The following is a 233,141-nucleotide window of genomic DNA, read 5'->3' on the forward strand; positions in this document are numbered from 1 at the left end:
AATAAGAAGATAAGCAGTGCTTCAAGTTGAATTAAAGGACATTTTAGGTAGATAAATATCCAAAATTACTTACTGAATTGATAATATAAGTTTTTAACAACAAATATACGAAATTAACAAGTTAATGAGACAAAAACATACATGTACAAAATATGGCAGTTTTTGATTTCTTTACAATACACTTTACTAAACGAGTATGGCGTTTCAATACTTAGATTCAGTTTGTAACTTTAATAACAGCTGATTAATGATTTACCGCTTCAGTCGTTAAGTATTCCAGCATCACAATCAAACAGGGTTGTTTTGTTTGTTGTTGTTTTTTTTGTGGGGGGATTATGTACAAAATCATTGAATTTGATTCAATTATTATTACACTTTATTTCCCATTTTCATAGATTTTAACATAATAGAAGAAAAAACATATATATATAAATGTACAATCACAATCATTACAACTTATACAATAATTCAACATAGCAAATATAGGTCATGGTGTAAACATAGGTTAAGCACATAAATTTATATGCATCATAATATAATTTATACATATTTACATTTAATTGTAACAAAAGATGCTGTGATATATATATATATATAATATATATATATATATATATATATATATATATATATATATATATATATATATATATATATATATATATATATATATTTATATATATAATTTATTGTCTAGAATTCCATTTAAAATTAACGAAACGAAAACAAAAACACTAAAAAATGGATTAACATCTAGGTACGCTTATTGTTTGATATGACACAATTTGTGAAATATATTTCAGTTAGTTTCTCTGACAGTAAACTTGTTGCCTACAACAAGTTTTATATAAGCAAACGACTGGAATAAAAAGGATTGGTACTCGTTTGGGTTTATTGCACATGTGTTTAAAAGAAGAGATCCCATCATAGCGTCAAGTTTTAAAGGATTTGAAAGATTATGTATGTCTTGCATAATATTGATATTTACAATGGAATTGAGTTGATCAAAAAAGTGTGATCTTTCATTGTTGTTAGATGGACATTCTTAACATATATGCGTCAATATATCACTTGTTTGAACGTTACATTTTAAACACATCTGGATTTTTAAGTATGATACACTTGCCCATAATTTTGCAATGTACATACACAAAGTCAACTCCTGAGCATTACGTGGCATTTCGTAAATTATAGCAGGTTTAAGGTCCAGATGTAATCTTCTGAAACGAATAAAGTCTTCATCTTCAAAGATATTTTTTCTCCATTCAAAAACTGTAAACGATTTAACAGCTTTTTTAACAATTATTTTCCACATCCATTTAGAAGCAAAACGACCACTTTTGGCATAGTTGTATAGGTAATCTGTTAAATTATATTTTCTTAGAATTCTAAATATATCTGGTATGAATCCTTTCTGAATAGTGAAATTTACATTTATAAACAGCTGTAATCTAAGATCGAAAATTTGTCTTGCCAGTAGATATGTTGGTGTTGTGCATAGTTTTTCGAGAAAAAGTAATTTTCTTTTGTCAATATTTGACTCCATTGATGACCAACCAAGCATACTTAGTGCGATGTCCGTTTTTGTTCTTTGACTGAAATTTTGTATACGTTTGGCGCAGAATCTAACAAACTTTTCTACGATATTTGAATCATTCAATGTCATGCTATTCCATAGTTCACAGCCGTAAAGAGTCGTAGGGAAAACTATTTTTTCAGTCATATTTGCTAGAATCATTGGATTTATTTCAGAGTCTTCATTTCTTAAGTCCAATATTGAAAATAAGGAACCTCGGCCTTTTGAGCACCTAGTTTCGATTGAATTAGTACATTTTAGTGATGGTACAACATCAATACCGACGTGGCGAGCACTATATACACGTTGTAGATTCGTTGATGCTATCCGAATCATCGGTGGTTTATGTGGGTTTCTTTTAAAGCTGCATATCAAAAATTTGCTTTTTTCTCGATTAAAAAGGAACCTCCATTTACATGAGTATGAATATGCAATATTAAGAGATGACTGTAGAGAATTTGCATCCGGGCAAATAAGAGTAATATCGTCTGCCATTGTAGGCGCGGAGCAGTTTAATTTTCCCACAAAACAACCTATTTTATTGTTTTCTAGTTCATTCAGAAGATCATTAATGTAGATTAAGTAGTAAAAACTTGACAACACTCCTCCCTGTCTTGTTCCTTGGTGCAATAAAAACGCATCTGTGACAGTTCCATTCACATATATCATACTCGTCATTCCGCTGTAGCATTTCATTATTATTCGTAGAGTTTTTGATGGTATGCCGATTTGTTTGAGTTTGTAAAATAGTCCATTGTGCCAGACTGTGTCAAAGGCTGACGAAGTGTCTAAAAGACCAACATATGGTTCTGAACCATTTTCGCAATAGTATGACATGATTCAAGAAATTAAAAAGATTAGGATTATATATTTGCAAATACCAACGATAAAGATTTAAATAAAACAGCCTTGTTAAAAGCACGTTATGTCTCTTTCTATTTTAATTCTAAAAAAAAAAAAAATTAAAAACTATTTAAAGTTGCACTGAACGTGCAGTAATGTGTTATGATGGTAGAAAAATGTAAACAATGTAGTATTTTGACTTCCATATAAAATGATAATGCAATATGATTATACCCTTTGCAAAAGTTGAAATTTTGAGAAATAAAATTGATAGAATTTCTGAGGCATAATGGGCCTTTAAAATGTCATAAGATGATTAAAAAAGGGAAACATAATTGTGTATTGCAAAAAATAATTCATTGACATAAAAATTGGATGCTACTTTCAAAATAAAGTTAACGCTATTGAAATGTATTATTTTTTTCAGTTCTAAATGCCTGTCATAAGCCTTTCACTACTTTCTTTAGCTTCTTTTATTTTCGTCCTGTCTTTCAGGTTTCCAACATTATTTTGCTATTTTGGCATTTACTACTTGAAAATTATTAAATTCTCTTTAATTTTCTCCTCATGTGTTTGTTTTCTCGAACATATATTTAAAATCGTTTTTTTTCTTTTATTTTCAAAGATTTTTAATAATTTATTTTTCTAACAAAATTGTTCCACTTCGGTGAAATACACTCTTTTAAACGACATTGTTACACTTTTTCAATGTAAATTGTGTGCTGTTATGGGTCAACTTTTGAAGTCTCCCTCACGAGAGGTAAGGCTGAGTAAACAAAACGAATATCACTTTGCACATTGTGAGTTACTTACCGTAAGTCTACTCCAGCGTTACTTGAGGTGATCTTTCGTGAGTTTGAGTCGAGCTTGAGATTAAGTATCCTTTCTGAATACGGGTCATAGTCATGTTTGTTGATTTAACATTGATGTACGGATGATCTGAAGGCCGAGTTTCTCATCACGGGGGTGGAACCCCATATGAATCTCAAAAATGAGCATCGGTAAAAATGATATGTGAATTTCCGCTGCACCAGATGTGAAGCATAACATCAGATGTGACTGGAATAATAGGCCGATCGCAGGGTAAGTTTTCATCTTTTCAAACATTTATATAAAATTCAATCCTTTTTTTAAGAAAATCGAAATGTGATTCTACCCTCCTGACTCTCCTCTATATTACCCCTTGTTGTTTTGAATTTCTATGCAGTCTTCATCGAGATATTCTTTCCGTCGTGGGTTCTGGTGTGTCCAAAACATGCAATATGAATGAAGAAAATGTCACTAAACGGACTCAAAAAACATAGATTTTACGAAATCTCACTACAGGTCGATGCTAAACATTCAAACAAATCCTGTTTTATATATTTATTGAGATTTGGCTACATACAAGGGAATCGCTGCTCAAAATTGCATTTGAGCTCCAGATGTGCTGAAGAGATTCATATGTGCATAGCATGAAAAATTTGCAACAATCTAGAATTAATTCTATTGTGTATCATTCTGTAATAAATACTATTATCCGAAATAGACACATTTTCACGAGACGAGCTTGAATAACATAGTATCCATATAGAAAGAGATATAAGACATTCTGCATACGAAAGGTTTTTAAAATACGTAGATATGGTGGGAAGGCCTTTTTTGACTTATTGACGTTGTGTGTACTGCAATCTTTCCCTTTTTATGTCACCATGCATTAACTAAATTAATTAATTAATTAATTATTCACTCAATTGCACTGTCTGCTTAATAGGAGAGTAATGTGAAGCGTGTTTGAATTTGTTATGATGCTGTAAGAAAGTTAGTGATAAACTTTTAAAAAAAGATCAAAGAAGATTTGCATATTTATTTTCCACATTAAGAAACGTCCCTGCAGTATATTTACATGGTTCACTTCATGCCCACAGTCGCAATTATGGGTCAATGCCTATCTGAATTTTATGCCTGCTCTGTAATTCTTTGAAGTTTTAAAGAAACTTTAACATATCTTAACCGTATTGAGCGGACATGCGTAGCTCATAATGCACATAGATTGTTTCCTGAAAATGTTCATGTACGCAAAAAGATCACTAAACTTATTCTCCGCTTTATAACTGTTATTTCAGTGGGAACTGTAAATTATAAAAAACTTTCGTAATTCGTTTCTTTTGTTATTTTTCAGGAAAATGGGTCGTTTTCTAGGCACAAAAAAGAAAGGTTTAAAACTTTCAAGAATAAAACGTCACGTGTATCGTGAAAAGAGGAAGTCATCAGCGCTTACATATCCTTTTTTCGCCTTTTAAATTGTCCTCATGTGTCAAAAGATTCCGCGTATCGCAGACTCCAAAGTCCAAGAATTCACCAGTAAGCGCACGTATTACTTTTTCCAATTCAAAGAAAAAACGCTTAATATTCAATTCACAACTATTAAGTCCCATGAAATGTTCTCCACAGAAAGGATTTGCAAAGAAAAATAAAGTCAGTTGCAATGAACAGATAGACATTATGGATGACATGGGTTACATAAAAAGTAACCGAGGTTTCGGGTGGGAAATTTAATTTATGGAGAGAAGCCAATCATAAATTGAAATTTTATGTTTATTAAAATTCTCATTTCTGTTTATCATGCGATAAAACAGTTATAGTATATCGAACTCGATCATTATGTAGAAATATCATGACCTGGGGCGGCATCTCGGGTTTTCCTTACAGACAATGTTCTCGGCCCATATCCTGTAAAGAAAAACCTTCGATGTCGCATCAGGCCATGATATTTACACATAACAGTCTGTCGCTATAACTATAACTTGTGGAAAATTAAAGTTATAGATATCTTTATGAATGTAAACATTATTAAAGAAACATATTATATGACACGATAGGTACTCATAAGAGTACTATCCGCTCTGCGTCACCATTTTCATGTACTCGAGCCTTTTAGTATTTCTAATGTTAGTATAATCTAGTAAGCTCTGTCACTGTGGTAATCAAACACACTAATGTTACAATTAAACTTTCAGCCATAGATGCAAAACCTATATTGTTTCTATACATTGGCTATTCAATGATTATATGGAACAGGTCCGTAGTTTTGTAGATGGTTTTCTACATCACTTATGAATCTCTTCAGCACATCTGGAGCTCAAATGCAATTTTGAGCAGCGATTCCCTTGTATGAAGCCAAATCTCAATAAATATTTAAACCAGGATTTGTTTGAATGTTTAGCATCGACCTGTAGTGAGATTTCGTAAAATCTATGTTTTTTGAGTCCGTTTAGTGACATTTTCTTCATTCATATTGCATGTTTTAGACACACCAGAACCCACGACGGAAAGAATATCTCGATGAAGACTGCATAGAAATTCAAAACAACAAGGGGTAATATAGAGGAGAGTCAGGAGGGTAGAATCACATTTCGATTTTCTTAAAAAAGGATTGAATTTTATATAAATGTTTGAAAAGATGAAAACTTACCCTGCGATCGGCCTATTTTTCCAGTCACATCTGGTGTTATGCTTCACATCTGGTGCAGCGGAAATTCACATATCATTTTTACCGATGCTCATTTTTGAGATTCATATGGGGTTCCACCCCCGTGCTCATGCAAACAGAAATTGTACTTCCGAATTCGCCACAATGAGGTTGCACATTTGTATGTTCATTAAACTCAATTGGTTGTCTGGACACCAAAATAAGATCTGGAGTCGATATCAAACCCAATTTCTGAATGAAATGTAGCTATTTCTATTTTTATGAAATTTATTAAATGTAACTTTAATATAAGCATGTCTATTTGTGATTTAATTTTAGCAAAAATCTTCTCACAAGTATTATAATTGTGTAATACGCACAGTAGTGTGGCTAAAAGTAGCGCTTTGTTTACGTGGATTAAATTATCGGCCGTTACTTATGGTAGAAATTGATTATCGATCGTCGACTGCCTAAGTCGTCCCTATCCTAGAGTCAACATCTTTACTTTATTTTTCAGAAAGTCTAAATAACAAATGTTCATTTAGGCGACCACAATAATCCGAAGCTTTAAGGAAATAGCCGAGCAATTTTATTGTTCATCCGCATAACAAAATTATTTGAATATGTTAGCGGTAATTTGCGGAAATGTGTAATGGATACAGTTTGCTAGGATAAACAACAAATTGTCCGAGGCGAAGCCGAGGATAAATTGTTGTTTGTCCTAGCGGACTGTCTTCTTTACGTCTGTAAGAAGACACTTTCGAAGAAAATACGAGTAACTGTATCCGACTTTGTAAAGAACAGATAAATAAATAAACGCATTTACATGTAATTATAAATAAATGTAACTGAAATTAAATGTATGTTCACGTTGAAAATATAAAACTATAGAAAATATTTGCATAGCCTTAAACAGCTTAGGGCAGTGAAAGGTGTAGCATGGAATTTTCATGCACTTATTTCAATCGGACATAATTCACATTTATTCATGATAAACAATGTTAAAAATGACTGCCTTCATCAGAGAGATCATTGATGTCATTCAACAATGAAACCGTCTCTAAACATGTTTTGCGTCAATAATAAATGGATAAATGGATAACGTTTTGGACCCAAAATTTGGTAAGTTTTCTTATTTGTAAACAAGCTTAGCTTAACACAATGTTCAGATGGATATGGCCGATGATTGTTTTGTGAGTTGGGATGGGACCGTAAATGTCATGTTAATGTTGTTGTTTTTTTATAATGTCAGACGATATACAAAAAATGATAGAGTTTTAGCATCATCCAACGAACTTTTGTAAGTTTCGTCAATGCTAAAATCAACAGTAATTTTGTTTCTGGAAATGGCCATCCAAATGATTTCATTCATTGCTACAACTTTCAGTCAGTTTCTATGGTGTCCTGTTTGAGGCAGTATAATATCCCTGTTACGATTATAAATCTCTTGTTTTCGCTCGACTATTCGAAAAGTAGAAGAGCTATTGTAAATATGAATTTTGACAGAACTATGACCTTTTGAACTTAAAAAAATATACATTATTCAGGCTCTTGTTTTACTATCAAGCACTGAGAACAGTCGAGCGCACTTGCTCATGTTAATAGATAAGTAGCGAGATATAACATTCTCTTTCGAAGAACTTTCACTATAGACACTGGCACTGTAAAAAGGTCAACGTTCAAGCAAAAACATGCGAAAATTAAGGTTAATCAGGATTTTACATTTTGATTCGCACGAGGATTAAAGTATGAGAAAGTATAAGCATGAGACAAATTCAACGTTGAATGGCGCGAAAAGTTTCTTGTGAGAATGTTAAATCTTGCCATTTTATCTATAAAAGTACAGAAAGGCGGGGCAAGACTATAGGAAAGAAATATAACATACCAAGAAGAGTCCTTTAACTGGCCCAAGCAGGACACCATACATTTTAACTGTATTAAACCCACTAGGAAAGTAACGGTTATTTAAAAGGAGAGTCCTTTAACTGGCTCAAGCAGGACACCATACATTTTAACTGTATATAACCCACTAGGAAAGTAACGGTTATTTAAAAGTGTCTTCTTACAGACGTGAGAAGACACTTTTTGAATAGCTCTGCTGGGGGTATAGTTGTATAATAAAGAATTACACAATATTAGAAAATCTCCGACCAATCGGGAACTTTTTTTTTCTTCCCGTGAGAATGTTTGAAAATTAATGCGCCTGTCTTTTGACAATCTTTACGCAGTGATCACCCCTTAATTTTCGGCGTTAGTGTACTTATAAAAGGTAAGTAACCGCTTCGAAGAGTTCGTGACGGACTACATGTGTACTTGCGGATTTTGCAAATAAGCATATCAGGGTCTAAAATTTCGCTACCATTATTTGTTTGGTCTGACGACCCAAACAAATAAAAACTTACCAAGCGTACAATTGTTCTACCCTCAATTTACAGCAGGATAAACATTTTTTTTCAACATCTAGTTTCATATTTATGTACGAAATTTTATCTTTTGATGACATTTATTTTAAAAACTCCCTAACTACAATGCTTTGGATAGTAGCTTTAATGAGGAATTTATATTGTGTTAGATTATTAAATTAATCTTGGGTCATTGTTGCATATTGAACATATAATTCTGTCTGCATATACAGTATAACAGGTTTGACATTTAACTGTATTAAATAAAGACAGCATATGGACATTTTGATATTTCATTTTCACGAAGACTTGGTATAGACGTTTATAGTAACTTCTCGTGTATTTTTTTTCTTCCGAAGGTGTCGTGTAAATAAACTATAATGATAGAGCTTAGCAAGATAAGATTTTATCACTTGTGTTTTATAGTATTATAGGTATAATGAAGTGTGTTAAAAGTGTAAAATAATAAGTGGAAAATGCTGACGTACAAATAAATGATGTATATAGGATATTGAATAAGGCAAAAGTCAATACTGAATTTATTGGACGAGTTGAATGAAATTATATTATGCGAGCCTCTGGCCAGCATTGTTACATAAAACGAGTTTTCCAATGATTTATCGCAAATGTCGTTGCGATGACATAATTTATTTTTGACAACCATTTTTGCAATAAGAACGAGTTTTGCAATAAATTATTTCTATACCAGATTTGATGTAAAGATTATACTCTTAACATTCTAATGTTCGTCTTTTTTATATAAGGATTGACATGCAGTGAGTTTCTTTATTAAATTTGTTTATCACATAAACCGTGGCACAGGAGTGAAATAAAGCCATTTAATAATCAAAGGGCTGCAAGCTCTGTGGTATTGTCTGATCTTTGAATCTAAATCGTACTGTATATCTGTCTGTATTTTCCTGTATAAGTTTATGTTTATGTACTATAATTCATCTTGCAGGGCACCGTGAGGTATCGACTGCGTTTACTATAACAGTTTGAGAAACATATATACGGAATTTTGCATGACTAGAGTTGCATCAAAAATCATTTATGTTCATTTTTTATGACAGCCACTCTTTATCCTTGCATATCGTGGCTACTTCCTTAAAAAAAGACACTTACAAAAATATTTAAAAAAAAATAGATGCCTCGACAGGGATTTGAACCCAAGACCTCTCATTCCCTAAACGAGCGTGTTACCCCTGCACCACGGGATACGAAGAAAGCCTGAATAAAATCAAATAATTATAAATTTAGAATTTCCATTAAGGGTTTGTAAATGAGGTATTTGTAAATAATTTAGCGAAAATCTTTTAGCCAAAACAGTCAGACCACTATACAATCAACATAATGAGCCCCCAGCAGTGCTTTCAGCGCTTTGATTATTAAATGGCTTTATTACACTCCTGCGCCGCAGTTTATGTGATAAATAGAGGATATTGAATGAGTGTAGTTTAATACCAAATTTATTGAACGAGTTGAATAAAATCATATTATGCGAGCCTCTGGCGAGCATAATATTGTTTTATTCAACGAGTTCAATAAATTTAGTATTAAATCTACACGAATATAATATTCTATTTATCACATATATAAAATAAGAATAGTGAACTGTTAAAATGAGTAATTTTTCAATGACGCGCACATAGCGTAACGCTAACACTAACGCGCTTTAACGCTATGTTTCTATGTAACGCAAATGACGTCACGTCAAAGTGTTATTACACTAGTGTAATATCGTTTTTATTAAATGGCTTTATTACACTCCCTCGCCGCGGTTTATGTTATAAAAGAACGATATTACACTAGTGTAATAACACTTTGACGTGACGTCATTTGCGTTATATATTAACATAGCGGTAATTGCGCTAATGTTAGCGTTACACTATAGGCGCGTCATTGCAAAAATACTCTTTCTAACAGTTTACCATTCTTATTTTATATATGTGATAAATAGAATATCATATTCGTGTAGATTCAATACTAAATGTATTTAACTTCTTGTATAAAACAATATTATGCTCGCCAGAGGCTCGCATAATATGACTTTAATCAACTCGTTCAATGAATTTAGTATTAAACTTAAATTCATTGAATATCCTCTTTTTGTGTCGCCTCTACGGAGTAGTGGCGACATATAGGGATCACTTCTCCGTCATCTGTCCATCTGTCCGTCTGTCTGTCCGTCTGTCTGTCACAAAACTTGTCCGGACTACTCCTCATAAACTACTGGTGCAATTTCATCCAAACTTTACAGAATTGATCAGTACCAAGTCTAGTTGTGCATACTGTCAGCATTTTTCGGTTCAATGATTTTTGGCAGAGTTATGGCCCTTTAATAATTTTTAATTTTAAAGTTTGTCCGGACTACTTCTCTTATACCACTAAAGCAATTTCAATGAAACTTTACAGGATTGATCTGTAGCTCAAGTCCTTGCGCATATTGCAAGGGTTTTTCGGTTGAATGATTTTTGGCCGATTTATGGCCCTTTGATAAAAAGGTGTTTTTTTCTGTGTGTTGCCAGATACACAAAAGCTTGTCCGGACTACTCCTCATAAACTACTGGTGCAATTTCATCTAAACTTTACAGGAATGACCAGTACCAAGTCTAGTTGTGCATATTATCAGCATTTTCCGGTTCAATGATTTTTGTCAGAGTTATGGCCCTTTAATAATTTTTATTTTTAAAGTTTATCCGGACTACTTCTCTTATACCACTAAAGCAATTTCAATGAAACTTTACAGGATTGATCTGTAGCTCAAGTCCTTGCGCATTTTGCACGGGTTTTCCGGTTGAATGATTTTTGGCCGAGTTATGGCCCTTTGATAAAAAGGTGTTTTTTCTGTGTGTTGCCAGATAAGCAAAAGCTCGTCCGGACTAACCCTCATAAACTACTGGTGCAATTTTATCCAAACTTTAAAGGAATGATCAGTACCAAGTCTAGTTGTGCACTGTCCGTCTGTCTGTCCGTCTGTCACAAACTTTGTCCCAACATGAAATTGGCCATCATGAGGCGACACATGTGATTACTGATCGCTCTTGTTATTAATTTGTTTAGCACATACCCGTGCCGATTTTGCGACTCCGTTAAAACGGTATTGCACAGCCGTGCATATTATATTGACGTGACGTCATTTGCGCTATACAAACATAGTGTAATGACGCGCTAAATGTTACCGTTACACTATAGGCGCCTCATTAAAAAATGATTCTTTTGCACTTGAAACACTCTTTCTTTTGGGTAAGTGATAAAAAGAATATTATATTCTTGTAATTCCGATACAGAATTTATTGGACTCGTTGAATAAAATAATATTATGCTCGCCAGAGGCTCGCATAATATACCAGTATCAATTCGTTCAATAAATTCAGTATTGAATTTACACTCATTCAATATCCTCTATATATATGATAAACTGTTTAAATCATAATCTTGGGGTCAAATTTTTCCCCGCCCCAGGGAATCATGCCTTTTTCTTATAAAGTAAATTCTTTAAAAGTATTTTACTTAAAAACTTGCAAGGGCTAGATCTAAGAAATTTAGATTGAAACAATGCCTTGTAGACTACTACACTCAATGTTAAAATTATAGTCCTTGTGTCAAAATTGGCCCCACCCCGAGCGTCTTCCTTTTACGAATTCTATTATATTTTCTATATTATGTTTTATTTTATATTCTATATTAATCTTAGACGATCACCAGAATCATTTTTATCTCGACTATACGAAGTATATGGAGAGCTGTCCTACTCGCCCCGGCGTCGGCGTCGGCGTCCGCGTCCAGATTTTAGATTAAAGTTTTGGTGCAGTAAAATATTTTTCACTATAACGTTGTCATTTCTTAAGGTATCAACTTCAAACTTCAAATATATGTTCCTTATCATCAACCACATCATATGTGACAAGGTTCATAACTCTAGCACCAATATTTTCAGATTTATCTCCCCTTGAACTTAGAATTTTCCTTAAAAAATTCTATTTTTTACTGTTACTTCTTTATTTCTTAAGGGATCAACCTCATACTTCAAATATATGTACCTTATCATCATCCCCATCTTATGTGACAAGGTTCATAACTCTAGCACCAATATTTTCAGAGTTATCTCCCCTTGAACTTAGAATTTTCCTCAAAAAGTACTATTTCTTACTGTTTCTTCTTTATTTCTTAAGGGATTAACCTCATACTTCAAATATATTTACGTTATCATCATCCCCATCTTATGTGACAAGGTTCATAACTCTAGCACCAATATTTTCAGATTTATCTCCCTTTGAACTTAGAATTGTCCATAAAAATATTTTTTTTACTGTTACTTATTTATTTCTAAAGGGATCAACTTCATACTTCAAATATATTTACGTTATCATCATCCACATCTTATGTGACAAGGTTCATAACTCTAGCACCAATATTGCAAGAATGATCTCCCCATAAACTTAGATTTTTTTACTAGAAAAATGTTATTTTTTATTATAACTTTTTTATTTTTTAAGGTATCTACCTCAAACTTCAAATACTTATTCCTTATCATCAATTATATTTTATGTGACAATGTTCATAACTCTTGAAGCAATATTTACACATTTATCTCTCTTTGAACTTAGGATTTTCTTTAAGAATTATAATAACTTTTTTACTTTTTAAGGTATCTACTTCAAACTTCAAATATATATTTCTTATCATTACACAAATATTGTTTGACAAGGTCTATTTCTAGAATTATTCCCCTTGATCTTGGAATTTATGTTAACAAATATTATTTTTTTTACTATAACTTAATATATAATTATACATAATTGTTTTTCCTTTCATAGTTTTGTCCTCCTTACTGCGTCCAGTATTTTATTAGTCGAGCTTCGCTGTCTCCTGTGACAGCTCTTGTATAATTTATAGCGTGCGTATCAATAATTATTTTTCAAATTTAATTGTCCTACAATTTCTGTCACGAATTATGTTACAATAAAATTACAAACAAGATGTCCAATTTTTGTACGTTCATCGGCAAACTTTGCATCCATCAGACCGCTATGATGTCAACTTGTATATGTGTATCTATCAGACTATTTTGCTTCTAGTAAAGCAATATAATCATGGCAATGTTTTTATCATAACTACTTAATAAATTGTTTTGAAGGACAATCTGAGTGTTAAGTTTTCTCAAATGAAAGTACATACATCGATAACATCTATTGTACGAAATGTATAGAAAAATAGGTCTAGACTTTCTTTTATATTACTATTAAGCCCACACAACGTTAAACTAGATGAGTATTAATATGTTTGTCATGATAGTAGATTTTGTGCATTCATTTATACTTATTGACATTTGATGTTATATTTGTGTGCAGAACTGATATTGCTTATTAAATATTAATATCTGAATGATTTCCTAGGCTTGTTATCAAATCAACACAAATGTCAAAGTTTGGCTTATTGAATTAGCTAAATTAAACTATTTCTACTACTAGAAGGTTAAGTTTTACATTAGTGATACAGTCATTAAGTCCCAATTATAATGTTAGAAGTTCTCGAAACAGCATTGTGTCCCAGTTATAATGTAATTAGTTCTCTATACGGCATTATGTCCGAGTTATAATGTTATTGGTGTTCTATACGACACGATGCCCCAGTTAAAATGCTTTAAGCTCTTTTTACGGCACTATGTCCAAATTATCATGTAATTAGCTCTCTTTACGGCACTATGTCCCAGTTATAATGTTAATAGTTCTCTACATGACACTATGTCCCAGTTTTAATGTTATTAGTTCTCTAATCGACTCTATGTCCCAGTTATAATGTTATTAGTTCTTTATACGGCTCTATGTCCCAGTTATAATGTTATTAGTTCTGCATACGGCTCTATGTCCAAGTTATAGTGTTATTAGTTCTGTATGTGGCACTATGTCCCAGTCATAATGTTATTAGTTCTGTTTACGGCTCTATGTCCCAGTTATAATGATATTAGGTCTGCATAAGGCACCATGTCTCAGTTATAATGTTATTAGTTCTGTATGTATGGCTCTTTGTCCCAGTTATAATGTTATTAGTTCTTTATACGGCACTATGTCCCAGTTATAATTGTATTAGTTCTGCATACGACACTATGTCCAAGTTATAATGTTATTAGTTCCGCATACGGCTCTATGTCCATGTTATAATGTTATTAGTTCTGTATGCGGCACTATGTCCCTGTTTTAATGTTATTAGTTCTGTATACGGCTCTATGTCCCAGTTATAATGTTATTAGTTCTGAATACGGCTCTCTATGTCCCATTAATAATGTTATTAGTTCCGCATACGGCTCTATGTCCAAGTTATAATGTTATTTATTCTGCATACGGCACTATGTCTAAGTTATAATGTTATTAGTTCTGTATACGGCTCTTTGTCCCAGTTATAATGTTATTAGTTCTGCATACAGCATTATGTCCTAGTTATAATTTTATTAGTTCTGCATACGGCACTATGTCCCATTTATAATGTTATTAGTTCTGCATAAGGCACTATGTTCCAGTTATAATGTTATTAGTTCTGCATACGACACTATGTCCCAGTTATAATGTTAAAGATCTTATTAATGCAGATGGAATGTTCAAGCTTTCTTACATGGTGATGTGATTTGGAAGCGTATATAAAACAGCGTATATAAACACATGTTTATGATATAATTACATGTAATACTCGTACGATAACGGTGAAAAATGAAAATTCTGTTTTGAAGCAAACACTTAGAAATCGCTTCTCTGAAAAAGCGATCGATTCTACTTGTGAAAATTGGAGACTTAGAAGATCAACAAATGACAGAAATTCATCATCTTCAAAACAATCAGACGATGTTTATCATGCAGAACGTCGTCAACAACAACAACAACAACAACAACAACAAACAACAACAACAACAACAACAACCGAGGCTACAACAACAACCTCACATGAGGGCATTCTACGCTAAGATAGCTACTGACACAAACAAGCAACACCAGTCAAAGGAAAACAATACCGAAGATAGAAATACGACTCGAACTGACTCAGATATAACTTCGCTTTTCGCATCACTTTCTGCAAAGAAATCAGAGAACAACAAAAGCTCAACAAACCGAAACGATACATCGATGTCATTGGTTAACGAAACACGACAACAAACTGCCAATAACTCTGGTCGTTTAATACTAGTAATGGTTTCAAAACGACAAAGCAATGATTATTTTTCACCGCCAAATTATACTGCGTGTGACAAGTGTTATGCGCTAAATTATAGGTTCTACTAAATGTGGATTGAATCACAACACAATGTTCCGTTTTATATTTTAATGTTTCTTTCTTAGTGGAATACCACAGATAATATATAACATATACACAGGTTATCCTGATGTTAACAAATTAATATTAAAAACAGTAACAATTATTTCTAGTGGAAAGCCACAATACAATGTTATCACCTGGAAATCCAAAATCTAACTGACCCTAAATTTTCTACATGTATCTTTACAGTAATTCTAAAATTGATTTCGTTTTAACTGACCAATAGAATGTTTAACATTTTTGTGTCTTAAATAACAAAATGACCAATCAGGTTTCAATACAAATAATGTAACATAGCAACACAGAATTTATAACAACAATCATCACCTGGATATTTTATCAGTCATAAGGTTTAACAACATGATAAGTACAGACAGCTTAATTGACCTTATCACCTATATATTATAAAACTTTTAGCACAGTTGATTGGACAAAGAGAAAAGCCGCATTTTAATCTTCCAGTTACATAATTTTAAATTTGACATCTGTTATTGAAACATATACAATTTGTAACTTAACATATTTGAAATTCACAAATTTTGTTTTAAAAATATGACCTTGTAGAAAATGATTATATATACAAATATTTGTGTTTAAAAGAAAATCATCATGCATATTTATTCTTTTTTTTTTTTTTTAAATGAATTTTATCATTTTTCGGCTGCACAACACTTCTCCCTCCTTTAAGACTATTTCACTCCTGTGAAATGAAGCATAAATACTATTTAACAAAAATAAATATCATTAAATCAGAATACTGTTTACATAAGATATTCAGTTACAGAAATATATACTTGAATATAAAGCACCGATTTTGCTGAAAAGCGTAAGTACCATTCACTAGTAATAAATATCCTAATCACTGTCTTATTGTAAACAACACAGTCTTAATGACGTCTATTTCTGTTATATTGTCCCCTCTGTCCTTGTTGTCGTCCATGATGATATTGACCTCTCCATTCATGTGGGAAACCGGTCTCGCATGTACTTGAAAGATCTTGATTTCTGTTTCCTCTTTTTCGACAAAGATATTTAGTTTTGTCTTTCAAATGAGCAATCTCGTCTCTTAAGTTGTGGTTTGCATTTTTAAGGTCATCTATTTGGTCGTTTTTCCTTGATTCTATCATTTCTATTTCATAAGCTTTCTGGTTGTGTTTCAGTCTCAGCTGTTCGTAATCGTCATTAAGTTTCTTAAATTCTAATATAAGTTTGTCCATTATCTCTAGTTTTGAAGAGTCAGTCCTAATTGTTTCCTTTAGCGAGTTGTTTTTTTGTAAAAATGTTTCTTTAAGTTGACTTATTTCTAATTTCTTTTGGGAAACCTCATCCTGTAGTTTTTCATTAAAATCCTTAAGTCTTTGATTTTTAAAAACAAGGGCCATATTTTGTGCTTTTAAACCGGTAATAGTTTTAGTCTTTGAATCAGTCAAAGATTTCAACTTCTGAAATTCTGCTGTTGAAACATTACTTATGGAGTTGTTTGTTTGGTTCTTCTTAAAGTAGGCATCATCTTCATTGTAAAATGGTAATGTATTTTCGGCTGTCTTGCGTCTTATAAAAGTTGTCATACGTTGTTGATCGCGTTGTTTTGATTGGTTTGACTTTTCACTAACTGCTGGACGTAGACAAACTCGTGCAAAATGTCCAATTATTTTACATTTGTTGCATCTTGCCATTTTTGCACAACACTTCTCCTGTCTGTTATTATGATAAAGTCCACATTGTCCACATGATTTTTCACTTCTAAATGGTATTCCATATGTGAAAGCCATTGTCGATTTCTTGGGGAATTTAAATTCGTAGACCCGCTTGCTAAATTGAGAGGTTGGGAAATACCCGGATTTCCGCCACGTGTTATGCGCTAAATTATAGGTTCTACTAAATGTGGATTGAATCACAACACAATGTTCCGTTTTATATTTTAATGTTTCTTTCTTAGTGGAATACCACAGATAATATATAACATATACACAGGTTATCCTGATGTTAACAAATTAATATTAAAAACAGTAACAATTATTTCTAGTAGAAAGCCACAATACAATGTTATCACTTGGAAATCCAAAATCTAACTGACCCTAAATTTTCTACATGTATCTTTACAGTAATTCTAAAATTGATTTCGTTTTAACTGACCAATAGAATGTTTAACATTTTTGTGTCTTAAATAACAAAATGACCAATCAGGTTTCAATACAAATAATGTAACATAGCAACACAGAATTTATAACAACAATCATCACCTGGATATTTTATCAGTCATAAGGTTTAACAACATGATAAGTACAGACAGCTTAATTGACCTTATCACCTATATATTATAAAACTTTTAGCACAGTTGATTGGACAAAGAGAAAAGCCGCATTTTAATCTTCCAGTTACATAATTTTAAATTTGACATCTGTTATTGAAACATATACAATTTGTAACTTAACATATTTGAAATTTCACAAATTTTGTTTTAAAAATATGACCTTTTAGAAAATGATTATATATACAAATATTTGTGTTTAAAAGAAAATCATCATGCATATTTATTCTTTTTTTTTTTTTTTAAATGAATTTTATCATTTTTCGGCTGCACAACACAAGACACAAACTCAAACTAAACGCGCAGCACAAACACAGATTAACCATGCAACATGAACCTATATTCGAAAGTGTCCCACTCAAGGCGGCACCGCGTAGAACTATGTCGGTGGTAAAATAGCTACATCATTTTTCGAACAAGGAAAGGATAATTAATAATCTCAAAAGTAAAAAGTGTTACACTCCAGCCGCTGTAAAGCTTTATTAAATAACAAAACGCGGATCGCTTGCGGCTAACTTACAATCTACAATCTGATTGCCGTGTTGATTGAACATAGAGAGAACTTCTGGTCGCGTAATGTTTAATTGCCGTCGCTGGTACTCCGGAAAGCAAAATGGGAGTCCAAAATTTTGATTTTTATTACCAATAGGTTTCAGCCAAATTTTTGTACACCACGGACGTCAAAGTTGAACCATCAAAGGCCCGTTTTTGTACAGACTTTCGTTGCCGTATCCCTTGTTAACTAATTACGGGCTAAGTTCACAATGATTTAAATGGTCGAAGACAATCTTAGTTTTAGCTATTGTATCTCTCAATTTCGTGTAATGCATTCTATTTCAGTATTTTGATATTTCAAAGTTAATTTAAAGTTCTTTAAACAATGAGAGTGAGCTTTCATTATACACATCTTGTCTCCAGTTACTGATATAAAAAGTCTGTAAGTCTTGTTCTAAATATTGGTGTATAATAACAGATAAAATTCTTTAAGATCTATTTTATATATCGTATAACCTTTGCCATTTTTTTTAAAGATATAGTTTATTCAAAGGCTTTTTTCTTTAAAGCATATAAGATATATAAGGGGTGTCAGTATACTCTTCCGTACTAAAGAAAGAATGCAATCGTTAGCGACTGAACTGTATAATATTCTCTGAATGCGAGTGTTTTAAATGTTTATCATACTATATAGTGGTCACACTTCAATATTTATAACTGGTCTGCATTCAAAACATTAACTCAGCTTAATGTTGATGATGTTTAGATTCAGTACATTAAATGTCTCCTGAAACAGACAACAAGAATATATATTGTTAAGTACCTTTTAATATTGAAACATGTTTAAGTGTTTAGCAAACACAATATCAGGATAATGCTTTATAAATGGATGAAACATGATGATTTGTTAATGTTATCATGTAATGATATCTCACACAGATTAAACATTAATGACATATATTTATCAAGTCAGTCGTGAAATATTTATTTTCATTACCACACGACATGTTTTTATAGAAAAAAAAAACTTGAATATCCTCTATTTAATTTATAAATTGCTTATTATAGGATTCTAAAGTTACGTCCTTATTTTTAATTGTACATATAGGTAAGGTTGGTATATCATAGCAGTATTAAACTAAACAAATTAACTACCAATTCTTCGTCTTCAATTGAGGCGAAATTATATACTGCTTGATATTCAGTGTCTGTTTAACAAGTCTATACTCTCGAGTGTTTTTAAATTATACATGTATACTATGATTCACTTTACTATACACGTATAATATCATTCACTTTAACTATACACGTATGATATCACTCACATTTACTATAACACGTATAATATCATTCACTTTACTATCACGTATAATATCATTCACTTTATATACACGTATAAAATAAATCACTTTTGTATTTCACCGTTTTAAATCATTAAATTTAATGAAAAACTTTTTATTCCTTTTATCTTAAAAATACGCGTATATATCAATTTACTTTAAAATACCCCGTATGAAAATCATTTACCCTTAAAAAACAGTATGAATCAAATTTAACCTTTAAATTTTATACACGTATAAAATCATTACTTTTTCTATACAAATTAAAATATTTATTTACTTGGCTATACACGAAAGATATCAAAATTTAACTTTCATACAAAAATTATAACATATCATTCATTCCATATACACGTTGACATCATTTAGTTTAATATACACGTATAATATCATTCACTTTAATATACACGTCTGCTATCATTCACTTTAATATACACGTATGATGTTATTCATTTTAATATACGCGTATGATATCATTTACTTTAATATACACGTATTATTATCATTTAACTTTAATATACACGTATGGAATAATCATTAACCTTAATATTACACGTATAATATCATTCACTTTACTAATATATGTATAATATCATTCAACTTTACTATACACGTATGAACATCAAATTTAGTTTTAATATACACGTATAATATCATTCACTTTATATAACGTATGATATCATTCACTTTGATATACACGTATGATATCATTTCAGTTAAATTAGAGTCTATTACTTCTAATCCAGTTACCTCTCTGGCGTGGGTTCCGATCCCCGGGAATGCTTTTGTAGTTTAAGTACGCGGAGGAAGGTAGTTCTAGTACTTGGGTATAACTCTCCAGGAAACGATGTTTAGGGGAAACTTACCCGCCTATATGACTGAAAATACTGTTGGAAAAAGGCGGTAAAAATGAAACAAACAAACGAAAAAACAGTTTAAATGTACCAACGTAATGATATCCATTCACTTTAATATAACACGGTATAAAATGATTCACTTTATCTTACATGCATACTATGATTCACTTTACTTTACTTGTATAATATGATACACTTTACTTTACATGTATAATAATTATGATTCACTTTATTATCTAAATAAACACTTACGCTATCTCGCTTCAGCGATGGACATTTTAGTTCTTTACTATTTCTAGCTTTAATTTTCGTAGTATCATTAGGTTGTTATTAGTTTTTTATGTCGTATTCTATTACATTATGCATTGTTAATTAACTGAAACGAGAATCGCATTTTACGATTCATGGTTGTCAAGGTTACATAACAACAACTATGTGATATTGTCTATGTCAGTAGCCGTTCTTGGAGCCAAAATACTCAAAACATTTAAAATGTGATCGATTGATCATTTATAAATCCATTACATGTACATTTCCTTTTACTTTTAAACGTTGGAATGATGGACGTGGGGTGGGGCACAGTGTTTGTGGCATATGCAAGTCAAAATTCAGTTGTAAGAATTGGATTTAAATCTTGTTATCTAAAAAAAAAACCCTTAAAATCTTGCCTTCTTTTAAAGAATATGTAATAAAAAAATAATATAAGCTTAAATATGGATAAATCATAATAAACAGCGGTTTGTAGTTTGTCGTCTTGTGGTTATTTGGCTATAAAAAGGTAAAGGTAATATATATTGACACCACTACTGAAAGGACCAGCCATTTCTGACTTATACCTTTTGCTTGCATATCATGTACCTCCCAAGTCTTACCACTATGCCAGGCGCCAGGCGAATAGAAATCGGTAACCATTCATTTTAAATATCTACCTCGCGGCTCACGAAACGGCCATTCCGGAATGAGTCCCACGAGAAACATTCATCCTTCAATTAACGCTCCCCGTGGGGCTCGAACGTTCGACCTCCCGATCCGAAGGCGGACGCCTTAACCGCTAGGCCAACGGTACCGGTTGGTAAGGTTATATAAAGACAAACAGTAAATTGAAAATTACACAACATAATTTATTTAAACTAAGCACGAAATTTAAATAATTTATGTATGACTTATTTATTTCATGCTTTCCAGTGTTTTATTGTAATATATCAGATGATTATATTCTGATAAACCACTAGTGAAATTTATAAAATATAATTTTCACTGTAGCCGGACTATATCTGAATGCGGATGAACAGATAATCATAACTAGATGGAATAACAGGCAGAAATAAATGCCGTCATACGTAAATTTTGCTTCTTTAGGAAAAGAAAGTCCATGTCATCATACATCATGTTAGAAATTTAACAAAATTAGAGAAATTTAACGGAACTAGATTTCAAAACTGATGATGTGACGTCATGATATTATGACGTCACAAAGGAGATGCGAGACGTTACGCGGCAAAATCAGTAAAAAAATAGCTTAAAATCACTTAAAAAAGCATAAAATAAAAAAGAAAATTTATTTGTTTTACATATAAGATTGAAATATATTTCATTCGTGAACACCAGCTATTATATTTTCACTCGTGGCTACGCCACTCGTGAAAATATTGCATCTGGTGTTCACTCAGTGAAATTATATTTCAATCTTACATGCAAAACAAGCAAATATCCTCTATGTCTCCCTAAAATTATCAATTAGGTACTGTATATTAATCGTGTAAAAAGATGATGACGACAATAAATACCTTTTACAACCACTGTCATTATCACAATCAACATAGAGGTCAATGAAGTTATTTAATCACCATATGGATGCACAATACACTTGAAGCCAAGCGAAAAGTCGAGAATTAACAATTTTTAATACCTATGGTACTACATATAGTAGCAAAATTTAGGGTATATTAGGGCAATTATGGCAAAATCTAGGTCATTATGCAATTTTGGCCGCCTTTCTACTCTGCATTATTTTTCCATAATGAGGAGTGAATGAGCGCACGTGCAGAATGACGCAATCACCTCTCAGTGACTTTCAAGATGGCTTCTGACGTTGAATGAACTGTAGTCACTTGCACACATTTTTTAAAAAAAAGTTTACATGTCATAATTAATCACAATCAGCAAAGCTTAACATTGAAGATTTATGAACTCAAGACAATATATGACCCTCAGAAATTCCAAAAAATGATTTCATATTGACGGTAGGAAAAGGTCGGGTCGTTTTGCATTTAGACCAAGACATCTGTCTCGGAAACCGTTCTTGAAGGCACAAAACTTCGTAAAAACTGGCACTAGATCTAAATGTAATTCTAAACAAAAACAAAAGATCTAAAAAAATGATATATATATATAAATATATATATACTAAATATATGTACAGTGTATATATCATTTTTTTTAGATTTTGTGGGAGATGAAGATAATTGAATTAAAAGCATATACCAAAATATTAAAACATGTTTAAAATGAAAAATACTGCAGTTTACATGGTTTTGAGAGGTAGGAGGGTTGTAGAGTGGGTGAGACGGGGGGGGGGGGGGGGGGTTTGCCGGGTGTAGTGACCAATCAACGAGCCGAACACCTATGGTTTTAACTTTTAACTTGTTAATTCTCGACTTATCGTTTGGCGGGGTCGCGGGGCGAAAACACGAATGAACCAAACCTAGTATTATAGTACTACAGTCTACTACCCTTTAAACTAGTCGACCACTATAATGCTATAAGCCCATCAGTTCGATATTTTTTATATTTGAAGTTTTAATTATTAAACATTAAGGAATGAAGTTATTAATTCTCAATAACGTTTCACTTAATTAAATATAAAAAAAAAGATGTATACAAATGTTTTCGTTTTGTTGGGAACACCATAATTCATCTCTGTACATTGTATATGAAAAAATAATTGTATTGAGCATTGGCCATAGAAAATATGAATGTGGAACAATTGGTTTTAACTTCAAATTCTGCTAATTTTATATTTCAAATGCTTGTTGTACAACAAATATTTGAAAATACGAAACAACTCCATGCGTACGTAACAAATTGCCATCAGTAGTTTTGTTTACTGACAAATAATTCAAGATTGCAAATAAAATTGATATTTTATGGAAAACTCGCGACATATTACACATTGCAACCATTCATGATTGTAACAGTCTGTGTTCTAGAAATTACGAATGAGTGAAGCTCGAGATTCATTAGCATTAGTTTATTTCCTTTTTTTTCTTTGTAATAGGCTTTATAAACTAATTTTCTCTGAAGTGCATGACATCTATAAAAAAGAATGAAATATTGCGTGAAATTACAACTCAAGAGGATTACTAACGAAATGTTTTTAATTAGAAGTGCGAATGTGAAAGCTTGTAATGCAGTATAAAATGTGAAATATGTCAATATTCTGAATTGTAAGTTAAAATATTTATAGTGAGTGTTAACTTCATATAAAGCATTTTACTTGTAGTTAAAAATCAAACAAAGTTGATATTTTGTTTAATATTCTGACCAAAGAAAGGTATCAAATTTCAAATATTGACGACTGGATTTTAATTAAATCATGTTACGAAGCAATGGCCAATACGGAGTTCATATTTGCTGTTGGAGAGATTTCAAACTTAAAATTAAAAACAAGGCAGGCGCTGAATAAAGGTAAAATCTTCTTTATTGTTAATTAGCACTGATGTACATTTGTATTACCATTTTGTCACACCGATATGCATGATTAAATTATGATAAAGGTTCTGTGTTTTAACTCTTATAGTCTTGGAAGAGAGAAATAATCGATACACCATATATTTTCTTTTCTCTTATATTTAAATCCCCTTTTCTAAACAGGTACTCTTATCTACTCAAACACATGTAAAATTGTAGAAGTCGTACGACTTATACTTGTATGTATCTAAAACACTTTGTACGCCAAAATTAACGTAAATTTTCATCATATACGTATTCTCTCATATTGCGTAAGCACATTTGATATTGTTCTTACTGTATGCATTGTGGCTAAGTGAAGTTATTATTCAGCAAAAAGAAAAGTATTTTGGAAATACAACGGGATAATAAAAATTTGTCTCAATATTCAACAATTTTCTACTTTCTGTCCGGGTTCTATATACAACAAAAATTATATTGCATCTTTATTGCCTTTTCGAAAAAAAATAAAAAAATAAATGGGAATATGGAAATGAGCTCCGTCCGTCTGTCCGTCCGTCCGTCACTCTTTCTTGTCCGGTCCATAACTAAGCCATTTATCAGAGGAATTTTAAAAAGCAGATGTTTGTTCCAATAAGACGATGTGTCATTCACAACACCCAGGCCTCTAGTTCATAGACCAAGTTCACACTTGGTGGATAAAGGTCAACACTGTCTGTTGGAGGGTATATGTTGTGTCCGGTCCATAACTTCCTCATCCATCATACTTGGCTCAAATATTAACAATAATAAGACGATATGTCTTGCGCAACACTGATACTAAAAAATAAAATTCTTTCATAAAACGAAGCCTGTTGATATAGGATTTGTTTTCAAACTGGCCTTAAGAAAGAGAGAAATTAAAGGTAATCTATCTGAAAAGGTATCTTGTGCAGTGAAAACTTGTATTCGTATCTGATTGTTTGGTGCCGTTGAAATTAATGCACAATTTGCAGAAAAGTAGTCCATAGTGGTGCCCTACAGAAGCCATAATCACAACAAAATTACATGAAGAATTGCAGATAAGGTTTTATTGAGTCTGTACATTAGGGATAATGAAAAAGTGCAACATCCCTTACACCCCTATCTTCGGTGAGGTACTCAATTTCAACAGATCAATGAGGGATTATTAGTGTTAAAAGCCATGATTATTGATTGTATTTTAAGACCTGTTGAAATTCAAGCAGTTTCATAAATATCACAGCGGCGTATAATATAATGATTGACACTGATTATCATATTGTATAAACATCAGCCCGTCAGATTATGTCAACTTCTCCACTTATTACAGTTACACTTAGTGCTGGGAGCCTATGCCTCCGGTAGGGCAATGCGGTACCGGTAGATACTGATTCGATTATATCTTCTGATATGTCAATGATTAATATCATACTATTCTTTTCAAGTTCCTTATATAAAGTTTCCATTTTTTTCTGTTAATTAAAGACATCTTGATGACAATCTTTATCTTGATGAAAATAATCCAATGGTAAATGTATAAAACATATCCTGTATATTATGCCCTTGTTGCCAAATATTATTAAGAGGATATTTTTTCGTTTGAGTGAAATATGGAATATATTTTTTTACGAAAAATAATAAAATTCCATATATTTTCAGAAGCCGAAACCATCGAATAAAAGCAATAAAAGTTGTTTACAAACCCTCGATAGATTTTAATTGAATGCAATAACATTTTGATTATTCATCAGTGAGATTCAACTTAGAGATGAGTCAACATATTTCAATAAAATCAAACTTTAGAAAAATGTATTTAAGATATTAGGAAAAGTAAAAGTTTCAAGATTCAAGTAATATTTTATGTATAATGTGCGATAAATGACTGATTTTTCAATATTTATTACTATATTTTACTGCGTTACTAACGCAGTAAAGGCAACTTATGCATTTTTTGACACCTTTTTGGCAATTTACGTGTTTTGTAAGTGCCATTGATAATGTGTAAATTGCTTCCTTTTGGTTACTTCACAATATTACACATTCAAATACATTTTTAAAATGTTCATGACAATTAGCATGAATCTGGAGGCGTTGCTGCTTTAATCATTAACAGCATGTTTGTCTGTTGCTAACAAAGATTAAAACGTCTGGTCGAAGCAAAATAAATTGGATAACAAGAAAAATTGAAATGATTGATATACTTAAAAAAATTCAAGACAATATGTGCCGAGAATATGTTCATTTGAATATTGGTACGAATTGCATCATGTTCGAATGATTTTGAGGACGAACTGTTCTGCAGTGATCTCACTTTACTGGCCGTAGCGTAACCGGTGCGCAGAGTGTGGCGTACTTTCTTAACGGTTGAGGGCGAACCGCCTCTCTTAGTGGGCGTGGTTTAGCCTTGTAACTTGTAATTTAATGTTAGCCTTGAAAATAGAAATAATATTTCCTTTCTTGCCTAACACTTTATTGTATGTGGTCAACACATAAAGTCAACAAAAAACTTGATTTACTCTACAAAACCGTTCTTGTCAAAATATTTTGACGCGCTCAGTTAGATTCTGCTGGGTCAGAATGTAGGAGATACTCAGTATTGCCCATTAGAAAAATGTCATAACAACTTGACTCGTAGTAGAATATACAATAAGTTAGACTACATGCGCTACTTAATAAGTAGCACAGGAGTTATTTCATTCTATTTCTTAAATGAATTTATTGTAGCATGTGCAGATTTAGCTTTGATCAAGTATTGCATTGAAAATCCAGGGTCATTCGTAATACGGAGAAATTAGAAGTCTTTATAATTATGATTTGTAAGAAAAAAATCAATATTTCGTTGCTCGTAAAATCAAGGTTTATATAATGATTTTAGTTTCATACAATAAATGGCACTACGAAAGCCTAATAGTGTCAAATAAAATAAACAAATAAAAATGCAAAGGCGTTATAACGCAAATAAAGGCGTTATTACGCGAATCAAAAGGCGTAATTACGCAAATCAAAAGGCGTAATAACGCGATAAAAGGCGTAGTAACGCGTATAAAGGCGTAGTAACGCGAACCAAAAGGCGTAATAATGCAAATCAAAAGGCGTAGTAACGCGAATAAAGGCGTAGTAAAGCGAAACAAAAGGCGTAATAACGCAAATCAAAAGACGTAGTAACGCGAATAAAGGCGTAGTAACGCGAACCAAAAGGCGTAATAACGCAAATTAAAACGCATTATAATGCCAATTTTATACCATAATTATACTTATCAAATGGCCTGGTAACGTGAGAAAGGAAGACCAATATTGATCTGAATTTATTGCTCAAGATATAAACTCGTATAGAATAATATAATATACATTTACAATAACTACCATTCCATTTGCGCAGTAATATTGCAAACCATTTGTAATAAACTAATGAAGACTCTTTGATATTTGTCAATATAAGGTGACTTGGAGACTTAAAGGTCCATTGGGTTATATGTCAATACAGTTACTTTGAATTCACATCATTGATTTTACACATGCCACTATAGTAAATGAATTTCTTTTTTTTTTCTTATATCTTATCTTGTTTTATATATGCGTCATATGTTCAATTATCTACGGATATGACCAGTATAATTACTTAATAACCTGTAGTATCTTTTAATTATGTGAATTCCGTTCCTAATTACGCTATAGGTAATTGGCTATAGGTAACAAGATTTGGAAAAACGTAAGGTATACGTAAGTCACATTTGGGTGAAAGTATCTCTAATTATTGATAGGTATGCTAAGAGGGGTAAAAGTGTTTCTGTTAAGTTACAATTATAGGAGACATTGTCTTCTTTGTCTTTATCGAAAAGTATCTATAGTTGGGTGATAGTAACCTCTAATCTCACGAAAGCATTTCCTCATAAATTTTTTTAAAAAAATCAGACAGTGGCCTTAGGACGTATCCGTACAGAACTGAAAATAAAACGTACATCTTGTTCAATTCATTTAAATCAACATTGTTCTTCCTATCTTAAATCACAAGGCCACGGTTTGGAATTTATATGGTATTAATTTAGCGTTATAACGCCTTTCGTTTTGCGTTATTATGCCTTTTGGTTCGCGTTATTACGCCTTTATGTTCGCGTTATAACGCCTTTATTCGAGTTAAAACGCCTTTTGATTCGCATTATTACGCCTTTTGTTTCGCGTTATAACGCGAATTAAAAAGCGTTATTACGCGAATTAAAAGGCGTAATTACGCGAAAACAGGCATTATAACGCGAATCAAAAGGCGTAGTAACGCCTTTATTCGCGTTATAACGCGAAACAAAAGGCGTAATAACGCGAATAAAGGCGTTATAAAGCGAATCAAAAGGCGTTATAACGCCTTTATTCGCGTTAAAACGCGAATCCAAAGGCGTAATTACGCGAATCAAAAGGCGTACAAACGCGAATAAAGGCATTATAACGCGAATCAAAAGGCGTAATAACGCGAATAAAGGCGTTATAACGCGAATCAAAAGACGTAATTACGCAAATCAAAAGGCGTTCTAACGCGAATAAAGGCGTTATAACGCGAATTAAAAGGCGTAATAACGCAAATCAAAAGGCGTAATAACGCGAATAAAAGCGTTATAACGCGAATCAAAAGGCGTTATAACGCCTTTATTTGCGTTATAACGCGAATCCAAAGGCGTAATTACGCGAATCAAAAGGCGTGCTGACGCGAATAAAGGCGTTATAACGCGAATCAAAAGGCGTAATAACGTGAATAAAGGCGTTATAACGCGAATCAAAAGGCGTAATAACGCGAACCAAAATGCGTAATAACGCAAAACAAAAGGTATTATAACGCTAATTTAATACCATATAAATTCCAAACAGTGGCCTAGCAATGTAAGATAGGAATAACAATGTTGTATCTAAATAAATCGATCAAGACGTACGTTGTATTTTCAATTCTATACGGATACGTCCTAAGGCCACAGTCTGATTTTTTAAATATTTTATTAGGAAATGCTTTTGTCAGATTAGAGGTTAACTATCATCCAGCTATAGACACTTTTCTACATAGACAAAGAAGGCAGTGTCTCCTATAATTGTGACTTAACTGAAACACTATCCCCCATTTAAGCATACCTATCAATAATCACCCTAATGTGACTAACTTATACCTAACGTTTTCCCAAATCTTGTTACCTATAGCGTATCACCTATAACTTAATTAGGAATGGTTTTCACATAATTAGAAAATACTAGAGGTTATAAGGTAATCAAACAGGATATATCCGATAATTGAACATATGACGCACATATAAGATAAGATAAGATAAGGTAATCAAACAGGATATATCCGATAATTGAACATATGACGCACATATAAGATAAGATAAGATATAAGATAACATAAGAAAAGAAATTCATTTACTATAGTGGCATGTGTAAAATCAATATTGTGATACATGTGAATTCAGAGTAACTGTATTTACGTCCAGTCCAATGAACCTACAAGGCACCAAGTCACCTTATATTGGCAAATATTAAAGAGTCTTCATTAGTTTATAATAAATAGTTTGCATTATTACTGCGCAAATGGAATGATAGTTATTGTAAATGTATATTATATTATTCTATACGAGTTTATATCTTGAGCCATAAATTCAGATCAATTTAAGTTTTCCTATCTCACGTTACCAGGCCATTTGATTAGTATAAATATTGTATTAAATTCGCATTAAAATGCGTTTTAATTTGCGTTATTACGCCTTTTGGTTCGCGTTAATACGCCTTTATTCGCGTTACTACGCCTTTGGATTTGCGTTATTACGCCTTTTGTTTCGCGTTATAACGCAAATAAAGGCGTTATACGCCTTTTAATTCGCGTTATAACGCCTTTATTCGCGTTATTACTCCTTTTGATTCGCGTTATTATGCCTTTTGATTCGCGTTATTACGCCATTTGATTCGCGTTATAACGCCTTTATTCGCATTACTTCGCCTTTCTTGCGTTGCTACGCCTTTTTTTCGCGTTATTACGCCTTTTGATTCGCGTTATTTCGCCTTTTGATTCGCGTAATAACGCCTTTGCATTTTTATTTTTTATTTCACTTGACACTATTAGGCTTTCGTATGGCACTTTATACACTTTGTGTATAAACTTCTTATAACCATTTTATAGGTAATTATATGCGCAGTTATCCGCAGGTAAACAACTAGATCAAATTGTGGCTTGACAGTGCTCGGTACTTATATAAGTTTATAATAAACAATCCATGATTAAATCTAATGGGAAAAGATGTTGAAATAGATAATTAATAACAAAGTTTCTGTTATTTTAAGCTATGAAATGAAACCATTTATCTATTTCAATAAAGTGGCAGACAATTTTGGGACAGCTTGGATAAAACTTAAAAAAAATTTTTGTAAAGAATGATTTAAAAAAGCAATAGTTCCCCAAAAAAAAAAACCCAAACCAATGCTGGAAACTGTCCCTGGAAAATGTGCTCAAAATTTTAGAAACAAAAATTTCCATTTTGCCCCAAATTGGGTTAAAATAAAACCGGGAGGGATAACAGAAAATTGGTTTTAAATAATTTTTTTGGGCCCAAACTTATCACTAAAAAAATGCATTCCCAAAATAGAAAAAACTTTATCTTGAAAACACCATCTTAGATCAACTAAGAATAGGTAGAATTTACAACAAGATAGAGATAACTTAAACAAAAGAATTGACTGTTTTTTTTTAAAAATAATTACTTACGAAAAGCTTAAATGTGAATCTCTTAAAGTAAAAAAGCAGATGATATTTTAAACAAGATAAATTTTTGTTGAGTCATTTATAAATGAAAAAGTGATGGAAATTTGGGATGGGGGTTTTAAAAATTATAGATAAGAAGAAATAGTACATAAATCGCCCGATTCAAATCAACATCTCTCTTTATTAAATATGAACAAATAAAGCGGAGGTTAAGTGAATAGTTGTACATGCATATGAAGTAATGACTTCCTTTGATAGATGGATAGTTTTTACTTGAAAACGAGAAAACTGTATTCCCCCCAAAAAAGGGTTGATCAACAAATGGGAAGCGCGCCAATAAACCTTTTTTAAACATTTTTTAAGCTGACGATTTTGATTTTTTTTTCTCAAATAACCCTTTATTTCGAGTGGCACTGATTTTTTAAAGTACTTTTCTCACATAAGCCACAAAAAATTTAGCTTTTGAAAAACTCAAATTTTTAAGAATTTTCCCCCCCGGTGAGGGGATTATCAGAAAATCCTATCCAAATCCCCAAGGTTAAAAAAAATAAGTATCAGGAGAATTCAGTCCTTTGTTAACCCTTTGTCGGTAAAAGTTTTATAATAATAAAATAAGTGTGATATAGATGATTATGATGAAAGATGAAGATGATGAATGGGTGATAAAAAAAAGATAAATAAACACTTTTTTTGAAAAAAGATTTAAAAATTTTTTAGGGGATTGTTTGAGTTCAAAGCATAGGCATATAATTTACGAATGATTAATTACAAAGCTTGGAAAAATAAACCCTGCATTATTAAAACTTAAATGCGAAAAAAAGGTATCCCAGGTTTTCCCTTATAACAAAAATAAAAAAAACCGGAAGTACGCCAAATTTACATCGAAGATCGAAAAAAGTTTATAGCGAAATTTGGCTCGAATTCCCCCAAAGAAATTCGGGCCTTTGAAATTTTTTGAATTTGACTTTGGGGTTAAATTGTCATAATTTGGGAAGTTTTGGGTTTGGCCCGATTCCCTAATTTAACAAAAAAATCCTTTGACAAAATTTGATTTAATATTTCCAAAAAACAGTAGACTTGACCTTTTTTTGAAAAATTGGCTGTCAAGGGTCAAAATTTTTGAAAAAATTTTTTTAAAAGCCTTTTCTTTTTTTTTTTTATTTTAAAAAAATTAAACCCAAATTTTAATTTTTATTGGACGAATGAAAAAGAAATTACAAAAAACCCTCCCTGTTGAAAATTTTACAAATTGACACTGGACTTTTTTTGACCCTTTCCGCAAAGGGTTTAAATGATTGAATTTGCTTTAATTGCTGTAACTTTGTAATCATGCAGATAATAGACAGGACTGATTTTGAGAATTTTGCCCTCTATAAGATGCTAGAGGCATAAAAATTGTTTCTAAAGGTAATGGTCCACTAAATCACTGGGTATATTTATATAATTCAGACACCGCTTTTCTTGCAGTTATCCTTACTCCCAACATTACTAAATGGTCAGAGGCTGAGTCACTCTTAAACTACTCTTCCCCCACCATTACTCACTGGGACATAGCCTTTCCTATAGCTACCATAACCACCACTATCACTAAACCTAAGTCCCCAAGACACTCAGAATCAACGGCAACATTATTTAATCTGAGAGCGAGCTTCCCAAAGAGTTATCCGAAGACTGTCATGACCGTATGCTTGCTTATCAGTTCTTACTACCACTTCTCCACCACTAGTCTCTAACCGCCATACATTTTTAGCTCACCAGAGCCGAAGGCTCAGGGTGAGCTATATGTATCAAAGGGGGATACTCCGGCGTCCGTCGTCATGCGTCAACAATCGTCTTCTTCTCTGAAACTGCTGGGCAGATTTACCTAAAATTTGGTCTGTAGCATCCTTGTGACAGTCACACTTAAGTTTGCTCATGTCATTTCAATTGGCCCCTTTTAGGGGTCAACAGAGCTAAAAATAGAAAAACCTTTAAACATCTTCTACTACAGAACTTATTGATGGATGATCACCAAACTTTGTCTGTAGCATTCTTGGGTAGTCTTTTATCAAGTTTGCTCATATTAATTTGATTGGTCCCTTTTAGGGGTCTCTATGGCTTAAAATAGAAAATCCTTTAGACATCTTCTTCTACAGTACTAATAGATGGATGATTACCAAGCTTTGTCTGTAGCATTCTTGGGTAGTCTTTTATCAAGTTTGCTCATATTAATTTGATTGGCCCCTTTTAGGGGCCGCTTTAGCTAAAAATAGAAATACCTTTAAACGTCTGTTTCTATAGAACTAATTGATGGATGATCACCAAACTTTGTCTGTAGCATTCTTGGGTAGTCTTTTATCAAGTTTGCTCATATTAATTTGATTGGCCCCTTTTAGGGGCCGCTATAGCTAAAAATAGAAATACCTTTAAACGTCTGTTTCTATAGAACTAATTAATGGATAATCACCAAACTTTGTCTGTAGCATTCTTTGGTAGTCTTTTATCAAGTTTGTTCATATTAATTTGATTGGTCCCTTTTAGGGGCCTCCAAAGCTAAAAATAGAAAAACCTTTGAACATCATTTCCTACTGAAATCACCAAACTTTTTCTGTAGCATTCTTAGGTAGTCTTTTATCAAGTTTGCTCATATTTATTTGATTAGCCCCTTTAAGGGGCAGCTAAAGTTAAAAATAGAAATACCTTTTAACGCCTTCTTCTTCAGAAGTAATGGATAGATGATCACCAAAATTTGTCTGTAGCATTCTTAGGTAGTCTTTTATCAAGTTTGTTCATATTAATTTGATTGGCCCCTTTAAGGGGCCGCTAAAGCTAAATATAGAAAAACCTTTGAACATCATCTCCTACTGAAATATTTGATGGATGATCACCAAACTTTGTCTGTAGCATTCTTAGGTAGTCTTTTATCAAGTTTGCTCATATTAATTTGATTGGCCCTGTTTAAGCTATTAAAGCTTTAATTCCCCAGGTCATGGCATTTCTTCAAATTATAGTTTAAAGATATTCTATGCTCAAATTTAATATTAGAAAATATTGACAATGGATACACAGTCTTTTTATAATTATATATATGTGTTTTGACTTCACACAAAGTAGATATGTTATGTTTTGAACTCTTCACACTATAGGTCACAGTGTAAATATAATGATTATAAGTGTCATTAAAAAATCTTTTCTTTTTTTTTTATAGAAAAGACCAACTTTACTTGGCCTATAATAGGATATGCAGCTTCCCATACATAGTTTATTTATTCTTTTATCCAAATTAGACATTTTCAGTAAGAATTTCATAAATTTCAATAAATTTCTATGATATAGGATATCTTTTCATAATAAAAGGGAAACAACTCATGTTGGAATGTGTACATATATGTTATTCAATTTTTCCAAAAGAGGTTCAATGGCTTGGAGAAAGTCTTAATGTCATGACCTGTTTATGATGTGTAAATATCTTTCAGCACTAGAAATCGGACATCCTATTGCATCATTGTAAGGTCACTTGTAGGTCATTAACCAGGAAAAGTAGGCCTAAAGAAACATTAAATTTGTTTCTCCTGAAAGATGAATTTGTATGCTCAATTTTGTTATTGAATTTTGTTAAAAATTGTATTTTTTTCATTTTTTTTTGGTTGAATTGGATTTAAACTTGGAAAAAGCACATTTCAACAAATTTTGGGACAGACTGTTGAACCTGAGTTTCATGTGCATAATTGAATTTTGGTATCAGTGGAACTGTTTTTGATATTTTTGAAACCATTGCACATACTTTCTTGTTTTTGATGTACAGAGACTTGAAATTTGGAATGATGTACAGAGACTTGAAATTTGGACCAGGAATGTAATTTCTGATGCGAAATGAATTAAGATGATATGAACTGACTACTTTTGATATTATTATTTGATATTGTTTGACCTAGTTTGTCGTTTTTTGATGTACCTGCTGGAAATTTGGACAAGGGGTTTAATTTCTGATCCTGAATTGAATTTTGATATGAACTGGCCTACTTATGATATATTTGATATCGCTTTACCTACTTTTTTGTCTTTTATGTACAGACTTGAAATTTGGACCAGGGGTGTAATTTGATAATTTTGATACCAGCTGACCTACTTTAGGTATTATTGTCACCATTTGACCTACATACTTTCTTGTATTTTGACATTCAGATTTTAAATTTGGACCAGGTTTGTAAATTCTGATGCCGAAATGAATTTTGATATCAACTGACCTACTTTTGATATTTTTGATATAATTTGACCTTCATTCTTGTGTTTTTTGACATACAGACTTGAAATTTGGACTAGGTGTGTAATTTCTGATGCTGAATTGAATTTTGATATGGCCTACTTTTCATATTTCTTACACTGTTTGACCGATTGTCTTTTTTTGAGGTACAGTTATGTCACCATACAGAATGTGTTAAAAATTTGTTGTCCCAAATTGTAAACTTCAAACATCTACACCTTACATGTTTTGCATGTGAGTGACATTTTGTGTTTTCATTCAAAAAAGTTATAAAAAAATGTCCAGTCAAAATTAATCCTGCATTTATTCTACATAGTCTCATAGGAACACACTTGCAACATACATATTTTTAACAAAGCCTTTCCAAAATATTAGGGCAAATATTTCAATTTATATTGTGAATAATAAAATGATGGGTTTGATGAGTGATCTAGGGCCATCTAAGAGGCCCTATTTTTTATTATGAAAAAAAAGAAGCTAAAACAATAAGTGTTGTGAAAGTATATTACTAGAGGGGCAAGTTAAAGTTGAGCTAAACTTGCCGAAAGAGCTGGACTTGCCTTTTGAAAAATAATTTCCAACACTGTAAAGCCGTTGTTTCTGGTGAGCGACTCAGCGGCCCTCTTGTTTGGATTTACCGCCCCCCCCCACCCTCCAAAAATAAAATATGGACAATTAGTCCTACTAGTATTTAAGGACCGATGAGTTAGTGTTGGAATCACTAATGTTAATTTTAAGACACCCGTAAAAGTTCGTTTGTCCTAATAGACTTGTTTTAAGACAAACCACGCTAATAAATGCTAACAACTTCCTCAGCTCAAGCATATAACCTGTTTGACAAAAATTTTAAATATTCACCAGGTTCTCAATTGAGTTTCAGCTGATTCTTGTGGGATTTGAAAATGAAAGCGTTACAGTTGCATTTGCAATTGAATATTCAAAGCTCAAATTACCGATAGCCTTGACCAACCTAGGTTCAAAGTCAAATGAGATCGTGGCATGATACACTCATAGCCTTATTGTTTTGCAGTGGAATCCATAAAAACCCTAAAATAAAAAAAAAATGTCTCTTAAGGAATCTCCAACCCAGTCAACCCTAATTTTCTTACCTTACCTAGATGTTTTGTTATTGTTGTTGTTCTTGGGTGACGACATATACAAACAACAAGATTGTTTTTCTCTGAACAACGCGTGCCATAAGCCATTAAAAATACATAATTTAATGCCACATGAAAACAAATTGAAAAACAAAAAACCTCAAAAAGGAACCCTTACTGTGCACGCCATCCGCCATGTTTTTGTCGGGTTAGCTTTATATAGAATTAAACTACTTTCTTCATATACGAACCCCCGGGCCAGTGTGTAGGCTTCTACAAGGTAAACAATATATGGAATATTTCTCTTAAAGAGAAGAAACATCAGCTATTTTGTTCAGGAATGAGTTTTTTTGCACGATTGAATGGCGAGTTCTAGCGTTTTTGGAAATGCTAATAATTTAATTTATTTCAATCTGCCCTTTAATCGTTTTTATTTTTAAGACCGACTTAGCCTTTGTCACATTCTTGACCAGTAAACAAAAATCAGAAAACAACATATTGAAAGACTAAACGACTTATTCAAGCCAATGTTTCAGACTGTGCCAAATACTGGCATGTGTACATACATGTATAACGAATGGGCATGTGATGTGAAATATACATATGAAACCATATTGAGAGCTTTATTGCATAACACAGTCAAGTTCTTTCAAAGCTCCAGTATCAAATTCTTAAATATGATATTAGTTTAATAACGAAATGCAGTTTTACCTTACATAATAATAATAATCATGCTTTGCGAAATAAAATATATATGGCCTTTATGACCTTGTTATTTGGTGATTTTTACGTAATCTTATATATTACTAGAATTTTGTTATTAATTAACTTAACAATTGTATAAACTAAGAGAATATTGAATAATCATTTGATTTTGATAAGAATAATTAATTGCATCATATTGTATCATAGTCTTAATGACATATTATAGTATTTTTAAGCGGCCATTTTGAATTGACCTTTTGAAGGTCAAGGTCAATTTTATTTTCTTGGTATCTACCCTCATCGTCTTCAGCCTACCCGTCTTAGGTTAAAACACTCAAGATATTACTTGTATTATAAAATGCCTCTAGCATTCATATTTCTTAAAATCAGTCCTGTCTATAACAGATTTAATTCATACTTGAACATTTTTTACTGAGCCGACATGGGCTATAAATCGCGAACGATTTGATAATTTTGGACTCATAAATAATTTCGATTGGAACATCACGAAATAAAACTGGCTATTGAGAAATGATACAATTTGTTATTGTTACATATTTGGACATGTTAGAAATAACATACTGTTGTTTCCGCTTGAATCATTGTATTAATTATTTACACATTACAAGAACATTGATGTTTAAGTTACGACATATTTCTGTGATCATGTCCCCGTCTAAATGGAAATAGTTTCAAATGATATTATGGCTATACAATATAAAATGTATTTACTTGCTTAAAGGATATCAAATTGTTATCTATTTTGATATTACTAAACAAAGTCGATTATATAGGCACTATTTACAAAAGCTAAATGAAATTTAATATTCTGAAATTCAGTAACAGATGTTTAAGCATATAAAATAATGTATAGAACTGTTGAATCATTAAGCAGGCATACACCTTGTGCGGATTTGTTAAATGACTTTCCTCATAACAAAGTAACTGATTATTTTACGTATGACGGTTTAGGTAAATAAAGTATTTACTGAAAACGAGGGATTTGTGCTGCTAAATTGGTTGATTTATTTTAAATTTACGCAAAATTTGTCAAATTTTGAAATACATTTTCTCATTCATTTTATATTGAGGAAATATGTCCTTGATTAGTTGTGTAAGAACCTCTGGCATACTTAAATGCTAGAAATTCGGACACTTATTTAAAATCTGGTAACATTATTATATAAACAATGTCAGTACAAGGTGGTGAAACGCTGTTTTCTATAGTGGAAATATCAAGTCTGAAAAAACGGAATAAAAAACAGACTCGTGCACTATCTAAGCATCATGTACATTCCAACTCTGACGACATTAATTGTACGTATTAATATTTACATGATAATTTCTACTATAGAATATATTAACTTCAGAAAGACAAAATTTTCTTTTAACAAGTTTCATTTATAAGAGGTTATATTATGATATAACTATTATTCAAAACAATCTTTTTCAGAAAATAATCAGAAATGGTAAATTTGTTTTACCTCTTTTGCTCAGTGGAATGATTTTTAACCTTCCATTTAAATTAATTTTTATCCCCGAACTTTAATAGCCTTATGTTTGAATACGATATTTTGTATTTATTTAATTAAGGTTAATATAAATGTACAAGTTTATCTTAATTAATTAAAATTCTAATTAACACTATATTTAGTTTTAAGTAATGAATCAATTGTAGCATTTCTTGATTTCTTTGAAGCTTTACAATTACAATTATGTGTTCGGGATAGATGTGATAATCATTTTTGATCTGTATTCATAAGAAATGGAATTATGAGTTACAAAACATTCAGCTGGATAAGAATGAGACTTAAGTTGCCCTTAAGGTATTTACACAACTTCGAATTAGATGTCAAAACAGAAAAAAAATCAAAAGACAAATATATACATTACGTATAATTCAGAATACAACTTGTTTTCAAATCGCCAACTGGGTCGTAAATGATCATATTGATCCTAATAAAAGAAACAGAAAATAGGTCGAAACTGTTTGCTCTTATGTAAGTTCGCCACAGACATTGTCCAACATTGATACTGCGTCAATGTAAGTAAGTAAGTAAGTAAGTAAGTAAGTAAATATTTTATTATAGTGACATGTGTATGACAGTTTACAAATAACGAAATTAAATAATTTAACATAACACCCGGCCCAATGGACCAATAAGTCACCTGAAACATATATACATTATAAATAGTTCACATGAAATTATTATACTGTACACATCATCAATATTACAGGATAAATATTTCAACGATTGAACAAGGATTTCTTTCTTTTAAGATAAGCATTAACAAGGTATTTAGCTACTTTTCGTGGAAAACTTACAACAAGATATTTCATTTTTATATCATCGTTCATGTTCATAAAATCTTCATTCATAAATTGTTCACTAACAATGTCTACTCTGATGTTGTTGTAAAAGTGACATTGGACTAAAAATTGTTTTTCATCTTCTATTTTATTATCTGGACAAAACAAACAAATTCTCTGCTCTGGTGTTTCACTGATATAACGTTCAGTTTCAATCCTTAACGGTAGAATGCCACACCTAAACTGAGATAACATTGATCTTTCATTTTTATTCAAATTTAACTGTACACATATTTTTCTGTTATAAAATTGTCCTTAAGGGTAACATAGGTTCGTAATTTCGGTACTTTTTGTATGTCAGTTTTCCAAATATCCGTATAATATTGAGTTATCCTGGTCTTAACGTAATCTAAGCTTATTTATGTAAATGATTTATAAAAATCATCCAAGTTAATGGGTTATAGGGTGTTATCTTCTTTCAGTAACGTTCATGCACCAGTGCAGGTTAATTGGTTGCATTGTTTCACCTTGTATTCAGTAGTGTTGATGCACCAGTGCAGGTTAATTGGTTGTATTGTTTCACCTTGTATTCATTAGTGTTCATGCACCAGTGCAGGTTAATTGGTTGCATTGTTTCACCTTGTATTCAGTAGTGTTGATGCACCAGTGCAGGTTGTATTCATTAGTGTTCATGCACCGGTGCAGGTTAATCGGTTGTTTTGTTTCACCTTAATGTATGCAGTAGTGTTCATGCACCAGTGCAAGTTAATTGGTTGTATGGTTTCACCTTGTATTCATTAGTGTTTATGCACCAGTGCAGGTTAATTGGTTGTATTGTTTCACCTTGTATGCAGTAGTGTTCAGGCACCAGTGCATGTTAGTTGGTTGTATGGTTTCACCTTGTAATCATAAGTGTTTATGCACCAGTGCAGGTTAATTTGTTGTATTGTTTCACCTTGTATGCAGTAGTGTTCATACACCAGTGCAAGTTAATGGGTTGTATTGCTTCACCTTGTATTCAGTAGTGTTTATGCACTAGTGCAGGTTAATGGGTTGTATTGTTTCACCTTGTATTCAGTAGTGTCCATGCAACAGTGCAGGTTAATTGGTAGTATTGTTTACTTTGTATAAAATAGCGTTCATGCACCTGTGCAAGTTAATAGATTGCATTGTTTCAGCTTGTATAAATAGCGTACAGTAATGTTCTTGCGCCAGTGCAGGTTTATGAGTTGTATTGTTTCACCTTGTATTCAGTAGTGTCCATGCAACAGTGCAGGTTAATTGGTAGTATTGTTCACTTTGTATAAAATAGCGTTCATGCACCTGTGCAAGTTAATAGATTGCATTGTTTCAGCTTGTATAAATAGCGTACAGTAATGTTCTTGCGCCAGTGCAGGTTTATGAGTTGTATTGTTTCACCTTGTATTCAGTAGTGTTCATGCACCAGTGCAAGTTAATTGGTTGTATTGTTTCACCTTGTAATCAGTAGTGTTCATGCACCAGTACAGGTTAATTGGCTGTATTGTTTAACCTTGTAATCAGTAGTGTTCATGCACCAGTGCAGGTTAATTGGTTGTATTGTTTCACCTTGTATTCAGTAGTGTTCATGCACCAGTGCAAGTTAATAGATAACACTGTTCAGCTTTTTAAAAATAGCGTTCATGCATCATAAGTTTTTGAAGGGGTTAAGGTCTAGTACCTGAAGTAAAAATTCTTAATACCACGCATGCATGCTTTGCCTACAACTGTGTCACCGTCTAGGTCATGTGACACAGTGTATCATCATTGCTTTTGACACATGTAAGCAAGTTAATGTTTTTAAACAATGGTCTATGGTCAATGGTAATTTGATAATCTACATGGGAATTAGTGTTATCGATTGGATTGACAATAATAGGGATTATGTTATTTCGTAAGATCATTTCTTTGACTTAGGCAATAAGATACACGATGATGATTGCGGTATATATTTCTCAATTAATTTACTAGGGTATACGGTCTAGTGGATGATAAAATGAACGCAATCTTTTTCTCGAAAAAATCTCTTCAAAAAGCTGTCGCTACCATTAATTGCAGAAATATTTTATTTATTTATTTATTTCTATCATTAAAATTAAGATTTGATTTAAAAATTTGGTTGTGTTTAAAATCTCTTTTATGTCTGGGTATTGACAGGCCTTAGTTCTAATGTTCCGTAAGATAAAGGGTATTTTTTCTGTTGTCTTTGTATTCAACAAAAATATAAAATATTTTATAAAAAGAGTCTACGACCTCATACCGCCTACTTAGTATTCGTCCCTATTACAGTTGGACGCAACGATTTCCTCATTTGATTGCATCTGACGGACCAAGTAGAAGACTCTTTGATTGATAGTTCTTTTAACCATTTTGCTTTTCGGGTTATTGTAGGTGATTTTCTTATCACTCCATAGAGTACTTTGGTTATGGTCATTGGACTGAATTTTTATCCGTGATCTGTGATTACTGTCAAGGTCACTGTTGCTAAAAAAAGAATTCACTTTTTCGCTCGATAACTTGAGTTTACTTAGGCCTATTGACACCAAATTTGGTATATGGATAGGTCATATCAAGACGCAACTTGATATTGCTACCCATGTGTCTTTTTAAAAAGAGAAATCAGTTTTCACTAAAATCTTGAGTTTGCTTTGACCTATTGACATCAAACTTGCTGTGTGAGTAGCTTAATTGTTAAGAAGCAGCTTTGGATGCTACTTAGATATCCGAGAGCAAGTTCAAAGTCACTCTCTTGCAATAGAATTTTCAGCTTGTACTCAATAACTTCAGTACACTTTGACCTATTGATACTTAACTTGGCATGTGTGTAGCTTACATGAAAATACGATCTGACATTGTTTCTCAGATATCTGGTATGTTTTAATTTTGAACTATTGAAAACAACTTCCTGTGTTGGTACAAATAACAGCATCATTTTTACGTCCCTGCCATACTTCATTCCTTATTCCTGTAACATCAATACTTTGGTTTTCGTCGCATTGCGGCGCTTCTTTAATTTAAATTAACATGATCATTTCGGTATTTTAGTTATTTGTTCTTACATAACCAAGACAATTTTTAGAATTTCCTTTGCAAGTGATTCATTTAAATTACCCTGTCGCTTCAAATTGGAGCATAGTGTGGCTAAGAGTGATGTTTGGTACGCCTAAAACCGGTTAAAACTCCTCAGTAGTGATTTCGCTACTGACCAATCCAAGGAGGTACCCGTCTGCGTTCCTTATGTCTTGTGTATTGTAACATGTTGTGTTATGGTGATACGTTTTATGGTGTCCTGTCTTGTTACTTGTCATCACCGGTAAGTATTTTCTTTTCAACGACTCCCGCTTACACCCCAACGCTTTTATACCAACACGCCTTGTTTGTTGTGGATTTTTTTTTCGCCCGTCTAAAACACGGGTCGTATTATAGTTTTGCCACTGACAGGCGGACGGACAGGTGGACTTGTCCAATTTTGTCCGGAGCATATCTCTAAAACGCATTTAGGAATTTTAAAGTTTTAAAGCAACTTCATAGAAATGTTCACCACTATGAGAAGCTGTGGCGCGAATGAACCAGGTCTCTAGGTCAAAGGTCAAGGTCACACTTAATGATCATTGAAAAACGCTTGTTCTGACCAAAACTTATACATGCATAGAGGGAGTTCGATATAACTTGGCATAAATGTTTACCATTCTAAAGCAGAGTGTCGCTTGGAAAATTTAGGTCCCTTCGGCAAAGGTTAAGGTCACACAGGTAATTTAGATTAATATAGGGAAGGTCAATGTCACTAAATATGATAAAATGTAGAGTTTTTGTCCTAAAATTATGGTCGGATTCTAATGAAACTTCATAAAAATGTTCAGCGCTATGAAAAGCAGTGTCACGTGCATGAACCAGGTCACTAGGTCAAAGGTCAAGGTCACACTTAGAGGTCATTGAAAAATGCTTGTTCGGAGCAATACTTCATAAGGGGATTTTAATGTAACTTGGCACAAATGTTTCACCATTGTGAGGCTAAGTATTGCACACATAATCCAGGTCGTTACTACAAAAGTCAAGGTTACATAGAGAGGTCACAGTTAAGGTGTACGGGGACCATTTATTGATTGATTGTAACACAAATGATAACTTTCATGACTACAAGTGTGAGACATGCACTTTGGGTTAATATTGGCAAGCTCAAGGTCACTATATTACTAGGTTGCAGACAAGCTGGCAGACAAACGATGTGGCTTGACAATATTTTTATCAAGAATATATACAATGAAACAAATAGGCAGAAAATATATCTGAAACATCATTTCGCTTGTTTGTCTGACTTTTACGTAGATTTTCACACATTTTAGTTCTATATTGGCGGTCGATCTACCTAACCGGCTTTTCTTGATAACTAAACCGTAAATACCGATTCAAACATTTAGTAACTTATATAAAACAATCGTGAATTGATTATTAATGCCATCGACCCCTCCATAACAAAGGAGCATTATACGGACGAAAATAATGCGATTTCAGTTTCATATATACTTAAGGACAATGAAAACGCACGTCCGCACTATATGCATTTTATTACATGAAAACAAAACACTAACGACTCAATTAGATATAATATCATTACTTTAATACAAAACACACATTTAACAACTGAAAATAATTAGAAATGTTTGAAATCAAATGTACACCATTAAATCGAAGAACCTAAGGTGAAAATCCCAAAATCACACTTTTTCATCACAGTAATGCAAACTTAACAAAGGCAAAAACCAAAATGAAAATCCAAAACAAAGTCACTCATTAATGTCTATTCGTAATGTCACCGTCGGGATCTTTGGAAACGACAATGTCCTCCATCAGCGTCTCTTGCAGATGTACATCGTCGCCTCATAGATCTTCGGTGCGGATAGTCACCTGTGGAATCTGACGCCATTCGGTCTGTAGTGTAGTACAAAAACGCTGGTGAAGCCGATAAATTGTAGACCGATGGATATGGAACGCCGTGACTGTCTTATGTAATCAATGTTTTTTTTATCTTGTGAAACGATGATATTATTTTGTCGTTTGAGCATGTTAACATGTGCAATTTACATCATGTCTTGTCAAAGGAACATGCTAACATGTACAAACAGCATGTTAGCTTGTCAAATTATTATGATGACATGTGCAGACAACATGCTAACTTGTCAAAGTATCGTGATGACTTGTGCAAATGACATGGTAACTTGTCAAAGTATAATGATGACTTGTGCAAATGACATGGTAACTTGTCAAAATGTAATGATGACTTGTGCAAACGACATGTTAACTTGTCGAATTATTGTGATGACATGTGCAAACAGCATGTTAACTTGTCAAAGTGTCATGATGACTTGTGCAAACGCCATGTTAACTTGTCAAAGTATAATGATGACTTGTGCAAACGACATGTTAACTTGTCGAATTATCGTGATGACATGTGCAAACAGCATGTTAACTTGTCAAAGTATCATGATGACTTGTGAAAACAGCATGTTAACATGTCAAATAACCATGATGACTTGTGAAGACAACATGTGAACTTGTCAAAGAATCGTGATGACTTGTGCAAATGACATGTTATCTTGTATCATGCTGACATGTCAAAACGTACTGTTAACTTGTCAAAGTATTATGATAACTTGTGCAAATGCCATGCTAACATGTCAAAATTCCATGATGACATGTGTAAACAGCATGTTAACTTGTCGAATTATCGTTATGACATGTGCATACAGCAAGTTAACTTGTCCAAGTATCATGATGACTTGTGCAAACTACATGTTAACTTGTCCAAGTATAATGATGACTTGCGCAAATGCCATGCTAACTTGTCAAAATTTCATGATGACATGTGCAAACAGTATGTTAACTTGTCAAATCATCGTGATAACATGTGCAAACAACATGCTAACTTGTCCAAGTATCATGGTGACTTGTGAAAGCGATATGTTAACTTGTCAAAATTTCATGATGACATGTGCAAACAGCATGTTAACTTGTCCAAGTATCGTGATGACTTGTGCAAATGCTATGTTAACTTGTCAAAATATCATGATGACTTGTGCAAACGACATGTTAACTTGTCAAATTATCATGATGACTTGTGCAGACAACATGTTAATTTGTCAAAAAATCGTGATGACTTGTGCAAAACACATGTTAACTTGTCAAGGTATTATGAGCATGTCATCACGATAATTCGACAAGTTAACATGCTGCTTGCACATGTCATCATGAAATTTTGACAAGTTAACATGTCGTTTTCACAAGTCATCATGATACTTTGACAAGTTAACATGTTGTCTGCACATGTCATAATGATTATTCGACAAGTTAACATGCTGTTTGAACAAGTCAGCATTGTCTTTAGACAAGATATGATGTAATTTGCACATGTTAATATGCTTAAATGACAAAATAATATCATCATTTCACAAGATAGCAAAAACATTGATAGCATAAGACAGTCACGGCGTTCCATAGTTGGACATCAAAACGGTTGGCGCTTTGTTTGACTGAATCTGTCCTAAATCTACCCAGCGGTAATGGTTTCTTTGTAGAACAATTGCATACAATTTGCTAGCAAGTCTTCAGTAGTGTTTGAAAAATATCACCTTTTATAGATATTAAATTTCCATGTGAGCTTTTACGATTTCTAAAACTGACCATTAGCATAGTTTAATATTCATTTTCATAAAGATTTTAATTGCTCATTTGTGTCTAACATTTCTAGAAAGGTGTGTAAAACAAGTAAATAATTAAAAATAAATAATTTCATTTCAAAAAGTAACCATGAATTGGTTCAATCTGTTTTTCTGTTGTGATCTTATCACAATTAGCCAAAAGTGTTACTTTTGATTTTCCGGGTACTGTTTTTATTTTGCAATAACTTCATTAAAATGCAATCATTTTTCATAACTTTGGTATCTAAATGACCGGAATGCATTCGGTTTTATGAAACTGTGAAAAAATATTTAAAAGAAATATATTTTCCTTGTTTAAATGCAATTATCCCGACCGTGCGTTTTCACTGTCCTTGAGTATAAAACATAAATTAATTTATTGTAATGTTAAGAAAGCTCTTCAAGTATAATTAGAAACGTGTGCAAAATAACGTGCATAACAAAAAATATCATCGAGCAGAAAAACAGAGCGCGGCTGGATGTATCAGGTATAAGGAGGAATCTGTGATAAACTAAACAAACAAAGTTTGGCAACCAAAATCCGCATTATTCAGTATCTTATGATAGGTATTCCAAAACTTGTATTATTTTGAATGGCTTGTTATATTTGATGGAACAATTATGATACGTATATGTTTAGTAAGTGGGTAATGTAATTCTCCATGGATTTATGCTGTACCAGAGCTATAATTTTATAGTTATTAACATGCAATTAACATTAATTTCAGACAATTTGTCTGATGTTAAGTTTGGAAAGTTTGATATGCAGAGCTTGAAAGGATATTGGTATAAATGGTTGATATTTGTTTCTCTTTGTGAAATGGTACTCAGTTGATAACGAAAAGTATAAGAAGAAAGAAGTTTGTTTATAACAATGTCGATATCTATCAGTGATACGAGTTGTGACACCGTATTTTCTATAGGGGAAATATCCAGACTTAAAGTGAGGACTAAAAAATTTAAGCATAGACCATATATAGCCCAGGAATGCTGTGACACTGAGATCGTATATTGTACGTACTTATTTTTATATATCATTCTGAACTTTAGTCTTAGCTTTTTTTTTTAAAGCAAAATGCATGTTGTCATTTCTTTGATGTTTTGCACTTGTATGAATATAGTTGTTGCTGCATTAATCATTCCTGTTAGTTAACGTTTACATTTTTTTTGAGGTTAAAGAGTTTAAACATATTCTTTCTTTTTCAAGTCAAATGTGCTTATCATACTAATGTTTCGTTTTCTATTTTCATCATGCTTTTGTTTAAACAAACATCCGTGTTCCTAACAAGAAGCATGTGGCCTACCCGTTACAAGCACCGCATGCTTCTCAACTTCGATTCTCGACCCTCAATACTCTTCTTCAGTCGAACACAGCGGCACGAATCAGGACGAGGCTGCCACTTCTCATCTCTACTTTCTTATTACGATAATACAACTTAAAATACAAGACAAAAAGATACGTTACATAATTTAAATGTAAAAAATTGCTTATTAGCAATGAATTTCATTTTTTTGGGATAAAATTGACGGATAACAATACAAAAGAAGAATAACGGGATAAAACTTTTCAATATTAGGACCAAGCCGAATTTTTGCATCAATTATTTAACGCGCATCTTGTATTTCTTATTTCTAAATTTCAGTCTACGAGAACATAAAATGGAGAATTATTGAGTTTTGAATTTTGATCCTGATCTTGATTTTGATCCTGATCTTGATTCTGAACCTGATTTTGATCCTGATCTTGATGCAGATCCTGATTTTGATCCTGAGCTTGATGCAGATCCTGATTTTGATCCTGATCTTGATGCAGATCCTGATTTTGATCCTGATCTTGATGTAGATCCTGATTTTGATCCTGATCTTGATGCAGATCCTGATTTTGATCCTGATCTTGATGCAGATCCTGATTTTGATCCTGATCCATTAATTTTAGTGAACACAGAGGAGAGATACACAATTTTACTTACGTCATTAATTCGGAAAAAGTTTTCAGAACCCAGTTTTTACAAGTTTTTATATATATCAAATATGAAAAAGTCTGTTTCTACAAATGAGACAAGAATCGCACATATCATCACATATCATGTTATCTTATAAACTTTCTGTCTATCTGATCATAATAATTTATATATACAAGTTATACGATGAACTTAGACATAGATATTTATTATCAAAATATTTGCAAAGGCCAAATATGTACGAATTTATAGACTTGATCAGATTATAATAAGAATGCTTGGAACTTTCATACACACTGAAAAACGTAAACGAAATATTAATACTGGTACTGTTTTAATACAGTATATGTGTTTGACAAATCATTTATATAGATTTGAGTAAATCATGGAATTGTTTAATTTTAAAGTATGGCATTCATGGATTGGCATGTTGATCGTGTTGTCACGACTGGCTGTCCTTTATATATGATATTCGTTGTATTAAATGGTTAGCGGTGTCTAAATAAGCACAATAGCTTAAGTCCACGAGCATAGAATTAGCACAATAGTCTAATCACACATAGAATTAGCACATTGGTCATTTATCTTCATATCATGATACCAGTCAGCCACCTTTACGTTTTGTTTCGTTGAAAGATTGACTTTAAAAAATGAAATGAGGTAACCTGAAATTTAGTTCGAAGTATTCATATGTCACAATTGGTAAAGGTGAATAAGATTGAAAAAACCTTCTCCAAAGTAAATTATGTTTGCAAGATATATTGTTATAATGGAATTATTGTAAAATGTATAAACCGTCATAAAGTTGTGTATATGTATACCTCATTGGCTTTTAAGCCTAATGGTTCTGAATGACATAAACTTTGAAACATGTACGCAAAGTAAATAGTAAGTGATGATGTATTTGTTCTGTTTACTTATATCGAGTTCAGTTTTGTACTTCAAATAAAATCAGAACAATAATTTTAAATAGTATCCTTGTAAATACCGCTCAATAATAACTGTAATTATTTTGTGTGTTAAATACTGCGGATAATAACTTGTTGCAGTGCCGCAGATATTAGACAAATTAATAATTCACGAGCTTCGTTACAATACAATACAGATGAAATTAATGTATAAGCTTTCTTGTGTGTACATTTATACAGCTCTAGCAATGGCTTAACGTACTGCCGTATTTTATACTCAAAGCACTATATGAACGACTCTCACATTTTTAGCTCACCTGAGCATATGCTCAGGGTGAGCTATAAGGATCACTCTTCGTCCGTCGTACGTCGCCCGTCGTACGTCGTCCGTTCACACTTTTAAAACGACATCTCCTCTGAAACCATAAGGCAGATCATAATGAAACTTCACAGGGATGATCCTTGTGTGAAGCCTTAACAAAGTTGTTCGAAGAATTCCATTCCATGCAGAACTCTGGTTGCCATGGCAACCAAAAGAAAAAACTTTAAATATCTTCTTCTAAAAAACCCAAAAAGCTAGAGCTTAGATATTTGGCATGAAACATCTTCTAGTGAGTGTCTACCAAGTTTGTTGAAATAAAAGCCCTGGGGTCAAAATTGGCCCCGCCCCAGGGGGTCATTGATTTTCCCTATATGCATATAGTAAAAACTTAAAAAAAATCTTCTTTTAAAGAATCCAAAGAGCTAGAGCTAAGATATTTAGCATGAAACATCTTCTAATGGGTGTCTACCAAGTTTGTTCAAATAAAAGCCCTGGGGTCAAAATTGGCCCCGCCCCAGGGGGTCATTGATTTTCCCTATATGCATATAGTAAAAACTTAAAAAATTTTCTTTTAAAGAATGCAAAGAGCTAGAGCTAAGATATTTAGCATGAAACATCTTCTAGTGAGTGTCTACAAAGTTTGTTCAAATAAAAGCCCTGGGGTCAAAATTGGCCCCGCCCCGGGGGTCATTCATTTTCCTTTTATGTTTATAACAAAAACTTTAAAGATCTTTTTTGAAAAAAACAAACCAAATAGCTAGAGTTTAGATACTAAGCATGTAACAGCTTCTAGTGAGTGTCTTCCAAGTTTGTTCAAATAAAAGCCCTGGGGTCAAAATTGGCCCCGCCCCAAGGGTCATTCATTTTCCTTATATGTGTATGACAAAAACTTACAAAATCTTCTTTGAAAAAACTCAAATAGCTAGAGTTTAGATATTAAGCACGAAGCATCTTCTAGTGAGTGTCTACAAAGTTTGTTCAAATAAAAGCCCTGGGGTCAAAATTGGCCCCGTCCAAGGGGACATTGATTTTCCTTATATGTGTATAGCAAAAACTTAAAAATCTTCTTTGAAAAAACCTGAATAGCTAGAGTTCAGATATTAAGCATGAAACATTGTCTGGTAAGTGTCTACAAAGATTGTTCAAATTAAAGCCCTGGGGTCAAAACTAGCCCTGCCCCAGGTGTGTCATTGTTTTTAACTATATGTGTAAAGAAAAAAACTTGAAAAAATCTTCTTTTAAAAAACCCAACTAGCTAGACCTTAGATGTTTAGCATGAAACATCTTCTAATGGGTGTCAACCAAGTTTGTTCAAATAAAAGCCCTGGGGTTTAAACTGGCTCCGCTCCGGGGGCCTATATACAGGTGAGCGACTTTAGGGCCATCATGGCCCTCTTGTTCTTTAGTCTTTTGGCAATATACAACGTTCATATATTGTAAATTGTGTATCGTCATATAATATTTTTAAAGTTTCAAAAAATTGGAACAGCTTCAAATTTAGTAAGTCAGCTGAAAAAAGATGCAACGTTATTCTAGTAGATGAAAGAATTAAAGACATTTGAAGCGTTTGTTTGCGACCTATCAATTGAAATTATAAACGCTGGTTAATACATGTTAGAAGATATTCATTTTAAGAAAGCGATAAATGACCGCATTCATCCTTTTATAAGAATAACAAAATCAAGACAAAAACTTACAAATGTAAGTATAAACTAACCAATTCCAGCAAAACATAATGTTTTAATTTTATAGAAATACTAAATATTTCATAATAAATTTGTATATATACTATTATATATATATTCGTTATATTTGTTTCAAACGCGAACACATTGCTGGTTAATTCCTTAATCTATAGACATCATAGTATAACATGGTCACAATGACAGGTTCGGCATTCGGCAATAATCGGAATTCTTTAAAAGACTTCACCGGGCATATTTTCTCCTTCGAGTGAAAACTCAAATAGCGTTATAAAATTAATAATTTTTCAAAAATCGCAATCCTTCAGTACTCAAGCATTTTAAGTGTATTTGGTTTATTTACCATCGCCACTGGAATAAACCACATGACCTTTTTTTTAAATTTGACATGACAAAAATGCATATCATAATTATCATACTAGTTCTTTTTGTTATAGTTTTAAATACTTTTTGTATATTTGATTCACTTATAATAATAAAAAGCAGACTTTGCTCATTTTGAGAACCAAGAAAATACATTTAGTATTCTAATCTGTAGCAAGCCTACCAAAGTTCATGATGAACAATGTTTTTCGTTTGCCCATTCATTTATGATATACAATTCTGGTAAAATTTGATTAACCATTGAAAAGAAGATATCTGGTCATCAGATGTCTACTTGTTCATCGTCACTTGCTGCATTTCTTGCTTGGCCACAACTTAGTAACTCATACGCACAACATAGTATCTCTTGCGCATCACTTTGATATCTCGTGCGCACGACTTAGTAACTCGTGGCCATAACATATTATATCGTGTGCACGAGAAAGATAAAAATACATACATGTCACCTCTGTACCACCATACATAAATCATTTAGTTGACATCAATCATTGAGAGTATTTTTGTGTTTTTTTTTCCGATATTGTCATGCGTTTACGGGACGTCAACGTTATTGGTAGCTTTATTATTTGGGACAAAATTTATAACTCAATAATGAGAATTTAAAAGCAATATTTAATAATTTTTGGGAGGAAAAATGGTTATATCTAAAAAACTTGACCATAAAGTGGAAGAAATTAAAAACCTGTAAAGCTTAAGCTGAAAGCTCGTTTCCGGAACTCCTTTAGATTTATTAAAATTAGACGCGTAAATCATTTCAGAAAAGGTCCTTTATATTATTTAACTTATTTAAGAATGGCCAATGAGATTCCCAGATTTCAGTTTCTGATTTAAATGTTACCAATTTAATAGTTACACGTCTTAAGTATTACATAAAATATCAGTTTTTATTTTCAGGAAAGTTTTAACTAAACCCCAACTATAAATCAATGTTTTTGAACGATCCAAACGAGTTGCTGTAATGAGACGCGTTATCACTGTAATTAGGTAGTTGCATGCTGTTTTTATATCCAGGGTAATTAACAACCATTTATCACGAGGTGAATTTATACATCATTTCAGTGAAGGGCGAAAAAAGCGCCAGGTTTATTATCCATATTTTTTTCAGAATTTTATACTCAGTTTTTGTGCGATTAATTTATCTTAATTCCATAATGAACATGATACGTGTTGTCTATAAGAAAGATTAAATAGTTTGTTTCTTTTAGCATGGAAAAGTTCACGTTAGAATGCATTACATGAACATACACTTTTTATGGAATATAATTTATAATTTTATGGAATCAACAACAACATCAAGAACAAAAATGATAAAAAATAAAACAATGATAACAGTAAAAACCACGTAAATAGATATTTCAACTTTGTGAGGAAAACGTATTTAACAAGATGTAGCTGTACTATCGGATAAAATTAATAATATCGATGGAGAATATTTTAATCTAAAGTGTAAAAATTAAGTTACAAGCTTTAAGTGTCACCAGCAATAGCATCTGAATTAAAAAAAACACAACAATCTATCTGGTTTTAAAGTTCTGATGATTTGATATGATTGTGGGTCAGTGATAAAATGATACACAGGTGATTATATAAGTTTATCGTCGTATCATCAATCAATTATGTACACGAACTATTGCTGCTTTCAATGGAATAATATTAATAATTGAAAAATTGAATACTTTTGCTGATTCATTACGATTGAATCTTGGTATTTCAATTTCCCTGATAAATCAATGTAGAGGATAATTCAATGTAAATGGATGATAAGATTGTATGTTTAGATAATATGTCTACATCAAGCTGTGAACCTGTGTTTTCTATTGGCGAAATTTCGAGACTTAAAGTGCGGACAAAACGATTCAATCAAAAGCTATTTGTTGACAAAGAAAGCTACAACGGTCGTATTCAAGATCGTAAGTAAAACATTTTTCATATATAGCAGTACTTGGATGATTTTCTTCGTTATATTGAGGTATATCACGTTAAAATAATTTAAAATGAAATTTGCGCTCCAGATCATCTGAAAATAAGAAATAGCAGACTTGTGACAATTACAAATATTATTGCGTTTCACATTTGAATTTCTTAAGCATCGCTATCCATTGTATATATTTAAAAACTTTATGGAGAAGAAAAATCCCAGCTGTCAGACTCATAACAATGTTCAATATGTTTCGTAAAATATGTCAGTGTATACATTTGTTTACCGGGCTGGTTTACTCTTGTAATATATGTTATAATATAAACATATATTTATAGGTGGTTAATTGTGCCTTATAGTTGTATAAACTATTTGTACAATCTGTTACACTGGCAGGATCAAATGGTACAGACATATATAGGGCCGGGGGCATATTGAGTTTGTAAATAATAGTTTAATGTATTTACAATGGTTATCATGAAAACTGCCGTGTCTGTGATTATTAAGGGGCGTTACAATGCATTTTTGTTTGATCCTTATGATAAGGTTTATTCACATGTGGAAGGAAATGAAAAGTCATATATTATTGAAATCACCCATTCTTTGTGTGATAATAGATATTCGTTAAGATATGTTTGTAAAATGTATTAGTCAATATATGTTTTACATGGGAATGGTTTACGATCGACTTGTGTAACTGAAACTTGTATATTCAAAAACCATTCGCCTTTATACGTGTTATGCATTGATTTATTTGTTTGTCTGGAGTATTTTTAGCCCATTAGCACATGAGCATTTTGTGAAAAATCACAAATCCCCGACAATATGCGCCAGGGCACTTGATGACAAAGGTTCTGTGAAAGTTTGGTCAAAATCTGTTGAGAAATGTAGGAGGAGTTGCGCACAGAAGAAATTTCATTGATTAGCCTCCCTTGCAAGTTTAAATATAAAACTATAGAAATTTTTCAAACTTAGCACACATGTTCACCGGACCATAATCTTTGCAACGGCATGCTCAGTCTCAAATTTCTTGTTACCATGGCAACGAGGTGGCATCTCAAAATTGCAAAAAATCATTTTTTTGCGTTGATTTTTTTCATCAAGAGCTGCAACTTCACAATGATTTTAGATAGAGTCAAAGGCATCGTTCACACATTATCGTATGATTGGCCGAAGGTCGTTTTTTGATTCTAACAAGTCCTTAATTTTCTTTTGCGATTAGGGGTGCTTATTTTGTATTCATGAAGTATTCGTAAACTTAGGGTACATACGTTTGTGTGTGTGTGTGTGAGAGGGAGAGAAGGAGTGATAGAGTGTCATGTTAAATGCATATAACGATTTCATAAGAAACAGGTAAACTTGTTGGACTATGTAGCTAATTATTATCTCATCTCCATTTATTTGTCACAATAAGGTACATCATCACTAATTACTGTATGGTTTATAGTCTGTTAATCATTGCTGCTACAAGTGGGCAGATAAAATCATGCAAAAGTGTTTATTATCATCTCTCTTTTTTCTTAAAGATAAAAATTAGAAGTCTGTTATAGTGTTGTCTTGTCTTTAATCGGGTATTTCTTGTAGTTTGTTACTGTCATCTTGTCGTTTATCGGGTATTTCTAGTAGTTTGTTATTGTTTCTTGTCGTTTAACGGGCATTTCTAGAAGTTTGTTAGTGTTATCTTGTCGTTTATCAGGTATTTCTAGTAGTTTGTTAGTGTTATTTTGTCGTTTAACGAGTATTTCTAGTAATTTGTTAGTGTACGTTATCTTGTCGTTTATCGGGTATTTCTAATATTGTTAGTGTTATCTTGTCGTTTATCTGGTATATCTGGTAGTTTGTTAGTGTTATCTTGACATTTATTGGGTATTTAAAGTAGTTTGTTATTGTTATCGTGTCGTTTATCGGGTATTTTTAAAGGAAAGTGTTATTATAGGAGATTATTGATATATTTCTTGTATGTGACTCTCATAGATTTACTAAAACGGATCGCGCAAGGTCTCTATATCCAAAACCAAGGTCACACAATAGAGGACAAAGTCAGATTAAGTTAGAACATATGTCATATGTTTATGGATCATACTGTGATTTATTGAAAAATCACATTAGTTTACCATCATGTGACTGGGCATCAAATGAATAAATTTGCATGTTCATTGTCACGAGAGATCGTGAAATGTCCAGATTTAGTGCGGACCTTCTACATGCATGGAGGTTTAATATTACGAAAGACAAACGTTCATTATAATGAAAAGTAGCATCGTTAATAAACTGTTTTAGAGTCAAAGGTCAATGCTACAGTGGTCAGAGAGAAATGTTTGTCCGAGACCTAGTGACTTTTTTCATGCACGAAATTCTGTATAATTGCAAATATTTCAGACATGGCCTATTTGAACAAAGGTACAGTTTTCATAGCAATCATTTCCTTTTCTTGTATTTAATATTAATATTTTGATTCAATTAAATGGACTTTTTTAGTATGCAACACTAGGAATAGTGAATCTTTCTTCCCAACTTACACTAGTTTTTTTTTATCCATTAAGTAAACGGTTTTGTCACCTGCGTAGTAGCCTTATTCTGTAACAAACTTGTAATTGGGGGAAGTATTTAACATACCCGATAATAAGTGTTGATAATAACACAATAAATCATGTAATTAAGGCCATAATTACTTCCCTATACATTGTACACGATTTATTCTAAAAAATATTTCTTTCCAAGTTTTTCACACAGTATTGTGGTAAATCAAATGTTTGTGTGTGTATGATTTATGTAAATATAAAAACAACTTTTTACAAGATTGTTTTTTATTTTAGCATGTAAAGTTATAATTAAGTACAACTGTTATAAACGATAAGTACAGTACATGTTTCAATTTTGCTAACCAAAGTTATATTAGATTAGATTTTAACCCTTGAGTAGGGATTTTTCACAATTTGGCGTTGTCCATATAGCTGACAGGTAAACTGGCAAAACAATTTTGCCCATTTAAAATTGACTCTGGTATTTCAGGTTAATGTGTTAGAAATTACTTCAAACATTTTCTAAAACAAAAATCAACAATTTGTTTAACTTTCACAGGTAACACTATTTTATACTTGCATATATCTAATGCCTGTAGAACAGGTTTAATTCCATGGCCGGGAAATCCGAATTATAAATAAGGCGAAACATATATGATGGTTATCAGATCTATATGAAGAAATAAGTAGATGTGAACTTTACTTAGTCTAGTAATTTGTGATCATCTTCGAACTAGCAGGCCTAATCAAAAGTAAAAGCACGTTCCGCTTCGCTGCACAAAATGGCCACAGAGCTAAAAATAGAAAAATCTTGTCCGGCCTTCACAGGTCAAACAACTGATGGGATTTCAATGAAACTTTACAGGAGTGATCAGTACCATCCCTACTTGTGGACATCACGGGAACGTTCCGCTTTGCTGCATAAAATGGCCGCTAGAGCTAATCAAAGTGCTGCAGCAATGAATGCGACGGACATACAACCGGAGAGACATTAAGGCTTTTTTTAGAAAAAAAAATCGAAAAACAAAATATATAACAGAGAAAATTTGTTCCATACAAGTTCGAGATTTGTAGAGCAATATATTTTGTGTCCCAAACTGATATAATTCAGATTTTTTACTTTCAAGCACTTAAATACAGAATGAAATTTATGCCTAAAAACTCTGGTCAAACTTGTAAATCAGTGTCCTTATCGATTTATTCCAAGAAATGATATGTAAATAGAAAAAAAATACTGTCAACGAAATATTTCTAAAATAAAACCATGCAAATATACTTCAAGCATAATACATTATACATTTTAGAATGCTATTTAGAATTGCTTCGTGTTATATCATAGTGGACATATAGACAATAAAATATAAGTCATTTGTATTTTTATTTCTCTTGGATATGTCTCATTAAAAAAAAATTTTTGGTTAAAATCATCAGCAATTAATAGTGTATTTTTTAGATTTTTTTTTATTTACAAGGTAAAGATGTAGAGGCCAGAACACATCGTTTTTATTTTAATTTAAATGTCACTTAAGCACTACAGTGTTTAGTTGTCCTTTTCAATTTCACACTAAATTCCATTTTCAACTTGTTTGCTTCTTACAATCGTATAGAATTTCTAAAAGTATTGCATGTAATCCGTTGGTTTATTACATGTATAATGTGTACTCCATAATCGCCTGTCCAAAAATCAGCACAAGTGAAGCAGAATCTATTTTTAGAATAGCGAAGGTTAACATATCGTGACCTAGAAAAATATGTAAACAAACCGCAAGAATCGGAAGTAGAACTGATATTATAACTTCCTTACCATGAAAGACTACATGGTGGTAAAGTGTTGAAAAACTCTCTTCTTACATGCATTTTCAAAAATAGATATTTAAACTAACCATTGTACTGTATCTATTAAACCCGCGGTATGAGTCACGAAAATAGTTCTCCTTTTATTAATGCGCGAGTTATCCTAGATTTACGAAAAACTTTTGATTTGTTAATAATAATGTTTTGTATAATGTAGAAATATTTATTTTCTACTAATAATGTCTTGACACTCAGAGCTTACACCTTTATTGTAGTATAATTTGCTGTCCTACTTTTTCGACAGCGGTAAATCGTTTCGGCAGTAATTTGCATATTGCGCAATAATACTACGGGACTACAACGTTTTTATCAATAATATACGTTCATATTTTAACTTGGATAACTTAATTTGAAATTGAAAAGGCTAATTATGGAAGACTTTAAGATATCCCGAGAAAGTATGGGAGTTTTGAAGGATCAAATTCATGTACTATTTCTTGGGCTGTTAATCGGTTTAGGACACTTTGCGCGATTGTAGCCGACGAAATCCCATGTGTAGATGACTTAGCTCTGAACGCGCCTGAGGGCGCGTCCGTCGCAAAAATAGGAAAAAATCTTGCCCGGCCTTCACAGGTCAAACTACTGATGGGATTGCAACCAAACTTTACAGTGATCAGTACCATCCCTAGTTGTACACATCACCGGTATATTCCGCTTTGCTGCACAAAATGGCCACCAGAGCCAAAATAGAAAAAATATTGTCCGGCCTTCACAGGTCAAACAACTGGTGGGATTTTAACCAAACTTTACAGGAATGATCAGTACCATCCCTAGTTGTGCAGAATACTGCATGCTGGCACGTTCCGCTTTGCTGCACAAAATGGCCGTCAGAGTTATAAATAGAAAACCTTGTCCGGCTTTCACAGGTTAGTGGCCTCCGTAGCCGAGTGGTTAAGGTCGCTGACTTGAGATCACAGGTCCCTCACCGCTGTAGGTTCGATCCTCACTCGGGTTGACATCTTTCATGTGAGGGAGCCATCCAGCTGGCTTACGGAAGGTCGGTAGTTCTACCCAGGTGCCCGCTCGTGCCTGAAATAATGCCCGGAGGGGCACCTGGGGTCTTCCTCCACCAATAAAGCTGGAAAAAAATCGACGAAAAAATCTCGGCGGGACGCTCTAGGATGGCCCGACTTGAGTGAACGGTCGCCCATATGGGCTTTTTGGCGGCGACCTTAAATAAACGCATTAAAAAAAAGAAAAAAAAACCTTTCACAGGTCAAGCTACTGGTGGGATTTCAATGAAACTTCAATGAGTGTCCATACATAGTTTTGGGAGACATATGTTTTTGTGACAAAAACCCTTCTAGTTTAAATTAGATAAGTCATTTTGTAAGCAATTGAATAAGCTTGAAATGTTACCAATGAACTTTCGATGAAAAAAACAATATTAAAAGTTATCAAAACTGTATACACAGTTTGTATGAATATATCATTGATGTTCTTGCCTTGTAACATCTGCAGGGCCATTATCTATCACAACACATGTTTGAATTGTGATAAACAGTCTCGTATAAATTACTTTGTTACAGTTATATCGCAATTTTATCTAACTATTTCTGCGTGCCTTTGTCCATGTAATCAAAGATTAATGCACAGGTACGTGCATCAAATATTACAAAAAAAAAAGAAAAGATTTTGAATATAATAAAAACTTTTTTATCTGTTTAAAATCATTCGGTTGCGAAGCATCCGAGTCTTTAAGGATTTAGAAATAGACGCATGATTTAGTCGACAGTAAAAACAAAAGTACATAAAAACATTTACATTCGTCAGCTTTGCACTTCAGGACCAATTAAAAAAATTTGCTTTGTTGCAAATCATGTTTATTTACATTTTTCTCAAATGGAAAGACAATGATTTATTATCCCTGTATACAAATAATGGAATGTGCAACTGTCTGAACTTCAGCGAGATTTAATTGTTTGTATAATGACGGTTGTGTTTTTGAGCAGTCTTTAAAACCATAGAAAAACAATGATTACACATTTATTTGTGATTGTACAATTAATATTTTGGAATTAAAGCTACATTAAATAAATTTCATAAAAATAGAAATAGCGACATTTCATTAATAAATTGGGTTTCATATCGACTCCAGATCGTATTATGGTGTCAAGACAACCAGAATGAGTTTTATAAGCATACATATCTGCGACCTCATTGTGGCGGAATCGGAAGTACAATTTCTGTTTGCATAAGAAACTCCGCCTTCGGGTTATCCGTACATCAATATCAAATTAACCAACATGGCGATAAGTAGCAGTCCTAATATAACGGTATATTTCCGCATTGTAACGGATGTTTTCATACACATTTAATATTTTTATGAGATGATTACTATTTCCTGCCAAGTGCACCGTGAAGCTAAAACGGTAAAAGTGTGTTTGCACATGAAAATCTCATATTTGCTGTGTTCTGTATAGCAACTATAACACTGTGACGTTGCACATACACGAACTTAATATAGTCTTCATTTGCATGTTAAAATTCGTATACGAACTTTAATGTTACCGTGGGGATTTCCATTTATAATCCTAATTTATGAACAATGTTTCATGAGATTTTCAACAATACTGTTAAAAAGGTTAATGAAACTGTATAATGCTTGATTTTTAGGCCGACTGCAAAATATTTTTTATATATTTATTTAATGTAGCTTTAACCCTTTACCTCATATATACGCGATGAGCATGTCGTTACAAAGGCAATGGTCCAGTCCACATTTGTGCCAAGTTTGATTAGTATTGAAGCATTTTTCATAGTTTCATAGCAGTTTGAACTTGTAAGAGGAGGCATTTCAGTGAAAATGGCCATTTTTCACAATATGCTCATGGGGGGAAAGGGTTAAATGATGGAATATAGTGTTTTTTTTTATATGTTACTTATGGGAAATAAACGGAAAAGCAGACAAAGAAGTGATAAAAGTTGTGATCAAGATAATGGAAATAAACTATTTAAGCCAAGAGGCCCGTCAGAGGAATCAGATTCATTAGAAGTAAATGACATTTTAAACGAAACCAAAGTGTATTATATGGAAAAGGTGATCAATCTGACATAGATTTGTTTTTTTTATAAATCCGGTAACGAAGATAATAACGATATGTCTGAGAAAAGAGAGACGCGACTTACGCCTACATATTGGCTTATTTAGAAAAGCTCACTGGAGTCTGTAACTGTACTTAAAAAGACAGTAGAGGGATTGGAGAAGAAAGTTGATAGGTTTAATCTGGAGTTGAAGAAAAAATGGATAGCGATGGAGGACATAAATAAATCATTAGATATTAGAGTTACGGGTGTAGAAGAGAAGATTGAATGTGTTGACTTTAATGTAGCGGAGCTTTCAAGTAAAGTTATTCAGTATGAAAAAGAGAGGGATTCTTTGAAAGATGATGTCGTTTACCTCACTCAACAATTTATGAGGAATAATCTCTTTTTTACAAATGTTGATGTAGTATCACAGGAAGATTCCAAGAAAACTGAAGCTTTATTGAGAATTCATCTTGGGAACCAACTTAAAATTGCCAGTGCAGTGATATTGTGTTGAGGTTCGAACGTGTGCATAGGATTGGGGAGAGAAGACGTGATCATCCGAGGAACATTGTTGCAAAGTTTGTATTATTTAAAAGACAAAGAATTTGTACGTAAACAATAAAAACAGTTGGAGGGAAGTAAATTTCGTATGTTTGAACAATTTCCGAAAGAAGTAATAGAAAAACGCCGACAACTTGTTCCAAAATTGAAGGCTCACCGACAAAAAAGGGTTTCAGCCTGGATAGCATATGACACTCTTTACGTGAACGGGAAGCCAGTAAGAGGATAGGATCACACAGTCCAGCAAACACAAGACGTAATACTGACGTCAGATTTAAGTCAGGTTCTGACGTCGGATGACGGTCGGAAAAACTGTTGGATTTGAAAGTTTTTTTGACGTAATAATCTGACGTCAGGTAGACGTCAGAATCTAACTATCATTTAACCTTTTTCTGACCAAAATCTGACCATTATCTAACCATTTTCCGACCTCACTCTGACCATTTTCCGACCTCAATCTGACCATTTTCCGACCTAAATCTAACCAGTTTCTAACCATTTTCCGACCTCAATCTGACCATTTTCCGACCTAAATATTAACCCTTTTCTGCCCTAAATCTGATCATTTTCTGACCTTCATCTTATCATTCCCCTAATCCTTTTTGTTTCACCACGTCATAAATATTTTCTGGCTAATCCTGATTTGATCTAATTTAATGTAACTCATTCTATTAAGTAACTTTCCCTCAAATGAAATGTATAACAGAAAACTAAAAGCAAAAATATGTTTCATGCTTTTTTAATTTAAGATAAAAGTTGCAATTTTAAGCTGATACATACAATTTTAATAAATTCTGCAACGTTAAATAATTTTCAACAAATTAAACAAAATAAAACATTACAAAACAAAAAGTATTATAAAAACAATGACATAAATGAAACTAAGAAAACATGTACAAATATTAAAGAACAAAACAATGTATGCACATTTCTATCAAAGTTTGCCTTATCAAATAAAACAATGAAAATATTATAATTTTAAGAAAAGTTAAAAGATTCTGATAATAATGTTTCAAGCAATTTATGACAGATTTTCAGTACTTTAACTATATTTCTACAGCATTTCTAAAACATTTAGTGCCATTTTGCATATTTTGACCTCCTTTGATAAGTGTCAGTAATGTATAAATTGCTCCCTTTTAGTTACTTCACAAAGTTATACTTTTAGATATCCATGAGAATTAGCACGAATTTTGAGGTGTGATGCTTTAAGATATGACCTTCTTTCAGCACCCCTCGTCTGTCCGGAGGATATGAAGCGTTTGTAGCGCCCAATAGCGTGTATGACATCATTTTCACTGAAAAAAAAGAGAAATTTGTGAAACATGTAAAAATAACAAGCAAAAATGTTTTCATGGTTATCTTAACTTAATGAACAATTTTGCCAACTTTTTATAAGAGAGCTTTAACAAAAAATAAAAGTAAACATAAATACTGAATTAACATTTAAACACCGCTTTTAAACTCCAGTTTAGTATAGATTAAAGTATGTAATAGAATTTACAAAAATCTTACTTTCATATGTTTCTTTTTACATATCCACGTGTTTCCGTCCCTCCGACCTTTGAGAGCATGTCCAACACTTTAACTACCTGAAAAGAAAATTATATTCTAACTTATGTATATATTCTACGTTTGAAATAGAACAGTTACGCAAGTCTTAAATATTTCATAGTTTTAAATTAAAGATTTAATGCCGAAATGTCTGGAACCAAAACGTCTTGCGTTATTTGGGACCGGAACGTTTTGGGTTATTTGGGACCGAAACGTCTTGGTCCGAAATGCTCGAAATCGTACAAATTCATTCTCGATTCTCAGATTTTAACTCGGACAAAAACATCACAGTTTAAGAAAAATATGAAAACTAAGCATTCTCTTTGGTAGTACTGAAAGGCATATTATAAACTCTTCACAAGCAGAGTTAAAACATGTCAATTTTAAAAAGATTTATTATTAGACATTATCGCGAATTTGTGTGACATTTTACTTTAGCTGTTCAAATAATGATAATTAAATTTAAGAGCGCTTGCAATCATGTAATTATTTATCAAATACAAAGTAGAAATAAATCTAAATAAATTGAACTGACCTTTTTGTTCAAGAAAATCTATAATATTCACTTATCAATGCATCCCGATTCCTGACCGACAGCCAAAACGAAACGCCTACGAATTTGAATTTCCATCCACGTGACTTTAGATTCGAATTAAAGGTTAATTATGTTTTCTTTCCCTTTTCTGTCACTATGATTAAATGTTAAAGCACTATTAAAAACTCGTAATTTTGATACATATAATGTACCACAAATGATAATATTACAACGTTAAATGATTGGAACTTGTAAACAGATCTGTGGCTATAAATAGATTTCATAACAATAACACATGTAACTTGCGTATATACAGCGCCACCTATATGTTTTATTAGGTTGCAGCGCCGCGATCTTGGTCTGAATTTATATAAGAACACTTCATTTTTAATCCAAATAACATTTGAAAAAAAGTTTAAATGATTACAACAGCGAATAAGGATTATGTTTTGTTATTTTTTTTTGTCTACCGTCAGGACACCGACAATAACCTGACGTTAGTACGACGTCAAAAAGAAACGTCTATTAGACATCGGTATTTTAACGTCAGATTTACGTCGTATTTTGGTCGCCGACGTCGTGACCAAAATCTAACATTAATCCGACGTTATTTTAACGTCATGTGTTTGCTGGGCTAGCTAGAGTATGGACTTAAAATTCTGTCATGGAATGTTAATGGCCTAACAAGGGACAAAATAGACTGTTTTAACTTTTTTGAATATTCTTTCAAATAATGATATCATATATGTTTTTATATGAATCATGGACATGTTCTTCTAGCAATGTTCTTTTTATTGGTTACACTTCTCATAATTTTTATAGAAAATTTTAGGCACCGTAGTGGAAAACGTAACAGTGGTGCTATTGTTTTATACTATAGAACTTGTTGAAATTGTACAAAATCATTTTGATACTATTATCTAGTTAAAGCTAGATCATATTTTTTCCACATTAAAAATGATATATATTTGCGGTGTGAAGATTCGTCTGCATATGATATTTTATATTTTAATACAGATTTATTTGAACTTTTAGAAATGATATTTCCGTTTTCAGTCAGGAGGGTACGGTTAGTGTTGTGGGCGATTATAATAGCAGAGTTGGAAATAAGCATGATTACAATACACACGATTGTTTAAATTCATATACAGACTATTCTGACTATATTCCTGATGAACACATTTTACGGGCCTCTGTAGAACAGTCAAGGTATTACACTCCTTGATTTATGCAAATCTTCATGTGAAGGCATTGTTTACGGTAGAATTGGTGATACATGTAAAGAGGCGCATCGGTCATTGATTATTTATTGACCAGTGAGCGTAACTTTTCATCCATACAAAATTTTACAATTCAATTCTATTGCGTTCTTTGCGCTTCCACTGCGCTTTTGCGGCGCTCACACGGCGGCGCTCTCGTGGTGCTCACACTGCGCTGAACTCGTCATAAACTCCGTAAAAGCGCACGGAGTATAAGCGCGGTAGAGACGCCGTATAATCTCCGTACAAGCGCCGTGGATAACCACGACATTTCAAATCTATTTTGTGCTTTGCGCTTCCACTGCGCTTTTGCAGCACTCACACGGCGGCGCGCACGGAGTATAAGCGCGGTAGAAAAGCCGCATAATCTCCGTACAAGCGCCGTAGATAACCACCGCGATCCTACTAAGTTGCTAAGGCGTCCTTACTGCGATGTATCTCCTCTCTTATCAGAACGCCGAGTGACGGCGTTTGTTTTGAACATGCTCAAAATGCGCGCCGTCGGTCGGCGTTCTATGCTATGCCACTACAATGCTATGGTGATGCTGCGGCGATGTTTGCGATATAATTTTTACTGCACCCACCTCGGCGTTCTTTGGACACTGCGAGAACGCTGCCCTAGTGTGAGAGGCAATTCTTTCAGTTATGAACCTTGTATTTTAGAATTGTGAAGGGGATATTTATAAGGCCCATGATATAACATGTCAAAAAGTCCTGATGCTTCTCAAATTGGCAGGTCATTATCGCTATAACTACATGTATGTCGTTTCATAATGCGGTTATATAAATCAATTTTGTATAATTACAAATCATTTGCATTTCGTATATTAGAAACATCAGGGAAGTTTAATAAATCAGCCATGGAATCAATCTTTTGATGACCAGCAGGGGAAATTACGGCCGCAAAAATCATTAGTTTATGAATGTAAACACAGGTGCAAATACAATGACACCTTTACAAAACGGCCCTATGTAGAGGAATTATCTCTTAACGACATTGTCAATTCTTTTCAAAGAAAGAATTAACAATAATAGAATTATTGTTATTATTGAATTTTCCTATGCTCACTATAACGTGTTTGTCACTTACCGAGCGTACCGCTTCGAAGAAGATTAATGTCAGTTGAGATACACGGCATGTGATCGTTCAGGGCAGATTATCCGTTCTCGAACTGATTTGGATTTAAAGCATAGGATTGATTCCAGATAAAATGGATCATGAGCTTGACAGCTATATAAGGGAATGTTAAAATTGAAGTCATTTTGTATTCGAATATTCTACTTGCACGGAACATTTTTGTACAACTTTATAAGGTTTGTTAGCAGTCTTTAATCAGTTTTAATAGAAATCCAAATTACACATGTTAGTGAAGTAGTCAACACTCGCATAAATTGCCACTAAAGACATTGTTATCTTTGGTTTTTCAGCTAGGACTTTCATATGTTGTAGAAGTAAGACATCCTTCCGCAACAATTAAATGGTTTTAGTTAAATGTTATTCCAGTAACCAAGTTGTAGAAGGTGTTGTTATAATAATCTTGTAAATATTAAAGGCACCGGATTGATTATTTTTATAAGGAAAAACAAGAAAACGCGTGTATCTGACTGCAATTCTGAATGAGTCATCAAATTCTTAAATGTATGTATCTGTTTGCAAATTTGAATATTATACCAGAACAAAAACGCTACACTAAATCTATTAATTGATGCATATTAATTAAAAGTATAAAGTGTCGAAGCCCTGTCGGTATTATGGAACGAACCGAATATGGCACACGTGTGACATATTCGGTATGAATTTGTAAGACGTGTGATATGTTCGATCGGATATGGCACACTCTTCAGTCGTAAATGGAACATAAAATGTGCCATATTCGGTTTGATTGAGTTTTTCTATGCTCACTATAACGTATTTGTCACTTACCGAAAATGCGCATTAAATGAAAATACAAACGTATACGTCACATGTGGATTTTTTTATTTAAATAGTCCGTTTTGCACAATATCGTTTATTTTAGACAAATAACAATGACGGAATCGTAAATACCACAACCGCCATCTTTATCACAATCATCATTAGCAGCAGCATTATCATCATTATCATCATCACAAGTGTATAATAAACAAATAATTCACCGAATTTTTAAAAGTACATGTATATAATGAAAAATATTTCATCGATTTTTTTTAATGGTAGGAAATTTTCGTAACAGTTTTCTCAGAAACTACTTATCACAGCCTCTTGTTATTTGGCATACAACATTGACACATGGTCCCATACCGTGGGATTCGATTTCAGGTGTGTAGCTCATCCACTACCTGCTTATCTACTTAGTTAAATTTTCGACATTAATGGTCAATGGTAATTTTCTTTTCGTAAAATCACAGCCTCATGATATTTGGTGTACATATGCAACCCGGCCTTTTCTGTCTTTAACCCATTTTTAAAAGTATATGATAAACAATAAGCGCAAAACATATTCCGTGAGTATCGTACTGCAATATCCCTGTAAACAAGAACATATATTCGTCTTGCACTAAAATATGTCTTCTTTTTAAATTAATAGCTGCTTGGAAAAAAAATGATTCCAGGGCCCTTAATAAATATACAAGGTATTAGTTTGAATATATTTATTTATGCTTGATTGCGAACTTATATTAATCACTTAAGAGTTCGCTTCCTTGAACTAACCAGTACTGGTATCAAATGAGGAAACATAGTCGTGACTCGAGTTTGGCTTGAATTCACAATCCTGAGATTGAGAGGCAAACATCTTAATCATTAGTACAAAGTATAATAAAACCGAGGAATGGATATGTCAAACCAGTAAGTCTAGCGATAGAACATGTCGGATCAACATTTTATGGATGACTTTGAAAAGTTTTGAGGCTTTATAAGTGTTAACTATCAATATAATATACAATGGTAATATACTACGCCATCGCGCACCTGCTAAATCATGTAAATGCTCCATTCTGACTGTTTTTTGTTGTTGTTGTTGTTTTTGTCGACTCGAAGATAAAACATTGGTAAACATGAGAATCACTATTAAAGTCGTTATAGTGACGTTTCCTGTCATAACCACGGGTTATTTGAGCTGCAGACTCATCTATTATTTTATGAAAATAAGTGGAAATTCCATTTTTAGAGAGGGTCATAAGTTATTCTGAAAACTTGGATCGCTTCCATTGAATCAGCTCCGTGCAATAAATCAAAATCAGTTTGGTAACGGGAAAAATTCCATCAGCCCGGAACGATCAAAACCTGAGATAAGTTTTATCATTTACTGGAAACATTACCCGATGAAATGTTTATTTATCACTTTTTCAAACATTTTATATTGAGAAGTAAAGAAGATAGCTGTATCGTATTCTACTTACACTGGTTGTTATTGAAGTATTTTGCTTACACATTTTTTTTCATAAGTTGAATGCAAATTTATTTTCTAAATACGTTTCATGAATTCAGATCAAAATTCAAAGCTCGTTTACAGTGTTTAATGCACAATACACATAATGATAATGAATCATTTGGTTTAATTGAGGTTTTCGTTTGGATAGATAATCAAAGCACAGAAGGCGCTGAATTTGTTTGGGTCTCAGAATGTCAGAAAGGTGAAGGTTGTGAGATTATAAACCAATTTGTATTTTTTTATAGTGCCATCAATGCTTTCCAGTGTTTTAACTGTAGTTAATTGGATATATGACTAATTGCAACACTGATATTCAATTCAATGTTTATTTGACTTAAGCAATTAAAAAAAATGAGTTGCCTTAACTGGGATTTGAACTCCAGACCTCTCGATTCCTAAGTGAGCGTGCAAACCCATTCAATGTTTATTTGACTTAAACAATAACGGTGAAGTTATATGTTAACGGCCTGAAGAAAACCATATTATTCTAAATTAGGATTTATAACTCTTTTTATTTCGACGCTAAACCTGTTGTTTAACACAGATGTAAATAATCATGGAACTTACTATAAGCATGTATATCTATAAAGAATAAAACAATATTAGAAATCTTCGACCATTCGGGAACTTTTTTGCTTGAAAATTAATGCGCCTGTCATTTGACAATCTTTACGCAGTGATCTCCCCTGAATGTTCTTTTTTCCCTTATTTGTATTAATTTTATATTATATATAATCAAATATGATCCTTTTTGTTATTTGAAAAGTGTTTCAGAAAAGCTCAAGTTTTTAAACTGTCCATTGACAACCCTTCTTAAATCTGTAGAAGAACTTAGTCTGCTTAAATTCTTAACAGAGAACAACGTGTTCAAGGTGAACTCTTGGGATATAAAATAACTGTCCGTCGTCCGTTCATTTGTTTACATCTTTTTAACAACATCATCTCTAAATCCAATGTATTAATGACATCAAAACTTACTTCTTAGAATTGTTCTTTGAATGACATCCTTTCAAGAAATGTCCATTAAAATACTTTAAAATTGTAGGTTTTGATAGTTATTTAAAGAAATGATCATCAGATGATTCTCTACCATTATTGTAAAAAAGTATTTTGATGGTCGCTTGGGGCTGTGGTCGTTTTTCCATAGATGCTACTTTAAAAGTGAAAGTGTACATTGTTTAATTGATTTGAATATTTCAAATATATAATCACCGGGTGACCATCTACTAATAAATAATTTCATTTGATAAAAACACGCTAGAGACTTGGCATTTTTTCATATTAACTTTGAAGATCTTCTTCCAAAAATACGTTGGTCAGATTTTGACAATTTTTCACGAAAGTGATCATATGTTTATACACTGTTCAAATTGTTGTGGAATACAGATCTGTTTTACCGATACGTTTATAGGATTTTTAAAACAATCTGTTTTGTGACATACAAAATTCATATTGTTTCCTTCGTACACCGAATATACCGTAGTTAAATTTCAAAGTATTCAAATATGTTGGAAAAATGCCTGTTTTACAAATAGTGTATGCTCAGACATTTCAATTTGAAAGTTTCTGAAATTTGCTACTTATCATGATGTCATTAGAAAAGCAAAGTTTAAACAATAACGATGTTAAAATAAGCAGAAGTATAATACAGTATTTATACATGTTGCGAGCAAATATCATATGAGAATTTATCTAGAAATTAACCATAATTATGTTCAATGTTTATTTGCCGTTTATGTGAGTAATTCATACGGAAACTTTATGAATGTCAATAACTATGTTGCCATAGCAACTTGTATTATGTTTGATATCTAAAATACGATGTAAGCAGTATACTTGTATGTTATTATCTTTACATACAATTATTTTATATCAGTTTCTATCAACCTGATACTGGTTATAAGCTCCGATTGTTAGAAGTTAACTAAGGGCATATGGTCATTCTTATCAATTTATTGTTGTTAATGTCACTAGGGCTTCACCATGCTCCGCAGCCGAGCCACAGTGATTAAATTATAATATAACACAACATTTTTTAGGAAAAGACCTTCATGTATATCAAACTGAAATTGATCTTGGCTCTTTTATGACCTTGACTTTGAAGGTTAAACTATTGAATTTTGACTGGTATTTTTTATAATTGACCATAACTTGGTAATTTATAAATGAAATTATCTTCGCACGTTGACAAAAAGGCTGAACTGACATTGACCTTAAGCTTTAAATGACCTTGGCTGTCAAAGTCAAATAATTGAATTTTGGTAAAATTATCATAACTTTGTTATTTATGTACGGATTTGATTTATAATTGAAAAAAAAAACAAGACTTGCTACATGTACCAAACAAACATTGAATAATTCAGATTTAACCTTGACCTGAAATTGTTCTTTACTGTCAATGTGAAATTAATGAAATTCTCTTGTTTTTTTTTGTAACTGGCTGTAACTTTGTTATTTATTAATTGATTAACTTCATATTTAGACACAACATTTTTTTGGTCAGAAACATCATGTATATTGAACTCAAACTGACATTGACTCATGACTGACCTTGAACTTGAAGGTCAAATAATTTAATTTTCACTGATTATCGCTATAATTGGCTGTAACTTGGTTATTAATCAGTGGATTTTTTTTCATACTGGGACAAAACAACCTTTTGGACAAGACCTTCTTAAAGGTTAAACTGACCTTGACCTTTAAATGATCTTGACCATCAAGGTCAAAGTATTAAATTTTGGTTAAGTTGTCATAATTTTGTTATTTATGCACCGATTTGATTCATACGTGGACTTAACAACACTTGTGGCCAAACAGACATTTGGAATAATTCAGATATGACCTTTAAATGACATTGACTGTCAAATGGTTGAATTTTGATTAAATATTCTTAACTTTGTCCTTTATTTATAGAAATGACTCATACAAACAAACCAATCAAAAAACAAGTGTGTCTATTAAAATAATAAAAAAAAGAAAAACTTATTTTCCCTTTAATTTTTTTTAAAGAATTGTTTAAACCGTTTATTTATTTACTTTTAAAAAAGTAAAAAAGTCGGGCGTTGCCCCGCCCGGTGGTGGCTCTTGTTAAGTTTCAAAATTCCACCATTATTATGTATAATTGTTGAATTCTACTAAAACCCATGCTATGAGGTATTTGCACTTAAGACTCATATATGAGACACTAAAAGCTTCATGTGTTTTGTCCTTTGAATACGGCACCTCTTTATGACACTCTTTTACAAGTATTTAAGAGGTCAGTATTACTTATCCGCATAGAACATTTCACACATATGTAACGAACTATGAGACGTCCGTGGACGAGTGGTTATGGTCGTTGACTTCAAACCATTTGCCTCTCACAACTGTAGGTTCGAATCCCGCAAGTGACTTTTGGTTGTTTCACGTGAGGAAGCTATCCAGCTGGCTTCCTGAGCGACATGAGACATCTACTGTGTTGGTGCGACGTTAAATCAACCAAAACAAAGGGAAATATTTAGTACTAAAGTCCTAAGATGATAATTTGGTCTTAACGGTACATGGGAAAGTCGAAAAACGGGGTTAGCTGGATTATTATCCGATATCGTAAAAGTAAACACTTACATATACTATATAGCATTATTCTTACAGAATCGTTTGTGTATTACCATTATGGCTCTCTCGGTAGGTCGGAGTAATTGTAACTATTAGTGTTTTGTACCCATAGGTTCGAACCCCACTTAGTGTCATTTTATAACCACAATTTTTATTCTTACTCTGTTTTTTTATCATTATTCTTTATTTATTTTTCGATTTCTTTTTTGTTTTCTTCTTATAATATATATTTTATAGTATATATTTTTTTATTTCCATTCTATTTTCTTTTTGTATTTTTTGATCGCAGTGTACTAAAATATTCGATATCATATTCATGTATGTATATGAAAAATCCGGTCAAACTTGTTTTCTGAACAATTAGCTCTTCTGAGGTAAAAAAAATGTGTCGTACCAGTAGTCGAACTTCTGCCTGTACGGGTAAAACTCATTACTGACACGGTTCCTCTACCTACTGCGCTAACAAGACATATGATGACATGTACTTATTTTCATTTTTATAGGTTGTGGCATTGATCTGCCTAACCTATTTTTCGCATTGTTATTGGTCTTTGTTATGTAAACAAAGGCTCAAGTTATCATCCTAGGACAGTACATCAGCTTGAAACAAATTATGACCAGCAAAGATCGACTATTCCGGCTTTTACTTTTTTGATTAAGTACGTCTTACTTATTTCCCTTGTCATTGATGTTTATTGAATTAGAATAGTTCCTCGTGCGAACAAAATGCGAACAAATTTGCTAAATGAAATCTTTATTCATATTTAACCTTTCCTGGTGATGAAGATGTTCTAATATATGGAATGTAATAATTTTTTATAAAACAAATTCTGGGTTCGCGAATATTTTTATCGAGATTGGTCAAAGCTGCTTATATTTATTCCTAATGGCAAGATAGCACCAAATTCATATTTAAATTTCTTGAAGATACACAACAGAATGTACCTGAATATATCGTGAATAATTATAGTCGAATATTGATTTCAGTATTCGTTCCGATCCCTAATACAGATACATGATAATCACAATTATTTGATCCAATATAACTACATGTATGATGTACAAATGTTATATCAACCATTTTAGATTGAAGACATTTACATACTAATAAAGAGTTGTTTGTCCTATTTTCCCGTGGATAGCGTTTAGAATCATGTCATTTCCTGACTTGATCGCCATATGTCTGGAGTTTTTTTATTGTCATTTTATACCACATATATTTACGCAAATAAAAATTTATGAAACGACATTCATGTTATAATTTTCCATATGTCTCGTTTTTGCTTTTTAACCATAATAATTGCTTCAACAAGTGTCATTTTATTTGGAAATGATACAAGCACAGTCGAAAGCCAGACAGTTCATAAATATTCAGCTTCGCTACAAGGATGAATGATATTTCCATTAGATTTCAAACATGATTCATGGCCTTCCTCTTAATAGTTTATAATACAGAATATTGAGAGAGTAACGGTGTTTCATAGCACCTCAAGAAAACATCGTCTGTCCAAAACATACGCTAGGGAGTTATTGATTTAGACGACAATTGATGGGATAAGAGAAATCTCTTAAGGTTGTTACACGATACTATAAAACACCGTGTATATCCAGTAACGCCGGAATGTGAAAATAACGCACGATTCGTGCAATAAGTAACGTAGAATTATGCAATAATGGCGGATACCTGACAGGATTTCCAACGCGGTAAGAAAACTGGCCAATATATTTTTTTATTTAACCGAACTGAAAAAAAATCAATAGCCGCATACGACTGCAAAGAAATTACTCTTTACCCCTCATCAAGACTGTTTATAAAGACATTACTCTTTAACCCTCATCAAGACTGTTTATAAAGACATTACTCTTTACCCCTCATCAAGACTGTTTATAAAGACATTACTCTTTACCCCCCATCAAGACTGTTTATAAAGACATTACTCTTTATCCCTCATCAAGACTGTTTATAAAGACATTACTCTTTACCCCTCATCAAGACTGTTTATAAAGACATAACTCTTTACCCCTCATCAAGACTGTTTATAAAGACATTACTCTTTATCCCTCATCAAGACTGTTTATAAAGACATTACTCTTTACCCCTCATCAAGACTGTTTATAAAGACATTACTGTTTACCCCTCATCAAGACTGATTATAAAGACATTACTGTTTACCCCTCATCAAGACTGTTTATAAAGACATTACTCTTTACCCCTCATCAAGACTGTTTATAAAGACATTACTCTTAACCCCTTATCAAGACTGTTTATAAAGACATAACTCTTTACCCCTCATCAAGACTGTTTATAAAGACATTACTCTTTACCCCTCATCAAGACTGTTTATAAAGACATTACTCTTTACCCCTCATCAAGATTGTTTATAAGGACATTACTCTTTACCCCTCATCAAGACTGTTTTTAAAGACAATACTCTTTATCCCTCATCAAGACTGTTTATAAAGACATTACTCTTTACCCCTCATCAAGACTGTTTATAAAGACATTACTCTTTACCCCTCATCAAGACTGTTTATAAAGACATTACTCTTTACCCCTCATCAAGACTGTTTATAAAGACATTACTCTTTACCCCTCATCAAGACTGTTTATAAAGACATTACTCTTTATCCCTCATCAAGACTGTTTATAAAGACATTACTCTTCACCTCTCATCAAGACTGTTTATAAAGACATTACTTTTTATCCCTCATCAAGAGTGTTTACTTTTCAAGATCAGTATAAGTACATAATGCAAATTATACCGTATAATTTCGATTTTCGGTAGGCAAGTGACATATTCCCAACTTCTTGTGATATAGAAAATTAAAAATAAACTGATAAAATGTGAGTCAAGACCTTTTTATGAGGTAACGCCGATTTACGTGAATTGTGCTTCGCGGTAACGCCGGAAAATGTGAATTTTTCTGATATGATACAGAATTATTACACAGGTTTAACGCCTTTTATCGGCGAATATTATCAAGTTATCTGCGACATATTGCCAGTATTTCTTCGTAACTTATTAAGAAATATATGATAATTAGATCTTGACAAACTTTCAACATTTTGATTGCATATTGTAACTTAGAACAATTTGACAATTGTTTCCTTTTAAACCCAACTTAAACAAATATTTGGCTGTAGCAATTTGCTTCTGTGAAAATTGATTATTTATTTAATTATTTTTTTCTCTAATATAAGGAAGTAACTTGTATTCAAAATATATTTTACTTAGAAACTATAATGCCCAAAACTTGTAAAAGCATAACCGTATTGTCCTCTGCTTAAGTTAAATAAATTATAACCCTTGGGCTACTCTAAGGGTTTCTTATTATAAGTTAACTTGTATGGGAAAAACATATGAATGTACCTTAAGAGTTTATGCTAGGCATTACTATAGACGTTTCCAAAATTAACAGGACTAATGACCCTATAAGAGGCCACCAGTAAACAACCAGGTCACATCCATACAGTGACCATTTGCTCACTCAGGTAGCTCATTTGCCACTTTCATGGTATTTCTGCCATCGACGGCAGCATTTAAAACAAGTACCTGCCTACAACGGCAGCATTTTTTCTTCGACCGGACCAGATTGAACGTCTGTAAAACTTTCAAGAAAAGACTCACGGGATAGATATTTGGCTTGCGTGACCCAAATGGATGAAAGTCTATATTAATAACACGAAATCCTGCCATTTAGTTCAAACTTGAGATATTTTGAACAAAAAAAAGACATTATCAAGGATTTTTCCAAACTTGTCACTTTTAACCTGCTCAAAATAGTCTAAAAAACAGGAAAAACGAGTCCAAAATAACCTAATAGTATCTCCAGTCAATGGACAATAGTTTCATAGCAATGAAATGGGCCGTACTTGTGTTATATAATAATACCAACCAATTTATAACCTACCTGTACCGAGCGGTAAATTTCAGCTTTCTGCCATCACTGCAGTGATCTGCCATCACTGGCGCCGGTAATACGGTGTGAAATTGTCGTTTCTCCATTAATGCATACGATTTATTTATTATCAAAATACAAATGTATAAAGAAAGGCCACACGTTAAACTAAAAAAAAATAGATTTCTTCAAAACGAACTTGTTTTCTAGTTTTAAACAGATGGGTAGTTAGAAAAAAGCAAATGTTTCATAACAATGCAATGCAACGTTGCAATGCTTTCACATCGAGACGTTTTGACCAATGCAAAAACATTTCGGAGAGCAGGATATAATTTTAGTCTTGGTTCACGGTATTAAGTCTCGGTAAAGTACCCCCATAATCCGGCATTACATGAAATCAAAGGGTAAGACAGTTAATTATTTGTATATGTAGATAAGGAAACATTGTACATGTATTTCCGTTTGACGAAAATTTAGATAAAAATGTTTTGCAACAAAGCAAGAATTTAAAATGGGTCCAAAACTGTTAAGCTGATATATAAAGTTTTTAATATTTTATGTATTTGTATTTTTTTGGCCGAAGGCCATCTAAAATCATCTAAAATCAGTTTGCCTATCTGGAAAGAACTGAATATGAGAAGAATTTTCATTGGTCATTTTAGGATTTCAAACTAGAATCTGGGAATCTCATCGACAATTCTAAAAGAATTGTTAAGGATAGTTCTTGTCATTCTAAAATAAAATTTAAAGGATAGTTCCAAAAATGAGATGTTAAGAATATTTCTTGTCATTATGAGATAAAATGTAAAGGATAAGTAAAAAAAATGTACAGGATAGTTCTCTAACTTCTTGGTAAATTACAGAGATATTTTAGTTCTTTTTAACCATACTTCCTCCCACAAAACATTTTATACTGCTTTTAAATCTCATTACATTTTCTAGTAAACATTTTATTTTACATAATAACTTACTAAGTTTATCTTATACCCCGGTCACATATTCACGGAATACGCCCACGGAAGAGCCACGGATTAATTCCGGCATCGTCCGTAGCTACCCGTACTGGTCAGTAGCTCTCCGTATTGTAACCGTAATCAATCGTAGTAGTCCTTGTATATCCGTAGCGATCCTTGACAATTTTTGAACATGCACAAAAATTTGCTACGGAAAAATCAACCGTAGCGTGTCCCTCTTAGTCCGTATTAAACCGTACTAATGCGTACTGGTCCGTACGAAAACCGTACTAGTCCGTAGTGCACCAACTTGTCAAGGATTTCCACGGTTTGGTACGGAGAACTACGTATTTGTACGGTTATCCTACGTATAAGCTACGGTTTTAATACGGCATTGTCACGGAAAGCCACGATCGTAATACGTTGTACTACGGAGAGGCAAGGATTAGCACGGTCTTATACGGTTTATTGCGTTGCAACACGAAACGGTACGGAATGGTACGGTCCACCACTGTTTAGTACGGATGAATTAAGTATCATGTACTTTTTCAAGGGTATGAATACTACCTTCTTGTTAAAAACAGACATATTTGCGGGAACATAAAGTAAATGATAATTGCCATTTACTGGCTGCAACTTTATATTGATGGCTAAGAATGCGGAGGCAGTGGTCGAGCTGCTTGATGGCATGCATAGAAATAAATTTATATTAATACCGTACTACAATTCATAAGTAATAGAATAACATCATTCTAATGTTCCATATTTTACAAACATTGGATCGTGAAATTGGAGTAAATATGTACATAAAACGAAGTGCTCATAAGCCTCGGACGCTGGCCCTTAAGTGATAATAAGATTGATTAACGAGCTTTTTACATATTTGTAAAACATAAACATTCACGATTATTAATGTAAATGTAAAATGAACAGCAAATCTTATAATTAAAAGAGAAGCAGTATTGATCAACATTTTTCATTAATGATTACTAGTCCATATCTAATCAGGAAAGAGAAGACAGACGAGATGGTGGACTAGAGATGGACTTTTACGAAGACAGCTTCATGTTTAGTATGAGGCTCTCATGGCCGAACTTGTTGAGGTTCAAGAAATTCACTTTAATCGGACCTGATGTGCCTCGGGGGTCGGACGCGATTAGGCCGTATCCTCTTCGCCAAAACCATTGAACTCTGCAATTCGTTTTCTAGGTGTTCTTTTCTTGTGAGGCATTTTGAAAATGAGCAAGCAAGAGGTTGTGGACGGATATATAAGATCCGTATAGATCCGTGGCAATTCGTTCTTCTCCGTATCAGACCGTACTTATTCGTACTTACCCGTGCTTATACCGTAGCAGACCGTAGTGTATCCGTAGTGCGTCCGTCCTGATTCGTGTCGCTCCGTATCAAACCGTGTCGGTCCGTAACAATCCGTGTCTCTCCGGGGACTTTTGGTGGTAAATCCGTCGGACTCCGTGCTCATACCGTTGTGTGTCCGTACTGGAACCGTAGCGGACTACGGAATTTCACATTTCCGTAGTAATCCGTGAACGATTAGACCGTAGCTCTTCCGTGGCATTATCCGTGAATATGTGACCGGGGCTTTAAGCAAGAACTTACTGAATTATACATTTTGTGATCACCAATAACGTTCACGACCCTGTAAGTTTTGTCCGCCCAATAACTTTAGATTCCTTTGACCCACAGTCTTCATATTTGGCATGGAGGTTAGTCATGATTAGTAGATGACCCCTATTGACTTTAAGGTCACCAGGTCAAAGGTCAAGGTCACAGGGGCCTTGACTATAAAAAGCTTGTCTGCCCAATAACTTTAGATTCCTTTGACCTACAGTCTTCATATTTGGAATGGAGGTTAGTCATGATTAGTAGATGACCCCTATTGATTTTGAGGTCACCAGGTCAAAGGTCAAGGTCACAGGGGCCTTGACTTCAAAAAGCTTGTCCGCCCAATAACTTCAGATTCCTTTGACCCACAGTCTTCATATTTGGCATGGAGGTTAGTCATGATTAGTAGATGACCCCTATTTGAGGTCACCAGGTCAAAGGGGCCTTGACTATAAAAAGCTTCTCTGCCCAATAACTTTAGATTCCTTTGACCCCAGTCTTCATATTTGGAATGGAGGTTAGTCATGATTAGTAGATGACCCCTTTTGATTTTGAGGTCACTGGGTTAAAGGTCAAGGTCACAGGGACCTTGACAAAAAAAAGCTTTTCTTCTCAATTGCTAAAGAATGCCTGTCCGCAGTGTATTGATTTTGACATTTTCATGTAGAATACATAACTTAGCAATGCACTGGCTTAGTAACCTCAGATTTGGCAGGGAGGTTGTCCTTGAGCTCTAAATTGCCACTGTTGATTCTGACAAAGTGGTATGCGGGGGTATTCACGCCATGATAGTGGCAGTTCTAGTTTTAAATATTAAAAGTATCCTTACATTGTAACTCAAATTTTTTTTATCAACAAACAAGAACATTTACAAAATGATGATTGTTTCAGACGTATGCACACATTTAACGGACTATTGTTGCTTTTTGCAGAAGTTTGTAAAATATTGTTCTGTTTTACGTAAAAATCTATAGATTTAAAATAGTTTGCACACAAACTTTGTTGTTTAGGTGTTTAAATAAAATATGTCAATTCTGACCGGTTAAACTTACGGTTAGTTCTGTTGTATGTACGGTCTACACGGGTGGCCAATCGTATAAGCCGTGTGTTCTGTGTGATATAGGCTAAAAGTATACGGGCAAAAGCCGTGCGATGTCTAACCAGCTGTCGGACGGTATTCGTATGGCATGTTCTCCCTCTTTCCTGTCGTTCTTTATGACCTACCCCCCACCCCCTTTTGCTAGCCTTTTCCCTTGTTTTCTGGGTAAACTTGCCCTCCCCCTCTGACTTCTTTCTTGCCTTTTTTTACTGGCTGTTTTGGAAGGCATATTACACTTTGAAATCAAAGTTTTCGATAAAAGATTTTAAATGGAACTTGGGGGTTGCGTTCATTGAACGCCGCGTTTCCTTGTTGATCTTGTTTATCATATTTGAATGAGAGAATATATGTGTGTAATTAAGTTTCTTTATTCTCGCCATCGGTTGTTCGTATAGGCGAGTCCTCCAGAAGAGTTATAGTCCTTTCAGATCTTTTAAGACAGCGCAAGATACAGATACAGCAAGAAGCCTCAATTTCAGAAAAATATGAAAAACAAGATTAACAAGGAAGGGCGGATTTCAACGAAGGAAACCCCACACAATCCTGCAACACAGGGCCGCCGACAAGGAGCCCAGCAGGACATTAAACAAACCAGGAGAGTGCACAAGGTAAAACCAAGAAGCTTCTCCTTCTTATGCTATCCAAGTGTATAAGCTCTTATACAGGGGACCAAAATTTGAAGTCTCGAAAGAAAAAGTTTGGTGATGGTATTTGTGATTTACTCTCTGTTTAATACTCACAACGCTATCCTTACGGGCACCCTAAGTGCAACATACTGCGTCTATCCGGATCCAAGCCGGTAACCTGCCAAGTGGCCTTCGGTAACCGATCAAATAACCGGTGCTATATCGGCTACTGAACCGAGAATACATCTGGGCTCTGTCTAGGATGTGAAAACGTAATTTGATTTTTCAGAAAAACACCGCGGAACACCCCGGTTCACCGGCTTAAGACACCGTAGCGATACCGTGGCCATTACCGGGACAGTGTAAGTGGGACTTAAATTTGGCATCAGACTCGAAAACGTTTACACAATTAATTGTTTTTTTTAAACCAAGGCCGGTTAACAACGTTTTTACAGTGTTTTATATTTTATTTATAGTTTTTCATCATAGTTTCTTGTATTTAGGTATTAGATGTATAATTTACAATTTTTAAAAAGCAAATTAACCATTATTTTAATAAACTGCTATATTCTGGACATAAATAACAAAAAAAATCACAAGTTTACCATCTTTATAAAAAAAATATTGACAGTTGAAGTATAACTTTTGTATCAGTTTTATAGAACAACAACAAAGAATAGGTTATCTGAAGAAAAGTTTTGCTTGTTTTATATTTTTCTTAGTTGAAATGTACTAATAAAGAATCAAAGTTTTTATAACTACATGTATAAATAAAACCAATGACAAAGGTCTATGAATAGATTATTTATGGTTTATTGAGACAGGTACTTGTCATATAACATCAAATAAGCAAATGATGGGGTAAGAAAATCTGTAAGATTTTGTCATATAAGATAGTGGCATCAAAATATTATTTAATAATGATTATCTTGATACAAATCTAAACGTTTGAGAAATTTTAAAAAAGTTTGCCTTGCCGATTTCTAAATATAATCATTTTAAGTATTTAGCCTATCCAATTGCAACCACTTATGCATAAAACTTTAATTTTTTCTTAATTTCAGATTTAATGTTAAAAATAAGAAAAAAAAAATCAAAATCTGAAAAAACAAAAAGAAGAAAAAAGGCAAAATTCGAAAAAAAAGGAAAATGCCTTCCCACGCCCTATCGAAATTCTGTGTTGAATACTGTTCAGAATGGAGATTCTGCTTTAGGCATCTAATATCTTAAATCAATGATAAAAAGTTTATCATTAGTTAGTTGATTTTGCACTATCCATTCATTTAATCCTTTAATGTCTATTTGCTATATTTCATATGTGATTATTTAAATAATATGTAACAAAATTTATAAAGTAAAATGTAAAAACAAGTAATAGGGACACCTAAATAAATATTTTAAAATAAAAGTCGTTCTACTTTTAAGAGACATCAATATAAATACGTATTATAATGAATATGGAACGCCGTGACTGCCTTATGTTATTAATGTTTTTGCTATCTTGTGAAACGATAATATTATTTTGTCGTTTGACCATGTTAACATGTGCAATTTACATCATGTCTTGCCAAGGGAACATGCTGACTTGTACAAACAGCATGTTAACTTGTCAAATTATTATGATGACATGTGCAGACAACATGCTAACTTTAAAAAGTATCGTGATGACTTGTGCAAACAACATGTTAACTTGTCAAAGTATAATGATGACTTGTGCAAATGACATAGTTACTTGTCAAAATGTAATGATGACTAGCGCAAACGACATGTTAACTTGTCGAATTATTGTGATGACATGTGTATCATGAAATCTTGACAAGTTAACATGTCGTTTGCACAAGTCATCATGATATTTTGACAAGTTAACATGTCGTTTGCACAAGTCATCATGATACTTTGACAAGTTAACATGTTGTCTGCACATGTCATAATGATTATTTGACAAGTTAACACTCTGTTTGAACAAGTCAGCATTGTCTTTAGACAAGATATGATGCAAATCGCACATGATAATATGCTTAAATGACAAAATAATATCATCGTTTCACAAGATAGCAAAAACATTGATAACATAAGACAGTCACGGCGTTCAATAAATGAAGGTCACTGCCAACAATACGTCGGTGTGAACAGTGTAGCAGCTTCCTATTATAAAATATTAACTTTACGCTTACATAGCCACTGATTTATTCATCCTTAAAGTTGAGGAAAACACATGTATTTCTATAAATTATATGTAAAAATAATTTCAAAGGATGATAGACACATATTACATAATTTATGTACATGTATAGACTACAAATATCAATGATTGTAACTGAACTACTAGTTTACAATGTTGTTATGACAACTTGATTTTGTAACGTGTTTTGTATATGAGAAATATTTTGAGAGTACAGGCGACGATAAAGCTCTTGGATTTCTTCTTACACTATTGAAAAATTATTATCTTGTACATTGTTGTATACATATTTTTCAGTGCATGAATCCGCAAGTTAACCTTTCTGTATGTGAATTGTTTACTTACGTGGTATCCATTTCTAAATGAGCTGAATCTGGCTCTAAATGTAAACAAAATATAATCTTGTACATATAACGGGGTTGGCTTCCATAGTTGTATCAACAAGAGCGAAAATACTGCCTATGCCAGGTACATGTATAAGATAAGGTTAATTGAATTAATATAAATATAAGAATACATACGTTGAAAGCAACATTTAAAATGAACCAATACCTATATAAATTTGTAAATATAAATTTGCCAAAATTCATTGAATAATTAAATTCTGAAAATGTATACAAATTACGTAAATCAGATAAAATTTGTAAAAACTGCTTTTGCACTAAGAAAGAAAGATTATAAACAAATAATAAGAAGTCATTATTGTTAATTTGAATTATGTTTATTTTGTTTTGTATGAACATTGTACGACAACAGTGCTTTTAAATTAAGGTTAAACATCAACATTATTAGTTAGAAATTATTGATAAGTTCAATAAGGCTTAATGCCGATTTGTTTTACACGAATAGTCTCAATGTATAATATTGTTTTTTTTATAGCTCAATGGATAATTATGTCAATTATATATATATTGGATACGTCAAAGAAATGCGCAGGCCAAGTTCGAATTTGGTTATGGTTCGATGATTATTGGCAGAGTTATGCCCCTTTCACTTTGAAAATTATATGAAATTTTCAGTTTCCGTTCATTATCCCCCAATAATTGTAAATATTCAACTCAAATTTAATATATGAATACGTCAAAGAAATGAGCAGGTCAAGTTCGATTTTGGTCATAGTTCGATTATTTTTGGCAGACTTATGCCCCTTTTACTTTGAAAATAATATAAAATATTCAGTTTCCATTAATTATCTCCCCAACGGTAATTCCATTCAACTCAAATTTAACATATGGATATGTTAAAGGAATGGGCAGGTCAAGTTCGAATTTGGTTATTGTTTCATGATTTTTGGCAGAGTAATGCCCCCTTTCACTTTAAAAAAAAGGAAATTTTCTGTTTTCGTTCATTATCTCCCCAAAAGTTGTACATATTCAACTCAAATTTAACGTATGGATATGTCATGAGAATACAATGGTCAAATTTGAATTTGGTCATGGTTTGTTGATAGGTGACAGAGTAATCCCTCTTGAACTTTGAAAAAAAATCAGAAATTCATAGTTTCCGTTCATTACCTCCCCAATGGTACACATTCAACTTAAATTTGACATAAAGATACATCTTAGGAATAAGCAGTTCAAGTTCGAATTTGGTTTTGGACACAGTTATCTCTCTTTGAAAATTTTGAATTGTCAGTTTCAGCACTCATACTTTTGTGGAAATTTATGAAGTCATTATTTTGGTTATAAATGTGAAATATGCAATTTACAAAAGGTTAACACTGAATAGTGTCTGTGCCTTGAACTTTTGTATAAAAATGGTTTGTGTTTACATTGAAAAGTTTTAAGGGCTTTGGACACCACTGAGGTTTATAAGCCTAAAACCATGCAATTTTAATTTTTCGCATAGATAAACATGAGCATAAATATTAATAAAATATAACCAAATATTTTGAAGAAATACATTGAAAATCATATGTTTGTACTATTCTCAGTCCGATTTGAGTGAAAAGCGTTTAAACGCTTTTCAATTTTGGTCATTTTTCACTATTATAATAATTTTTCTGGAAAAACGGAGCAAGCTAATGATTTAAAATTTTGCACATAAGTTATTAGTATAGATCTACATCAAATGGAGTAATAATATCAAAAATTTATTTCCAGTCCCGTCAAGTCAAAAAACCTCAGTGGAGTCCCTTTGAAATAATAAATTTTATATTGATGTCCAATTTAAAAATAGTTTGTGCAAACAAATTTGGAACTAAATATTATAAAATCTGAAATTCTGGCTGCATGCGTGGGCATCCGTGGCGTGAGACACATTTCTAGTTAGGATGATATACAATTTTGTCTATACGTCTATACCATCTCCAATTACACATGCTATTGTATGCTTTGTCCTGTCTTGTCATTTATCATGTGTCTGTTTATCCTCATGGACCATTTGGTCCAATGGAATATTGAAATAAACTTACATAAAACGTTATTGATTGTATGCATTTTCTAAATTATATAGTATTAGATGCAAACAAATGATAGATAAACGATGAACAAATATAATGTGCATTAATCTAAACTTGATCGCAGTTTCAATAAGTTTAACATTGATCATACATTTTACTTATTTTTCTTGAAACAAGAATTAATTTTTATGTTGAAAGACTGTTTTAAAGCATTTAAATCGGGGTTTCAGTCGAAGGATCACATTTTTTCCCAGATTTATTTACACTCATTATTGTGTCTGTTTTGAGATTTATCTATTCACGTAATTATTTAGAAAAAAATGCTACAAAAACTCTATCTTTGGTCATTATTGTACATCGTACATTCATGAATACTATTTGTTTGTATCATGCAGCGCTCTTATTTCGCTAAGAACACCATTATGGAAATCCGCTACAATCAAGAAAGCCTTGAGATATTATTGATCGCTATCAAACGTAGGTTTGAACTTTGGCGATTTTACGACCGAATACCGTGATGTACTGACCGCTGCTGCAAATAGTTTGGCAATTTAAGAAAGTGCTTTAACATTTAAAAGTGCGATACATGGCATTCCGGCGAGTTCACTGAAACATTTTACTGGAAGGTGTGTGCTGTTTTTAAATGCGCTCACTCATACTGCATTGACAAAAAGTGTTTTGATTTATTAGATATAAAGATTTGTTAGTAGATGGTAACACGTTTTAAAAGCCATTAGTACAAAATTGTAGCGGATTAAGATCGGGGAAATAAATTGATATAATGGTATATACGAGTCTGAAAAGATTCGTTTAGTAAGATATTGTGATGTATAACTCGTACGTTAGTCGGGGACGACCTACGTGGAAGAATTACAGTTATGACCGGCTTCAATCACCGAACATTGCCGACGGTCAGTGTACTGCTTGTAATTCCGGATATATTAGACGTAAGTGAATATATTTCAATGTTCAAAAACTATTTCACATTAATTGTTTTCCATTTACAATGCCGTTTTTTCCATGAAAACAAGTCTTTACCCTATTTTTTGCCAGGACCAGGTACATCGTACACTTCAACAATTCTTAAAAATTTAATCCGCCAAAATCTGTACACTCCACCCGTCATCCCATTTTTTTTTCACACAGTAAATATTTTAATATAGTGCCTAGAGTGTCTCGGTGTAATGTCTCGGCGATTGCACTGTCTGTTTCCCGAATATTTGCTTCGCAGTACAACGATCATTATATTTGACAAAGTCTAAAATATGAATCGTAAATGTCTTTAAAAACTAAAGTTTCCATGCGAAATGGCCGGGCTTAACAAGCAGTTTCCGATGATTACATGATAATCGGAATATGCACGCACCAGTTTTTAATATGTCTTACAGCAATAATTATTAGATATTTACAAATCTTGATATTTACCATATTTATACATAATGCATCGGCATGCCACAGCTTTTAAAGCATGCTTGTGGGAGGTAAAATGTTTGCATTCATGCCACTATACTGTACAAAATATTTTTCTTGCTAAAACTTTTCTGTGTTATTTTAAAAATAAATAAAATCGACTTTGACTATGTTTAAATGTAATGATCAGTTGATTAAAATTGTGATATAGTTTTAAAGATTTAACCTTCGTGAAGAGAAATGGATGATTTTTGTATTTTCTGATCGAAGATCAGGAAATACAAAGATGACATTCAATCTCTGACACAGCTAATCACTACAAACCTAGCAACAAGAAGTTCTTAAAACAGCTTAAAAGAAAGAAATATTTTTATTTTGTTACAAGTATCTCACAGATTACAACGCATGCAAAGTTTTAAAGTAGCTTCGGGTTATAGAATCAATAAATGCACAATCACAAATTACGCGGATGGATATGATTTTAATCAATGAAAATGCTATTTTTAGCGATGTCGATTACACAAATAAATATGACTGTCGAGTAGTGGGATATACATGTCGGACTGTTTTAGCGAGAAGATTTTTGCTAAATTATTTACATCAATGTTAAACAAAAGGTTTATCGTAAAGAAAATATTGTCCAACAATATTGACCTGGCACTTCATTAACTTTCGTAAAAGTCACTTGAATAAACACTGACCAATATCTATCGAATATTATGAGGATTTTTATTTTCGTTTTTTTGTGAAATATGGAATATATTTTCACGAAACATGATAAAATGCAAGATATTTTCACGAGCCGGAACCTTTTTATTTTATTTCATTATCAAAGAAAAATGGTTAAGAACCCCTTTGCTTGCTACGCAATTGCAATTGTACATAAAAATGAACATAAATGATTTTTGATGCAACTCTAGTCATGCAAAATTCCGTATGTATCAAAACCTGGTGCCCTGCAAGATCAATTATAGTACATAAAAATAAACTTTTACAGGAAAATACATACAGATATACAGCAGATTTAGATTGCAAAGATAAAAAAATACCACAGAGCTTGTAGCCCTTTGATTTTAAAATGTAAATATATGTGTCTCATTCATTCGAATCATTTTTGTAACCGATAAATGCAATTACTTAGCCTATTATTCTTAGTTATTATATGATATAAATAAATCTGCCACCTCACTTGTCCAGAAAAAGGTCAACAGAACATTTTTTTTAAATCATATTTACTGGGTGTAGTATCATGCTCACTGGCTTATTTGGATTTTCCCCAATCTAAAGTTAGAATGAGATTATACATTGCAGACCGTTAATTACTTGTGAGCATAAAAACATTGTCGCCTTTGGCTCTTTATAGCATATTTCTATAGATTAGAATATCCTTACTTTACTTCAAAAGTTAAAATTTATACCACAATGATGAGTATAAAGTCAAAAATTACATCGGTCCTGTAGTCGCTGAACGTCTAACGTCATCCTATTTAACATGCGTTTTTCCCCACGTTTTAATGACACAGGCAACAAAAGCTATTTCAAGCGTTACCCGTGCCGCTTTTGTGAGTCCATAAAAATGGAATTGCACGGCCATGCATATATTTTGACGTGACGTCATTTGCATTATACAAACATTTCTGTGGAAAAAAGCGTTACACTATAAGCGCGTCAATGAAATAATGAATCTTTTTCTTTTTTGGGGGGTCTGTGATAAACAAAATATTATATTCGTGTAGGTTCATTATTAAATTAATTGAATTCGTTGGATGAAATAATATTATGTGTGCCAGAGACTTGCATAATATAATTTTATTCAACTCGTTCAATAAATTTCAGTATTGAACTTATAAAGTCATTTAGTACCCTCTACTGTATGCACTTTTTGTGAATTTTTAAAAATCTTAGCATATTCATATAATGTCCGCCATTAACAAATTCTGAATATTCTATAGTTTTCCGAATATGTCCGTAAATCAGTTTAACTAATTTCATTGGTCAATATACATGTATAAATGCATAATCAATTAGCCAAAAAAAATACCCAATTATAATAAATAAAACGCGCACGGTGTCCAAGCGCGCATTACCACTCAGTGTAAACTCACTTTTGCCAATTTAAATATTGTTTTGGCTAATTCTAAGTTACGTTCTTTTCTACTTTCTTGTAACTTTAAAGGATACGAAAGCTATATTTTAAAACTCATTTTAATTGTAAAGACGATGTAAAAAAATATTATTTAACCAAAAATAAAACTGTTAAGATTAACTTTGACTATTGTCTTTATTTTAAGTGTAGCAAATTCCACGTCATACAACGCAAAAATAATACATGTCGTGCTATATGAATAGAAGGCTCATGCACGCACCCGCATCTGATGGTTTCAAGACTTCCATTTATCGTATTTAATTTTAGTAATTATATTTGTAATATTCTCTATTGTATATTTTTGAATCTTTACACTGTCAAGAAATAACATTTTAGGAAATTTAGAGCGCACCACCTATATTGAATTCGTCTTGACTACTGGTAATTGAAAAGCTGCTAATATGATATATTTTACTGTCTAAATCTATCATTTTAACAGTTCCGTGTGTGAAGTTTCCAAATCAATTACGTTTCTTGCACATAGTCATTCATGAATGTATTACTGTGTTGTCAATCAAATCAGTGCATCCATTGTGTAACGGCTGGGAAGACAAATAGTAAAGTAATAATTGCTTTGAAAATATCTGAACTATTGTATTTCCCCCTTTTTTAATTCAAACCTACTGAAAATTGACATTTTTCTGTGTGTTATTGTCATATCAAAGAAAAATATATTTGATTACATGAAATACATTCACACAATCATTGATTTGGCGCTCTGTAAATTGGATTGATTCATAATTTGATCTTTTCTAAATGCATTAGATGTCAAATTGTCGTCCCAAGAGATTTACATTGTCAAAACTCATAAATTTTTTTTATCATACGCCCGTGCCGCTTTTGCGACTTCGTAAATATGATATTGCACAACAGTTCATAATTATAATATTTTGACGTGGCGTCATTTTCAATACACAAAAATAGCGTAAAACGCGCGAAATGATATTGTCAATGAAAAATGATTCTTTTTCACTTCAAAAAGTCATTTTTTTATATTTGATAAATAGAATGTAATATTAGTGTAAGTTCAATACTAAATTTACTGAACTCGTTGAATAAAATGGTATTATGCTCGCCAGTATACATGTCTTGCATAACATAATGTTATCCAACTCGTCCAATAAATTCAGTATTGAACTTACACTCAATAGCATGATCATCATTACATTGGGGGTATTAAAATTTGTTTGTTGTTGTGTAAGATGAAATTTAATTTCATCAGATGAGCTTCAAACACTGTATACAAGAATAAATCCCGAAAATATTACGCAAATTATGCTTATTTATTTGGTTAGTATCTAAACTAGTAAATCAAATAAATAAGTAGACCCTTAGCTTACAACTCGTCGCTGTGTGAATCCGATGGTATATAATTTAAAGGAAAGAAAATATTGGAGGTTCTTATCAAAAAGATCCTATTTACAGTAAATCGGGGACATACATTGTGTTACAAATTCAATGTCATATTATACAATTATTGACTAGTGAGCCATTGAATATTTTATGATATTCACCAGTAGATGAGATCGCCTCGGTCAATATGATTTTCTGCCATGGAATATCACATCATATACAACAACTAACTAGTCAATAATTGCTTTATCATATGCAATATACGCTGACATGGATAATATTTTAACAAATAAAATATCTTTTCATTGAATCTTTATGTATGGGCTATGATATATCGTTGATACATAGGTTACAATTATGAAAAATCTACATCAAACCAGAAACTACAAAAGCCTTAAAGCATCAATTTAAAGCAAATATTTTAAGTGTAAAAGGCATAAACGAAAACTATAATTCCGGTCAAATTTGCATAGCAACTAGTCGTTCTTTAAAAAGGTGTAAATATTCCTATGTACGTACGTCAATAATGTATTCATTGAAGTCTTAGATAAGCCTTCTCTATTATGATTATCAGTAAGAATCAATAAAAGTAATAATGATTGCAAATATTGATATAGAAACAATGATCGAAACTTCATTATATTGTTTCATAGAAGGTGTATTCAATATCTAAACATTGATTCATTATGTTTCGTCGTTGCTGTATTAAAATCGTTTTTGACGTTTTAAGTTATGACATTATTAGATGTCGCGTTCACGCGGCGTCTAGTAGATATGCATTCGTCTATTCAGCAATGTGGACAATTTCAGTCTTGCTTTGTGTATTTTTTTTTTGTTTTAACAAAACACACTTTTTCAAATGTTCTTATAAAAATAGCTTTTCTGATGTACAACATTTCACGGATCTTTATGGAATTAAGATAAACGTTTAACTGAAGTGATATTGCCATGTTTGAATATCATATTCTTTTTATCATTATCTAGTTTTATTTACCTAATAATAACGTGTCAATGAGCCAGTCTATAGTCGATCGTTTTAAAACTTAACGGTTAAGAGAGGTAACGACTGAGGCAGTGTCACTCACTTCATTTGTTACGGTCCGCCTTAAATTGTCGCCAAAAATATGATGCTCTGTATGCTAGCATTTAATCTTCGTTGACGGAGGGCCGGGAAGGGAACTAGGACAACTATAATCAATATTGCTTCTTTACAACATTAAAGCCTAAACCTGGTCCACTTTCAGAGAGGCGGTTCTCTCTCAACCGTTAAGAAAGTAGGGAACAAGGGGTATGACTAAAATACTCAACGGATATGTTTTTGGCGCCACGGGCGCAATAGAAATTTGTTTGCTTTTTTTTGCCAAACAGGCAAAACGTGTGCTAATTCATGAAAATATTAATATTTAAGTAATAAAACTGAGTGAAAAAGTACGTTTATTTTAAAATGTATCACAAATCAATAGGTTATTGTCGATCCAAGATTTTTTATTACATTTAGTGGTTCTATACTTACATTCCAGGTAAATATGCAATCTTGTGTTTTATCAAGTAGTAAATAAGTAAACAATAAGTAACTAAGAATTGATCATATTTAACAATGTATTCATAACTTTTATTTGATATTACAGACATATTTGTAAAATAACAGAACAGTTCGTCCTCAAAATCATTGGAACATTATGCGAATCACCAATATTTAAATGGACATATTCTCGACGCAACCTTACCCCTGTCTTTGTCTTGAATTTAGTTTAAGTATACCAATCATTTAAAATTTACTTGTTATCCAATTTATTTTGTTTCGACTAGACCTTTCAGTCTTTGTCGCAACATACAAACGTTTCAGAATTTCAGACATGTGAATTTATGCATTAGGTTCTACTTTTTCACAAAAAGTTTAATTATTAAACAACAAGCACATACCAAGAACATGAAGAAAAATGGATTAGTGCTTCGGATATTCAACTGTAATAGAGGCTGATTTTGTACATTACCTGTGAGTGTTAACATCATTTGGCGGCGTCTTTGATGTGCAGCATCAACAATTCACTTGTTAATTATTTATATATATTTATTATAGATATACGTCGTTTTGTCGAATTAATAAGTGCGTGTGTAGTAGCTAAAATATATATATAAATCACGGCGGGTAGTTGGTCACAAAGGGTAGTCGATCAAAAATCTTTTTTGTCATCAAGTGCATATGACCTTAAGTGGAAATCCTGGTTGGCATTGTTTTTGGAACCCCCTGGGGTCAAGGTCACTGTTACTGAAAACAGAAAAAGGGTTTACCGCAAATAACTAAGAGTTAGGAATGAAATATTGTGATTAAACTTGCTATATAGAAAGCATATATTTGAACACCCGGGTTGGTATTGCATTTTGACCTCCCTCGGGTCAAGGTCAACGTTACTAAAAATAGAAAAAAATGTTTCCATACAATTAATAGGGTTAGGGGTGAGAAATTGTAATCAAACTTGGTATTAAGCAAGCTTATATGAAGACCTGAGTTGGTATTGCATTTGGACCCCCTGAGGTCAAGGTAACCATTACTAAAAATAGATAAATGGTTTCCGCATAATAACTAAAGTTAGGAATGTTTATAATCGTTCTATCAATTCTACAAGAAAACCATCTGTTTTTGTTTTTAAAAATCAAAATGGCGGTCAAAATTCAAAATGATCGCTAAGATGGCCACCAATATCCGGTATTTTGAGATACCCTGCAGTAAATATACAATATTTTGCAAAATGATGCATTATCTAGAGTTATATGTAATTCTTATGCGTTTTAAACAAACAAAAACGCCTTTGAAGAGTTGCACATAATATTTTGCATAAGATATTGTGGTAGATATGGACGTCAGCAGAAGATTTTAATGGTTTTGCTTTTAATGACTCATAAATTCATAATCTAAACTTTTATTTAGACATTTCTGACTTTACCTTAAAACTACGTCATACAAAAAAAAAAACCTAAGCACATATCTACTTGTTGTGAAGTAAATATGTATGTCATTCTAATTTCAACGTAACCATGGCTTTTTAACATTATTAAGGTATAATAATGATTGATATAGTTTGGATTGCGTTTGTAAAACATTTCAAACGAAAACTTTGACAAAAGGCTGTATATTATCGATGAAACTCTTTTCGTTATTGTTTTCTAAACATATATATATATGAGAAAGTGATTGATATAATTGATGTAATTACATCGACTGACCTTTATATGTTCCTGGTGTACATCAGAGAGTGTCGCAAAATAAATTTTACAGAGAATTACGGTGAAAGCAAGAAAGGAATTATCAGTCATCTTACAAATGTTTTATGTCAATTAGGTAAATGTCAATAAATAGATATGTCAAAAAACTTCAAACGTATGGTTGTATGTAACTGACAAGTGTATATTTGCTAATATAAGAAAGAAATCCTGAATTTCGTTTTTTTTCATTCTTTTTGTTCGTATTTTCACTATTTTCCTCCACGTTTAATAAATGATTTGAAATTATGTCTCTTTTTAATCTTTTACTTTGTTTTTAATTAATATTAACATACAAAATGATAACCACGCAGAATTAAATACCTTTTATACACTTGTAATATATATCACTTATTTAAACTTAGTTTGATAAGTGCATTTAAACTTTGTATGTACTTGCACCTTACCATGCCCGTTCAGGGCAAAAGCTCAAGGTTAATGTCAATGACGATGACCTTTTTTAACTTTTTCGTATTAAGGTTTTGTTTATGATCAGTTACTTTAAACTTGAAATCTGCCTATCACAACCATTGTTGGATCAAAAGGTTAAGATATATGTCATTTGTTTCAAATGATTTCTTTATTAAGAAAATGGGCAACTATTAACTGTTATATATATGCACTGAGACAATTGGAACGCACTGGGTTTTTTTTGTAAGTGAGATATTTTAACCATATGGTATGGATTTAGCAAGGTTGTTCTTTTAAGTCCTGAATATCTTGAAAATCTTCACGTTCATTTATTGTTTCATTAAGAGACTCGTCAAATCTTTCAATTAAAATATCATATACATATTTAAATACAAAATGTACCATACAGACAAATTTTTAATTTTTGATTAATTCCTTTACCTTAATTTTTTTGGTTAAAATCAGTACAGAGGATAAAAGATTTGGCTTTAAAGGACCCCCTTGACGACACCCAACCTTTACACAGAATTTGATTTGTTTTCTACATTTTCTATTTTGAAATGAGTAGAAAACAAGAGTAGAAAATATAAACAGTTTTCCTAAAAATTTAAACTTTTAAAGTCTTTCAAAATATTCAGATGGGGTTTAAGATATGTTCATGTACATGCCAATAAGATATGTGTATGCATGTGCCGATGAGATATGTACACATATTTGCCGATAAGTAAATATGAACATATAAGTGCCTATTAGATATTTACATGTTTTTTTAAATTTGTTTTGGGTTTTATGTCACATCGACACAGTATAGGTCATATCGCGACGTTCCAGCTTTACAGGTGGAGGAAGACCTCAGGTGCCCTCTCGTGCATTATTTCAGGCACGAACGTGCCTGAACAGAACCACCGACGTTCCGTAAGCTAGCTTGATAGCTTCCTCACATGAAAGTATCCAAAGTCCCTGTCTGGATTCGAACCCACTGCGGTGTGGGGCAAGTGGTTTGAAGTCAACGACCTTAACCACTCGGCCACGGACGCCCCCCTATGTTTACATGTACATGCCAATAAGATATGTAGTTATATGCACGGCTAATTAATATGTGTACATACGTGTGCCGAAAGGAAGATATGTTTATAAATTTGACGATAAGATATGTATATATTTGTGCCGATAAGAAAATGATTAACATATATGTGCAAATATATGTACATATTTATGCGGATTAGATGTACATGAACACATATATGCCGATGAGAAGATATGTTCATATATGTCGATATGATACAGTTCTAATTTTGGGCATGTGAAAAATAAAATATTATATTTGTGTAGATTAAATGCTAAAACGAATCTATTGAACTCGTTGAATGCAACATAATTATGCTCGCCAGAGGCTCGCATAATATGATTTTATTAAACTCGTTCAATAAAATTAGTATTGAACCCACACTCATTCAATATCATTTATATCTTACTGGTACGTTGATATGTTGATTTTAAACACTTATGATTTATGATTATGTTGCTATAAAAATATTCATGATTCTTCATTTACCATTGTCATACAAATATTCATTTGATTTTGCGTTGTTTACTCGACACGAAAGTATAAATGATGAAGTTTACTTGCATTTCACTGTATGACAATCAATTAGAAATAGTTGTGCCTTTATGTGAAAATCTATTAAATTCGCTTGTGGAATCTTGACGTGGTGTTTATCTGTATTGATTTAAATAATTTATGGAAACAGTTATATGATACAATAGCTTTACAAAGATTTGGTAATTTTCATTTGTTACGTTTTTATATACTCAGTATTTTTGTTTTTCTATTGCTAGCATCAGATAGTGAGCCTATTGATGTAGTGATATTTTATTAACAAACACACGGTTAATGGACTTTCAGCCAAGGCTACGAAACCTTAATTGTTCCTTTAGCTATTTAATGATTATATGAAAGTGATCCGTAGTTTTGTAGATGGTTTTCTATATCACCTATGGATCTCATCAGCACATATGAGCCTGATAGTAATTTTGAACAAGCAATTCCTTCATTTTTAGCCAGATCTCGATAAATAATTCGATAAGGGTTTGTTTAAATGTTTAGCTTCGTTCGGTGGTAAGATTTTGTGAAAACTTATTTTGAATAATACATAGATCTCTTTCACTCAAACGAATAAATATCCTTTTAATATCTGTGTCGGTAAGAAGATATGTCCATATACGAGGGTTGTAACACCGCACTTTGGGGTCAAACGCACTTTGCGTTACGCACTTTGGGGTCAAATTTTGACCCCAAAGTGCGTTAAACAGGTAGATATGCATTTTTTAACATCAGACAAGCGACCGCACTTTGGAGTCATAAAAATTCAATCAATAAAATAAATTCTTTTGATGTTTCAAATAATATATTGTAGTCAAAGCCAAACAATAATCAAGGTATTGAATAGAGGCAAAGCAGCGACTGAGTTTAGATTTTTTACTGTAGCAGTTTGCGTTTGATACATACGGAATTATGCATGACCAGAGTTGCATAAAAAATCATTTATGTTCATTCTTTATGACAGCCACACTTTATCCTTGCATAATTATCGTGGCTTAAAAAAGACACTTAAAAAAATAGTTGTCTCGACTGGATTTGAACCTTAAACCTCTCGCACCTTGGACGACCATGTTACCCCTGCACCACGGGGAATCGAAGTTATACGAGGAAAATCTGAATAAACTCAAATGATTCTATAGAATTTTAGGGTTTCAACTTTGTAATCTTGATTAATTTCGAGGTATTTTGTTCACGATAAACCTGTTGTTTAAACACTGATGTAAATGATTTAGCATAACAGTCTGACATGTATATATTCCACTATTTAATCGACATCGCTAAAAATAGCATTTTCATTGATTAAAATGAATTCATCCGTGTAATTTGTGATTGTGCATTTATTGAAAATTCTATAAGCCAACACTACTTTTAAACTTTGAAAACGCGTTGTAATTTTTTGGATACTTGTAAGAAAATAAAAATATTTCTTTCTTTTACATCGCTAATTTTAAGCTGTTTTGAGAACTACATGTTGTTAGGTTTGTCGTGGAGCGCTGTGCCAGAGATTGAATGTCAGCATTGTATTGCTTGATTTGCGATCAGAAAATATAATAATGTAAAGTTCCCAGGGGGGGGGGGGGGGTCCAGACGGGTTGGTCGGGTCCCGATCCCCCCGATATTATAAGAATAACGTTTTAAAGGCCCATTGTGCTTTTATTTGTATTTCTTAAGCTTTTTTTTATATTTTGGTGTACTTCAATAGCATCCAAAAAGTCACTAATTGGCCAATTATCTGAACCATCTTTTTCATCTGTTGCTTTTTGTTAAAGTGAATTAGTGTTTTATATGGAAGTCAAATACTACATTGTTTACATTTTGCTACTTTTATGACATTTTTTTTTTCATTTATCGCTACTTTATTCAGGTAACAAGTATCTTGATACTATTATTTAAACATTAAAATTTCATGTTTGCCACTTCTAAAAGCCTTTGGCGAACGGTTGTTACGGAGCTTACAAAAAACTTACAGTTCGCCAAAGTTTCTCTGCCAATGAAATCGCTCTATTTTGTTTAAATTTTGGCGAAATAATTTACCATACAGTGCTGTAACTCAACTGTATGTATTAACTTTATACGTTAAATATGCCGATTTAATGGACTCCACCTATTTACGCAATGCGTATGCGTGCTCATTATTTTGTTACGCCTCATTAAACAAGTGCTTGACGGATTATAAATTTGGGATTAGGGACTTTGGTCAAAAGGAATTATAAACATCACCTTTGAGCTTTAATTTTAATATACAATGAATCCACAAAAAATGTTTAAATCAAGAATTTAAAAACAAAAGCAATGCAGAAACAGACTGAAGTTTCAGTAAAAGTACACCCGAGTTTTTCATATGTCCATAGCAAATCTTTCACAATAAATGGCAGTGTTTCTGACATTAATATTGTCAACATGATAGAAATACATGTATTATTATAATCACCTGGCCAAGTAAAATTACTTATCGGTCTTTAGGATAAGACTTTAAATCGAGGTCCCGCGTACGAGTGCACACTCAAGAACCAGGATAAGCTTCTGGAATTGGGTTATCTTTCTGAATCTGTATCAAAGTTTGTCCTCTATTTTGTTTAAATTTTTTCGAAATATTTACCATACAGTGCTGTAACTCTGACTAACTGGGGCTAACTGTAAGTCGGTTATAGGTTAAATACTTCGTTCGCTCGAAAGTTAATTTCTTTAAACTCTGTATATAACCCATAACCTATACTTAATTAAGTTTGTTGATAAACTTAATAACTGATCTATAGAAACTGGATATTTCACCAGAATATTGCAATAGTTTTTTAGGAAAAAATATTAACTGCATTTTATTTCAACCCCATCATATTTAAAATGGGGCTTAATATGGCACAAAAAATTATCAAGTAAATGACTGACAGAACATGATGTTTTTTCGCAACATCTTTTAAGCATAGGTTATAGGTTATATACAGAGTTTTAAGAAATTAATTTTCGAGCGGACGAACGAAGTGATATCGTTATTTAACGATCAATTATTATTCATTTGTTGATCTGGTATATTAATGCAATAACTTAACCTGCAACTGTTTGTATTTGGGTCTATTTACTCAGCTTGAATGACGATTGTCATAAGGTAGAATAACGCATAGCCGATAGCCAAATGCAGCAAGCATAATACGTCGCGACATCTGGTGTAATAATATGTGACACCCAAATTATGCTAACAGGTGGCGCTACAGTTATATTCTCAAATATAATTTGACCCACAGAGTTTTAGTAATAAATACAAAAATAGCTTAAATCGTTTTGTATATATGTTTACCTTATTTCCTCCATAGTGGAAATGGAAATTTTAAAACAAAGGGACGTAATTTGGTAAACTGAATCTGAACCGCAAAACGGACTTTACCGTGAATATATAACTGTAGCGCCACCTGTGTGTTAAATTAATTTTAGAAAGCAAATTCAAATAAAGGAAAAATATTTGAAAGCCAGCAAATTAAATATCTATTTAAAGTTTGCATGTTTACAGCCTTAGAATTGAAGTGTAAATTGAATACTCGCATATTTCAATAAGAACTCGAGTTACGTCAGCAAGTACAACATCTTAATATTGCATAATGATATTAATGTGTTCATATTAATAACAATGTTTTCATAATAATAATAATAATAATAATAATAATAATGTCTTCCTTTCAATAAGAATGTCTTCAAAATAATAAGAATGTCTTCATATTAATTACAATGTATTCATATTAATTAGAGTGGCGGATAATACCTTCCATAGATTATTTTGTTTTTTGCAAAGTAAAATACATATTTAAAATTGAACGCAATTATGACAAAATAAAATGTTATTTTGACTACTTACCAAATACAATTGGATGCCGCAAGTAAGATGATAATATTAGAACAAATTTTCATTTAAGAATATATTTACGTTATGATAATATTAGAAAGAAGTTCCGCGTAAGAATACATTTCAGAGGAATTAGACGCTCGGTCGGTTGTCTATGCTTAAATATATTCTATGCTTAAATTTGATATAAGAAAATGTTAATTATTGCTACACAGTCTCTTTGTAAATATAAAATAAACATGTAAAGATATGTAATCCAACCCCGATTATTCGAATTGCCGGGGTCTGAAAATTGACTTAAAATAATCGATGGGTTCGAATTATCGAAATCCGAATAATGTGTTAGACGAAATCTACTGCACTTTGGCCAATCATGAGTGTAGGACAAAAGCCCTCCCGTGAAAATAATAGGGCGGACAAAATTATGTATCGCTTGCTAAGCCTTGATAATAGCTGTGTTGTCACTATGCGGTATTTACAGCTAAACTCTGGTATTTTCGATTTGGGTAAAGGCTCTAAATAATGTAACGTTACAATTAATGAAAAACAATCTTTTGGATGTTTTGACAAATGCACATATACTGTAGAGTATTCGTGTAAATCATCGCTGCCATCTTCAACATCGGACACGGTGCATAATTCTTAATAGTCGGTAATTAAAATTGATTAAAGGCACATTATGCGTCAGAAATCCTAGCATTTTTATTTCTCAAAATTTTAAATATTTGGTGTCTTGTTACAAGTTCCACAAAAAATACTTATTTGCCATATAAATGAACTATCTTTGCATCTTTTGCTTTGCTGGCAATTGGTATAATTATAATGAATTAGTATTTTGTATGGAAGTCAAAATACTATTTGTTGACATTTTGCTACTTTTTCGACACATAACTGCACATTCAGCACTACTTTCTTCAGCTGTTAAATATTTTACATGTTCTAAATCCATTATTAAAACATTATTAAACATGTGTTTTACATTTCTTAAGAATTTAATAAAAAAGGATTTCTGAGGCATAATGTGCCTTTAAAGAGCACACTTTAAAGCGTAATTATTACGGTTGCCTAAATACACCACTAATGGAATTTTTTCACAACGGTCAGCGGATGGATCTGCGTCAATAAGTCTGGCTTCGAATAATAGGTGTGACATTCTTTCATGATTGTATCATGGGACTGAATTCCCTTCGCATACCCTGACAAAACCCCCTCCATGGGATGACATAATCCCCTTCTTGCTTTTGCAAGGTGGAACTAATAACTGCTTTATATGGCAATAATGCCCCTGTTTTGTTTATTTATATTGAGCGGCAGATTTTTGCTGAAATGTTAAAAATTGAAGCCTTTCTATATATTTTGTAAAATGGACTTTTTGGTTATAAACATCGATAGCTTATATCAAATAAAGCTTAATAAGAAACTTTTATTATTTTTTGAATTTCATAGAAAGCCACAGTTGTTATGATGTTCTTTCAAATAATCCATTTCTACTTACTATTCAGTATTTTGCTAGAAATGCCTTCTTAAATTGATGCTTTTTTATTGATTTGTTTCCATTGAGCGACCATTATTTGACAGGGAAATGCCATACAGGACCAGAAATAGTGATTTGAATAAAGGATGAAGTATTAGAGAGGAAAAGTTAAACCAATTTAGCATGGCGTTGAACTATCTATGTCTTTCAATTGTTTAGAATCACTGAATTGATGTATAATAACCACCCATGTCATAAGGTGTTTTGAAGCCTTCTCTCCCAGTTCAACGAGTTTTGCTAGTTTCAAGCAATATTATCAATACGCAAAGTCAATTTCAAGAAAAATCAAGCAAACATAAAAATGCTAACATATAAGTCACTTATAAAGAAAGGATATTCTGTGAGCTCGTATAAGAAATATGTTTTGCTTTTCTCATGACCGTTTGTTTGATCCATACATTTGGTATTGCATTATCCAGTACTTGTAATGTCGCCCTGTAACACCGCACACAGGGTTCCAACGCACTTTAGGGTCGGACCCCAAAGTGCGTTACGTACTTTGGGGTCCGATCCCAAAGTGCGTCACGCACATTGGGTCCCATTTTGACCCCAAAGTGCGTTCCACATGTACATATGCATTTTTTAACATCAGGCAAACGACTGCATTTTAGGGTCATAAAAATTCAATCAATAAAAATGAGTTTTCATGATGTTTCAATGTAATATGTTGTAGTCAAAGCAAATGGTAAACACAATTCAAGGTATTAAATAGACAAATGGCATAAAATCAGTTCACGCAGTACCCCCACCCCCGAGATTATAAAAATAACGTTTTAAAGGCCCATTTAGCTTTTATTTGTATCTTTCAAACACTTTTTAATTTTGGTGTACTTCTATAGTATCCAAAAAATAACTCATTGGCCAATTACCTGAAATATCTTTCAATATTTGTTGCTTTTTGGCAATAAGTACAGTTATAGTGAATTAGTATTTTACATTGAAGTCAGATACTAGATTGTTTACATTTTGCTTTTTTCATGACTAATTATTTCACATTTCTCATTACATTTTTCATGTAACAAACATCTTACATTTCTCTGATACTATTATTTAAACATTATATAATTAATGTTTGCCCTTTCTAAAGAAGTATGTTTCTGAGGCATAATATGCTTTTAAGTGAAAACTCAATAAAAAATGACTCTATCACCCAAGAAAAACCAAGGCGCACACGTTCTGTAATAAAATTTCTCTTTTTAAAATGTATCTGGCGAACGGTTGTTACGGAGCTTACAAAAAAACTTTAATTTGTTTATAAGCATATTTATTTAGTGTATTTGTAAAGATCACTATTTATAGTCCAATTGAGAAACTTGATGTTTCACTAGAACATTGCAATAGAGTATATTTAGAGTTCTTTGGAAAAATATTAACTGCATTTTACCCATCATATTTAAAATAGGGTTCAATAATTTATCAAGTTAATGGCTGACAGAACAGGATATTTTTCGAAGCATCTTTCATTTTTAAGGAATACATTCACAATTTATGTACTATAGTTCTTTGTGATATGGACACAATTTTTAGATATTGCAAGTGGTAAAATAAATAAAACACTTATCACTTAAGCATCAAACACATGATTATAATTTAAATGGCACTTAGTAAGATTGATGTATCGACCGTCATCTCCACCTCAAATATTTCAATGTCGCAGATCGAACTCGGTATTTAAGCAGAACTCAGTTGACACCTTCAGAACTGTGGAACCCAAAGTGCGTTGATATGTAGCATATTAACGTACTTTGGGTCAATTTCTCGATTTGGGCGTAGGACCCCAATGTGCAGTGTTACATCGCCCTGTACTTTCTTTTGTAAAATAATCTATATAGCATGACAGCTTAGTTGTCAACGTTTCATTTTAGCTAAATATTATCATAACTATGTTGATCTATTGTCATGAAACCACTATCGAGTCCTTTTTATCTGTAACATACTATTTATCTGTCATATGAGGAAAGCCATTTCATGTGGAAAACTTGTTCCGGTTAGGTGGTTTTCTGCTTACATTTGTAAGTGCATGATTGAACGGGAAACCAGCTGCAATCGTGCCAATCGCAACTTTTCGGCCTTTTCCGTCACTCTTCGGATTAATGATAATAGCCGATGTAGTTCCGATTGCAATCGTGACAATTCGGGCGATTCCGTCATACTGCGGAATCAGACGTAGTAATATTACGGAAATCTAAGCTATTTTAGTTACTTCGGTAATCCCAGTTTGTTTATATAAATAGGATTCGTATTTTTACTTGATTTATTGATTTAAACCGTAATAAATTATAAACGAAATTGTTCCGTTTCAATTCTTTTTCAAGACGCAAAAGTTAGTTTCTTTTATAATTGTTTTTTGTCTGTATTAGTTTTATACAATAGAGGATGTTGACTGTAGTAGTATTCCGTCCAAATCACAGCATGGTCGAGTTATATTTAGATCTACTGAACTTGGTGAGGTAATCTAAAAATAGCCCATGCATATCATTAACCTTACCACGTGATGATATATAGATAGCGCATCGTATCTGTGAACATGCTTATTAATTGGTACCACGTAACGAAGTGGAAATGAAATGTGCACACTTGTTTCCTTTCAGTATGATAGATAGATCTCCACGTTAGTATTTTTACGATTGATTATTTTCTTTATTAGTTTTATACAATAGAGAATAGATTTCAAATCGTTTTGACAAAAATATTCGTTTTTACAAAAATGAAAACAACTAAAATATGTTGGGATGAAGGCACAACTGTGCAAGCATTTCCTTTTAAAAGGAAACTTTATTCTATTTAGATTAGGTACTGTAACCCAACGAATATTCGCGACCAATTAATATTCGCTTTATTCGCGGATGGCCACGAAGCGCGAATATTTGTTTGCGCGAATAAGTCCGCACGATTTCGCGAATAAATTGGAGAGAAATTTCTATTTTAGACGTTGTTCATGCATAGCTACTTGACCGGATATATTCGAATTTTACGGGCACCTGTTAGGAAGTAATGAATTGTTATGAATATTGCCATAAAGCAATAAAAACACACACTAAGTAAACTACTACTATTTCATAAATATCAAAAGAACTTTATGTCAATATAGCAATCAAAATAAACATCCACATTTTAATACAATTTATGAAATACTAGTAGGCCTATTGTCAATCACGTTCCGTATAGGGTACTATACAATGCATGTGTCAGTTTTAAGTTTCTTCATATTTAAATGTTTGAATAAATCGTATGACAAAAGTTGGAAAACTATCGAGCATCACAAAAGGCTATTGTTTTTGGATCCTATAAAATAATTGTTTGAGTGAATGGTTAAGACAAAGGTGGTATAAACCTATCGAGCATCACAAAAGGGTATTGGGTGTACATAATTACAAACAGTGAAATACAAGATGGTTTCATACTAGTATCGATTTTTACCCGTCAAACTTAACAGCCTGTATAGCTCAGTTGGTTAGATTGCGGACTCATATAACATAATTTTCTCTGCGTGGGTTCGATACCTGATTGGAGATTTGGTGATAAAATTTCAAATACAGCTTCGTTTGCCGCTTTAATCATTTTTTTTCTTTTCTGGCGTGCTTTCCAGATCATGATCAGGCAAAAACGATGCCGAAACATCCCTGCATTCTGAGGGTTTATTTTTTATCAACCACCTTTTTAACGACATGTTTAGAAATGAAGACGAACGATGCGTACATGTACATATATAGAGAAAATGTTTTGCTGAATTGTGATCACAATTCATTTACCAATACAACATAAGGCTAGCGTATTGTTAATCCCATTTAAGACACCAATAATGACCTCAATTATTGAAGATTAATAGTCGGCTAATGGATTTTACGGCCCCATCGGACTTTCCAATACGCGAATATTTTTTATTCGGAAATCAAGAAAACGCGGAAATTAATATTCGCGAATATGTCCGACCTCGGCAAAACGCGAAAATTTGTATTCGCGAATATAAATTGGGTTACAGTACTATTGTACATTATTCCGGATGTTTTGTAAATCGTTTAAATTTGCATAATTATACTTATCGTATGCACTGTCCATGAGAGAAGGGCCAGATATTAGATGAAAAAAAATTCTTTCACTAATGCCTACCTCGTAGGGAAAGTAATTTCAATATACACAAGACTTGTAATGTGACATTACAGTAGTGCAACATTGTTCTGTTTGTGTCACTACTGTAGTAAGTGATATTAGATAATAATAAAATATCAAAGCATGTACATTTCCTTTTTCACCTATAATACTACTCGTTTTCTACAAATATCAACAACTAATCATGGTAAGAAATATAAAAATCCATATTTAAAAAGCCAAAACAACTTTCAACTTTCATCGATTTTATTGGCGTCCGCGCCGAAGCGCGGCGCCTCTTATGTAATGAAATCAGATTTTGTGAAAGGGCGACAGCATCTTCTCGAGCCTTTTAGTCGGTCATAATAAAAGCCGATCATTCCGATCGGTATGAAGGTGCTTGATTATTAATTAAAAATGAAATGTCGCGATATGTAGAATGAATAGCGAACTGGAGAATTTCGCAATGCAAACATTTTCAAATGAAATAACCTTTTCCGTCAAAAAATCGCGCTCTTCGGTTTTTTTTTTCATTTATCATTTTGTAGTACACAGTGGGTTATTATGGTATGTTATTGTTGTACATTTATCCTAAAGCTGTTAATAGAATGATGAGTTGAAGACCTAATTTTGGCTAAACATTCCGAAAATCTATTTATAGAGGGATGTACTCCTATCGGTAATTCCCGGTCTCTCCCGGTCTGTTTTAACCGGGATTTACTAGTGACCGGCGAATAGTCTCACACGTTTATTGTCCGGGGAGTCGTTACAGAACAGAACAAACCACCACCAACAACAATAGCATGTTTCATTTTATCTATATGAGATAAAAACAATAAATATGTACACTAATTGAGAAAAAAAGGTACATTTTAAGGTATTAATATGACACTATCAACTTTGAAACAATTATATTTAATTTGTTATTCGTGTTTGGTAAAGATGCCGAGGAATTATTCAAAGTTACAAATAAGATTTTATGAATTATTCAATTGAATGATAATTTAAAAAATGATAAAGAAAAATAAAAATGTACATGTGCGTGGTTTACAAGGTTTAAGAATAAACAATATTATATATTGAGAGATTAACAATAATTTACTGACTTTGCCAGTTAAGTTTTGACTTATAATCGTCTGTCGATAAAAAAAAGAGTAGTAAACGTAAAAACTCAGTATTAAAAAAGCACATAAAACACAAAAAAGATAAGAAAACAATATTCATAAAATCTGTTTTTTTTATTAAGATAGATATTACAATTATTATATAATAAACAATTATGCTCAACATGATCAACATGGTAATATAACCAGTGTCATATTTTTTCTAAGTGTGAACATATACCTTAAGAGGGGGTCTTCGCTAATAGCGATAACATAATAAGGAACAATTACACAAGTCTGATGTTGATCATGCGTTACACATATGGATTATAAATGATTGTATACATGTATATCCGTTGCTATTAATAATCAGGATCATAAAGAAATAACAAGTAATATTCTTATCTCTAGCATGCCAATCAAAGTTCATAATGAACAATGTCTTTCGTCCGTTCATTCATAAGTGATATACAATTCTGGTAAAAACCAATTAACCATTGGAAACGATAATAAGAATATCTTGCCATCACATATCTACTAGTTCATCTTCACTGCTGCATTTCTTGCTTGGACGCCCTTTTGAATGCTTTGCATCAATGCTTTTCTTGTATTCGATTGGTACGCGATTAATATTGAGGGCATAGGGGAGCACGTGACCTGTTTTCGGTACATGGAGGAGCACGTTGATATGTAAACCGTACATGATTGGTTAATTGGCCTTTTTGAAAACCTAGCTCCGGTACGTTACAAATTTAGATCTGGGGAAATTCACCTACTTATGTACTTAGAGTTCTATCTCTATTTTTATATCATTATTTAACCGTAAAGGTGGGAAAACTTGATGTATTTGAAAATTATCAATGTTCCTTTAATATCTGTCTAAAGTTTTACTAAAAAAATTGTTTATAATGCAAATCTCACGGCTTTTATGGAACCAAAGAAATTGGAACGCGAATCATACATAAAACCGGAGTAAAAATCTTTTTTAAAAAAGCAAGAATGCAAGTACAAACATATAAAATAACTTTTATATGGAAAATATATGCTAAAATATCTGTTTTGGGTTGATTGAAATAATTTACAAAATATATTTTCATCAATGAGCATATAGTATTATATATATACATAGTATTTTCTGACCTAGTTTAAGTCATAAGAGTATATGACTTTGATTTATTCCCTTCATTTTCAAAAAAGTGTGAATACAATAACGTCAATATAGTCAAAGCATTTAAAACGAATAACTAAAAGTAGTGTGTACTGTGTAGAAATGTGTACTGCGGTAAATCGTGTGGACGAGGTACTTCGGAGATAAGCAACAACTTGTCAACAACAAAACACTGTAAATGATTAATGGATCCGTCGATTTCCACCGATTATAATTGAATTACATTCAAAAAGGTAGCGTCCAGCAACAAATGACACTGAAAATTTCAACGATAGGTTTCGAAATCTAATATATATTGTTAAATTGTCTTTGAATAACATTTTCAAATCAAAGTGCTGCAGCACTGAATGCGACGGACATGCAACCGGAGAGACATTAATTAAGGCTTCTTTTAGAAAAAAAAAAAAAAAAAAAAAAAAAAAAAAAAAAAAAATATATATATAACAGAGAAAAAATTTGTTCCATACAAGTTCGAGATTTGTAGAGCAATATATTTGTGTCCCAAATTGATTATAATTCAGATTTTCTACTTTCAAGCACTTAAATACAGAATGAAATTTATGCCTAAAAACTCTGGTCAAACTTGTAAATCAGTGTCCTTATCGATTTATTCTAAGAAATGATATGTAAATAGAAAAAAAACTATCAACGAAATATTTCTAGAATAAATCCAGGCAAAATAAACTTCAAACATAATACATTATACATTGAGAATGCTATTTAAATTGCTTCGTGTTATATCATAGTGGCATACAGACAATAAAATATAAGTCATTTGTATTTTTTATTTCCTTGGATATGTCTCATTAAAAAAAAAAAATTGGTTAAAATCATCAGCAATAAATAGTGTATTTCTTAGATTTTTTTTTATTTACAAGGTAAAGATGTAGAGGCCAGAGCACATCGTTTTTATTTTAATTTAAATGTCACTTAAGCACTACAGTGTTTAGTTGTCCTTTTTCAACTTTCACACTAAATTCCATTTTCAACTTGTTTGCTTCTTACCAATTGTATAGCATTTCTAAAAGTATTGCATTACAATCCGCTGGTTTATTAATTACATGTTTAATGTGTACTTCCTAATCGCCTGTCCAAAAATCAGAACAGGTGAAACAGAATCTATTTTTAGAATAGCGAAGGTTAACTCATATCATGACCTAGTAAAAATATGTTAACAAACCACAAGAATCGGAAGTAGAACTGATATTATAACTTCCTTACCATGAAAGACTACATGGCGGTAAAGTGTCTTACATGCATTTTCAAAAATAGATATTTATACTAGCCATTGTACTGTATCTAATATATTAATAACTGCTGAATATTCAGCTAAACCCGCGGTATGAGTCACGAAAATAGTTCTTCTTTTATTAATGCGCGAGTTATCCTAGAGTCACGAAAAACTTTTGATTTGTTAATAATAATGTTTTGTATAATGTAGAAATATTTATTTCCTACTAATAATGTCTTGGAACTCAGAGGTTACACCTTTATTGAAGTATAATTTGCTGTCCTACTTTTTCGACAGCGGTAAATCGTTTCAGCAGTAATTTGCATATTGCGCAATAATACTACGGGACTACAACGTTTTTATCAATAATATACGTTCATATTTTAACTTGGATAACTTAATTTGAAATTGAAAAGGCTAAATATGGAAGACATTAAGATATACAGACAAAGTATGGGAGTTTTGAAGGATCAAATTCATGTACTATTTCTTGGGCTGTTAATTGGTTTAGGACACATTGCGCGAGTGTAGCCAACGAAATCCCATGTGTAGATGACTTAGCTCTGAACGCGCCTGAGGGCGCGTCCGTCGCAAAAATCATTATTAGCGAATGAAAAGCACCTTGTTTTGGCATCAGGAATTCTGCTTACACTTCTATTTTCTAGACAAATAAGGTCCATACAAATTGTTTACTAATATATTCAAATACCATTCAACTATTAGACTAAGATTTCAATTTAATGGCGAAATTAAAATGATTTGACAATTAAGGTGATTTTTCCATATTCAATAGACTAGTGTGATAATATGATAATTACACTATTCTCCCCCTAACAGTTTACGTCGCGTACTGTTCTAACCCTAATTTAACTTCTGCATAATGTTATGTATAAACTGTTCCGCCACATTCATTTTAAATGTCCTTTCTTTTTTTGATTAATGCCCCTTATTTTTGAGAAAAATATTACTTTCCCATTAAAGAAAAAAGAATTCATGTGTGACGAAAAATGGAACATAACAATTTTTGGAATATTGCAAGTTGTGATGCCACTTGTTTTTTAAAAAAAGACTCGGGCCTGACGATTTTTTTAGCTCAACTATTCGAAGAATAGTGGTGCTATATTACTCCACTTTTTGGCGACTGTGTCCACCTTGGCATAACACTTTGGTAAAAAATGTATGTGCAACATCTTGTATGTCATCATATTTAATGACTTTGAGATCCTCCGTTATAGGCCCTTTGTGAGCTCGGACAATTCTTGGTTAATCTTTAGCTTTCAGTATAACTGGTGACATTAATTTGATACCAAATACAAATGTATATGTTTTCTGGATCATAATTTGATGTCACTCTCTGAACCCCATTCATATAACATATATATTTAGACTGAATAAATGATCTTTTGTGAAGTTAGATTTATTTTTGTATACCGTTTTGCATGCAACCTTAAGAACAACAAGTATATATACTGGTGGTATTCATTTGAAACTTAAACATAAACAATAGTATTCGGAATAAACTGTACATATTTGTATGAAACCTAATGCATGTCTTGGGTTCACTATCCATGGCCTATAAAACTCTAGCATACAATTTTTGGCCGGGTTGCACTGGTGCAAACCCGGGTTATAGTATGGTGAATGTCGGGCGGCGGGCGGGCGGTGGGCGGCGGGCGGGGAAAATCTTTCGTAACAGTTTTCTCAGCAACTACTTATCACAGCCTCTTGATATTTGGTATACAGCATCAACACATGGTCCCATACTGTGGGATTCAATTTCAGGGCTGTTGCTCATCCACTTCCTGTTTATCGACTCAGTTAAATTTTCAGCATTAATGGTCAATAGCAGGAAATTTTCGTAACAGTTTTCTCAGCAACTACTTATCACAGCCTCTTGATATTTGGCATACAGCATCAACACATGGTCACATACCGTGGGATTCCATTTCAGGTCTGTTGCACATCCACTTCCTGTTTACCGACTTTGTTTAATTTTTGACATAATGGTCGATATGGTAGGAAAATTTCGTAACAGTTTTCTCAACAACTACTTATTACAGTTTCTTGATATTTGGTATACAGCATTAACAGGTGCTCCCAAACCGTGGGATTCGACTTCTGGTCTGTCGCTTATCCACTTCCTGTTTACCTACTTAGTTTAATTTTCAACATAATGGTCAATATGATAGGAAATTTTAGTAACAGTTTTCTCAGCAACTACTCATCACAGCCTCTTGATATTTGGCATACAGCATCAACACATGGTCCCATACCGTGGGATTTGATTTCAGGTCTGTCGCTCATCCACTTCCTGTTTACCGACTTAGTTAAATTTTCAACATAAATGGTCAATGGTAGGAAATTTTCGTAACAGTTTTCTCAGTAAGTACTTATCACAGCCTCTTGATATTTGGCATACAGCATTGACACATGGTCCCATACTGTGGGATTTGGTTTCAGGTCTGTCGCTCATCCATTTCCTGTTTAACAACTTAGTTAAATTTTTCGACATTAATGGTCAGTGGTAGGAAATTTTCGTAACAGTTTTCTCAGCAACTACTCACCACAGCGTCTTGATATTTTGCATACAGCATTGACACAGGGTTGCATACGGTGGGATTAGATTTCAAATCTGTCGCTCATCCTTTTCCTGTTTATCTACTTAGTTAAATTTCCGACATTAATGAGGAAATTTTTGTAACAGTTTTCGCAGCAACTACTTATCACAGCTTCTTGATGTTTGGCATACAGCATTGCCTCATTGTCCCATACTGTGGGATTCGATTTCAGGTCTGTCGCTCATCCACTTCCTGTTTACCGACTTAGTCAAATTTTTTACATTAATGGTCAATGGTAAACATTTTTTGTAACATCACAGCCTCATGATATTCAGTATACAAATGCAACCCGGCTTTTTCTGTCTTTGACCCATTTTACTAAATTATAGCTCTTTGTAAATTTAGATAATTGTTGGTGCGAGATAAATGTTCAGACATCATGTTCTCGTGACAATTGTTTGAGTTCATGTTTCAAAACTTTAAACTTTGACATGGATTTTGACTGATGTTTGACACTTTGTGACAGCATTTACGCAGTTTCGTTTTCTAATCTGTTTCATCCAGTGCTTATAGCACTTTGATTTTCTAAACTAATTGGTCGGAGAGTGTACAGTGACACAAATATTGAAGGCTTGATCAATAAGTTAAGATTAAGTAAACGGAATCCCAGTCTGAGCTCATTTGTCTTGTTGTGATTAATTTCTGCTTTACATTCAACTCCTTATTTTTCTCGTAAATCAAGCATTGTTAAAGATATTTTTAAATGTGTAGAGTATCTCACAAAATTGTAAGTTTGATCGAGAATTAAACCGTCTACATTTCCGAAATATCTTGTACTCAAATTTCAAATCAATTAAACTAGCAAATGATTGTAAGGATAGAACTATGTATATATATTATTCTTAAACTCTTACAGACACGATTAATTGAAACGTATACCACAGTTTCAAAAACAAACTGAATCACATGCCGTCGCTTGTTTTCACTGTAACATATCCATTACGATTTTGTTTTTATTTCTTACTTTATAAAATGTAGCCTATAAACTTTCACCATTTGCACCACTTGTTGTTCCAATATCAACCAATATTTAAATCTGTTTTTATAAAAGCCATATTAAATGCATATTTCACTCCAACTAACTTTTTTATTTTCCAAGTCAAAAATTCCATATCAATTCGATACTGAACTCTATCTAGTCACGTTTTAAGTCAAAAAGTACAATGTCAAGTCCATATTGTACACAAAGTGTTTTAATATTACACAAAACAGTATTGATTTTGGTGTTTTCTTCTTTTCATTAAAATTTGTTTTCGTATTTAGAATTGCTTGTGCTAAATAAAGAATTCATTTAACAGTGTTTAGTACCATACTCATTCAGTTGAACTCTACAATGCTACTTATGCTATATTAGTTTTACACTATTATTTTAGTTTGATTGTGTTGAAAGCTATAAGCCTATTGGAACACTCTCGAATCGATTTCTGGAACCAACCAATACTAATCAATTATTGTAAAGTTTTTTGCTCAAGGAAACAGCTTGTCCCTGACAGGATTTGAACCCACGCGGTCAGCAATCCTTAGATTACTAGTCCAACGCGTTAACCACTCGGCAACTCCATTAGAATTCAATATTATATATTTATGTTTTCATACGTTTACCATATCTCAGTCAATCAAAGTAATTTTTCTTTTGTTTTTCCTTAATTCTAAATTCAAACAACCCTTTACTTTTTCAACGGTTTATCTCTCTTGACACACGGAATCCATACGAATTAATTCCCAAACAAAATGATGGTTTCTTGCCTCAAGAAATGACACTATTGTTTCAAATCCGATATTCACTGAGAGCTGAGAAAATCACATTCTAGTAAATGAATATATCTAGGGTTTGAAATCTTGACTTTGTGCACAGTATAAGATGCAGAATTAAAGTTTGATATCAGTTGTTTAACAATTACCTACTTTTCTGTCTCTGGAGTTATAGAATTGATATTTAAAAAAAATTACACAAGTTAACATGCCAATGTTATATCAGTTGTCTAAGACTTTGATCAAGTGACCTATTTTAGTTTTGGAGCTATACCTCTGACTATGTGTGCACAGTTGAATTTTGATATTTAGATTTTGAACTTTTGGTATAATTTTGTTTGTGCTTTTTTCCTGAACTTCAACTATAAACATACAATTTACAATGCCAATGACTTTTGATATTAGTTCACCAAAGTGTCCTAAATTAAAACTCATTCCCCTGAGCACAACGTTAAGCTATTGCGATACCCGTCTGTCAAGCATTTGTCGTCATGTGGTGTTTGTCATCAATAAGCAAACGGTCTTGACTGATGAAGTATCTACCAAATTTGTAAGAATATTTATCTAAGATCAAAATTATTCCTGCTCTGGCGGGATCATAAGTTTCTGTAATATGTTTATTGTGACCACTTAAACGTTCTGCTCTGAAACAGCAAGGGCTATAGCTTAGATATTTAGCATAAAACATCATTTAATGGATCTCTTCCAAGGTATTTTAAATAATGGTCGGTCCTGGAGTCTAAATTGACTTCACTTGTTACAGCTTAGATATTTGGCTTAGATATTTATATCTATTGGACCTCCTATAAGGTTGTTACAGTTATCGCACGTATGTAAACCTTTGTCCTTCCAAGGGAGTCATGGGTTTTTCTTATGTATAGATTATAGCAGAAACTAAAAAAATGTTCTTTTGTTTTATAAAGGACCAAGTACTAGAGGTTAGATATTTGACTTTTTGTTGTATTTGGAGTTATACATCCTATAAGGTTGTTACAGTTATCGCACGTATGTAAACCTTTGTCCTTCCAAGGGGGTCATGGGTTTTTCTTATGTATAGATTATAGAAGAAACTAAAAAAAATTATTTTGTTTTATAAAGGACCAAGTACTAGAGGTTAGATATTTGACTTTTTGTTGTATTTGGAGTTACATCTATGCAGTTTTGACTATGTGCACATTTGAAAACGAAAAATTGAACTTTGTTAAGTTTACTTAGATTTTGACCTTGTGGCCTATTTTCTTTTTCTTGGTGCTTGAAATTTGGACCACGTACACAATTTAAAATGCCAATGAACTTTGTTATTAGTTGACCTAGATTTTGACCAAGTGTCCTACTTTTGTATTTAGAGTTATAGCAATAAAATTTAGAAACTGGTGCAGAGCCTTAGATAAAGAGCTGAACTTTGGTTCGGGACATATTTTTATTTTGTGACCTTCTTTGTTGTTTTTGGTGATCAGTTGTTCTTAATTTTGACCAAGTGGCCAATATTTTGTAGTTGGAGAAACAGCAATAATGCAAAACATCAAGTTAAACATATTACTTTCAAAAATGAAATGAAAATCAACGACATACAAAAATGACATCCGTTCAGGCGGTATCTTCAAGTGACATTGAGCGTACATAAATATAATTGCCTCAGCAATGAAATTTGGAAGATATGCACGATTTAAGGGAACAATTTTTACCTTTGATATATGTTGCCTAGATTTTAACCTAGTTACCAACTTTATGTTTTTAGAGCTACAGTTTTAAAATTTAGACCTTTTACACAATGTCATGTCATTGAATTTTGATCAATGTTGACCAAGAGTATGAACAATTTCAGACGTAGATTTGGACGCTGATATTAGTTGTTCTATTTTATTACCTTATGAGTGCAACTCCTTTGTCTTGCTTTTCTTGATACTTTTGCAAGGAGCAGCATTATATAATAATATTGGTATACTAGTAATTTAGCCCTCAGCAACAAGCATAATTATGTTGCGTTATCACAAACGAATCCATAGTGTTTCAATCGGAAATAGAAAATTGAAAATAATGTCGAGTTACACGCCATCACTGTTTAACAAACTCGGAACTCGCTTGTTCTAACCTAAATATCTTGAAAGAAGTGATCCCCTAGGAAACATTAGATACAGCAAAATTACACGAAAATTGAAGAATCCGTTTGATTGTGTCTGTACATGAGGGATAATGAAAATGTGCAACACCATAAGACGCCCTTATATGTATTACCAAGCATCGGCTTTTGATTTGTGCATGTTCAAAACAGTCGTCGTTTCACGGATAGTTCTTGTCATTTTAAGATAGTTCTAAACTAAAATGTAAAGGATAGTTCTCGTCATTTTAAAATAAAATGTAAAAGGTATTTCTAATATAGAATGTACTGGATAGTTCTTTAACTTTCTTGTTATATTGTTCAGATTTTACAATATTCTCTCCAAAAATAACAACGTTTTACACTGCATTCAGATCTCATTACATATTGGTAAACAATTTATTTTACGTAAGAACGTATTTAACACAAGATATGAGTTTTAAATTTTGTTCAAAATAACGAGAATAATATCAGAACTAGGTATCCTAGGTTTATGATGTTTAATAAGTGTGTAATATATTACATGTATATGATTACTGATGTGTTCATATTGATGTGTTCAATTGATATAATGTTTAAAATTTTCATATATTTTTTTGCATATTAATCAAGAATTAAATAATTGCCCTCCGATTGCGCAGATGTTGGTTTTAGAAATTGAGTTCTTTTACCGAAACACAACAGGTTTTAGAAACGCATACATTTTAAAGTGGTCAATTTTTCAACATTGATAACCCTACAAGGAATTATTATGCCATTGTTATGCAAGCTATGCTAACATGTTTTATGATATTGAATGAAAAACTAAGAACTAACATATGCAAGTTATCCAGTTTCACTTCGGCCGAGTATCAACCCTTGCCCGTCAATACGTCCGTTCTCATGTTGTGTCGAACGCAGCTCAGAAAGTGTTTGACAAAGAGTCATAAAACTTTACAGGAATGTTAGTCAGCCTTTGTAGTTGTGCAACTGGGTATTTGCGTGTTGATTTATTCAGTATTGTAGAGTTATTGCCCTTGAATTAGTAAAAAGTTTGCAATTTTCAACTTGTGTCGCACGTAGCCAAAAAAGTATTTGACCAAAAGTCATGAAACTTAACAGGAATGTTGCTCAGCATGTGGGATTTTGCATGTGGATTTATTCTGATTTGTCTTAATTATTCTCCTATACTTAGTAAATAGTTGCAATTTTCAACTTGTGTCGCACATAGCTCAAACGTATTTTACATAGTCATGAAACGTAACAGGACTGTTGCTCAGCATGTGTAGTATATGTAGTTGTGCACCTCGGTTTTTGCCTGTGGATTTATTCTGTTTTGTCAAAGTTATTGCTCTTAACTTGTGTCGCACATAGCCCAAAGAGTAATTCATCTAGAGTCATGAAACAAGAATGTTAAGCATGTAGGATTTCGTTTATGGATCTATCTAGTATTTCTAGAGATATTGCTCTTGAATAAGTAAAATTTGCAATTTTCGGGTACTGTTGTCATGTGTGTAGCTAAGAAATGTTTAATTCACTAGTAGTCATGAAACTTTACGAGAAATCTTTTGAAAAGGAATGTGTTATCTTGTTGTGCACCTTGGGGTTGATTTGCTTGGAATTTATTTATACGAGCTATTTCGAAAAGTAATTGCCCCTTCAAGAAACAAACAAACTTATAGGCAAAGTAAAGTCTCAACATCCCTGTAAATCCACCTTGCGTTTTGCCTGTGGATTTTATGTTCAGTTTTGTTAGGGTTATTGCCTTTGACTTAGTATAAATTTGCAATTTTCAACTTGTTTATGCATAGCTCAAAAAGTGCTGGACCTAACGGCCTGAAAGTTTACAAGAATGTTGGTCAGCATGTGTAGTTATGCACCGCGAGGTTTGCTTGTGGATTTATTCAGTATTTGTTAAGTTTTTGTCCTTTACTTAGTAAAAGATTTTTACTTTTCAACTTGTGTCATATGTAGCCCAAAATATTTGACCTAGAGTCATAAGATTGACAAAACAATGGAGTGTGGGGGCACTTGTGTCCTATGGACACATTTCTAGTTTAAAAGATACTTCTTGTTTAATCTAAAAGCATACATAAGAAATTTAAGTTTTACACGTTCAATAATATGATTTCTAAACTTCATAATTCAGACCCGTACAAAAGAATGGGTTTGATTGTTTTATGGAACATATCAATCTGTAAATCAATAGGTAATAAAACCTAATCTGTTCGAGTTTTAGAAACATAGCACGTGTAGGTTGTGTGGATAATCTTACATTTTGAAAAACATTTACTAAAATGTATTCTAATGTACTTATATTCTTGCACTATTTTTGTTTGTTAAATGTTAAGTTATATTGAGGCATTCTTCCTTTTGAAGAAATTAAATATTATAATTATTTAGCTTCCAAGTATCTTAATGTTATTCATGTAAATTAAAAGAGTTTTGTTATTCATTGTCACTGTTAGCTAATAAAGTAATATAAACGATTTCAAAAATGTTTGTACATCTGCATCAGGTATATGTATTCCATTTATATTTTGGTAAAAAAAAGTTGGTGCACATTATCTAGATAAAGAGAAAATAGCACTGATAAAAGATGTTTGCCTTGTCTAAAACCATTGTTACATGGATATAACTTGATATCGTTGAATTTAATTTAAAAAAGGATTTACTATTATCATAAATGTTTTAAATTAAGTTAAATCATTTTTTATTAGCTCGACTTTTCTATGAAAAGGGGAGCTATCCTACTCGCCCCGGCGTCGGCGTCGGCGTCGGCGTCGGCGTCACACCTTGGTTAAGTTTTTCGTACCACCCCACTTTATTTCAGAAGTATTACAAGTATGGCTTTGAAACTTACCATACTTGTTCACCATCATAACCTCCATCTACAGACAAGAGTACATAACTCTGTCAAGGTTTTTGACAGAATTATGGCCCTTTTTTGACTTAGAAAGTGTATTGAGCTTGGTTAAGTTTTTTGTACCACCTCACTTTGTTTCAAAAACCATTGGAGGTATTGCTTTGAAACTGACCATACTTGTTTACCATCACGACCTTCATCAACAGACAAGAGGACATAAACTCTGTCAAGGTTTTTGACAGAATTATGCCCCTTTTTGACTTAGAAAAATACATTGAATATGGGTAAAATCCACTTATTGCCTTAACCCTTTGAGATATTGCTTTGAAACTTTTAATGCTATTTCACATCATTACCCCCATCTGTACGCAAGAGAAGGTAACTCTGTCAAGGATTTGTTTTAAAAATTAAGGCCTTTTTATCGACTTAGAATCTTGGTTAAGTTTTTTAGTACCAGTCCACTTTTTGACTGAACTGTTTGAGATATTAATTTGAAAGTTGGAATACTTGTTTACCATCATGGTCCCAAAACATGGGCAGGAGAAGGTAATTTCTGTTAAGGATTTTATTTGAATTATGGCCCTTTTTGACTTAGAAACTCAGTTTAAGATTTTCATTCTTGTCCACTTGTTGACTTAACCATTTGAGATATATACTTTGGAAGTTGGAGTTCTTATGTGCCATCATGAGACCTATCTGTAAGCAAGAGAAGATAACTCTGTGAAAATGTTTTCTTGATTTGTACTTAAAAATTCCTAGTTAAAGTCTTGTGTGCCCTTAAACTGTCAAAGTTTTGTTTTATAGGCAAGCACTAAAAAAGTCGAGCGCGCTGTTCCTTCTGAACAGCTCTTGTTAATATTATAATTACCTTTTTTCATCCAAAGACCATTTCGCTAAATAGTATCAAAAGTTCTTTTTTTTCTAGGGTCATTATTCTTTTGTTTTGTTAGATATCGACTTTATTGTTGTTGCTGTTGTTGTTATATTTTCCTTTAGGGTTCGATTCTGTGAACGGAATACAGTACATACTATTTTGTCATAAATGAAACCGCACGATCAGAATCATTATACCAAGACCAGGTTTTCATTCTACTCAGGCAATGATTGTTCGCAAAAATACATACATTTAGGTTTGATGAAAAAAGTGAATGAATGAATGAATGAATGAATGAATGAATGAATGAAATGAAATAAATGAATCAATGCTATAAGAAATGAAGAAGTTTGAATAGAAAATAATAGTTTTTAGAAAAAAATCTAAGTTTAAGATGGACATACGTAATTCTAGAAATAGTCAATCTAGAGTATTAAACCTTCTCCCAAATGACCTCTCCCGAGTGATAATAAAACACATATATATAAAATTTGAAGTAGATACATTAAGAAATAGAGAAGTTATAAAACAACATAATTTTTTTCATGAAAATTCTAAGTTCAAGGGGGTAATTCTGATAATTTTTGTGCTAGAGTTGTTAACTTTGTCACATATGATGTGGTTGATGATCAGAAATATATATTTGAAGTTTGAAGAAAATACCTTAAGAAATAAACAACTTATAGTGAAAAAGCGTAAAAACATGAATAAGAAATCTTGACGAGGTCGCCAAAGCTTGGTGAGTAGAACATCTCTCAAGATACTCCCTATTGTAAAGACTAAAATTATGTGAATAATTTACATACTGCCATCTTTCAATATTTAAGTTTCATAAAAATGTTTTCACTACTTTTAGAGTAATCACAAATATTGTTATATTTGCCATATTTTAAAGCTATGACGTGTATAATCTTCATATTGCCAAGTTTCATAAAAATGTTTTTACTTCTTTTTGAGTGATCACAAATATTGTTATATTTGCTATATTTTAAAGCTATTTGTTGCCATAGCAACCACATTTTTCAACATATAGAAAAGAATATAATGCAAAGTCTACACATATTGCAAGTTTCATAAAAATACTTTCAGTACTTTTTGCGTTATAACTGGATCCAGTTTATGTGTATATATGCCATGTCTAAAAGCTATTTGTTGCCATAGCAACCAAAGTTTTCAACATAGGAAAAAAGAAAAAGACGTGCATAATCTCCAGATCAAGATTCATAAAAATATTTTCAGTACTTTTTGCGTTATCGTGGGATCCAGTTTTATGGACTGATGGACGGACAGAAGGACGGACAGACGGACGAAGGGTAAACCTAAAGACTTATAAATGTACAATAAATTACATATTTGTTTTTTTTATCTTTTAGATCATAAGTTTAAAAACATGTTTATTTGCACGAAAACAACATATTTTTGTATATAAGATTTCCCTCTGCCAGATTCAGTTAATAAAAATGCGCTGGATGCGTGCGGCAGGTCTGTAAGCGCTCCATTCACGCAGCTCTGGGCTTCCGGGTGGGCAGCACTTGCGCACGCGCGCACGCGTAAGACGCTACGCCTCGGCACCAGCGACAGCGCTCGTATCCGATGCGGGCGGCACAATCGGTCCGCGCGGGCAACCGGCGCGGGCGAGGTCCTCCGGTACTACGCCGCCGGACCGCCACTCCATATCCTTCCTATTATTTTTATTACTGCCTACTAAAATCAGCAATCATTCATCTATATAACATAATGCCTTAAAATAAAAATAATCTAGTAATAAACAACATTATTATTAATTTACTTTTTCACTTTTTTGTATTTATTTTTGCTTTTGTTCTGTAAAATTGTTCCGAGCATGGTTAAAATATATTGTATGCACCGGAATCAAGTTTCTTGAAAAACCTGAAATTGTTTTTGAATTTGATAAACAAATTATTTATTTGTAACCAGTCATATTTCTATGATTTCTATGACAACTATTTTATACACATTATGTTGATATACACATATATGTTGAGACTGGATCAAATGCAATGACGTAAAGGCCTAAAGCGACGATGATCAAAAGTCGTTATTGATCGTACATACATTCTCGTGAAACATTTTTGCCAGCGATGTTCTCTCCAGGCATTCCATTTTAAGAAATGCCCCGTGTTTAGTTAACAGGTTTTCTTTCCTCTAACGACAACGGAGGAATAATGCTGTTTGGTTGATATACTATTTCTTTTTGCAAATTTTAAGAAGTGTGGTTTGTTTAAAGGATCGCTTGTTTTCATGATTTTAAGAGATACAATCAGGGAATAATCTCTATGTGTAGGATACAAAACCGCAAACTTAAGACAAGCCAAAAGGTTTTTTTTATATGGAAATGAATAATGAAGGCTGTATCTCATTAAACATGGTGAATGGTAAATAAAGCCTTTCTTGAATAATATTTGCAATCACACGTTGATGTACAAATCAGTTTATTTCTAGGGGTTTTTGTGATGGCAGACAATTTTGTATTCCTGTGAGCTTCAGAACCGCGACAGTTTAATTACATAGGAAGTGATGGGTATTTATATTAATTGAGTTTTTATTTCAAGGAAGCGGTGATATCACAATAATATTGTCTGTATTTACGATACTTTGTTGGTATACATTTACAATGCCAGTGAAAAGTAAAGTCTGTGTAAACAAGAATAATTTAAGCGTGTTTAACATTAATTAAAGGAAAGATAATATTCTAAAAGGAATATACATGTGAACAAAATATGAGTTTGTTAAAGAAGTCACGTAATGGAATGAGAGGTTACAGATATGGACATGTTGGGAAAGGGTCGTTACATGGCTCAGGTAGAATGACGATAAGAGAACAGCCTAATGAGAATGATTGGCTACCAGATGACCGTAAGAACAATTTAATTAACATCTTAATTCGTATCTTTAATTATAATTGTAAAAATAAAAAAAGCAAAACAGCATCAAAAAATTTATAATTGTAGCATTTTTAATTGACACAGTTTTCAGCAAATAGTGTTTTTTATAATTTTCATTTTAAAATGTTATCTCAGAAATGATACAGACAGAGGGATGTATAGATAGATTACTACATACAAGTCTTTTGAATGCATAAAAATATCGATTAACCTAAAATGCGTGAAGTTATCTAGACATCGTGAGTAATGAATACAAATAAAACTGATAAAAAAATGGTCAAATGATCTACCACCCACATTTGATAGCTTGTTAAAGATAAAATAGTTATACAGTGGAACCTGTCTAATCCGAACTCGTCCGGACCAGAAGAAAAGTTCGGATTAGAAAGGTTTTCGGATTAGAAAGGTTTCCGAATTAGAAGGTTCTTCTACATGTTTTTCATGTTACATGTATTTGCAAAATAGTTTAAGGAAAGAAAACGGGAATGCATTTGAAATTGCATTTAGATATTTATTTTTGCAGTCTCTTATGTTCATTCTAATACAAGTGAATACTAAAAAAAAGAAATGAAAATAAATAAATAAGCAAAAATATTATGTCTTCAAGGGTAAGTTAACCTACGATGTAAAACAGGAGGCGGAGACATAATAAATATTCGTACCAGCATTTTGTCAATGTGTGTTTACTCTTATCCCGATTCAGCGACTATCCGAATTCACTGACAGTTTCTATTAATTTCATTGCTTAATCACGTATCATTGAATCCATACAAAGGATTAAAAGATATTTTTATTATGCATTTAATCAAAATATTATTTGAAGGTGACGAAAAACAATCAATTAAGCAATTATAGAAGATATGAAGGCAAGCTAAGTGTAATTTTTCACACCTTCGCAGATCATACGTTTCACCCATTAATCAAGTGAAATAACACATCAGTTTCGTGTATGTTTACACCTGCAAGATGTGCGATTATTGTTATTTTGAATGAAGGTGTGACATTTGGCAAAATCTGTTCGGATCCGAGAGGTAAATTTTAGGTAAAATAAGAACAAAAATGAAAAAAATCGTCCGGATCCGGAGTCAGGACAGGTCCGGATCCGAAAATCGAATAAAATACCGGACCGTACCACCCACATTTGATAGCTTGTTAAAGATAAATAGTTATAATAATGCAATTGATTAACTTTGAGACAACTTTCAAACTACACTGATTTATTTTTTGTCGATATTCTGTATCTTTCTAAATGCTTAGCTCACTTACACTCTTTGTAGATTACACATCTGAATAAATACATTATAATACTTTATTCTTGGCTACATCCGCCACTGTAAATATATATTCTTTCAATTCTTCTTTTTTACTGTCAGCATTTCCAGATATGTGTTATTGCTTTTGATTTGTGTGAAGTGACTTAGATAGTTCTGATTAATGTTTACTTAAGATTGCACAATTTTGTTGAAAGATATATTTCTAAGATTTCATCTTCGAATAATATCTCCGAATCATCGCAACAACAAAAAGATACATGGCATGAGACATGTCTGCAATCAAGACAGTATTTTGACTCAAATTTAGTGGATTGCTACCTTTAACAACTACTAGGCTGCTCTTAGCCTGGGATTCAGGCGTTCATAGTCTTTGATTATTTATACCATTTTTGCGTATTCATAACATATGCGCTATTCCGTATCCGTTTGTTGTTTTGAAAATATCAATTTGCAAAACAGAATCTTTAAAAAATCGCACAGACTGGAACCCAGGCTAGGCTGCTCTGAATTCAAATTAATGCAAGTCTAGTATACAATCTCGATTGTTTTCTCGTCGATTTATTTTCGTCACACGACTAATTTTGTGTATTATGCATCTTATCTGCACCATATGATGTTATGAAACAATATAATAATGTAACTTGAAAACATTGCTCAAATGGTTCCGGTCTGCTATACAAGATTTCCGCCATAGATAAACATGGGTAGATTTTGATGAAGTGAAATATGAATTGTTATTGGATAGTCGTCTATAATAATTGCTCAAATGATTCAGGTCTGCTTAAGAGAGCTGTGAGAGCTTAAATTTAAAAGGAAAAAAGTGTTATATGACATTTTGTTCTCAACCGCCCTATAGATTTTTAAAAAAACTCTATAAAAATGATCAGTAGGCAATCCTTTATTAAAATTGCTAAAATTTACCGATGTGGTGGATAAAATGTCTGCCAGAGCTTAAGAAAAAAAGAGAAAAAGTTTAAACCACATGTCCCCCTTCACTATTGGGTCGGTTTTGATGAAACTATACACATTAAACCACATGTCCCCCTTCACTATTGGGTCGATTTTGATGAAACTATACACATTAAACCACATGTCCCCCTTCACTATTGGGTCGGTTTTGATGAAACTATACACATTAAACCACATGTCCCCCTTTACTATTGGGTCGATTTTGATGAAACTATACATATTAAACCACATGTCCCCCTTCACTATTGGGTCGGTTTTGATGAAACTATACATATTAAACCACATGTCTCCCTTCACTATTGGGTCGGTTTTGATGAAACTATACATATTAAACCACATGTCCCCCTTCACTATTGGGTCGGTTTTGATGAAACTATACATATTAAACCACATGTCTCCCTTCAATATTGGGTCGGTTTTGATGAAACTATACATATTAAACGATAGTTGGATGGTCCTTTATAAAAATTGCTCAAAATTGCCACTGAAGCTAAAACTAGCACGGAAAACGATATCTACACCAACCCCTGCACAATAATATTTGTAAAATTATTTCCTATTTGACTTTTTATCAAAATTAAAGGTATTCACTTCAAACTTTTTGTTGGTTATTTAGAGCAGGTAGTTTTCTCTGCTAAGCATGTTTGCCGAATTATTGTCCCTTTTCTATGTTGTTTAGGTTTTACCTTGCTTGCTGTCCGCGGACAGGTGTTGTTAATAAAAGAGATCATCTGTTGCCTTCTTCCGAGCATTATTTTTCATAAAGATCACAAATTTCTGACAAATTGTTTCACATTCTACGCTACTTACTTCTATCGATAAGCATCTAATATATTTTAATCCATAATTATATCATTATTAAACACACTGTATTTGGTCCGTCTTTACGGCAGCACGCCATTAAATTCATGGCCATTTTCATGAAAATGTATTTTAAACATAAAATATTATGAGATGAACAATAAAAGTAATTTACACTCTTACAATCCACGTGAATTTCCACAACGAGGTTAAAATACGCAATAATAGACCTTACTGCGTTAGTCACCCAGTAGAAATATGATAATACATACTGCATATCCGGGAAATAATCCCACAAAACATGTAAATCACTTGAATCACGGACATTTTTTACTTCTTAAAATCTTAGCACATTTCTCTCATGTTTAATTTTCTTAAAATAGTCTGGCTCATCTTGAGACATGTAGCTTTAAAGTAGAAATATAAAGCACTCCCTCCTGCCCATCTCCCCTGAAAACAACAATAACAACAACAAAAACAACAACAAACGAACAACAACGTAATAATAACATTGACATTGATGAATCATTTTATATTTTCGTAGCATTTTTGTCCAAGTGCCAAAACTTTGTATATTTAAGAGATTTTATTACAAATGCAAATAGACATACAATATACGAGGGGCGTCCAATATTTTCGTAGACTGTGCAAAGTTGAATAAAGAAGTGTATGTCTAATATAATTCTGGTTGTTGTAGATTTAATCGTAAGTAAGGAATAAAAAAAAGAAAAAAAAAGAAACAGCTCATTTGCTTCACAACTAAAAAAGAGCTTGTATATTTGAAAGAAACATCGTCAAAAGTCTACCAAGTTTCTTGAAACTAAATTGTTAAAATTGGCCTTGCCCGGGGGTCAAGTTGTTTTTATTGTCTGTTTATACTAAAAAGCTTTCTGCTCTTAATTTACTAAGATATTTAGCATAAAACGTTATCTAGTAGTCTGTTTGAATATTTTCCCTGATGTAAATACTGGGCTCTGCACAGCGCTTTTGTGTGGTTTTCTTTGTATTTACATTATTAAAATTTAAAACGCTTCTCCGTTGAAATATCAAAGGCGAAAGTTAGAGTATTTGGCAGGGAACATTGTGTAGGGCCTCTTGTAGACTTAGGGTCAGAATTGGCTCATATGTGGTCATAGGTTAAAAAAATCTCATCTGCACCTATAAAGGCTAGATATTAGATATTTGGCATGTAACATAGCCTAGAATACCACTTCAAATTATGTTCAAATTATCATCCCGGAGTCAAAATTGGTCCTGCACAAAGGGTCACTTTATTTTACATAGACTCATTTTTGGAAATGCTTTAAAATATTCTTCACAAGTTTGCGTACAGTTTATAAACCCTTAAATTCGATAATCAGCCTGTCTCGATAATACGCCATCATTTCCTAACAATCAAAATTAATTTGAAACTTTATGTTTGCAATTTTGCATAATAATAAGGTAATTATGTATGGCAAGGATGAAGACCAGAGATAAACAGGTCAATTGGCAAAGAATTTGGAAATGTTACTCAAAACTACCAGATTTCAAGCAAGAGGCGATTTAAAATGACATATGATGTACTTTTTGACACATAAAACAAGATGTAAGACAAGCTTAATTATTAAACTTTAATTTAGCACCTAAAACTCACGATTTCAACTTCACGAATTCACGATTCGTGAAGTTGAAATCGTGAATTTGTGAAGTTGAAATCGGGAATTCATGAAGATGAAATCTGGAATTCATGAAGTTGAAATGTCCCTACCGGGCTTTCGTAAGTTATCATAAGAAGTCTATCCTTCGTGTAACATGTACACAGTTGAACTTACATGCCAATGAATTTTTTTATCTGTTGCCCTAGATTTTGTCTCGATGGCTTATTTCTTATTAATTGTAGAGCTACAGCTAAGAAATTTAAACTATATTGAGACTTAACTAAACTTCAAATTGTAAGTTCTAAAATTTGATGTACTTTTCGTGTGCTTTTCGTTATGAACAATATAACTTTGAATGTTTATAACAATTGACTTGATTTTGTCCCAATGACCTACATTTTTGTATTGAAAGCTATGTTGCTTTGAAATTAAGAATTTGAGCTGTTTTACTAGTTTGTCAAGAATTCTAAGAAGCTCTAACCAATTTACCAGTTTTTATAAAAAAAAATCAAAAAAATCCAAACGAACTGTTTGAAAATGAATTAGTTTGCGTTTTAACAATACCTTTTCCAAACTAGCACGCAGTTTTCGCGGAGATGACCATGTCAGCATAGCTACTAGTACTAACAACTTGTTTTTCTTTCTTTCTACTTTTACTTTTCAAGTAAAAGAATACGAAATAACACATGTCTTTTCTGTAACAGAAACAGTTTTTCTTTCAATCCATTATTCCTTAATATTAGTAATATATTTTCCAGATTATTTTCTTGATGATAAATCAGGATAAATGTCATTTCTTGTGTACTTTTTTTAAAACTTCCTGGCAATGTAAAAACATGAATAAACCAGACAGGAAAGTTGCAGATGGCTGAAAAAATGTGAAAAAAATAAATTAAATCATTTATTCATTTAGAACACATCTGAATTATTTTTATTTGTAGCACTTAGTAGGCCTATGTATACTTGACTTGTATAGATTATTATTGTAACATGTTTTATGGTATCATTAACAAGTTTTCAAGTTTTATTTTTTTAATAGGCCCATATGGGCATCAGTGTGATATCCAGCACATTTCACAGACAAATGAGCATATAATAACTAAATAATACAAATAAGTAAATAAAGCTTGTAAACTTATTTGCATGATTAATACAAAAATAAGTTTAGATATACATGACTTATTGGTTAATTAGCTTCATAGACATTAAGTAGGAAGTGTCATAATGCAATTACAAATGTCATAAGACCTTAAAGATGAAAAATAATAAATAATTAGATAAAATACATAAAAAATAAATCAAATAATGAAAATCAAGACAAGACTTGACAATAGAGACTCACTAGAATGTGGTAACTAGAATGTGGTAAATATTATTTCTCAAAAGATATTATTGTTTGTGTAAAAGCAGACAGTTGAATAATACAGTTCTAGCAGTACTTTGAAGTAATTGCTGCAAATTAAACATGTTACCTCTTCGTAAATTAACAGGAAAGAACTTTCTATGATAAATGTTAAGATGAGGACATTGAACTCATCACCTAATAAAGGATTGACAGAGATGGCAATATCCAAATTTATATAACGATCTTTTTCAATGGGGAGTTTATGGTAACTACATCTAAACCAACACAGCGACAAGGCTAGATTTCTTGGTAAAAGTTTAAAATAGGGTTCTAACTCAAATAAGGATTTAAAAGTCTGTAAGTGATACATTTGCTAGAGTTAAACACCTGTTCGTGCCATATTTGAACATACTGGTCTTTGATTCTATTTTTGACAATATTTTTAAAATAAGAATGTGATAACACAGATTGGTTTATACAGTATTTAGCAAAATCAAGCTCTTGCGATGATTTTTTTAACATAAACTATCCTTTGGGAATGATATACATTTTGACGGTCCAATTCAAACATAAGTTTGTACATAATATTACATACTTTATCAGAATTTGAATTAATGATTTTGCCCCGAAAATTTAGGACACTTCATTTCATTACACAATCAATTGGTGGAGTACTAAGATATCTAAATACCATTACACAAGTTGTGGACTTTCAATGGTTTACAGATTTTCTGGTAAATAAGGTAGTCATAATTAGTGTACCGAACACAAGTGGCAATAAAGATGTTCAATCAACATGAGCACTATTAACGAAATAATTCTATTAAGTTATGACCTTTGATGACAGATATACCAACACTTACTTAACAAATCAAAGCACAGAAGGCGCTGAATTTGTTTGGGTCTCAGAATGTAAGAAAGTTGCAGGTTGTGAGATTATATGTATAGTGCCACCAATGCTTGCCAGCGTTTTAATTGTAGTAAATTGGCTATAAGACTAATTTCAACACTGATATTCAATCCAATGTTTATTTGACTTTAACAATTTGAAAAAAAAATGAGTTACCTTTACTGGGATTTGAACTAGCGAGCCCGAAAACCCTTCAGCCACGGTGAATTTATATGTGAACAGCCTTAAGAAAACCATATTATTCTAAATTAGGGCTTGTAACGACTTTAACTGTTGTTTAACACAGATGTAAATAATCCTGGAGCTTACTATAAGCATGTATATTTATAAAGAATCAATGGGCTGCAAGTTCTGTGGTATTTTCTGATCTTTGCAATCTAAATCGTACTGTATATCTGTATGCACTTTCCTGTGTAAGTTTATTTTATGTATTATAATTCATTTTGCAAGGCACCAGAGTTTGATACATACGGAATTCTGCATAACTAGAGTTGCATCAAAAAATCATTTATGTTCATTTTTTACGACAGCCACACTTTATCCTTGCATATCATGGCTGCTTCCTTAACAAAGACACTTAAAAAAGAATTTAACAAAAAAAAAAATTCCTCGACTGGGATTCGAACTCAAGACCTCTCACTCTCTAAGCGAGCGCGTTACCACTATACCACGGAGAAGTTATACACACAATGTCGGAATAACATCAAGTCATTCTAAATTTAGAACTTCCATTGCATTTCGGTTGAAATCCTTATTAATTTCGAGGTATTTTGTTCAGGATAAACCTGTTGTTTAAAATTGAAGTAAATATTTTAACGAAAATCTTCTCGCCCAAACAGTCCGACATGTAGAATCTATATATTCCACTACTCGGTTTGTGTAGTATTCGGTAATCCACATCGCTAAAAATAGTATTTTCATTGATAAAATCATATTCATCCGCGTAATTTGTGATTGTGCATTTATTGACAATTCTTTAAGCCAACGCTATTGTTTAACTTTGAATGCGTTGTAATTTGTTGGATACTTGTAACAAAATAAAATATTTCTTTCTTTTAAATCGCTAGTTTTTAGCTGTTTGGAGAACTACTTGTTGTTAGGTTTGTCGTAAACTTCTGTGTCAGAGATTGAATGTCCGCTCTGTATTTACTTATTTTCGATCAGAAAATACAATAAAACAATATTAGAAATCTGCGACCATTTGGAAATCACTTTGCTTGAAAATTAACGCGCCTGTCTTTGACCATCTTTACGCAGTGATCTCCCCTGAATTTTTCGGCGTTAGTGTACATACAAAAGGGAAGTAACCGCTTCAAAAAAGTGGACTACTTTCGGCATTTGCAATTAACAACATTAGACTCTGAAATTTCGCTACCATTATTTGTTTGGTCTGACGACCCAAACAAATAAAAATGTTCCTCGTAACCCTGTTTAGCATATAAGCAATCATTATAACAAACGTTTTAAGTGTATAAAGCTATATTTCTGATACAAAAATTATTGTTTGGATTTTAAAAAAGAATACTGCCAAAATGCTTGTATGAAATAAGTATAATTCCCTTAATTAAAGCGACTGGTGCATGTACAAAATCATTGCTCAACAGATTAAACCCTTTCAAAATAGCAAAATAATATTTTGTTCCGTAACATTGCATTCTGTTTACATACATTATTCATGTGTGTTAAATAACGGATGCATTGTATGTTACAACTTTTTCAAAAAGCAACCATATACTAGTAATAATGGAACCAAAATTATTTTACTCTTGATAAATCTTATAAAGATATTTCATACGGTATAGATTGATTTGTCGGGTTAAAATATTCAGCTGATCTGAAAGTCGTGTTGGTGTTACTAACACGTATTGCAAAGACGCGAAACAAATGTATTTATTCGAATTTACAAATCGCAATATCAAAATTTATGGGAAATTTTTCCTTATTTCTGAGAAAGGGCCCTTCAAACATCCAAGATTAATTTTAGCGCCCGTTAAAGTGGTTATAACTTAATGTATTAATTAATGTTGAAGCTTGAAAACTTTGTTGAGTAGATAATTATAAATTAATTGTTTCCAGAATGATTTTAAACAAATGACGTCACGTCAAAATTGATGCATTGCATTTTAAAGAGTCGTAACAGCTGCACGATTATGTAATAAACAGAGGATGGTTTAGCAATGAATTTATTGAATGATTTGATTATTTTGTTTTTATTTAAAATGTAGTTATGAAGCTACGTGAATGTTATATTTCATTTATCACAAAGCCAAATAACAACTGCTTAAAGTAAAATAGAATCACATTTTTCTTGACGCATCTACAATGACTGATAACATTTAGCGCATCTTTACACTATGTTTGTATAGCCCAAATGACGTCGCGTCAAAATATATGTACGGCCCGTGCAGTACCATTCTTATGACGTAACAAAAGCAGAACGGGTATGTGATAAGAAGATTTACTTTTAAATTTATCAGTTTACGGGTTGGTTTATTTAGCTCTAGAACTTGAATCTATCAGTAAAACCATCGATCATTCCTTAAAGATATTATAGTGTATGTTTTGTCCAGCAGCTGTACAATTCTTATCATGTAATTCTTACATATAGAGATATGTCATGTAAAGATGTCATAAATCCATGAGCAATCTGATCAAATGTCACTACAGATTGTATATCATTATGATATTATGAAAGATAAACTTCTTAAGAATATCTATTTCGTGTTATAGCATTGACATGATGTATAACTGAATTAAGCGGAATGATATGTTATCAGTCATATATGTCTTGTTACTGAATAGAGTTAGATTTTTTATAAAGAATATTGTTTTATCGTTATAGTTTTATACCAAACATGTAGTCTAAGAAAATTGGAAGTTTCACCTAAAATATTCTTGAATTTCTTGTTGTGTTTGTTTAAAATTTTAAGCACCGAAAAATAGTGTTTGTAAGTAGTAGAAAGAGCATCCAAAACAGATTGGCGAGTGTTTTGATATTCTTTCTCTTTTGTATCATAGGCGAAAATAAAAACACGTTTCCTGTCACCCAAGGAAAAAGCAAGCATTGGATGTGTGAATTTTTTATCGTCCACGACAGGCAGCGCTCCAATTAACGCACCGTACATGTGTTTGTATACGATTTAACTATATAAAAATCTCCAAACTATGATACAAATGATAGTTTACTTGGCTGTATATTCTGCTCTTCAATCTAATTTTAATAAATACATCATGTTCACTCTACAGAATTTATACTCTAAACTTGTTTTATATTCTACACCATGTACGCTCTATATATAATAAACACATCATATACAGTTTATAGTCTATAAAAGTTATGAACTATAAATAATAACTATAAAACTATCTACATGTATAATAACTATAAATATAAATTATAGAAGAATAAAAATAATCATGTACGCTCTGTAGTCTAAACTGGTTTAATACATCGTGTACGCTTTATAATCAGAACTTGTTTTTTTAATTAATCCATAATCACGGGGGAGGAACTGTTACACGAGGGATGGAGTTCTTATGATAACTTGTTCAGGAGTTCTTGTGCTAACTGTCACAGAGTTCGTCGGATAACTTTTGTATATACTACAAAAACACTCGTCAAAAATGGTAATTTTCGTCTTTAAAAAGTGAATTTTAGGTGTTAAATAAAACTTTAATGATTAAGCTTGTGTCAAAAACTTATTCATAGGCCAATTTCATTGCCTCTTGTTTAAAATCTGGTAGATTTAGTAAAACTTCCAAAATGTTAGCCAATTCGCATGTATTATTTATTTCTGGTATTCATCCTCGTCATACATAATTACTTAATTATGATGCAAAATGGCAAAGTTTAATTGTATAGAAACAAAACATCTACTTCTGTTATATATTAGCATATTTATCTTTTATCACAAATGCAATCTTGTTTAAAATCATATCAAGTACTAAAGCCAATCTTTGTTGCGCTATATTTTTTTTTAGCTCGACTATTCGAAGAATATGAGAGCTATTGTAGTCGCCCCGGCGTCGGCGTCGGCGTCAGCGTCCGCGTCGGCGTCTGCGTTGGTTAAAGTTTTTTGTAAAGTCAAATATCTCAATTATTACTTGAGATATTCAATTGAAACTTACAATACTTATTTATAGTAACAAGGTACATCAGATTGACAAGTTGGATAACTCTGCCTACAATATTGACAGAATTATGCCCCTTTTTAACTTAGAAATTTTGGTTAAAGTTTTTTGTAAAGTCAAATATCTCAATTATTGCTTGAGATATTCAATTGAAACTTACAATACTTATTTATAGTAACAAGGTACATCAGATTGACAAGTTGGATAACTCTGCCTACAATATTGACAGAATTATGCCCCTTTGGAACTTAGAAATTTTGGTTTAAGTTTTTTTGTAAAGATAAATATCTCAATGATTGCTTGAGATATTCAATTGAAATTTAAAATACTTTTTTATAGTAACAATGTACATCAGTTTGCAAAATTGCATAACTCTGCCTAAAATTTTTGCAGAATTATTTGCCCCTTTGAAACTTAGAAATTTTGGTTAAAGATTAAAGGTCTTCAAAGATATTTACTTGAAACTTTACACATGCACTTAGGGTCATAATTGGAGGGTCATGATTGTATGTCACTGACCAAGTTCCATAACTCTATCTTGCATTAAGGCTGATTCATATCCCCTTTTCTACTTAGTCTCTTGGTTAATGTTTACATGCAAGTTTTACATATCTCAATAACTATTAAAGATATTTATTTAAAACTTCACATATGCATTTGGGTCATAATTGTAGGTCACTGACAAAGATCCATAATTCTATCTTGCATTTAGGCTGATTTTTCTCCCCTTTTTCAACTTAGAAACTCATGGTAAAGTTTTGCTTGTAAGCTGTTATCTCAATAACTACTGAAGGGTTTGTGCCTTTTTTGGGACAATTTTATGCATTCATAATAATAAAGCAGTGATTGACTTGATAACAAGCCTTTGTACCTTTTCTGTCAAATTTATTTATTCATAGGTAATTAGTATTATTATACTCAATAAAACACCCTTGTGACATTACTGTATAATTAGACTCTCACTTAGGCCTATAACATGAATTTATAAAAAAAAATTAGCCCTTTTGTGAACTTAAAAAATTTAACATTATCAAGGCTCTTTTACTATCAAGCACTTAGAATAGTCGAGCGTGCTGTCCTACCGACAGCTCTTGTTTTACATTCTAACGACTTCTTAGAATGATAAGATATCTTACTATATGTTTACAAAAAAGACAGTCCTATTGGGAGCATTTTGCTGAGTGTGATGACGTAGTATCCTACTAAAAAAATGAGTCAAACTACCTTTATTTTTTTAGCAGTTCATAAAATGTGACAACATGATACATTCCAAAAATTAAGAAAACATTAAATATGAATAAAAAGAGTACATATTTAAGCATGTTTCATGTACTATAACTATTACATATAACATCCTTTTCATAAAAAATCTCCCGATTTTAAAGTTTCACACAGTTTATTACATTTTCCGTGTATTTTATATTAATATCCCCCTTAATCTTTTGATATCAAATGTTACATTTTACTAATTTATAATTTAATCTAGACGTTTCAGTATACAAAACAAAAAAAAGAAACAAACAAAAAAGAAGAAAGAAAAGAAAAAAAAGAAGAAAAACATCTATTGACAAAAGTAAAATTATTTTCCCATAAACTAAATCAGCTTATTCGTCAGCAGTTTTAAAATTGTCCACCGGAAGGCGATAGTGGACAATGCGATAGTGCGATGACGACAATACGACAGTGCGATGGCGACAATGCGATAATGCGATGACGACAGTACGATAATGCGACAATGTCATAGTGCGATGGTGACAATACGATAGTATTATCGCACTATCGCATTGTCGCCATTTCATTATCGCATTGTCACCATCGCACTTTCGCATTATCGTACTGTCGTCATCGCATTATCGTACTGTCACTATCGCACTGTTGCCATCGCACTGTCGCATTGTCGTCATCGCACTGTCGCATTGTCGCCCTCTGGATTATAAAGTATAACCACGATGGCCCTAACGGTATTCCGTATAAACTTGATGTAATATACAAATGTCTAAATTAGTTTTGTTAAATTTGTCATGTACGCTTTATTGTCTAAACTAATGTTCATAGTCTAAATTAGCTTTTCATCATGTACGCTCTATAGCTTGATATATTTTTAATAAATACATTATGTATGTCCATTGTCTAAACTAATATTAATATGTACATCATGTAATTTAGACTTTAAAGCGTACATGAAGTATTTGTTAAGACTGGTTTAGAAATTAGATATTTTATTCTTGCATAGCAGACAGGCGTTACCTTGAGTTTTACCCATGCCAGGAATTTCTTTTGGAGGGTGCCAGGATGAGTCCCCCTTTGCCAAAAACGGGTTCATTTAAGGAAAAAATTTATATGAAATACTTTAATTGCCATGAACATATATCATATTGAGGTAAATCATTTTAAATATGAAATAGTATGGCAGAATATGCAAGAAAAAATATCTGACATATGTTTGCGGTTCGGATCGGAATATCCGTCCATCGGGAACCCGCCCAAGGGCGGGTCCCCTCGGGACGGATATTCCGGTCCGAACTGCAACATATGACAGATATTATTAAGCAAACTTGGCATATAGCAATCTTATATAAAGACCTCGCTTGGGATTTCGCATTGGCCACATAAGGTCAGATTCAATATCGCTAAAAGAGAAATTTGTTTCCGAACTCTAACTTAAGTTAAGACTGCAATCAAATGTAGTATGTGGTAAGCTTTAATGGCATCAAGAGTTAAGGTCAAGGTAATTTGTACTTAAAATAGAAAAATAGTTTCCAAACTATAAATAAAGTAAGGACAAAATCTTAAAGTTATAAATGAAATGTTGTAATATCGAACTATGTAAGAATAAACTATATAACAAGCTTAGGATTGCGTTTGGCTTCTTAGGGTGAATGCCATTGTTATAAGAAATGGATAATGGTTTCCAATCGATAATTAGAGTGTGGAATGACATAAGGCAATGGATTGTAATATTTCGTACACAGGTTAACAACATAATATTCAGAGCTTCAGACAATATTTTTTAATCAGATTCGTTTGTCGTTGTCCACAATTTCTTTAAACAACATCTTCTCACAAACTACTTTATGGTTTTTGACGGGTCTTCACAGAAATGATCCTCAGATAGCTCTTATATAAATAGTTCATTCTGTAGATCATTTGGGCTAAAATAGCCTTTAAAATGAAACATTCAAAAATCTTTTTCTCAGAACTTCTACGCCCAAAACTTAGATATTTGGCGTGTCGCATCACCTTGTGGTCCTCTACAAAAATGCTAAATCATAAATAAAATCACGCCTCTGGGGTCAAAAATGTTCCAATCCTAGCGGTTACTTAGTTTATATTGGCTTTTATAATACTGCACGTTTGTGACGTCGCTTTTCATTAGATAATCGTGACGTGTATATAGATTTTTATTACCCTTCCAGATTTTTTCCGCCTTTTTGATTGGATATTGATCACTCAAAAGAAATTGATATTACTGAGCTCGACGGGTAATATACACACTAAATTTCCCCGTTGGGTACCCCACGTTCTAAACAACATGCGCTGTGGCGATGCGCGTACGGTTTGATTTTACGCGATGTAAATTCCGATTTACAAGCACTTTTTAACTGTCAAATGATAAATATTTACCAAAATAGAGTAATCATACATATTCTCATCAGTATTGAAAACAAATATGACCTTGGGAAAGCTTGATATTAATTCCAAAAAGTGCGTTCAACAGACTACTCCTTTTCTCTTGTTCACATTCGTTAGGTTCGAAAGTAAATACGTCATGTATTTATGTGACGTCATCTAGTGATGGATGGGGTACCCTAAAGGGAATCTTATTTCGACGTTTCATTTGAAGTAGCAATGATTTATTTTAAAATCGTCTTAACTCGGCCTAACGGCTCGGGTGATATAAAATCTTGACAGGTAATATATCCACATATATCACACCAAAACTAAAATAACATATAATATACACGGCTGCTGTCGATTTATGCAGATATCTACTTTTTCTAAACAAAATGATGCTTGCTGTATTATATAAATTCGTTATAAAGATTCCTGACATGTTATATGGCCCTATATAAACGGCTGTTTGTAATATAACCCACGCCTAGTGGCTCGGGTTATATTAACGAACAGCCGTTTATATAGGGCCATATAACCTGGCAACAATCTTTATAACTAATAATATAGAAACAAACCATTTAAATCCCCTTTTATGAAACTGAAATGCCCATAGCTTAGGTATTTGTCATATAGCATTGTCAAGTTGACATTTACAAATGTTATTTGTATCGTGCCATTTAGTTTAAAATTGTTCCCACCCTGGGGTCACTTAGTTTATATAAAGGTATAGTAAAAATGTCTTAAATGACTTCTCATCAGAAACTGCAATGTCTAGAGCTTAGATACTTGGCATATACATCACCTTGTGCTCCTCTACAAAATTCTGTAAATAATGCAAAAGGGGTCAAAATCGACTCCGCCCTGTGCGTCATTTATTTTATAAAGAGAGCATTTTGTGAAAAATGGCTTTTTCATTGAAAAGCTTCGTGTTACAAGTTCAAATTGCACTGAAACTATAAAATATGTTTCAATATTCATCAAACTTGGCACAAATGTTGACCATAGCCTTTGTAACGGCATGCTCAATCTTAAATTTCCTGTTACCATGGCAACATCAAAAATTGCCAAAAATCACTATTTTGCGTTGTTTTTTCCATCAAAACTGATTTCAAAGTGCTGCAACTTCTCAATGGATTAAGATAGAGTCAAAGGTATTTCACCGTTGGTTACACGTTACCTTCTGATCGACCTGAGGCCAATTTAAGCCTCTCACAAGTCCAAAATCTTCTTGGCGATAAGGGGGGCTGCTGCCCCCCCCCCCCTTCAAACACTTAAGAAGAAGAGAGAACATCTCCCATCTGGCACCCTCCTGATGTATCTTTTTTGGTAAGGGATTGCGCCGAATAAGTGATCACTTTTTTAAACAACATTTCTCAAACGAAAACAAGTGTTTGCGGTCTAAATAGCGCAATTTTCACAATTTGAGGTCTCAAAAGAGTGAGGGTGCAAAGACGTCGACATGAAGTAATAGGTTAAGTCTTCTTTCGAAAAGAACGATGCCAAAAGCTTAAATATTTGGCATGTAGCATTGCATGTGGACCTCTTTTAACCTTTTACCCCATGAGCATATTGTGAAAAATGGCCGTTTTCATTGAAAAGCCTCCTGTAACAAGTTCAAACTGCTATAAAACTATGAAAAATGTTTCAATACTGATGAAACTTGGCACATATGTTGACTGAACCATAACCTCTGTAACAACATGCACAATCTTAAATTTCCTGTTACCATGACAACGGGGGGACGTCTCAAAATTGCGAAAAATCACTATTTTGCATTGTTTTTTTCCGTCAAAACTGGTTTCAAAGTGCTGCAACTTCTCAATGCAATGAGATAGAGTAAAAGGCTTTTCAGCGTTGGTTATACGTCACCTTAAGATCGACCTAAGGCCATTTTTAGCCTGTCACATGTCCAAAATTTTCTTTGCGGCGATGAGGGGGACTACCACCCTTTCAAATCCCCCAAACAGAAGGTGTACATCCCCCTTCTGGCAACCCTCTGATCATTTTAATGGGGGGCCGCGCCGAAAAAATGGTCACCTTTTTTAACAACATTTCTCAAACGAAAAACAGTGTTGGGGCATTTTCACTGTTTGAGGCCTCGAAAAGGGGGGGGGGGGCTAAAAGCCACCAAAACACGCTTATATCAGAGAAAAGGTTAAAGTCGACACTTGGGTTATCTTAGTTTACTTTGACTTGTATAGTAAACATTTCTATAAAATCTTTTTCTTTAGTTTAGATATTTTGCCTGTAGCATCACCTTGTGGTCCTTCACAAATGTTATATACATTTTGTAAATCATGACCCTGAATTCAAAACTGACTCACCCTGATGATCACTTATTTTTTGAAGTTAGTCTATTTGTCTAATAGTCAAAAGTGCAGTCCGTTCATAACCTCTACCTGCACGAGTGGATTTCAAAATATACAATGTATTGCAAAGAAGACCAAAGTCAAGGTAACAGCAAGAGATTCAATATATAGTCATTATCTTAACAATGCAGCTTTAGTATTTGTCCGATCCATAATTACTGCATATATGTTAGGGATTAAAAATGTTTAACATAATCACCATAAGTAGACGGTGTATTGTCTGCGATACCCAGTCTGCACCTTCGATGTCAATATCGTATTTGAGGGTCAAACATCCAGTACTTGATTGATTATATGTTTGGCATGTATCTTCACCACAGGCAAACAACATGTCTTGCGCAAGACACATGTACACGCCTTCAATGTGAAGTTTGGAGTTTTTTTATGTGAAAAGTCAAAATGTGCGTATCCACTTTCCTCTTTGGCTTATTTCTTTCGTTTTTCCTTGATGGATTGTCAAAACATTTGGCTTATTGTGTGCTTATATTGGTTCACAATTACTCATTTAATATTCAGTTTTTGATCAAAAGTTTTCTTATTTACTGTCTTAAAAAAAACAGAATTTTCAACATGTAATTTTCCCATCGGGTTATCAACGTACAATGATATCAAATCATATACTCCTTTAGGGAGTTAACAAGCGATCAGCAATTTTATTGCAGTTATTTGCCAATTAACTTGAAAAAGATTATTGGAAGACACTTCCAAATTGATATACTGAATAATCTTAATATGAAACTGACACGATTCGCTATTAGAGTACCTGAAAATTATTTTTGTAAGTGATACACAAATCAGGTTACCGAATATTTGTATAAAACATATGATGATTAAATCTTTGTCTTTATTTGAACACATTATTTGTATAGTGAGTGCGAGGGTTCAGATTTTCCTTATATGGATAGACTAGAAACAAAAAGAATTCTTCTTTATACTATAGAGGCTTTAGCTTAGATATTTGAAACATGGTCTGGTGGACCTCTACAGAAATGTTCAAATTATAGCCCTTGGGTCAAGTTGGTCCCGACCCTGCGGGAACATACCATTTCCTTATAAGAATATATATGTATATAGTAAAAACTTAAAAAAGAAGTTCCCTAAAGCTACAAGAGCTAGAGCTTAATTTTTAACATAACACATTATCTAGAGGACCTTTAAGTTTGTTCAAAATTACCCTAAGGTCAAAATTTGCCCTGTCCCAGGGGTCATTAATTCTGCTTATATGCATATAGTAAAAAATAATTTTCTTCTATTATACTATAGAGGCTTTAGCTTATATATTTGGTATGAAACAATTGGTTGACCTCTACAAGAATCATTAAAATTATAGCAACCTGTGACTTCCATAGCAAACATTAAATTTCCATGGCAAGGAGTAAATCTGCCATTGAATTTTATAGCCAAGGAAGTCATTCATATTGTATAGCAACCGGTGACTTCTTTTCTAACTGTTGTTTTTCCTTAGCGATAGCAACCAGTAATCGTTTTATATGTGCACTGTTTCAGATACAAATATCAACTTTGTGATATTAGTTTAAAATTTAGATTGTATACCTGCATTTGTTAATAGTTTACAATAAAGCTTAGAGTATTGATATTCAGATGAGCGATATAAGGGTCATCATGGCCCTCTTATTTGGTTTTGGTTGACAGTATATGTCATATATGGCGATTTTTCTAGTTTTACTGTTGAAGAAGGTCTCAGGTGCCCTTCTATGCATAATTCCAGGCATGAACTGGCACCTGAAAAGAACCACCGATATTCCGTAAGCTAGTTGGATAGCTTCCTCAGATGAAAGAATCCAAAATCAATGTCGGGATTCGAACACACAGTGGTCAGGGGCAGGTGGTTTGAAGTCAACGACATTAACCACTCTGCAACGGAAGCTTCTTTTATTTCATTTAATTTGCTCATTGATGCGCTGTTTATACGCCCGAAAGAAATTCAGCCTATATTGTTATGCACATTGTTGTCCCCCCGTCCGTCCGTGTGATAGCAGGTTTACGTGTCCGGTCTGTATCTTTTGAACCGATGGATGGAAACTGAAACTACTTGGCAGAAATGTTAACCATAATGATACGATGTGCAGAACTCAGGTTTGACCTATCTCAGATCAAGGTCAAACTTAGCCATTTTTGAATCAATATCAAAATTTTGTGTCCTCTCTGTATCTTTTGAACTGATAGAAAGAAATTAAAACTTTTTGGCAGAAATATTACTTATATTGAGACGGTGTGCAGAACTTAAGTTCGGACTTCCTAAGATCAAAATTGGTCCCGTACCGGGATTAGTTGATTTGTATAACCTTATATAGGAGTTTTAGTGTCGGTCTGTATCTTTTGTACCGGTGGAGAAATTGAAACTCTTTGGCAGAAATGTTAATTATAATGAGACGATTTGCAGAGCGCAGGTTTGACATTTTTCAGGTCAAGATCAAGGTCACACTTAGCCATTTTGTATCAATTTCAAAATTGTGTGTCCGCTCTGTTTTTGTTATAATAATAATAATAATAATAATGATAATAATAATAATACATTTGTAATAATAATAATAATAATAATAATAATAACTTTATTTACCGATGGTTACAACATTAAGACAAGTCATATACAGATTGCAACATCTTATTTACAATGCGGCCTTCTAAAATAAAAACACACACACAAAAGAACACATATCAATCAAAGAAAATATAACATGTAAAAGAAATGATTAAATGGTTATTACAATTTTAACATATATCTTAACATATATCTTATCACATATACTGAACATTCATACAATTCATTTTCTTTATCATTAAACATAATACTTTCCTCAGTGCATCATTTTAATCTAAAAATAACTTACAAAATTAACACAGTCAAAAGTTTAAAACTAAGACAGACACCCGTTATTAGAAAACATAATAATAAAAAACACATGTATGAATATAAGGAGCGAATCTTGTATATATAATACACACAGACAGTGCTAAAGTTGATTAAATAAGTATTTCTTGAAACTATTCTTAAATATCGACTATTGGCAGAATAATCGAGCTAATGCAGTCACCCATTTGTCGGCGTCGGCGTCGGCGTCCCTGTGGTTAAGTTTTTGCATGTAAGCTGGTATCTCCATAACTACTGAAGGGAATGGATTGAAACTTCACACACTTGTTCTCTGTGATTATCTAAGATGATTGGCACAAGTCCCATAACTCTGATTTGCTTTTTTACATAATTATGCCCCCTTTTCGACTTAGAAATTCTTGGTTAAGTTTTTGCGTGTAAGCTGGTATGTCCATAACTACTGAAGGGAATGGATTGAAACTTCACACACTTGTTCTCTGTGAGTATCTAAGATGATTGGCACAAGTCCCATAACTCTGATTTGCTTTTTTACATAATTATGCCCCTTTTTCGACTTAGAAATTCTTGGTTAAGTTTTTGCGTGTAAGCTGGTATCTCCATAACTACTGAAGGGAATGGATTGAAACTTCACACACTTGTTTTCTGTGATTATCTAAGATGATTGGCATAAGTCTCATAACTCTGTTTTACTTTTTGACATAATTATGCCCCTTTTTCAACTTAGAAATTCTTGGTTAAGTTTTTGCATGTAAGCTGGTATCTCTATAACTACTGAAGGGAATGGATTGAAACTTCACACACTTGTTCTCTGTGAGTATCTAAGATGATTGGCACAAGTCCCATAACTCTGATTTGCTTTTTACATAATTATGCCCCTTTTTTGACTTAGAAATTCTTGGTTAAGTTTTTGCGTGTAAGCTGGTATCTCCATAACTACTGAAGGGAATGGATTACAACTTCACACACTTGTTCTCTGTGATTATCTAAGATGATTGGCACAAGTCCCATAACTCTGATTTGCTTTTTTACATAATAATGCCCCTTTTTCGACTTAGAAATTCTTGGTTAAGTTTGTGCGTGTAAGCTGGTATCTCCATAACTACTGAAGGGAATGGATTGAAACTTCACATGCACACTTGTTCTCTGTGATTATCTAAGATGATTGGCACAAGTCCCATAACTCTGATTTGCTTTTTTACATAATTATGCCCCTTTTTTGACTTAGAAATTCTTGGTTAAGTTTTTGCGTGTAAGCTGGTATGTCCATAACTACTGAAGGGAATGGATTGAAACTTCACACACTTGTTCTCTGTGATTATCTAAGATGATTGGCACAAGTCCCATAACTCTGATTTGCATTTTTACATACTTATGCGCCTTTTTCGACTTAGAAATTCTAGGTAAATTTTTGCTTGTAAGCTGGCATCTCCATAACTACTAAAGGGTTTGTACCTTTTCGGACAATTTTATGTATTCATATAGGTAAGCATTATTATACTCAATGAAACACCCTTGTGACAACTTTTCGAATAATCGAGCGTTACTGTCCTTCGGCAGTTCTTGTTCTTCTTTTTGTTAAATTAAATCTATTTGGCAGAAATATTTATATTACTAAGATGATGTTCAGAGCGCAGTTTTGGACTACTTCGGGTCAGGGTCACGCTGACTCATTCAAAATCCTATATAAGGGTATATATTACAAAAGAAGATTACAATGTGTGAATTTATTAATGTTTCCTCCCAATATATATGTTACTTCCTTTTATTTCTTAAAAAAAAATATATGTTCAAAGGAAAAAATACAAATATAATAAGTTGCAGACAGTTTAGCCTATGACTACTACTGAATTTTAGAATTGCTGAATTTTAAAAGCTTTAAATCAAGGAAGGTAATAAGAACACATTTTCATATGCCAAAACATATTATATGAAGCACGGCTTGTTGACATCTACAAAATTTGTATAAGGCATGCTCAATATTGGCCCTGCCCCAGGGGTCACAAAACTTATTTTCATGTACATATTCTTATGTTAAGTTACAAACCAGATCTCAGTTATTTGGCATGTATCATTACATAGAAGTATCATGCAATTGTTCAAAAAATCATTTTACTGATATCAAAAAATGGCTCTGCTGGGGGGATGGTTACGGTTTCCCACAGTTTACATGTGTACAGATTTATATAGTATACATGTTTTAAAATTCTTTTTCTCTACAACATGCAGAGTATAGATTTTTAGCACGTATCATCACTTTGTTGAAGTAGAATTATCAGTTTTGAACAAATAATGAACATAAGATGGATGTTTATGTGAGTAATGATGTTATAGATGTAAAGGGAGGTAATAAAAAGGAAGAAAATTATTTGTAAGCATAGCATTTTTAATTATTGTTTAGGCATATATTTTGTGGTTTGATTATTTTTTATTACTTTAGATTTTATTTTCTTAATTCGGGCGTATATTGCCGCGCTATGCGATGCTCTTGCTATCATTTATTTCTATATAAAGTTAACAATCCATATACGTGTAAAACGCGATCTCATGACAGCCATAAGGCAAACATGTGGTTGTAATTAATAAACATGGACAGGTGATTCCAACATTTGATATGCTAGAAGAAGGATGATTATAAAAGTATAAAGACTGGAGACAAAAAAATGATATGTATAGGCAGATTTTTGTGACAAAGAATATCAGAATAAATATAATATAATCTAGATTGTTCTTTTAATGAAAATTAAAGGCAACAACATTTAATTTAATGATGTTGTCCATTTCAACGCGTAATTTGCTAAACGGGAAACGCCTCCAGAACTTCAATGATAACAAAAATTTACGTCTCTTGGAAATTTTAATCAAGTCTACATGGTTTATGTCGTAGGGTATTCCCCGGATTTGATATTTGATGCATAGTTTACAGATATATGATAAGACAACATCAAACCTTTGTTTATACTAACATTTGGCAACAAGCAGTCATTGGGATGTAACTTTAGAGCAATTTATTGTATACCTCTGACAGAGGGTAGCTCTTTTGCTAACCAGACGTGATTTTACTTTACCTTTTTCTAGTTGATATTGATCATCCTCGATGATGTATTGTATTGTATGGAAAGCTTGAATTTACACCCACAACCAAATGTCATAGTCGTGAATTTCCATATGTGGGTATGTCAACATTGTTTATACGCGTTATGTTTTTGATGAAATAAATCAAGACATGTTTTGTCAACATCTGATGTAGGGCATTGCAACATGTCTTTTGTTCGTCAAAGAAGTTGACGATAACCATCGGAGGGACTAATTAATATTCGGGAACTAAACCATGCCCATCAAGTAAAGATTTTCTTATCTGGAGACGTGCAGCTTTAAAGCCCATCCGCATATTCAAGTGACTAAGTGGACAATCAAACACTTAGGTAGGAATCAAATTTACAGGTAGAGAAAATACTTAATATGTCAGTTAACCGGAAAATCTTTTAAAGATTATATCGATGTACATGAAAGTGACACATACTATGTTTGATAATTGGCTGTACAAAATACTGTAAGTGGTATAGTTACCAGTAGTAATATAAAAAATTCGTAATACATTGTATGAAATAAAATATGTTATAAACTGTTCTGTGTACTGTATATAATACTAGAAATTTGTTTGATAAGCCGAAGGACGTTTCGGTAAACTACTTTTTTTTTGGGTCGCATATTTTAATTGCAGCGAAAGTGTTTGTTTTTTGCCCATGGTACAAACGAGAATAGAAAGAGCATGAAAACACTGTGTGATCTGATATTATATAAACATATAATAATGCCAGTGTTTTTGCTTATGATATTGCTTATAAATCACAGCATAATTAAAATCAACGTTGTTAATGCAGCAGAACTGTCACACTTACAGGATATAAAGCTATTATAGATTAACATAAATTCTCTTTGTTTTTTAAAGTACTTTGATATTATGAGTCTGTAATCCGTGAATTCCCTGACGGGTTTAGCGATGTATCTGAATATTTGCCGCTCGTTTTCATAGAAATTAACAACGGTTCATTTTATTATAGTATCTCTCATGATACAAACAAAGAAATAACATGGTACTTCATTTTTTGAATTTACAATAAACTGAATTAATACTTAGAAAAGTCATTTATAAGTTATATCTATATTTTATATGGTACAGAACATTTTCTTTTAATCCATACACGGATGACATTTTCATTGTTTAAAGTCGGAGAAAATAATATTATGAGACCAATTCGTCATCAATGACAAAATTACAAGAGAACTGATCAGTGCTTTTTGTTCTTGGGGAAAATAATTAGGTATAAAAATGACATAGTGTCGCGAACATGTGAAATTAAACCCTTGAAAGACGAACATCTGGTTACCATGACAACATTGACAGGTAACTAAAATTGATTCCATTTATTGCAGTATGTTGTCATTGAAGATGTGTTTTGAGGACTGTTTGAAAGATGAGAATAAGAAGTGATTTTAATTTTTTACATAGAAATGTATAGCAGACGACAGGAATCTATTTCAGTGTTTCAAAATTAAATGGTTATGGAGTATAGACCAGCAATTACCTGCATTAAGAGGAACATGTCTCTTAGCAGACGACAAAGTAAGCTCTGTTTTGATGACGCCATGCGTTCGTATTCAAAACGTTAATGTTTTTTAAAAAAAAAACAAACAAAAAAAACAACAAAAAACAAAAACGGAATAAAAATCAAAACTTTCATTTGAAGATATGGTATTTAAATATGTGTATCTTATTTAAGTTTGATTGCATATCATTTTCATGACGCGGGAAAAAACGACAGTAAAAAATCTTTGTTTTTGCATTTCAATTTAAAGTAGTTCTACCGAGTTACTTCATGTGACCTTTGTATAATGTTGTTGTATATAAGTAACAAACGTAATGAATTATTGATATAGAACGTAAAATGAAATAAGTCAATTTCGGTACAAATTTGATTGGAAAATATGCCAGAATCCATTTATGAATGCCAATTGTCAATCAATAGTATTCAATTCCAATATATCGTCAAATATTATATACATGTATATAATCAACAAATCGCGACATTCACATTCTATGTGTTTTTAGCGTAGATTAGACCGGAAAACTGTTTCTGTTCTATATATTCTTACTATTGTGTTGTTGGATGTCTTATCCGAAGATTGACGAAAATGGCCGAAAAGATGCGATTGCAAATATTCATTGTGCTACCTTACAAGAAGGCTTTATGGTAATCGCATTATTCCGGACAATTGAGAGAAGACAGAACTAGCTCCGGAATATCGGAAACTTGTTATTGCACTCCAGAATATCGGAATATCGAAAATACATTTATAGTGTATTTAAGTTAAACAGTATAATTGCTCTCTATAAAGTGTGCTACATTTGCTAAGCAGGCGGACATTAATTTAAGCTAAATATTTACCCTGTGATTGTATAATATATAGAGGATATTCAAGTTTTTCTTTAAATACCGGATTTAGTTTCATCGAGTGGAATGAAAATAAATATTTCACGAGTGGCAGTAGCCAAGAGTGAAATATGATAATTTTCATACCACAAGATAAAAATAAATACTGCATCAATGGAAAAAACTTGAACTTTCTGTTTATTATATACTTTTATCTTTTTCAGTCTTATAATTTGAAAGAATTCCCTTTAATTTTTGTGTTTTGACTGAATTTAGAAAAAAGTAGTCCGGCAAGACACCAGTGAAAATACGAAAAATATGTTTCACTGCAGTGAAAAATAAATTTTTACAGTGAAAATACGGAAAATGAAAACAACGCATTTTATTTCATCAATATTTCTCATTATTTAATTTATAAGTATATAATAAACTTGTTTATTATAAAACAATGTTATTAGTAACATTACGAAGTAAAATTATGCTTCACTTCATTTGTAGCTCGACTATACGAAGTATATTGAGAGCCTGGCGTCAGCGTCCGCTTCCAGATTTCAGTTTTAATTTTTGATGCAGTAAAATATTTTTCACTATAATTTTTCATTTCTTAAAGTATCAACTTCAAACTCTAAATATATGTTCCTTATCATCAACTATATCTTATGTGACAAGGTTCATAACTCTAGCACCAATATATTTTCAGATATATCTCCTCTTGAACTTAGAATTTTCCTTAAAAATATTATTTTTTACTGTTACTTATTTATTTCTTAAGGGATCAACTTCATACTTCAAATATATGTTCCTTATAATCAACCACATCTTATGTGACAATGTTTAAAACTCTAGCGCCAATATTTTCAGATTTATCACCCCTTGAACTTTTCCTTAAAAAATATTATTTTTCACTGTTACATCTTTAATTCTTAAGGGATCAACTACATACTTTACATATATATTCCTCATCTTATGTGACAAGGTTCAAAACTCTAGAACCAATATTGCAAGAATTATGAACTTAGATTTCTTTACGTGAAAATGATTTTTTACTATAACTTCTTTAGTTTGAAAGGTAGATATTTCAAACTTCAAATAATCAATCACATTTTATGTGAATAGGTTCATAACTGTTGAAGCAATATTTCCATAATTATTTCCCTTCGCGAGACGTGTTCCCGTCCAGGATCAGATATTTCTACATTTGATACAGTTGTGTCTGTATCTCTGGTAATAAGCGCATCTAGTATGTGGCCTGCTACATGAATTGGTTCAGTGACGTGTTGTCGTATGCCACAAGCTTTCAAAACACTTTTGAATTTTGCGGTGTTAGGGTTTGACTGATACTCCAGGTTAAAATTAACATCGCCTACCCCAATAATATCATATTATCCAGGTTAAAATTAACATCGCCTACCCCAATAATATCATATTATCCAGGTTAAAATTAACATCGCCTACCCCAATAATATCATATTATCCAGGTTAAAATTAACATCGCCTACCCCAATAATATCATATTATCCAGGTTAAAATTAACATCGCCTACCCCAATAATATCATATTATCCAGGTTAAAATTAACATCGCCTACCCCAATAATATCATATTCAGCAGTTGTTAAGTTTGCAAGAAATGTCGGTCATTCGTCATCAAGAAATGTACTAGTCTTAAGGCTATTTTGTTTGTCTGGAGGTGGCCTATATACCACAGCTAATCGAAGAGAAAAGTTTTTTTACAGTGATGTTGCAGTCCATATATTCAAACGAAGTAACATTAGTATTGCAACTGGATGCAAGCATAGTAAGTTTTAGGGGTACCTTGTAAATAACCGCTACTCCACCACCACGACCTTGGCGAGGAACATGGGCAATTTTGTATCCACTAGGTACTAATTCGGCAATACACGCTAGGTCACCCGGACCACCAAGCAACGTTTCTGTCACAGCGATTATGTCAAAATCATAGGATATGATGTAATCAGAAAAGGCCAAACTCGTTTTCACTGATCTTGAATTGTGACAACATATTTTGATCTTAGTTTACTCTTTACAAACAGACAGTGCTTCAAATGTGATCTTTCTAAAATTGTCAGGATTAACACTGTTTGTATTGGGATTTTGTCTATGTTCAATATTTGTTATTCTTGTTGATTGGCGTCCGCGCCGAAGCGCGGCGCTCTTATGGAATGAGATCAGATTTTGTGAAAGGGCGACAGCAACTTCTCGAGCCTTTTAGTCGGTCATAATAAAAGCCGAAAATTCCGATCGGTATGAGGGTGCTTGATTATTAAATAAGAATGAAATGTCGCGATATGTTACAATGAATTTTCGCAATGCAAACATTTACAAATGAAATAACCTTTTCCGTCAATAAATCGCGCTCTTCGGGGTTTTTTATTTCTCATTTTGTAGTACACAGTCGGTTATCATGTCATGGTATGTTATTGTTGTACATGTATCCTAGAATAATCAGTTGATGACCTAAATATTCCAAAAACCTATTTATAGATATATCTATTTATCACTCCTATCGGTAAATGCCGGTCTCTCCCGGTCTATTTTGACCAGGATTTACTAGTGACCGGCGAATAGTACCATACGTTTATTGTCCGGTCTCTCCCGGTTTTGGAGTAGATGTTTGATATCGTTACAATTAGAAAAAAACAACAATAGCATGTTTCATTTTATCTATATGAGATAAAAACAATAAATATGTACACGGATTTATATGTAATATAAATTCGTGATATGTACAATAATTGAGAAAAAGGTACATTTTTTATGGTATTAAAATGACATTATCAACTTTGAAACATTTTATTTAATTATTCAATTTGTTATCCGTGTTTAGTAAAGATGCCGAGGAATTATTCAAAGTTACAAAGTAGATTTTATGAATTATTCAATTGATTGATAATTTAAAAAATGATAAAGAAAAATACAAATGTACATGTACATGGTTTAAGAATAAACAATATTATATACTGAAAGATAAACCATAATTTACTGACTTTTCCAGTTAAGCTTTGACTTAATCGTCGGTCAATATGACAATTGAATTCTCAAAATTTATTTTACAATTTTAATAAAAAAAAGAGTAGTAAAAACTCAGTATTAAAATAGCACATAAAACACAAAAAAGAAAAGAAAACAATATTCATAAAATTTGTATTTTTTTAAATTAAAATTAATAGATATTACAATTATTGTATAATAAACAATTATGCTCAACATGATCAACATGGTAATATAACCAGTGTCATATTTTTACTAACTTAAACGTGTTGATCATGCGTTACACATATGGATTATAAATGATTGCATACATGTATATCCGTTGCTATTAATAACCACGATCATAAAGAAATAACAATCGCCTCGGTCAATATTAATTTTTTCAGTACATATCACATCATATTCAACAGCTAAAAAGTCCATATTTGTATAATATTCTAATCTCTAGCATGCTAATCAAAGTTCATAATGAACAATGTCTTTCGTCCGCTCATTCATAAGTGGTATACATTTCTGGTAGTTTATAAGAATATCTTGTCATCATATGTGTACTAGTTCATCTTCACTTGCTGCATATCTTGCTTGGACGCCCTTTGATGCTTTGCATCAATGCTTTTCTTGTACATTCTGAGGTAAGGTTCGAATGTTATGAAGACGACCTTCATCTTTAGTGTCCCATATTCGTCTTTCAATAACACTACCCCCTCTAGTACCCATATATTGCTGTAGTATGTCTAGCTGTTTCAAGTTTGGCTGGTGATAATTGCCTTATATTATGTAGGCCACACCTTTTATATTGGATAATCCCTGGTAAACACCAGCTAAATCCACCTTAGGCAAGATACACATTTCTGAACCTTTAATTGAAATATCATTTATGTTCATAAATTCCAAATATCCACAAAACTGCAAACTTATTATGCACAAAAAAGTATGTATATTCAATCATTACACATTCATAAACAGTCATGACAAATTTCTTGTTGAAATAATTAAAAGTTCACAGAGCACATTATTTGCAGCCTACACCGAGTGGTAAAGGTCATTGACTTCAAACCACTTGCCCCTCACCGCTGTGGGTTCGAATCCCGACAGGGACTTTGGAATCTTTCATGTGAGGAAGCTATCCAGCTAGCTTACGGAACGTCGGTGGTTCTACTCAGGTGCCCGTTCGTGCCTGAAATAATGCACGGAAGGGCACCTGAGGTCTTCCTCCACCAGTAAAGCTGGAACGTCGCGATATGACCTATAATGTGTCGATGTGACGTGAAACCCAAAACAAACAAACAAACACATGGCGCATACATGTGTCTATTTACACAGATATTGTATGACAAGGTTCATAACTCTAGTGTGACTATTTCCTTGTACTTGGAATTTATGTCAACGAATGTTATTTTTTACTATAACTTCTTGTTATATGGATAAGAGTTATAAAACGCAAGCCTGTAATGCCAGAATTATCTCCATTTAATTTTTGAAATTAGAATTCATTTGTAACTTGGTTTTTAGCTCACCTGAGCTAGCTCAGGATGAGCTTTTAGGATCGTTGAATGTCCGTCGTCCGTCCAATTTTGTTCGTTGTCACTCTAGCGATCACTTTTTTGCCTCAATCATTATCAAATTTTGTCAGGATTTGTCTTTGTAATTGCTTGGATGAGTTCGAACATGGGTCATCTCGGATTACTAACTAGGTTACAGGAGCTAAAAATATTGTTAACACTCTAGTCGCTACTGTATTGATCCAAATATCCTTGAAATTTGTTTGCAATTTCTTTTCATGATGTCTAGGTCAAGTTCGAATATGGGTCACCTGGGATCAAAAACTAGGTCACACCGCCCAAATATGGAAAAACCTTGTTAACACTCTAGTGGTCACATTTTTTACTCATTTGTCATCAAACTTATTCAGGTTGCTTGTCTAGGCAATTGCTCGGATGAGTTCGAACATGGGTCATCTCGGATGAAAAAGTAGGTCACAGGAGTTAAAAATAGAGAAAAATCTTGTCAACACTCTAGTGGCTACTGTTTTGATTTAAATATCCTGGAAATTGGTCTGAAAGTTTGTTTTGATGATTTCTAGGTCAATTTTGAATATGGGTCACCTGGGGTCAAAAACTAGGTAACACTGCTCAAATATGGAAAATCCTTGTTAACACTCGAGATTTCAAATTGCTTACAAATTGTCTTTTCCATTAAAGCATAGAAATGCCAGTTGAACATTTATTGACAAGATCATATGCATATTATGTTGTGCAAAATATAGAACATTTTAGTGCTTTCTTTATACTGATATAGAAATATATTTACATCTTAATTGATTTTTCTTTCATAGTTTTGTCTTTCTTACTGCGTCCAGTATTTAATTAGTCGAACTTTGCTGTCTCCCGTGACAGCTTTTATTAAATATCTGCCAACATAGTTAATTATACAAAATACTCGTCAATGAAAAAGTCAATTGAAAAAGTGAACGAATGGATCTTTTTCACGAATTAAAAAACACAAACTTAACAACAAAACTTTACAGTAACTTTTACAACATGTGATTTAATGTAATTTGCAAGAATGTCAAGAAATCACAAGCAATACATTAGTTCAGCTGAGGCTCCTTCAATTTAAGCCATGGTAATAATGACATGAAGCTTTCTGGTGCAGATAATGTTTGAAAAATCATACGAGAGGCAACGAAAGACTTGCTTGTTCATAACAAATGTTATAACAGATTTTGCTTATCGTTTAGTGAGTAAAATATAATAAACGTTAACTGATTGCAAGCATCCGTTCACTGATTGCACAAAACAATTGCACAAGATATTTCATATTTGCCATGATTATTATTATTATGTATCGTTTGAACATTTATAGCAGATTTTCCTAGTTTTGCTCGAAAAATTTCGTAAGCCATTACACACAGAGCGCTTATCAGCTTAAGTTATTTATCTTTTTAAAGTTAATAAAAATCTAACACATGATTTTAATATCCTTTGAAAACAGATGCTTTGAAACATGGCAAATACTGTCAAAGAATTTCGTTACATACAGTTACAACAAATATTGTCAACAAATACAGTTATACCCAAATAATTGTCGCAACAAATACTGTAAATAATTTTCATTAAACACAGTCACAACAACACTGTAAACAAATTTCGTTACACACACAGTGACATTAAACACTGTAAAAAAAAACTTTCGTTACACACATAGTCACAATAAACACTGTAAACGAAGTCCGTTATACACACACAATCACAATAAACACTGTAAACGAAGTCCGTTACACACACAGTCACAATAAACACTGTAAACGAAGTCCGTTACACACACACAGTCACAATAAACACTGTAAACAAATTTCGTTACACACACAGTCACAATTAATACTGTAAACAAATTTCGTTACACACACAGTCACACGTTACTCACACAGTCACAATAAACACTGCAAACGAATTCCGTTACGCACACAGTCACAATAGACACTGTAAACAAAGTCCGTTACACACACAGTCACAGTAAACACTGTTAAACGAATTCCGTTACACACACAGTCACACGTTACTCACACAGTCACAATAAACACTGCAAACGAATTCCGTTACACAGATAGTCACAAAAGACACTGTAAACGAATTCCGTTACGCACACAGTCACAGTAAACACTGTTAAACGAATTCCGTTACACACACAGTCACAATAGACACTATAAACAAAGTCCGTTACATACGGTCACAATAGACACTGCAAACGAATTTAGTTACACACACAGTCACAATAAACACTGTAATCAAATTTCGTTACACACGCACTCACAATAAAGACTTAAACAAGAATCTGTGTTTGATAAACACAAAAGCCCCCGCGCTCACTGTTGTCAATAATTTAACTTTAGAGAGTGAAGTAGCTAATTTGTATGTGTCTTCCCACCTGAGCATGTTTTACTCTATCCTTCAGTTTCTTTTCCATCTTAGCCTTTTCATCTTGATTATTTCTCTCAAAAGCCTTTAGCTATTAAACTCGGTAAGTAAATGCCTTCATTAATTGTTAACACTTTTTTAAATGATAAGAAAGAACAATTTGTTACTAAGAGATGCAAGCAAATTATTGCAGTTCATGAAGAACCAATCATGTGTAGAAATCTGTAATTTGCACCCTTGACCTTGACCAACTGACCCCTACCTCTATCAAAAGCAAGAATATCATGCAAGTTATTTTCCTACCAAATATGAAATAAATCTGTCAATAAATAAAGGCTGTATGGGCAAAAGTGTAAAAAATCTATTTTTAGCACTGGTGACCTTGACCCAACAAAAATTGTTAAGAAATATCGTTATACACAGTCACAATAAAAATTGTAAACAAATACCGTTCAACACAGTGTCAATAAATTTTTTAAACAAATACCGTTATACACAGTCACAAAAAAGTTGTAAACAAATACCGTTATACACAGTCACAACAAACATTGTACAAATACCGTTATACACAGTCACAACAAACATTGTACAAATACCGTTATACACAGTCACAATAAAAATTGTACAAATACCGTTATACACAGTCACATAAAAGTTCAAACAAATACCGTTATACACAGTCACAACAAACATTGTACAAATACCGTTATACACAGTCACAATAAAAATTGTAAACAAATACCGTTATACACAGTCACAATAAAATTGTAAACACATACCGTTATACACAGTCACAATAAAATTGTAAACAAATACCGTTATACACAGTCACAATTAAATTGTTAACAAATACCGTTAAACACAGTCACAAAAAAGTTTAAACAAATACCGTTATATACAGTCACAACAAACATTGTACAAATACCGTTATACACAGTCACAAGAAACATTGTAAACAAATACCGTTGTACACAGTCACAAAAAAATTGTAAACAAATACCGTTATACACAGTCACAAAAAAGTTGTAAACAAATACCGTTATATACAGCCACAACAAACATTGTAAACAAATACCGTTATACACAGTCACAATAAAATTGTAAACAAATACCATTATATACAGTCACAATAAAAATTGTAAACAAATACCGTTATATACAGTCACAATAAAAATTGTAAACAAATACCGTTATACACAGTCACAATAAAATTGTAAACAAATACCGTTATACACAGTCACAATAAAAATTGTAAACAAACACCGTTATATACAGTCACAATAAAAATTGTAAACAAATACCGTTATACACAGTCACAATAAAATTGTAAACAAATACCGTTATATACAGCCACAACAAACATTGTAAACAAATACCGTTATACACAGTCACAATAAAATTGTAAACAAATACCGTTATATACAGTCACAATAAAATTGTAAACAAATACCGTTATACACAGTCACAATAAAAATTGTAAACAAATACCATTATATACAGTCACAATAAAATTGTAAACAAATACCGTTATATACAGCCACAACAAACATTGTAAACAAATACCGTTATACACAGTCACAATAAAATTGTAAACAAATACCGTTATATACAGTCACAATAAAATTGTAAACAAATACCGTTATACACAGTCACAATAAAAATTGTACAAATACCGTTATACACAGTCACATAAAAGTTCAAACAAATACCGTTATACACAGTCACAACAAACATTGTACAAATACCGTTATACACAGTCACAATAAAATTGTAAACAAATACCGTTATACACAGTCACAATAAAATTGTAAACAAATACCGTTATACACAGTCACAATAAAATTGTAAACAAATACCGTTATATACAGTCACAATAAAATTGTACACAGGTAAATATGCACCACATGTTTGCTGTGTGTTTGGTACCCCATATGTTTTCCATATGAAGAACATATGTGTTCCATGTGTTTTGAAAAACATGTGTTTAAGAACATGTGTTTTTCATATGTAAGATTAACATATGTAAACAGGACCATATGAAAAATATGTGTCAACAAACATATGTTAAACTCATGGTTATCACATGTTTTTCTTATGAATAAGTTTTCATATGTTAAATATATGTGAACTTTAATGTGTTTTTCATATGAAAAATTATGATCATATATTCTGCAAGATTTACACTTTCAACAGTCTAAATTAGATTCTACATGATTGTACATAAATTCTTAAAAGATTCTTGGTTAACGAAGTGTCCCCTAGGGAGTGACCTTGTTAAAATGTTCACTCATTAAAATCTAACTTATACCTAGTGTAGATCCTGTATGTTGAAACATTTAAGTGAAATTATATATATGTATATAATTATGCTTATAAAACAATTTTCAAACATTGAAGAATATGTAAAATATGTACTGCAAATATGTGTACAATTTATATGTAATCATTATAAATATATGCTTTTTTTTTATGTTGAAATATTTGAGAAAATAAACTTTTTATTACCTCCCTTTATTTACATGAAATGTAAAATTCGGTAATATTTTTTATTAATAATGCTTTTTGGAACTTACAGAATTGATAAATCTTAATTTGAGCATCATATTTATGATATAAAAACATTAAAGATTTGTGTCACAGGATCTTTAAAATTGTTTTATAAGCATAATTAAATACATATATATAATTTGACTCACATATTGACACACATTGAGATCAACGTTGAACACTTAATTATTAAGATCAAGCAGGACACAATTTATTAAACAATTGTAATGAAAAACATAAATGAAACACTGTTTCCTACCATATGAAAAACATATGTTATTCATATGAAAAACATGTGTCTGTACCATATGTAAAACATACGGGGTACTTTTCTTGGAGAAACCATATGTTTCTACCATATGTAAAACATGTGTGTCACATACGTTTAACATGTGGTGCATATTTACCTGTGTATATAGAAGATTTCTCTGGCTTATGTTGGAAAATGTCACATTACGATAACAAAAGCCCATAAACCCCACTCATTATTCAGTCAGTTTATTTGTTCGTCCGCCAGTCCGTCCGGAGCCATACCTGAGAATATTTTTGTCCAATTTTCTGGGAACTTGATAGTAATGTTTATAAGAATAGGAGCATCAGAATCAATAAGATTCATGTAAATCCATCAATTGGTTTTAAACTATGAACCTTTATTATTTTGAAAAAAAAAATGATTCAAGGAAAGTTGTTATATTGTGCACTTTTTACATGTGCATTGCATTGCAATGAAACTCAGCAAGCACGGATTGTAGGGTCAAATGATACCAAATTCTTATGTCTTTAAATGTATAAAGCTATATATCTGCTAAAAGATTGTTGTTTGAATTCTAAAAATGAATACTTCCAAAATGTTTGTATGACAGAAATATGGTAGTAAAGTACGTTAAGAAGAGAGTGGTACATGTACGAAATCATTGTTAAACGGATAAAACCAAACTAAAATAAGAGCATATTTTTTGTTCCGGAACATTTTATTCTGTTAACGTGCAGTATTCATGTGTGTTAATATATTATATATTACAACTCTTTCGTGAATTCACAATAGATAAATATTGAAAAAAGAATATTACCTTTGATTAACTTTACAAATAATATTTCATAGAATATATAGCAACATAAATTTATAGACCTTTTCACGACGCGGTCCGTTGCTATGAAAAATCGACCGGAAGTAGAATTTTCTCGCGCATGCGCAGTCTGCGTAGGGCAAAACGCATTGTCCTACATAGAAATATAGAAGAAGTTAATAGACAATTCCGAGTTAGTTTAAGGCAAAAGGTAGAAAATTATATAAAATAGCTTTTTACAAAAATAGAAAAGATGCCTTAATAGTTTTGTGGCGAAGAATGCCATAAAAAGGCTTGGAAAAGATAATTGTTTAAGAATTTACGATCACGGACCTGACACTTTTTGATCATTCTTTAAAGAAGATGTGGAAATATATCTATTAGCAAATGAAATGTCAACTTATTTGTTGTTGAAAGAGTTCATATAAAAACTTCAGAAATTTTATAACATCAAATCGAGATTAATAATTTATTATCATTCTGAAAAAAGTCAGAACAGGTGATAGTACATTTTTAGTGTTTAGTTTAGGCCCACCTGATTTTATCCTTTATCCAATTTGGCTGTGATGCAAACAGAAAAAAATTAAGTCACAGAAACATATCTTAATATATTTTTAATAATTATTTTTTTTTTCAAAATCTTGAGAAGTTGAGATGGGTTGTTGGGAAGTGACATAGCACACGATTTATCCGGTTCCTGGTAACACATCTTAATTTTTTATAATGCACGTCTTCACAAAATCAATACACATTGATCGGTATATGTAAAGTTACTTAAATTACGATTTTAATAACTGTACGTGATTAACTATATATGTCATGGTACTTAAAAACGTCCCGGTTGAATGAACAACCGGTCGCGTGTCAATCTGTTCTGGCCAAAGGAAGTGTACAATACAAATTGTGTAATATCATGTATTACAGGGTAATCAAATTTTATCTTTTTCAATTCAAATTACTGATGAAAAAGACGTCTAATGATACCTTACACAGACAACATGTGTATGCCCTTTTTGACCATTGAATTATTAGTCCCGCATATTTTCGTAGATTTGTTATAAATATCAATTTACGTTTTCAGTACTTGCCGCTTTAAGTCACCCCAAAATTAATATTCTCTGGTTGACATAACATGAAATCGCGTCTATTTAAGCCTTAAAGTATCATAAACAGTGGTCATCGTTATTGCATTTATGCCCTACGCAGAATGCGCATGCGCTAAATGCAGCATTCGTTACTATGGAAAATTCGTATTGTAAAAGGTCTATACAAAAGTAATGAACTATTGCTGTTTATTTATTGTGAAAATCTTAACATTATTTTAGGCATGTACCTTTGTTACTTAAAATGAGACTAAGTCTTTCTGAGGCAAAGTAACCATCTTATGCCAAAGTTTCCATGTTATTCATCATGACGTAATCCAAGATTGTTTCTAATAGTAACGAAAAGTTGTACAATAATGGCATTTAGTTGTTTTAGGATAATTAGTTTATCTGACGAGAGAGATCAAACTAAAATTGAAGAATCCAGTAAAGTCACCGTTCTTTTATAACATTTAGCATTTGTTCGCATTTGAAAACATCTTTTGCAAATTTATGTTTAATTGTATTTCTGATAGTTACAAACATAAAATAATTGACTATTTTACATAACAAACTTCTAATGCTATTAATTTATGATTTCTCAAAAAAATATTTTTACTATAAGAGCTAAAATAGTTTTGCTTGACACTTTCATAGTAAAACATGCATTATTACATGTAGAGATACCAAATTTATTTTCTTTCGTATTATGTACCTCAGATCATTTCAATGATTTACATCTTAAGGCGGAAATTCAATTCACCGAATATGCTTGCTTTGGAGTTGCGGTAATTGAAAACTAGACATAATAAAAAAGACATATTTAAAACATTCTAGTGATTCGTGGAATTCCACTTCATCATATGAAATATTTCCTTTTATCTGTAAAATGAATATTTATTTGATTCCTGTCAATTGCCGATTTGCTTTTTTCCAGCAGAGAATGACCCGTGCATGCGCAAAAGAGGGAACCATTTTAATAGATTACGCAAAGGTAACCGATATGGAAACACTCATTTTAAATGATAATATAAAACATAAGATAACATTGCGTTTTTGTTTTTTCAGCTCGTCAAAATGAAAATGGTGACGCTATATTGCAACCGAAAAGTAAAAGATCCGCCTCTAGACTCACTTTTGAAAAAGTTGGTGGTCATCACAGAACGGTGAGTAACACAGGTCATCTGTATATGTACTTCTTTAAAGTATTTCAATAACTTTATCATCTTTGTTTAAATTTTTAGCATTTGATTATTTAGAAAAAAAGAAACGAGGATAGTTTCGTGAAAATGAAATATATTAATTATAAATAGACACACGTTTTCACATCGAAATGTAAAAAGGTAAAATGCACACTCGTATCAACAATTGTATGTATCTGCCTTTTTAGAAGAAAAAAATAAGGATATAGAAATGGGATCCGTCCGTTTGTCTGTCTGTCTGTCCGTCTGTCACAGTTTGTGTCCGGTTCATAACTTAGCCATTCATCAAGAAATTTGAAATAATTTGTCACTAATGTTCATCAATGTAAGAAAAAGTGCCTTGCGCAACTCGATGACCCCTAACTCCAGGGCAAAGTCACACTTGGAGACATAATGTACCCACGGTCTGATGGTGGGTAAATTTCATGCTCGGTCCATAACTTTTTCATCAATGGAAGGAATTGAAAATAACTTCATGTTCACCATAATGTGACGACGTACACCCAGATCTAGACATACAAGATCAAGGCCACACTAGAGGATGAAAGGTCATTTTTTTATTAAGGGTAAATTTCGCGTCCGGTACATAAATCTTTGATCCATTAAGGAATTTTATACAGTTTTGCGCAAATGTTCAACGTAATAAGACGACGTGCCATAGGCAACACCTACCACAGTAATAACTTTTCTATTTATTAAAGAACTTTGAAATTAATACATATGCACAAATTGTCACCATGATAAGACCATGTATATTGCGCAACACTCATTCACCAAGATCAATATCACAATTAAAGGTCGAATTAATATCATTCGTACGCACATGAAATAATAGTGACAGGTTTTGAACCTTTCAATCGTTATATTAAGACCTGGATAATTAATCACTTTTCTGTACCAAATATTATCCACACCCTTGGGAATGGAATCTGTTAAAATATGAACCACAATACCTGTAAAGACACAAAAAGGAGTTAAAAGGGAGCAATAATCCCAATTAAAGGTAGGAAAACAAACAAGAACAAACAATTTATCAGACCAATTCAAATCAAGATATAATTTATATGCATCAGATTTCCAATCTCAAAAATGTTGATTAAGTGTTTGAGACACCCCTTACCTTTGAGCCAAAGTGGTGAAACCACGACGAAAACTGAGTATGAAAAAGCATGAATCATTTTAAAACACTCCCTTAATTTATTTTAAAACCAAATAAAAAGTTCTAACAGCACTGATATGATTTTTAATACTATCCACATACTTAAATGACCTACTAAGAAATTGAGCATACAATGGCAAGATACTAGTGGAAGCTGGCGAAAAGCACAATTTGAAATGTAAACAAAATAATAAAAAAACTTTCCCACTGAATACGCAAATTCTTCTGCGTACCCAAAGCAAAGGCTGATTCATGAGATTTAAATAAAAACCAAACATTACCAATCATACTGAAAATTAAACATCTGCAACTACAATATATTTAAGAAACTGACAATCAGAAACCAATGCAAATTTTCTTTACTGTACCTAGGATCTAAATCCAATCTAGATAGATAATCAGAGAGGCGATTTTCATCACTGCTTAAACTAACTGCTTTAATTTGAAACTCATTTATACAAGCAATAAAACACATTTCTCGCAGACATTGTTGTAAAAACTAACACATATTTTTGCCAGAACTTATAACAATGCAAACTGCTAAATTATCACAAAAAAGTATAACTTTTTTGCAAAGATCCTTACACCACAATTTTAAAGAAACAACTACAGACAACATGTAAAATAATGATGCTCAGACCCAGGTCCAAAATAAATTTTGGAAAAGAACTATGGAAAAATTCATCTCCGAAAATACCACCACAACCGGTTGAACAACTATCAGAACTGACCAGTCACCATAATCTATGAGAAACACACCATTATACAAAGGTAAAATGTATGCCACAATAAGATATCTTTTTCTAACTTGCTGAGGAATGAAAAAAGAAGTATCAGAAGAGCTATAACAATCACGTAACCAGTTCAAATTTGATTTACAAATAAACGACTTGACCTAACACAGGAACCGATAAAGTTTAGTTAACCTAAAAGCTTCTATCTTTCAACGAAGCATATTCCTTATACACCCAGGAAGCAATTCAATTTTCTGTAACCTGTCTTTCGTAACCTCCATTGTCATAGATTGAGTATTAAATAATACCCCTAAAAAGGTCATAACATGTGAAGGCGAACAAGCCTTATATCCAAAGCCTCCTCAATGCCACTTCTGATAACCAATTTCTTAAGAAAACAAAAGGCAAAATAAGCATGTTCCTTAATTTCAAATCCACAAAAATCATCTAAATAATTACAAACATAAAAACCAAATTTAAACATCATGAATGCAAAGGCATTAGTCACTCTCTGACAAATGAAAGATTGTAAACCCATAGAGAGAACATGATGATAGAGAAAATATAATGATGTTTCGGCACAAAACTAACTAGATTATAGTTGGAAGGACAAATACTAATTTGTCTTTAAGCTTTGCGAAGATCTTACTTATATAAAAGACAACCTGGACCTTTGAGATAAAATCATCTACTAAGATTACCCTATGTTCGTTAGGACTAGACTTAGGTATAGTGTTTAATGGGGAAATCACCATACCCTCTTCAAAGGAACATGAAGAAAAAGCCAATAATATATTCATGTGATGCCTCCTTAACTAAATAATCAAGCATGTGCTGCGGAAAATTCAAAGCACCCATGTGATTTTTAAGACTAGGTGATTTACCAAACAGAATCTCCTTACAATTATCGTTAACTTCAATTGGAAAACCATATCTCAAAAACTCAGTAACCTGAACATCAAAATAATCTACAAGCATATGATTCATGAAATATGTATCAATACGAGTATTAATAAGAATTTTACTACCCTCAAAGTTAGATTTACACGAAGCCTTAACTTTCTGACAAATTTCTATCTTTTGTAAAGTAGCAGATAATAATATATCTTTCACTGCAAAACAATGCTTTCTTTGAGGACAAAAAACATGCGTCCTTAGATATATTGTTAGCGTCAGAAAGTCGAACTGGATTCTTGCAAAACTCTTTAAGAAACAAATTATCGAGATCTTGTGACAGACTGTTATAATACCATTGGTCAGTCACTGATTAGTATGGGGGCATGCGCACACACATTCCGGATGAAATGAAGCAACTCTTTCCTTAGCCTGGGATTCAGGCGTTGATATTTTTTGCTTATTCATAACATAAGGACTCGGCCCAGTGAATTTTCGTATTCTTTGTTCAATCAGTCACATTTGAGGCTTAATTCTGGATTCCACTGTTCTTGATGAATTATAGACTGTCTTCAACTTTAAACATTAACACTAACAAGTCCAATGAGGTCAAAATATAAAAGGTTAGCCATCTACTTTTTTTTCAGAAATCTTCATTGTTTAAATTCACCACTTTAAAAACTCCTGACTGCTGGTGGGTAGTACATCTTTAATCCTTCCGCCAACAAATGAGTTCCTGGAGAATACACAAAAAAAACACAACTTTTAAAGTCATCAAATAACACACAAAAACTACATATATGCAATAAATACACTTTAATTATGACCAATCTAACTAGAGATGACTTAAATTGGGCCACTTCAAATTTTTAAAGAACTACTTTCTAGATTACAACGGGTTCGGTCTAATTCCGAACCGGGTTGAGACCATAAGCCCAGAAAATAGAAACAAACAACAAACAAAGGAAACCCTGAGCCATTTTAACTTGTTAATTTTAAACTTTTCGCTTGACGTTGTTGCGGTGCGGAAACACGAATGGCACAAATCAGCCACCAAACTATTTCCTTATTTACTGTTTCCTTTTTATTGGCTTAGATTGATTTCTGTAACTGTGTTATCATATCTGCCGGAGAACATCGAATATTTGCTTTAATTGTTTTCATATCATATCAGATTATTAAATTACATTAGGGAAATGTGTGTCACTGATGTCGATTATGCAACATTTTTTGAGACTTCTTTATAGAGTCTTTTTGTCGTCATAAACAGTTATCCTCGATCTAGTTGTTCCTCTCTGAACCGACACCCGGTGTAAGAGACATGTAGTCCAAGCAGTTTACAGTATCACCAAAAGTGGCCACATTCGAAACAGATCTCATTTGTAACACTTGTTAACAACTGCATTCGTATGTATTTTTGCAAAATGACAGACTTTTATGTTTTTTAAAGCTATATTGTTTTGAAATTTCTATAGTATCAGATGGAGAAAAGGTGGCCTATTTTTTTACACAAATACCTTCTTTGTTGTGTTTGGCGCTACAGCTTTGAAATTTAGATCCCCTACATTAGACGATATGCTTTTGAATTTTGATTAATTATGAGATAGATTGCCATCCTGTCATCTACTTTTGCATTGAGAAAAAAGATAATTTTATAATATTTTTATCATTTGAACAAATTCAAACAGTTCACATAGATGTTTACCTGAAGCCTACTTTTCATTGATAGATATCAATATCATCTGCCCCTTGTTATTAAGAGCTTTTTTAGTCGTTATAGTGCCACTATAGTTCTCTTGTAATTTTCTTACTGTACATGCATGTTTTATACATGTATTGTACAGCTATTATAGTAAATATGGATGTTACTTTTAGACTGTGTATGTTTTAATTTGATTATAAATGTCTTATATTTCATATGGTTGATTTATATTTTACATTGTTGTTTTTTTTGTATATAGATATTTTTTTTTTATATTTTGTGTATGTTTTATGTTTTTATATTAAAGTTGTCATCACTGGAGGAAGACTTCATTTATGCTGCTGAGTTTGGAGATATACCCACAGTCCAACGAATTCTAGACGAGAATCCCGCCCTAAACGTTGACTTTAGTGATATACTGGGTCGAACACCGTTACGTCTTGCCGTTGGAAACGAACACTTAGAGGTACATGTTCTACTCTTAATTATTTCGATATCCAGCGATCGTTTTGTTAAACCTTTCTTTTAAACGAAATATTCATCTAAAATTTATTCATATTTATTAATTTTAAATCAAATTTTAGTTAATTTTGTAAATGACACATTTCAAGCATAGCAGTGCCTATAGAGCTTTGTAGGAGCACATTTGGCACGGATCATATTTGTCACAAGGGTGTTACAATTGTACGTGCATGTTTGCACATTCATCATACATTAGAAATGTGTTCGATAAACTATAGAAGGGAAAGTTAAATAACATTTGAGAATTAAGTGGCAGTTCAACATTTAACTACCGTATTATTGGAGACAGCACAAAATCATAGGTAAAACTTTATAAAACAATTTTAGTCAAATATTTATTACTCATATACTGTTAAACTTATAGCTACATGCCTCCAGATGAGCGAAAATAGTTCGTGAAATAAACCATAAGAAAAATGTAGTAAGATTTTAAGAAAAGTATAAAGATTTAAGATTCAAGTAATAATTTACATGTTATGTGTGATTTTGGACTGATTTTGTAGTATTTATCACGATATTTCTACTACGTTACTTACGAAGTGAGGACTTTTTGTTTATTTTTCACCTCTTTTTTTGGTAATTTCCATGGATTGCAATTCCTATTTGCAATGTGTAAATTATTTTTTTGTTCACTCACAATATTTTAGTTCTAAATTCATTTTTAAAATTTTCATAAAAAGTAGCATAAATATTGAGGCATGCTACTTTAAAGTTAATTCCTCATACATGAACTATATTTCTATATACAGTTCTTTTTAGTTTGATAAGTCATTTTGACATGCAGCATTTTGAACCAAAGTTTTAAAATCACTTGCAACGATAGAAAAAATGAAACCATGCCTAATAATAAGACAAGATATTATACCACTCCCTCTGTCACTGCTACATACGTATACTTCTGCCATTATATCACTATCGTAACCAAATTATCTGCTACGGAACTTACACCACTACATTTACCCTCACTAACACTTCCACTTCTAACACTACTATCACTTTAATTGTCTACAATTGGTCTACAATGGCTACATTGCCCATAAGGATAAAGGTTCGATTCAGTTCGCCAGTTTCATTGTATGATTGATAACGGTGTTTTAGCATATTCGTAAGGTTTATACAGCGTAAAATATATGCGGTGCAACAGTGCCCCTTAAAAACTTCAATTAATACTTTTAAACAAAATAATGGTTTCATATGCATTTAGTTACTTAAAAAGTAAGTATCAATTTGAGACTTTAGATAGACAGACACATGATGGTACGATCCTTAAAGGTATATCTTAATAATCTTTTGATCGTGCAAACGCAAAATCCTATATTATAAGCATTTTCCGTACATCTTTGCATAACCAACTTGTTTTATCTTAAGAACTACCTTTTCTTACCGATAGGTTGTGGAACTACTTTTAGACAGGAGTAATCTTGCAAATATATATGAGGCATTGCTACAGGCCATTAGCTCTGGACACGAACAAATTGCAGAATCAATATTAAAACATCCAAAATACCAGGGAATGAAAAAGGAGCATAAACACTTTGGTGAAACTGACCATTTTTTTAACACGGCCAGTGAAGATTCGCCATTTTCATCAGACATTACGCCGTTAATTCTCGCTGCGGAGCGCAATCAGTTTGAAATCGTGCAGCTCTTATTACTGCGCGGTGAGACAATACGAAAACCCCACCATTATTATTGTAATTGCCAAGAATGCAGCAATAAGTTAGAGTTTGACCAACTCAGACTGGCTAAAACTAGACTCAATGCCTACAGGGGACTTTGCAGTGGAGCATATATATCACTGTCTAGTAAGGATCCTATATTAACAGCTTTTGAACTTGCGAAGGAGCTCAGAGGTGTGGCTAAAGTGGAGAAATACTATAAGGTGAGTGTTTATTAATAAAATCTTGTCGTTTATAAGTGTTGTCAGGAGAATGACTGCCTTGATGTTATTTAATCTAAGGAAAGATTTAGTAATAAATACTAGAACCTATTTCCAAGATATGGGGGCTTTGCAGCACCGCCTGACATAAAATTGAAATATTCTCAGTTGGAAAACTAGCATGTAATTGGTTAGTTAACACTATCTTTTAGGTATTTTTATCTTTTTCTATCTCAAATCAATATATGCATTTAAACAACAAACTCTGACTATTATTTACACCCAAAACAAATACACATCATTTATCAACCAAAAAAATAAACGCTACACACTATCAGTGTGTCTCTCCTAAAATATGATAAACAAGGTCATCAAGGAAAGGCGGCGTTCAATGAACTGATGTAAAATCTCTCTCAAAACTCGCATATTTTTCTGTTTTACCGATTTGACATTTAACATATATAGAGAGTTTATTAATAATATGCGCACAGCAAAAGGTTTACATTGAAATTTGATACATGTAGTGTACATTCAGTGTAGCGCTGTAGGAAAACATTAACTTTTTGTATAAAAAATATCTACAGTGAAACTGTATGATTATTCTGACAGCTCCCTACTCAAGAAAACACTCCACTGTTTTCAAACAAAATGAATAATATACAATGTCTTTTTTCAGGTATCGAGTCTACTTAATTAATCTGCACATACGTTGTCCTTTCCTTTCACAGCTACTATTCTAAACTTATAGTTCTGTAGAAATAATGCCCATCTCATTATGCGGCCTATTTCAACTTTACATTTCTGAATATATGTTAAAGGAGCATGGTCTGTATGCAGCTCAAATTCTTTCCCGTACAAATATTTGTTGAATTTCTTTATTCAATAACCGAGTAGTTTCTTTCTCTATTCAGCGTAAGCTATTGGAAGCAGACCATCAAATTGAAAAAGTGTAGCCGCAACTCCTGTGTCTGAAGCATCACATTGCAAAACAAATGACGTTGAAAAGTCTGGAAGTCGTAGTATTGGTGATCGTGTCAATACTTGCTTCAATGTTGTTAAGGCTTTTTCATGTTCTGGTTTCCATATGATTTTATTTGGCTGTCCTTTCTTCGTAAGATCAGTCAATGCTGCAGCAATTTCTGCAAATGAAGCAATAAATTTTCTGTAGTATCCAGCTAAACCAAGAAATGATCTCAGTTGCGTCTTTGACTCTGGTCGCATAGCGACTCTAATTTTACGAAAATTGTCATCTTCCATTTTAATTTGTCCTTTGCCAACAACATGACCGGTAAACGGTATACTTTCAAACCCAATCATACATTTAGAAGGTTTAACTATGATCCTCACTTCTCGTATTCTTTCAAACAATTGTCTCAACATCTTCATATGTCTTTCCCATGTTACAGTATGTCCAAGCACATCGTCTACATAGTTATCAGTATCATTCACCCCGTAAAGCAACTGCCGCATCATTCTATTAAATGTTGCACCAGAATTGACCATTCCGAATGGCATCTTTCTGAATTGGTAACTACCTTCTGTTGTAGAAAATGCTGTTAGATGTCTTGATTTTGCTTCAATGGGTATTTGCCAAAAACCTTTGGTCAAATCAATTTTCGTGAAGAACTTATCTTCTTTAAGCTTTGCCATCACATCCTCAACATTTCCCATTGGTTCTGTATCAAACTTTGTTACAGAGTTGAGTCGTCTGAAGTCGATAAAAAAGCGGTTTGTAGGTCTGAGGGATGTTGCACTTGTACATTATCCCTCATGTACAGACTCAATCAAACCGAGTCTGCAATTCTTATGTTATTTTGTTGTGATTAATGCTTCCGAAGGATCACTTTGTTTCCAGAATTTTGTATTATCCATTTTCTTCACCAAAACAACTGGAGAATTATAATCAGAATTTTCTGGTTCAATGATAACACATTCAAGCATTTTCTTAATTTCATCCTGTACCGTTGTTCTTTTTGCATATGGTATCGTATATTGTCTAACACGAATTGGTGTTTTGTCAGTCAACTCATTCTTGTGAGAGTCAAGATCTGTAATTCCAGGAACGTCAGTAAAAATATCCTCAAATTCTTGAAGCAACGCATTAACTTATGATTTTTGTTCAAGTGATAATTGATCGTTAACATTAACATCTCTGTATGTCTCTTCACCATGTGTGTCTACTAGTTCAACAACCCCAGTATCATCATTATTTTCGGCTTCTATTACAGCTACACTCGCACAAATTCTATCTTCTCGTTCTTCGTATTTCTTTAGAAGATTGATGTGATACATCCCGATTCTATCACCTACTTTTACTTTGTTGACAAACTTGTTAACTGCTTCACTTTCAACAAATGGACCTTTCCCTTGTAACATTAGTTTATTTTGTGTTGAAGGCAGGAGCAATAAAACTTTGTCTCCTTTCTTAAGACTTCTTGGTCGTGTTTTCATATCGTAATGATGTTTATACTCTTCTTGTGAGTTGCTGAGATTCTTTCTAGCAATCGTGCATGTTTGTTCTAATCTATTTCTTAAATCTAGTACGTACTCATACGTATAACGTGTCTCTGGTACTTCTGTCTCTGTCCATAACTCTTTTAGTGCTTGAATGGGACCTTTAACAGTTCTGCCATATAGTAGATCAAATGGTGAGAACCCTGTACTTGACTGAGGGACTTCTCTGTATGCAAAGAGAACCGCAGACAAATATCTGTCCCAATCCTTAGGTCTTTCTTGGCACATTTTCTTCAACATGCTTTTTAAAATACCATTAATTCTCTCACAAAGACCCTTACATTTTGGATTGTTAGGGGTAGTAAACAACTGTTTCAGTGACACAAGTCTACAAACTTCTTCCATAAGTTGTGACGTGAACTAACTACCTCTATCACTAAGTATTTCCGATGGGAAACCTACTCTTGAAAATATATCTAGCAATGCTTCAGCTATATTTTCAGTCTCTATTCTTGGTAAAGCAACAGCTTCTGGGTAACGTGTAGCATAATCAACTACAGTTACTATGTACCTATTCCCCTTTTCTGATACAGGCGTTATTGGCCCTACCAAATCAACCGCAATTCTCTGGAATGGAGTGTCAATAATAGGCATTTCACCTAAAGGAGTTTTCTGAAGTCTACCCCTGGGCACCGTCTTCTGACAAATGTCACAGGAACGACAAAATCTAGTTATATCACTAGAAATACCTGGCCAGTGAAAACTTGACTGTATCCTGTCTAAAGTCTTGCGTACAGACAAATGCCCACCAACTATAGATTCATGAGCTAATGACATAACTCTTTTGTGATATTTACAAGGAACAACTATTTGTCTTGTTCCAGACTTCAAATCACCTTTCATCGTCTCAAATATTCTATACAGCACATCTTTTTCTACTTCATATCTAAATTTGTTACCACTTTTTGTTTTCGTGATCTTATTTTCCCTAGCATACTGCCATAATCGATGAAACGTATTGTCATTTGATTGTTCTTTCTTAAGAACATCTACCGTAATTTCGTTATCTTCGACCTTTGGAACTTTAAGAGGTTTCATTGCTTTCTTCTCTTTTTCTGCCTGTGCTCTAGTAACAACAGAAGTTATGTTAGTTACTTCTCGGCTAACCCACTTCTCATTTGGCTTATTAAGTACACCCTGAATATTGTCCAAGACTAAAATATGAAAAACAAGATCAACAAGGAAAGGCGGCGTTCAATGAACGCAACCCCCATATGACCCAGCAACAAGAACCAATGGCAAGGAGCCCAGGCGGAACCCAAACAAAAACAAGACTTAGTCACAAATTGCTGACTATAAAACCATAGCTTCTATTTCACCCTTATAATAAGGTGTATCAATGTCTATTTTTGCCACGGGTACCAACCTGGCCCGACCATCTATTGCTATCATGACACAATTTTTCTTCAGCATTTGATCTTCTTCCACTAACTTCTTTCTAACTACTGCTAACTCGCAACTGTGTCTCTTAGAACTTTAACCCTTTGATTACCAACATATCCTAGTTTCAGATCCAATTGACTTTCACCTTCTAATGATTCAATTGTACAGCTACTTGTAATGACAGGCACAGAATTACCATTGGCTAACTTAAGTTTCCCCTCTTCAATACAACCATCATAAGAACTTGTTGGAAAAAATTGACATACATAACTCCGATACTTTCTTATCATCTGATTTACCATCACGTCTTTTTTCTCCAGGCCTACTACGCCAGTTCCTTGATATTCTGATTCTTTCTTTTGAACATAATCGCGTAAATCCCCGTCCTTCAACCCAAGCCTCTCTCCCAATGATACCCATTTCTCATACTCCATAATTGCTTAATAATGGATTACTATTCAATAAAATAATCAACTGCTACGAAACCCTGTAAGTAAACACTTATTACCCAACAAAATGGTGTACCTCTGCCGACACTTGTTTACCCAAATCAAATATCTCTGTATAACAATGCCACCTACCGGGCACCGGCAATGAAATTGTATTAACAGTAACAATCAGGGCACCGATAGTTATCTTCTTGTAGTGTTTAACAACTATGTAAACTTTATGACAACAACCAACTGAGCACCGGCGGCAAAAACTATCTATTCAACTATTACATACACTTTTATGAATAATCACCCACTGGACACCGGTTATAAATTTTTATCAATTACTGATGTCTAACTTCAACAAATTATAAGCTATATCTTTATCATTGATATAAACTTATTAACACAATGATTCAAACTATCACAACAAATGTCTCCCCAAAACCACTTAAATCTATCACCGTATAAACAGTATTCAACAAAGGGTGCTCTCCTGCTAAAGTGCAATTAATTCTTCAGTATACATAAAATTTAAACACAGTCCGTCACCGCTTCTCTACATATAAACCTCTATTTAAACTCTATTGTACAGATATTTTACTTGTATATAAAACTACCCGCAGGTTTATCGATTTTCGCCTAACAGCTTTTACACTGCTCTATTTTACCAAACAGATAAAAATGATCTATGGTTTAACAAAACTTTTTTCAAAGTTTAACAAATAATATTTTGCCAGAAAACATTCCAACTTAAAGAGAACATCCCGCACAAGCCCCCAAATTGTCAGGAGAATGACTGCCTTGATGTTATTTAATCTAAGGAAAGATTTAGTAATAAATACTAGAACCTATTTCCAAGATATGGGGGCTGGGCAGCACCGCCTGACATAAAATTGAAATATTCTCAGTTGGAAAACTAGCATGTAATTGTTTACTTAACTCTATTTTTTAGGTATTTTTATCTTTTACTATCTCAAATCAATATAAACATTTAAACAACAAACGCTGACTATTATTTACACCCAAAACAAATACACATCATTTATCAACCACTTATACGAAATATCTTTTCAAGTAAACGTCTTCTATACGAAACAATACTAGACACCTGGCAAGCCCAAGCTCTAAACAACAATCAATCAAAACAATAAAATCACCACAAAATGAAAAAAAAACCCACAAAAATGACTATTTTTTTTACAACTCTAAGATACAGTATAAACCACAAACATTCATCCAACAATATTAACTTCACAAAATCTAATCAGCATCGGAAAGCAACTTAAACAAAAGCACCCAATATTTACATATATTCTCAAAACAAAGCATCAACTAATATAATCTTGACCAGACAAAATCAACCAATTTCAACGCAGTATATCTTACCAAACAGATATAACTCAACAACCAAAACAACTAATTACAACCAATAAACCCTGATCAATTAAGATCACCACAATAACATTCAACCAACTTCAACAGATCAACAAAACTCCCTTCAAAACAACACATTCTCTTCTCAACCAAAAAAAAATAAACGCTACAAAACTGATGTAAAATCTCTCTCAAAACTCGCATATTTTTCTGTTTTACCGATTTGACATTTAACATGTATAGAGAGTTTAATATACGCACAGCAAAAGGTTTACATTGAAATTTGATACATGTAGTGTACATTCAGTGTATCGCTGTAGGAAAACCTTAACTCTTTGTAAAAAATAAATCTACAGTGAAACTGTATGATTATTCTGACAAGTGTATATGTAGTAATACTTAGTATCATATTATACATAAATATAAATCATTTATATACTTTATTATCACTACCAGGCAACAACTATAAAAGTTCTTAGAGGATTTAGAGAAGTAATGTCGCATCCTTTAAAAAAACCCATGCTGCAGAATAGTTCGCATAAAGATTTGATTTTAAATAATTCAAAATTTCAATTTATCAAAATGTACTCAAGTTCCGAGTTTTCTTAAGTGATGCTAATAATTATTTCCTTCAATTTCTAAAAGAATATTAGAATATATTTTTTTTTATCATATTCACTCGCATTTCATTAATGTTTTGGGCAGTCCATTAACTCACTGTATTGTACACAAACGACGAGCGAAATAGTAACCTTGTACCAGTTATCTGTCGTAGATTAGAAGCATACTATCTACTTCCCCTATGCAAATAAATTACAATAACTGGTATCGTGATATGATATGTTTAATATAAAGGTGCATCACATGGATTTAAATAGATATATTTGATATTTGATAAGATACTAAAAAAGGAAATAATAATAATAATGATAATAGGGTACATGTTTACACAATAAAATTTATATAATCATATTAGCATATTCATATAAAAACTGATAATACGACTTAAGAAAACAGATGTTGTTCCAATTAAAATGTTGTCATAACATTCTTAATTCATATCTTATGATTTTACTAATTATAACAGAAAGTTATGAATCTGTCCGGAGATACGATCATGTAATTTTGATCTCGTTGCTCCAGTTTTTATACGCACGAATATTCTTCGGGACATTTATGGTACTGCGTTTACCGTTCGTATGTTCATTCGTCTGACCGTAGACCATTGGTTTCCACAGAATAATTCCTTAAAGATATCAATGATTTTGGCAATAAGCATGCTTCCTATATAAACACAAAAGATTACTTTGCTTTGGCGGTAATTAACATATTAATGATAGAGTAATGCTCCTTTTTAGGCAAATATTATTTAAAATAAAAGAAAGATATTGATTTCCACAAAAATAATTTATGAAAGATTTCAATAATTATGTGTAGCATGCTAGTGTGTTATGACAAATCACAGGTTTAGTATGATTTCCTTTGCAACTAATTTATTTTCGAGAGAATAAGCCCCTTTCTTTGCTTTTTAGTGAAATGTTTAGCTCATCTGAGTACACAAAGATAAACTTTAAAAACCCGTCCGGGTAGCTCAAAAGGTAGAGCGTTGGACTGTGATTGAGGGCGACCCGGTTTCGAATCCGGACGGCGCCGTACACTCTTTCGTTGTGATTGATTATGAAATCCTTTCTACGGTCATTCAAACTATACCTTTGCTGTGGCATGTACAGAAGTAATCAGATCTTTGCGAAAGTGAAGGCAACTAGTCCTAGTAAATTGCTTGACAGCCAACCCAGGTGGCTGAACTGTGCTCTGGTAAATTCAATGTGGTTTACTGCCGTGATCCGGACAAACACCACCAACACCTTGGTGGTTGCATTATGTCCATCGTTATTCTTCTGTCGTCCGTCATCATCCACAATTTCTTTTATCAACATAACCTCCTAAGTAGATCAAAGGAGAGAAAAATATATTTACATGAAATGAAATTTTCTTCTTTAGAAGTCATTTTTTAAAACTATAATTAATAATTTGCTGTAATTTTGTAATTATTTAATGAACATTTGTCCGGTTTAATGAGTTTTTACTTATCTTCATACTTGAACAAAACAACCTTTTAGACAAATCCTTCCAAAAGATTGGAGAGCTTTAGATTACATTAATCGTGAAATTATTGAATTTTGGTTAAGTTGTCAAAGTTTTGTTATTTATGCACATATTTACAAAAAAACACTTGTGACCAGACGGACCTGTTGAATAATTTAGATATGACCATGACCTTTGAATAACCAAATGATTGAATATTTTGCTTAAATTTTGTTAACTGTGTTATTTATTTATGGAAAAAATCATACATTGACAAAACAACAAATTTAACTTAACATATAAAAATTTAAAAAAAGGAAAAACTGTTTATTAACATATATTGAACCATGTGTCCATTTGTCTGCACGAGGTAAACATAAAACGGCTAGTGGGATTTTTCTTAAATTCTACCTGTACCGATGGCATTTAAATTGACACACTAATCAATACATACTACATTATCTCGGCAAGTAACATTACTATTGCTCCCATTTTCCCCAAAGTTATTGCCCTATTTAGCACTAAGAATATGGGTATGAATATGGAAGTTGGATTTATATTAATTTTCTCCTAATTACTTTATTTATTGTAAGATATCTTCCATATTTGGTAGGTAGATACCTTCAGTGGTTCGTTTGTGGAGTATAAGGGGTCACTTGGCTCAAGGTCTATGTCACTGGTGTAAAAAAATAAATATATACATTTATGTTCATACAGCTTTTTATTTTAAGTTGATGTATTTCATGTTTAATACTAAAATGGTTGGAGAAATACCCTTCCTTTAACTTTAGTTTGGGGTCATTTGGGGTCAAGGCTAAGGTCACTAATGCCAAAAAATGTTTTTGAATTTTTACATGTGTAACATTATTTTCTTTTGACAGATGTATTTTATATATGGTAGGAACATAAATTGAGAAGTCTTCTACCTTTAAAAGGAATCAGGGGTCAGTTAGGTCATGGTCACCAGTGCTAAAAACAGATTTTTACACTTTTGCCCATAGAGCCTTTATTTATTTACAGATGTTTTTTCATATTTGGTAGGAAGATAACTTGCATATCCTTTGGATTGATTTTGGGGTCAGTGGGTCTAGGTCAATGGAGCCATAAAAAGATTTATAAACTTTTTCTTTATCAATTTGCTTCATCTAACAACCTTTATCTATTGATAATATTTTTCATATTTGGAGGGAACATACCTTGGAAGGAGTCACAAGTTCAGGGTCATATATTCTAACAATGGCTTTTTTTAAACGTTTTCTTATACAGCCTTTGAATGTCTTTACCAATTTGTCATAACAGTAGGAACATACCTCTGTTGGTCCTTTAAGTATGAATGGAATTAGGGTTCACTGGATTCAAGTTCAAGGTCATGCATTTATATATATTTGATAGATTTTTATTGATGAAGTCGAATATTGTTCAACTTTATCAAATAGCAATGGCATACCATCTTATATTTTTCATTGTAACAAAAACGTCATGACAGCGTTTACAATTTCTGTGCAATTTTTCTGTTCATAACTATATGAATGAGTAAACTTTGAAAATTGTTACACGTATCTGCACCAGGGGCATTTGTGTTTACCAAACACGTTCTTGTTTTCTTTTCTTTTATTTCCTATAAAGATATGATTAAACATTTGATTTGTTTGCTTTTAGAAAAAGTGGCGCTTTGGCCCGCCCGGTGGTGGCTCTTATGACTATAAAAGTACGATTCTTACAACTTATAGTTTAAAGTTAAAGTCAAATATTATCTATTTCTTGGATTTTATGTTAACATTTTAAATCGTTGAATAACATTAACTCACCGGCTCCTGTTGTTGTTTTTCTTTCGGCATCGCGAATTCTGCTTACAATACTATTTTCTAGACAAATACGGTCCAAGTTAAGCAAGATATACAAGTACTATTCAACAAGAGATGTGTCAAATAAAACATTTTAATGGCGAAATAAAATTGAATTGATCATTTATTCATGTGATTTAATGATCACACACACACACACACACACACGCACACACGCACGCACGCACGCACGCACAAACACACACACATACGCACATACGCGCGCGCATGCGCAATTAAAAAACAAAAACAACAACCGAACAAAAACAGACAAACAAAAAATATAGCCGCGAAATGGGCATATTTTTAGCGCAATAGAGATTGTTTTATATAAAGGGAACAAAGTATGATTGTAAATGACAATCATTCCAACACATAAACAAGAAGACAAATTTGGTTTTCAAAGGGGTAGGTAGGGTAACCCCAAGACTTGACCTGTGCCCATTTGTGCCACCAGTGTTATGCATGGAAATTTGGACAAAAGAAGGACCAAAAAAGATTTGAAATCTATTCTCCATTGTATAAAACTAATAAAGAAAAATAATTAATCGTAAAAATAATAACTTTGGCTGTCCCACGTGGAGGAAATAAAAGTATCTATGTATCATAATGAATGGAAACAACTGTGCACATTTCATTTCAACTTTTTTTTCGCAGAAAGAGTCAATCATTTTGGCAGTTGCTAATTTCATTTAAATAGACAAGTAAATGCACTAAAAGACTTCGTTACGTGGTACCAATTCATATTCATGTATCAAGTATGTTACACCTTAAATATCTATGTCTCACAGGATGCGTTATCTGTAGATCAGCACGTGGTATGATATGCATGGGCTATTTTTAGATTACATGATACTGTAGTTTTAACTCCACGTTAGAATTGCGTTTAAATATAAGACACAGTAGATCTAAATATAACTCAATTGAAACAGAACATTTTCGTTTATAATTTATTTCTTGCTTTAAACAAAATAGGAACCAAACTAGGATTACCGAAGTAACTAAAAATAGCTTAGATTTCCGTAATATTACTTCGTCTGATTCCGCAGTATGACGGAATCGCCCGAATTGTCACGATTGCAACGGAAACCTAGACTGGATTCCCGTTCCATCATGCACTAATACACATGTAAGCAGGATAACCGACCTAACCGGAACAACTTTCCAAATGGCTTGCGGCTGCTGGCCGCAAGCCCAAAGAGGAAACTACAACCCGACCCTGTTTAGCACACACTCTGCCATATTTCGCATTTCCTGAAGAGTCTCTAAAGCAAGCTACGAAACCTTTACTTCCACAGATTTATAGAAAATCCTAAATGTACCTCCTTGTTTAGTAGCTTGTATTACATATGGTCGTACTATTATACAACACAATAATTACCGTCTATACAATGAAAAGAAATTAAAACTATTTCAACACTTACTGTTTTATATCTTATTAATGTGATGTCTGTTTGCATATTTAGACAGAGTATTTGGAGCTCGCCGACCAGCTTAGCGTGTATGTTGTGAAGCTGTTAGACAAGGTAAGGGGTCATGATGAACTTGAGATCCTGATTAACAAGACAGGTCGGGACAGCGAGATTGAAACGTACGAGAGACTTGCCAGACTTAAACTAGCTATCCAGTATAGCGAGAAAAAGGGTAAATTTATCCACCATTTAAAATTTCTGGCCAAAAACGGTTTGTTGTATTGCTCTGTTGTATTTAAGGGGTTAGAGTGTTCCTAAACAATACTACCAGTTTTTGCCGAGCCTGGCAAGTTGGAGCTAGATATATACGTAATTTTTGGTAAGAGCAGGAAAATAAAAACTCTGAGAATTTTCATCATTTTTGCATGCATTTAGGGTGACATGCAGGTCAATTACACCCTCGAAAATCACCACTCAAAGTGATGATTCTCTCTTCCGCTAAGTAGACTTAAACATTTATCTGAACACCCGTTATGATTAATTTGAAGCAGCCAGAGAAAATGTGTTTTAAACGTTTTAAAACGTAAAACCTATCATTCGGTGTAAACCTCGTCAATTATCAGGAATTTTCGTTATTTTAATCCTAATTTTATTTTCAATTGATTAATTTTAATTAATATCTAACGGATATTCATACACGAATATACAGCAGCGGGACACTGATATGAATATAATGATGATGATGATAATATATAAACTTCGAAAGTGAAACAATAAATTATCCCGCTGGCGGTCGCACGTTTTCAGTGCATTTCTATTTCCCCCCACAGAGTGCCTCAGATTTTACCAATAGTCACGTGACATCTGAGACAGATACCAGACGGACAGTATATCAAGTTAAGATTTGAAGAAATTTCTGCTATAAAATGATTTTAATCAGCAGATTTTTAATTGGTCAGATGTCACAGGGTCATAAAAAGTTGTTAGAGTATGTTACCGCAACCTGTGACCCCCTTTGGTGCGATATTTGCGTGTTTTGCAATAATCTTTTGTGAAACGCAGGAATCTGAGAGAGAACAGTCGATTTATGACACTTCGTTTGATGCGGGTCGGATTAACTTTAAATCGGCATAACGTTTTTAATAATCAAGCAATTTACATGCGGTTTAAAGCACATGAAAGGAAATTCATTTACGGAGAGAACCGTGTCAGGGATTTTTGTTAGCTCAATCAGTGACTAAATTATCTTTAATTGGCTAAATTATCTTTAATTAAGTAATATGTATGGAAAAAAAAGTCTCATAAAATGTTTAACGTTACGTAATTTTTTTTTTGAGAAAAGATAGAAAAATTTGAGACACGGTTCCCTAGATATTATGATTATGTTTATTTTGCAAACGTTTGATGACAAAAATTTAAAAAAATGACTTTGATAGGACGATTTGAAATAATAGGATTTTTGTTCAAAATTTATTATTTACAAAGGCATTTTTTAAATATGTTATTTTCTATGAAGATCAAAGACATTTAATGCACAAGAGTTAAATAAATAACAATTTCTACTATAATAAGTGGGTTTAAATGACATTTATGGTAATACCACAGAAAGTGTCGGTTGTCACCATAAGAGAATCAAGATTGATTAAAATTGATGTCAAAAAAGGGTTCACAATCATACTTGCCTTTGATGGTGTTTTGTTTGCTCTTTAATTCAAGGGGAGGTGACGCAAAATTTTGCCAATCGATACATTATTTGACTTAAATTTTGACTTGTTAGTTTATTCCTGGACATGATGCAACTTTTGCTGAAATTATATCGACAAAATTTATTCTACAGGTGCATATGCGAATTTTTCCTCGAGCTATGGCCCTGAATATAGTAAACAGCAGTACGTAAATATATATTTCAGATAGAATTGTCTTTAACTTTGCAAACTTTGCAAGATGACTGAAAATGAAGTAGATCTAACAAAAAATATTTTGAAATAAAACAGAAACGGTACGCTTGTATTTGAGTCCTGGACATAAAAAAAGCACACTGCAAAATTATGAGAGCAACAATTAAAAGGGAAGGGCGATATTCAATTAATTAAATCCCAACAAAATTCAGCACCACAAGACCACCAGCAAGGAACCAAGGAAGAGAACGGGTGAAGGCACAATGTGAAGCATGGGCGAGTCATTCAATAAAATAAATAATAGAAAACCAATTAAAACTTTAATGAAGATAAACAATAAAAAGCTTACACTGTATTAAGGATGAAGGGGCCAGAAATTATGATATAGGGGAACGGGACTGAAACAGTATGGTTGGGCAAAATTTGGAAAGAAAAAGGAAACGGGACACTTGCCGTTGACATTAAAACAAGATGGGAGTGTCCAAACAATGAACAAGGAGAACAATGAACAAAACATTCATTGTAGTAACACAAAGGGGCGTCGCCTTGAAAATGTTAGCAGCAGAAGCACTTCTACAGAGTTAAAACAGGTCAATAGAACATTTAACCTTACTCTGTCTTAACCCCAGCATGTTGCAGTTAAACAAGACAGTGTAAACAAAATGAATTAACGCCAAGCGAAATTGGAAGAGTTTGTTATGGTTACAAAAGGTGAAATAAGTAAAACACGGAAATGATCACATAGATACATCATGATACATAAAAAGATTTTCTAGTGACAATAACAAAAGTACCCGATGCCCTAAATGAAGACAGAGCAGCAAGAAAATCACCTACAACGGCTCAAAGAAGCAAGGGAGAAGCAAATCAGTCTAATTGAGTGTAAAGAACTGTCCACCATTTAGTCTCTCACTTTGCTTGACAGTTGTAAGCAAAGAAGAAAGCGTGTCCAACTGTTAAGGGGCTAATTACTAAGCATGCGGTATGCGTTACAATGGTAGGGTCATAAAATCTTAAAACAAAAGTTTAATATTTTTAGAAAAGACATTGGAAAAATAGCATGACCAAACATTTTACGAAGTTTGTAGATTACATCTCTAGAGAAATTATGCATGTTAATCCTAGCCACAAGAGTGTTTTCAAATGGCTTATGAATTTTTAAACTAAATCAAAATAAGGAATATAAAATTTTGTAAAGCTATTTCCGTAGTCCATGATAGCGGTTGCCGTGTTTAAAAAGGCTGCTTGTAATGGAATTAATACATTCGTAAAATCGTTTACATGGCATACATTTGCAATCTCCATTTAAATGAGGATAATTTCCTACAACTTAATCATAGTAGTCAGTTTTTAGCTCTCCAGAACCGAAGGTTCTGGGTTAGCTTTTATTATCAAACAGGGATGCTCCGGCGTCCGTCGTCCGTAGTCATGCGTTAACATTCATCTTCTTCTCCGAAAACCACTGGGCAAATTTACTTCAAATTTGGTCTGTAGCATCCTCGTGACATTCAAACTTAAATTTCTCAGGTAGTCTTTTTATCAAATTTGCTCATATTAATTTGATTGGCACCTTTTATGGGCCGCTAAAGCTTAATTAGAGAAAAACTAACATAATCTTCTGCTGATTTGATTGATGGATGGTCACCAAACTTCGTCTGTAGCATTCTTAGGTAGTCCTTTATCAAATTTGCTCATATTAATTTAATTGACCGCTTTTAGATGCCTCTAGATGTAAAAAAAGAAGGAAAAAAAACTTTTCTTATGAACTCATTGATGTATAATCACCAAACTTTGTCTAAAGCACTCTAAGGTAGTTTTAAATAGGAAGTCTAAAAGGCTCCAGTATGAAAATGAAATTAAAAAGCGTGAGTTGACATGCTTTGCTTGCCAGATGTACGGTAACAATGAACATGGGCCATTTGCGAAAGCTTCCTTATTTATTATGAAGAAAATTAGCAATCAGTGTCGTGGAACTATATAGTTGAAGTTGAACTGCTGGATTAGATTAACCGATTAGTTCATTTGAATTTTTTTCTAACACTGAAAAACAGTTGTTTCTGTTGAGCGATACAGGGCAATGATGGCCTTCTTATTGTTAAAGATTTTTTTTCTGAACAGCATTGTTATTGACTGTAATAATTAAATTACAAAAATTACTTTTATTCAGTTGAAGTTTTAAATTTTAGATACAATTTGAGCGAAATGAGTATAATCTTAATTAAAAATATCATCGAAATAGTGTTATAATTTTACTATACATTTGTTGAGGCTTAACATAATGTTTCTTTCATAGCAATACAAACAAAACGACAGCCTTTTTTCTGTTTGGAAAGGGCATCTCCAAATCTGAGATAAATATTGTCTAGCAGGAACTTGAGTGATCAACGCTTATCACAGGTCCACTTAGTGCAATGATTTAGAATACAGTTTTTGAGATTTACATTCAAGGAAAGTAACACTTTTTTCTTTTAATCGATCAAACAATATTTTTGGACTTTATCACTATATCTGGTAACATGTGTCTTAATGTCAGTCAGACAAGATGTCAATAAGATAAAAGGATTGCATTTAGAGGTAGATAAGTCAGTGAGTAGGATGGTGACCTCCTAAATTTTATTCATCAATCATGATTCTCTTAAATTATGCACTTATTATACTCTTGCGCTAGTTTTAATTTTCATACTTAGCCTTAAAATGCTTAATTTTCTAATAAATTAAGACAGATCAGTCTAAAAGAGTTAAAAAAACTAGAACATCAGAAAAAAACATTGACAAGGTTTGAATTACCTTGACACTTTAAAAGACAAATCAGGAGAACATGACAATATTATCCCCTTTGTTTGTACATTCATATCGTATAACCATCTTTACCTAATAAAAGGAAAATAATTAACCAATATTGGAGCTCCCCAAATAAATGTGTACGCAAATTATACAAATACAAACTTATGGATGGGGATAAGAGACCAAGAAATTTACAAGACAGTCTAGTTCATTCTCATATAAATGCCAAATCCATGATTGGTACAGAATGTAAATGCTGTCGACGTCGCTGTACTCACTGTAGTATTATTGATGAATCTTATAATTTTTCAAATACAACTATACCTAAAGAATTTCTTATAAAACGTGATCTTTCATGTATATCTTCAGAGGTCATTTACCTTATAACTTGTTTAAAATGTACAAAAACAACAACAATATGTTGGTCAAACTCAGCAAAAATGTAGCCAAAGAATAAATAGAAATTTAATAATAAACACTTTCCTGCCACTATTACCAATGTATCTGAACATTTTGATTCTGAAGGGCATTCTATTAAAGATTTTTCAATCATGCATTGACAAAGTTAAGAATAATTGGAAAATATTAATAAAAGAAACTTGATGTATAAGTTTTTACAAGTAACCAGGATGGATGAATTATAAAAGACTTTATTAATTTTGTAGACTACAATTCTTTATTTTTTGATTATAAGTTACTTTAAACTAATTTTTTTCTTCATGTTCATGTTTAATTACAGTACGGAACAGTCCATTTTAATACTATATAGGTAAATAATATGTTGCATGTCCGGATTGATTGTATGTTTAAGTAATAAATATAAAAATGAGTATTAAATGTCGCAATAGCTAAAACGGTAGAGCACTAAGCTTAGAAGAAACCTACTTCATGACAGAAGACTAACGGACTAAAATATAGATTTTGTTGTTGTTTCTTTCCTCCAGTATAAATCATGTAAGAAACTTTATAGTTATGATTTTTTTTTCTATGACTGCTTTCTTTTATTTATGTTACTTTTAAAAAGTATTATCATTATCTCATTTACGCCCCTATCTCATTTTTCCATTTCTTACAATAAATGTATGAATATGTTTTTACATATTTTAGCATGACAAAAATACAATATCTTTAAGTTCATATATGTAATCATATACTAGTATTTATTTTGGGGCATAAAGTAATGTAATAAAGAATTAAAACCTGAATAAAACAAGAGCGATCAGTAATCACATGTGTCGCCTCATGATGGCCAATTTCATGTTGGGACAAAGTTTGTGACAGACGGACAGACAGACGGACAGTGCACAACTAGACTTGGTACTGATCATTCCTGTAAAGTTTTGATAAAATTGTACCAGTAGTTTATGAGGAGTAGTCCAAACAAGCTTTTGCGTATCTGGCAACACACAGAAAAAACACCTTTTTATCAAAGGGCCATAACTCGGCCAAAAATCATTCAACCGGAAAACCCGTGCAAAATGCGCAATGACTTGAGCTACAGATCAATCCTGTAAAGTTTCATTGAAATTGCTTTAGTGGTATAAGAGAAGTAGTCCGGACAAACTTTAAAAGTAAAAATTATTAAAGGGCCATAACTCTGACAAAAATCATTGAACCGGAAAATGCTGATAATATGCAAAACTACCCTTGGTACTGATCATTCCTGTAAAGTTTAGATGAAATTGCACCAGTAGTTTATGAGGAGTAGTCCGGACAAGCTTTTGTGTATCTGGCAACACACAGAAAAATACACCTTTTTATCAAAGGGCCATAACTCGGCCAAAAATCATTCAACCGGAAAACCCTTGCAATATGCGCAAGGACTTGAGCTACAGATCAATCCTGTGAAGTTTTATTGAAATTGCTTTAGTGGTATAAGAGAAGTAGTCCGGACAAACTTTTAAATTAAAAAGTATTAAAGGGCCATAACTCTGCCAAAATTCATTGAATTGGAAAATGCTGACAATATGCACAACTAGACTTGGTACTGATCATTTCTGTAAAGTTTGGATGAAATTGCACCAGTAGTTTATGAGAAGTAGGCCGGACAAGTTTTGTGACGGACAGACGGACAGACAGACGGACAGACAGACGACGGAGAAGTGATCCCTATATGTCGCCACTACTCCGTAGAGGCGACACAAAAATGAAACAGTTTTCCCCAGGTTTCGAACCTACAAACTAAATTCACTTTCATATTTATAAGCGTTCTTAATTACTGTGCTATAGAGTCAAACGAAGATAACAACTCAGTAATATAAAAAGCATCAAAACACGAGGTTATTTGATTTGTTCGAGGGGACGTAGCCCCCGATTATTCATCAGATTGCCGAGTGTTTTGATGTTCTTCCTCTTTTGTATCATAGTCAAACATAAAAACACGTTTCCTTTTGTCACAATTTGAAACCCATGAAAAAAAGTAACTAATTAACGAGCATCTGAATATGATGCCCTTTCTCTGCCGTCACAATAAGTAAACCCCATCAAAAATGAGCCAATCAACTATGATACAATAAAATATAATGCCTATAATGTTTAACTGTAATAGTTTGGTTAATCATTTTCATTTTACCTTTGTTTTCATTAATCATTTAATGAACTGTTCTTATATTATTCAGAACTGACGAAAGTTCTGTTTATCGCGCTCGGATTATAGTGTATGCTGGTATTCATTTTACATTGCTTTTTATTACATCTTTATGGGTCCGTTACACCATAACGTTCCCTTATGTCCAGTTTTGAATAAGGATTACTCAGAAAATCATCATGAATTACTTTTTAAGTAAGAGAAAATATCATATCTCATTATAGATATTATATTAAATGAAAATTATGTATTAACGTCATCATTTTCGCGTGTTTTCAATCCACCGGGGTTCTACCGGGGCTCTGCCGGGATCGTTTTGAGCTCTGCCGGGGCTCCGCCTGGATCGACCCGGGCTCTGCCTTGGTCAACCGGGTCTCTGAAGGCGGCATCCGGGAACGACCGGGGAAGCAACGGCATGAACCGGATGGTCCGGGGTGCATCCTGGGTGTTAGTTGGGAATTACCGTAGTGCTGCCGGGGTAAGTGTGACCGCAACAACAATTTCACCACGGATCATCCCGGTTCATCCCAGTAACTTCCCGGAGTGGTCCTGACCTCTGCCGGGAGTAAGTGAGACCGCAGATTCAACACAACCAAGTGCCTGGACAGTTGACGATTGGTCGGTAGTTCTATCCAGATACTTGCTCGTGGCTAATCAGGTAGTTCTATCAAGGTGCTTGCTCGTGACTGGGCAGTTGACGAATTGTCGAAAGTTCTATACAGATACTTGCACGTGGCTGAACAGGTAGTTCTATTAAGATGCTTGCTCGTGGCTGAACAGGTAGTTCTATGTAGATGCTTGCTCGTGACTGAACAGGTAGTTTTATCCAGATTTTTGCTCGTGGCTGGACATTTAGTTCTATCAAGATGCTTGCTCATGGCTGGACAGTTGACGAATTGTCGGTAGTTCTATCCAGATGCTTGCTCGTGCCTGGACAGGTAGTTCTATCAAGATGCTTGCTCGTGGCTGAACAGTTGACGAATTGTAGGAAATTCTATCCAGATGCTTGCTCGTGGCTGGACATTTGACGAATTGTTGTAAGTTCTATCCAGATGATTGCTCGTGGCTGCCCAGGTAGTTCTATCAAGATGCTTGCTCGTGCCTGAACAGCTGACGAATTCAAGGGGGTCATACGATGCGCGCGCATCATCAAAGTTCTGGTACCGCGAACACTTTATCAACTTGTATTTTGAACAAAAAGGAGTCCCTTTAAAAACCCAGAATAGATTGAATTTAATTTATTTTGCAAAGAAATTGTCTTTACTTCTACTTTTATATTCAAAATGACATGACACAACTCTTCCCTTTCTCATCAGTATTTTCCGTTGATTGTGAATTAGATTCTGGATACTGCGTACACCCGGCGTTGAAATGTTACAGAAATTGAATATTTTTCGATTTAATTGAATATTTCAGACGTTTGGAAGTTAATTCATTGTAAAATCTATTTTGAAATATATTTTCAACCTTTGTTCGTTTTCATTTGTAAAATGTCAAAAAGTATGTGACAAAATTTATATTTAAATACTAAGGAAAACTTACAACAGTCAACACAACGAAATCGTTGTGTTAGAAAAGCTCTTCTCGGTACACCATTCATTTATGTACTTATTAAAGTTTGGAAGAAATGGTAAAGAAGCAAAGTGACATAAAATCAGAAGTACAAAAAAAACAGGATAGCTTTCAAAGGCGTTTTAATGGGATCATGGAAACATTAAAAATGATTAATGAAAATTTACGCATCAACTTCTGTATCATCTTCAAACTGGCGCCACGGCATCAATTTTCGGCGTACCGCTGGCAGAACGTTTAAACAGAGAATTTAGAAAAGAAGACACCTAGGATATTAATAATGGGTCTTCTTATACAAGCATGAAGAAAAATTATTCGAAATCTGGCATTCTTCCTTATAGGGAAAATAACGCTAAGTAGTTAGGCTGAATAACTCGAAAAGGAATAAACCTAGGTTTGTGAGACTTGTTATTGTAATTGCCCAAGGTCAGTTACACACATCTTTGATACTACGAAGTGTCGTGTTTGGATGATCAGATAATGTGAAGGTAGAGCCATAACATATATAAACCAGAATAGCTGTTACTACAACAAAATGAATGTAATCCATGTGTTGGGTTTGCTTCTACATGGTTATATCCTTAACTCTAAAACTGACAACATAGCCCCTTTCGTAACTTGAATGTTTACCAATAGCTATTCTTTTTTATTGTATTTTAGTTTGTTGCTCACTCAAGTTGTCAGCAGAAGTTAGTCAGTATATGGTACTCGGATTTGCGGGCGTTAGAGAGATCAAATTGGTTCTTCCGTTCAATGTTGGTTTTCTTCATCACATTTGGTTATCCTTTCATGTGCATCTTATATCTTCTAGCACCGAGGTCAAAGGTAAATACAAGTTTAGTTTTAGATATTCAGATAGGATAGCTTAAACCTTTACATCGTTGTTGGAAGATAATAAAATATGTAGAATAGCTTTTTAGCTTAGCTGAGCACAACGTGCTCAAATTAAGCTATTATGTTACCCCTGTTTCCGGTGTCCGTCGCCTGTTGATAACATTTTACTCAAAGATGTTTCCTACTAATCCCCTCTACACATAGTGATGAATCAAGATGGATCAAGAATGATATTCGGATAGTCTTCTTCAAAAAATAGTAATTTGATTCCGGTCTGCCGGGCAAAATAGCCGCCAGAGACAAAAATGGAAAAACCTTGAAACGATTTTTTTTCTTTTTTCTTTAACTTTTGGATAGCTTTTATTAAAACTATACAGGAATGATCAATAAATGTCTTTTACAAGAAATTCTCTAAAGCCTATAAACGATATCTTCTTTTTAACTATTTTGAAAATCTATACAGGAATGATCAGTAAGTCCTTTAGAAAAGAAAAAATGCGGCCGGTCTGGAAACAACCAGAGCTAAAACTAGAAATGTGTTAAATGACATATTTTCCTTAGTCACCCAATACATTTTGTTGAACATTTAAGGAAATGATTTCATGGCAGTCCTTTTCAGTTGTTGCTAATGTTATTTAAGACTGCTGAGCAAGATGGTCACTAGAGCTCAACAATGAATAAACATTCAAACGGCATCTCCTCCTTAACTGTTAGATGGATTTCGATGAAAATATATGGGAATAACCCTCAAATAGTCACCTTTAAATATTGCTCATTTTGGTTCTGTTCTGCTAATTCTTTTACCGAATGAGCATATTGTGAAAAAATGGCCTTTTTCATTGTAAAGTCTTCTGTTATAAGTTGAAACTATGAAAAATGAATAGCCCCTATAAGAGCATGTTCATTCTTTAATTTCCTGTTACCATGCCAACGGTGGGACGTCTCAAAATCGCGAAAATTACTTTTTTCCTTTCTTTTTTCCATCAAAACTGATTTCGAAGTGCTGCAACTTCTCAATGGATTGAGATAGAGTTAAAGGCTTTTCATCGTTGCTTACACTTTATTTTAAGATTGACGTGAGATGATTTTTAGCCTGTCACATGTTCAAAAAAAATTTGGCGATAAGGGGGACTGCCGCCACCCTTCAAACCCCCCAAACAGAAGGGGGCACATCCCCTTTCTGGCAACCCCTTGATGTACCTTTTTGATGGAGATCGGGGCTGAAAAAGTGATCACTCTTTTAACAACATTTCTAAAACGAAAAACAGTGTTTTGGAGCCTAAATAGGACATTTTGTCACTGTTTGAGGCCTCAAGGGGGGGGGGGTGAAAAGTCGCCAAGACACGTCTATATGAGGTAAAATGTTAAAAAGATCTAAAAAATAATTTTTTAAAAACCTGCTCCTTTACTTTTTGGTAAATGATAACCAAAATTACTTACAATGTTCTTGTCTGCTGAGCAAGATGGCAACCAGAGCTGTAAATAGAAAAACAACTTTTAACGGCATGTTTTATGCAGGAATGGTCCTCGAAATGTCTGTTCAAAAATTGCTCATTTGGTTCCGGTCTGCTAAATATGATGGCACCAAAGCTAAAAATAGTTTGTTTTAACGTTATTTCCTCCTTATCTGTATAGTAGATTTTGATGTAATTACACATGAATGATCAATAAGTAGTCTTGTAAACAAATAACTTAAATGGTTCCGTTCTATTGAACAAGATGCCCGTAATAAAAAAAAAAAAAGAATTAAATGACACGTTGTCCTCATTAGTTTTTTTTATAAATCTTTACCGAAATAGTTATTTGACAATGCTAAATATAGATAAAAAATCTTTAAACAATTACTGGTCCTTAACTATTTGGTAAGAAATACCCGTCTGCTGAACAAGATGGTCGCCAAAGCTTAAAATCACCAACAGGCCAAAGTGCGTTTTTAGCGCGACCTTTTTTTGAAGAAAAAAATAGAGGTATGTTATAGTCATGTCGGCATAACCGTTGCCGTCCGCAAACTTTAACATTTTTTGTTTCGTGTATTGTCTTCATGGTTGGCCACAACAACCCTTTTGAGATGACCTTTATGAAGACCACACTAAACTTGACCTAAATTTTGTTTAATTTGTGCTTTTTGCTGTAACTGACTATAATTATTTTGTTATGACTGAATGAATTGATTTTATATTAAGACAAATCATTTTTAAGGATAATACCTTTATTTGATTTTTACAGTCATACGGATTTGATCTAAACTTGGACAAAACAAAACTTGCCACCAAACAACATGTTGAATAATTTAGGCGCGACCTTGAACTTTAATTGATCTTGACCGTCAAGGTCAAATTAATGGAATTCTCTTGATTCTGTTCTCCTGTAACTGGCTATAACTTTGCTATTTACAAAATGATTAATTTTTTATGCCAGGACCTTGGTGTGTAATACACACAAATTGACATTGATTCATGTGTGACATTATTCATGCAAGTTATTGCATTTTCACTGTTATTGCTATAATTGGCTGTAACTACGTAATTGATCAATGGATTTTCCCAATACTTGGACAAATCAACCTTTTGGACAAGATCTTCTGAAAGGTTGAACTGATCTTAACCTTGAGCTTTCAATGACATTGACCGTCGAAGTCAAATTATTGAATTTTTGTTAAACTGTCCTAATTTATTTACGGATTTGATACATATGTGGACAAAACAAACGGCCATGTTAATTTTTTTAGATATGACCTTGACCATTTAATGACATTGACCGTCAGTTAGATGATTGAATTTTGATAATATTTTTTAACTTTGTCATTTATTTATTTGTCTTTAATATTCATTTTAAAAATATTTGTTTAAACCGTTTATTTGTTTAATTTGAGAAAAAGTAAAAAAAGAACCTAGCGTTGCCACCACCCGGCGATGGCTCTGGGTTTTCAAGGGCTTTAACTCAGCAAACAAAGCATTCAATCGGAAAACAAGTTTAATATGCAAAAACACTTTGAGGTACCGATAAATCTTGAAACGTTTCACGCAGACTAAGTAGTAAAAGATAAGTAGTCCCGACAAAATTTTAAAAAAAAATATGGGCCATAACTAAAAAAAAAATCCTAAAATTGAAATTTTGACGATACGCACAACGATCATGCCTGTAAAGTTTAGATGAAATCACAACAGTACTGTAGTTTTTACAGAATAGTCCAGACAAGTTTAATAACTGACATACAGACAGAAGGACAGACCGAAAACGAAGAAATGATATGTACTAATTTTAGCTTTATCAGCTTTTGTGCAGCATGCGACTCAAAAATAATTAACGGACCAACTCATCTTTTTTTGCCACCGTAGCATCTGTGATGTGAGAGCATATAACGATTCACATGTGTGCGCGCGTGCGTGCGCGCGCGCGCGTGTGTGTGTGTGTGTGCTTGCTTGCGCGCATATGTGTGTGTTATAGATTATATAGTGAACTTAAAAAACCTTCTTGTTAAAAACCACTTGTCCGATTTCAACCCAACTTGCCAGGATTGTTCCCTTGATAAAGGGCTTTCAAAGGGCTTTCAAAGTTGTTCAAAAACATTGATTTCATGCAGAAATCTGGTTGCCACGGCAACCAAAAGAATAAAATGAACCAACTTTAAGAAAAAATTAAAGAATCTTCTTTTAAAACCTACAAGACCCAGAGCAAAGATATTTTGCATTGTCTGGTGAACCACTACCAAGATTGTTCGAATTAAAGCTGGCTCCGCTCTGGGGTAATGTGTTTTCCTTATATGTATATAGTAAAAAAATTAAAATCTTATTTTTTCTTTTCAAAAATAAAAGTGCTGGAGCTCAGGTATTTAGCATGAAACACTGTATAGTGAACCTCTATTAACATTATTCAAATTATAACTTTTGTTGGGTCATTTATTTTCCTTATAATTTTACTATAGAGAATTTGAACATTGTCTGATGGACCTCTACAGAAATTGTTTAAATTATAGCCCTTAGGTCAAAATTGGCTCCGCCCCCGGGGGCATAGATTTTCCTTATATGTATATAGAAAAAATTTAAATCTATCACTAAAACTATAAAAAGCTTAAGCTAAGATTTTTAACATGAAAGATTATTTAGTAGACCTCTACTAAGTGTGTTTAAATTTAAGCCCTTGGGTCAAAAATGGCCTTTAGCCCCAGGGTGTCGTGGCTTTTCTTTATATACTCCAAAAATCTTTTTCATGAAATCTGCAACGGATATATCTAACTATATTTATCATGAAACATAGGTCTGTGGACCTCAACAAAAAATATTAAAATTATAGCCATTGAGTCAAAATTGGTCCACCCCGGGGGAACATTGATTTTCGTTATATGCGACTTCTTATAGTGGTGGTGGTAGTGTTGGTAGTTTTCTCTCCGGATCACGACAGTAAGTCTGATTGAATTCACCAGAGTACAGTTCAACCACCGCATCGTTCCTGGGCAGGCTGTTTTACTGGATAAAGAGGTAGACATTACGTTTCTGGATAATTAGGAAGTCCTTACATACTCAAACTTGCTCAAATGGTACCGGTCTTATGATATTTTTTAAACTGCTTGGTAGGTTTAAATAAAACTGTACATGAATGATAAGTATGAGATGTTTTACAGAAATTGCTAAAACCGTTCCGGTCTGATAAATAAGATCGCTGCTATGACTTCTTTAAAATGCTTTTCGTTTGCCGCTTGAAAGTATACTTGGTTGATGTTCAAAGATTTTATATAATAATTTGACCTTATTATGGGGATCATACGATATACATCTTTTTCTCTTGAAAACGAAATGGAATTTTTGCACTTTGTATATTATGATGTTATAAATATTGTATATGATTTCATGCTTTCTGAAATAAATAATGCTTTAATTTAAAAGATTTTAAGAAAATCACTTTTAGTGTTTTTCAAAGTTTAAAACTGACGAAAGATCTGTGAAAACATCAAAATTTGTATAAAGTAAGAATAGTTATATTTTAAACCAACTGTAAGAAATGTCTAGTTTATTAAGGTATAACCATTCTAACGGGCACCATAAGGAACTTTAAAATTGACAACGAATGTCAGATATATACCTTAAAGGACAACTTTATGCGAAATTTAAACAAACTTTAACGTACGGAAATCGAGTTATGACCACTTTTCTGAATTTTATCTTGGATGTTAGAAGGGCCTGTTTTCAGAAATAATATACAATATAATCCTTATGAAAAATGTTTTACTTTTATTTTTTGTAAGAAACAAAATATAATATTCAGGTAACAATCCACATACTACTTATAAAATATGTGTAAAAATGTTTCCCTACTCCACCCATATTTAACACGCGTTTGAACAATTACCTACTTAGAGAGCCTTATTAAAAATCCCTAAAATTTACCCAAATAAGTGCCTGTTTTCAAAGTTTCAATAAATTTTCTAAAAATTATATCTCTTGATCTTGTAAAATATTGAATAGTTTTACCGTCTAGTTTTGATTGTATTGCACTTTTTTAAAACATCAGGTACAATATTTGTAATTAGATATGGCATTATGTAGCCAGTAAATACCTATACAAATTAAATAATTAAAATTGAACATTTTTTTCTTCCGAGAAGGATTAGGAGAGATACATTAATAATTTTAAGCGAAAAAAAGGGGGAAAATGACCCTTCTGGGGTTGGAACCTACTGTCTTACAGTAAGTTTCAATATATTTAACAGTAGTTCTAGAATATTTGAATACTCTTCAGAGTGAAGGTAATGCATTAGGATGGTAATTCCTTGAGTTCTTCAGTAAGCATTTGCTATTGGCATGTTTAGAGCTTCAAATTGGCTGAATTGCTTGAAACAAATTCTATACAGTATTACAGGGCATTTTCCTTAACCCATTACGCGATATACACGCTTTTTAACGCCTTTTTCACCCCCCCCCCCTTTTTTGTTGTCTCAAATGGTGAAAAAAAAATGCCTTATAACACTTATAACACTTGTTTTTGTTTGAGAAATGTTGTTAAAAATGTGACCACTTTTTCGGCGCGGCCCCCCAACCAAAAGATACATCAGGGGGTTGCCAGAAGGGGGATGTGCCCCTTCTGTTTCGGGGTTTGAAGGGGGGCGACAGTCCACCTCATCGCTAAGAAAGTTTTGGACTTGTGAGAGGCTAATAATGACACCAGATTAATTTTAAAGTAACGTGTAACCAACGCTGAAAAGCATTTGACTCTATCTCAATCCATTGAGAAGTTGCAGCACTTTGAAATCAATTTTGATGGAAAAAATCAACGCAAAATAGTGATTTTTGGCAATTTTGAGATGTCCCCTCGTTGCCATGGTAACAGAAAATTTAAGCCTGAGCATGTTGTTGCAAGGGCAATGGTCCAGTCAACATTTGTGCCAAGTTTGATTAGTATTGAAGCAGTTTTTATAGTATTATAGCAATTTGAACTTGTAACGGGAGACTTTTCAATGAAAACAGCAATTTTTCACAAAATGCTTATGAAGTAATTGGTTAAATTGTGCCTAGGCCTTTTTGATGCACATTTTTTGTTTTAAAGAGAAACATCTTTTAGAATTAGGATGGCGAGTATTGACGAATGCAAATTTCAACTTTTTAATTCCCCCTTGAACCGACAAGTTCATTTTTGTGTCGCCTCTACGGAGTAGTGGCGACATATAGGGATCACTTCTCCGTCGTCTGTCTGTCTGTCCGTCTGTCTGTCTGTCCGTCTGTCCGTCACAAAACTTGTCGTCCGGACTACTCCTCATAAACTACTGGTGCAATTTCATCCAAACTTTACAGGAATGATCAGTACCAAGTCTAGTTGTGCATATTGTCAGCATTTTCCGGTTCAATGATTTTTGTCAGAGTTATGGCCCTTTGATAATTTTTATTTTTAAAGTTTGTCCGGACTAATTCTCTTATACCACTAATGCAATTTCAATGAAACTTTACAGGATTGATCTGTAGCTCAAGTCCTTATGCATATTGCACGGGTTTTCCGGTTGAATGGTTTTTGGTCGAGTTATGGCCCTTTGATAAAAAGGTGTTTTTTTGTGTTTCCAGATACACAAAAGCTTGTCCGGACTACTCCTCATAAACTACTGGAGCAATTTTATCCAAACTTTACAGGAATGATCAGTACCAAGTCTAGTTGTGCACTGTCCGTCTGTCTGTCCGTCTGTCACAAAACTTGTCCCAACATGAAATTGGCCATCATGAGGCGACACATGTGATCACTGATCGCTCTTGTTATAATTATTCAAGGCAGATAACACTGTTATTTTTTACTTTCAGATCGGACATTTTCTCCGTTATCCGTGCATTAAGTTTATAGGACACACGATGTCCTTTGTTGTGTTCCTAGTCATGTTACTTTTCTCTAGTATGATGGAAGACCCGTCTGGACTCGCTTCTCTATCTAACTTCACTGAACAATTCAAGCATTATGGGTAAGCTTTTTTTCTCTTTAAGTTCATCTATACGAAGTATATGGAGAGCTGTCCTACTAACCCAGGCGTCGATGTCGGCGTGCGCTTTTGCGTCCAGATTTCCGTTTAAAGTTTTGGTGCAGAAAAATATTCAAAAACTTTTTTTTCATTTTTTAAAATCTTAAATTAGAATAGGTTTCTTATTATCAACAACATCTTGAAAAGCAAGGTTCAATTTTCTAGAAGCAATATTTGTAGTATTTTCTTCCCTTGAACTTAGAATTTATCTTTAAAAGATATTTATTTTTACTCTTACTTCTTTATTAATGAAGGGATCAACTTCAAACTTCAAATATATGTTCCTTACCATCAACCAAATCTTATGTATCAAATTCTAAAATCAATATTTTTAGAATATTTTTGAAATTAGAATTTTAATGCTTAAAACTTTAACTTCTCCATTAAGGTACATGTATCTACTTTAAACTTCAAATAAATGTTCTTTATCGTTACCCACATGATGTATAACAAGATTCAGAACTCTAGCACACATTTTTTTCAGATTTTTTTCTCCTTAAAACTTTAAATTCATGTCAAAAAATGATGTTTTTTACTTTAACTTCTTAAAATGTTTTTGCTATAACTTTTTCATTTCTTAAGGTATCTACTTCAAACATCAAATGTTTGTTACTCATTTTCACCCACATAATGTGTGACAAGAATAATAACTTTAGCGTGAACATTTTCAGAATTTTTCCCCGTATTTTTTTCATTAAATTGTTTATTGGGCACACACTATGGGAGGCATTTAGATTTACCCTTGTTCGTCCGGTTATCTGTCGTCCGTCCATCCGTTCGTTCTCATTTTGTGTCACGTAGCTCAAAAAGATTTGACCAAGGGTCATGAAACTTTACAGGAATGTTGTTAAGCAAGTGTAGTTGTACACCTTTGGTTTCGTTTGTGGATCTATTATGTTTTGTCAGAGTTATTGCTCTTGACTTATATAATGGCTGGGGCATATAGTGTTACCCTGTTCCGTCAATCCGTCCTTCCGTCATTCTGTCCATTCTGTCATTCCGTCATCATCAGTTTCCGTTCATTATCTTAGTAACGGTTGCACACATTCAACTCAAATTTGGCATTTGGATATGTCATGAAAAAACACAGGTCAGGTTTGAATTTGGTCATGGTTCAATGATTTTTGGCAGAGTAATGCCCCTTTTACTTTGAAAATAATATGAAATTTTCAGTTTTTTGTTCATTATCTCCCCAACGGTATTACACATTCAACTCAAACTTGACATATGGATACGTCAAAGGAATGCGCAGGCAAAGTTCGAATTTTGTCATGGTTCGATGATGTTTTGCAGAGTAATGCCCTTTTTACTTTGAAAATAATATGAAATTTTCAGTTTCTGTTCATTATCATCCCAACAGTGTTACATATTCAACACAAATTTGATATATGGATATGTCAAAGGAATGGGCAGGTCAAGTTCAAATTTGGTCATGCATCGATGATTTTTGGCAGAGTTATGTCCCTTTCACTTTGAAAATAATATAAAATTTTCAGTTTCCGTTCATTATCTCCTCTAGGGTATTACACATTCAACTCAAATTTGACATATGGATACGTCAAAGGAATGCGCAGGTCAAGTTCAAATTTTGTCATGGTTCGATGATTTTTGGCAGAGTAATGCCCCTTTAACTTTGAAAAAAAGGAAATTTTCAGTTCCCATTCATTATCTCCTCAACAGTTGTACATATTCAACTCAAATTAAAGATATGGATATGTCATGAGAATACATTGGTCAATTTCGAATTTGGTCATGGTTTGATGATAGCTGACAGAGTTATCCCTCTTGAACTTCGAAAAAAAAATTTAAGTATCCGTTCATTATATCCCCTATTGGTTGTACACTTGACATATAGATACATCTTAGGAATAAGCAGTTCAAGTTTGAATTTGGTCATGGTTCAATGATTTTAGACAAAGTTATCTTTCTTGAATGTTGGAAAAAATTTGAATTTTCAGTTTCACCATTCATACTTTTGTGGAAATGTATGTAACTATTATTTTGGCTACAAATATGCAATGTGCAATTTACAAAAGGTTAACACTGAATACTTTCAGTGCCTTGAACTTTGTATTTAAAATGGTTTGTGTTAACAATAAAGTTTCAAGGACTTGGAACTTAAAATAAAAAAATAATTTGTGCAAACAAATTTGGACCAAAATATTATAACATCTGAAATTTTGGCTGCATGCGGGGGGAGGGGGGCATCCGTGGCGTTACGACACATTTCTAGTTCAATTTTCAACTTGTGTCACACCTAGCCCAAAAAGTAGTTCACACAGGGTCATGAAACTTTACAGGAATGTTGATCAGCATGTGAAGTTATGCACCTAGTGTTTTGCTTGTAGTTTGTCTTCAGTTTTGTTAGAGTTATTGCCCTTGAATTAGTATAAATTTGCAATTTTCAACTTGTTCATGCATAGCTCATAAAGTATTTGACCAGTAGGCCTGAAAGCTTACACGAATGCTGGTCAGCAGGTGTACTTATGCACATTGGGGTTTGCTTGTGGATTTATTTAGTATTTGTAAAGTTCTTGCCCTTTATTTAGTAAAATATTTTTTTTCAACTTGTGCCAAAAATAATTGACCAAGAGTCATTAAATTGACTTTGTGGGGGTACCAGTGTCCTATGGACATATTTCTAGTTTTTGCTCTAACTTTTTTTATTGTTCAAAAGATTAACTCAACTCCCATCTAATAATAACATGAAATGTATAACATGAAAGTTTCATAACTCTAGCGTCAATATTTTCCAAATTATCTTCCCCTTAAACTCAGATTTTTCCTTATTATTCTGTAGCTTCTTTTTAGCTTACCTGAACTTGCTTAGGGTGAGCTTTTAGGATCGTTGAATGTCCGTCGTCCGTCCACACTTGTTCGTTAACACTCTAGCGGTTACATTTTTGCCTCAATCATCATTAAACTTTGTCAGGATGCTTATCTAGTTGACAGCTCGGATGAGTTCGAACATGGGTCATCTCGGATAAAAAACTAGGTCACTGGAGCTAAAAATAGAAAAACCTTGTTAACACTAACGGTCACAATTTTGCCTCAATTATCATCAATTTTTGTCAGGATGCTTATCTAGTTGTGATAGCTCGGATGAGTTCCAACATGGGTCATGTCGGATGAAAAACTAGGTCACCGGAGCTAAAAATAGGAAAACATTGTTAACACTCTAGTGGTCACATTTTTGATTCAATCATCATCAAACTTAGTCAGGATGTTTGTCTAGGTGATAGCTCAAATGAGTTCGAACATGGGTCATCTCGGATTAAAAACTAGGTCACAGGAGCTAAAAATAGAAAAACGTTGTTAACACTCTAGCGGTCACATTTTGCCTCAATCATCATCAAACTTGGTCAGGATGCTTGTCTAGGCGATAGCTCGGATGAGTTCCAACATGAATTGTCTCGGATGAAAAACTAGGTTACAGGAGCTAAAAATAGAAAAATCTTGTTTACACTCTAGTGGCTACTGTTTTGATCAAAATATCCTGTAAATTGGTCTGAACGTTTGCTTTGATGATTTCTAGGTCAAGTTCGAATATGGGTCACCTGGGGACAAAAACTAGAACACACTGCTCAAATGTGGAAAAACCTTGTTAACACTCTAGTGGTCACATTTTTGACTCAATTGTCATCAAACGTGGTCAGAATGCTTGTCTTGGTCATTGCTCAAATGAGTTTGAACATGGGTCATCTCGCATGAAAAAGTAGGTCACCGGAGCTAAAAATAGAAAAATCTTGTTAACACTATAGTGGCTACTGTTTTGATCCAAGTATCCTGGAAATTAGTCTGAAAGTTTATTTTGATGATTTCTAGGTCAAGTTTACCTGGGTAAAAAACAAGGTCACACTGCTCAAATATGGATAATCCTTATTAACACTCTAGTGGTCACATTTTTGACTCATCTGTCATGAAACTTGGTCAGAATGCTTGTCTAGGTAATTGTTTGGATGAGTTCGATGAGTCAGGTGAGCGATCTAGGGCCATCATGGCCCTCTTGTTTTCTTAAGGGATTTAATTCTGACTTCAAAATATGTTTGTTATTAATTCCTCGCTAGCTCCTGTATTTCTCGAATTATCTCCATTTAATTTTTGTATTTGGATTTTATTTGAAAATTGTTATATCTCAATGTATTATCTTTGTTATTAGAAATGGTATCTACTCTAGACTGAGATAGTTTTTCTTTGTCATTACTCAAATCATACAAAAACATGTTCATAACTCTAGCATCTTTATTTTACACTTTTACAGGTGTATTATTCTTATTCTTTGGACAGATGAATTTGAGGTCTTCTCCTTTGGATGGAGTTAGTGGTCGGTTGGGTCAAGGTTACTATTGCTAAAATACATGTTTTCACTTTATTTCATACAGCCTTTATTTATTGACAGATGTATTTAATATTTGGTAGGAAGAACATTTGCCTCGTATTCTTGCTTTTGAGGTCAAGGTCACCAGTGCCAATAAATCATTTGTACACTTTTGCCCATATAGTCTATATTGACAGATGTATTCCGTATTTGGTAGGAAGATAATTATATAACTTGCATGAAAATATTTTCTTTGGATTTAGGTAGGGGTTAGTAGATCAATGTCAATGGTGCCAGTTGTAGATTTTCACACATTTGCTTATACAACCTTTATTTTTAATCAGGTTAACTTTTGGTTTCTGCTCAATAACTTTAGTTTGCTTTGGCCTATTGACACCAAACTTGGTGTGTTGGTATGCAGCTTGGAATTGCTACCCGGGTGTATGTGATCAAGGTTAAGGTCACTATTACTAAAAATAGAAATTCAGTTTGCTTTAGCCTATTTATACCAAACTTGGTGTATAGGTAGCCTATATCACGAGGCACCTTTGGATTGCTTCCCAGGCGTTGTGATCAAAGTCAAGGTCACTGTTATTAAAAAAAATAGAAATTCAGTTTCCGCTCAGTAACTTGACTTTGCTTTGGCCTATTGACACCGAACTTGGTGTTTGGAAAGCTTATATCAAAAGGCAACTTTGAATTACTACCCAAGTGTCTGTAATCAAGGTCAAGGTCACTGTTACTAAACATAAAAATTCAGTTTCTGCTCAATAACTCGAGTTTGCTTTTACCTATTGACACCAAACTTGGTGTGTAGGTTGCTTATATTAAGCGGCAGTTTAGAATTGCAACCCAGGAGTCTGTGATCAAGGTCAAGGTCACTGTTACTAAAATAGAAATTCAGTTTCCGCTCAATAATTGACTTTGCTTTGGCCTATTGACACCAAACTTGGTATATGGGTAGCATATATCAAATGGCAGCTCTGGATTACAACCCAGGAGTCTGTTAACAAGATCAATGTCGCTGTTACTGAAATAATATTCAGTTTCAGGTAAATAACTTGATTTTGCTTTGGTCTATTGACACAAACCTTGGTGTATGAGAGGCAGCTTGGGATTGCTACCAAGGTGTAAGTGGCCAAGGTCATTGTTACTAAAAATAGAAATTCGAGTTATTAATCTTGACTTAGTAAGTTTTGCATTTCTAAACTTGTGTCGTGCGTACCCTAAAAAGTATTTGATATAAGTTATTAAACTTTACAGACATGTTGGTCATTATGTGTAGTTGTGTATCTAGGAATTTGCTTGTGGATTTATTAAAAATTTGCAGAATAACTGCCCTTGACGTAGTACGAACCATTCCAAAATGTTGTATTATGTGTACATTGAATGCTTTAGCTAGAATCAACCGACTTTACAGGAATGTTAATCAAAATGTAAAGTTGTGCACATGTGGATTTGTGTGTTGACTTTTTCAGTTATTTCCCTTGACTTAGCATAAATTTGCAATTTCAACTTGTTCATTCATAGCTCAAAACGAATTTGACCTGTTTAAGTCCTAAAAATTTACAAGAAAGCTGGTCAGAATGTGTAGTTATGCACCTTGGGGATTGCAAGAGGATTTAGTCAGTATTTATTTTCCCTCGACTTAGTAAACTATTTGCAACTTTCAAATTGTGGCGCGTATAGCCCAAAAAATTTTAACCTAGAGGCAATAGATTGACAAAACAGTAGAGTATGGGGGTATCCGTGTCCTATTGACACATATCTAGTTTTTATTTTCAAGGTTATTTGAAAGCGTTTTTTTTCCATTTATTTCAAGGTCATTCGTGAGAATGACGACCTGGCAAGCTTATTTAAGTTAAATTTATGGTTTCATACAATAGTATATCTATTACAATACAATGGCAGAATTAAATGATTTTATAATAACACTTCTATAGTCATCCAGATATTCTCTCTTCATTAGAAATACACAAAATATGTTTTTAGCTCAATATTGATTAAGAACTAAATATAGATCGAAACTTATTCAAAGTAGGCCATCTACAGATATGTCCCTTTAAAAAATTCTAAGCTCTTTAATCTTTATATCTAGAACTTACAACCAAAAAGTGAAAGTCTGTTTGAAGTTTGAACTGTGTTCATGTAACAAACTTACATAGCCGTTCTAACGCGGTGAATTCGTATGTCTTCCAATTTCGACACTAGTATTATGGCAAATGTCCCTGGTCTATCGAATATCATAACAATAAAGTTTTAAATGCAATATTGTCTTATTACTTGTATAATCGAAGAAAAACGAAAGTCGCCTCCAAAGCAAGGTTGTCATTGTGACATATGATCTTAAAGAGTTCGAGTAAACATATTCTCGGGAATATATGTAATGTATACTTAATGATAATGTCATTACAGCCGTGTACGCTGATTCTTTTCTTTTAATTTAATTTACTGCAAAATAGTTGGTCCGTTTACACAGATAGTTTGTGCAGATTCGGCATTACTTAAGCACAGTTCGTGTTGTTTTTTCACATTTCTGCCTTACTTGATATACACGGTATATTAAATGTTTATATTTACCAAATTACTGATTGAATAAATATCATAAATTACATATGGTATTTACGATGATTCTTTTTTTCTTAACAGCGTGTTTCGTAACAGGTCACCTTATGTTCTTCATGGAAACCAGACTCTGCCTCCTAACTTCAAACTGCGGTCATTCACACCACAGACTATAAATATTATATTATCAATATGGATAATTGGTAAGATTTTCTTTTCAGTTTGATTTTTGAAATACATCTTGAATCAGGAATTTCCCCAATTACTTGATAAAATATTAAGTTAAATTACAATCCCATACCAAAATCTTCAATTTATTTTGTAATAAAGTAACTCATTTTGCAAAAGTTATTAATTAAATTATTTTTTCCACAAGTAATTAATCAATTACTATTTACTTTAACAACATGTTATGTGGTATTTTTAGTTTCTTTTATTTGGCCTTTTTCAACTTGGGTGGTCCCAGTATTCCTTCTTGAATACTGTATAATAATCACTCTTATGATATGTTGCCTGATTTTTAAAATTGTCTTCTGCCGTCTTGTCTGTGATATACAGGCGTCATAACCTCAGATCCTCTTTGAAAATCCCATTTAATGTAGCTCCGCCCGCCCATTGTTTTTCGTTTAGGGCACACACATTCATTTACTTGGTGGCCATACATCGCTTTCCACTGTGTCACATTGAAGGTTCCATGATAACCGCAACATCTGCAAATGTTTCTAAATTCATTTTTCGTGTTTAAATGTTGAATTCTGCTTAAGCCGGTCAAGGGCGTGGACGGTAACTTGCACTTTCCAGTACCGTCCATGAACAGGCTCAATCAAACCGAGCGTGCAACATTTTTTTGTGTTGATTCTGTTTTTCTCTATTTTATTGCTACAGGAAATACACAACATCAAGTAAACTTAGAAAGGAATTATTTTCATTTTTCTGTGTTCTTTTCTAGAATATGTATTTGAGATGATGTTATAAATACGATGAGATTGCCGATATACATACTGAATATGAAAAATATCTTTTGCAGAAGACATCTTTGAAATTGTTACAAAATAAATGGCATAACATCCCGGATACAAACATTGACATGCTCTTGACATGCTCTTATGTTGCTTATTAGCTCAGCTGAGGACAAAGTGCTTAAAGGGCATTGATTCTGATGAAGAGGTCAGAACAGTCTTGTGTGATATAAGTAAAGCAAATAGAGTCTGATCGAGTCTGGCAAAAAGGAATTATTTTTAAATTAAATTCTATCGGCATATCTGGTTGCCTTTCTTCTTGGTTTTCTTCTCATCTCAAGAATAGATGACAGAGAGTCGTTCTCTTCGGGTTTTTTCATCTTTAAGTTATATAAACGCCGGTGTGCCGCAAGGGTCTATTCTTGGGGCACTGTTGTTTCTGGTTTATATGAATGATATTGTTATCGATATCAATGCAAGTATAATACTTTTCGCTGACGATACACATATTTTTATTGTTATAGAAGATCCAATCACTGCTTTTGCTATCCGAAACACATATTTGCAAAAGATAACGTCTTTGGTTGAAAGGTGGTTGGTAAAATTAAATCCCCTACAAACAGAATCATTATTTGTATCGCGTTAAACAAAAAGACTTATAAATCATCCTCCTATTATATTGCAAAACACACAAATAAATGAAGTACCTAATCACAAACACTTAGGTATAACTTTCACTCATGATTTACGCTGGTCAACACATATTGAATACATTAAAATAAAGCTTGGAAGAGAATAAATGTAATATAAAAACTAAACTTTCAACTCGACAGGAACTACAAATCATTTACTTATCTATTATTAGACCGATTATAGAATATGGAGATGTACTATTTGACAATTGCACTCAAAATGATAAAAAAGAGCTTGAACAAATTCACCAAGAAGCAGCTAGAATAATTACCGGAACAACTAAACTTGTGTCTATTGTTAAACTCATGAAAGAAGTTGGGTGGGAATCCTTGGAACAAGGGCGTTACAAAAATAAACTTATTCTTTTCTTTAAAATGAAAAATAGTCTTACCCCTCAATACCTCTCTGACCTTGTCCCTTCGTCTGTTGGTGGCGAGCATCGGTACCCCCTCCGGAACTGAAACGACACACAAATACAGATTATTACTATAAATCAATTTTGCCGTCTGTTATCAGAGATTTTAATTCTCTTCCATCTCAAACGCAAAATGCCTCAACGTAAGCTTCTTTTAAGCGCCTGCTTAATAATGATTTGCAAAGTGTGCCTTCTTATTTTCTTTCTTCAAATTTTTCACACAAGATTACGCACTCACTGCAGTTCGCTTTCTGCGATCTAATTGATAAGAATACAAGTTAAATGTTGATGCTGCACATCAAAGACGCCGCCTAATGATGTGAACAGTCACATGTATTCTTGAAAATCGTTAACTGTACGCTCTCTTACAGTTGAATATCCGAAGCACTAATAAATTTGTTCTCCATGTTCTTGGTATGTGCTCATTGTTAAATTATTAAGTTGCATATTTTGTGAAAAAAGTAGCACCAAATGCATTAATGCTAAAAGTAGTGCCATGTCTGAAATTCTGAAATGTTTGTATGTTGCGACAAAAATTGAAAGGTCTGGTCGAAGCAAAATAAATTGGATAACAAGTAAAATTCAAATCTTTGGTAAACTTAAAATAAGTTCAAGACAAAGACAGGGGTAAAGAAAAATATCTTCGTTGCGCCGAGAATATGTCCATTTAAATATTGGTGCGAATTGCATAATGTTCGAATGATTTTGAGGACGAACTGTTCTGTTATTTTACAAACAGCAAAATGTATGTAATATCAAATAATAGTTATGAATAAATTGTTAAATATTATCAATTCTTTGTTTGTGCGGTATTTTCATTCACTTTTTCAACTATCTCTTTTTTTTCATTGATCTTTAATCACACAATCATACATTTTCATTCTTAATCAGTCCTTTAATCTTTCCATGACGAAAGCCTTCAGTATATTTTAAAGAGTCTTTGCAATGCTGCATAGTCTTATCATCATTTGAAATGTCTGGATTGCCAGAAATTCCGATAGCCTCCACAATCCAGAAAGTTTGGCTTTATAGTTAATGAGCTAACGACACTTGTGAAAGTTTTTTTTAAACAAGTTATTGCAATAAGTCATTATAAACATATCGACATCATGATTGACATCACCACCTTCTTTGTTCTCGCGCAATATACAACCTTATTTTGAACTAAGTAAATAAAGCCCTAAAGCCCTTATACACTAAATTAACAGAATTCGTAATCTGTTTTTCGTTTCGTGAAAGCTTACTACATTAGGTTTCTATAAATTATGCCACTGAAAAAAGGCACTATGTTCACATAGATTACAAACTTTGTGCCATTTTTCAATTTTATATATAATGAAGATATATTTGTCTTTACATCTTTTTATCTATTTGTGTAAAATGTCATAACATTTATCTCCGAAGCACCTGCTCATTTCATTTCAAGTCTTTTTGCCAACGGTGATGCCACATCGGATTTTTGTGGCCTTAAGTTAATGTTTTTTTCTTTCCCATTTTCGGGATTATTTACAATATGTTTTGCTCTTTGTGGTTGAAGGGTTGCCATAACGGGTTGATGCATCAGAATTGCAGTTCTCGTTTAACCCTGCATGATCGTAGGAGGCGACTAAATTGGTTCAATATACTGAAGTCTATGCATGCCTTAGCTCCAATAGTTGAGGTGTATGGACTCTTAGTATTGCTGTAAGTTTGTAACACCCGAGGTTAGCCAAAATAGTATTTTCCTGTTTCTTCTGTTCGATAGATCTATATTTTAAGAATTAACCAATCCAATGCTTTTTCCAAAGTATCTACATAATTTTGAATAGACTTTATATTAGACTGTTTTGTTCTACTAGAGCTTTGTCAGTAGTAACACAGCATTAATTTTGTCTTTTATGTGTATATTCTCTAGGACGGAAACTTTGTATAGGTCCTCTAATGCTGTACTTAAATTTACCTTAATGCATTTCTTTTCTTTTTTCTCCCTGCTCCGCCACTGTTTACTTTTATCTTTTTTTTCTTTTTTTCTCAACTCTTTCATGAGTATGATATAATCTCTTAATCTATCACGTTACTTTAGTAATTTCCATTTTTTGGACATTTCAAGTTTTAAAGCACCTTTCTGAAAGTTATGTTTCGTATCATGGCCTTGATTATAGACAAAAGACAAAGCAGTGCATTGGGATCAGACAATTGATTCGAAACATCTAAATGATATAAAGGTTTTTTTTGATTTCCCAGCTTATACAAGGAAATTATAGAACACAAATACAAAACATTTTGTGTTTTTAAATTTTTCTTTACTGTTTTTTATTAATGATTATTCTGTTTCTTATTTTATCGCTCGCTTAACATATAGTAAAAGTTGCTGTAACCATTAAAAATCTGGAATATAAATTTCAATTTCGTGTGCGTTTTTAAAGAATAATGCGCAGAACTTCGGAAGGCTGGTAGGTGAATGTGTTTTTACATAAGATAAACCAAATATCCTTAGTCTATGATAAGACGTATGAAAAAATACTGTCTATTTTAAGTCTAACATAGGAGTTAAAAAATATGTCGAACAGCGTTGAATTAAGAAGTATTTTCCTTAAAATTAACGTTATTTTATTTGGTTAATTGACTTCAATTATGAGATCAAAGGCTGTAGTGTGTAAGCTTTCCATTTTATGCCGTGCACATATTGTGTAATTACAAACTGGCATTTCAATAGGGGAATATTTTTATGTTTGTTAGAATACAACATAGAAACATTTTAACATTTTTGGATGACAATTTCTTTTTTATCATTGCAGGAATGTTATGGCAGGAACTGAAGCAGGTATATTCTGAAGGAATATACAATTACTTTGAAGCCCTCTACAATTATCTCGACTTTGCCGTCCTTACTCTTTACATTACATCTTTTACTCTTAGATTTCTGACATTAATCAAGGTAACGTTTACTAGTAACTTGTAACAAATACGTTTGCTTGTAATTATAAAAGATTGCATGCTTGAAGCAATATATGCTAACTAATAACTTAAAATTGTTCCTTAAGTGAAATATGCTTTATGTAGCTTAACTCAAAAATATCACTTCTGTGTCCATTTCAATCCTTACTTCCAGCTTAATTCAATAAATTATAATTAATTCAAATATACTTGTTGCTAAAATCAAAATCTCTATTTGTATTCTTACGGATAGCCTATTTTTTATTTAAAACAAATATCCTTACGTATCGTCGATTAAAGCACATGAAAGAAAAGTGCAGAAAAAACAGAATCCCTAAAGAACGCCAAAAGAGGCAATATTGAAAATGCTGCAGGATCGGTTTGTTTGAGCCTGTTCAATTAGTGATATTTGCAAGCTGTCATCCACGCCCCCTAGCACCGGTTAGCAGAATTCAAGACATGAATAAACTAAAACTACAATTTGTGTTAGAATGAACAATTTGACATGTTTTCCAGACTGTTTTCTTCATTAAACTTTATTGTTATTAGTTATTATATTGAAATTTGAATGAATTCAATTTTGAATAGAAGAGTTGCATTTGCAAAAGTCTTACAAGAATCACACAGTTTTTGATACAAGGATAACATAACAGCCATGATTTATAAAACGAAAAGGCAAACCACCAATTGATAAATGCTGAGTTATAAAAAATTTAATAAGCAATCTTATATAGTTGTGTACAGTATACGAAAAGGATTCACAACATTTTCATTTAAGGTTAGGCAAATTTGTACTTATTAATGAAAAACTAATTCTGTTAAAAATGAATGCATACATTTATTTCGCCAATGTTTATAATTGAACAAGTCAAAATGTATAATTAAATCTTACCAACTAGACACACTTGTAGGTACTATCATTGTTCACGGAATTGATGATTTTATAGGACGTCATATCTGTACCGAAGAAATAGCTTGCAGTATATTTTTTTTAATTAATCGCTTATTTTACTACATTAATACTACGTTTTATGTTCTATAAATTTTATAAAGAACTAATAATTCTGTAAAAATCAGTATAATCTATCGATGGTGTTGCTTGAAAATTGTCCGTGCATATAAGTGACAGTTAAAATTAGACGTAACAGTGTTAGACAGGGTAAATTAAAACGCTGAATTGTTATGGCCAGACATCCCATGCAAGATGATTTTTCCAACATGTTTAAACCTTACGGAAACATCATCACCTGATATTTTTCCGGTATATACCCTTACAGTAGCAAATTGATGTCACATAATTAATAAACATTATACAAACTTGGACATCTTCACTTCTGACTATAAAACATATAATTATATTTGTTTAATGTTTAACATGCACATTAGTAAAAACCATAGTTTAAGATATCAATGCTTATGTTTTAGTCAAACATGTCAACAAGATGTTGGAATAATATATAATGCTTGCTCGTATTTGGTCCTTGCTAGTGGGTTTATTTTAGTATTTCCATTTTTTACACAACGTTTATTACACACCTATATATTGATATTACAGTTTTGTCAATTCTGTATAGCTGTTTCAATTTGCATATTCCGAAAAAAGTTTCATACATAAAAATATCTTCAATTTGTTTGCTAACTTGTACTTAAAGCATTTTAGTTGTTAAATTATAATTCGAACATTTTCGGATGCTAACTTGTACTTCAAGCATTTTCGGTTGGTAACTTATTCTTAAAATGTTTATTTAAAGTACAAATGGATTCAAAGGTTATAGTTAGCAACCAAGTTGCGCTTGAACAATTGAAACTTTATTTTACAACATGCAATTTAAAACATGTATACATTATTAAAAACCTTATTTTGTCTTGTTTTATGAACTTCTAAACTTACAGATTTGAATAAAGGAATGGAAACACCGACTAGAATAGCCACTTGCAAAATCTTAAATGTGAACATGACCTGTTTATATCTTTAATATCTTTGTCAAATCAGAAGCTAGAAAGATAATTAAACCGAATATGTCAAAAACATTGTCTTGATGATTGAATAATTACAATAATGTCTTAATAACAAACAAACCCACTTTCCTGTACAAATACGGATGGGCGTTATAGATGTTCATGAATTGGTCGCCATTCTGTCAAGTTCTTTCTCCGAATAATATCCAATCGTAGACATGCAAAGTATAAACTGCAGCGTTTTGGACTATTTCTCTATTTAAATATATTAATTTAAATATATCTATTTATTATATAATCTATAAATAGCTTTGAAATGCCTTTCCCTGATTGGTTAACAAGCAACTTTTTGTAAAAAATAACAGGTCAATATCAGAGTATATTCACTGTTTTTTCCCCTAAAATAGATTTTCAGAGTATATTCACCAGTTTTTCTTCTAAAAATAGATTTTCTGGAAATCCCTAAAAGACGCGAGACTTTGACGTGACGTCACGCCAAGTTTGTTGTTATACTTGTGAAAAAAAAAACGTTGAGTGGGGTGTAGATCTACATAAGAGTCAAACAAGTCTATTTTAGTTAACATTTTTCATTTTTAAGAACATTAGGGATTAGCATGCAAATAGAAGGGGCCAAATTATGGAAACAGTAGACAAGCTGAAAAATAATGATTTCCGTCGTATGCAATGGCAGATGTGATAAGCCATATAAAAACTATTTATAAATTATATAATAAAACAGATATGTACTTTTTAGCTGTTGAATATGATGTGATATGTACTGAAAAATTAATATTGACCGAGGCGATATTAATTTTTTCAGTACATATCACATCATATTCAACAGCTAAAAAGTCCATATTTGTATAATATTACTTCACTCGGAGTCAAATAGTTACATCACTTTGATGATACTTATGTTTGCGCAGCATTCTTGTATAGCCGTTTAACGTATGGTGTCATCTTCTTTAGTCTATTAGTCTGTTTACTATGCCTCAATGAAAACTATAAAATATCAGGTTTTGTTTACTAATGAGGAATAAAATAACGAAAATGCGTTACATTTCACATGGAAGTGAGAAAATATTCACATTTTTAATAACTGCAAATTCCTCACTTCTCAGTTGATCTGTAGCCTATTGTTTCAAAATAAAGAAATATATTTTATGAATTAAAGGTACAACACGCTTTGGAGTTTTTCAAACTTGACAGTAATTGGGAGAAACTTCAAAACATGACCGCACAAGCCGAAGAAGAGTTTTATTGGCTCATAGCAGGTAAATATTATATATTGCCAGTCGATAATATGTTTGTAAGTAAACAATTTGTCTCAAATAAATACAGGTACATTATATGAAATTTAGATCACATCAAAATAATTGTTTCGGTTTTAAATCCTACCGCGCGGCCTAGAATTCCTGCTTTTACGTAGAAACTAGTATTTTGCTAGTTCAAGGAAGTCCTATAGTTATACTCGGTTGCACGTTTGTGTTTGTAGTTGTGTTCAAAGAATCATAAATGGTCTTCCTTTACCAAATAAGCTACGAGTCTGTCTTTGATCTTGACAGTGTGGTGTAAAACAATACATTTTGTAAAGAATATATTGTGAAAAAATTTTTACAGTTATGTTTTCAAATAAATGTTCTTTCTAAAGATTACCCAATAATTTTTTGAATATTTCCAGTGGGAATTCCCCAAAAATTTTAAATCCTAATTTTTTTTTAAAGCAAACTGAGGCAAAAAAAAATTTTTTTTTTTTTGTAAAAAGATCCCAAATAATCTTCTTTTAAATTTTTTAAAACCAAAATTTTCCTTTTTGATTTTAAACCAATATTTTTAAAAAATTAAAGTGTTAAAAATACAATGAGTAGTAAAATTACATTTTTTAACATACCCTAAAAACACATGACATATAATTCGAAAGGAGTTTTATTGTAATTTTAGATCGGCTATACTGGGACTCATGGGACCCTCACAATATTGCCGAGGCAATATTTGCCGTTGCTAATGTGATAAGTTTCAGCCGGCTGTCGTATATTTTACCTGCACATGAGCTATTTGGACCAATGCAGATATCTGTAGCTCAGATGATAACAGTGAGTATGCAGCACTAGGATTTATTTTCTTATATGTTAAATAAAGGCTAAACATGTGAATGACATTATTATTATGCCCCATTTGAAGAAGTGGTGGTATATTGGTTTGCACATGTCAGTCAGTCGGTCAGTCAGTAGGTCAGTCTGTCCGTCGGCCGGTCGATCCGATCTATAAATCATGCCGCTAGGGTCAAAATAGGTTCTTGCTACTGTTGTCAGTTGATATAAATTTGCAGAATAAAATACATTTGATTAAGTCACATTATGCCAAGAATTAAGATACTTGCCATAAAGCGTCTACAAACGTTTGCAGCTTACGTGAAAATTACCAACCTGATGTGATCTCATAGCTAACTTAACATTGAAAAATAAAAATTGTGACCTTATCCAGATCTTGACCCAGAGCCAGCATGCCCCTTTTGTTATTTACCTTTTAGCCTACAAACAGATCTTCTGAAACAGATCTCCGATATGACCGTAAGCAAGACTCAAACAAATTATATAACAAGCGGTACATGTTTCTTTCCTTTACATACCATCGGTACATATTTTACATGCAAGGCACGCATTAATAATTATTTATAGCAGTGGTCATTATTTTTTTCCGTTTAAAATATTTCTTACTGTTAAAAACATATTAAAAAAGGGATCACTAACATCAATATCAATGTAGCCATTATCGGGCAATTCATTAAATTTCGAACTTAAAAATATTATGCTCTTTATTGTCAATTCATCTGTCTATTATGCATCCTAAATTTGGTGTATAGGTGGGTATGGAGAAAAAAATGATGTTTATTTTTACAATTATATTTTCATTTTCCTAAAGTTTTTACTTATCTTAAAGAGCAAATCGTAAAGTACCGTTTTGTATCGACCTTTTGCTAGTTGACAATTTTGTGTTTACTTCACAGTTTTTGGTATATAGCAAGCTTATATGAAGACCCCGATTGGTATTGCATTTGGATCCCTTTGGGTCAAGATCAAGGTCACCATTACTAAGAATAGAAAAATGGTTTCCGGACAATATCTAGAGTTAGGAATGAGATTTTATAATCAAACTTGGTGTATAGCTTGCTTATATGAAGACCCCGGTTGGTATTTCATTTGAACCCCCTGGGGCTCAAGGTCATCGTTACTAAGAATAGAAAAATGGTTTCCGGACAATAACTAGAGTTGGGGGAAGTGGGATTTTGTAAATCAAAACTTTCAAATTTGGTGTATAGCAAAGCTTACATATGAAAGACCGTGATTGGGTATTGCAATTTAATTTAAATAATTCATTGTAACACAGTTGAATACTTCATTTAATATAGGTTGAGTCAGGGCCAGTTTATTTTTCAAAAAGTACAAAGTGGCTTGTGTGGTATTAATACACAATGATAGGTCGCTTTTTATTATTACCTGAAGAACTGTTTGGTTTTATGCCCAAGGTCGTCTAATTCGTCTGCCCTGGGTAACTTAGTTTAGTGTGTTTTGTTGTTCCGGCCAGTTACTGAGTAGTGACACTTCTCCGTCGTTAGTCTGCCTGTCTTGTCTGTTCCCGTTCCGTCGAAAAAACTTGTCCGGAAACTACTGATTTTATCGAAACGTTACAGGAATGATCAGTTCTTAGTCTAGTTGACCTAGTCTCGTCGGCAGTTTTCTGTTCAATGAATTTGACAGATTTTAGGCTCTTTAATAGTTTTTATTTTTAAACTTTGTCCGGACTACTTCTCTTATACCACTTATGCAATTACAATGAAACATTACTGGATTTATATATATAGCTTAAGTTCTTGCGCATATAAAACGGGTTTTTCGGTTGAATGATTTTGTCTGAGTTATGGCCCTTGAACAAAATAACGCGTTTTTGCCTAGTAACGATTCTGTTTTTTGCAACCATCAGGCGACACATATTTGATCACAATAATCCGAGAGCACGATAAACAGAAATTTAGGTAAAGAAATGTTGCGCGTCCTGATTGTACTTAAAATAATAATTGTAAAAGTGGGGATTGAATGTAGCAATAGCTCATCGGTAGAGCACTAAGCTCTGAAGGAACCTATGTTTACCTGTGGTTAGAACTTTATCGTGCTCGGATTATAAACGCTCTTGTTATATAAATGTCGCTGTCATTTCATGTTGTGTTTAAACTAAACTGTTGTTTAATTACTGCCCATTGACTTAAGAAACTATACGGTAATTCAGGACTGCTTTGGGCGGGTTAAAATGACAGTTTTGAAAAAAACCGTGAACTTTTTATTTTTATTCATTTAATATTTAATTTTTGTTCAAAATATCTCAAATTTGAAGTTAATAAATGGATTTTGTGTTATACAGATAATCAATCATACCTTAGGGTCATGCATGCCAATTCTTTTCTTGAGAATGTTGGATGCGTCCAAAATTGCCCGATTTTAGTGAAAATACTGCCTTTGTAGGCTGAAAAGTATATCGAAGGCTAGCGATGATGCCAGAAACCGTTTTAAAGTGGCTAACAATCTGACAGAAAATCAAGATCAATTGTTTTATAAATATATCAATACATATCGTACTTTTGTCCATTTCAGACTTTGAATTTTAAACTATCATTTGTAATATTTTTAACAAGACAGAAAATATATTAATGGGCTGGTGCATCGGAAAGGCTTCTGATTGACACGCAGGTACAGGACAACTATAAATAGAGCAATTAACATGAACACATTTAATTTCCTATGTATGTATGTATGTATGCCAACTACTGTTGAATTTATAGACATAGAGTTATTCTTAATATTTTCATGTAATTTTTTATGTTACATTAGCATAAGCTTTAAAACTTTTATTTGTAAATATTTTCATAAGCATAATTTAATTTCAGAGTCCATCAATTCAGTGCGATTTTACATAAATGGAAATAAAATATCAACTTTATGTCTATGAACTAAAGAGTGAGTGGCACAACCGATCAGATGACTTGCATCGGTTGCCTTTTTTTTATTCATTAATAGTTTATGAATTACAAATAACACTTTAACCTGTTACCTGAGAGTTTTCTTGGTTTTCTGTCAGAATGTTAACCGCTTTCAGAGCATTTTTGCAATAATCGGCAGCCTCTAGGGCCATATTACAAAAATTAGAAAAATAAATTGAGTTTGGAGTTAGAGAATTCAATGAAACTTGGCGTAAAGCAAGCTTATGTAATGACCTCACTTGGAATTGCTTTTAAGTCCACTAGGATCAGGATCACTGTTACTAAAAAATAAAGAAATACCCTCTGGCAATAACAAGAATTAAGAGTGGGATATGTAATAGAAAAAGCATCGAAACACGAGGCTATCTGATTTGTACGAGGGGGAGTAGCCCCCGAGTATTAATCAGATTGCCGAGTGTTTTGAAGTTCTTTCTCTTTTGTATCATAGTCAAACATAAAAACACGTTCCCTGTTGTCACAGAATGAAACCCCGGAGAAAAGTAACCAATGAACAAGCATCTAAATATGATATTTCTGTCGCTTTCCCTTCCTATGCCGTCACGATAAGTAAACCCCAGCAAAAATGAGGCAATCAATGGGCATGCTATGGAGTGCGGGTAACTAATACCTGCACTCCAGTTAACGCACTGTGCATGTATATGTATACGATTTAACTCTGACACATTTTCAACAGAAAGGTCCCCAAACTATGATACAATTAATAAAACCTGTTGTATAACATTCCTCTTTGAAATCCTCATTTTTTATTGATTTTGAGTCCCATCAAGGATCAAGGTCAAGATCAGTGTTACAATAAAAATTGGTTTCATGTTGATAAGTAGACTAAGGATATAGCAACATTTTATGAAGACTTCGCTTGGGATTGTTTCAGACCCGGCCCCCAACCCACCACCATTGTTTCAAGGTCTATACATTTTTTGTTTGTTTTTCCTTCTGCTGTAACTACAAAGCTTGCTTTTTTGTGCTATTTTGTTTCTTCATTGTTTATAATATATATGGCAAATAATTATAAGTACATTGCACATTGCCGGTACATTTGTATTTGTACTTTATTTGTATTATCAAGTCATGTCAAATATGGCTGGAATATGGTGTTTGATGAAAGACGTGAAACTTTAAAAAGGTTTAAACGCTATATTTGAAAGAAAACAACTTCAGTCATACTGTTTTCAGGACTTTTTGAAGTTTTTGGCCGTGTTCTCTGTATTTTTTGTTGCGTTTATGGTCGGATTGCACAATTTATATTGGTACTACCCGAAAGAGGTGAGAAATCAGGTTGAACTTGTACAAAATGATATAACCACTACAGCCGAGGAACATTTTGGCATGTAAGTACAGCATAATATCATTATATTTGATAAAAATTATATCATTACACCCATATAATACAATTATTTGCCGACACTTTTGCCTATAGTCGAAATGGCCCCATCGCGGCGCTTTGTTGAAATTAACAACGCGGTGCAAACTCTGTGAAAACGCAGTGTAGTGTGACTGGGTCCTAATGAATGTTCATCAAATGACTCTACAAAGCCTTTCTTACAAATTAAATTAGCGCTATCTTATCTGCCCTATAAGTATAAGCCAGGACTGGTGCTCCCCGCAATTTTATCTTTTTGATCGTTGTGAAAGGGTATAAGGAAACAAATGTAATAAAGATTTAACAGGTTATATGACCCAGTATAAAAGGTTGCAAGCCTTTTTTACATTAGCAATTTAGCAAGAATTATATTCCAACAATCGTTTGTTTATTGCACTATTATCCAAAATCTTTATAACAAATTTATAAAGCAGCAGAATATCATATAGAAAAAAATGAAAAAGGCAAATAGCGAGTTAGATCTATTCATTTTCAGACCACACATAACATTTCGGACAGTCTTCTGGTCATTATTTGGTCGTGGGGAGCCGACGGCGGTTGAAGTTGAACCTTTTGGTCATAAGACCACGGAGACCGTGGGTTATTGGATTTTTGGAGCCTATAATTTCTGTACAGTAATAGTATTGCTTAACATGCTGATTGCCATGATGTCAAGGTCGTTCGAACTTATTCAGGTAATATAAGCTCTATTTTTCAAAGGCAAATTTTAACAGTTTTGATTAGGATTTGGTTCATTTAGTCCAAAACTTACAATGCAATTGAAACTTGGTGATTAGTACCTACCACCACCGTTTTTAAGTCAAATGGTCAAAGTAATAGATGTTAGGTTAAGGTACATGTTTTCAGAAAATATTTATACATAATATTCACTTTGAACATGGAATCAAAAGGAATTATAAGGAAAAAAATCTTCTTCTAAAGACCAACAAGGCCTAGAGTATAGATATTTTACATATTTTTTATGCTCCCCGAAAAAATTTCGGGGGAGCATATAGTCGCCGCCTTGTCCGTCCGTCCGTCCATCCGTCTTTCCGTCCGTCCGTCCGTCCGTCCGTCCCATTTTCTTGTCCGGGACATAACTTTGAAACAACAAGAGGTATCAACATGAAACTTTGTAGGTAGATAGATCTCATTGAGTAGGTGTACAGTGCACAAGAACCGTAACTCTGCCTTGCTTAATTTTTGAATTATCCCCCTTTGTTTATTTTACACTTTGAACTTTGTCCGGGACATAACTCTAAAAGTATAAGAGGTATCAACATGAAACTTTGTAGGTAGATAGATCACATTGAGTAGGTGTGCAGTGCACAAGAACCATAACTCTGCCTTGCCTAATTTTTGAATTACCCCCTTTTGTTTATTTTACACTTTGAACATTGTCCGGGACATAACTCTAAAAGTATAAGAGGTATCAACATAAAACTTTGTAGGTAGATAGATCTCATTGAGTAGGTGTGCAGTGCACAAGAACCGTAACTCTGCCTTGCCTAATTTTTGAATTATCCCCCTTTGTTTATTTTACACTTTGAACTTTGTCCGGGACATAACTCTAAAAGTATAAGAGGTATTAATATGAAACTTTGTAGGTAGATAGATCTCATTGAGTAGGTGTTCAGTGCACAAGTACCGTAACTCTGCCTTGCCTAATTTGTGAATTATTCCCCTTTGTTTATTTTACACTTTGAACTTTGTCCGGGACATTACTCTAAAAGTATAAGAGGTATCAACATGAAACTTTGTAGGTAGATAGATCTCATTGAGTAGGTGTGCAGTGCACAAGAACCGTAACTCTGTCTTGCCTAATTTTTGAATTATCTTCCTTTGTTTATTTTACACTTTGAACTTTGTCCGGGACATAACTCTAAAAGTATAAGAGGTATCAACATGAAACTTTGTAGGTAGATAGATCTCATTGAGTAAGTGTGCATTGCACAAGAACCATAACTCTGCCTTGCATGATTTTTGAATTATTCCCCTTTGTTTATTTTACACTTTGAACTTTGTCCGGGACATAACTCTAAAAGTATAAGAGGTATCAACATGAAACTTTGTAGGTAGATAGATCTCATTGAGTAGGTGTGCAGTGCACAAAAACCGTAACTCTGCCTTGCTTAATTTTTGAATTATCCCCCTTTGTTTATTTTACACTTTGAACTTTGTCCGGGACATAACTCTAAAAGTATAAGAGGTATCAACATGAAACTTTGTAGGTAGATAGATCTCATTGAGTAGGTGTGCAGTGAACAAGAACCTTAACTCTGTCTTGCTTAATTTTTGAATTATCCCCCTTTGTTTATTTTTACATTTGAACTCTTAATGTATAAGAGATATCAGCATAAAACTTTGTAGGTAGATAGATCTCATTGAGTAAGTTTGCAGTGCACAAGAACTGTAACACTTTCTTGCCTACTTTTGGAGTTATTGCCCTTTGTTCATTTTGACACTTTGAACTTAGTCTGGGACATTACTCTAAATTTATAAGAGATATCAACATGAATCTTTGTAGACAGATAGGTCTCATTGGGTGGAAGTGCAGTGCTTAAGAATCATTACTCTGCCTTGCCTTATTTTGAAGTAATTGCCCTTTGTTTATTTTTACTTTTTGACTTTTGACCTGGACATTTCTTTAAAACTATTAGAGATATCAACATGAAACTTTGTAGGTAGCTAGATATAATTGGATAGAACTGCTATGCTTAAAGAACCTAAACAAAGCCTGGTCTAATTTTGGAGTTATTGCCCTTTGTTCATTTTTACACTTTGACTTTTACCTGGGACATAACTCTGATATCATCAGGAAACTTTATAGATAGATAGATCTCATTGAATAGAAGTGCAGTGCAAAAAAACATAACTCCGCTTTGCCTAATTTTGGAGTTTTTGCCCTTTGTTCATTTTTTTTTATACTTTCCTGTGTCCAGAACCTTCTCGGGGAGCATCACCCGGTTCAACCGGTTCTTGTTTGTTAAGTAAGAATACTATTATTTGAATCAATGATTGCACTATGGCCTTATTAAATATTAGACACATTTGCACGTTGACTTTTATTAAGCATGCTGAAATATGAACTAGACCCTAAAAATTCTCTAGACACTACTGCAGTATGGCAAAGCTCAATTGTGTAGAAACAACAACGATACTTCTGCTTCTTCTATTTAGTGTTGTATTAATGCGGTGGCATAGCATTTTTACAAAAAAATTGAATGCAACATTGCTAAGACTAAATTATATTTTGTTTGCTTAACTCTGCCTTTTCCATTCTTATATTTACTTTATTCTCTGAGATGATACTTGTGTTATATTATAGACAAGCAGTTATTCCGAGCAAATAAGCAGACATATGCATTCTTTTCTCCTTTTTTGATACTATAGCTTATAGAAAAGTCAATCGCTCTGCTTCCCGGCTACATCTTGTTTGAAAAATTTTAATGCTACAGTTTGAAAAAGACAAATTCAATGACCCAGGCATCCCCTATAACCCTAATCTTGCAAACCATTTTTAGTTCGAAACAAAAAAGTAACAACACTCTAGGCCAATGAACCAAAGACTCGCTAAATCACATGATATATAGAAAGGTGGGTTTAGTTGTTCTTGCCGTCAAAAATAAAAAATGAATATGCACACAGATGTAATAATATTCCAAGACTACATGTATGTTTACAGGGCCAAGCCGACACAGAATGGAAATTTGCCCGAAGTAAGCTTTATATGGAATATATTAAAGACGAATCTACTTTGCCAATTCCTTTCAACATTATTCCATCGCCAAAAACAGTTTTCTACATCTTGAAGACAGTATTCGGATGTTTTTGTTGTTGTACGGGAGATGAGGGTCAACAAACTATAGCTCATCCTGGCAGAGTTGTCGACTTAGAAATGTTCCCGCCGTCTACCGTTGGAGGACAGGTTGTTATTCTCCTTTTTTGTTTTTTTCTATATTCTTTACGTTCATCAGTCTGTTCCTCATATAGAATTATAATGTGCATAGATATTAATGTTCTGCATAGAATAAATTAAATCTTATATAAACTTGTTTTAATATGGAAGTATTAGAAATACTCGACAATGCCAACAACATTTATCAGACTCTTGAATCCCTACCTTTCTCTCTTCGTTGCTCATAATACTAGTAGTTGGCATAGATTAAAGTTATGGTCCTCTAGTCGAAAGTAAATGTAATCGTTTTAGGTTCAACCCAGTCACTTTAAAAAAAATTAAGAAATTAAAAATATAGTAGTAGTATTTTTAGGGTGTGGGAATAGGCCTTTAAAATAGGATTTAACCTCTTCATGGGCAGACAAGTCGTATCATTCACATATAATATAAAAAATACGTATATTTATAAAATTTCCTAGCATCATGTGAGAAAATAGGAATACAAAAGAGCTGTTAAAACTTGATGAAAAATGGCTTTTATTTCTTTTATTGAAACCATTTTGTACGAAGAAAAAAGGGGCGCAAAGATAATAAATAGCTAACCTCCAGTTGCTTATTCCCTTATAGTATGTCAAAGCTCTAAGTGATAAGCATCATACACAATTTGTAACTCATTTGAGTGATGAGCTATTATAATCGCACTCTGTTTGTCGTCTTGTGTTGTCCGTTGTCAAAACTTTCTTTTAACAACATCTCTTCTGAAACCGATGTCTGGATTTTTTGCAAAACGTCACAGGAATTTGTCTCCGTCTACAATTGTTTTGGTAGGTTACAAAAAAAATCGTACAAAAATGCAAAATCAATATATCATGCGAAAAAGGCTAATTTCATATATGATTAAACATCATCTGTTGGTCCTATACCAAAGTTGTTAAAATTATGAATTTGGTGTCAAAACTAGCCATAGCTTGAAAAATATCTTCTCTGCGACACCAAGGGCCACAGTTATAAGAAATTTAGGCACGGAACTTACACATTTAGTAAGCAGCATCATCTATAGGTCTTTTATCATAGTTGTTCAAATTTTGTCCATAATGTCAAAATTTACCCCGCCATGGGGTGCATAATTGTTTTATAGGGGCAAAACATAGAAAAAAACTTCTACCTATGTTGTACCTTAGTTTACAGAATTTTTAAAAAAGTAATATACAACATTTGTATTGTGGTATCTGTAGGTGACCCCGGCTGCTCGGACAAATGCCCAGATATCCTGGGGCACTAGGGAAAACCATGGTGGACCGGGAATCAAACATTTTCAAGAAAAAATGCAGACGTCAAACGGATTTGTTAGGAATGATTCCGACCCAAACATATTTTCAGACAAACTGACATACAAGGTATCTATAAAGATATTAGTTAGAATCAAGGCAACACTTTAAACATGATATTTTATTTTTAATGTCAGCGTTGGTCCTATTTATTATTTTCATACTTTGATTCTTATTAAACACAAACTAACAGGAGAAATTTAACAATTGCATTCTAGAGAAATATTCTTCTTTTTTGAGAAATATTCTTCTTATTTCTTGCCTATATGTCTATATGAAAACTCCCGAAAACGTCCTTGCTTAAGTTGTCATAATTTTGCTATTATTTTACGTATTAGATTCACACAAAAACTGGCATGTTAAATTTGTTTGACCTTGATTAAAATAACATTGAAAATCAAGGTTAATTATTGAAATTTGCTAAACTTACCATAACTCTATCATAAATGGACATATTAAATTCATACATGTACAAAACTACATTTATGGTATGATCGACATGTTGAACAATTTAAATATGACCTTGATCTTTAAATGACCTTACTTCAAATGTGAAATATAAGCTCTTATAAATTCGAAATATGAAGTTGCTTTTGAAAGCATTTCATCACATTGTTCTTCTTTTGTGTTTGCTTTTTGAGGAAAAGGTCAGATGTTGCCCCGCCTTCGATGGCTGTTGTTTTGGAAAATACATATATGTACATGCAAACATTATTTATGATTTTATTGCATACAAGTGTGCCTTATGTAACGTTTATGATATCAAAGACTACGCATTTCGGTTTAATTTATCTCTTTTCTATCATAGCGAGTCATGAAGAGAATAGTGAAGCGATATATATTTGATGTCCAGAGAGAAAATGACGCAAATGACGGTAAATGATTAGAATACTTTGTATGGTAATGTATTGATAAAAGGTACTTTAACTTATAGTAAAGCAAAGAAAGACATATCTTGGTTATATCATTCTTATAAGCATACGTTAGACATATCAGATCATTACCATACATTCATATCAGTTGATATTTTAAGATGCACATCTGTACATTATTTGTTAGAATAAAAATTGCTAAGTTAACATATTGTAAAACATCGGGGATATTAACATAGCCCCTTGTAAAAAACTTGTGTTTATTATTGCAGACTTTGACGAGATTAAACAGGACATCAGTAGCTTCAGATACGAGATGCTGAATCATATAGCAGTCCGCCAGCTAGAGACAACCGACAACAAAGAACGCCTTGAGAAACTTTATGCTAAGATGGACACTATAGTTAACCAACAAAAACTGGTTCTGAAACTATCAGGATTTAGACCTTTAGCATTCGATGAAAACTCCGACAATGATTCAGGTATTTGAAGGCGATTTTGCAAATTCCGATTTATATCAATTTTGGCTTTTAAGTATTATTTTTCTCCTGGTTTTTAACTTCACTGTTCAACGATGGTTTACGTTTTTGGTAAAGGTTTCTTACATGCTCATAAACTTCAATACTATTGAAACTAGATTTATTGACACCTTAATAAGTTTTTTCAGACACACCCAAGTTAAAGGTGAAAGAGGAAATGACAAGGAAATTGTCTTGTCTGAAGGCTTAGAGTTTTGATATTTATATATATTATCATCAATATGTCATCTGTTAAAATTGTTCAAATTTTTTCCTGGTGTCAAAATTAACCTTGTCTCAGTTGGGGGGGGGGGGGGTCAAAGATTGTTTTAATTAAACCATTGGGTCAAAATATGGCTGCCCAAGGGGACAGTGACCTATTGTCTTGTCCTTGGTGTACAGCCATGAAATTTGGACATTGTACAAAGTTTGAGATGTAAAATTAAATTTTAACATCAGCTGACCTAAATTTTGACATATGACCTACTTTCTTGTCCTTTGATGTACAGCTATGACATTTGAATCATGTGCACAGATTAAGATGTAAATCGAACTTTGATATCAGCTGACCTAGATTTTGACAAATTGAGTTACTGTCTTGTTTATTTGATGTACAGTCATGCAATTAGGCCATGTGAAATATGACCTTGACTACCAAAGTCACTAGACTCGACTGCATTATGGCATACTTCAATTGTATGGAAACAAAAAAAATCTTCTGTTCTAAAAATACTATTTAGTGTTGTATTCATGCGGTGGCATAGCTTTATTCACAAATGCACATTTGTTTTTCTATTGTTGACCAGTAATATTACTTTACATTACATTTGTAAAACAATATCTGATATACTACTATCATTTTAAATCCAGGATCAACATTTTCCCAGTCGATATCTGTTCATTCTGAGGATGATAACATGCAGGGAATGAAAAAGCGATTAGGTTCACCGACATCTAGTCTACAAAACATACCAGAAGAAAACAAGATGGCTGGTGTTTCATCTCGAAGTAAAAACAAAATTAACGTAAACCAGTCAGTTAAATCTAGAGATGATATTGTTTTCAAACGACAATCTAGTTTTGACCGTGAAACGTTTGACAGTGAAGATTCTACTGTTACATTAACGTCTCTAGAACGTGCAGACACCAACGTGCAAGAAAATGATAATGTGATAAGTGATAGAGACATTGATGTTGAAGTTGAAGTTAAAAGTCCGACACCGTTTGGTGTGTTTAGACGAGAAAATAAATTATGATAGGCTATGATTGTAACTGTAAAATGTGATATTTTGTTAACAATTTTAATTCTTACGTGCTCATGGTGAGCTGTTGTGATCACCCTCTGTCGATTCTCATCTATTTCTTTACTGAAACCGATTACTAAATATCGCAGGACCAAAACGAATTATTAAATTGTAAAAAGTTTGCATTAAGTAGGTCATAAAAATATTTGTGAAAGATGCATATTTCAAAACTCTCATTTAGAATTTATAATGTCAGTAGCTTTAAAATGTGGTGTGTTACATGATGTAGAAGTCCTCCGTCAAAGCTATTTGTATAACGCCTATTTGGTAAAACTTGATTCCGCCCACAGGCAAAATTTTCATTTCTTCGTTTCGAATTACTAGTATTCATTCCTTATTCTGTAAATTCTGTAAAAGTTTGCATAAATGACTGACTTAGACTTGTTTCAATCATACAATATCCACAATATCTGTTAGTGTAACTTCCATGTTTTGTTCAAGTCGCATGACTACTCGGTGATTCTGGGGCCGTCTAAATTTCGTTCAACATACAAAATGTATATAGATATATTTACGCTTCAAATCCAAAATATATAGAATTTATACAGAAATTCATGCAGGGACTTTGAAAAAATGTCATTTTAGTGTGATTTGAGTATTTAAGATTATTTTAATATTTTGTCATTAATTTGCCTGAGTATTCCTTTTATGTATATAAACTTTTAAAATATATATTCTCTATAGCTATAAGTTAAATATATCTTATAAAATAGACTCATAACAACATCGTCGTTGGTTCAAAGTTTGCCCTGGCCCGGGTGTAAAATCTGTTCTTGTTTTTCCTCTCTTGAACCCGAGTCTGAAATTAGAAATTTGGCAAAAGAGTTTCGGACATATTTTTTTTGTTATACCCCCCGTCATCCATCCGTCTGTCCGCAATTTGGTTTCCGGAGCATAACTTAAGTTCCATTTGGCCCACAATATTCAAACTTCATAGGATGATTGTCCATATTAAGTAGAAGACCCCTATTGATTTTTGGGTCACAAGGTCAAATATCAAGGTCAATATTACCTTAAAACTGAAAACAGTTTCCGCTCAATAACTTAAGTATTAATCAATCTACAGCTGTAAAATTTTATAGGATGAACAGCCATGTCCAAAACGTTTTTTTCTCTCAATAACTTAAGTATTAATCAACCTACAGCTGTTAATTTTTAGGATGGACAGCCATGTCCAATACATGACCCCTATTGATTTTAAAGTCAAAGGTCAGGGTCACAATTACCTTAACACTGAAAATTATGCTTCATCCTTACTAAAAAACAACACTTTTTGGGCATATAATGCTCCGCCTAGCGGTGCTCTTGTCCTTATATCTTTAAGGAAGCTTTAGAATAAATGAAATTGTGTCTTCTTAGTTTAGATTCATAATCAATCGGCAGTTGTTATCGATAATACGTTTGTGAAATTATAAATTTCACTTGAATAGTGCGCCATTTATTTTACAACACGAACCAATAACGTCAATTTCTTTAGGAATCACTTTGTAAGCTAAAATCATTAGTTAGTAATATCATAACATAACCAATTATGGTAACAACTTTATAACACGTATGATTACTTTTACCAGGTATATATTGGATAAATTTTAACTGTTTGGTCTATTGTTATTGTAAATATAATATCTGTATATGTTTTCATCTGTTACTTTTGTATAACATTTTATTATAGTTTTATAACTTGAAGATACATTTTCATAACCGATCAACGTATGGCTAGTCCTACACATAGTAAAGCATATGTAAAAAAAACAGCATGCGTTTTATAGTCATTAACTATTACTATTCATTTGATAAAGTATCCCACATTTAATATTTTGAAAAACGTTACATATGGTTAGTGCAGGTTAGTGCACTTAAAACTATTCAATTTATTTTGGCTAACAAAACAAATTTATTTGATAAAACCTAAAATTATCTATCACTTAAGTAATTGTTGGTAATTATCACTTAGACTTAGAGTCAAGAAGATTAAAAAGCATTTAGCATTAGCACTAAAGAAAGTTAGTATAGGGCATTTACAATCCATATAAATAACAAACATATGTAAAAAAAAAAGTTTGAAAGAAACTGTGAATCAATTGTTATGAAATTGTAAATTCGTCCATTTTTGTATATATAATAAAGTGTAACTTTTATGAATTGTAAATTTTTTTTCTTAACTTCTTAAAGCTACATTAAATAAATATGTAAAGATATTTTGCCTTCGGCCTAAAAACCAAGCATTCTGCAGATTCATTAACCTTTTTAACAGTATTGTTGTAAATCTCAGCAAATAATTTTCATAAATAAGGATTTTAAACGGAAAACCCCACGGTAACACTAAAGTTCGTATACGAATTTTAACATGCAAATGAAGAATATATAATCAGCTCGTGTATGCGCTACGTCACAGTGTTATAGCTGCTATCCGGAACACAACAAATATGAGATTTTCTTGTGCAAATACATTATAACTGTTTAACTTCATGGTGCACTAGGCTTGAGGTTCAGTAAAATGTAATCATCTCATAAAAAAGATTAAATTTGTATGAAATCATCCGTTACAATGCGGAAATATACCGTTAAATTAGGACTGCTACTTATAGTCATGTTTGTTGGTTTAATATTGATGTACGGATGTTCTGAAGGCGGAGTTTATCATGCAAACAGATATTGTACTTCCGATTTCGCCACAATGAGGTTGTCCATTTTTTATGCTTATAAAACTTATTTTGGTTGTCTGGACACCAAAATAAGATCTGGAGTCGATATGAAACCCAATTTATTAATGAAATGTCGCTATTTCTGTTTTTATGAAATTTAAAATGTAACTTTAAGATAAGATTTTTAAAACTTTTTTGGTACATGCTTGAAGATTTAAAAACACATCAAGATTTGTAACTGAATGTGATTGTTTCCTCTGAAGAAAGGGAAAATCTGTATTTTATGATGTTTTAATAATTGATCTAGAGGAATTAAGCAGTGTTGAATGGAAAATATTTTGTCACTAAATCAGCAAAATGTAAACAAAGTGGTATTTTGCCTTCCATACAAAATACTAAATCATTACAGCTTTGTTGCCAAAAGCAAAAGGTGGTTCACCTATGTCGTCAATTTGTACCTTTTCAAAACATGTAACAGAAATCCACAAACATAGTTTTAAACGTGAAATTTTTTTAAGTTTTTTAATAATGGTCACCGCAGTTAAGTACACACTATGTTAATAAAATTTTTAATGAAAAATGAAATTGTTGTTAAAATAAATTGCCTGTACTTGCATTACGTTAAATAAAAAGATGATGAAAATACAATACAAGTTTTTTTGGTTTTGTCACACACACACACACACGCACACACACACACACACATACATACATACACACACACAAACGCACGCACGCACGCACGCACGCACAACGATTTCCAGCGCTAGTGATGACAGATTGTTGCCGTGATTACATAAGTCTAAAATTGTGTTATTACTAGAGACAGATTATAAACTTGGAATGTATATTTACATAACGCAAATAAGGACAATTTCATTACAGTAACTATAGACTTATTGTACATTGACTGGATATACTATAAGTAATTTTGAACTCGTTTCCCCATTTCACAGTTAAAGATGACAACTTCGGTTAAGTCCATATAGAGGACAGTATCGAGAAGTGAGAATTGAAGAAGCACATTTGTCTCGGAACACATTTGTCTCACGAGGTGTGACCGATGTGTACGTAAACATTCATATTTGCGACAAATTGGAAATGAGGCGGATGCACATTTGTCTCACATTCTTCCATAAAAATCTACTTAAAAAGAAAACTGTTTCTGCTTAGTACATTGTAATTGTCCGAAAAGGCGGATATAAAAATTGTTCTGGGTTTTCTGTATTTTCTGTTATACCGTTTTTATGTAACTTCCGGTCAATCAGAAACTTTCTGCCTCTGCATTGATGTCATATATTAACTTAAAGAATATCCCTGTTCTGCATGTTACAGTAAAAGTTTCTGCCAGTGCAGTATCCATATGCAGCAAGTCCATTCTATATCGTTATTAATTGTAGTTAATTAAGGCGTATTGATTGTAGTTGATTAAAGTTTTATAAATGATTTAAGATATATTCTAAGCAACAACAAGGTAGTAAAAGGGGATATATGATTTTTTTACTATTTATTGCGTGCGCACGCGATAGCTATTACGTGGCCACGCGATACTAAAACTAACGCACGCGATAGCTGTTACGTTCTAAAAGGATAGTTATTGCGTGCGCACGCGATAACCTTTACGTGCGCACGCGGATAGGTATTCCGCATTTGGACCCCTGGACGGGCTTTCTCGCATGTATATTTCGACGCCCCGAGTAATTGTCGAACGTACAGCGGTAAGGGACGAGTGTTTTTTTTTTAATCACTCGGCAACAGAGGCCTCTAAATGATCTAGAAAGAAAAAAAGCCATTACTTATTTTTTGTACATAAAATGTAATATATATATAAAAATATCTCTTTTTCCCGGAATTGCTGTTTTTCAGATCCGCCTTTGAAAAAGCACTTAAAAGTGCATGATTTTCCTAAATGAATCCGGGGTAATGCCTAATTATGATATGGGGCCCCCCCAAATCAAGGACGCAAAACATTCGAAGAGACACGAAGGAAGGCACGAAATTGTAACGCGAGATCCGGCAATGTCGAAGTATCCAGTACAACGAGGTTTCACCTCCATTTTACTGGAATTTCGCTATCGTGTCTCTAAGTAATAGACGGCTAAATTTAAGCTGTTTTCATCATGGATATGTTTTTGGTATATAACCTCAAAGGATTTTCTTGTCTCGCGTCAACGAAGCAAGACGCGAGATTCTGGCGAGATGCGAAACGAGTCACGATATTGTATCGTTCAAATATTGCCCGAGCACGGTGTTCCGTTTGGACACAAGGAACATGTTTTTGCCTCCCTGAACCGCGATGCACGATGGTACAATTGTCAAAGCGCGATGATCAGGTGATGAAAACACGATAACAACGATGGCAAGGTTGTGAAATCAAGATGATGCGATGACACAATGGTGAAAATAATATCACATTTTCATCATCATGCCCTCGCAGTTTCATTATCGTACCATTGTATTTCCACCATCGTAAAATCATGTTTTCACCATCGTAACATAACGTTTTCATCATTGTGTCTTCGTTGTTTCGCCAGCGTACCATCGTTGTTTCACGTTTGTACTATCTCGTTTTTACCATCGTACCATCACCATTGTACCATCGGGTACGTGAATGGAATTCCGTTTGTTTCACGATTTTTTGGCTTAGACATTTGAGGTCCCATTTGTCTCAAGTGGGACAGATGCGACCGTATTGGTCTTACGTAAGACAAAGGTGCTCCGAGATAAATGTGCTCCTACAGAGCACTGACATCAAAGATCGAAATTTAGTTTATAGTAGTTGGCGGTCAGGTAATTAGACACTATTTTTGGGGAGGCTTTGCCTCCCAAATGTTAAGACCGTTCATCAAATCTTACTGCCGAGGTAATCAGGTCAAAAAATAGTACCGTGATATTTTAAAGCTGACTCATCATTTATCACCGTTCTTTACTAGTTAAAACATATTTTTATTCTTAACCACTATACTTACTATTTGTAAAATTTATAATTCTCAGAGAAACGCTTGGTTTAAACGTTTTCTAAATTTCAAAATCACTATTTACGTTTCCTTACAGGAAACGTATTTGTCATGCATCGGTCATAATTTAACCCTTATACTTTTTACAATATATCGGCAAATTAACGGCCAAAATATTAATGTTGTAAAAGTTTGGAAAAGAATTGAAAAACGACTCTTAATTAACTTTGAAATACATATCTTATCTTTTAACAGTTATATATAAGAAGAAAAAAAATCACAATTAGAAAGTTGTTCTTTTTTCTAGCGACCTGGCAGCCGGAAATTTTACAGCTGTAGAAATGTTAGCAATATGATAAAAACGGGAATATATGGAGTTCTTAAGACTATTCTTGACATATAAAAGGTACAAGACAGGGGAGTAAAAGCTCACAGCTGCTTTTTATTTTATTCATAAATGACTTGATAATGAAAGAAGAACGAAGTGGTCTCGGGATCTGTGTTTACAACTTTACGATAGGTTCGCCAACGGTGACAGATGACATGGTGCTAGTTTCCTTATCTCAGAAAAATTTACAACAAATGCTAGATATATGTGACAGATACGCATTAAAATGGCGATTCGAATACAATGCTTCTAAATGCTTTGTTTTGAAATGCTTTGCCTCAGATAATTATGTGAACGAACAAACGTTCTTACTAGGGAATTCACATATTCAATATGGTAACCAATACAAACATCTCGAAATTCTTTGTGATAATAATATATGCATGAGTCCTTCCAAAGACGAAGCAGTAAGTAAATTAAAGACAACATTTTATGGCCTTCTCAATTTTGGTCTTCACCCAGATGGTTTAATTCCTCCGACGCTCACGACCATTTATCAAACGGTTGTTTTACCAAAATATTTATATGACTTCGAGCTGTGGAATTGTGTTCAATCATCGGCAATGCTACGCTTAGAGAGAGCGCACAGAGAATGTAGTAAGTGTATACAAAAAATACCCCGCAATACATCGACAGTTCCCTTGGTGCATTAGGTATGTTTCTTATTGAAGCTGAAATTGCAAAGCGCAAACTGATATTCTTTGGTCAGATTTGCAGACTCCCAGAGAAATATATTGCAAAACAATTCTTTGTACACAGACTTAGTTAATTTGTAATTGGCTATGCACATGTCACAATAATAACTTCCTTCCTTCATTATTATATATTGTACTGCGTAACACCTTTTCGCCATTATTAGTGACTCTGAGACATTTCGAAAGTTAATAGGCCAAAAAATTTGCCTTTTTAATGTTCAAGTAATTAGATAAAGACCTTTGTAGCACTTAGGCAGGTGCTTAACAACTGGATGACAGCATTATATGTTTTGAAAAGGGAGTACACTATGACCAATATATTGAATGAAACTGGCACGTATATATCGTGTCTTCACTATCGTACCATCGCGTTTTCATCATCGTACCATATTGTGCCATTGTACCATAGTAAACGGGATTCCGTATGTTTCAGTGTACGCCTTCAGGTTCAGCCAGTCAAATTTCTTGAATAAGAGATATTAACAGTTCCACTGCAGGTTTTAGGTTTAAGATTAAAAAAGCATTAGCAAACATATTGATGATTACACTTGACATGAGGTAAAACGGCGAACCTCGATACTAAGAATTATTGCCGTGGGAAAATATGTGCCAAATAATGCATAAAAATACAATGGGACAAATGTGCTTTTTTGTTTCTTAAAAAAAATTAGACAAATGTGCTTTTTCTGTCCCTTAAAATACTTGATCGGAGCACATTTGTCTTATGATTAGACATTTGGGTCCCATTTGTCTCATATGAGACAAACGTACGTAAAACAACTGAGAAATCTGCCAAAAGCGAAAGCTAGTATGTAAATAGAGTTAATGGTTGTATATCTGTAGTAACTTTGGGACCTAAAGGAATGTCCCGAATCTGCTGATTCAAGACAAAATAATGTATGCTTTTTAAATGTCCTTTTTGACTGAAAAAGAGATTGATATGTGGAAGATACTCCAGCTAGTTTAAGGAACGTCGCCAGTTTTATTCAGGTTCCCGTTCGTGCCTGAAATAATGTACCTGAGGTCTTTTTTCACCAGTAAGATTGAAAAGTCACAATATGTCCCTGACGTAAAATCCGACAAAAATCTACATGTATCAGACTGCTTATTTTGTATATATTGCTGTAAGTACTAACGTTTTACAATCTGAATACCAACTTGATTATTTTTTGGTTATACAAATTTATTTTTAGTTCTGTTGTTTTGAAAGCTGGAAGCGTAAAAAACACTGGAACCAACCAGTACTAAACAATGATTGTAAAATTATTTGCTAACGGTAAAACGACTTGCCACTGACTGGGTTTGAACCCACGCGGCCAGCAATCTATATATTACTAGTCAGGCAAGTTAATCACTCGGCCATACCGCATCTTACTTGATTATTTTTAACAGAAGTCTCATTAATAAACTTATTACACACATTCAATGTGTTCGATGAGATCAAGAACCAATAAAACAATCAATCATTATCACGCCCGTTTAACTCACAACGAGTGAAAAATGTCCATCGGTAAAAATGTTGTGAGCAACTTCCGTTCCTCGTTGTGAGCACCCATCTTTGACGTGTGACACGATAAACAAGGTGAGTTTTTCATAATTTTTGAAGATTACAGACATTTATGTAAAAATATCGAAATGCAGTTAGCTAGCGATATGTTTTCCGAGTATGCACATGTAAAGATATTGCCTTTTGGTGGACAATTTGATGGAAATACCGAGCGACGCAGTCACTCGGGGTCGCAGGAAAACTGGAGACAACTTCTCTTTGGACCTTATTTAACATTGAAAACGTCGATTCTGGTGACGTTTTGTGCATTCTAACCTAAAACAGATGCCCACAAGTCTTCAGCGTAAATTATTATCTGAAAGTCTTCATAGAAACGAAGATATACCCTTTTTTGCTTTAATCCTCGTTGTGAGCACCATAACCTCGTTGTGAGCAAGACAAGCGCAGTGCGTGTATGGTTTTAATATGTAATTCAAATGGCAAGAATACAATTTTCAATCTACCAAAAGCAATCAAAACGTTTCTGTACAATATTTTTTTATTGCAATAGTTCTTCTTTTTCTTTTTTGAAAATTATTCTTCATATTCACAAGTCATCAGAATAACCGAAGAACTAATCAGTGGAGGTAAATCAGCTATTTTATGTCGTATACTCTAGTGTGGCACGAGTGAACATCACGGGGAGTTTATGAATAGTTCCACAATTTAACAATCTGTGTGATACACACATACATGTGTTTTTCCTGAGCTGAAGACTGACCAAGTTATGTAAAACATGAACTATCACGGTAAGTTGACAATGCCCCTGAAGTGGTGCTTTGGCCCAGATATATTATTTGTTTTTGGACAATTAGATCTTCAATGTGAAGGTCATTCAAGGTCAATGCGAAATAAATATAGGTCAGTTGGAAGGTCTTGTCCAAAGGGGCATTGTGTCCAAATCTGAAGTAATTCCACTTACTTATAAAAAAGTTATGACCAATGTTAAGGTTTTTGGATGTTCTAGAAGGTCATTCAGGGTACAAGGTAAAAAGAATACAGATCAGTTTGAAGGTCTTGCCTAAAGGGGTGTTGTTTCAAAATATGAGTAGAAACCGTATGCTAATAAGGAAGTTATGACCAATTTTAAAGTTTTTGGACAATTTGACCTTCAAGGTGAAGGTCATTCAGGGGTCAAGGTCAACAGAATATAGGATAGCTGAAAGGCCTTGTCCAAAGATGTGTTGTGCCTAAACATTATGCCAGGACATTATGGCCAATCTTAAATGTTTTTGGACAATTTGACCTTCAAGGTAAAAGCCATTCAGGGGCCAAGGTAAAAAAAACTGGTCCGTGGGAAGGTCTTGTGCTAAGGGATGTTGTGTTCAAATATGAATCAAATCCGTTTACTAATAAGGAAGTTATGGCCAATGTTAAAGTTTTCGGACAGATTGACGGACTGACAGACGGACAGTTCAAAACTAATATGCCTCCCTTTGGGGTATGCACAACGTCTTGCAAACTAATGATGCTGTGTAAAAACGTTTTAATTGCTGTGGTAGATTGAAAATTATGTTTTCACCATCTGAATTACATATTAAAACCATACACGCACTGCGCTTGTCTTGCTCACAACGAGGTTATGGTGCTCACAACGAGGATTAAAGCAAAAAAGGGTATATCTTCGTTTCTATGAAGACTTTCAGATAATAATTTACGCTGAAGACTTGTGGGCGTCTGTTTTAGGTTAGAATGCACAAAACGTCACCAGAATCGACGTTTTCAATGTTAAATAAGGTCCAAAGAGAAGTTGACTCCAGTTTTCCTGCTACCCCGAGTGACTGCGTCGCACGGTATTTCCATCAAATTGTCCACCAAAAGGCAATATCTTTACATGTGCATACTCGGAAAACATATCGCTAGCTAACTGCATTTCGAAATTTTTACATAAATGTCTGTAATCTTCAAAAATTATGAAAAACTCACCTTGTTTATCGTGTCACACGTCAAAGATGGGTGCTCACAACGAGGAACGGAAGTTGCTCACAACATTTTTACCGATGGACATTTTTCACTCGTTGTGAGTTAAACGGGCGTGATTATAATTCGGTCATCTACGGTACACGTACGCGTGTGTGTACGTGTGTGTGCGTTTGTGTATAATTGTGTTTGTTTAATTGCCTTTGTCACCGGCAAAAAACATGAGATCACTTCCATTTCCTTTCTGCAGGCCTGATCATTTTACCACGGCTAGCCGCTATTCATACTGAATAACGCAATAGAATCACAGTATATAAACGATTTGAACCCCAACCGGATCTTGTGAGAAGATTTTAGTGTCAGCCATATTCTGCCACTTCACTTGTTTACGATATTGGTATTTATATTGATACTGATGGACGTTAGGTTAGTAAATCTATATTTATATTATAAGAGAGAAACTTTATTAAACGTCTAAGTTATGCAAAACATAAACGTTAGCACGAAGGCTATAAAATAATCGAAACTCACGAACAGCTTTCAGGTGATCAACACTGAACACGAACAAAAATCCGTCTTATTCCAATGTTGATTTAGTTAAACATTGAATTGTGATATCGAACTACTAAAGTAATCAATAACAAACGATAATTTAGTCATATGCATAACATATTGCTGTATCTTCAACATAAATTTAAGAGTTTTACCAAGGAGGTCATTTCCGTAAACTGAACGTTACTTGCTGGTGATTGTGAACCCTACTTGTGAGTTTACGAATTTTATCTGTACCCTGACTTGTGAGTATTTTTAAAGATTTATTGGAGAAAAAGTTTACGTTCATTGCGATTTTGTATCAATTGCCAGAAAATATAAATGATTGTAATAGAATTTTAGTATATAAGGTGGGATCTAAGGTATTTTACAGAGAATTGGTTTAACTGATAATATTGTTAATCATT

The 233,141-nt window shown here is 32.9% G+C and overlaps 1 protein-coding gene and 1 long non-coding RNA gene across 6 annotated transcripts; one reads left to right on the forward strand and one right to left on the reverse strand.

Moving 5' to 3' along the window:
* The first annotated feature begins 6,843 nt into the window (after nucleotides 1–6,843).
* LOC132747832 (short transient receptor potential channel 7-like) lies at nucleotides 6,844–224,852 on the forward strand. Of its 5 annotated transcripts, none has more exons than XM_060737358.1 (18): nucleotides 6,844–6,992; nucleotides 158,637–158,734; nucleotides 163,567–163,725; nucleotides 165,172–165,663; nucleotides 176,761–176,935; nucleotides 186,206–186,372; nucleotides 193,662–193,816; nucleotides 200,841–200,959; nucleotides 205,601–205,740; nucleotides 208,873–208,972; nucleotides 209,640–209,791; nucleotides 213,925–214,079; nucleotides 214,608–214,806; nucleotides 217,797–218,039; nucleotides 219,245–219,406; nucleotides 220,146–220,212; nucleotides 220,482–220,691; nucleotides 221,598–224,852. In XM_060737358.1, the coding sequence occupies exons 1-18, from the start codon at nucleotides 6,965–6,967 to the stop codon at nucleotides 221,981–221,983; spliced, it is 3,207 nt and encodes a 1,068-aa protein (XP_060593341.1). In that variant the 5' UTR covers nucleotides 6,844–6,964; the 3' UTR covers nucleotides 221,984–224,852. The 5 variants fall into 5 exon arrangements, with proteins under 5 accessions (XP_060593341.1, XP_060593340.1, XP_060593338.1 ...); XM_060737357.1 differs by lacking the exon at nucleotides 6,844–6,992 and adding an exon at nucleotides 38,146–38,362; XM_060737355.1 differs by lacking the exon at nucleotides 6,844–6,992 and adding an exon at nucleotides 46,539–47,082.
* On the reverse strand, nucleotides 61,479–63,949 carry LOC132747831 (uncharacterized). The gene is made up of 3 exons (XR_009628167.1): nucleotides 63,322–63,949; nucleotides 62,748–62,824; nucleotides 61,479–62,530 (listed from the first exon to the last, which is right to left on the reverse strand). It is a non-coding gene; the product is annotated as an uncharacterized LOC132747831 (long non-coding RNA).
* Nucleotides 224,853–233,141: the final 8,289 nt, after the last annotated feature.

This window comes from Ruditapes philippinarum, unplaced genomic scaffold, assembly GCF_026571515.1.
Source record: "Ruditapes philippinarum isolate M1 unplaced genomic scaffold, ASM2657151v2 ctg1669_1_1_1_1, whole genome shotgun sequence".
NCBI classification, from domain to species: domain Eukaryota; kingdom Metazoa; phylum Mollusca; class Bivalvia; order Venerida; family Veneridae; genus Ruditapes; species Ruditapes philippinarum.

Coding starts and splice junctions, on each gene's coding strand:
- LOC132747832 (XM_060737354.1), top strand. CDS start 53,101: ATGGATGATAAGATTGTATGTTTAGATAATATGTCTACATCAAGCTGT. Junction 208,973..209,639: donor GTTTTATTGGCTCATAGCAG/GTAAATATTATA, acceptor TTGTAATTTTAG/ATCGGCTATACTGGGACTCA. Junction 220,692..221,597: donor AAACTCCGACAATGATTCAG/GTATTTGAAGGC, acceptor TTTTAAATCCAG/GATCAACATTTTCCCAGTCG.